Here is a 288,358-nt window from a genome sequence, read left to right on the forward strand (position 1 = left end):
TGGGTGGGAATAATCTCCTTTCCAATGGCTGTGTAGTTAGGATGTTTTAGGATTTCCAGACTGGAACAATCTCTCTCTTTCTTGACGAATCCAGAATTTGAGGGCCACATATAATTTACCCAAAGAATAGGGGGTGAACTGAACTGGAAGGGGGAGATTTTCCTTCCCTTGGTTCTAAAAATGGATGTGCTGTTTGAGTTCTGTTCCGCTTGTTCTTAGTTTCAGCTATCACTTGTGATCCTCAATGGACCTGGAATTTTGGGCTATGGTTACCTTGAAAGCAAGATTTTGGTGGTATGTTGCAGCCAACCAGCCTAACAGAAAAGCCCAGAGAAGTCAGGGCATCTGGAACTTGGCAGAAGGCAGGGTTTTAAACTTGGAATTTGAGACTACTCTATAGCAATTGAGCTAAACTACAAATTTAATCTCAGTCCTCTCCCAGAGGGGAAAGTGATATAAGGGAGATTAAGCCCTATCTGTTGTTGAGTAAATTTATATAATTTGTTCCTATAAATAATCTTTTGTAAAAATTTAATCCAACTTGTTAAGCATTACATAGAACTGGGGGGAAGGTGACTCACCTCACCCTTACAGGAAAATCAATATTGAGAGCTGGACCCATTTGCAGAAATCTCATAATATAGGCATTACATCATTGCAAATTTCTCTTAGTTTGGTCTCTAGACATATCCCAATCCCTACTAAAGCTACTAAGAAGGGTGGAATAAAATGTAATATATCTGGTCTTCAGTGGGGAGCCAAAGTAGTCAGTGTTACATTAAGATTAGCCTATTTTTAAAGAAATTAGAGAAAGAAGAGGGGGGAAAACAAGGAAAAAAGAAAATATTTTGATATCAGGGCAGAAGTTAAGCAGAAAGCAAAAATTTAAGTGATAAAAATTTTTTTTTGAAAATGTAAATAAGTTTGATAATTAACAAATTTAATTGTGAATTCTTCTAAATTTTCTAAGAAATAATACTTGTGCTATATAAGCTGTCCTTTTGATTTAATTTTATGTATTAATTTTACAAAATGAATATCATATATATATATATATATATTTATAGGTATATAAAGACAGTCCCTATCTTCATGAATCTTATAATCATGCTGGGATATGTGGGAAGTCAGACAGATAAACATATAAGAATAATATGAAGTAGAATGTGATAAAAGTAAATTAGAAGTTTAGACACACTAATGTAACACATTTATGGAGATAGAGATCATTTTCAAATAGGGAACTCAGAGAAGTTTCAAGAAAGAAGTGACACCTGATCTTGAAAGAAGAGTAGAATTTCAATTTATAGAGATGTGTAGTAATCATACTCCAGGAAACAGAGTTAGCATGAGGGCCTGTACTATGGTAGACTCTGGAAGCTTTAAGATTAAACTGAGGAACAACTAACAATCCCCACTTTGCTCAAATACGAACAAAAAGGACAGAATTAAATTAAACTAGGAAGGGAGTTTGGAGTCATATTGTGACAACAAACCTAGCAAAGATACAGTAAATAATAATAGCTGGCATTTATATGCTGTTAATTATGTGGCAATCACTATGCTAAATGCTTTTCAAATATTATATCATTTTATCTTTATGACAACCCTAGGATAACATAGGTGGTGTTATCATCCCTATTTTACAGTTGAGGAAACTGAGGCAAACATTTTATTTTATTTATTTTTTGGTCTAGGGTTATATAGTTAGCAAATATCTGAGGACAAATTTGAACTCTATGTCTTCCTGATTCCCTTTCTCTGCTCTATCTACTGTACCACCTTACTACTTCTAACAAAGAAAATGAATACACCATTAATGAATAATGAAACAAAAATATTAAAATGCTGGCAAATAAAATATAGTTATTCTATCCCATTTCAGTTTCTTCTGGAACTTAGAAGTTTTTCACAGAAAAGACAGACTGACCAGGTTTTGTTACAGGTACCTTTTAATTTATTAACTCAGTGATTAATATCTCAGTATCAATGAACATTAACTTTTACAAAGGATCATTTGATGAGAAGATATTTTTAAGAAGAAGTATAAAGTTGTCTCTGAACTTGGTTCACACTTTCTACTACATAATCTTAGTCCCTATAAATTAGAAGAATAGAAACTAACTGATACTTTGGAATAGATGTCAAAGGAAGGGAAGGAGAAGGAAAAAATTTCATGCTTTGAAAGATATGTATCATCTATCAAAATAATGTCTCTCATCAGCTACCCCGAATATAATTATTATTCTGTGCTAATGATTATCAAATCTATCTTTCCTGCCCCAATCTGTCTATAGAATTCCATCTTTAACTTCCTTTCACATATTTCAAATTGAATGCCCAGTAGACCTCTTAAACTTAATATGTCCAAAACAGAACTCATATTTCTTCCTAAATTTATTCCAGAGATTGCAGTCTCCATCTTGGGTAATTCTTATCTATATCCTCCCATAAATCCTTCAGAGATGTTATATCCAGGCTTCTAGATCTCTTGACACTATATGGATGTCAGTGGATCCCACAGGTTTTCCATTGGTTATTTCTTGCTTTCACTACATTTCAGATTATACAGACCTCTGATTATATTTTCTCTGTGTTTCTCTGGTTCCTCAGCCTATTCATGATTACTATACATCTCTTCTTTTGTTTTTGTTTTTAGTTAAAATTTTGTTGATTGTCCCATAAAGATGTCCCAGATGTAGCAGAGAATGTTGGCTTTTTCTCAGGAAGCAGGATACTACTAATTAGAAGCAATCTTGCCCACCATCCAGACGCTTGGACCACAGATCCAGTGAAGTATCATCCTTTTTGTTATCTTCTCTTTGTAGCTAAATACCTTGAAAAGCATGGCTATGATAGATAGTCTGGCATCTGACCTTATCCATCCACCCAAACTCCAAATCCAATGCCTTTTCTCACTCCTCATTCTCCTTGACCTTTGACGCTGGCAGTTGCAGCTTTCTTTCCTTGGTACTCTCTTACTAGGTTTTTCAGGAGACCAGTCTCTCCTGGTTTTCTTCTTGTCTGACCACTTTCTGGTCTTCTTTTCTGTCTTCTTTGTTAGTTCTTCCACTAGATCATGCCTTCTAACATAGATGTCCTTCAGGATTCTGTCCAGAGCCCTCTTCTCTACTCTATATTACTTCTCTTAGTGATCTCATCAGCTGTCCTGGATCTAATTACCATCTATGCTAATGATTTGCTAAAGATTCTCAAATCTACCTTTCCTTGACCCAATCTCTCTACTGACTCCATCTCTCATATCTCCAATTTCCTTTCAAATACCTCAAACTGAATGCTCAGTAGACATCTTAAATTCAATATGTCCAAAACAGAACTCATCTTTCCCCCTAAATTCTACCCCTCTCCTACCTTCCCTATTGTTGTAGAAAGCAACACTATCCTTCCAGTTCCTTAGGCTTGCAACCTAAGAGTCATCCTGAATTCCTCACTATCTCTTGTCCTCCCTATGCAATCTGTTGCCAAGGACTACTGATCTCACTGCTGAAACATCTCTTGAAAATGCCCCCTTCTCTCCTGTGATAGTACAGGCCCTTATCACCTTATGACTTGATTACTGCAATAGCCTGTTGATGGATCTTTCCTCACTTCTTTCTCTACCCCAACCCCATTTGCTTTTCAGCCATTAAAGTGATTTTTCTAAAGTGCAAGTCTGATCACCTCCCCTTTCCTCCCCAAACCCTAATGGTTTACCATTGCCTATAAGATCAAATACAAAATACTTGGGTATTCAAAGTCCTTCAAAATCTAGCCCCCTCCTATCTTTCCAGTCATTTTAAACTTTATTCCTTAAGCCATGTTCTTGAATCCAGACACTGACCTCCTGGCTATTTCATGAACTAGACATTGTTTCTTGGCTCTGAGCTTTCACTCCAAGTGTCCCCAGATTCTAGGAATGCTTATTCTCCTCCACTGTGATTACTATGTACCAGCTACAATTCTACCTTCTATAAGAAACCTTTCTAACATCTCAATTCCATTCTCTTCCTTATTTCCTATTTATTCTGTATATATAGCTTGCTTTCTTTATTTTTGTTTGCAAGCTGTCTCCCTACATTAGAATGTAAGCTCCTGGAGGGCAGGAACTGGTTTTTGTCTGTTTTCTTTCCTGAATGCTAAGTATATGCTTAGCATTAAGCACCTCATAATAAATGTTTATTAAATTGAATTGATGAAGAAAAAGACCTGATTTAGAGACTGCATTCAGAATAAAGAACAGACGTTATGTCTTAGGTTATGTGCTAAAAAAGAAGTACAAGAAAAAAAAAAAAAAACCAGCAGCTGTGTGACTCTGAATCTGACTCTGGCTCAAAGCAGGAAGTCCACAGTCATTATGTAAGGCTAGAAAAGTGAGTGACAAAAAAAAAAAAAAAATCCTATCATAAAGAGAGGGTTGTCAGGTTACAAACCCAGAATATTCAAAGCCTCAAAGAAATCACAACTTAGGGGAAAATTCAACTAAAACTCTTGGAAGAGATAAAGCAAGAGTTTTTTTGTTTTTTTTAAAGAGCTTAAATATGACTTTATAATTTAAATGAGTGTTAGAGAAAACAATTGGAAAAGAAATAAGATCTGTGAAAAAAATAACTAGAAAAAGGAATTAACTCAGCAAAAGAAGTACAAAATTTTACCCAAATAACTTACTGAAATTTACAAGAGCTATTGAAAATTACAAGAGACCAAGGGACTTAGTAACTATTTGAGAAAAAAAAAAAAAACCTTTAGTTTAAACTATAGATTGAAAGATTAAGAGAGAAATAGCTTACTGAAAAAAATTGCAGAGTTTCTCTAATAAAGGTCTCATTTCCAAGACAAGAAACTGATTCAAATGTATGAGAATAAAAGCTATTCCCTAATTGATAAATGAGTAATTTCAGAATAACCTGGGAAAACATATGAATTAATAAAGAATAAAGTGAACAAAACAAGGAGAATAATTTATATATTAATGGCATTGTAAAAACAAATAGTTTTGAAAGACATAATGCCAATCAATACAATGACTAAACACTATTCCAGAAGACTGATAATTAAGAATGGTACTCATTTCCTGCCAACGAGGTAATGGACTTAATATGCAGAATGAGATATACATTTTTGCACTGCTGAATATTTTTTTGTTTAACTTTGCATATTTCTTATAAGAATTTTCTTTTTCCTTTTTCTCTTCTTCAGTGGGGAGAAGAAATGGAGAAAGGTATAAATCCTCAATTAAAATTAATAAACATAAATAATTTTAAAGTGTTACTGATGCCTTTTGCTTCTATAGCAAATGTATTTCCAAATATAAAATTGGTTCCATCTCTTCCCTTCTCTTGTAACAAAATTTTTAAAAAATTGTTCAGCAAAAAATATATAGAACATATCTGATAGCATAAGCAATATTTCCTGTACCTTTCAATGAAAAGAGGGAGGTACATTTTTTCATCTCTTTTCTGGGACCAAGGGTACATTAGTCTGACAAAAATACATTTTATATATATTTACATATATAAATGTTGTTTCACCTGATATAATGTTAACTTTTTTTTTTTTCCCTGAGGCAATTGGGGTTAAGTGACTTGCCTGGGGTCATTCTGCCAGGAAGTATTAAGTGTCTGAGGTCAAATTTGAATTCAGGTCCTTCTGACTACAGGGCTGGTTCTCTATCTCCTATGCCAACTAGCTGCCCCAATGGGAACTCCTTACAAGAGGGACTGCTTCATTTTTGCTCTTGTATTCTGACACTAACAGTGTCAGATGTATGAGGTGATTCATAAATTTGTATTGATTTTTTTTATTAATAATTCCCTTTTTTTTCTTTTGTGAAATTTTCTTATTAGTTTTCTTCTATTATTTCTTCTTTCATTTTTCTTAACATAGATTTCTTCACTTTATTTAAATTCTTTTTTTTTTTTCATTTTTGAATCTTAAAAAAAAATTTAAATAAGCCATTTGGAAGGGGGTAGTCCCAATAGTATAGGTCTTTTAATAAGTTCAAGACTTAGCAACAAGAACCATAACTAAGAATTCAGGACCTGAAACAATGTGTGTGTGTGTGTGTGTGTGTGTGTGTGTGTGTGTGTGTGTGTGTGTGTGTGTGTATTTACTACAGAGAGTATTGGCAAGAATCTTCTCTTAAGATCTCGGTCTCACCCTTTCCATTAATCTCAAGAGTTTCAAACACATGATGGCAGGTTATCAGACCAGGCAGCATATCAGGGGGAAAGTTGTCTTGGTGGGCAAGTGATCAATTTTGTTACAAGTAATGGCAAGGTTAGAGCAGGCTGTTTGGTGGCTAGTCTTTGCTATGGAGGTGAGTGGCGGTAGTGGTTCACAGGATCTGGGACTTTTAATTATCACTGCAAGCTTGATAAATTGATAGTTTAATACAAAAACTCCATTCTAAGGGAAGAATCAGCTTCAGGATTGGTTAGTGATAGTTCTATAATAATCTGTTTTAGTCAAACTGAAGCTGAAGAATTATGTTCAGGTTTGAGCACTACATTTTGAGAAAGACATTGAAAAGCAACAATATGATACGTATTATATGAGGATAAATAGAAAGGTAAAAAGATAATGGATGATTGGGTAGATAGTTAAATCATTTATTGAATACTTACTTAGTGCTAAGAACTTAAGATACAAATAAAAGAATGCTACATATCCCCTGCTTTCAAGGGGATTATTTTTTAATAGGGAAAACAACTCATAAAAGGAAACTGAAAAGGGTGGGGCAGATAACCACAGTGGAATGACTAAAGATGTTTGGAGAGGTGTGAGACAAATCACAATAAGGCCAAACTAAAGAAGGAATGGAGGTGATGACCCAAGTGGAGTCAGCATAGCTAGAGATGTCTGAAATAATTAAGGGAATGGAGGCTATTTAGCCTCAAGTGGAGAAGACCTAGGGGGTACATAATAGGTGTATTTGAATATTTGAAATATTATCGCATGCAAAATTAGTTTTATTTTTCTTAGTCTCAGAAGGCACAACTGGCAGCAATGGGCAGAATTTAAAGAGAAGTAAATGTGAAATTGATATTAGGGATAATTAGATCCATCCAAAAGTGAAATACCATAGACTGTGAAAAAAGTACTATAAAAATCTTTAAGTACTTTGTAAAATGAGTTTTCATTAATCCTGGGACACACCCAGGAATTTTTTGGGTACAAAATCAATCAATCATTCAATCAATATTTATTAAACATCTATTATGTACCAGGTACTATACTCAGTGCTGGGGACACAAAAAGTGACAAAAGACAGTTCTTGTCCTTAAGGAACTTTTAATCTTTTGTAACATGCAACATATAAACAAATGTCAACAAATATAGAAAAAAGCAAGCTATGTTAAGGATAAAGAGGAAACAATTAACAAATGGAAGCCACTAGAAGTAAAAGAAGCTGGGGAAGGTTTCCTGTAATAAGGTAGAATTTTAGCAGGAATTTAAAGGAAGTCAGGAAAGTCAATATATATAGGATGGAGGTGGGGAAGAGCGTCCCAAGTTTTGAGGACAATCAGAGAAAATGCTCAGAACAGAGAGATGGAGCATCTTGTTCATGGAATAACAAGGAGGCTAGTGTCACTAAAATCCAAGAGCATGTTTGGAGGAATAAAACATAAGAAAACTAGAAATATAGGAGAGTAGTAGGTTTTGAAGGCTTTGAATGTCAAACAGAGTATTTTGTATTTGCTCCTGTAGCCAATAGGAAGCCACTGGAATTTATTACATATGACTTATACTTCAGAAAAATAATCTTATTTTTATTTATTTATTTTATTTCTTTGGGTACCCCTCCCCCCCTATAGTATTAAATAGGATTAAAACTCAAAGGAAAAAAAATTCTAGTGGCAGGATTTCAAATATATGCAGGAGTCTATTTGGTGACAAGATTGTCCTTCAACTAAAGTGACATCTTTATTATCAAACATGCTCCCGGCTTCAAATAAATGGTTGCTTATTATGTGTGTGTACACACACACACACACGCACACACACACACACATGTAAAGGGCTGAATCTCTGAGCAAATGCACTTGGATAACTGAGCAATTAAGGCTAATTACCAATTGGACAACACTCTATTAGCATTTGCTTGGAAAATGGCCCACCCCACCATTCTGTGCTGGCTTGATCAGCTGGCCATAGAGAAATCTGGAGGAGGGAAAAAAGAGTGGAGTAGGACAAGTGAGGTGACTGAGCAGTAGAAGAAAGAGGAGATTCCTGTGTACATGAGCTCTCCTCTCCCTTTGATAAAAAATAAAAATCAAGGACTTTTGCTTATCCTGACTCCGGCTGATTTTAAAGTATCCAGGGTGCTAACACGGTCATCACACACACACACACACACACACACACACACACATATTACTGAGGCAATTGGGGTTAAGTGACTTGCCCAGGGTCACACATCCAAGAAGTGTTAAGTATCTGAGATCAGATTTGAACTCAGGTCCTCCTGCTTTCAGTACTGGTGCACTATCCACTGTGCCATCTAGGCCATCTAGCTGCCTCTACTATGTATATTTTTAAAGCCAATCCTAATTATTGACAATACTACAAATAACTAATTTGCATGCCACCCTCTAGGATGCTCATGATTTTAAAAGCAAATTAAATAAAAGATCCCCAAACATCATCTTCATTTCTATTATTGGCAAATTACTTAAAACTTTTGGGTTCTAAATTTTTCTCCCTCTCTTCTCCTGCTCTCCCTAAGACAGCAAGCAATCGGATATAGGTTATACATGTACAATCATATTAATTATTTAAATCATTTTAAGGCTAAAAGGAGGATGAATGGAATGTGAAGAGATTTGAGCCAGGTAGGCCCATCATCACGCTATTGTAAGAATAAAGGTGATGTGTGTCTGGATCAGATAACCATGTCAGAAGAGAAAAGGAGGCATATTTGAGAGATTGCAAAGGTGAAATCTAGATCTTGACAGATGCTTGATTATAACTTTTAGATTGCAAGCCAGAAGCACTGGGAAGATGGTGTTGTCTGCTACAGTTAAGAAGAGAAAGTTGTGGGGAGGAGGAGATAAAATTTAGGAGGAAAGATGAGTAGTTTTCTTTTTGGACATAATATTGAGTGTAAGATGTTTGCTGTGAACCCAGTTTGAGATGTCTGAAAGGCAGTTAGAGATGCAAGATTGGCAATCAACAAAGAAACTGCAGCAGGAAAGGTAAATTTGAGATCATCAGCATAAGAAAAGTGTGGGAACTATATGGACACAATTATAAAACATTTTTCACACAAATAAAGTCAGATCTAAACAACTGGAAAAGTATCAATTGCTCATGGATAGGCTGAGCTAATATTATAAAAATAATAATTCTATCCAAATTAATCTATTTATTCAGTAAACAATAAAACTGCCAAAAAAATTAATAACAAAATTCATCAGGACAAAAGAAAAGGTCAAGAATATCAAGGAAATTGATGAAAAAAAAAATGCAAAGGAGGGTAACCTAGCAGTACCAAACAAAAAACCTGTATTATAAAGCACCAATCATCAAAACCATTTGGTACTGGCTAAGAAATAGAGTGTTGGATTAGTGGAATAGATTAAATACACAATACATAATAATTAATGATTATAATAATCTATTGTTTGATAAATCCAAAGATTCCAGTTTCTGGATAAGAACTCACTATTTTTTTTTAAATAACTTTTTATTGAGAGAACCCATGCCAGGGTAATTTTTTACAACATTATCCCTTGCACTCACTTCTGTTCCAATTTTTCCTCTCCCTCCCTCTACTCCCTCCCCCAGCTGGCAAGCAGTCTTATACATGTTAAGTATGTCACAGTATATCTTAGATACAGAAGGTAGAAATAACCCGGAAAAAAAACAAAAATGCAAACAGTTTACATTCATTTCCCAGTGTTCTTTCTTTGGGTGTAGCTGCTTCTGTCCATCATTGATCAATTGAAACTGAGTTAGCTCTCTTTGTCAAAGAAATCCACTTCCATCAGAATACATCCTCATACAATATTGTTGTCGAAGTGTATAATGATCTCCTGGTTCTGCTCATTTCACTTAGCATCAGTTCATGTAAGTCTCTCCAAGCCTCTCTGTATTCATCCTGCTGGTCATTCCTTACAGAACAATAATATTCCATAACATTCATATACCACAATTTACCCAGCCATTCTCCAATTGATGGGCATCCATTCCTTTTCTAGTTTCTAGCCACTACAAACAGGACTGCCACAAACATTTTAGCACATACAGGTCCCTTTCCCTTCTTTAATATCTCTTTGGATATAAGCCCAGTAGTAACACTGCTGGATCAAAGGGTGTGCACAGTTTGATAACTTTTGGGGCATAATTCCAGATTGCTCTTCAGAATGGTTGGATTCGAAAAACTCACTATTTGAGAAAAATTGCTGAGAACACTGGAAAATAGTATGTCAGAAACTAAGTATGCACCAACATCTCACACCCAATATCAAAAGAAGGTTGAAACGGATAATGATTTAGAAATAAAGGGTGATAACTGTAAGTAAATTAGGAGAGAATTAACAACAATTTAACTATTTAACATAATTAAATCCATGGAAGGTGATGTCCATAAGGAACAATCCAAATTTGGAGTACCTGTTTGTCCTCCTTGGCTCTTGTTACAAGCCTATATTAGGGTCTTCTCCATTTGAGGCTAAATATCTTCTCCTGAGTCCCTTTTACTGTACACTGAGTTTCTTTTTGTTCCTTTCTTTGGAAAATGGAGGAGTAAGCAAAGGGTTTGCGATAGAATACAATCCAAAGAAGAATGCAAAGTAGCCTGAGTGCCCTCCTTAATTTAAGAGATTCTGGTTCCATCCAATTAGAGAGATGCCTCATAAAGGCATTTTCCAGTGTAAGAGTTCTAAGGTTGAAGTGAGGTTTTAGAATTAAGAGCCGGGGTATCGTAGAAGTTTGGAGTGAAGCCTGGAAAGGAACGACAAGTGATTGATAATTTAGGGGAAAAGAGTATATGCAGCCCTGAGTTTCCTTACTTTATTATGATTTCAACATGAACTTTTATATTTGCCAAGATACCTTTTAGCCTGGTTCATAAATCCTTCCTTACTACCAACCTGGGTGTAGTGAAATGTAAAAACCTTAATGATAATTTCCTTTAATCTGGCCAAATATGGGAATATTGAATCTGAGAGAAATCTCCTACTTTTGAAACTCCTTTCTATTGCCTTAACATGGAAGAAATAACCAGGTGGTCCACACCCATTAAGTACACAAGGAAGTGAATTTGCAGAAATGGACTTGCATGTGATTTGGAGTATAAACTTTGCTCCTTCCTGACTAGCATCAGATTTTCCCTGCCCACATTAAAACTATTCAAGTCCGAAGAATGCTATTAGGCTATTGATAAATTGAATGGGATATATATGGATTGGATTTCTTTTCTAACTGGACCTCATTGTTACTATAGATTGTTCAATGAATCTTGAGTAATTCTTAGAAAATTCTATAAATTGCCTGGAAAACATGCATCAGATCACAATACAGTGACTGAACTGGAAGGAATATGAACTGTGCTTTAAAAATCCATTAATTTTTCATTGTCCCTTAGAAAAATGACCATGTCATAATTATGTCATGAAGACCTCTGTATATTACAAATATTCCATAACAGCAATGCCCCTATCATTGGATTCATTGCATAAACTTGTTTTAAAAGACCCTGTTTTTCCATACAACTTTCTAAGAATTAAAATTTAGTCATTCTTATGGGAAAAAAAAATATCTCATTTATCCTTTTAGTTGTTCTCATTTATTATAGAGGAAATCAATAACTTAATTGGAATTTATTTGCTCTTCTTACCACCATCTAAATCATTGTTAAGTGAAACCAAATGATATACCTCTCTCCATGCTTAAATGGAAGTGCACATTCAATTTATTTTAAAACACATTTTGCAAAGCAACATCACTTTCGGAAAACGCTTAATAATTGTCTGGCAAATTGTTCTCTTGTGGTTCAAGAACTATACTTACTGTACTTAGGAGTATCCTTATTCAAGCCAACCCGGGGGAACTGAAAGACGTAGGTAGTGACGTAGGTAGTTTGAAAGGAAGAAAATTGGGACTCCTCCATCCATATTAGAAACTGTAAAAAAGAGGCTCACATACTTTCTATCCACTTATTCCTGCAGCACTGTGTAAAATCTGAGAGTTAAACAGACTAAAATAATTTTGTTCTAAAGCACTTTTCCATATAACACTAAGAGAATCATACCTAGCATAGAGAGATGTAGATCAGAACTGAAACTAGAGCACTGTATGTCTAGAATAATCTAGATTTTTGGTCAGATCTTCCCTTAGCATATTGATTTTTGTTTTTGTTTTTGAGTAGATAAAAGAAATTATCTTTGGGTGGTCTTATTTCTTACCTAGCTTTAATCACTGAATGGGTTTTGTCTCAGACCTGGGAAAGACCTAACTTAAAAAGTCCAATTGTTTCTGGAGCCACCTCCAGTCATCTTGAGCTATATCTTGCCACTGGATCCAGATGGCTGTGGAAGAGAGAGTGAGGCTGGTGACTTTGCACAGCCTTGCCTCACTAATATACAATTTACTTGTAAGTCATGACATCATCTTCCTGATGTCATTGGTCTCAGTGAGAAGGAAGGACAAACAACAAGGTCAAAGACAGGGAAACTTGGCCACAAAAACATAATAAAGGTAGACATTTCACAGAAATTCAGTGTTGGAGGAAACCTCAGGCTCCATCTAATGCAATTCATCCCCTTAAAGGAGTATTTAGAAAATTGTAATATACCCAACTGGGGACTATTTAGGTTCTGCTTAAAGATGTCTGATAAGATGGAAACCAATAATTCCCAAAAGTCAACCCATTTCACTTTTAAACATATATGCTATAGGGATTTTATTGATATGAAGTCAAATTCATCCTTTTGTAATTTTATTAGTTTCTTCAGGCCAAAGAAATCAAGTCTAATCTCTTTTCCATGTGACAGCTCTTCAAATACTTGAGGAAAGCTATTATGTATCTCTCCTACTGAATCTTCTCTTTTTTTTTTTTTTTTTCAATGTATAAGACAATCTGTCATCCTGGTTCGTCCTTCTCTGGACACCCTCCAAATTAATGATAACCTCCTTAATACTGAATGTCATCTGACCTGGGGAAAATATGTAGGGAACATCATCTCTTTATTTCTGGAAATTATTTCTTTCTTGATGTAGCCCAAAATTGCATTCAGACTTATAGTCCATTAATCTGCCCTCCATTCCTACCTCAATTCTTTTCCCAGAAAAGTCACTATCTGAGTATCCCATCTTGTAATTGTAAAGGTAATTTTTTTGGACTCAAATCTAACATTATGTACTTATAAAAAGTGTTAAATAGTATAAAACTAAACACAAAACTCCTGGTGATTTCCTGTCAAACTGATATGAGCTATTAAGTTTATTTTTTGAATTTTGTCATTCAACAGTTATATATCCATCTAATTGTATTATCTAGCTCATATCTTTCCATCTTCTGTACAAGAATATTAAGATGCACCTTGTCAAATGTTTTTCTAAACCCTAATTAAGATGTATTTATAACATTTCTCTGATCTCTTTATTTAATCACTCAGTCAAAAAAGGCAAAAGTTAGCTTAGCATAGCCTGTCTTGTATAACATGGCACCCTGCTGGCTCTGGTACTTACCACTTCCTTTATAGAGGCTCTTTAATGATGTGTTCTGGAAATTTGCCTGGACAGAGGATTGAGATGGAAGGCAATGCTCAGCATAGATCCTAGAGTTTCCTATCCCCTTCATTTCCATTTGGAGAAGAGACTAGAGGAATTTGAGGAATTGAGAAAAACCCTTTTCTGTGTGTGTGTGTGTGTGTGTGTGTGTGTGTGTGTGTGTGAGAGAGAGAGAGAGAGAGAGAGAGAGAGAGAGAGAGAGAGAGAAATGGTGTGCAGCTCCACATTAAAAGGTTAAATAGGAATTAAAAGTAATTTCTAACGTATTCAATATACTCTCTGAATTCAGTATCTGAGGACCAGGCTAAGTATATCTTCCCCTCAAATATTAAGGTATATCTCTGAAGGGTTAGGGTATCTCTTCCCTAAAATTGTCAACTTGAGCCCTTACTAGCTGTGTTCTCTCCACTGTTAGCCACCAGTGATTGGCTCTTTAGTTCTTTTAACCAGTCACATTAATAAGCTTTTGGGAAAGATTATTTGTATTTTAAAAATATTAAATAACATTATTAAATGTTAAATAGCTATTAAATATAAATATCAAAAACATTATCTCTTGGTACTTTAAAGAGTATACTTTCTCTTGTGCTACCTTGGTAGATGGGAGTTTGGGCTCAGACCTAACTCAGTTTCTACATGGCAGGGATCTCACCAGTTCTACGTCTAAACATGGGATCAGTGTCAGAAGAATCCTTGGCTAAAGGTCACTGCTCCGGACATTGATGCTGGGCTGGAAGCAACACCAGGTATAGGTTTAAATCCTGGATCCCAGACAGCATTCTCTTCTGACCTTTTGGAACTCATAGGGACATGGTGTCCAATTTAGCTCTTTTACCTAAAGGAAAAGGAAAAAAATGCCCAGGTAGTCAAAGAACTGTATTCACAGAGCAACATATTTTATAGTATTGTCTGACATAAAATGTTTCCTGGCAGGAGGAGAAGTTTGGCCAAGCAGAGTTGAAGCCAAGACTGACTAAAGCCTTTTGAATGTCCCTCTAGTTCTAAAAACTAGCCAATGAAAAGGCTCCTCTCCAACACATGGTCAGCAGACTGCAACCAGTTACAGAATATCTGCACAGGCTTCAGAATCTCTCCTGGGTACAGCCGTTCCATTTAATCATGTCTTCTGGAAGTAGGTGTCCTAGCCTATTCATTGGGGGGACTCAGTCATATCAGTAGCATCCATGTTCCAAAACAATGTGACCTCTAGGGATGGGACACAGAATTTTGGGAATGGACATTGTCTTCCATTAATGAAATGAAAGTGGTTAGAGGCTTTTCCCTTGACTGATATAGAATTATGAAAGACCTGCCTCATTTGCTAAAAGAAAGATGATAGAGAACATTTGTCTTATCGGGAAGAGGGATCATATCAGTTAGACTCCAGAGTTAGAAGCAGCAAAAACTCCATAAACATGTATCTTCAGAAGAAATAGACAGCAAAACTGTAATACTCGGAGATCTCAACCTTGCACTCTCAGAATTAGATAAATCAAATCACAAAATAAATAAGAAAGAAGTCAAAGAGATAAATAGAATACTAGAAAAATTAGATATGATAGATCTCTGGAGAAAATGTAATGGGGACAGAAAGGAGTACACTTTCTTTTCAGCAGTTCATGGAACTATACAAAAATTGACCATATATTAGGACATTAAAAACCTCAAACTCAAATGCAGTAAGGCAGAAATAGTAAATGCATCCTTTTCAGACCATGATGCAATGAAAATTACATTCAACAAAAAGCCAGGGGAAAATAGACCAAAAAAAAAATGGAAACTAAATAATCTCATACTAAAGAATGATTGGGTGAAACAGCAAATCATAGACATAATTAATAACTTCACCCAAGAAAATGACAATAATGAGATGTCACACCAAAATGTGTGGGATGCAGCCAAAGTGGTAATGAGGGGAAATTTCATATCTCTAGAGGCCTCCTTGCATAAAATAGAGAAAGACAAGGTCAATGAATTGGGCTTGCAACTAAAAATGCTAGAAAAGGAACAAACTAAAAACCCCCAGTCAAACACTAAACTTGAAATTCTAAAAATAAAAAGAGAGATCAATAAAATTGAAAGTAAAAAAAAAACTATGAATTAATTAATAAAACTAAGAGTTGGTTCTATGAAAAAAACCAACAAAATAGACAAACCCTTAGTAAATCTGATTAAAAAAGGGAAAGAGGAAAATCAAATTGTTAATCTTAAAAATGAAAAGGGAGAACTTGCCACTAATGAAGAGGAAATTAGAGCAATAATTAGGAGTTACTTTGTCCAACTTTATGCCAATAAATTCGACAACTTAAATGAAATGGAAGAATAACCTTCAAAAATATAGCTTGCCCAAACTAACAGAGGAAGAAGTAAACATCCTAAACAGTCCCATCTCAGAAAAAGAAATAGAACAAACTATCAATCAGCTCCCTAAGAAAAAATCCCCAGGACCAGATGGATTTACATGTGAATTCTACCAAACATTTAAAGAACAATTAACTCCAATGCTAAATAAACTATTTGAAAAAATAGGGATTGAAGGAGTCCTACCAAACTCCTTTTATGACACAGACATGGTATTGATACCTAAACCCGGTAGGCTGAAAACAGAGAAAGAAAATTATAGACCAATCTCCCAAATTGGGAAAATTGGGAAATTGAATATTGATGCTAAAATCTGAAATAAAATATTAGCAAAAAGATTACAGAAAATCATCCCCAGAATAATACACTAACCAAGTAGGATTTATACCAGGAATGCAGGGCTGGTTCAATATAGGAAAACTATTAGTGTACTCGAATATATCAATAACCAACGAAACAAAAACCATATGATCATCTCAATAGATGCAGAAAAAGCATTTGATAAAATCCAACATCCATTCCTAATAAAAACACTTGAGAGCATAGGAATAAATGGACTTTTCCTTAAAATAGTCAGAAGCATATCTTTAAAACGGTCAGTAAGCATCATATGCAATGGAGAAAAACTGGAACCTTTCCCAGTAAGATCTGGAGTGAAGCAAGGTTGCCCACTATCACCATTATTATTCAATATTATATTAGAAACACTAGCCTCTGCAATAAGAGTCAAGAAAGAGATTAAAGGAATTATAGTAGGCAATGAGGAAACCAAACTATCACTCTTTGCAGATGATATGATGGTATACCTAGAGAACCCCAGAGATTCTACTAAAAAGCTATTAGAAATAATTCATAACTTTAGCAAAGTAGCAGGATACAAAATAAATCCCCATAAATCCTCAGCATTTTTATACATCACCAACAAAATCCAACAGCAAGAGATACAAAGAGAAATTCCATTCAAAATAACTGTTGACAACATAAAATATTTGGGAATCTATCTACCAAAGGAAAGTCAGGAATTATATGAGCAAAATTACAAAAAAAAACTTTCCACACAAATAAAGTCAGACTTAAATAATTGGAAAAATATTAAGTGCTCTTGGATAAGCTGAGCGAATATAATAAAGATAACTATACTACCTAAACTAATCTATTTATTTAGTACTATACCAATCAGACTTCCAAGAAAATATTTTGGTAATCTAGAAAAAATAACAAAATTCATATGGAACAATAAAAGGTCGAGAATCTCAAAGGAATTAATGAAAAAAAAAATCAAATGCAGGTGGCCTAGCTGTACCTGATCTAAAACTATATTATAAAGCAGCAGTCACCAAAACTATTTGGTATTAGCTAAGAAATAGATTAGTTGATCAGTGCAATAGGTTAGGTTCACAAGACAGAATAGTCAACTATAGCAATCTAGTGTTTGAGAAACCCAAAGATCCTAACTTTTGGGATAAGAATTCATTATTTGATAAAAACTGCTGGGATAACTGGAAATTAGTATGGCAGAAATTAGGCATGGACCCACACTTAACACCATATACAAAGATAAGATCAAAATGGGTCCATGATTTATGCATAAAGAACGAGATTATAAATAAATTAGAGGAACATAGGATAGTTTATCTCTCAGACTTGTGGAGGAGAAAGAAATTTGTGACCAAAGATGAACTAGAGACCATTACTGATCACAAAATAGAAATTTTTGATTATATCAAATTAAAAAAAAACCTTTGTACAAACAAAACTAATGCAAACAAGATTAGAAGGGAAGCAACAAACTGGGAAAATATCTTCACAGTTAAAGGTTCTGATAAAGGCCTCATTTCTAAAATATATAGAGAATTGACTCTAATTTATAAGAAATCAAGCCATTCTCCAAATGATAAATGGTCAAAGGATATGAATAGACAATTTTCAGATGATGAAATTGAAACTATTTCCCCTCATATGAAAGAGTGTTCCAAATCATTATTGATCAGAGAAATGCAAATTAAGACAACTCTGAGATACCACTACACACCTGTCAGATTGGCTAAGATGACAGGAAAAAATAATGATGAATGTTGGAGGGGATGTGGGAAAACTGGGACACTGATGCATTGCTGGTGGAGTTGTGAACAAATCCAACCATTCTGGAAAGCAATTTGGAACTATGCCCCAAAAGTTATCAAACTGTGCATATCCTTTGATCCAGCAGTGTTTCTATTGGGCTTATATCCCAAAGAGATACTAAAGAAGGGAAAGGGACCTGTATGTGCCAAAATGTTTGTGGCAGCCCTATTTGTAGTGGCTAGAAACTGGAAAATGAATGGATGTCCATCAATTGGAGAATGGTTGAGTAAATTGTGGTATATGAACGTTATGGAATATTATTGTTCTGTAAGAAATGACCAGCAGGATGAATACAGAGAGGACTGGCGAGACTTACATGAACTGATGCTAAGTGAAATGAGCAGAACCAGGAGATCATTATATACTTCAACAACGATATTGTATGAGGATGTATTCTGATGGAAGTGGATTTCTTTGACAAAGAGAAGATCTAACTCAGTTAGAATTGATCAATGATGGACAAGAGCAGCTACACCCAAAGAAAGAACACTGGGAAATTAATGTAAACTGTTTGCATTTTAGTTTTTCTTCCCGGGTTAGTTATACCTTCTGAATCCAATTCTCCCTGTGCAACAAGAGAAGTGTTAGGTTCTGCACACATATATTGTATCTAGGATATAATGTAACCTATTTAACATATATAGGACTGCTTGCCATCTGGGGGACGGGGTGGAGGGAGGGAGGAGAAAAATCGGAACAGAAGTGAGTGTAAGGGATAATGTTGTAAAAAAATTATCCTGGCATGGGTTCTATCAATAAAAAGTTATTATAAAATTTAAAAAAATGTATCTTCAGAGCAAAGACTAACAATGACTGTGAAACCAGTTCTTGTCCACAAGGAGCTTACAAAATAGTGGGGGAAGAGAACATGTAAACAAATATATACAAAGAAAGCCACAGATACGGTTAATAGGCAGTAACAGAGGGTAACTACTGGATTTAAGAGGTATTAGGGAAGGTTTCCTGTAAAGGGTGGGATTTTAGTTGAGACTTAAAGGAAGCCAGGGAGATCAGTAGTCGGAGTGGAGGAGGATGAAAATTCTAGGCAGCGGGGACAACTGGACAATGGAGAGAAAATGCTTAGAACTGAGGAATGAAGAGTCCTGTTTGTGGAACGGCCAAGAACCGGTGTCATTGGATAGAGTATGTCCGGGAGGGTAAAGTATAAGAAGACTGGAATGGTAGGAGGGAATTAGCTTCTGAGGGCTTTGTAAACCGAACCAAGCTTTTTGAATTTGATTCTAGGGGCAATAGGAAGCTGTAGAAGACAGACACGATCAGAGCTGTGTTTTAGGAATTTTAGTGGCTGAATGGGGAATGGATTGAAGCAGGCAGAGCATTGAGGCAGATCTACCAGCAGCTGATTCCTGGCATTTTCACTGGGTGTCCTCTATGCTCTCCCGTCTGATCTTTATTCCTAGCTTCTCTGGTTTCTTTCAAGTTAACCAACAGGCTATAGTAGTAATCGAGATGTGAAGTAATGAAAGCCAGCATGTAGCAGGCACTGTATAAATTTTCCCCTTCCTCCTCTCTTGCTGTGCTTCCCAAGAAGGGAAGGATTCTAAGAGGCAGGACTGGGAAAAGGATACAGGTTTCTGGGCATAGGAAAGGGGTGGCTATTACTTACCTCTCAGGAGTTCAGATACAAGTGCTTTATTGCTATAATTGCTTCATAAACTAAAATTATTTTTTGATTTGAAGCCTGCAAACCTGAGTAATTTTAAGATAAATCTTATACTGCCTTCTCAGGTTACCTTATTTTTACTTTCCCTCTAATAGAATGTATGTTTTTTGAAGATGAGACTGATTGTTTCTTTGTAACCCTGTACCTAACACAATTCTTTGCATATAATAGTTGTTTAATTAGTTTGTTTTCTGTCAAGGGCATTATCCACCTACTTTTCACTCTCATTCACTCCACATGTCCAATCAGTTGACAGTTCCTGTCACTTTTTCCTCAACATCGGTCACCTCCATAACTTTTTCTCTACTCATACACCATCTCCTGTTCAATTCCTCCTTATCTTTTGCCTCACTTATAGCAACAGATTCCTCCACTCAGCTGTCAGAGTGATGTTACTAAAATATAGGTTGGTTCCATATTCAGTAAATTACAATGGTTCCCTAATACCTCTGAAATTAAATATAAAATACTTTCCATGGCATTCAAAGTCCTTCATAATCTGCCTCTTCCCTACCTTTCCAGTTTTCTTATACATTACATCCTTCCATATACTCTTTAATTCAATGATGCTGCCCTCTTTGCTGTTCCTTTTAAAACAAACTCCATTTTCTGATTTCTGGCATTTTCACTGGCTGTTCTCCATTCTAGGAAAATTCTCCCTTCTCATCTTTACCTTCTAGGTTCTCTGGTTTCTTTCAGGTCAGCTAAAATCTCACCTTTTACACTAAGATTTTTCAATTCCTCTTAATTCTGGTACCTTCTCTCTGTTGATTCTCTCCAATTCAACCGGAATATAGCTGTTTGTACATTTGTTTCTATGTTGTCTTCCTCACTAAACTGTGAGTTCCTTGAGAGTAGGTGCTATGTTTTGCTTTTCTTTGTGCTTAACAATGCTTAGAGCCTAACACATAGTAAGCACTTAATAAATACTTATTGACTGGATGACTTGTAATTGATCTTCTTGCTTCAAGTCTCTCTCCTCTAATCCATCCTCTATTTAACTGGCAAAGTGTTTTTCCTAAAGCATAGATTTGAAAATGTTACTCCCTTACTTGATAAATTCCAGTAACTTCCTATTCTGTCTAGAATCAAGAGTAAACTCCTTTACTTGGTATTTAAAGACTTTTCTTTTTGTTGGTTTTGTACATTTTGGAGGGATTGTATATTTAGTTCATTAATCCTCTCTTTTATTTTGCTTATTCACGCATACATGTTGTATACATATATAATAAAAATGTATTACATATGTATATGTATAATTATACATATGTACATTTTGGTAAAACTACAGATAAGGTGCTGAGAAATATCTGTATTCTTTAGAAGTCCTATTCAAGTTAATTCTAGATTTTCTAACAGTTTGTTTAGCTCTATATTTTCCCTTTAGTTTACCTTTCTGTTTTATTTGTCCAGCTCTGAGAGAGGAACATTAAATTGCTTTTATTAAATTATTATCTTTATATTTTCTATTATATTTTATTAAATTAGTTTAATTATAATGATTAAACTTAAACTTTTATTAAGTTATTTATGTATTTCTAACTATTTTGTAATTAATTTGACTTTTTCTTGATAAATGTATGTGGTATGTCATGTGGTATAATTTTAAAAATGGCTCATTATCTTTGAGGCTCATATAATTTCCTTTTTTATATCTATTGGTACTGTAAATTTTTTATTTCTGCTTTTTCTGAGAGGATGATTGCAATTCCTGCTTTTAATGTATTTTCATAATGCAAAGTAACTTTTGTTCCAAGCTCTAATTTTAATTATATATTCTTCTTATAAGCAACAAATTGTTTTTTTCTTGTCTATTATGTCAATCTTTTTATTGGTTTATTGAGCCCATTATTTAAATTAGTGAGTTATTTTTAGGTTTACTTCCATTAAATTATAGTATTATATGTATATGTGTACATACATATGTAAAATTTCCTTTCTCTTTTAATTTAATATTTTGATTCTATTGCTAGTTTTGTATAAATATTTTGATGTAATCCTTTTCTATTCTCATTGTTTCTTTTCTACCCATTCACTTTCTAGTCCAGTTTTTCTACCCATTCTCTAGTTTGAGGGTCTCATTTATTTATTTATGTTTCTTTTATTTATTTGGTTATTTATTTCTACATCTTTTTACTATTTTATTCTCTCAGGAAAGTGGTTTAATCAGAATCTGCTCTGTTCCTCACTATTTGTCTTCCTGTCCAACTTACTTTGTTTGTTAGTTTTTCTTCACCATTTTCAAAGAATATCTTTGATTTGTTTTTTTTTTCCTTAATACTCTCCCATTCTTAACTATTCTAAAATTTTATTCCCTGATTTGTCCTCTGAATCCTTATTTATTCCTTCTTTAATTTTTGCTTTCTGTCTGGAGTTAAAGCTTATGAAGTATTGGGTTTCTCTTTTAACCAATTTCTGTGTTATTGCTTGTATAGATTTTGCCACATTATCCCTATTTTCTGTTTTACCTTATTCTTAGAAGTATTAATTACTGAGGGAAGTGGTGTGAATATACTTTACTTTATGGTGAAAATTATTTTATATCTCATTATCCAATTCTATCTCCTGATTTCTAAATGATTATTCTCCTTCCCACTTCATATGTCATCTCATTTTTTGGTCTGTTTCCTTCTTTCCTCACTTTTTGAAGTGCTAACTGTCCCTAAGAACTTCTCCTAAATCAGGATATTGTTCATGGAGGTACTTTTTATTTTAGGGAAAGTGCTTCATAATGCAGCAACTATTCCCAGATTAAATTTAAAACGAGGATCTTATTTCTCAGCACAGGCATATACCTCTCCAATAATGCTCTCCAGCAGTCTTTTACTTCATCACTTTTACTTCTAGCACTCTTTTAGTTCAGATTCCCTATTATATTCTCTCAATTTGAATCCTTCCTTTTTACTGCCTCTTCTTTTCTCTTGCAGTTTAATCTGGGAGTATTTAAGTGCATGTATATACTTACTTATTCTGCAATCTTGATTTTTTCTGGAAATAATCTAAAGATTCTACTGAAGCTTCTAAAAAGTGTATTCAGAAGTTATGAGAAGTTTTCTTTAATTATTTCTTTCATTCTAGCTTATTTCAAGGTTTTTGACCTTTATAGATTTCAGAAGGGTATATGAACTTGTACAGGAAAAACATTTCATCTTTACTTTCACCAATCTATCACTGAAATTTATTCCTTCAAATATGAAAGTAGTATATAATCTACATCAGATAGCTTGTTGTCTTGGGGAGGGGAAGTTTGGGAGGAAGGAAGAAAAAAGTTAAAACTCAAAATCTTATGAAAATTAATGTTGAAAGCTATTTTTATATGTAAGTTTATATTAAAAAAAAGACTGTTGGCAACAAAGCACATTAATATTTATAGTACTTGTGACTTTGTCACTAACAGATGTCTTCATATATGGTTACAGTTGTTGCACATCTCTAAATGTCATTTATGCTCATCATTACTTTGAAATATAGTTATTAGAGTGCTGTTAAATAAAAAATAATCATAGTCTTCCTGTTTATAGTCTATGCATATATTATTTCATGTATTTTAAAGCATTCTTCTGAAAAAAGAATCCATAGGATTTGCCAGACTGAAAAAGGAATACACGATACAAAAAAAGTTAAATATCTCTGATGTATAAGTTTTCTTATTTGTCATTTTCTTCTGAGACACCTCTAATCCTTAAGTTGCCTTTGTACATATGTACCAAAAAAATTCAGTTCAATTAAAAATTCAGTTCGGTTCAAGGTCAATACTTCGGTTATTTAATTTTGCTGCCTTTTACTTCTCTTGTCATATTTTCTTTTGCTTCAATGTTTTTGCCGTCTAAATTAATCTCTTTGGAAAATTCTCTAATATGAATTCAAGTTTTCTAATCTGCTACTTGAATTTTTCATTACCTTATCAAGAACTGTAATTTCTTTAAAAATCACTCCCAATTTCTTTTCTTAAATATTTCATTTCTTTATAGAATGATTTTGGAATTTCTTCCTGTTAATTTATACTATCTTTGGTTCAATAGGACTCTATTCTTCATCAGATTTTGGTTCTCTTTCCTTTGCTTTATGTAATACTGATGTTTGCACAAAACAGCTTGCTTAGCTGATGCAACTTTTCTATATGAAAAGCCAGTGGAACCTATTTTTCATAAAGCAGAATTAAATTATCTTGGAAAGACATTTGAACTAGCATGTATATTCTTGGCATATATATGTATGTTGGATCTGATATGCTAAACATGTGATAAAGAGAAGTCATAATTGTCTATATAATCGGAAATGTCTTTAAAAGGTCTGAATCAACTTTGGCCTAGTGTCTTCTTGTCATCACTGTTTGAATACTCAACTCTGACTCTATCATTCATAGTGTTTATAGAGATAATGCTATAATTATCCGTGGTCATATTTTTTTCTTGCCTCAGTGTTTGTTCTTTGCCATTTCAGATGAAAGGAGAGCAGTATCCTGGAGTCTCAGTGTCTGTCTTTTTCAGTAAATTCAGCCTACATGCTCCAAAGAATGCCTTTTGGAAATAATCTTTTGGACCTATCTGTCACAAATGCCACATTTGGTGGTACCAATGATTATAGAAACTCCTTCACTACTATCTAACAGTGTAGAGAACATACACTTTGGAGATTGGAGTCATTGGCAGTAAAGACATTCACAAACTCTTCAGATTCCTAGAACCTGTGCTCTGCCATAGTGAGCCACAGAAAATATTCTCTACATTTTATAAAAAGAGCTTTATGGTTCAGAGCCTATCCTTTTAGTCGTAGGATTTTTCTCTGTTGATCCAATTACATATGCTCTAGGATTTTGATTGAATTTTCTTCTCTTGAAATCTGTTTCAGCCTTTTTTCTTTCAATTACTTTCTCATTCTCAACTTTGTAACTCCTCCTTTTTTGCTGGGTGGGTGGAAGGTATTACATAGGCTAAAAAACTGATTTAGCCTTTTCCTGCTTAGGGACTTTATGGTTCAAGAGCATTTGTCTTTGCCCAAAGTAGCCTCTAAGAAGACAGGTCTGACTCTAATTGGGTTCAGTCCCCTTTCTTTTCAGGCCCAGTGTAGCCATTCAAATATGCTGGTCCCTTATCCCATTTTCCCCCATATATATATATATATATCTGACACTGCATGATTGAGAAAGGTCACAGTGGCTGCTTTGGCTAGAATTTATGCAGCTTCAGAGGTCCCTAATTCAGGGTCACCCCAAGCAGATAGCTTCTCCCAGTGCTCAGTTGGCTGGTAAGAATCAATAGCATAAGTTGATATAATTTTATCAGTGAAAATGAGAATGAAACAGAGACATTACCATATATTTTTGGCATTATACCCTAAGGAACAAAAGACCTTCCTGCTGGACTTTCCAACTGAAACATTCCATATATTCTACTTTCAATTAGAATGTGTGCTCCTTGAGAGCAGGGATCATCTTACTTTTCTATCTGTATCTATACAGTTTTTAGCACAGTGTTTTATATATAGTAAGCACTTAATGCTTCTTTCATTCACCTATCCATCTATTTATTCATGGTGCAATAATATTTCACATTTCACAGTTTGTTTAGGCATTTCTCAATTGGTAGGTAAACCTATTTCCCCATTTGTAGAAGGAGGGGCATATAAATTTAGTCATCTCTGAAGATTTCTTCTAGATCCAAATTCTATCCAACTTTCTTCTCTTTAATCTATTACCTTCATTTCCTGCTGTTTGCCTCAGTTCTGGCTTTTATAGACTTTCCCTGCCGGTTCTGCCTGTCAAAACCCATTAACCAACACAATCCGAAGGCCTTTTCAATTTAGCTGTTAATGGTCCTCCAATGCCACCTGCTGGCTAGAATTGCCTAGGTCAGCCTCCTTAGGCCCTGGACTGCCAATTACCCACTCTGAAACGAAGCCCTATCTACCTCTCCAAATCCTCAAACTAGAGATAATTAGAAAGTACAGGTTTTTAAGTTAGCATTTGCTAAATGCATTGTTTGAAAATATTTTCCCCAAATCTCTAAATCTTGCTTAGCCCTGGAAAGTCTCCTGTAACTAGCAGATATTTGTAGTAAGAAAAATTTGCCTGAAGTATAAAGGAAGGAAGCAAGTATTTAAGGACCTAATGTGTACTAGGCATTGTGTTGAGCACTTTTTACAAATATTGTCTCATTTGATCTACACAGCAACTTAGTAAGATAGGTACCATTATTATTCCCATTTTACAGTTGAAGAGGCTGAGGCAGACAGGATCATGCAGCAACTAAGTGTCTTAGACTTTATTTGAATTCAACTTTTCTAGAGTTCAGGCCTACTGATCTATTCATTGTGTCATTTAGCTGTCTTCTAGGGAATATGAAGTTTTAAAGTTGAAACCTAGACAACTTCTGAAGACAGAAAATTTCCAGTATCATTTTTCTTTATCAGTCAATATCCATTATTTCCTCCTTACAACCTGGACAATGGAAGAAAATCACCAACTGACAATGTATTCATTTTTCAGTATCTAATAGATGATGGAGGAAAAACATATCTTTGAAAAAACTTAAAGAAAGGCTTCCTGCACAATTATAAGTCTCAATTATTTGTTATTATAGCTTTTTATTTACAAGATATATGCATGGGTAATTTTTCAGCATTGACAGTTGCAAAACCTTCTGTTCCAACTTTTCCCCTCCTTCCCCCCACTCCTCCCCCAGATGGCAGGTAGACCAATACATGTTAAATATGTTAAAGTATAAATTAAATACAATATATGTATACATATCCATACAGTTATTTTGCTTTACAAGAAGAATTGGACTTTGAAATAATGTAAAATTAATCTGAGAAGGAAATCAAAAATGCAAGTGGACAAAAACAGAAGGATTGGGAATGCTGTGTAGTGGTTCACACTCATTTCTCAGAGTTCTTTCGCTGGGTGTTGCTGGTTCTATTCATTATTGAACAAATGGAACTGATTTGGTTCATCTCATTGTTGAAGAAAGCCACGTCCATCAGAACTGTTCATCATATAGTATTGTTGTTGAAGTACATAATGATCTCCTGGTCATGCTCATTTCACTCAGCATCAGTTCATGTAAGTCTCTCCAGGCCTATAAGTGTCAATTTTATAATCACTGGACTCTAGTTATCACTTAGTCATCCAAAACCTTAATAAACCTCTACTACTTAGAACTAAAGCTTTCTTAAAGGTGACTTACAGGAAATTTCTCTATCTCCCTTGATGATACATATCATGTGGCTTAAAAAAAAACACTAGATCCTAGGGACAGTGAATATGTTATTAACTTAAAACTCAATTTTCTTTTTTCAGGTCAAGTAGTCCTATTTTGACAAGACATTTGAACAAGGCCTATGTAATAGAACCAGTAGGGAAATATACTCCCTACCCATTAAATAAAAAAAATCTATAATAAAAAAAGGTGAAAATTTATGTATGTACAATGAGGGCTTGGCAAAAGAGGACTATTTGGGAATAAGGTAAAGTCTACTTTTAAGTTCTGTCTTCTTTTTCTTCTAACCACAAAGGTCTTAGTTTTAGATACATGTTAGCTCCAGAAATATTTTAAACTTAATATGAATGAAGCATTACTATTTTCTATTTTGACATAACTTTAAAGAATACTGGGGAAGAAATCATTTTCTTGCCTTTAGTCATTTTTTATTCCAATCCATCCTATATATTGCCACCCAATGATGTTCCTAAAAGACTGATTTTTAAAAAATATTTTACATGATTGCATACATATAACCTATATCAGATTGCTTTCCATCTTGGGGAAAAGGGAAGAGAAGAAAGAAGAAAAATTTGGAATTCAAAATCTTAAATGAATATCAAAAATTATCTTTACATGGAACTAGAAAAAAAGAAAATACTATTTATATTTTAAAAGACTGATTTCTTTATACTTTAAGTTATGCATAACTTTTCTGTAATGGCTCTCTGTTGTCAAAGGAAAAACTCAATTCTTCTCTTTGCTTTTCATAGTTCTTCATAGTTTTCATAGTTCTGGTTCTACCTTTACCTATCCATCAAATCACCTCATTATTGTATAGAAGTACATATACTCTCTCCTACTAATAATGTAGCCTAGACTAGGTAAAGATGGAGTCCTTCTAAGTGGAGAGACCTTCTAGGTATTCTTATTTCTATGTAATATACTAGGCAATATTGTGCTGATAGCATCAAATTAATATAGCAGGAAAATTTTTTATGTATATGGAAACATATATTCCTTCCATACTTCACAATATATATGACCTCATTTTTCAATTTTGTACATGAAAGGATGGAAATACCTAGTTAACTGATATCAGAAACAATTTTTTTTAAAGTGTCAAACAACATTTACCACAGGGTTCATGAAAATACAGAAAGTAAACATTTGGTAAATGAACAAAGTTCTCACCAATACTTCCACCTCTAATCTTTCCCACACACCTGCCTTAAACAACTAGAAAAGTCAAAATAAAAGTAGGAAAAGATATTGAATAGTGCACATAAACGTGCTATCAATTCAACCTAGCAGCCACTTTCACTCACAATAGCTTTCACAGTACCTTCCTTCTTCTTTTCCCCATAATCCAGTTTTCATTCAAGGTCAGGAGCAGAAACTAGAACCTTGGATTTCTGGGTAGCAGATTTATTTGGTTCACGAATTTTATCCCCCCAGTCACTGTCCTATGTAGGTATGGCCAAAAACTTATTGCACTAGGAAAAGTGAATGAGAAAAAATTAATAAAAAAGGGATCCTGACAGAGACTTGAGAGAATAACTGAAATGTTGCTATATTTTACTTTGACAATTAGCTTGTTATCACTAATGGATAGTGATCTACACCTGTAGTCAGGAAGGTCTGTGTTCAAATAATGTCTCCAACAGGTACTGTGTGACAATGTGCAAGTCACTTAAATTCTATGAATCCTAGTTTCTTTATAAAATGAAAATAATGACTATCTACTTCTAAGGATGTTGGAAGATCAAATGAGGCATTCTCAATAAGCATAATGTCTCCCATGTGTCACACAAGAACACTTCTATTTGAGGAGATTAGGAAAACTCTATAGAAGATGGACCTTGAGCTGAATTTTGAAGAAAGACAGGGAAACTAAAACTCAGGGTGTGGGGAATAGGGCACTCCAGGCCTTGGACCCTTTTCTGCTCATCTTCCAAGTCCTCTTGGGTGGAGGCTGAGAGATCTGGAAGCCACCAGTATTGCCACTTCTTCAGAGGTCCCTAGACCTATTCATACTTTACTGGTTTGGGGCTGAGGCTGCATGGCACACCTGCACAGGACTTCATGCTGAACTTCCACCCTGGTGTTATAAAACTTTTTTTGCCAATTTTCCAAGTTGATTTTGTCCGGGAAATGTTCTACTCCATCTTTTTTGGATGTTTTGGTGTTCTAAAATTTGTTTGGAGTCTTCATTTAAAAGAATTTAGAGCAGTTTGGGGGAGAGGTTGGGCATGTTCCTGTTTTTACTCTGCCATCTTGGTTCCATCTCCCCATCACACACTTTTCTTACACACGTGTCTCACTATTATTATAATCTAAGTTTAAGTTTCTCTCGTGTATATTTGTGGGAAAGAGCAAATCAAGTGATGAGGTCTAAGAGGATACAAAAGTGCAAGTGATGAAGGGGGGAATCATCCAGAATGAATTCACAAATTAAGATCATTTCCAGGTCAAGGGGCAAAGATTTTTTATAATAACATAAGGCAGACAAAATTCCCAATGAATTTGTCATTAATAAGTGGCAAGGTGGGACCTTTTATTGGGAAAGGACAACAAGCAAGGTATGCTAACTATATTAATTGCATACCTTAGTAAATCAAGTGGTAGTTGTGGTTATTTGGTTTATATGAGATAGCCTCCGGAGTTGATGTCTGTAGCTTATTCTCCAGATTGTATAAGGTTACAGTGGGCATCAGTACAGTATAACTCTCTCTGTATGTGATAATATTGGTACAGGATAATTCTACAGGGTCATTTTGCTCCTTACTGAGACCCACTCAGATATTGGGTTACAGCCTGGATCCCATCACAAGTTTGTTGGTTTGTTTGGTTGGTTTTTAAAAGTTTTTTTATTTTCAAAACACATGCATGGATATAGCAGGCCAGAACCCTGAAAGGGTGTGCTTGAATCTAAGACAGCAGGGGACTTGAAGTTAAATACCTACTTAGTGTGAGATGGTGGTACAACAACATACTTGTAATGTCATGATGTGGTCAGTCTAGTTGTCATATACATGGGGTAATGTGGTGATGTGATGTTCTATAGCTGTGCATGCCCAGTGTGGTGTGGCAATTTAGTTGTGCTGGAGTATTTAAGGGAGTCCCAGAGACAGAGGTCTCTTTTAGCAACAGCTCTTAGCAGCAGCTCTGAGCCACACAAGACTTCAGGCTCCAGACTCCATCTTGGACCAGTGGTGTGATGAGTCTCTTGCCTCCGTCACTTCCAACTAAAGACCAAGGACTTGGGCTGGTTCTGAGGCCCTCCAGAAAGTTAGCCCAGATTTCACACATGGATAGTTTTGACATTCACCCTGGCAAAATCTTGTGTTCCAACTTTTTCCCTTTCTTCCCTCTACCTCCTCCCCTAGTTATGTTATGTTAAACATGTGCAGTTCTTCTATACATATTTCCACAATTATGTAGCACAAGGAATATCAGATCAAAAAGGAAAAAAAATGAGAAAGAAAACAAAATGCAAGCAAGCAACAACAAAAAAGTGAAAATGCTATATTGTGTCCACACTCAGTTCCTACTTGCCTCTCTCTGGGTGCAGATGGATGTCTTCATCATAACATCATGAACTGGCTGAATCATCTCATTCTTGAAAAGAATCATGTCCATCAATTCTGATGTATAGTATTGTTGTCGAAGTATATAATGATCTCCTGGTTCTGCTCATTTCACTCAGCATTAGTTCATGTAAGTCTCTCCAGAACTCTCTGAAATCATACTGATGATCATTTTTTATAGAATAATATTCCATAACATTCATATGCTATAATTTATTCAGCCATTCTCCAACTGATGGGCATCCACTCAGTTTCCAGTTTCTTGCCACTACAAAAAGGACTGCCACAAACATTTTTGCACATGCCATCACAAATTCTAAAGAAAGATTTTGTGTGGATTATTTTTACCATGTTATCTGAGAGAAATAGTAGTAGCTGCCCTCTAGACAACTAACCTGCTAATTATTTTTTTCCCCCTGAGGCAATTGGGGTTAAGTGACTTGTCCAAGATCACACAAGCTAGAAAGTGTTAAGCATCTGAGGTCATATTTGAACTCAGGTCCTCCTGACTTTATGGCTGGTACTCTGCCAATGTGCCACATAGCTGCCCCCAACCTGCTATTCTAACAGAAGTTGAAGTGTTATGTCATTGGGTCCTTCTCCTCCTCTTCTTTCTCTTCCTTTTCCTCTTCCTCCTCCTCCTCCTTCTTTTTCTTCATTTTCCTCCTCTGCTTCTTCTTTTTTCTCTTATTCCTCTTTCTTCTTTTTCTCCTTCTTCTTGTTATTTTTTTTCCCCAAAAAGCTGAGGCAATTTACTTTTTGCAATGGGCAGTTTTCATTTTTTATTTAAATTCAGATCATTTAAAACAGGCTTTTAAAAAAGCACATGGTGTTCTAAATGGAACTACTTTTAACTCTTTAAACCCAAATTTTTCTTTTATTGGTCAATAACAGTCTTAGCTCAAACCTCCATTGCTCATTGTTTAGGTTTTATTGGCTTAAAATGAGGGTAAATATTGATTGTTTTCTGTTGGAAAGAAGGCAGTCTTCCCTTCCAAGATTGATATCTTTATAATGGTAAATTGGACCATCTTTTGTTTCAATTCTTGCCTAGTCCCTAGTTCTTGAATGGTCATGGCCTCAGACAAACTGAAACCTGGGAAAGGTCTTAATTTTGAAAGACCAAGGTCATACTGCGTCCTAGACTATTGCCAGCCATCTTGACCTTTTCCTTGCCACTGGATTCTGATAACTCTGGAAGACAGAATGAGGCTGACAGTTTTCTTTGCAACCTTGTGTATCACTGCCTCACTCAAATAATTCCCCCACTCACCTGTATGATGTCATTGGTCTCTTCAAGAAGAAAGGACAAACACTAATAACACAATTTTCTGTTTTTCATGAATTTTTTAATGCAGATACACTTGCCTACTTGTACCTTCTTTTGCATAACATATGCAGAGTCTAGCACCACAGTCCCAGTGCAGGCAGTGCATGTCAGCATAGCCCTGGCCCCAGTTCTGGTCCCAAAGCCAGCAAAGCAGGACTTTGTTTCTTTAGCACAATAAATCTTACAGCTACAGTGGGTCAGAGACACTTTTAATAGTTCCAGGGTGGAAAAGATGGCTTGTGGTCAAGTCTCTAGAAGCTGTTCTTAAAAACAACTATACAAAATTCCTGAAACTTGGGACAGTGCACCCTCCATCCTGTAAACAGACCCTACTCTAACAAAGAGTTAAAAGCTGAGAATTAGGTTAGGAAAATGAGCAGATAACAAAAAAAGTTTTTGGCCATAGAAAGTTACTACGGGTACAAGATGAAAACACACACTCAGAAGAAGATAATAAAATTAAAACTCTTACATCCAAAGCCTTGAAGAAAAAATAAAAACTGGGCTCAGACCATGTGGAAGTGCTCAAAAGGGATTTTGAAAATAAAGTAAGAGACATAGAGGAAAAATTGGGAAGAGAAATGAGAGTAATGTAAAAGGAAATATTAAAAGTTAATGAGAAGAAGAATGTCTTAAAAAGAAAAATTGGCCAAATGTAAAAGGAGGTACAAAAACTCACTGAGAAAAACAATTCCTTAAAAATTAGAATTCCATTAGCAAATGGAAGTTAATACCTTTATGAGAAATCAAGAAACAATAAAACAAAATTAAAAGAATGAAAAAAAGAGAAATATCCCATTAGAAAAACAATTGACCTAGAAAATAAATCCAGAAAAAAATTTTTAAAATTATTGGTCTATCTTCTGAAAGTCTTGATCAAAAAAAAAAAAAAAAAAAAAAAAAAAAGCCTAGATATCATCTTTCAAGAAATTATCCAGGAATATTATCCTGATATCTAGGACCAGAGGATAAAATAGAAATTGAAAGAATTCACCAATAAACTCTTGGAAAAGATCCCAAAATGAAAACTTCCAGGAATATTATAGCCAAATTCCAGGACTCTTAGGTCAAGGAAACAATATTGTAAGCATCCAGAAAGAAACAATTCAAGTATAATGGAGTCATATTCAGGATAACACAAGATTAGCAGCTTCTAACTTGGATTGGAAGGCTTGGAATATGAAATTCCAGAGAGCAATGAAACTAGGATTATGACCAAGAATCATCTACCCAGCAAAACAAGTGGAAATTTAATGAAATAGAGGATTTTCTAGCATTCTTGACAAAAAGACCAGAGCTGAATAGAAAATTTGATCTTCAAATACAGAACTCTGGAGAAGCATAAGGAGTTATCAAGAAGGTGATATCATAAGGGATTTAATCATTATCAAGAATATCCAAAAACAAAAAAGGTTATAAAATTCTGGACATTTTTCAACTATTTGTTGAAATAGCTGGCTAATCTCTACCATTTCAGTCTGTGTATTTAAATTGTATATTTTCATCCTTACATATTATTATATTTTAATTCTTTTAATTTAATGTTAATAAGATAAAGGTTTTTTAAATCAATAAACTGTTCACTTTCAAAGGAGGTATCAGCTTACATCTTTTATAAGGTGATTCAAATCTTTTTTTGCTAAAGTTCATTTTCTGTACCAAACTGCCCAAATTTCATTGAAAAATGTTGCTTCTACATACATGCTTTAGCAGTTTTCAATAAACCAAAATTCTTTTCCTACTCTATTCAGGTATTTTAAATATTCATGAAAGAAGGAGAGAGGGGAAGCTAGGTGGAGCAGTGGATAGAGCACTAACCCTGAAGTTAGAAGTACCTGAGTTCAAGTATGGCCTCAGACACTTAACACTTCCCAGCTGTGTGACCCTGGGCAAGTCACTTAACCCCAATTGCCTCAGCAAAAAAAAAAAAAAAAAAAAAAAAAAAGAAAGAAGGAGAGAACAAATGTTTATGTAGCATTTTCTATGTCCTAGGCAAAGTGCTAAGTGCATTTTATATAGATTATCTCATTTGATCTTTATAGTTATCCTGCCAGGGAAGTGCAATAATTAACATTTTATAGTTGGGGAAATTGATGCAAATAGAGATTAGTTGACAGGCCCAGGGTCAAACAGTTAGTAAATGATTAAGTCTGGATTTGAATTCAGGCCCAGTCAATTTGTCCTTGGAATTGTATTATCTCCCTTAAATTTTAACTTTATAACCAATGGAGGGCAACATTTTGCCACATTTTATCTAGTATTTGCACTACTTTATGTCATAATCATTTTGAGATAAGACATTACTTTGCTTTCAACATTACCTGAATCTTAAAATACATGGCTATGAAAAATCAACAGATAAAGAAATGAAGATGTGGCCTCCTAAAGGAGAGAATCTGGAATTCAACATTTTAAAAACAAATGGGAAAAATTGTTTTACATGTAACTGGAAAAAATAAAATATTAAATAAATGGAAAAATATATTTTAAAAAATTGTGCTCCCTTTTGATACTAAAAATTCAATTTATATTATTTTCCATGGCTAAATTCAAAAGTATATTTTCTGTCCCTTTCACCACTAAACTATTCCATATGAGTGGTGGTACCTCAAAGGAACAATACCTGATGCAAGGAAAACAAATTCCTATATTGACCAACTAAAAAAATACATGTCTCATTCTATACCATATACCTATTACCTCTCTGTCATGAGGTAGTTATCATGCTTCACTAGTTGTCCTCTGGAATCGTCATTGTATTCACAGAGTTCTTTTTTTTTTTTTTTTTTAATTAAAGCTTTTTAATTTTCAAAATATATGCTTGGATAATTTTTCAACAGTGACCCTTGCAAAACCTTATGTCCCAGTCTTCTCCCCCCACTTCCTTTCTCCTTCTCCCCTAGATGGCAAGTAATTCACCATGTGCTAAAATTGGTAAAAATATATATTAAATCCAATATATGCATATATATTTATACAATTATTTTGCTGCCCAAGAAAAATCAAATCGAAAAGGAAAAAAAAATTGAGAAAGAAAATAAAATGCAAGCAAACAACAAAAAGAATGAAGATGCTATGTTGTGGTCCACACTCAGTTCCCACAGTTCTCTCTCTGGGTGCAGATGGTTCTCTTCATCACAAGATCATTGGAACTGGCCTCAGTCATTTCACTGTTGAAAAGAGCCACATCCATCAGAATTGATCATTGTATAATATTGTTGTTGAAGTGTAAAATGATCTCCTGGGTCTGCTCATTTCACTTAGTATCAGTTCGTGTAAGTCTCTCTAGGCCTCTCTAAAATCATTTTGTTAATCATTTCTTACAATAACATTCCATAACATTCATATACCATGATTTATTTAGCCATTCTCCGAATGATGAGCATCCTCTCAGTTTCTAGTTTCTTGCCATTATAAAAAGGGGCTGCTACAATTTTGGACATGTGGGTCCCCTTCTCTCCTTTAAGATCTCTTTTGGATATAAGCCCAGTAGAAACACTACTGGATCAAAGGGTATGCGGAGTTTGATAGCCCTTTGGGCATAGTTCCAAACTACTGTCCAGAATGGTTGAATCAGATCACAATTCCACCAACAATGATAGTGTCCCAATTTTCCCACATCCCCTCCAACATTCATCATTGTCCTTTCCTGTCATCTTAGCCAATCTGAGATGTGTGTGGTACCTGAGTTGTCTCAATTTGCATTTCTCTGATCAAAAGTGATTTAGAACACCTTTTCATATGACTAGAAATGGTTTCAATTTCTTCATCTGAAAATTGTCTGTTCATATTCTTTGACCATTTATCAGTTGGAGAGTAGCTTGAATTCTTAAAAATTGAGCCTCTATATGTTTTAGAAATGAGGCCTTTATCAGAACCCTTGAAAGTAAAATGTTTTCCCAATTTGTTGCTTCCCTTCTAATCTTATCTGCATTAGTTTTGTTTGTACAAAAACTTTTGAACTTAATATATTCAAAATTATCTATTTTGTGTTCAATAATGAGTTCCAGTTCTTTTTTGGTCACAAATTCCTTCCTTCTCCACAGATCTGAGAGGTAAACTGTAAAGGGCCAGAACTCTGAAATACTTGAATCAAGGACAGCAGGATGCTTATAGTTGAGCACTTACTCAGTGTGAGATAATGGTTCTTTAAAAATATACTTAATGTAATATGGTGATATAATGGCTCTCCTAACAGTTGGTGCATGCTCAGTGTGCTTCAGTGGTATAATAGTACTGAGGTATTTAAGGGAGTCTCAGACACAGAAGAATCTCTCAGCCATAGACATAGAGAAGACTTTTAGACTCCAGGCTCCAGACTTTATCTTTGACCATCCTCCTGATGGTTCTCCTGCCTTCATCACTTCTCCACCTAAAGACCAAGGCTCATGCAGAAATCCTCCAGAAAACTAGCCCAGACATTACAGTAAACTATCCTATGTTCTTCTAATTTGATTATAATATCACTCTTTAGATCTAAATCATGAACCCATTTTGACCTTATCTTGGTATATGGTGTTAGGTGTATATCAAAGCCTAGTTTCTGCCATACTAGTTTTCAATTTTCCCAGAATTTTTGTCAAATAAAGAATTTTCATACTAAAAACTTTGGTTTGGCGTTTGTCAAACACTAGATTACTATAGTTATTGATTATTTTGTCCTGACCTATTCCACTGATTGACTACTCTATTTCTTAATCAGTACCAAATGGTTTATAATATAGTTTATGGTTTATAATACTATTATAAACCATTATAATATGGTTTTAGATCTGGCATGGCTAGGCTACCTTCATTTGCATTTTTTTCACTAATTCCTTTGAAATTCTTGACCTTTTGTTCTTCCAGATGAACTTTGTTATTATTTTTTCTAGCTCTGTAAAATAATTTATTGGGAGTTTAATTGGCATGACACTGAACAAGGAGATTAGTTTGGGTAGTATTGTCATTTTTATTATATTAGCTCGGCCTACCCATGAGCACTTGATATTTATCCAATTGACTAGATCTGATTTGTGTGGAAAGTCTTTTGTAGTTGTAGTCATATAGTTTCTGAATTTGTCTTGACAGGTAGATTCCCAAATATTTTATATTATCGGCAGTTATTTTAAATGGAATTTCTTCTTGTATCTCTTGCTGTTGGACTTTGTTGGTGATATATTTAAATGCTAATGATTTAGTTGGATTTATTTTGCATCCTATTCACAGAGTTCTTAAGTCCCTCAAAGTCTGTTTCATTATTTTTTTTTTTCTTTACAATGTTCATTATTCTTTAAATCATTCTCTGGATTCTGTTTCCTTTCCTTTGCATCACTTCATGTAAATCTTCCCAAGTTTCTCTGAAACTGTCACTTCTGAATTTCCTGTGGTACAAGAAATTATATTTATATACCATAACTTGTTCAGCCATTCTTCAATTGATTAACACTCCTTTAGTTTGTAATTCTTTTGTATAACAAAAAAATGCTTCTAGAAATATTCTTGTACATATGGCTACTTTTCCTCTTTCTTTGACCTCTTTTGGGGATGTGATTAAAAGCAGTATTTATCATGGGTCAAAAAATATGCCCATTTTAATGATTTTTTGATATGGTTTCAAATTGCTTTCTAGAATGCAATCTAGATAATTGCAATTAGGGTAGGCCAGTTCATTAAGTCTAAACAACAGACATTTTCTGTGAGGTAGCATAGTACTTTTAATAGAAACAAGTACATGGGGATTTTGGAAATAACTGAGCTCCATGTTCCCTCAACTTTGGTTTTTTAATTAGGAATGCTTGAAATTTTTCTACTCTATTAAAGGTTCATTCTTTCTCCTCTCCTTACTCCCATGACATTACATTCACTTTTTTCCAGATAAGTTATTCTTGGTTGTAAGCCTGTATTTTGCCTTTACAGATAACATGCCAAATTCCTTCTCTCCTCCCTGCCCCCAACTTTATAATGTAGTTGCCAAGTCATATGTAAGGAGGGAAGAGAAAGAGGAAGGAAGCAAATGAACATTTATTAAGCATCTACTATGTGCCAAGCATTTTAAAATATTATCTATTATTTTAAAATATTTATAAAAATATAAACCAAGGAAGTAGATACCATTTATTACTCCAATTTTATATATGGGTTTTCTTAGACAGATAGAGGTTATTTATGTGACTTGCCTAGAGTTACTTGGATAAGAAGTATGTAACAAAATATTTGACCATGGATCTTTCTTGAATCTGAGCCCATTATTTTATTCACTATATCATTTAGCTATCTCAAAATGTGATTTTCTGTTTGGGGTTCCTTGATAATTTTTCTTTCTGGATACTCGTATTTTTTCTTTGACCTGAGGATCTGGATTTTGACTACTCCTGGAATTTTTATTTTAGGGATTCTATCAGAAAGTGATAAGTAGATTCTTCTATTCTCACTTTATTCTTTGGTTTTAATAATTCTGGGCAGTTTGGGTTATTAAAATGTGGTATGAAAGTTTTTTGTTTGTTTTGTTTATGATTTTCAGGTAGCTCAGTGGTCATAAGATTATCTCAACTGTTTTCTAGGTCACTTTTAAAACAGAGGTTTTTTTTTTTTTTAATCTTTCAACTTTTTTCTAATATATTTTGTGTCACAGAGTAATTTAGTTTTGTTTAGTCTATTTTAATTTTTAAAGATACTACTACTACTTCGGTATGAGCTACCTTCTGTCCTAACTTATTCAATCTCCTTAAATTTTTTCCTTAATTTCATTTTTTATCTCTTGTCTCATCTTTCAAGTATTGTTATAGTCTTTATGGCTAAGCTACCCACAACACCAGGCTCTGCTCATATTTGTTGTGTAGTTACTCTCTTATTCCAGTTTATTTTTGGAATCTCTTTTTAGTCACAATATTTTCTCATTACTTTGTATCTCCTATATACTTTTATTTCCATACATAATTACTATTTTAGGACTTTGTGTCAGCCAAAGTTTGATGTCTCTTAAATCTTGGAAAGGATGGTTAAATCCTATTTGTTCCAGAACTTGATTTCTTCAGATCGTGTAATTGGCTTCTACTTCCCTCGGAAAGTCTTTTGCTCAGAACTGTGGCAAACTGGTGTGCCTTGTCAAAGTTTAAGAATATTATTTAAGGATATTCCTCATCCTTCTGTATTTTTCTCTAGGCTATAATTCACACCTCAAAATTTTGTATAGTGTTTCTTACTGATATTTTTACTTGAACAGATCAGTTATTGCTTTATCATTCCTTCCATTGTGCTAAAAATGCCAATTTTATATGTATTATACATCAATATTTTATGCTTTATATGAGATTAAGTATTGACACCATGCATTAATATGTTCATTGTAATTCTGATTTGGGCTAAAATAAGACCATGATGTGGAATCATTGGAATCTTGGTGAGATTGGATTCTCATAAAAAACTTTACATTTTGAAGATGTCTGTAGATTCTAGATTTACATCAAGTGATGAAGAGGAAAGGAAGCAGAATCCAGAGAATGATTGTACATTTATAGCATATCACATTGCTTGCTGTCTTGGAGAGAGAGGAGGGAAAGGAAGAAGGGAGAAAAATTGAAACTCAAAATCTTACAAAATTAATGTTGAATTAATGTACGTTGTACAGAACATTGTAAAGAAAAAAAATACAACAAATATTGAAAATTTTTTAGATGATGTTGTAGACAACGGAAGAATATATGAATAGGTTCTTACAGTATTGTAGTCATGATATAATGAAGTTCTGGACTAGTTGTCACTGAGAATGAAGAGAAAGTGTTAAATCCAAGAAACATTTTAAGGGAGAAATGGTAAGATTTGTTGATTAATTTCATATAAGGAAAGAAACAAAAGACTGAAAATATAAAGAAACTATCAGTAACCTTTCTTCATTATTGTTCACAAAGACATGCCTAACCAAGACAGTGAGATTGATAAAGAAATGTTGAGAATCTTGCCCAATGCAAGCCTAAATTGCCCAATGGCATTCTGCTTCTCTGCATTTTCTTTTTCTTGTTTTTTGACTTAATAGGATTTTATTTCTTCAAACTACATGTAAAAATAGTTTTCAACATTAATTTTTTAAGATTTTGAGTTCCAATTTTCTCCCTTCTTCCTTTCCCTCCTCTCTTTCCAAGACAGCAAGCAATTTGATATGCTATAAATGTACAATTATTTAAAACATATTTCCATCTTAGTCATGTTGTGAAAGAAAAATCAGAACAAAAGGGAAAAACCATGAGAAAGAAAAAAAAAGGGATGAAAATAGTATGTTTCAATCTTTCAGTCTTCATAGTTCTTTCTCTGGATGCAGATGCTATTTTCTATCTCAAGTTTATTGGAATTGTGTTGGATCACTGTATTTCTGAGAAGAGCTAAGTTTATCATAATTAATCATCACAATTTTGCTATTCAGCTATAGTATGTTCAGGTAGTGTGTAGTAAGAAGTAGCATCAGTTCAGGTAAGTCTTTCCAGGCTTTTCTAAAATCAGGCTGCTCATCATTTCTTATAGAATAATATTCCATTACATTCATATATCATAACTTATTCATTCTCCAATTGATCTACTCATCCACTCAATTCCCAATTTCTTACCACCACAAAAAGAGCTACAAAGATTTTTGCACATGTGGATCCTTCCCTTTTTTAATGATCTCTTAAGACCCAGTTATCTCTCTGCATTTTCATACCACATAGATGGGAGTAGCCTCTTTGCATTGGCTATGTAAGCAGCTTTAAAAAAACTGCCAGACTGGAACAGTTGCTCTCTTCTTCCATATTCTGTCCTATTGCTATTTAGAGGATGAAGATCAAAATCTACCCACAGTTTAGTTGCCATGAACACTAAGAGAGCTTCCTTCTTTCCACTGGCCTCCTTTTATCCCATGGCTAGATCTTGTCTTGTTTGGTTTTATTGTCCTTCTTAATTTCACATGCTGGTGGTAATCCCCGATGATAATCTTGGAGCCAGGATTCCTGGCAAGATATTATAGCCAGCCTGGTAGAAAAAACCCAAAAGAAGCCAGTGTTCTTTGGTCTTAAACCAGAAGGAGATGGAATTTAGATTTATGCATTAATAAATTGAGCTATGACCCTGATCCTGTCCCCTCATATTGAGGTGGTATTATTGGGGATTATGTCACATGTTGGAGAGTAAGCTATTTGCATGTGTGTATATATAAAGATATATACATACACACACATAGATGCACATACATACATATATATATATATAACTTTTTTGGGGGGGAGGAAATCAGGGCAGTCACTTGTACAAGGTCACACAATTAATGTCTAAGGCTGGATTTTAACTCAGGTCCTCCTGATTCCAAGGTTGGTGTTCTATCTACTGCTCCACATAATTGCCCTTCTATTTGTATATTGTTAAAACATCTTTGAATTAAATATTTCTTTGTAAAAACAATGTTAGTGTTTTAGTGAAAATGAGGTGCAAGGAATTGCTTTCTACCTTTGGGAGAACACCATCAGTGCATGCTAAAGCTAATGGCAGAGAGTTAAAACATTCCCAACCTACTTAAAGGTACCAGAAGACCCCATGGATGGTGAGATGAAACATACTTGGTCTTCAGGAAGTGAGGACCAGGGAGAGTCAGATATATTGTTAAATATATAAATTATTGGGGACAGCTAGATGGCAAAGTGGATAGAGCACCAGCTCTGAAGTCAGGAGGACCTGAGTTCAAATTTGACCTCAGACACCCAACACTTCCTGTGTGTCCTTGGGCAAGTCACTTAACCCCAATTGCCTTAGCAAAAAACCAAAACTACAAATTAACAATATAGAGCACAACATTTCTTACAATAGGATCTGGGCCTTATCTACCTTTCCAATCTTCTTAACCTATTTTCTTTTACCTATTCTTCAATTCAATGGCATTCCATCTCCTGATTGAATATTTTCACTCGCTTTTCCTCCATGCCTGAAACTCTTTCCTTTCTTTCAGTTTCTTTACTTCTCTCCAAGTACAGCTAAGTACTCCCCTTCTGCAAGTAGTTTCCAGTTTTCCTGGAAACTCTCTCTCTCTCTCTGTATATATCTTTATATATAGTAGTTTTCATGTTGTCAGATTCATTAGACTGAACTATGTGAAAACAGGTGGGGTTTGATTATCTTTCTGTCACTAGTATATAGCACAATGTCTGGAACATGCTTAATAAACAATTATTGATTTGATTTAGTGATGACCAGAAGCAGAGAGGTAGAAACCATAGACTGAAGGGCCAGTGATAATTAAACAAGACTAGTTAGTCAAGTTAGTAAAGGATTTTTTCTTTGGAGACATAGTAGTGGAAGGAATGCAAAACTTAAACTTAGGAGAAATCTAGGTTTGAATCCTGGCTATAATATTTACTAGTGATGTGGTTCTGTACAAGTCTGGAGACTTCTTATTTATAAAGACATAGATAAAAATTATAATAAAAGTAATTAATGTGGGGGCAGAGCTAAAATGGTGGAGTAAAGACAGGGATTAGCCGAGCTCTCTCCCAAACAACTTCAAATTCTTTTAAATAATGATACTAAACAAAATTTTAGACCATCAGAACATGAATACACAAAAAGTTGTAGTGGAATATTTTCCAGCCAAAGACAACTTAGAAGGTCTTCAGAAAAGCTCTGTGGCACTAGGGTCTTGAGCGCAGTATGCAGCCCTAGCCCCAGCATCAATGCCAGCAAAGCAGGAGCAGGCCCTGAGCCTCTGAATCTGTGGCAGTACTGGTAGTTTCTAGATTTTTCAGCTCTGACATCAAAGATGACCTTTTCAGCGGAAAAGTTTTTCAGTAGGGTCAGAAGGCCTTGTGAAACCAGCAAACTAGGAGTGAGTAGGAGTGATATAGCCAGCAGCTTCCAGAGGCTTCAGCACACAGAACGTTTTTACTAGCACTGAGAAAGGACCTTTGCTTTAGTGCAATGGGGACACTCTTTATGGTTCCAGGGCAGAAAAGAATGCTTGTGGTCAAGTTCCTATAAAGATCTCTGAAAACAGCTGGGGACAGTGTACCCATGACCCTGGAAATGGAGCCCTACTTTATTAAAAACCAAGTAATAGACTGGGGAAATGTGCAGACGATGGAAAAAGATTCTGACCATAGGATTTTATTATGGCAACAAGGAAAATAAAAACATATATTCAGAAGAAATTAACAAAGTCAAAGCTCTTACATCCAAAGCCTTCAAGAAAAAAGGAACTCAAAAGGGATTTTGAAAATTAAGAGAGATAGAGGAAAAATAAGAAGAGAACTGAGAGTGATGCAAAAGGAAACTCAAAAAAAAGCTAAGGATAAGAATGCCCTTAAAAGCAAGATTGACCAAATGGGAAAGTAGGCACAAAAACTCACTGGGGAAAACAATTCCTTCAAAATTAGAATTGAGCAAATTGAAGCTAATGACTTTATAAAAAGTAAATAATGCCTACTTCACAGCATTTTTAAGGAAAGCATTTAATAAAATAATAAAGTATTACTGGAAATGTAAGTTACTATTTTATCCATAAAACAAAGGATAAAGATGGAACTGGGAGTTTTTTGAGGTCTGGGTTTTTGCCTTTTTGTTTTTTTTTTTTTTTTTTTTTTTTGGTTATAATGTTTTTGACCAAGTTACAATTTTTCTGTGACTCAGTTTCCTAATCTATTAAATGGAATACTTGTTCCATCTAACTCAAAGTTTATGAGACTCAAATGATTAATGTGAAAATGCTTTGAAAAGTCAAAAGTATTATATAACATTTTCTATTATAACTAAAGAATATTGGAGTGCATAGGGATAGAATGTATTTCCTTTTTTTTTTTTTTTTTTTGATGATTATAAAAGCCTTCTAAGTCGTGTATCAAATAGAAGGAAAAAGAAGGAACACATAGAATGTATACTTAAGGAATTAGCAAGACTTGGAGAATATTCTTCTTCCCCATTTTATAAAATGAGGATAATTTAACTAGTAAAGGAACTTTCCAAGTTCACACAAGTTGTTCAGAATACTCAGTATTGTAGTAAAGCAAATTGAAGCCTTTGGCAGGACTTGCTGTTTTGGAGAGTGGGAGATGAGGTAATATCATTATTGTTGCATTCCATATTATAAAATATGATATGTAAATACATATATGAATGTTTAACTGCCATAAACAACTTTTCATATTTTCTGTACAAATAGGTTCACATATAAATTATTTTTCTAATTGATCAAGTTAACTATTCTCCCTTAAAGCATATACTAAGGTTCTTAATTTTTGAGACTAGGTCACAGACTGCTCTGGCAGTTTGGTGGAAACTTATATATCACTTTACAGAATATTTTTAAATGCATAAAATAAAATACTTAAGATCATAAAGGAAACCATAGGCTAGTGAAAATAAATACTCATTATTTTCCCCTTCCAAGTTCAGGGATCTCTTGAAATCTATCCATGAAATTCTGATGAAGAATTCCTGGTATTCTCAATAGTCTTGCATACCAACAGTCTCTTAGACTGGTTATGTTGGTGCTTTGGGTTTACAACAGTGCCTAAAAATTCTAAATAAGCCACTTTGTGATCTCTAAATAATTTCTACATTATTTCTATTAAAACTTGTCAAAACTGAGGCAGTGAAATGGGCAGTACCAGAGAAACAATTTATAAAACAATAAAATGAAAGAAAATTTCAAAAGATAGGTGAGGAAACTGAATTAAGTGACTTGACCACGGACAGAATTACTAAGTGTTGGAGGCTTGATCTGAACTCGGATTCCAGGCCCCATACATTGTCCACTGCATCTAGATACTCTCTTTGTTATACTAGACTATGCTTACAATGTTCCGATGGGGTCCTTCTACCGAACAAATGAGGTAGGTTAATGGTTAGTATTAGGGGGATGGAGTAGAGATCCAATTTCATTAGTAGAGATGAGAAAACTCCAGGGTGAGGAAATTCCCTCCACCCATTGGAAAGTTGGCACATCGGCAATTTATCGTCCAACCGAATTGTATAGATTATTGAGCCGTTACGTGATTTATCATATGTCACAAAGCTAATATATGACAAAAGGTGGGTCACTGTTATAGCAAAGAATACCAATAAATTAACAAAACTTTAACTTTAAAATTAACAAAAGCTTCAGATAAGTAAATAGAAAAGTGGAAAAAAGAGGTAGTTTCTATTGTTACTGCCTTCTTAATTTTTATGTATACATTTCTTAAAAAAAAAAAGGGAAACTATCAACTTCAGTTTACCCAGTTTACTTGTTCTTTGTATAAAGGGTGTTTTGTTTTTTTTTTTTTTTTTTTTTGGTGACGATTTTTAAGTTCACCATGAAAAAGAAAATTTAAACAATTAAAATAATCTCGCTAGACTCCAGCCCTCTTTGTAACTCCTTTGAGGCAGGGGAGGTAAAGAGGAAGGTAGAGCGCCTCCTGCTGGCACCGAGAGAGAAGGCTCTTTCTCACGGCTTCTCACTTAGTGGGTGGGGGTAGGAGCGCGCAAGCGCATTTTTCCCGGCTGCGCGCCGCACGGGACACGCAGTGCATGGAGAGTCCGCGTGCGCCCGGACCGCCTTCGGAAGTCTAAGGCCCAAGGCCTGAGCCGAATAGGCGGTAATCCCGCCGTGGCGGCAACGATGTTTGTAGCGCGCAGTATCGCGGCGGATCACAAGGATCTCATCCATGATGTGTCCTTTGACTTCCACGGCCGGCGAATGGCAACTTGCTCCAGTGACCAGAGTGTGAAGGTGAGGGAGAGAAGCCTGGGGGAAAGAGAGGGCAGCGAGAAAAGAATTATGTCTTTAGATTACGGCGTCTGGGGCGCGGGACCAGAATCTTGTTCCGGGAACGCCTGTCTACCGACGGGCTTCCGTACGGCCGGACTCAGCGCAGGTTTTCGGGGCTACCTCCCGGCGCAGCCCCTCCGCGGAGCCTCAGGCGCATGCGCAAAATTGACGGAATGAGGGCGGGCCGGGAGAGCTCGGGGTAACATTGTTTGGCTTCCGCCAGATCTGAAAGACTGAAATTCTCCCCATGCGAACCCCAACCAGGGGTGAGCTCTCGTATGTAATCCTAGGGAGTATCTGCTCCTCCTGCCCTCTCAACTTCCAAGTTTAAAAAAAACAAACAAAACGCTTTTAGGCCTGGACTTCCAGCCTGGGAGTCACTACTTAGCCAGAAAGAGGGGCTTTCTTTCAGAAAGGGCACTTGCTCCCCACACCAAGCAAACACGAGTACATTTTTTTTTTAAAAGCATTTTATAAAATTGTGAACTTAGTGCTCCCCAAACCAAAAAAAAAAAAAAAAAAAAAAAAAGAAAAGAAAAGAAACAAGAAAGAGGACAGTGTAAGGAATTGAACTTTATTGTTTTTTTCTCCCATTTGATCAAATTTCTTTTTCAAAAGATGGATTGCAATACTTATAGTAATACTAACAATATTTATTGAGTATCTTGTCCCATCCAGTTGAGGAAATTCATCAAACTTGTGTTCCATTTTTAAGTTTCATTCGGATTGGTGAGACTAAAGGGAAAGACATATCATGTTAGTCAGATAATACGATTTAGAATAGAAAGATGGTTACAAAACATTCATTCTATATTTGTTAATATCGTTTTCATGTTGGAAAAATAAAGATTATACCTGATGAATTTATGAATAAAGACCCTTTTTAAATCCACTTCTTTGATGCACAGATATTTATCACTTAGATATGATTTGAAATGCGTTTTACAATTACCATTTTATGAATTTGTCTATTCCGGTATTTTTACATGCTTCCAGAATAACTACATGTAAATATAACCCTTATATTTAAAGTTTCAGAATTACCAGATATAGGACTGAAGATTAGCAATATTGACATTGAGATGGACTCTTGAGTGCAGTTGATTTTTTTTCTTAACTTTTGCCTATTCTAATTCTGATTTATCCACCCTAATTTAGCTTTCTATAGCTTCCATAATAGAGGATATTTAGATTTTTTTTTATTGTAAGAGATTCTCAGTTACTTGCTTATATTATTATTATTGTTGTTGTTCACTCATTTTCAGTCCTGTCTGCCTCTTTGTCCTCTGAGTTGAGGTTTTCTTGGCAGAAACATACCAGAGAGGTTTTGCTCTTTCCTTCTCTAACTTGTTTTACAAATGAGGAAACTGAAGCAAACAGCGAATTGCCCAGAGTCACAGAAGCCAGACTTGAACTCAAATGATGAGTCTTCGTGGCTTCAGGCTCAAACCTCTGTCCCTTGTGCCACACAGCTACCCATATTTATTTTCTGTTTTAAAAATAAAAAATTTTACTTGCATTTGTAATCTATGGCAGCTGATGAGTTAGTCTTCTGGATTCTTCTTTTATCATTGCATTGATCAGAATTCTAAATTCTTTCAAAGGTTTTCTCTACAAAGTTATTGTATAAACTATTCTTCTAGTTCCACTTACTTTGCTCATCCTCAGCTCAAAGAGGTCTTCCGGCTTTTTCTAATACTGTTCATTTCATCATTTGCCATTAAGTTCATATGTTGTAATTTTTTTAGCCATTCCCCAAGAGTAGGAAAGCCTTTTAGTTTCCAGTTTTTTGCTATCAAAAGAATTGCTATAAATATTTTTGTATAGATAGGCATGTTTTCTTCTTAACTTCAAGGTCTTTGGGTTATAGTCCTAGTAGTGATATAGCTAGACCAAAGGATACAGTTTAGAAATTTTCTGGGTGTAGTTAGTTCCAAGTTGTTTTCCAGAATGATTGGATCAATTCATTGCTCAATAGTATACTAGTATCCCTGTGTTCCTGCAGCACCTCTATCATTTATAATTTTTCTTTTTTGTTGTCTTTGCCAGTTTAATGGCTATGAGGTGATACTTTAAAGTTATTTTAATTTGTATTTCTCTATTATTGATTTAGAGCATTTCTCCATTTAGTGGTGGTTAATAGCTTGGACATGACCATTTGTCTATTGGAGAATCCATTGGCATAAAGTGGATACTCTCAAATTAGTAACTATCAGTGCTGGTTTCATAATACACTAAAGTTGTCAAATATTGTCTCAGAGGATAGAAATTATTTTCATTTTGTTATTTAAGATGTTATTTTAGACCACGGCAATCATTTTTTGTTTTATAAAGACATACATAGGACAAGTGCAAAATTTTCAAAGAAAGATTGTAAAAACAAATTTAAACCTGAAAATAACCTTGAGGTTTTTTAAGTTAACTCCTTCGTTTTATAAATGAGGAAACTGAGGCTTAGGTATAAGTTAAGTGACTTGCTCAAAAGTGCAAAAGTAGTAGTGGCAGAACATTGGGATTCAAAACCACTTCCACTGATTACAAATTCTGAGACCTTTTTATCTCACTACATTGGTTTGTAGTATATATTTGTAGAATGTATTTTGTATTCACTTTGCATTTTTAAAAAATCCTTTTCTTACTAAATGTAAACAAGTATTGGTGATAATTTTGATTTCCTTACAGGTTTGGGACAAAAGTGAAAGTGGGGATTGGCATTGTACTGCTAGCTGGAAGGTAAATACTAATTTAAACTTTTTTAAAAAATGATTTGGATTATTATGTGTAATACTTTGTCAAATCATACTGAATTTAAGTATTTCACTTTGACTTAATGGTGTTGCTATTCAATTCTTGGAAAGAATATTTATGGGACTTTTTTCAGTTTTAAAAATTCCATTCTAGTTGTACTATGATGCAATAAAACTGATCTATTTTTTTTTTTTTTTTACCATGTATAATACACAAATCTAAAACAGTAAAAGGAAAAAAACTGAAAATGTATGAGCACAAAATCAGAAAAAGGTTGATTCTTCTATTGGGAGCATAATTAACATTATTTTTTAAAAGAAGGCAGTCAACTAATGTTAAATGCCAACTATGTACTGAGCACTACATTTGGCACTTAGCACCCCACTTAGTGGGAATACAAAGAAAGGCAATACCTGGTCTCAAAGAGCTCACTGTGTAATGGGGAGAGAACATTCAAACAACTTTGTGCAAACTAAGAGCAGGAGAAATTGGGGTTAGTCTTAGAAGAAGGGCACTGAGATTAAGGCAAAATCTCAGGCTTGTGGTTTTTTTAACTGTTCAATTCCTGGATGAAATGATTCCCAGATAGTGAAGTAAAGATAAACTAGTTAGCTTAATATTGAATAATGGCAGTTGCGTCTTATAGGAAATGAGATGAAAGGAAGTACTCTAATTTGTAATTTAATATAAAAAAGGCTTATATCTGTAATTCTGAAACATAAATCAATGTAGAAAAAGGCTTTCTTCTAGAATTTGACTTGTAAGTCAGTGATACAGAAGCCAGAGTATGTTTTCCCATTAAAAACAACATTATTATAAATGACAGATAGTTTCCATGGTCTGCACACAAAAGCTTTAACTTATGTAATATAGCTCAAGGACAGTATTTTGATTTAAGTTCAGTGTATAAGAATGTTTCTGTGGAAGAAGCATTTAGTCATCCAACTTGGGCTGCCAAGAACATGTCTTATGCCTTTTTCTTCCCTTTCTAATTCCAAGTGGCAATGATGATGACTGGGACCTGGGAAAGGGGTTTCAAAGGCATTGGGAAGGTATCGAGGACAGGGGCTCTTGAAGATGAGTAAAGTAGGATCTCTTACTTAAATTAGTAGAAATACTTCTCAACTTTATCCAATTAGAATAATTTGTCTTTTCTAGTTTCTGTGAAATGAAGTTCACTAATATGAATTAATTTCCTACTCTTTTGTAGGCCTGCATATATATAATCCTTTTGAGGTTTTCAAGGATTTTGAGTATTGGCAGACATAAAGAGCAAATGGGACAAAAAGTATTCCTCTCCTCGTCATTCCTTTTCTTTTCTCTTTTTTTCTCATGTAGATGTTATGTAGATAATGATAGCAGTTCTTTGGGAGTATAAAGGATCAGAACTAGATTCATTTTTATTTTAGGGGAAAAAAATTAGGTTTGACTATCCTGAGTCCATAGAGCTGATGGAAAAAAGATAAGAAAATAGAATGGCCTTTCTAGTCATAAGATAAGTGCTGGTGCTGAGCTAGAATAGATAGAGAGAGGGGAAGGAGTGGCTTTTCTTGTCTTTTTCTCTCCATTAACAGTCCTGCCACTTTCATGATTTGTAACATGCAAGGGCAGTAAAAAACAATACTGCTAAATTTAAAAAAGAGAGTTGGGGGCATTTTTTACTTTTAATAGATATCTTATTTTTTCACACAAAAAATTAAAAATAGTTTTAGTTTTTAGAAGATACTTTAAATATTTTGTACTTAGCATTAGTTGATGCAGTGCTTTCTTAAGGAAAAAAAGGACATGTAAAAGAAGTTAATTTTATGCAAAAAATTTGGGAATGTTGTTATTTTGTGAGTCATTTGTGAGTCATTTTGAGTTTTTCTTCGTAAAATGTTGTTTGTTTTTTTCTTTATAGACGCATAGTGGTTCTGTGTGGCGTGTGACATGGGCACATCCTGAATTTGGACAGGTTTTGGCTTCCTGTTCTTTTGACAGAACTGCTGCTGTTTGGGAAGAAATAGTGGGAGAGTCCAATGATAAACTTCGAGGTCAGAGTCATTGGGTGAGTCATGTGCTAGTAAATCACATGGCACTAATGAGAAGTTATGCAGATTATTATCTGTGACATATTCCATTGAACACATGGTCCTCTTCTCCTCTGCTTCTTGTTCCTTACATTCTTCCTTCTTTTCTTTTCTGCTGTCTTCTTTACTTTTCATTTTGCTATGTATTGTTCAAGGAACAGCAGGGCTAGTCACGAATATCAGGATTTTCTTGGCTAAGTTGTTTTTTGGACTTTTGGCATTTTTACCTGTGATTACTGTCTTATATCAGTTGAACTCTGCCAAAATGGTGATATATCTCTTTGCCTTTCTCCTTATTGTGGTTCATTTGAATAGGTTTGGTTAAATTATGATTGTTTGGGAGGGGGGGTCATCTTTATCTTTCTTCCCCTGCCAATTTGTTGATTTTGATCTGTTTTAGCTAGTTGATGGCCTGATTACTCAGATGGCTGATTCTGATATGACTTCCAGATACGTAACCAATTATTTCTTTTATGTTAAGATAGTCTTTTATTTTTATGATCAGTGCTCAACATGTTCAGCACTATCCAGTTGGACTTTTTTCTGGAAGAAAATATTTATGATAAATAGGTATGAGATTTTTGAGACCTCTACAAGCCTTTGCCCTTTCTTTCCAAACTTATTCCAAATTTTCTAAAAATCTCCTCTTTATCTACTTTTGCACTGTAGTTAAGGAATAACCAAATATTTATTGACTTGGATCATCTCAAAATTTTCATAGAATTTCTCTATCTTTTCATCTTCTGCAATAGCTGTTGGTACATAAGCTACACTTATGTTTCTCACACACTATTATCAAGTGTCCCAGAAAATAATATTTCTTGTTTCCTTTGGGTACACAGTGAAATCAGTTCTATTAATTCCTTTCTTCACTTCAAGGAGAAAATATGAACCACTTTATTATTATCCTCTGGTTTTGTTTATATCAAGGTTATTGGTGTTCATTTTTCTAAGAGTATCTCTATTTATCAGTATTTGGCAAAGATCTCACTTGTAGAATACTTAATGTTTATAATTGGTCTAAAAACTGGATGATTCTTAGCACTCCTGGTGCTTTTTTTCTTCTATGCTCCTACTACAACTGTGAAAGGGGAAAGGGATCATACAAAAGTTAGGGCCGCTTCTGTAGTCTTCTTTGTTTTATGGATTGTTGTGAACAGAGATTATTGTCAAGCAGTCACCCTTAATAAATGCTTGTTCACTCAATATACCTTAGTGATTTGTTAATTCATTTCTTTTAGGTTAAGAGGACCACTTTGGTGGATAGCAGAACATCAGTTACTGATGTGAAGTTTGCTCCTAAGCATATGGGTCTCATGTTAGCAACTTGTTCAGCAGATGGCGTAGTGAGAATATATGAGGCTCCAGATGTTATGAATCTTAGTCAGTGGTCATTGCAGCATGAAATTTCATGTAAGCTAAGCTGTAGTTGTATTTCATGGAATCCCTCAAGGTAAGTCATAACCTAATCCCTTGATTTTTTTTTTTTTTAAAAATCAATGACTTGATAATTTGCTTGCTTTGTATGTCAAAGAAAATCTAGAAGAAAATTTTAAGTTTAGAAAGTCTAATTTCTGAATGAACTAGTATGGAAATCTACAATTTAACTTGTCTTCATCATTGTAGAAAATACATGCCATTTAACATTAGCACCTCAAATTCTCTATGAAATATTTTATAAATTAGAGAACTTTTTCTTCAAAGCATGTTCTAATAAATAATAGCATGGAATATTAACAATAAGCCTTTTAAAATTTTTGGTTAACCTGAGTCATAGTTTGTAATTCTCAATGTAGTTTACATTTTCATGGACAATGTGAGAAGTAAAATTTATCCTGATTTGTAACTCAGATCTAGTATTTCATTATTTAAATTAATTATGATATAATTAATTGATGATCGAACAAGCACTTCGTGTTGACTTTTATGACTTTGTTTTTAGTTTTAAGGACAGCAAAATCAGTGAAACTCAAGCTAAAGTATTGAATTCTGTAGAAATGGCTTTGAGAATCTAGTTATGGAGAAAGTACATGGACCTACGTAGGAAAACCAAGGGAGATGCCAATTGAAAAGTCTGTAACTTCACAATAAGCACTATCCTAAATAAAATCATTCTTCCTAGAGTGTAAATTTTTTTCTTTTTTTGCTTAGGCAATTTGGATAAAGTGACTTGCCCAGGGTCACACAGCTAGGAATTGTTAAGTGTCTGAGATCAGATTTGAACTCAGGTCCTCTTGACTTCAGGGCTGGTGCTCTATCCAGTGGGCCACCTACTTGCTCCTCAGTGTAAATTTTTTAAGAGTATAAACTATGTATCTCCTATTACACTTATCAGAGTGCCTTGCACTCAGTATTTGTTGAATTATATTGAATTCCCCTTCTTCCTTCTGGAAGTTGTTGACCTAAGTGTAAATCTGGAACTACCAGTGATATCTGGGGAGGAGGCTGTTTTTCTGTTCTCTCCTGCTGCTCCTCTTGAATCTGGATTCTGATTTGCCAAAATATCTAGTTTCTAATACTGTTACAATTTGTCTTTATCCTAAGAATCTACTTTACTTTTAAAAATATTATTTTATGGATAGCTTTTGTTTTTAATGACTTATATTTCTAAATATTTTTCTCTCCTTTTTCATACCAAGCAACACATTCTTTGTAACAAAGATTAAGGAAGAAGAGTGGTTCAAAACCAAACAATACTTTATCTATATTTGACAGTAAATGCAATGTCCTATATCATGGTGTCCCATCCCTACAAAGAAGGGAGGGAGGTAAAAGTTTTCAATGACGTTTTGATCAAATTTTTTGCCTTAATAAGGGAAAAAGGTTTCATATCATTCTATCTCATGTTCTTGATTGTCAAATGTCTGAAGTCTTTTTTTGCGGGAAAAGACAAATACAGAAAGGTCGAAATATGAGTGATATAATAGTAATAGGTTATAGTATTTAATAATTTACAAAGCCATTACAGCTCTTGTGAGATGAATAATATTATGATTTTCATTACTTCCCAGATAAGCAGACTGAGTCTCAGAGTTACTTGCTAAAGTTTTTTTTATATCACTAGTAAGTGGCAAAACCACCTGCATTCAAGTTCTTTGATTCCAAATCTAGTGTTCTTTTCATTTTATCACTCCAGATAGTCCAATTAACTGTTAGAATTATTGATTAGTTTGTATTCTTTAAAAACATATATTGTGTATTATTTTCATATCCTTTATAGTGTATAGCTCATAATTGGTAACGTTTTAAAATGTTAAAAAATATATCCCTAAATTTCAGTATAACAACCTTACTCTCCAAAATTAGGTGAATCACAGAGGGATCAATGAGACAATTACTCCATAATTTTCATATGTCGTTGCTTAATTCTAGTATGTGTAAGTGGTTGTGCCAAATGAGGTATAAGTGGATATATAAAGTCAATTATCAGTCATTTTTATCATTATGCTTATTATATGTCTGTGTAAGTAATTTGTTTACTTTTCATTTCCAGTTCTCGTGCTCATTCCCCTATGATAGCTGTAGGAAGTGATGACAATAGTCCAAATGTGTCTGCTAAGGTTCAGATTTATGAATATAATGAAAATACCAGGTAAGTTAAATCAGTCTAGAAGAGTCTAAATTTGTTTTTCTTTACTTTTTTGATTTGTATATAATTTTTATCTTTAAAGAGTTTTTTACTCAAGTAAATTGTATTCAGCTCATTATTGAGTTAATTTTATTTATTTATGCTCCACTCTGTAGATAACAACTTTGTGAAGACTACCTGAGAATAAATTCTGGTTGCCAATACAGAGTTGATCTTTCAGACTTGATATTTAGCAAATATTAATCTAATTTCCTTATAGGAAACAGACATTACCAAATTAACTTTTTCTGTTTGTGTCAGAAAGATATTTTGTAGTTTAAATAAGACCATGGTCTTCTTGAGAATCTGCACTATTATAGTACTGAGTGATGATAGTAGATCTAGTAAGACCTGTACAATTTATACTTCTGAGAAATTTTCTTATACCATAAACTATTAATTGTTCAATTGAGATTCAATTTCAGTGTAGTTTTTACTCTGGATATTTTCTTTGAATTGTGTTAAATTAAACTTTAAATCATAAAGGAAGCCTTTTGGAAATCTGGATTAAATGTTAGTTAACTATAGAAGAGTATAATTATAAAAAGTAATTTTATTACAGAGTGCTTGTAGTCTGAAATGATAAAATATATTAGTAAAGTTTTTTTTTTTCTTGTGGAGTACTTTATGCAAATGATTTGAATTTTCTTTTTTTTTTTCTTTCTTTTTTTTAAAAATATTTTATTTTATAATAATTTTATATTGACAAAATCCATGCCAGGGTAATTTTTTTTTACAACATTATCCCTTGCACTCTCTTCTGTTTCGATTTTTCCCCTCCCTCCCTTCAGTACCGCCCCTAGATGGCAAGCAGTCCTATATATGTTAGATATGTTGCAGTATGTCCTAGATACAATATATGTTTGCAGAACCGAACAGTTCTTTTGTTGCACAGGGAGAATTGGATTCAGAAGGTAAAAATAACCCGGGAAGAAAAACAAAAATGCAAATAGTTCACATTCCTTTCCTAGTGTTCTTTCTTTGGATGTAACTGCTTCTGTCCATCATTTATCAATTGAAACTCAGTTAGGTCTCTTTGTCAAAGAAATCCACTTCCATCAAAATACATCCTCATACAGTATTGTTGTCGAAGTATATAATGATCTCCTGGTTCTGCTCATTTCACTTAGCATCAGTTCATGTAAGTCTCGCCAGTCCTCTCTGTATTCCTCCTGCTGGTCATTTCTTACAGAACAATAATATTCCATAACCATTCATATACCACAATTTACCCAGTCATTCTCCAATTGATGGGCATCCATTCACTTTTCAGTTTCTAGCCACTACAAACAGGGCTGCCACAAACATGTTGGCACATACAGGTCCCTTTTCCTTCTTTAGTATTTCTTTGGGATATAAGCCCAATAGAAACACTGCTGGATCAAAGGGTATGCACAATTTGATAACTTTTTGGGCATAATTCCAGATTGCTCTCCAGAATGGTTGGATTCGTTCACAACTCCACCAACAATGCATCAGTGTCCCAGTTTTCCTGCATCCCCTCCAACATTCATCATTATTTTTTCCTGTCATTTTAGCCAATCTGACAGGTGTGTAGTGGTATCTCAGAGTTGTCTTAATTTGCATTTCTCTGATCAATAATGATTTGGAACACTCTTTCATATGAGTGGTAATAGTTTCAATTTCATCATCTGAAAATTGTCTGTTCATATCCTTTGACCATTTATCAGTTGGAGAATGGCTTGATTTCTTATAAATTTGAGTCAGTTCTCTATATATTTTGGAAATGAGGCCTTTATCAGAACCTTTAACTGTGAAGATGTTTTCCCAGTTTGTTGCTTCCCTCCTAATCTTGTTTGCATTAGTTTTGTTTGTACAAAGGCCTTTTAATTTGATATAATCAAAATTTTCTATTTTGTGATCAGTAATGGTCTCTAGTTCATCTTTGGTCACAAATTTCTTTCTCCTCCACAAGTCTGAGAGGTAAACTATCCTATGTTCCTCTAATTTATTTATAATCTCGTTCTTTATGCCTAGATCATGGACCCATATTGATCTTATCTTGGTATATGGTGTTAAGTGTGGGTCCATGCCTAATTTCTGCCATACTAATTTCCAGTTATCCCAGCAGTTTTTATCAAATAATGAATTCTTATCCCAAAAGTTAGGATCTTTGGGTTTCTCAAACACTAGATTGCTATAGTTGACTATTCTGTCTTGTGAACCTAACCTTTTCCACTGATCAGCTAATCTATTTCTTAGCCAATACCAAATGGTTTTGGTGACTGCTGCTTTATAATATAATTTTAGATCAGGTACAGCTAGGCCACCTTCATTTGATTTTTTTTTTTCATTAATTCCCTTGAGATTCTCGACTTTTTATTGTTCCATATGAATTTTGTTGTTACTTTTTCTAGATCATTAAAATATTTTTTTGGAAGTCTGATTGGTATAGCACTAAATAAATAGATTAGTTTAGGGAGTATTGTCATCTTTATTATATTCGCTCGGCCTATCCAAAAGCACTTAATATTTTTCCAGTTATTTAAGTCTGACTTTATTTGTGTGGAAACTTTTTTGTAATTTTGCTCTGATTTGAATTTTCTTAGGAAATATGCAAAAGCAGAATCCCTTATGACAGTCACTGACCCTGTACATGATATTTCATTTGCTCCAAACTTGGGAAGATCATTCCATATCCTAGCAGTAGCAACCAAAGATGTGAGAATTTTCACGCTAAAACCTGTAAGGTGAGCTTTTGAAACAGTTTTAAAGTAAGATATTATAGTTGATTCTTAAAATATTAATATTGATATTCTGAAACAATAATTACAAGAAATTCTGAATATTGTCTTTTTAGGATGGGAGTAGATTTACTTTGCTTAGTATAATTATTTCAGTGCTTTAAATTTCTTAAGCATATATCCATTGAAAATTAGATGCATTCTGAGTTTCAAGTATTAAAAATTTACTATGTAAAGAAGTTGACTGCCTATTTTAACTGAAAGCTTTTTGTTTTGTTATTTCTTTGTATTTTTTTGAACCCTTTAACTCTGTGGTCTTTTATATTAAATTTGGATAATTTTGATTTTTCATTTTGAACAATATATTGCTAATCCTTTGGAGGTTGCTTCACTAACACTTTCTTTAACAGGAAAGAATTAACTTCTTCTGGTGGGCCAACAAAATTTGAGATTCACATAGTTGCTCAGTTTGATAATCACAACTCTCAGGTTTGGCGAGTCAGTTGGAATATAACGGGGACAGTGCTAGCATCATCTGGAGATGATGGCTGTGTAAGACTATGGAAAGGTAAGATTTCAGTGAATGACAGTTGTATTATGAGTAGAGAAATTTCTTTGCTCTTAGAAAACTCCTTTTATCTAATACAGTAATGACTAAAAGAAAAAAAAAATGCCAAGTTTCTATTTTGAACAAAGGAAGTCTTTCAAACATGGGCTAAACTGTATCTATTAAAAAAAAAAAAAAAAGACGGCGTCTTAGCTCAGGAGATAGAGCACTGGGCCTGGGGTCAGGAAGACCTGAGTTCAAATTTGGCCTCAAACCCTTAGTAGTTCTGTGATCCTGGACAAGTCACTTAACCTCTGTTTGTCTTAATATACTGGAGAAGGAAATGGAAAACTACTCTAGAAACTTTGCTAAGAAAACTGCATGGATAGTATGGGCCATGGGGGATAGGGAGTCCACCCAGAGTCAGACATGATTGAATAACTGAATTTAACAACATGATAAGGTAATGAATGAGAAAACCAGAGAGAGAGAGAGAGAGAGAGAGAGAGAGAGAGAGAGTTTCTGGGTAATTAATAATTAACTTAATTATTAGGTTAGTGAATAATAAATTGATGGTTAATGGTTTCTCTCATTAAGCAAAGACCCTTAATGGAGACACTGAATACCTTAAATATTTTTTTTGAAAGGGCATGACTCTGACAAGTGGAATTCAACTTTGATTGGTGGTCATTTAATGAAAAGGTGGGCTAGAAGTCTTTAGTTTTTTTGAGAATGTGGCTTGATCATGGGATTCTACTGTCTCTAGCAATCTGGACAGGAGAATTAATCTCCACTCAGACTACTCTGGTTGGTTTTCTCCATCATTATCCAATAAAGATAGGGGCTCATTTTTTTGGAGCAAGAATTTGCCTAGATTAGATTCTGCTTATACTCTAATAAATAGAAATAAGTTCTCCTAGTTGAGTAGAACATCTCATCAATTAGCCATGTTCTTCAGAGACTGACTGACTTGTATAGTCAGGAAATAAATGAGGAAATAAAGAAGAAAAAGCCTTAATCTTAATGTAATAATTGACTGTTAACAAAATAATTGTTAAAATGTTATAATTATAAAAGTTATAATTGCTAAGTTTTTTGGAAATGGAATTTTAACCCAATTTTTTATGTTGTTTAATTTAGTTAATATTTACTTGTAGAAATTCTCAGCTCTCATAGTTGGATTTTCAGTTGTTTTAGAAGAATGTTAAAAAAACAAATCCAGCAAGCCCAGATCATTTAATGTATTTGGGGAAATTGCTCTCTTTATTTACTAATGTTTGTGCTTAAAGTAAATGTCATTTGAACTTTTCTCTATTTGATATATTCTTTTGGGAGACAAATTAATTTGTTCCCTTGAGTAATTGAATATTAATTGATTTCACCTTTCCCCCCAGCTAATTATATGGACAATTGGAAGTGCACTGGTATTTTGAAAGGTAATGGGAGCCCAGTCAATGGGAGCTCTTCTCAGCAGGGAATCTCAAATGCTTCTTTAGGGTCAAACAATCCAAATCTACAAAATTCATTAAATGGATCATCAGCTAGCAGGTAGGCTGTTTTGTGTGTAAGCTTGGGAATTTTAAAGTAGCAGTTTCTTCACAGCTTTGTTCTGGTATCTGTACTAAAAAGAAATCTGATGCTTGTTTTATGTTTTTGAAGGAAAAACCCTAAGAATTATTCATTTGTTGTTTAGAAATTAATCTTTAATATTATGACTATTCCAACATATTTGTACTTAGTTGATAAAGCTATCACAGCTACAAAGTAAACTGAATTATCTTTAAAAGTTTAATGATCTGTCTTTAGGAATGTAAATGGCTTATTTTGAAGGCACCATGTCAATTTTGAATTATTAAGAAAAATGAAATAGTCCTTGATGACATTTAATACTATTAGAGAAAATTTATTTATATAGACATTGAGTCTATGCAAATTGATTCTTTTAAAACAATGGCATAGGGCTTGTAGAGTTATTGGTAGGGTTTTCTGTTATTTTGAATAAAATTTATTTTAGTTTTGCTAATGAACTAGAGTGAAGACTACAATAGGAAACAAAAAGAAAATCTGGATTTCTTAATTCTTAGTTTTAGAATATTAGTAGGAAACAGAATATTTCTGTTGTTTTATATAGCATATTTGATGATTCCATTTTGTTGTATTTTTGATAATGCTTAATGCTCTGTGAAGAGGAGTAATTTATTTTTATATTCCAAATTAAGTATAGATGAGAATATTACTTTATTATTGCTTAAATTGTGCACTTGTGAAATTGGGTTTCAGATTATAACTTTAACTGACATCTTGGTTTACTTATGACATTTAATGCAGCTGGCTTCAGTTATAAAGTAGCTATACAACTTTCAAATTGCAAAAGTTATATTGAAAAACATATCATTTGACTTTGGAGTTTATTTTTTAATAAATAAACTTTTAAATAAAGAATATAAATAAAATAAATTTTTACCAAAAGATAGATTAATTTAAGAGTGAGACATTCATGAAGATGGCTTTACCAATTGTGGAGTTCTAATAATGACTAAACAAGAATGATTATCAGTCCTTTTGTGTATTTTTAATTTTAAGCTTATAAGTCACTCAAATTTTAATCTATAGTCTTATTGTGCCAGTAATAACCATGTGTGTTTAGATCTGTGATGCATTTTCCCTTCTCCATTTGTATTATGTCCTTTAACAGAAAGCACAGCTGATCTCAAGCTTAACTGGAGTAACTTTGCAGTTTTGCTGCTTCTTGCATGCACACAGGAATGGGAAGCAAGCTCCTTTTTCCCCTCCCCAGCGCCGTTTGACCTGTCCCAAGATACACCAGCAGCCTGCTCACTCCTAAATGCAATCTTAAAGGCCTTTAAAAAAATATACTGTTTCTCTACTTCCCAGTGCCATTTGTTGACACTAATGGAACTTTTGAAAATTAAATGGAGAGGCTTCTTGTTGAGACAAATTTTCACTAAAGTTCTTTGAAATGTTTGTGAAGCTAAATATTATGGGTTATATCAAAAAAAGATCATTGGCTTTGTGGGTATGAGGGTGGAAAGAACTCCCATTACTCCATTTGGAAGATAAATAGACCTTTTTGTTTTTTTTTTGTTTCTCAAAACAATAAACAGGATGGTGAATTTTTATAATTTTTAAATTTGAAGATTGAATAAATCATCAATTTTCATAAAGATTGTTTTGAGTGCCAATTTGTTTTACTTTTGTAGTCTTGATTTATTCATATTATTTGGTATAACTTGTAAATTAGTTTGTAACATTTAAATTTGTTAGCATTAAAAGAATTAGAATGCACTGACAGTAATTTAACTGTACAGATGAAGCTAAATTTATTGTTTGATATTCATTTATATATTATAAAACTGCTTTTGTAAGCATTTTTTATTAGTGCTCACTAAAGAGAATATTTTTATCATGTGCTTATATGTTCCTATGGTGTGATTTCATGGAGTAAGGTTTCCTCCAAGTACACATTCTGAAAGGTACTGTAAATTGAGAAGCACTTAAAAATCCACTGAAAATGTAGCATGTAAATGAAGCTTAAAGGTGGCATGTTCCCAGATTCCTTATTTTTACTTGGCTGTTCCACTTAGTAAATGTTCCCCAGAGTTCTAAACCTTACAGTTAATATCTAATATCAAGTGTACTAAAGTACATAAATATTACGGGTAAGTTATAATAAAATGGCAGAATACAACATGGTATGGCATAATTCTTTTAGCCTTTCACTTAGAAATCTGTAGTTATACTGTGTTTTTTGCAGGAAAAACATGTAAGTACACATGATTGTATTTCTGTGAGAGATAGTCATTAAAGTGTTGTGATACCTACCTATGCTATGTGAAAGTTTTTTAATTGGTTATTAGTATTGTGTGTGCACTTGCATAAAATGTGTACCTTGTGCTGCTACTGCTGCAAATGAAACATTACTAAAGCTCAACTAAGTGAGCATCAAATAAGGTGTGGTAGACTAGAAAATCCTTTAAATTTTCAAATTACCTTTTTTTAAAAATCTGTACTAGGATTTAAAAAGTATTTTCTTTAAAATATTGTACCGTGTGTGTGTGTGTTTTTTTTTAAAGTTTCCAAACTTGCTTAAGCAATCTTGATTTTGAATCAGGGCCTTGATTTCTGCTATTATGTTCCGTTAGTTTTGGCATGAATATACTAAAGCTTTTTTTTTCCAGCATGTCTTTTCTCCTCTTTGGTTCTCCTTGTATTTACTACTTTTCTCTTTTTTCTTGTTTTTTTTTTTTTTTTTTTTGTTTGTTTGTTTGTTTTGGTGTTTTGTTCCTGTTTTCATTGTTTCAGGTATTTCTTTCCCCCTCTGGATTCCCCACGGGCTGGATCGAGATGGTCCAGTTATGCCCAGATCCTTCCTCCTCCTCCTCCTCCTCCTCCTCCTCCTCCTCTGATAGAGCACTCTTGCGATGCTGACACTGCCAACCTCCAGTATCCTCACCCTCGCAGACGATATATCTCTCGGCCTCTTAATCCCTTACCTGAGAATGAAGGGGTTTAAACCACACATTTAAAATTTTACAAGGCCTTATAATATCAGATGCTTGTAAATGCTTTCATTCCTGGCTGCTTTTTTTTTTCTTTCATTTTTTCCAGGTATTTTCTAAATTCAGGGATCTTCTTGCATGTATTGCAAATAGGATACAGAATTTTGAATTTAAATATGTTTGTGCTTGTGCATCAAAGGACTGTTTGTTTCTTTGATTGATACCCTTTGATGAAATATGATATGTACAAGCATTAACTGTGGAAAGCTTAGCTATGTGGAAAAATAGCTTACTTCAAAGTGCCTGTCCTCTACATTTTATTTTGTACTTAAGTTTATTATCATGGTCTTGAGTTTTTGATTTGTCACATTCATGTGAAAGTGTATAATTATTAATTTCGACATGCCTTTGAAACATATCTTAGGATTTATTTTTGAATTCTGAAGGCTAGTGTTGGAACTGATTAGTTAAGCAAAATAAATCATTCTTGTGTATCATGCAGCAAAACATAATCTGTAATGTTTGGTCATTTTTAAAGAAGCTGCCTCTCAAATATAAATATCAAATTTTATAATTGTGATCTCACTATTCAATAAATATATTAAAAGGTATGAATGTATCTTTTTTGATAGTTAGCATTTCTGACTATCCCATTAATTTTATATGCCATTAAATTTTAGGGAATGAAATGGACAGCTCTGAAAGTAAGCATTCTAAAGTAGTAGTACCATCATTTTAAAAGTTACTCAAGCCATGCATGACTATTATACAGTTAAAATGACAGATTAATTTAAAATTATAAAATCAGTAACATCCTTTTCAGTTGTTGTCATTTTAAGTGTCCAGAATATGGCCACCTAGATGGTAAAGGACATATGAGTGATTGAAAGAACTTGGGGTATTCAGTTTGAAGAAAACTTATATGGAAGGATATGATAACTATTTAAAGGGCTATTATGTGGAAGATTTTGTTAGAGGCAGCTGGGTGGTGGAGTGGATAGAGTACCAGACTTGGGAGTCAAGAAGACCTGAATTCAGATCCCTTCTCAGATGCTTATTTTGTGGCCTTGGACAAGTCATTTAACCTGTTTGTCTTATTTTCTTCAAAGGTAAAATGGGGATAATAATAGCATCTATTTCTCAACTTTGTTGTAAGGATCAAACGAGATAATATTTTTAAAGTACAAAGTATAGTGACTGGCAACTATTCACATGTTACATAATATCTCTTTATCATGGCCCCAGAAAGCTGAACGAGGAGCAGTGGGTGAAAGTCAGAGAGTCAAATAAAGGTGCTAAAGGAAAACAAAACAAAACAAAACATTAATACTGTCTAGAATGGGAATAGACCATTTTTGGAATATGGTGGGTTACCATACTTTGGAAATTTTTTTAAGATTGGATGACTGCTTGCAGGTAAGTTATAGAGGAAATGTTTGTTCAAGATAGGATTTGGATGATACAGCTTCTGAGGTTCTTTTTTTTGTTTTGTGTTTTTAATGGGGTTCTCCCCATTTTGCCCAGTATATTTGTGGATCCAATCTCCCTCCTTCCCCCAGCCGCCCCCACTGCCTTTTCTGCTCAGCAGCTTTGACTTGCTTTTTGTGGGATAGTTCCTACAGTGGAGACTTGTGTTTGTGCCAGTAGGGCATATACCTTATCAATATGGCCCTTTTGCAGGTCAGAATTTCCCAGCTGGATACACACATCATCCCCAGTCTCAGCCTGTTACCAGCATGTACTAATACATTTAGATCTCTCTACAAGTGTTCAAGACTAGGCAATATATCTTCAACAATGTGTTTTCAGATAAGGGAATATTATGTAGCAATGATTCACCCATTGGTTTGTTATAATCAAAGAAGGAAGTTTACATATAATATATATTTGATGCCTTTTTAATTTGCCAAAGAATGAAAGGTAGTAATGAGGATTTAATGTTGTAATTGAAGAATAGAAGAATATGGTTTAGTTTCCTTACACTTAAAACCTCTAATGTAGTATCTTAAGTTTCATCAGATGGGAACTCTTATTTTTGTCTTGGTATCCTTACTATGTAACATAATTACTAAGACATAATAGGTACTTAATGCTCATTGTATTGTATTGACAGGCAATGATCATTAGGGGAAAGGAGGAAGAAACCTTTTAGAATTGCCTTCAAAGTGCCTTTCTGTAATTTGAATGGGGCTAAAATATTGCTCACCATCAAAATAGAACTACAAACTTTAATTGAGATTCTTGAACTGGAATTTGGAAATTAAAAAAAAATGTTTTTTACAACTTTCAATATGACTTGATTTCCTTTCTAGTCCTATGTATTTTATGCATTTAAAAATCTGTTAAAGAGTGCATGACAAAATAGATTAAGAATCTCTATTCTGACTAGAGGTCCATATTTAAGTGTTCTAGGAATTCATTTTCACTTTTCCCTGAACCTTTATATAAAAAAATTGGAATTAGATTGGGAAAATGGATGTTATCTCTAATTTCCACTTATTCTGCCCTTTTCATTCTAGGAATTCCTGTCCAAACCAATTTTAATAATAAAAGTAGTCAGCCCAAGGCCATTGTTTACTAAATAGCTACCTAGTTGTCTCAGTGTTCAAAAACTTCCGTTTAAAAGATGCTCATTTCTTAAAATATATATCCATCCATCCATCCATACACATACCTATAGATATACACACTTCTATCCTACAATTCAAGCCTTGGAAGTATCCTCTACCCTGGGACAGATTGGACAACTCTTCCCAGAAACTTCATTTAAAGAGAGTACTTTGGATAGCTATTTTTTCATTTCCCGCTAGCTGCACTACTATGGACTTCATCATTTTCCTTCCAGGTACCTTCTTTCTTTTACCTGCCTTTAAATTTTCTTTTATGGGTAATATTTACCAGTATAATATAAGCTTCTTGAGGACAAGGGACTGTCCTCAAGGGGGACTGCTTATATTTGTATTTCTAGATTAGTACAGAGCCTGGCCCATTGTAATATCTTAAAAAACGTTAACTGATATTTCAGCCATCTGTAATGTCTTTGGTGTGAGTGTACTTTTAATCCAAGATTAACCTCTATAATTTAGTATATGGCTAGGTTAAAAAATTCATCCTGTTAATCACCTGATGATACTCCAAACTTGGGTTTTTGATTTTCTGATGACATACATTTCACTGGGTCAATAAGAACAACTTTTCTTCAAGTGTCCTTTATTTTGTTTTCTTCTGCAGATCCTCCCTATAATCATAACTTTTTTTTCTCCTCTAATTTTCAGTCTCCTATGTACTGCCTCTTTCTCTGATGCTCACAAATATAGCCAAATCTAGCTAGGCCCTATTGTCCCTTCAAACTATTTTCCTATAGCCTCCTTTTCTGAGCCAAAACCTTTAGAAAAAGTTATCTGCTATTTTCAGACTCTTTCTAAATTCATCAACAGAAACTGCTCAACAGTCTTAGCAATAATGCTTTTTAATGCTTTTCTTTAACAAATTTCTGCACTATTAGACACTTGGCCACCCTTTCTTCTGAATACTTTTTTTTGGTTACACTTCTCTTTCTCCTAAGTTGATATCTTTTAATTGTTCCTTTTCTTTCTCCTCTGCTAACTTAGCATCCATTACACACACCTGTTCATGTACTTCAAGCCTCTATTTTTTTTTTCTCTACTCTTTTAAGTTGATCATCTCATCAACTCACATGAGTGTAATTATCTCTGTGGAGATGGTTGCAAGATCTGTATATCTGGTCCAAGTATTCTTTGACCCAATCTAGGCTCAACAACTTCCTTATTGGACAGTTCAGACTGGATGACCATAATAAAATGTACATATCAAAAACTGATCTTATTTTCCCCTAAAAATTGTCTAAAAAATTGCTGACCTTTTTGTTAAAAGCACTTCTTTCACACATCTTTGTAACTTAGGTGTCATGCTTGACTCTTGCTCTCTTTTACCCCACATTTCTTATCAGATGCCAGATCTTGTAGTTTCTGCCTCCATAATCTCTCTCCTATCAGTTTCTTTATTTATGTTGCAGATGCCCTGGGTTCACCGTGCTCCTCATCTGTACTCAAGTTACATTTGTTCAATTTGTCTATTCCTTTTCCATTCCAATTCATGTTACACAGCTGCTAAAATGGTTTTCCTGTTGCCTCCTATATCACAGGTGTCACTTCTGGAATTTAATAGAAATCCTTTGGTATTTAAAGAGCTTTACAACCTGTTTTCTACTTCCTTTTCTGGTCTTATTACTCAGTACCTTCCTTCAATATACATCATTTTGGACCAAATTACCCTTTAATATCTTAAAAGAGAGAACTTTATATAGCCCGTCTCCCTGTCTTTGCACAGTCTAATTGAGATACGTCTCCCCTCCCCACTCATGTATGACATTACATTTTTCTCTCACGTTTTTTGTAATATCTAGTTTCCTTCTGTGCTTCTTTTAAAACTCCTTTTAATTTTTCCTTATTGTTTCCCGTTGCCAATACTTCTACTCCTCAGACTCCTTCCCATCCTATTTTATAAGTAAATGTTTCTCCTTTGCATTGTTAACTTTATGGGCTGAGACTTTCACATGTCTTTGTGTCCCTATCGCCTAGCTAAGCGCCTGGCACATAATAGGTGTTTAAATGCTTGGTATCGGAAGCTTTTCCAGCATAACAAGACTAGTCAATTGGCCTTCAAGGCCCTAGGAATTACTGCCGTAATGGAAGATCGGAAGCCTGTAATATACTGCTGCTCCTGCCATTGGGTTCTTTTTGAGCTTCTGAATTGCTAAAAGGTAAGAATTCTTCAGTAAATCCAGCGCAGAAAGGCACGAGGTCGAGAATTTAGCTATTTTACTGGTTTGTTTGTAGTTTGAATTAACAGTCTGGGGACTTGAGAAATTTAAATTATGATTTATTAATCCCTATCTATTGTAAAAAATTGGACCACTGGGCTTTTTTTTTTTTTTTTTTTTAATGTTGGCTTCCTCTTTTATAAAAATGGGATACTGTTTGTCCTACCTACTAAACAGAGTTCATATTAGGATAAAAATGATTTACTATTTTCTAAAGTAAAAAGCATTATCTAAATTTAAAATAACATTACTGTTTGGGTAGATGATTCACAGGAAACAGGAACTACGGATTCTTTGTGCCCTAGATGAGATAAGAATTGCAGCGAAGCCTGAAGGAGCATGCGCTTTCTTTAAGCCGCAATGATACTTAGCGCACTTTACTACCAGAAGTCGTCTTTATCTCCTCCCACAGGAAGGAAGAATTGGGCTCAAAATTCCTCAGCAGGTGAAGGGAAGAGGCTGACTACTCTTTCACCTCTTTAGGAGAGCGCTTTTATTCTACTTCAAATATCACAGCTGTGCTCCCCTCGACCAATCAGCAGGCATTGCGGGCGACCGGATGTCCTTTCCCTCTCCCGAAAGGACCCAATCTGGAGCCTTTTCGGTGTGTTCAGTCGTACTGTCTGGGCGGAAAGGGCGGGCCTCATATCACAGAATACTGAAGTAGAGTCGCGAAGAAGCTTCGTGCGCCTGCGCACAATGACCCGGTTTCCTTTTCCCTTCATCTTTCTCCCTCTGCCCTCAGTCAATCTTCCTGCAACTACCGAGCACAATACGAGGGGAAGACGGTAGAGTTCGGCCGCCCCCTGAGCCCCTCTTTGCTCCGCGTGGCAGCCTCTTGTTTGAGTAGAGAAGAGGTACGCTAAGCTTTTCCCTCAGGGCTCGCCGTTATTTGCCTAGCTGATGCTGGGTCGAGGAATCCTTGGAGCTCTGAGACAGGGGAGGGAAGGAAAGGAGGCGGATCTGCTCCCGATTCTGTTTGGCCGTTGGGTCTCCAAGGCTTCGTCTAGAGCAGGTTGCTGGCTGCCGAGTCTCGAGCCAGCTGTCAGAATAGCAGCTGGAACAAGGGCCGCGCTGTCTGCCAGTGGCTGTGGAAGAGAGTGGGGCGGGATTCGCGCCCTCTAGTAGGGGGCGGAGCTTGTGGAACGTGGCGTCACAGCCCCTCTCCTTCCTTCTAACCCTGCTCCTGCCCCTCAGGCCCATCCCACCTAATTTTCCGGACCCTACTTACCTCACCGCGTTTTCGCGAGGAAAGCGCTTTGTAAATCTTAAAGCGCTAAGAAAAACGTAAGTCTTGATGATTATTTCCTATCTCCGTTCTGTGCGTGGAACCAAGAAAAGCCCCTAATTTCAAAGAGGCTGATTCTGGAGGGAAACAAGATTACTCCACAAGCAGAGCGGTGGCCCGCGGCCTAGTGCAGGGTCAGTTTGGTATCCCCGTGCAGGGGCAGGCTGGAGGCTTGCGTTGGCTTGGGCTGTATTTCTTATTTTTCCATAAAGCAGATTTGTTAAACATGGAAGAAGTGGTGTTAGCCAGAACTTAAGTGGTTTTGGGGTGATCAGCTGATAGAACAGCTTGACAATATTTTGACCCTATTACTTATATAAACCAACTTGTGAGGAATTGTTAAGATTGAATGAATAAAAACATTTATTAAATGCTTACTGTGTGCAAAACCTTCTGCAAAGTATTTGGAAATATAAATAAAAATGTTTCATAAGTACCCTTACCTCTTTTTCAGGTTTTCTTTGGTAAGAATGAGGTCCCATTCTAAGTATTCATTTGGATGACACCTGTGGCTCTCCTGATAACATTTCCTTTTGCTGTTAGCCTTTTGAGATAATTTTACTGGTGACATTTAAAAAAAAAAATCTTATCTCCACCATTCTCAATTTTGTGGGCAGGATTTAAGGTGGGTTCTAATGCCTAATAAACTTAATGCATGCTTAATTATAAAATGTTTCAAATAAGTTGTAAAGTATGCTTCTAGAACTTGATTTTTCTATCATTCATAAAATTTTAAGTGTTTTATTGTTTTAATCTTTGCAATTAATGAGATTTTTAATAGCTGCAGAAAATTATACAAATTATACTAAAAACACGACAGACGAAGATGTATTGAAAGTAATTGTCAAAATGACAAATCAGGAATTTTGATTTTTTTTATGAGATATATTAGGTATATGCTAGGTAGAAATAGAAAACAATTATATATGATAAAATATATGATTTATATTATAGGTATAATAATTCATTATTCCTTGCAAAAAGTTAAGTTGTTTGGTTTGGTTAAATGTAAAATGATGTGACATTTTACCCTTTGTTTTGATATATGTAACAAATACTATTTTAATTTTCTAAAACTTGTGATTTAATTTTTGGAAGAATGATATAATTTGATTTTTAAAAAATTATTTATACAGTGTGATGGAAAACTTTCGACGAATAGCTGATGAATCATTTCCAAGTCCCTTAACTAATTCACTGACCAGTAACAACAGCAGAATTTTAGAAAATATCAGCATTTCTTCGAATCTTGGCCTACCAGTTGCTGTTTCAACAGTTGATAGAAATAGATATTGCTATGATGATAGGTAAGTCTTCCCTCTTCCCCCTTACAAATACAATATATTTTTGATAATTGTAAAGGGTAAAATGACTGAATCTTCCTAAGTAGAAAGTTACACTTTTTTTTTTAGCTTCTTTTCTCAAATATTTAAATGCCATTATGTGCAATGTACTGGGTGATATAGAGATTAAACATTGACTCAATCTGAAGAAGTTTACATTTCATATAGATTGGGAAACTGAAGGAGTGAGAATTAGAATCTATATATCTGTATTGTAGAGGCCAAAGCAAATTTAAGACAGTATTGTTTAGGAAGATGTGAGGAAAGCCACAGGTATTTTGTTTTATTTTGTTTCTTATTCAGTAAGGTCAATTGGGGAAGATTTCATGAAAGAACTGGTACCTGCCTTGATCTTAATAGGAATGGAATGATTCCAAAAATTAGAATTGAGAAAACAATATAGTTCAGGTACAGGGAGACAAGACTGTTCAAATGAAAAGGGCAGAACAAGATTGAGAAACAACAGTATTTAACTTGTATTACATAGTTTGTTAAAGTAAGGTAAAATAAGGTAAGGTTGTAATATTCTCTCTAAAATGTAATGTTCTCTGTTGAGGTTTTCTTGGTTCTCTGGGAGCAGCCTTCGTTTCAGTTCAGTAATCATCACACGAGTAGCCAAGAGTTAAAGTCCAAATTCTTTATTGTCTCCTTTATTTGGGGCTTGGCTAGTTTTTCTGGAAGCCTACTTCCAGAACTTGATTTTTCTATCAGAACCTACTTGGTTCTGAGAGCATGAGCTCCCGCCTGCCTTCTCTAGCTTCTGAATCTCCCCGACTGTCTCTTCTTGCTAAGGCTCCTAGCTTATATGCCCCACACTAGTCATTATATCACAAGGAAACCATTATTTGTTGTAGGATTAAATCAATGCTAAACTAGATTTAACCATTGTCTCCTCAATTCCACTTAGTACCTTATTTCAAGTTTTGGCTTATAACATCTCCTTGTAGGATTAAGTCAATCATACTGAACCATGCTAAATTAGACAACTATTGTCCACTGACTTAGTATCTTGTAAAAATCCTTTGTTTCAAGTACATTAAGGTTAAAAAGATTAGTGGGAAACAGATTTTGTAAGACTTTACATGTCTCACCAAGGATGTTCTGCTTTGCTGTAGAAATAGTAGGGATCTATTGGTGGATTTTGAGTAGGGGAATAAAATGATCTCTTTTTAAGAAAAATTATTTTGGTGGTATAAAAAAGGATGGATTTTAGAGAAAAGAAACTGGAGGCAGAAAATCAATTAGGAGGCTTATTTAAGCAAATTGTCTAGGTGAATGGCGATTGCCTGAATGAGGATGGTGGCCCTTTGAGTGGAGAGAGCCAGAGAAATGTGAGAGATGTTGTGGAGTTATAGTTGATGGGATTGAAGGTGAGAAAGAAGGTAGTCTTAAAACTTAAGATCTATCTTGGTGACTGGGAAAATGGTGTTGATCAGTGAAGAGGAGTAGAAGGGAAAATTTGAGAAAATAGTGATATTCCATTTTAACATGGTTTGAAGTGTTTGCAGATCCTTGAGTAGGCCATCTGGGATTGGAATTTAAATATGACAATAGGAGCTACATGTATTAGAGCCTTATGTGTGTATTAGAGTCTGATGTGTGGAAGTACTATTTTACTGTTTACTGTTATTCATCCATTGTTCTTGAAAAGTAATAATGACTTCTGGAGGATGATGTCTTGAGTTGTAAGTTAATTGGATTTAAATGAAGGCAGGACTTGCTTTCTCCTCCAAAGTCATCTGAATCCAGCTGCAAGAACATAGGTCAGGATGACTATAGATGTCCTTACAATGCAGTGGGAGACCGTGGTCTTTTTAAGTTTATGTTTTTTCAGGCCTTTATCTGATGCAACATTCATTCACTGATTTAAGGCTGGGTAAGAAATAAGGCAAAAGATGGTCTAGTTTGCCCTCTCAAAAAACAAAAAAAATCTGGGAGGGGAAAACCTTCAGGGTTTCTGGCCATAACAGAAATGGTTGCTTTTTCACTCATTATGAACCATCAAGACCCAACCAAGTGAAGCTTGAACTGGGACCTATTATTGACCAGTCAGTGAGAGCCAGAGTGATTTGGATTTTAGGCAGTCCACTACTAGTACTAGTACTTCATTTGAATCCCCATGGATTATCAAAACTGTTTTTTTCATAGCTCTGTTTCAAGAAATCATAAATGAAGCTACATGGGGAAAAAGTTAATTGTCCCAGTTTTTAAAAAATTATTGAATAAATATGTAGAAAAGAAAAAGGCTAGCCCTTAAATTCAAAGATATCTTGCAATATTTAAGTGATTAAAATTTATATTTCTCTGGACAGAGCACCCATGGAGTATAATTCCCCATGACTGAGGGATAAAAAGAAAGGGAAGTAAACGCAAATGAATTCACTGAAGGAGGAACAGGTAGAGAAAAATCCTTAGGCAGAGATTGGGGAAAGAGAGACTGCTATTATATGAGACTGAAGAGAAATACAATTAAGTGGTAATTGCTGTTCTTTAGTAGAGAAGTAGTATCCTAACTAGATCTAAAGAGTTGAGAAGTAAATGAATATTGAGGAAAATGAAGAAGTAGGTATAAATTACATAGGAATTTGTGAATAAAAGGAAGAGTTTAGAATATTGTAGCTTGAGGAGCTGGGGTCTAAGAAAAGGTTCTTTAAACATGGGGGAGACCTAAACATATTAGTTGCCTTATATGTGTGAGTTAGTAGATTATGGATGAGAGAGATAATGATGCAAAGACCAATCCACCAAAAGATACTGGGAGAAAGAGTTGGAAGCATAAGTGATGAAGTTAGCCTTGGCTACCTTTTTTCCTTTGGCTCTAAAGTTATGAAGGAGATGATATATGAGGTCTAAAAGTTTTGAGGTAAGAAAGGAAAATGAGAAAGCTAAGAGGAGATAACCTCAGTTTCTTGGCCTAATAGGTAAGATCTGGTAATCTGGGTTGGGGTGGAATTAAAGATTTGAACAGAAGATTTAGAACACCTGATTTGGAAAATGTATTAACTGATTGCCTGAAAGATGTAAAAAGTTTGTCCTATGTGGATCAGTGAGAACTTGGTTGAGGTTAGAGAACGTGAATTTTTTGTGTGCTTTCCATGGTAAATTTAAACTAAATAGTGTGGTCACTAGGGCATACTGACCTACTTGCCTGGTTATAGTGATTGCTGTGGGTTTCATTTGGGGGCAACAATCTCATCAAATTTATCTTGTTTTATTCAATAGTTAAGAAGTAGAATCAGAAGATAGATTTGGGGCATGAATCTTGAGTTGAAGCTATCTAAGAGGCAGTCATAACTTCATTAAAATTAAGTGAAAATAAGTTTATTTCAAGAGAAAGGAACTTGCATGTGGCAGCCAAAGAATTCACAGTCCTTAGAGAAGTTTGCTCATATTTATGACAGCAGGACAGAGGAAGGAGGAGGAAACAACTCTCCTTAATGGAAAATGACATTGGGAAAGTGGCAGTAAAGATAGAAAGAAGACACCTCCCAAAGCAAAAGACTAAGGTGATAGCAAAAGGAACTGCTAGACTATAAAGTATGAAAATAGGATGATCTACATATTTACAGGATCCCAGCTTCACAAGCAAATTCCCTAGCCTGGTGTTGCCACCTGTCTTGAGACTCAACGTCCAGTTTGGAATATAAACATTAGATTATATCAACTAGGGGTGGGGGGAGGATTTTTGGCTTGAATACTTTCAGGGCCAACTGCATTTGGGCCCATTGTTTGTGGAAATATGGCAATACAAAAGATATGTTCGAGGGACCCCTTAACAGTCCTTTACAAAGGGGGAACAAACATTAGGAACATGATAGTTTTTTGTAAATATGTTTTATTGATATCTTTTATTTTTTACATTGACTAGATTTCTGACTATGTACCTTTGTTTTCTCAGAGATCCATCCCTTATAGCAATTTTTTTTTTCCCTAAGGAAAGAAATAGAGAAGGGAGATGGGGAGAAAATCAAGTATAACCAATTAAGATATGAAAAAAATTTGGCATTATATGTGCATTTTTCATAACCCCTGAAACTCCAGCTTTTGTAAAGGGGGAATGGAAGTTAGATAACTTCTTGTATCTCTTCTTTGAGGTTAAGCTTGTTCTTTTTGATGTTCTGGTATTCAGTTTTGGAGTTTTTCTGATGATAGCTCTTTGAATTTACAGTTGTAGTCATTCTCTATATTGTTTTCCTAATTTTGCTTTCTTCACTTTTCATCATTTCATGTAAGACTTAATGTGTTTCTCGATATTCATTGACTTGATCTTTTCTTACAACAGAAATAACATCCCATTACCTTGAATTTGTTTAGCAATTTTCCTAGTAACATACACTTTGTTTCCAGTTGTTATCACAAATTATTATTATTATTATTATTTTTCCAAAATTAACATCTTTATTAAATCACTTAAGAAATGTTCACTGTAGAAAAGTTAACATTGAGGGTTTTAACAAAACCAAAATAGAATTTTTTTACACAATATTAGCAGCAAACTACTTTTGAGGTTTCACAAATTATTTTGTAACAGTGTGCATTCCTTGGTTGTTGGATAAAGATTAGTAACCTACTACTCAAAGATCATCTACAGACATTAATTTAAGAACTTTGTAATTTTTAACACTTTCTTTTTCACAATTCTGCATCTATCAAGAATAAGTTAGGGGAGCTGCTCTGTATTTTTGTCAGTTTTCTTTATTATAGTAGCAAGAAATGTGGCTTGCTGACCAACCTTGAGATTTCCCATACATTTTGATATAAAAATGTGTCACTAGGCTCACACTTTTCACTTTGGTATAGAACTTTTTAGAGCTCTGCTGGTATAGCTTTAAAGAATCTAGATTTCTTCATCACAGGGATTTTGGAATTATACTTTGCTTGTTAGCAAAAGTGTAGTCTAAATTTCTAATCTTTCTGATGGCACATTCAGGTATATAAATGTGTACTTTAGAGATAAATTATCAGTTTTTTTTAGTGGGTCTATCCCTATTAGTTTTTAATACTTGTAAATGGTGAAGTGTAGTAGTAATCTCTGTGTAAAGGATCATAATGCCCTACATTTAGAGATGGGAAGGACTTTTGATGTCATTTGGTCTAATTCCTTTATTTTATGTGTGAAGAAACAAAGGCTTAAATAGGTAAAATTATTTGCTTTCCACAGTAAGAAAGATTTTGTCTCTGATTCTTATACTTAGCAGCATCAAGATGATGATGTGTCAATTAAATCAGCAATTAAGTATTGCAAAGCTGAAACTCAATTTAGACTTTTGGTTGTGGCAGATCAATGTGTATTGGTAATTCTGTTGACTTACGTTAATTTGGTGAATAAAATTGACATTTCTTGGACTCAGGTTTTCTGCTGTCCATTTTACTTCCCTTTATTTGTGGACTCCTTTTCTTTTTGGATCCTCCTTTCCAAAAGATTAAATTTTTGAAATTGAACTTCAAACCATTTCTATACTCTTGTGTTGTTGCTGATTTCCTGCCTGTATGTTCTCTTGTAATCTTTAAGTTGTTTTTCCTGTTTTCCTTCTTAATCTTTCTGATATTCAAATGTTTCTTTCCATTATATGACACTCAAATACTTGATATGTAAAAAAATGGGGTCCATACAATAGACCCATTGCTCACAGAATCCATGTGTAAGTTAGTAAATTTTATCCATGCCGTTATTAATTGTTTTACCTTCTTCTTCCTGCAACCAATTTGATTGATCTATTATTGCCATGTTTTTGCCACAAAGTTTTTATAGACAGTCTACTTTTCAGGATAGGAAGACAAATGTAAGGAAGTGGTTTGTGCAGCTTATAAGGGACTATGTTACTTAACCTCTGGTTATATTTTCAGTAGTGCATTATTTAATAAAATATTCCTATATTTAAAGTTTTACCTTAACCTACTTTTAACCAACACTTTCCCCTCTTTATAGATACTCTTCTATTCAGGCAACTTACATAGGAGGAGAGAGATTTTCAATTGCTTCTGAATCATCTTATGGTAGTCAGTTAGACTTTGAACCAAAAAGGAAGTTTCATCTTAGCTACTGGGACAGGATGTAAGTGCTATCTTTATTTTATTTTCATATTTTATATTTTAATATTTTTTATTTTTTCCAGCTACATTTAAGACTTTTTTTTTTGCATTTCTTTTTAAAACTTTGAGTTCCATATTCCCCTCCCCCCCCTTCCTCTCCACATTCCCCATTTAGAAAGGCACAGGTAAAGTTATGCAAAACATTTCCATAAAAATCATATTGCAAAAGAAAACATAGATCTCCTCACCCCTAAAAAAAACAACCCTCAAGAAAAAAAAATTAAAAGTATATACTTCAGTCTGTTTTTCAGATACAATCAGTTCTTTCTCTGGGTATGGATAGCACTTTTCATTGCAAGTCCTTCAGAGTAGACTTGCAGCATTATATTGCTGAGAATAGCCAAGTCAGTCACATCTCACATCTCATAATTTTGTTATTATTATGTATACAGTACATTTCCCTTTGCAGACTTTCCAGGTTTTTCTGATAACATTTTGCTTCTTATTTTTTTCTTTTAATAGAACTTTATTTTTCCAAATACATGCAAAAATTGTTTTCAACATTCACCTCTGCAAAACCTTTTTCCAAATTTTTCTCCCTGGCTTCCCTCCATCCCCTCCCTCCATCCCCCTCTCTAAGACAGCAAACAATGTCATAAAAGTTAAGCATGTGCAATTCTTCTAAACATATTTCCATATTCATCATACTGTGGAAGAAAAATCAGGAAGAAATGAGAAAGAAGAAAAAACAAGCAAACAACAGTGATGAAAAGGTGAAAATATTAAGTCTCTTTAGTTTTCTTTTTAGATGCAAATGATACTTTCCATTTCAAATCTATTGGGATTTCCTTGAATTCATCTCATTGTTGAAAAGAACCAATTTCCATCACAGTTGATCATCACAAAATCTTGTTGCTGTGTACAATGTTCTCTTGATTCTGCTCACTTCACTTAGCATCAGTTCATGTAAGTCTAGGTTTTTCTGAAGTCAGTCTGTTCATCGTTTTTTATAGAACAATAATAATTCATTACTTTTATATATCATATCTTATTCAGCTGTAGCCCAATTTGAGGGGCATTCACTGGCTTTCCAGTTCCTTGCCACTACAAAAAAGGATGCTGCAAACATTTTTGCACATATGGGTCCTTTTCCCTTTTCATAATCTCTTTGGGATACAGGCCCAATAGAAACACTGATGGATCAAAGGGTTTGCACAGTTGGATAGTCCTTTGAGCATAGTTCCAAATTGTTCTCCAGAATGGGTGGCTCAGTTCACAACTCTATCAACAATGTAATATTGTCTTAATTTTTCCACATCCCTTACAACATTTACTATTTTCCTTTTCTGTCATCTTAGCTAGTCTACCTCAGAGAATTTCTATAAGGATTACATCTTGGCTCTACCTCTCATTTTACTTAGAACTAAAATGTAATATTAATTGTAGAATAAACAATTATAATTTTGCACAGGTATGATACTTGATGACTGATTTTGTTTTGTTGCATCTGTCATCACAAAGGATTTATGATTTATCTTTTTTAAAAAAATTTTTTCAAGAAAATATTTTTGTGATGTTGTGTCATGAATTTTCATAACATAATAAGCCAGAACAAATGAGAAGAACAGATTTTATTAAACTCAGAGTACATCACCAGTAATTAATGAGAATTGTGCCATTTACAATTCAGCTAGTATTTATATATTACAAGAAAGAAGGAAAGAGGGAAAAAAGATGGCTGCTTATTATAATGCAGCTGACCACACAAGAAATGAAGTATACAATAAATAAAATGCTTGTCATTAGCTAAAGGAGATAGATGAGGGATGAATTCTTGTTAGTATAGCTAAATTCAATAAATTAAAGAGAGCTACTGGCCAAATGGCTCAAACAAAATGAAGGTAATATCCTTACCTGTTTGGACAAAACTATATGTGGTTCCTTGACTAATCAAATGAGAATTTACATTTTCTCAGTGAAAAATGGAGTTTTTAGAGGATTTTGATTCTAAGGAGAAAAAGCTGGATAACTTACAAATGAAAATCAAATAATCTCAAAATAATAGGACTTTTTGTAAAGAAAAGCTGAAAATGGATCAAAAGAGTAGTAGTACACATAGAAGGTTCAATTTTAGTATGTCTCAGGTGATTAATAGAGTCATCCAAGCTAATTAAGTTACATACAATTATAATATCTGGTATCAACATATTTACCAAGATCCTTGAAATTATAGACAGAATTATCTTTTCCCTCCAAAATGATTGGAAAATATATTTTAATTTCACAATTGGGATTGTCTGGGGGAGGGGAAATACAAACTTTTAAATGATTTTAAGTTTTTTTTTTTTTTAAGGCAACTGAGATTTTTTGTACCAATTTTTCATGTAATAAAAATTATTTAATCTTATGTAATTGCTTCTATCTTTTGTTTAGTTGTGACTATATCTCCTTTCAATATCTGTGAAAGGTATATGATCTGCTTTTCTTCTAAAATTTTTTTTTTAGTATGATATTTATGTTGGGTCAATTTAGAATATAATTTAGCATATAGTATAAAATAATGTAAGATATTGGTCTGAATTTATTGTTTTCCAGTTTTTCAAGCAATTTTTATCAAATTAGTAATATTTTTTCTTATGTAATTTTTCTTTTATCAAACATTAGGTTTTTTTTTTTTTTAATTTTATTTAATAATAACTTTATATTGACAGAATCCATGCCAGGGTAATTTTTTTACAGCATTATCCCTTGCACTCATTTCTGTTCCGATTTTTTCCCTCCCTCCCTCCACCCCGTCCCCTAGATGGCAAGCAGTGTCCTATATATGTTAGATATGTTACAGTATATCCTAAATACAATATATGTTTGCAGAACCCAATAGTTCTCTTGTTGCGCAGGGAGAATTGGATTCAGAAGGTAAAAATAACCCGGGAAGAAAAACAAAGATGCAGATAGTTCACATTCGTTTCCCAGTGTTCTTTCTTTGGGTGTAGCTGCTTCTGTCCATCATTTATCAATTGAAACTCAGGTCTCTTTGTCAAAGAAGTCCACTTCCATCAGAATACATCCTCATACAATATCGTTGTCGAAGTGTATAATGATCACCTGGTTCTGCTCATTTCACTTAGCAAAACATTAGGTTATTGAGTTCTGTTATTTCTGATCCTACTGTTCCATTTTTTTGTCTCTTTTTTTTTTTTAAACCAATACCAGTGGTTACTTTATCATATAATTTGAGGCCCAGAAGTGCTATTCCCCCATCATTCTTACTTCTCTTCGTCATTTCCTTTGATATTGTAGATCTTTTGTTTTCCCAAATGAGTCTTGTTATTTTATCAGGTTTTATAAAGTATTCCCTTGGTAATTTGAGAGGCATGTCATTATTATGTGTAAAATTACTTTGATAATGTTGTCATTTTTATTATATTGGCATTGACCTAGCTGTGAGCATTGAATAGTTCTCCTGCTTTTTAAGTTATTCTTTATTTCTTTAAGGAACACTTTGTAATTGAATCAATACATATCTTTTGCATGCATGTAGGGGGGTCTGTGATATTTCATAATAATTTAGAATGATGTCCCTATTTAATTTTGTGTTTTATTACTGTTAACGTAGATTTGTTATTGATTCTGGGAGATTTGTTTTGTAGTATACAACTCTGTTGAATTAGCTGTTGGTTGTCTCAATTAGGGAATCTTGATTGATTCCCTAGGATTTTTCAAATATATCATCATGTCATTAGCAAATAGGGATAGTTTTATCTCTTCTTTATTTCTTTTTTTTTTCTTCTTTAGTCTTATTGCTGTTGCTAGGATTTCCAGAACATGATCATGTAATAGTAGTGAGAGAGTAAGCATCTTTATTTCACTTCTGTGTTTATTTTTAAATTATTCTTTTTTTTTTTTTTTTTTTGGTGTCTGTTTTGTTAATATATAACTGTATTGGATTATTTTTAAAAATTTTCTTCTAATTTTGTTGTTTCATTTTGATAATTTCTACTAGTGACTTTGACAAGAATTTTTGTCATCTCTGGAATCATTCATTTACTTTTTAGGTCCATTATTATTTTTAGGGAATTTGTTACTAAGGCAAGGTTTTTTTTTTAAAACCTCTTTTGTGAAGCTTTTGATCCTCTCTTCCCCCCAATTCTGTGTCTCTTATCTTTTTAAATATCCTTCCAAAATTCTTATATAATTTCTTCTAATAATTCTGTTGTAGGCAAGCTTTTTTTTTTCTTTTTTAGCATTTGATGTTGTAAATGTTATAAAAATGATATTTTCAATTTCCAAATGTTTTATTTACTCTTTTGGATGTACTATAAGTAAGTTTTTCCACTATGGAAGAGAATATTATAAATGCAATACACGTGACTGGGGAATGAATTTGCTGAAGTCATATTCAAAACCTTAGAAAACAACCAGAAGGTTGTAATTCAGTTGTTTTACATATAACCCTTTAGTTTAAAAAAAAGAAAAATTCAGGAAAGATTTCGAGACTCATAAGATGATTTATTACAGTTCTGCTTCTTGTTCCAAATCTCCTTCTTTGTTCCTTTGAGCCCTTTGGCTATTCTCTACACAAAATTCCTGTACACTTTGTCAGTGTTGCCCTCTTTGGGCTCCTATTCTCTAAACTTCTATGCATTTTCTGCATTTAGGAACTGAATCGCCAGCTGTTCGGGCTTGGAACTTTCATCAGCACAGTCATTGTTTATGTTACAGAACGAGGCCCTGTCAGATTGCCTCTGTATTAAGCTTAAGCTCTAATAATGATGTTATATAGTCATGTACACAAAATAGAGTTTTGTCCCTTCTCATGAGGAAGTGGATCATGCCATTCTTGTCTTGTTTCAGTGGGCTCATGTCACCTGTCCCTCACTTTTTTCATTTTTGAAGGTCTTTCTCAGAAACAAGTTGGAATAGCTTTTCTTAAATCTTAAATAACTCTTCTTTATCATCTTCAACGATTTTAATAGTGACAAATGATGAGGAATAGCATTTTCACAATGTAAATTAAAAAGTAATCATTAAAATTGTTTGGTAAAAATAAAATAAAAATGAAAAGAAATGGCATATCAAAAAATTTCTGAGATTTCATTTGCTGTTTGGCAAAGATGAGAAAAGATTTGACTAGTCAATACTAGAGTGGTTATGAAAAATCTACTAATTGCTTGCTGATGAAGCTGTGAAGTTTTCCAGTAATTCTTGGAATCAGCTTGGAATTGTACTATTAAAGTGTGTAAAATGTATATATATATTTAAAAATGTTTCCTCTAAATCAACATCATTTTCTTTGATAGCTGACTCTTCTTTTTTTTCCATATGTAATGTTTGCATCTTCCAAATTTCATTCTTGAGGGTGTTATATCTTTTCTGGGCTAACTTTAGAATTTTCCTTAGTGGTAAGATTATTTTTTCTAAATCCTTAGAAATGTGAATTTCCAAAATCTAAGTTATATCCTTTATTATGGTACTTTTATTTTTCTCAGAAATTTTGAGGTGGATCCTGCAAAGTTCTTATTTCTATTTCATTTACTAGTTTTCTCTTTCTTCACCATTTCTTCCCAAATGTTTTATAAGATGCAGTTATTAAAGCAAATCAAGAGCTTATTAGTTCTTTTGTTTTTGGCAAACAGTGAAATCTTTCATCAGTATTATATCATATTTTTGTGCCAGGGTTATGGTTTGTTAATCTCTCTCCCTTCTATTGAATTGTTCTGTAACTCAGATTGTATTGATTCATTTTCTGTTCCTTTTGATCTTAACCTATGTGTCAGATTTCTCTCCTGTATTTTTTTGTACAGGGCTACTTTTTCTGTGTTTCTATTTATCTTGACCTTGATTTCTGATTCTTGAATGGATCATTAAAATATAATCATGTGTCTAAAAAGGAAAGTTGCTTTTTAGAAAGAACTACTATGACTTCACAAGAATGGTCTCTGCATTTTAAACTTCATTTTATTTTTTGGATAGGATTACCAAAATACCAAATGAATCACTTTGGACATAGTTGAGCCATATTTTAGTAAAGCTTTTTTTTTTTTTTTTTTTTTAACATTTTTTTCTAATTACATGTAAAAAAATTTTACATTATTATTTTTTAAAATTTGAGTTCCACTATGCCCAAAGGGCTTATAACTGTGCATAAGCTTTGATATGCTATATCTTTAGGATACTAGAATGCTAGATCTGTATCCCAAAGAAATCACAAAAGAGGGAAAAGGACCCACATGTGCAAAAATATTGGTAGCAGCTCTTTTTTTAATGATGGGGGATTGAAAATTACGTGGATGCCATCAATTGAGGAATGGCTGAACAAATTATGGTATGTGAATGTAATGGAAAGCTATTGTTTTATAAGAAATGATGAGCAGGCTGACTTAAGAAAAGCGTGGAAAGATTTACATGAACTGATGCTGAATGAAGTGAGGAGAATCAGAAGAGCATTGTAGACAATAACAGCAAGATTATGTAATGATCAACCATAACAAACTTTAGCTCTTCTCAACAATAAAGTTACCTAACACAATTCTAACAGACTTGGGATAGAAAATGCCATCTCCATCCAGAGGAAGAACTATGGAAACAAAGTGGATTGAGCATACTATTTTCATCCTTTTTTGTTTTGGCTTTTTTCTTTCCTATAATTTTCCCTTTTGTTTTGATTTGTCTTTCACAACATGGCTAATATGGAAGTATGATTAAAATGATTATATGTGCATAAAATGATTTGTATATGTATAGCAGTATGTGTGTATATAACTATATATCTGTCTCTGTATCTCTATATATATCTATATCTGATTGCTGTCTTGGGGAAGAAGGAGAGAAGGAAAAGAAGGGGGGAAAAAGTTTGGAACTTAGAATTTTACAAAATAATGGGGACAAACTGCAACCATTCCCAATAAGATCAGGAGTGAAACAAGGTTGGCCCACTATCACCGTTACTATTTAATATTGTATTAGAAATGCTAGCTTTGGCAATAGGAGTTGAGAAAGAGATTAAAGGAATAAGAGTAGGCAATGAGGAAACCAGATTATCACTCTTTGCTGATGATATGATGGTATACTTAGAGAACCCCAGAGATTTTACTAAAAAGTTATTAGAAACAATCCACACCTTTAGCAAAGTTGCAGGATACAAAATAAACCCACATAAGTCATCAGCATTCTTATATATCACTAACAAAACCCAACAGCTAGAGTTGTAAAGAGAAATTCCATTTAAAGTAACTACTGATTGTATAAAATATTTAGGAATCTATCTGCCAAGGGAAAATCAGAAACTTTATGAGCAAAACTACAAAACATTTTCCACACAAATTAAGTCTGATCTAACCAACTGGAAAAATATTAAATGCTCTTGGATTGGGCGAACAAATATAATAAAGATGACAATACTACCTAAACTAATCTATTTATTTAGCGCTATACCAGACTCCCAAAAAACTATTTTAATGACCTAGAAAAAATAACAGAGTTCATGTGGAAAAACAAAAAGTCAGGAATTTCAAGGGAATTAATGAAAAAAAAAAATCAAATGAAGGTGGCCTAGCTGTACCAGATCTAAAATTATAAAGCAGCAGTTACCAAAACCATTCTGGTACTGGCTAAGAAATAGACTAGGTTAGGTGTTCAAAGGATAAAAGAGAATCTTACAAAAGCGAATGTTGGAAGCAGTTAAATAGTACAGTGGATAGAATACTGGCTGTGAAGTTGGGAAGATGAGTTTAAATCTGGTTTCAGACATTTAATAGTTCCTAACTGTGTGATCCTGGGCCAAGTCATTTAACCCTAGTTGCCTTGCAAAAAATAAATAAATAAATAAATGTTGAAAATAAAATACTTTTAAGTGAAAAAAAAGTTTTAGTTCTAAAATCTATTCTTCCTTCATTCTTCTTTTCTCTCCCTTAAAAGGGGAGCAATCTGATATATAGACTATACATACTGTGCAGTTATGCAGAATAGATTTTCTTTTTAACTGTTGCAAAAGAAGACACAGATCAAAAAACCTCCTAAAATCAAGAAAAGAAAAAAAAATAGTATGTTTTAGTCTGTATCTTCCATCAGTTCTTTCTCTGGAGATGAATAGCATTTTTTATCTTAAGTCTTTTGGAATTGTCTTCACTAATTGTATTGTTGAGTATAGCTTAGTCATTCGTAGTTGATCGTCATCTAGTATTGCTTTTAACACGTTGTTCTTATTTTGCTCATTTCACTTTTAGTAAAGCTTTTCAGTAACTTATACTATTCTTGTGAAAAGGATGAAAAGATGTATATTGGGAGATAATGCAATTAGGTGAATTCAGAACTGGTTTATGGCCAGCCTCATATCGTGATTGTTAAAGAGTAAATGTTAGCATAAAGTAAGTCTAGTACTATAACCTAGGATTCTATCCTTGATCCTGCAAAGTTAAACATTTTTGATTAATTATTTGGATAAAGTAAAAATGAAAGGCTTTTCAAAATTTTCACATGGCACCAAGCTGAGATGGATTTACTGCATAATAGTGGCCTTGGACTAAAAATGACATTCATCAGAGATAAATATAAAATCTTATAGTTGGGTACAAAAAAAAATCAATTTTACAAGTATAAGAGGGAGTAACATACTTAGATTGCAATTCTGAAGAGGATCTGGGGGTTTTACTGAACTTGTAAATTCAGTATGAATTATCAAAATAATATGGCAGTAAAAAAGCCAATGCAGTCTATTTTACAACATCACGAGAAAGGCTTAGTGTTTCAAGGAATAAGTTGATAGTGATAGTCTTTTCCTATTCCTTTTTTTTCTTTTTAGATAAACAATCCATTCTGATAATGGAGAATCCTCAGTTCAACAAATGTTTTTAATTTAAAAAATTCTGAACTTAATGGACTTTCAAAGTGAAAATTTCCTTTTGCAGAGGAATAGAAAAAATGATAATGTATGAAATATTTGAAACCACTTATTATGCTAACAGCTTGTTTTTTATATATTTTGTTTTCAAAGTTTCTTTGCTTCTTTGTTTCTGAACTTCTTTTTTTGCCTTCTATTTTAAAAATACACTCATGACCCTCTTTTTTTTTTTTTTTTTTTAAACACTATATCTACCTTTCCCTAAGGCCTTTTCTTCCATGAAAAAAGAAGAAAAACACAGTCCTTGTAATAAATATGTGTAATTAAAGAAAACAGATCCACACGTTTTCCATCTCCAAAAGTATGTCTCATTCACTTAGTATAGTGTCTAACTCTTAGTAGTAAGGGCCATATAAATGTTTATTTCCCTCTCTCTCCCTTCCCTGTAAAATGTCTTTATTTTGCAGATAAAGAAATTGAGGCTTAAAGAAGTTAAGTAACTTGCTCATGTTCACACAGTGTTTGCCTCTGGATTTGAACACAGTTCTTAACTGACTTCAAGTCTAGCTTTCTATTCACAGACAAAAAAATCGAACAATCTGAACGGTCTGACAGTGTATTAAGAGAAACCAAAATATATAGAAAATAAATACAATGTAATTTTTTTTGTCTGTGCAGGTACTATCAATTATGGTGGGTGGAAGGAGGGATCAGGATTATCTACAAGGTAGCATTTGAGCTGATTTCTGTAGGGTAGCAGGGATTTCCAGATAAAGAAATGAGGGGGTGGGGAATGTCTTGCTGGCATGGGACTCTTAAAGTGCCCACTATAATCCAGTCATTGTACTATGCATAGTATAAGTTTTCTCAGCACCAACCTTGGAGTTAGGAGGACCCGACTTCAAATTCAGCTTCAGATACAACAATTACTATCTATGTGACTCTGAGAGAGTCACTTGATCCCAGTTGCATCAGCAAAAAAAAAAAAAAAAAAAAAAAAAAAAAAGTTATCTTCTTTTGGCAAGAAATTAGTTTCTAATGTGAACAATTTAATAATTTCTTGGCTACAACTGGTGTAATTATTCACATTACTGCAAAATTTGCTCTGTTCTCTGTGCTTGCTGGAACTATGTTGGATGCTCGGAATGTTTCTATTTACTATTACCTCTCAGAATCCCTGTCATTCCTTAAGATTCTGCTGAGGCAAGTGTTTTTAGGGTAAAGGATCCATTAATTTGATGGAGAGTAGAATAATAGCTAGTGTTACTTCATATGACATTGTGCAACTGCTCGTAAGGCTCCGATTAGGGTGTATTTTGAATTTGATGCTCACCCTGATCGTAGGATAGAGTATACTTGCCACCTTCTTTGTGGAGGCTTTCCTGATTCTCTTCTCTTTACCATCCTATAAAGAAGGTCTTAGGGCTTAGAGAACACCAGGAGAAGCTGGTGGCACATTGGATAAAGTTCTGGATCTGAAATCAGGAAGATTTCAGTTCAAATCTAGCCTCTTGACACTTAAGCTAGCTGTGTAACCTTCAGCAAGTCAGTTAGTATCTATTTGCCTCAATTTCCTCAACTGTAAAATAAGTCTATGCTTTGCATATGAGAATCAAATAAATATTTATAAAAATGCTGAGTACAGTGCCTAGCAGATAGTTGTTGTTGATTTTTGTCCTTTGTTCAGAGGACCAGGATATCAGGGAGAAGATTCCATGACATGTAAGTGAATTGGATTTGAGAGGGTTAGTCTGGGCAAGGTCACCTGCCTCACTTTTTCCTTCAGAACCGTCTGGGTCTGGGGTCCAGATATAGATCCAAATGACTGGAGATGGTTCTGGATGCCCTGGGTGCAATGGGAGACCATGGTCCTTTTAAGCTAAGATCTTCAGGTCTGTTTGTTTGAGGCTGCACTCATTCAAGGATTAAGACTAGGTGGCAATTGCAGGAAAGAATCTCCTCTTTTCCCTAGTTCCTCCCCCCAAAAAAATCTAAAGAAAGAAATTTATTTGTAAAATGTCCTTCCAGTAGATTGTAAGCCTTTTCATTTTTGTCTTTGTATCCTTAGTGCCTTCTTTGTAGTAATAATTGAGTAAATGTTTGTTAAATGGATTTGAAGGATGAAGACAATGCAAAAGCAATTGGTCATAAAGTCATTGATGTCTTCAGAGAGAGCTGTTACAATATAATGATGCCACCTTGCTGGAAATGGAATAAATGATTGGGGAAGGGGTTATTTGGTAGCAAGTATAGATCTTTTCTAGTACTTTGGCAGTAATGAAAAATAACTTGAGAGTAATGACATTGAAAAGGAGTTTTGTTGTTTTTTGGATAAGGATATCTTGACCATGTTTATTAGCTAAGTAAAAAAGAGCCAATAGACAGGAAATACATGAGACAAACTGGATACTTGGACAAAGTTGTGGAAAAAATTGGAAGAAATGTATTTGAGCATTTGACTTAATTGGCTTTAATAAAGGAGCACCAGCTATTCTCCCTGGTACTGGAGGGAAGGAAAAGTATATTGAGTTTATAGTATTTGAAAGGAATAGAAGAGGACAACTGAGAGAATTCATACTACATGTCTTTTCAGTAACATAGTTGGTAAGGTTTTCTGCTGAGCCCAGAAGAAAAGGTGAAATTGAGGGCTTAAGAAAAAGTGACATTTGGAATAATTACAGTAAGATGTCAGTAAGAGATAAATAAAAGGATTTTGATGGAAATAGTACAAGTCTAGTTGAAATTTGATAGCAAATTTTTGTTTTTAGATCTTGTTGCTAGGATTCCATAGTTTTTCAGGGAACGTTTGACAGCTTTAGGGATACTGAGTTAATTGTTAGTAGACCAGAAATCTGAAAAGATAAAGGGGGGGGGGTAAGCATTCCAAGTTGGAAATCAACCATTATTAAATTGTCTAATGGTAGGCTCAAAATTGAATAAAGATGCCGTGAAAAATAGAATCAAGGAACTGAAGGTCCCTGACTGAGGGTCAAAAATAAGTGTGGAAGGGATAGGCAATTGTTTTGAGGTAGAAAGAAATGAAATACCCATTAGGAGGGTACAATTCTTGATTAAGAAAGGGCAATTCTTGGGTTGGAAGATTTTGGAAGTGATGAAGTTTATGAGACTACCTTGATGTATTGATGATAAACATGTATGAGATTATGATTATTTCATAGTGCTGGATCATAAAGAAATATCTCAAAAGATTTGCTACATTTTTTCAGAATGCCTAACATGGAAGGTATTTTGTCTACTACTTTTGACCAGGTATATAAAGGACATTTCTATTGTTTTATCCGTTTTTATGTGAGAAACTATACTTCTAATTCAATGAATTATTTAGTAAAATAAATCTGTAGCAGTTACTTAAATTTATGTTGATTAATTAATGTAATTAGGAAATTTTTTTTTCTTTTCTAGGCCAGATGTCAATAGACTTTCTGGAAATCAACGAATATCAGATATTTTCAAGAAAGAACTGTCTTACCAGAGTGAGAATATCGACACATTGCCGGTTGAGAATAGTAGAGCTGCACATTCCATTCAGGGCAAAGATAGTTTTGGAAGGATTTCATCACTGGATCAGGTGAAAGGTATTTCTTAGCATAGAGATATTATTTCATGTATTAGATATTTTACATTCTTTTGTGTAGTCTACTTTTGGTGACATGTTATATAGTTAAATAGAAAACAAAAAAAAAGCTTAGTTTTTAGGAATTAATAATAAATTTTTACCTCATCTTTAAAATTGACAGCATGAGACTAGAATTGGGAAGAGCTGATGGAACTGGAGGCAGATATTTGGGAATTAATTACATAGAATTGGTTTAGAGGAAGATAGTCATGGTAAAATGGGAAAAACATTAGGTTTAGAATCATTGAATATCTGGGTTTAGAACTCCTTGTATAATTCTGGTCAAGTCATTTTAAACTCTCAAAGCATTAATTTTCTCCTATTTAAATTGAAAGGGTTGTACTTTTCTGAGATTTTCTAAGGTCTAAACCAGTTTAAGCCTAAGCTTTCCCCATAGTAATCTTATAAAGCATAAGGTGGAAGAATTCCCATTTTTATAAATTAGGAAACTGAGGTAGAGAAGCTTTGATTTGCCCATAGTTAAATAGTTAAATGTCAGAGATAGGATTTAAATTTGAGTACTATGATTTCAAGTCTACCCTCTTGATATTACATATGCTTCTGTCACATTGTCATTTCTATTTGACAGGAACAGTTATTACTGGTCTAGACTTACATGTCAGTTATTTTTCTGTTAGTTGCTATATTATATGTTATATTATAATATAAAAGTTAGTTGCTAGTTACACAATGTTAGTATTTATTTACAGATTTATCCACTGATGTGTGTTTCTTCCCAGATTTGAGAAGCAGAGAAAACAAGGTAAAATATTAAATATTTTTCTAATAACTAGCGGAAATTAATGGTGAATAATTTTTTGTCTGTCTTTTGACCAAACTTTAGGTATTTTTCAATAATAATAATTATATTTTATGTATTAAATGAAATCAGCTGTAAAGATTCTTTGACATTTGCAGTAATTTATCTTTTTTAAAGGGACTTTTCAGATATGGTGATTTCAGCGGTAAAGCCAACTTATGGGATGGAAATTTCTTCCTCTAATGTACATGGGCAACTCTTAAATTTATGGTCTTAGCTGCCTATGGTATCAAGATGCTAAGTCAGTATTGTTACATAGATAGTATGTTTAGCAAGATTTGAATCCAGATCTTTTGTGCCAGCTTTTTTTTTTTTTAATTCAAAAGTTTTCTTTCAGTTAGCATTTGTTTTCTGTTCTACTTCCTTCATGCCTTCAAAGAGGATTGGGAAGAGGACTAGAGAAAGCCCTTGTAACATAAAAGTAGTGAAGCAAAACAAATCCCCATATTGCCTATGTTCACAAATATGTGTCTCATTCTATATTTAGTCTATTACTTTTCTGTCAAGCAATGGGTAGTATTGTTTTTCACTGGTCTTATGTAGTCATTGCTGTTTATTGCACTGACCAAAATTCTGTTTATTTATTTTATTACAGTTTTATTACTGTTAAATTATTTTATTATTATTATTTATTTTTATTTTCAAAAGATATGCATGGATAATTTTTCAACATTGATCCTTGCAAAATCTTGTGTTTCAAATTTTTCCCTCCCTTCCCACCACCTCTTCCCCTAGATGGCAAGTAATCCAATATATATGTTAAACATGTTTAAAAAAATGTTAAATCCAATATATGTATATATATGTATATGTATACATACATTATTTATGCAATTATTGTGCTGCACAAGAAAAATCAGATCAAAAAGGGGGAAAATGAGAAAGAAAAAAATGCAAGCAAACAACAAAAAGAGTGAAAATGCTATGGTGTGATCCACATTCAGTTCCCATAGTTCTCTCTCTGAGTGTAGATGGCTCTCTTCATCACAAGATCATTGGAACTGGCCTCAATCATTTCATTGGTGAAAAGATCTATGACTGATCAGAATTCTTAATTCTTTTGAAGATGTTTGTTTTTAAATTAATGTTACATATAAGTTGTTCTGTGAATTCTGCTCACTTAACTCCGCTTTAGATGTCATATAAATCTTTCCAAGTCCCGCTGAAATTTTCCTTCATTATTTCTTATAGCACAATTGTATTTCAGTGTATTTATATATCATAATTTGCTAAGCTATTCTTCAGTTGATGCATTTTAGTCACATTTAATTTTTCGTAACCCTGTGGACCACAGCATGTAAGCTCTTCCATCTTTCGTCTTCCAAGGTTATATCTTTTAGCATTATAATACTAATCTATGGGGTGTTTTTGGCAAAGATACTAGAGTAGTTTGTAATCCCCCAAGGATCACCTTTTTTTCAGAAATCTCTAATATAACCTGGCTGTCTTGGGTCTGTATGGTATATAGCTCATTGTTTCATTGAGCTACACAAGTCCCTCTACCATAACAAGGCAGTGATCTAAGAGGAACATTGATGAGTAACCCTTTAGTTTCCAGTTCTTTGCTATCACAAAAATAGCTGTTAAATTATTTCCATACACATAGTCCCTTTTAACTTTTCTTTGATAGCAAGGCTAGCTATCTATTTACTGTATCTTGTTTCTCAGTTTGAAATTGAGAACCCAAAATTAAGTGGTTTATATTGCTTTCTTTTTATAATATACCCAAGTGAATTTAGTTTGCATTATGATATTGCTGTTGCTACCTTTAAGTGATTAAGAAGCTGCCAGGTCCTTATATTTTTAAAAATTACATGATGTGAATGATTTCATTGTTCTTATAATGTGTGGGTCTTAGAGGATCATAAATAGGTGTATAGAAAGATTGAGACACCCATAACATTCCCATATATAAATAGCTTACATACATACATATACATATATGCATATATTCATATTTATGTGAATATATACACATATATACAGTTTTAATAGCTTTAAACATCATTAAGATCTTGACTTTGAGTTATCAGTCCTTATATTGTCACATTGCATATAGGTAGAATGTTTTTGAGAGGGATTGGAGGTTGAGGAGGAACAAGATAAATTCAATTTAGTGAATATTAGAATGAGTAGAAATGACAAAATGTGGTTATTGATTGGTTGTATTAGATAAAGCAACATGAAGAATCATTGATAATACTAATGATATGCATGAACACGGAAGAATGACAAAAATAAGTTTGGTAGGGAGAACAATTTGGAGGGGGGAATGAAGATGTTTTGAACACATTAATATTCGAGTTGTCAGTGAAAAATCCAATTGGCAGTTGTTGAGATTGGAGTCAGGAGAGAGGGACAGGGCCTAATTATCAGTTTGAGTCATCTGCACAGATAATTAAACTTGTACTTCATTTCTAAAATATATAGAGAATTGATTCAAATCTTTAAGAATATAAGTCCTTCAATTGATAAATAGTCAAAGAATATGAATAGATAATTTTCTGATGGAAGAAATTAAAGCCATTTCTAGTCATATGAAAAAATACTCTAAATCACGATTAGAGAAGTGAAAATTAAAACCACTCTGATGTACCACCTCACGTTTCTCAGATTGGCTAAGTTGACAGAAAAAGATAATGATGAATGTTGGAGGGGATGGGGAAAGACTGGGACACTAATAAATTGTTTGTGGAATTGTGAAATGATCCAACCATTCTGGAGAGCAATTTGGAATTGTGCCCAAAGAACTATCAAATTGTGTATACCCTTTGATCCAGTAGTATCTATACTGACTCTGTATCTCAAAGAGATCATAAAAAAGGGAAAAGGCCCCACACATGCAAAAATGTTTGTGGCAGCCCTTTTTATAGTGGCAAGAAACTAGAAACTGAGTGAATACCCATCAATTGGAGAATGAATGAATAAGTTATGGCATATGAATGTTATGGAATATTATTGTTGTATAAGAAACAATTAGCTGGATGATTTCCTGGACAGACCTGGACAGACTTACTTGAACTGATGCTGAGTGAAATGAGCAGAATCAAGAGAAACACAATATATAGCAACAATAAGATTATATAATGATCAACTCTGATAGGGTTTTTTTTTCCAACAATAAGATGATTCAGGCCAATTCCAATAGACTTATAATGGAGAGAGCCATCTATATCCAGAGAGAGGACTATGGGAACTGAGTGTGAATCATAGTATTTTCACCTTTTTTTTGTTTATTTGCTTGCTTTTTTTTTCTTTTTCTGATCTGATTTTTCTTGTGCAGCATGATAAATGTGGAAATATATTTAGAAGAATTGCACACATTTAATCTATATTGGATTATTTGTTGTCTGTGGGAAGAGGGGTTAGAGGAGGAAGAGAGGAAAATTTGGAACACAAGTTTTTGCAAGGATGAATGTTTGAAAACTTATCTTTGCATGTATTTTGAAAATAAAAGGCTATTATTAATTTTTTAAAAATATAATTAAACTTATAAACAAACATAGCAACACTGGGAAATGAATGTGAACTATCTGCATTTTTGTTTTCCTTCCCGGGTTATTTATACCTTCTGAATCCAATTCTCCCTGTGCAACAAGAGAACTGTTCAGTTCTGCAAACATATATTGTATCTAGGATATACTGCAACATATCTAACATATATAGGACTGCTTGCCATCTAGGGGAGGGGGTAGAGGGAGGGAGGGGAAAAATCGGAACAGAAACGAGTGCAAGGGATAATGTTGTAAAAAAAATTACCCTGGTATGGATTCTGTCAATATAAAGTAATTATTAAATAAAAATTAAAAAAAAATCAGCAAACTAGAAGCTAAAACAACAACAACAACAACAAAAAAAAAACACATAGCATTACAGATTCTTATTTACTTCAAAGCTCACCTCAAATGCCATCTCCTAATTGAAGACCTTTGTTTTCCCTGAGCTGCCGTCAGGACTCTGAACAGAAGAGCCTTGCAAATATGCCAGATCACTTGACTAGCCTTCTTCCATTCCAACCTCAGTTGTTCCTCCACATCTTTTCACTCATTCCCTTCTCCACTTTTGCAGTTACCCCCTTAAATTTAAATATCTCTATAATTGATCTTCCTGCTTCAATTCTCTTCCCACTTTGAAACATTTCCCACATATCTGTCAACATGATCTTCCTTATGTTTAAATATGAACAGCTAACCCCAATTTCTGTCCTGACTTCAGTTCTAACAACTTCCCACTGGATTTTTCAAACTGAATGTTCCATCAGGAACTCAAAAATGTCTTGAGGCGGTGTTATTTTTCCCCTCCATGTCGTCCTTTTTACCAAACTTCCCTTCTCTATTTACTCTCTAGTAAGTGGATTCCTATTGCTACTAGGTTGTGTTTTTTTTTTTTTAACTGATTTAGTATTGATTGGTTTTTAAAGCCCTTCTTAACTTAATCCCAAATCTCTCTTTCTAGTCTCATTTTAAATTATTTCCTTTCTCATCAAATAGGCTGCCTCTTTGCTCATCATATAAGACATTCCTATCCCCTAGTTCCACATCTTTACCTCCTGGCCATCTCCAAAATCTGAATAATATGTTTCTCATTTATTTCAAGACTAAGCTTAAGCATTATTTTCTCTTTGAAGCATTTCCTTGTCTATCCAACTGATAACGTCCTTTCTCCCAAAACACCTTGTGTTTATTTTGTATTTTTCTGTTAAATATTTATCCATTATATAAATTTGTATTTCTATGGATAGTGATGTTAACTAGGCTGAAGGTGTCACACATTCCTCTTGTGGTGCACAACACTTCTGAATACCGCTAAACCATATTAAAAAATAATATGGATATGTTTAATGGAAATATTTAATAAAGTAAAATATACGTGGTATGTTACATTTTAAAACTAAGTCAACATGGGATCCACAGAGTTCTTTATATGTAGATTAGTTGCCCCTATTTTTATTTTATTTGACACTACCCTAGACCGCAGGCTGTGCTTTCTAGTCCAGTCACACTCTTCCTTCAGTTAGGGAAGCCACTCTAGCAGTGAAAAAAACAGCTACCCTCACCAACTGCTGACTGCCTCCTACAAAACAGGCAAATTAGCTTAGATGAAGCAACAAAGCCTTCTAAGGGAGAAAATTGAGGCTACGCATGCCAGGCAAGTGAAACCAAACCTTTCACCCAACTATTGTTTCCTTTCAACCTTGATAGAGAAAGCTCAGGACATTGCCTATGAAAATAATGCCCTTGCTTTTAGTCTAGGCCCTGCAGCCCTCATTGAAATGGAGTAGTTCTTAGTGAAAAGGGACCTACCTTCTTTACCATCAAAATCTGCTGTTAATCAGAATATAAGCCTGACCACCATATTATTGGTCTTGCTTCCAACCAGGAAATGCAACCTGGCAGCTGCTTATTTAGGTGCTACCTTGCCTGCTCAAATCATAGTGATCTAACATTCAGTGTTAGAAATTGATTTCATTTTATCATTGGAATCAACATCAATGAAGATATATTACCATTTGGTAATGTTGGTGGTTCTCTAAGGATCCTGAAAACTTCCTATTTAACTTGAAGTTGAAGCCTCTAATTTTTTGTTTTTTCCTCCATTTAAATGTGAGTTTTTTGAGACCAGAGTGTGTCATGCTTTTGTCTTTGTGTTCCCTAAATGTTAGTATAGTGCTTTGTACATAATGAGCACTTAACAAAACAAACTTTTTCAGTTATTCATAATATATACTGTCTTCTCTAATAGGTTATGTTTTTGCTTCAGAGTAGGGATACTTTAATATTTTTTGTCTTTGTATCTATCCTTGGCATCTAAGACAATGCCTGGAATATAGGGAGTCTTATGCAAATGCTTTTTGATTGTTTTCAGTAGAATTTTTTTTTTTATGTGGTTGGTTAAGGTGTTATAAGACTTTCTCTGCCTTTTATCAGTTCCTTAGAAATGAACAAAAGAAATCTTTTCCTGTTCTTCCTGTACAGATCAATCCCCGCAGACCATTATTTGATGAAGAAGGAAGCCTTTTGGAAAATGAAAAGTTAATATCATTTAGAAGCTTGGGAGACTCTTCTGGTATAGTATATACACCGTTTGAACATTTTAACTTTATTTTATAGCTCTTTCAGATTTTAGCCTTTAGTTCATATTTATAAGCCAGTTTGGCATTACTGAATCTCAGAATTGGAAGTAACCTCAAAAACTGTCTAGTCCATTTAAGATCATCTTAAGACTCTTCTCAGCAACCTTAGTTGCATGGTCATTTGGCTTTTGTCTGTAGAAAAACCTCTAGTGATTGAGAGGCTACTCTCTCATGAAGCATTCTACATAAATTTGGGACAGTTCTTATTGTTATCTAGCACTGCCTTATTCAAGTCTAAATCTGCTTATTTGTAACTTCTTCTAATTCTGCCTTCTGAGGTCAGTCAGAATAAGTCCTATTATGCCTTTCATCTGATATCCCTTTAGATATGTGAAAGCAACTATCTTGTTTGTTTTGGAGTTTTCTTCCCCTTTTTTTTCTTTTACTCATTCTTATATTTCCTATAATATTGGTTCCAGTGCCTTTCCCCCTGAGGTCTCACTTCTCTGGAGATAATTTAGTTGGTTTAACATGTTCCTAAGATACAAACCACTGAGTAATCTTGATTTAATTTAATATTTTTATTATTTGATTGTTGACATTTTTGTTTGTTTTGCAACTTTGAAAAATTGTCTTTGTAAATCGAGAATTTAAAGAGAATAATGTATTTAATTAACTTGGCACATAGTTTGAACTATGATGTTAAAAGTATGCCTCCCTCTGGAAATTCCTTCTGATTCTGGTAGTGCCTCTCTAACTTGTACACAGTTTTAGTTTGATACCGCGTGCTTAAGTGACATGTTTATGGCATAGTATAGTATAGTATAGTATCACAGTATAGATCAGAGGAAGGATTTAAATTTGGGTCTTTGATTCAAAAGCTGACCCTTTATTTACTATGTGTACCTTATTGCATCTTTTAATTAAAGAAATGTGATATATAAAGCTGGAAATAACCTCCTTGGCTATCTAGTTTTTCATCTCATTTTTTTACATGAAAAAACTACAGTCCAGATAAGTTAAAATGACTTGTCCAAGATAATAGAGAGTAGGTGTCACATGTAGGTTTTTAATCTGGTCTCCAGGGTTCATGCTTCCTTCTTAAATATGTAGAAACAAAATATTGTCCTCTAAAAATTCTTTAAAAAAAAAAAAAAAACAACTCATCCTATTTGTTAAACTTAAAAGGATATGATGTAATTTTGTTTCTGAAAATCATAAGGATAACAAAGCCAGATAAAGTTAACTTCTTCTCTTTTTACTCTGTATCTCTAGAAAATAATTCCCCATTTAAAAATCTGTATCATTGTAACATTAAATTAATTTGAATATGTTTCTTGGAGTTTATGTTAGCATATTAAATATAAATGATTAGTTTTCTGCAACCATTAAAAAATCATTATCAAAAAAGTCAGAAAAACAGAATCCAGTTTCAATATCAAACTTCACCATGACTTTTTACATTTTCCCTTTGAATGATTTTGGACTTAAGCAGCAACATACTAGCAGAAATCTTGTCCACAGAAGAGGTTTTTTGAGAATACTACTACTAATTTGGTCAACTAGATGGTGCAGAGGATAGAATATAGGGTTTGGAGTGAGGAAGACTTATTTTGGTGAATTCAAATCTAGCCTTAGATACTCACTGACTGTGTGAACCTGGGCAAATAACTTAACCCTATTTGCCAACCTAGAGAAGGAAATAGCAAAGGATTCCATTATCTTTGTCAAGAAAACCCCAAAATAGGGTCATGAAATGTTGAACACGACTGAAGAAGAACACCAACACTGATATCATTTCAAAATACTAACATCTGAAGGCAGTGAGTATCAGCATAAGCACAGGTGTCATCCAAATGATTGCTTAGAAGATTATCTCACTCTTAGCACTTAAAAACATAATCTTGAGTTTTCCTTCAGATTTTTTTCTTTAAGGGAAACAGAAAACTGGGAGAAAATTTTTTACATGCAGTATTTCTGCTAAAGGCCTTAACTTCTAAAATATGTAGAGAATTGATTCAAATTTATAAGAATATAAACTTACCCTATTGATAAATGGTCAAAAGATGTGAACAATTTTCAGATGAAGAAATTAAAGCCATCTCTCGTCACGAAAAAATGCTCTAAATCACTGTTCATTAGAGGAATGCAAATAAAGCAATTCTGTGATACCACTATTTGATTTGAAGCATGATTTACAGTTGTTTGAAGAACACTGAGCAAGTTTAGCTGGATGCCATCTAAAAACTGCCTAATATCTTGTTAGTGAAATTGTGAACTGATCCAATCATTTTGGAGAGTAACATGGAACTATGTCCAATGAGCTATCAAACTGTTAATCCTTTGATCTAGCTGTGTCTCTACTGGGTCTGTATTCCCAAAGAGATTATAAAAAAGGGAAAAGGATACCTTTTTGTAATGGCAAGAAACTGGAAACTGAATGGATGCCCATCAATTGGGGAATGGCTGAATAATAAGACATGATCAGGATAATTTCAGAAAAGCTTGGAAAGACTTAAGTGAACTTATTGATGCTAAGTGAAGTGAGTAGAACCAATAGAAGGTTGTACACAATAACAAGAAGATTATGTGATGATGATCAATTGTGATGGACTTGGCTCTTTTCAACAATGAAGTGATTCAAGGAAATTCCAAAAGACTTGGGATGACAAGAGCTATCCTCATCCAGAGAGAAAACTATGGGGAATTAATGTGAATATTAAATAAATTTAAAAGTAAATACTAAAGCATAGTATTTTTACCTGTTTGTTCTTGTTTGTTTTTTTTCTTTCTTGTGGTTTTTCCCATTTTGATTTGATATTTCTTATGCAACATGATATGTGGAAATATATTTAAAAGAAATGTACATTTTTAACCTATATTGGATTGCTTGTTCCCTAGGGGGGAAGGAGAGAGAGAGAGAAGAAGGGAAAAAAACTTGGAACACAAAGTTTAGAAGGGTGAATGTTGAAAACTTTGTTTGCATGTATTTTGAAAAATAAAAAGTTTTTATAAAAAAAATTCCTTCAGATTTAGTATTTTTTCCCATTTCTGGGAAATTAGTTTTCTGAGATTTGTTCTTCTAGATCAGTTTTTGAGATTTGTCATATTTTAGCATGGCGATTATTTGTCTTTTTAAGTTATGGATCTTTAATTTTATTTTTGTGTTCATTGATTTCTTGGCTTCACTATGTTTGCTTTTTGCTCCTTCCAAAAGTATTTCTTCCTCTCATATTTCTCAGCTTATGTCTTCCATTCTTCTATATAGCAATTTTCTATTCCAGTATGTTTTTCAGCATTTTATAAGTTATAATTGTTGTTATAGTGCAATGAATTTTTCTTATTTGTAAAATTTATTTAATTTTATAGCTTTTTATATATAGAACATATGCATAGGTAATTTTTTCATCATTGATCCTTGCGAAACCTTCTGTTCCAACTTTGCCCCTCCTTCCCTACCCCCTCCCTTGGATGGCAGGCAGGCAGTCCAATACATGTTAAATATGTTAAAGTATATGTTAAATAAAATATATGTATACATATTTATAACACTTCTTTCTACACAAGAAAAATTGGTTCCATGAATTTTTAAATATCTTATCCTATGCTTGTTTGATGTAGCTAATATTTTGTGGTTGGAACACCGCCCCTCCTTAGCTCCATATACTGCCCTCTGTTTTTTTAAAAGTCCTAACATCTTTCCTATCCTGTCTTAATTCCAATGCCTTCTCTCTTTTAATTACTCCCTTTTATATCTTGTATAGAGCTTGCTTTGTCTTTTTTTTTTTTTTTGGTTGCATGTTATCTCTTACTCTACAGTATAAGCTCCTTGAAAATAGGGAAAGTTTTGGGTTTTTTTTTTTTTTTGGTCGTTTTTAATAATAGCTTTTTATTTTCAAAATACATGCAAAAATAGTTTTCAATATTCATCTTTGTAAAATCTTGTGTTCCAAATTTTTCTCCTTCCCTCCTTTCCATCTTCCCTCCTAGACAGCAAGTAATCCGATATAGGTTAAATATGTGTAATTCCTCTAAACATACTTCTATATTTATCATGCTACACAAGAAAAATCAATTTTAAAAAATGAAAAAAGAAAAAAAAAGCAAACAACAATAAAAAGGTGAAAATTCTATGTTGTGATCCAAATAGGGACTTTTTTGTTTCCTTTTCTTTCTTTAGTGCTTAGCACATTATCTTGTACACATTGTAGGTGCTATATAAATGTTTACTGATTATTGATTGATGGTTTGTAATTATATAGCACTTTAAAGTTTGTAGAGGTTTACCTATATCATTTCATTTGATCCTCAAAATCATCCTGTGACATAGATGCTGTTATTATCCCCATTTTCAGATAGGAAACTGAGGACGAGAGGTTAAATGACTTGCTCTCAGGATTATATAGCTACATACATAAGTGGCTAGCTGTATAATCTTGCTTTTGATTTGAATTCAGGTCTTGGTATTTCCAAGTCCAGCATTCTATTCCAGGGTACCACCCATGAATATGGTTCCTCTCTCACCAATGCTATCCAGTTTTGAGTTAAAATAAGCAGTATTCTTGGCTTAATTGCTTTTATCTTATTGTTTCATTCATGACCAGCTAATTTCTCATCACTCCATTTGAGGTTTTTTTTGGCAAAGATCCTAGAGTGATTTGTCATTTCTTTCTCTAGCTCATTTTATAGGTGAGGAAACTGAGGCAAACAGAGTTAAGTGACTTGCCCCCAGAATCGAACAGCTAATATGTGTATGAGGGCAAGATTTTAACTTGTATCTTTCTGATTTCAGGTGTGATAGCAGCTAGTTGCCCACTTTTAGCTTACAACTGAAAAAATTGCAGCCTTTAGAATTTTGTTTTTTTCTGAAACATAATTGTATTAAACTGGGTCATCTCCATCCCCAGTTCTTTTTTTTCTGGAATTTTTTTAAGGATTCAGACACTAGGAATCACTTAGTTTTTCATTATGTAGATAACCAGGGCATTCTGTCCCCATACTTGTTCTTACACTTGTTTTCTCTTTTTCCCTTTTCATGCCTTTATCCAGATTTCCGTAGGGGGTTGAAAATGATATGTTTGGCTTTCTTGCTTTGTTTCTGTGTGTTTTATGGGAACTTCTACAAAATTAAGAATAAAAGTTGCCATTTTCCTGGATTTTATCTCAAGATCCTTGAATCTAATATGCATTTTACTTTATGTATTATTGTATATTATTAGGTTTTGAAGTCTACAGAGAACATACTTATAGAAGTTTAAGAAATAGAATGAGACATGGGGCTAAATGAAAAATGTCTCAATTTATGGATTATAGGGATAGCAAATCTGTACATTAAAGTGAGCATGTTTAACCTCGGGGAACATAATCCATTGATGCTTTCACTTATATTCTGGAGAACCTGTCTTTTTAAAATTAAATTATTTTTAATGTTTAGTTTGAGGCAGAAGAAAACAATTCTCATTACTTTATTGTCATACTTTTGGCTAAACATTCATTTAAACCAGCTCTGATATTTATGTTCTCTTCTTCTAGGTAGAAATGAGTTTTAGATTTCATTTAATCCTCACAGTACAGCTTTGTTAAGTGTTGTCATCATCTTCATTGTATAGATGAAGAAACTGAGGATAAGAAAAGCTATTTCCTGTCCAGCTTCACAGTTTTGTTATTACCTAGGTGATTTATAGTCTTGACTATAGACTTTAGTTTAAAAAAAAAATCCACCTTCAAAAGATAACTGTTTAGGTTATATTTTGCACATAGGCTTTTTAGATTGCTTTAGGAGAATTCTTAATCTTGTGCAGTAGGAAAATACTTGAATTTTGTTATCTTTACATAAAATCATTCACTGTCTCACCTCTGTTCAAAGTACTGTAACAATAATGCTTTAAGGTTTGAAAAAGTTTTATATAACATAACAATCCCCCTCCTGAGGTAGGTTCTCATTACTAGTAGTGGAAGTTGGAGATGATATTTGATTTTTTTTTAATAACTTTTTATTGATAGAACTCATGCCAGGGTAATTTTTTACAGCATTATCCCTTGCATTCACTTCTGTTCCGATTTTTCCTCTCCCTCCCTCCACCCCTCCCCCAGATGGCAAGCAATCCTTTACATGTTGAATAGGTTACAGTATATCCTGGATACAATATATGTGTGCAGACCCGAACAGTTTTCTTCTTGCACAGGGAGAATAGGATTCAGAAGGTATAAATAATCCGGGAAGAAAAGCAAAATGCAAGCAGTTTATATTTATCTCCCAGTGTTCTTTGGGTATAGCTGCTTCTGCCCATCTTTGCTCATTTGAAACTGAATTAGCTCTCTTTATCGAAGAGATCCACTTCCATCAGAATACATCCTCAAACAGTATCATTGTTGAGGTATATAATGATCTCCTGGTTCTGCTCATTTCACTTAGCATCAGTTCATATAAGGTGGAGATGATATTTGAAACCAAGTTTTCCTGACTTTTAAGTCTATCAATCCTCATTACATCAGAGTGTATTGCATAGGTTTTGATGAAAGAAGAATTGTGTTTTCATACATGTTGTACTAGTGTTGGAAGTATTTGTTTCATTGTAGAGTTCATGTTACTGAAATCTTGTTCTTTGTTTATTTAACTTGTGTTTAAGGTTGACGTGTTCTCCCTACGGTATGGTTGCAAGGACGTTTTCTTTTGTTCCACTCTGAATGAAAAATAGTCTTCCGAGTCTAGGCCCATTGTTATTACTATGCATTGAGAGTTAAAAATGGTAGGTAGAATAGTATATCTTACTATTACATTCAGAAAAAAAATTGGAACACAAGCCTTACAGATAGTGAATTAGACAAATCATTTCTTTAGACAAAGCTGAAGGAATTCTCATTGTGGAACATTATCATTATTGTATAGATAATGTTTAATAGTCTCTTTATTATCCATGAAATTATGATTATAGAAATTATGATAATATTATATATTATAGAAAAGTTTTCAGGTGTCATAAACGCAAAAATTATATTCTACTTCGCTTTCATTTTCTTACTTTGATATGGTTTGCCAAATGTGATCTACTTATAAGGTTCCCCTGTGATAAGTTTATGAAGGTGCTCAATTTTTCTTTTTCATTTGAACATTTTATTTTATTTTAAAATTTTCAATAACATTTTATTTTTCCAAAATGCATATAAGGATAGTGTTCAATAATCATTTTTGTAAGACTTTGTATTCCAAATTTTTCTCTTCCTTTATCTCTCCCATCTCTTAAGTCAGCAAGTAACCTTTTATTATAGGTTAAATATGTGCAATCCTTTTAAACATAATTCCATATATGTCATATTGTGCAAGAAAAATCAAATCAAAAGGGACAAAACCACGAGAATGAAAAAAAAACAAAAAGTACAATGATTATGTTTCAATCCACATTCATTCTCCATAATTCTCTCTCTGGATGTTGTAGTGTTCTGGTTGGTTTTCTAGAGGTCTTTGGGTCTTCTTTTCATTAGAGTAATCACCACGAGAATAGCCAAAGATAAAGTCCAAAAATATTGTCTTCTTCATAGTCTTGTCTCCTTGCCCGGAGCCTTGGGCTAGATTTCTTGGAGGCCTTCTGGAGTCTTGGTTTCAGTGGACAAGCAAAGGAGGACAGGCCTGCCAGCCATGGTGGTGTGAGATAGAATAAATCTGTCTGGCTGAGTTTGTCCCAGCTTATATGCTCAATTATAATTACATTATCATAGATGTGAATCTTATAGAATAGATGTCAATCTTATTGAACTATATTAAGTACTAATACATGTACTGAACTAGAAAACTACTAATCATCATGCTAAACTAGATAGCCATTGTCTTATCAAATCTATTGAGTTTAGCACCTTGTAAGAATCCAGAGTTCTGGCCTATAACAGGATGTGGTAGGTGTTTTTCATTCCAAGTCTAATAGAATTACCTTGAATCACTGCATTGTTGAAAGGAGCCAAGTTCACACAGTTGATCATCACATTATTTTGTTGTTACCGTGTATAGTATTCTCTTGATTCTGCTTACTTCACTTGGTATCAGTTCATGTGTAAGTCTTTCCAGGTTTTTTGAAAATCAGCCTGCTCATCATTTCTTTTTTTCAAAATTTTTTGAATTCTTAACCAAACAAGAAATAATTTTTATTCTATAAAATGTGCACTATATTCTATAAAGTGTGGACTATCTTCTGTTATGGGCCAGAATTTGAAACAAGGTATTAACTCATTAGAGTTGATGGAAACAATGCTTGTGTGCTTAGGATTTCTACTTTTGGGAGAATTCACACATTAGAGTTCATACCTTTGAAAGTTCACACATTAGCTCACACATTGGAGTTCACAAGTTCAGGAGATTCACAAGTCAGAAACCCACAATCCCACTCTCTCAGAGGAGGAGTCAACCTTTGGGTTCACACCTTTAAGAGATCATATATAAGAAGCTCTTAGAACTTCAGTCAGTCAGTTCCGAAGAATGACAAAATAGAGACTGCAGTCGGGCAGAACGAAGGATTCGGAGAAGTAGAACCAGGATTCAGAGGGAGCTGGAAGCGACAAAGGACAAGCTGCAAGAGCTCTTGGAACCAAGGAAGGAAAGAGGCCTCTAAGAAAATTAACTGGGCTATTTTGGAAGAGACAGTAAAAAATTGGATTTTAACTCCAGAAAAACCTCCCCAAGAAACCTGCTCTCAGAGAACCATCATATTATAAAAAAGAAGAACACCACCACAATCTTTTACATAAGCTTAATTGATACATCTAGGATAAGAAAGTAAGTTGTTAGTTTAAAAAAAAGACTTTCCACCAAATAAATATCTTTGAATTGCTGATATTTGTTATAGACAGCTTATAGAAAAAAGACCAAATGCTATTCAACATTAGATAATGGAAATGGATACACAGTTCTCAAAATATTTTCTGACTAGTAATATGCTTGTAAAAGAATGTTCTAAATCACTAAAAGATAACTAATTTTTTTTCAATTTTGTAAATATTTTATTTTCAAAACATATGCATGGGTAATTTTCAACATTCATCACATAAATCTTGTGTTCCAATTTTTTTCCCTCCCTTTCCCCCACCTCCTCCACAATTATCATGCTGCATAAGAAATATCAGATCAAAAAGGGGGAAAAATGCACTGCTCGTCATTTCTTGTAGAACAATAATATTTCATTACATTCATATATGATAAGTTAATTTATCCATCTCCAAATTGATATCCACTCAGTTTCTAGTTCCTTGCCACTATGAAAAAAAGAGCTTTTGTAAAGATTTTTTGCATATGTGGGTCGTTTTCCCTCTTTTATCATCTCTGGAATAGAGACCCAGTAGTGACAGTTTGATAGCCTTTTGGGATATAATATATGATCATTTACTTAGTAAAGTAAACCAACCTATCATTTGTTAGAGACCTGAAACATGTAACCCTACTTGAGAAAAACAAACACTTTTTTTTTTTTAAATTTAGGTTTTTATGAATGTTTTTCAAGCTAAAATAACATGGACTAAAAATATGTAATTCGAGCTATTTACATTTTTTCTTAAAGAAAGGTTAAGAACATTGGAAAAAAAATTCTGTTCCCTTCTGGTCTCTCTCTTGTGTAGTCTAAAATTTTTTACATAGTTATGTGTGTTTATATGCTTGGAATTCTGCTTTCTTTACTTTGCATCGCTACATAGACTATGAAAAGCCTTTTTTCTTTACATTTGTTTTCTTTACATTCTATATTTATCAGGACAGTCATAAATCATAATGATGAGACATACAAGTTCATTCAGTTTTTCCATCATTAGGAAAAAATATTGAATATTTTTATGCTGAAAGGTCTCTTTCCTCTTTTTAATGTATCCTCAAAGTGTATTTCTAGTTGTTAGAAATTACTGGCTGTTATTAGACTATATTTATTTTACTATATTTTGCCAGATTGCATCCCCAAAAGATTGTTTGTTTTTAATTTCATCAACCAGATAATAATAGGATGTTTCTCTCCAAAATCTTATCAATAAAAACTTTATTTTGTGATTTTTTTTTTCTTGCCAACTTGTAAGAAATGCAGTATTGCAAAGCTATTGACATTTATATTATATTTCTCTTATCTGAGAGTTTGAAATTTTGAGAAAGTGATTATTTAAAGTATTGGAATGATATATCCTTAAGATTCTTGGGGCATGGATATTTGTTTGAATTTGTATAATTATTATTATATATTGTATTGTATAATTATTAAATAAGTTTAACCTTAAAGGATTTTTTTCTAGCTATTGTTTCTCTTTGTTATCTCAGTTATATTTTTTATTATGTAGTATTTTACATTTTATTTAGTTGTTTCTACCTGTTGTTTCTTCAGTATGTTAAGTTAAAAATTTCCTGCATTGTTGATTTATATATGTTTAGTTCTGTTTCTAAATTCTGTTCAATGTTGTTCTATTTCCTTTTTAATCTGATCCTAGATAGAATCAATAATTACTTCAGCAATAATATATTTTGAAATTTGGCAAGATATTTCGTTGAATATAGAAATAATTTTGCTTACTTGTAGATTTGTATAAGTTTTTGTTCGATCTATTTTTCGTAAAATTATCTGTTGATGTTGCATTGAATCCAATTTTAATTTGAGAAGTATTGTAATATTTACCATTTTGGGTTGTCTTAACATATAGTAACTAAGCATTTTTTATTTCTGCCAAGACAGCTTATATTGTCTTTATGGAAGCTTTCTTGGTGGGTTAATCTTTGTGTCTTCGTTGTTTTTATTTTCTGGATTTTAAATGGTTTTCTTTTACTTTTTAAGGATTTTATTTGAAACATTTAAAATGCAAATGAACTTTATATGTACTTACCTTGATAAATTTATTAACTTTTTTCTTGTCTTACATTTTCTTGGTGTATAATCATGTCCTGTAAAAATATTTTAGCCTTACTATTACTAATGTGAAAAAACAACCCTCCTGTAATATTAAGAACATTCTCCAATTTTTATGCCTAATTTCAAGAAAACTTCAAATTAAATGCTATATTTTATTTGTGTTCCTTTACATAAAATAATGGTTTTCATTTTATTTAATTGAGTTCTCTAATATTGAATTATGCTTGAATTTCCTGGGTTAGAATATTTCTGAATTTTTCTGAAAGTTGAGATGGTAAAATAAATTTCTTATGCCACTGAGAGAGATTAAACTATTTTTTTTCTTTTTTTTTTTAAATTTTATTTAATAATAACTTTATATTGACAGAATCCATGCCAGGGTAATTTTTTTACAACATTATCCCTTGCACTCACTTCTGTTCCGATTTTTCTCCTCCCTCCTTCTATCCCCTCCCCAGATGGCAAGCAGTCCTATATATGTTAGATATGTTGCAGTATATCCTAGATACAATATATGTTTGCAGAACCGAACAGTTCTCTTGTTGCACAGGGAGAATTGGATTCAGAAGATAAAAATAACCCGGGAAGAAAAACAAAAATGCAAATAGTTCACATTCGTTTTCCAGTGTTCTTTCTTTGGGTGTAGCTGCTTCTGTCCATCATTTATCAATTGAAACTGAGTTAGGTCTCTTTGTCAAAGAAATCCACTTCCATCAGAATACATCCTCATACAATATCGTTGTTGAAGTGTATAATGATCTCCTGGTTCTGCTCATTTCACTTAGCATCAGTTCATGTAAGTCTCTCCAAGCCTGTCTGTATTCATCCTACTGGTCATTTCTTACAGAACAATAATATTCCATAACATTCATATACCACAATTTACCTAGCCATTCTCCAATTGATGGGCATCCATTCACTTTTCAGTTTCTAGCCACTACAAACAGGGCTGCCACAAACATTTTGGCACATACAGGTCTCTTACCCTTCTTTAGTATCTCTTTGGGGTATAAGCCCAGTAGTAGCACTGCTGGATCAAAGGGTATGCACAGTTTGATAACTTTTGGGGCATAATTCCAGATTGCTCTCCAGAATGGTTGGATTCGTTCACAACTCCACCAACAATGCATCAGTGTCCCAGTTTTCCCGCATCCCCTCCAACATTCATCATTATTTTTTCCTGTCATCTTAGCCAATCTGACAGGTGTGTAGTGGTATCTCAGAGTTGTCTTAATTTGCATTTCTCTGATCAATATGAGTGGTAATAGTTTCAATTTCATCCTCTGAAAATTGTCTGTTCATATCCTTTGACCATTTATCAATTGGAGAATGGCTTGATTTCTTATAAATTTGAGTCAGTTCTCTATATATTTTGGAAATGAGGCCTTTATCAGAACCTTTAACTGTGAAGATGTTTTCCCAGTTTGTTGCTTCTCTTCTTATCTTGTTTGCATTAGTTTTGTTTGTACAAAGGCTTTTTAATTTGATATAATCAAAATTTTCTATTTTGTGATCAGTAATGGTCTCTAATTGATTAAACTATTTTCTAATGAAAATAAACTTCAGTCTTATAAGAGCTTCTAAAAATTTATCCTTTTATTATCATAAGATGAAGACATTGATGATGAAGAGTTTTATGATGATCATTTGGAAGAGTATTTTCAACAGTTAGCATTCCCAGAAATGCTAAGAGAAGATCAGGAAGAACAAGAACTTTTGGAATCTAACCCAACTTTTAAACAATCAAGTGATCCAATCAGCCAGGTATTACACTTATTGGTTCATTGACTTAAAATTACAGAGATATCTATAAGTTACTAATATGTTACTATATAATGTAATAATTTCTTTATGTTCTTACCAGATTAAAACACCTTTTTTTTTAACTTCATTTTCCACAGAGTTGATCTAATATGAAATATGTGCTGCCTTTTGACCTACCATATTCTTAATAAAAGCAACTCAGCAATTCATTTCTCAATGAGCCTATTTTTTAAACTTTTACTTTCTTTTTTAGGCGAGTAGGGATGGTGTAGGAGAGGCAATGGATTAGGACTCAGTCCACATCTACCTCAGATCTCGGAAGTATATGTGGTGGATCTGAGGTCCTCCTAATAACTTCACAGTTTCTGCTCTATCCACTTTGCTACCAAGCTGCCCCTTACTTGGTCTACTTTCAGAGGATTAATTCATAAATACATTTGTTATAAAATGAAATCTTTTAGGAAACCACAATTTGCTCTTAATTCAGTAATGAATTTCTTGCTGATTATATATATTAATTATAAATACCTAATTCTCAGATCATCTGAATGACAGGTAGTTCTGCTCTACTACTTTGAAGGCATATTTATATTTCTGAGGAGGTAGGAAATCTTTAGTTTAAGTGTTCTGGCTTTTTGATATTCACTTTTTTATCCTTTATCACAAATAACTCTGTTTTGCATCCTCTACCCTTTACAAAGTAACAGTTCCTCCATTTAAGATGTCACTTTTAATAATAATCTAATGAGCATGTTATCTTTATTAAAAGGAATTTTAAGCTGATGTTTTTCCTGAGGAAAAAAAATGATTCTTCAAATGATAAATATATTAATGGCATATATTCTTGACTGTTTAAAGGATACACATATAGTCAACACCCACACTCACATACCATATAGACAGACACATATAGTTTTATCTTAAAGATTTATTTTTTCAGTGTAACTGCTCTTAACAAACTAACAAATCATAACTCTTTTTTTTTTTTTTTTTTTTTTACAGTGGAAAAAAGTTTATTTTTTTAAATTTTTGCTGAGGCAATTGGGGTTAAGTGACTTGCCCAGAGTCACATAGCTAGGAAGGTAGTAAGTGTGTGAGGCCAGATTTGAACTCAGGTCCTCTTGACTTCAGGGCTGGTGCTCTATCCACTGTGCTACCTAGTTGCCCCAGTTTATATTGTCTTTAAGGAGTGTTCTTCCTCTAATTTTTTTCCTCTATTTTTGTGTGCCTCAGAGATTTTCAGATTTAATTTTTTAAAAATGTCAAGTTACAAATTTTTAGCTAAAGTATCGATATCCTTTAAACAGGTGAAAGCAAATAATAGACCAAGCTATAGACCCAAATCTGAAGATAACATCTCTGTGTATTCTCTTGGAACACAAATTGTTATGAAATCAGAACTTAACTCCAGACAGAGTGAAGAGAGCCCTGGTAGGTATTAGAATTTTCCCTTCATTATTAGAATTCCTTTTTTGTGTTTTTGTTGCTCAATTTGTGTGACTTATTATTTGGGGAAGAAAAGAGGTATTGCTGAATTTTTGTGGAACGTAGAAATAAACAACTTTTAAAGCTTTAACAGTAAGTATTCCTTTGCAAATGATAATTCCTCTGAGCATTGAATTATTAGGTACTTTATTAATAGGATTATTTAAATTAAATATATATCCTAGCATTAAGAAAAGGGCTGATGTAGCTATAACTTTTGTACAATTACCATTTGCTGGCTTTTTAAAAAAAATACAGTTACTCATTAAGTAAAGATTAATTCAGTTTAGATTAGCATGGTTATACAGTATTATTTGTATCTGGCTGTTAAATTTTTAGTTTTGGAAAGTAAGTTTTAAGTTATATTTTGTAATATTAACTTTATCATCTCCCAAGAGATGATATATATTACTATGTCATCTGATATATATTACTATATATATTACTAGCCTCAGTTGTAAATATATTTACAGCCTATGTTGCTCTAAAATCCCTTTTCTCTCTTACATTTAAACCATACTCATGCCTGTTTTTCCTCATCCAATCTAAGAGAATTAAGATTAAAATGGTAAGGTAGTTAGGTGGCACAGATTTAGAGAATAATCAGTGAAGATAAGAACAGCTCAGATCCTTACTTGCCATGTAGTGCTAGACAAGTCACTTAACTATTGCCTGCCTCATTTTCCTTGTCTATAAAATAATAGCTTTCAGAATTGTTGTAAGGATCAAATAAGTATTTTTAAGTACTTTGCAAGCATGAAGTCACTATATAAATGATAGCCATAGTTGTTATTATGACTTTAGTATATTGGGACATTATCAGCAGACTAATATAAATTTCCAGGATAGTTAAAAGCATGAAACTTAAACTTCTTATACTCTGCAGAGAATGAAGGCTGTATTGAAGAAGATAAAGGAATTATGGATAATGTGCCATTGTTTCCTTCTAATACTTGGGAAACTGAAGAAAATGGATTAAGAGAAGAAAATGATGGTTCATTATGTAATCCTTCAATGAATAACGCTCCATGCTGCAAGGTCAGTCAACTTTCTTTTCTTTTTCGGTTTTTGTGGGGAGACTATTTGAGTGAATTGCTTTCAGATCATTCAGATGAAAAACTTATTTCACCCAAACCATTGCATTATACCCTTATGAGCAAAATTTAAACATATTTAGCTCTCACCTTTTAAAAATAAGTTTTATTGATTCCTTTTGTCTTTGTTAGTCATTAGAGCACCCTTTCCTAAGTCCTGATTAAAGTTTCTCTAATGCCTTAAAAAGAAAAACCCAAATCATCTGGAATAGTGACTATATTAGCATATACAGTAATCTATCTTAGGTTGTCCTCTTCTTTTGTTATGCTCATGGGCAAATCATGTGTGAATTTCAGAATTTTCCCAAGACCTTCATTGGTTTTCCAGTTAATCAAAATTGGACTTTCTTTTAGTGATGTTTTCATTCACATAGTTGCAGTGATTGTCCTATTCATTTTGCTTATTTTACTGGACTTCATTTTATACAAATTTTCCCTTTTTAGAATTCCTACTGTTCATTTCTTTGTGTACTATGCTCTGGTCTTTTTAGCCATTTCCCCAATTTATGGAAACATTTGTTTCAATAGTGTTGCTGTAAAGATCTTATATATTGACTTGTTGATTCAGTCTTTGACTTTGAAAGTGATGGTACTGTTTGGTCAGAACTTTTATCTTAATTTCTGTGGTCTCAATCGTATCCCTAACTCTAAATTCTAACCCTGACACTAAGGCTAATCCTAAATGTGCTTTAAACTTTGTGTGTGTGTGTGTATGTGTGTGTGTGTGTGTGTGTGTGTGTGTGTATACACATATGCACTTTGATTCTTTGTCTTCCTAAAAATGCAATCTTATTTTGTAGTATTATTTTTTAGTATGTGGATAATTTTTATGTGTTCTTTTTATTCTCAGTAAAATTCTGTGATGTGTGTGTGTGTGATGATATATATACACATACACATCTGTATATATGTATGTGTATGTATATGTGTGTATATATTTTGTAGTAGTTCTACTTTATAAATGATGAAACTTTTATTACAGTAAAATTCAGTCTAGTCACTAAGGCACCTTAGTTCTGCAGTAATTTTTTGGTACTTTCCCCTTAATTTGTTTTATAGTACCCTAATTTAGATTTCATGCCTGGATTGGATTATTATTATTTCTTAGTTTGTAGCTTTTTTCCCCCTCTGTCTATATTCTGTCATATTAATGCTAGTTTAATTTTCCTACAGTATACTTCATTATGCTTCTTCTCTTATTCAAAATTGCTGAATCATTTTTATGATAGAATTCATATTGAGTCTGAAATTTAGCTGCTATTCTTCTGGGTAAATAATCCTTTAATTTTTGGGTCACGTTCAGATTTTTTTTTGGAGGCTTTCCATGGTTTGGTGTCTTACTTCCTCTTTATACATAAACTGTGTTGTTCTTTTTTTGATCCTCTTATTTTCCAGAGGGTGCAAAGCTCAGATTTTTCTTGTTCCCTGATGATTTTAGTTACCTCGCTTTATATTATCTAAAAACTCCTATGGCAGGTAATTGTTCTGTCCCATAATCTAGCATCTCGCTTAACCATATTTATTTATTCAGCAACCACTAATATCTGGGACTTGGCTTTGAGCAAAAAGATTTTATGGCAATCAAAATCAACGTCATAATGTACTTCATTCAGTGGAGAGGTTCTCACTCAAAGCACATTAGACACAGCAAATCAGACTAAAGAGACCTAGAAGCAGGTACACTACTAAAGCAACAAGTAAGAAATGACAATTGCTAAGGTGGCGGGGGGTGGGATAAAAACTGAAAGGAATATGTAGGGATTGGCCTAATATTTGATAGGTTACCCTCATTATTGTGAATATTAAGGCTTTTTACATTGTTTAAAATGTCAAATATCTAGAAAATTTAACTTTTCATACTGTGTTGATTTTATTGGTAACAATAATTTTAAAAATTTAGAATATCTAGAAGACCTCTGTTGCTTTGGGATATGTGTGTTGTGAAAGATTTGTGGGAAAAGCAGCTAAGAATTGCATAGGTTGGAACTGGGAAGAGAAAAGATTATTAAGTATATTAATAAAAGGATGTATCCTCACTGATTAATGAGAGGTCTACTTAAGAATTTTTTTAAAAAATAAGAAACAATGCTGCGTGTGACCTTAGTGAATTTTATCAGTGTAGACTTTTTTTCATCATTACATATCCATGCGAAATTATATAGTAAAAGAAGTTTTGCATTTGGAGTCTCAGGTTCCGGGGGTCCAATCTTGACTCTGCCATTTAGGGACTCTGACCTTGGGCAAGTTAATTTCCCCTCTTTGAGACCTAGTTTATACCTGAAAAGGGCGATGGAAAAGGTGATTTTTGAGAGCTTTTTTCTAAATCTGTGATCTTATTAATCTCTTTTTGGAATCTTAACAATGTCTTCCCAAAAATCCTCCACAAAAAATGTATCTATTTTTTGTATAACAATCTAGTTTGAATCAGTGTATCACTCAAGCAGTCTGCTTTTGTTAAATGACTGGCCCATTTTCTTTTCTGATAAATTTCTTAAATAGCTTTTGTGTCATTCTTGAGTTCCATTCACTATTGGTAAAATGTCGTTTGTCCTTTGTTCTTGAAGAGCACCATGACGTCAGGGGGCTGGCACTATGACATGCAAGTAAATTAGATTTAAGTGTGGGTGTGATGTGTAGCCTCACTTTCTCCTCTAAGGCCATCTGGGTCCAATAGCTAGATTTATATTAGATTCCACCTTGTTGCAGTGGAAACTTTGGATTTCTTAGGTTAGACCTGCAAGGTTTCTGGCCACAACAGGAACAATTGCTATTTAAGTTCACTATGAGCCAATTAGGACCCAAACAGTGACCAGCTGGGGCCTGGCCTGGACCTATTGTTGACCAGTCTATGAGAGCCAGAGTGATTTGTGTTTAAGGAAGAAAGAAATCTAGCCCATAAACCCAAGATAACTTAGGACATTTCAGTTGTTGAAACTTACTGATAGTCTGCCATTTGTCTGCCTTTGCTTTTTGATTCAATGGCAATTTGTATTATGGTGATTTGTGATTGAGAGTCACTGGTGGAATATTAGCATAACTAATACTAAATAATGTATTATTAATACTAAATATTAGTATGACTGTTTCATTGACTTGGGTTTTAAAAAAATAATATTTTCCCCCAGTTACGTTTAAAACAAATTTTTTACATTTGTTTTTAAAACTTTTCAGTTCCAGATTCTCTTCCTTATCTCCACCCTCAGGTTCCATTAAGAAACTACATGCTAAGTTATGCAAAACATTTCCATAAAAGTCATGTTGTGAAAGAAAACATGGATCTCCCATCCTAATTTTAAAAAACACTCAAAAAAATGAAGTTAAAAAGAGAGAGAGAAAATGCTTCAGTTTGCATTCAGACACAATTAGTGTCTTCTTTGAGTATGAATTTTTTTTTCCATAAATCTTTCAGCGTAGTCTTGGATCATTATACTGCTAAGAATAGCAAAGTCATTTACAGCTGATCATCCCAGAACATTGCTCTTATTTGCATATAGCACATTTTACTTTGCTTGAGATCTTGGAGGACTTTCCAGGTTTTTTTCTTAGAGCATCCTGCTTATCATTTCTCAAAGAACAGTAGTATTCCATTATAATCACATACCACAATTTATTCAGCCATTCCCCAATTGATGGACATCCTCTTAATTTCCAAACGTTTTGCCCTCAGAAGATTGCTGCTATATAAATATTTTTGTATCTCTTCCTTTTTAAAAAAATCTCTTTGGGAATTCATGCCTATTAGTAGTATTGTTAAGTCAAAGGATATGCATAGATTTATAGTCTTTTGATCATAGATCATATTTTTTGACATTTATCAACTGGGGCATGGCTCTTTATTATTTTACAAATTTGACTCAGTCCCCTCTGTGTTTGAAAAACTCCTACTAACTACCCCAATAAGGAGAAAGTTCTTATGAGCCACAAGTATCCCTCCCATATAGGAATATAATCATATTAACCTTAAATCTCCTATGATTTCTCTTTCCTAATTACCTCCTTATGCTTCTCCAGAATCCTGTATTTGAAAGTCAGATTTTTTATTCAGCTTTGGACATGAATCTTTGAAAACCTCTATTTCACTGAATGTCTACCTTTCCCCCTGAAGGATTATGCACAGTTCTGCTGGGTACGTGATTCTTGGTTGTAATCCTAACTTCATTGCTCTCTAGAATATCATGTTCCAAGCCATCTGGTCTTTAAATGTATAAGCTGCTTAAATCATTTGTTAACCTAAGTGTGACTCCATTATACTCGAATTGTTGCTTTCTGAATGCTTGCACTATTTTCTCCTTGACCTGGGAATTTCAGAATTTGGCTATAATATTCCTGAGAGTTTTCATTTTTGGATCTCTTTCACAAGTGTTGGGTAGAGTTTTTCAATGTCTTTATCCTCTGGTTCTAGAATATCAGAACAGTTTTCCTTGATAATTTCTTGAAAGATGAGGGCAGTTAGGTGGCACAGTGGATAGAGCACCAGTCATGAAGTCAGGAGGACTTGAGTTCAAATTTGCCCTCAGACTTTTTAACACGTTCTAAGCTGTGTGACCCTGAGCTAGTCACTTAACTCCAATTGCCTCAGCAAAAAAAAAAAAAAAAAAAAAAAAAAATGATGATCAAGCTCTTATTTTGATCATGATTTTCAGATAGACCAATAAATTATCTTTCTCTTTACTACTAGATCTATTTTCCAAGTCAGTTGTTTTTCCCATAAGATATTCCCATGGTCTGATACCAATTTTGATTTTTCTTGGAGGATTTGGATCTAACAGCTTTGATTTTGTTATTTTCTGATGAGTGTGTTTTGATCTTCTTTGTCGTTATAGTAACTTTCTATGTTTCAATTCTTTTGGTCTTGCTTTATTGCATCTTGATGTCTTATAAAGTTGTTAGCTTCCATTTGTTCAATTGTAATTTTTTTAAGGAATTATTTTCCTCATTGAGCTTTTGTACCTTCTTTCCCATTTGGCCAGTTTAGCTTTTTGTATTTACTTTTACACTACCCTAAATTTTTCCTCTCTCTCTCTTGATTTTCAAAATCCCTTTTAAACTCTTCCATGGTCTGATACCAATTTTGATTTTTCTTGGAGGATTTGGATCTAACAGCTTTGATTTTGTTATTTTCTGATGAGTGTGTTTTGATCTTCTTTGTCGTTATAGTAACTTTCTATGTCAGAAACTTTCTCTGTTGTCTGCTTGTTTTCTTACCTTATTATGTAGCTTTTAATTCTGTTAAAGTAGGGCTCTGTTTCTAGGGTGGAGGGCATAGTGTCCCAAACCTCAGGGGGGGTTTTGCAGCTTCAGAGATCGTTCTAGGAACCTGACCCCAAGCACTCTTTTCTTCCCTGGAGCTTTTAGGTGTGTCCCCACCCCATTGTAGCTGTAAAATCTAGTGTGCTATAGCACTAGAGTCCTTTTTCAGTGTTAATAAAGAGATCTCCTGGGAACTGAGGCCTCAAGAAGCTATAGTTGCCACCACTCTCCATGCTTACTCTTGGTTTACTGGCAAACCTTTTCTGCCAACCTTAGGGGTCTCTGGGCTGAGAGAGCTAGAAACTGCTATTTCTACTGCTGCTGATTTGGAGGTTCTTTGCTGGAATTGAGGCTGCTCTTGGGGTGGGGGTGAGGGACGCCTGCATTGGAATTGCATACTGGGCTCCAACTATGGTTCCACAGATCTTTTCTGCTGACCTTCCAAATCCTCTTTTGTGTCTCTGTGTTGAGAGGTCTGGAAGCCACCAGTACTGCTGCTGATTCAGAGATTGCTAGACCTGTTCTTGCTTTGCTGGCTTGGGGCTGGGGTAGAGGCAGGGGTTGAGCCTGCGCTAGCGTGGCCTGCACCAGGACTGCCTATTGAACTCCTTGGTGACACAGACCTTTTCCGCTAACCACCTAAGTGGTCTTTAGCTGAAAAATGTTCTATTCCATCTTTTTGGGTGTTTTGTCTGACATTCTAAAATTTGTTTATTTAAAAGAATTTGGAGTGGTTTGGGGAAGAGGTTGGACGAGTTCTTGCTTTTACTTTGCCATCTTGGGAGCACCTCCCTGACTTGGGTTTTTAAAAGCAAAAACAAAAACATTGCCACACAGTGGGGGAAGACAGTTAATGAGTTTAAGATAAAATTTTATCTACTTTATTTTCAGAACACAAATATCAATCAAAGCAGTTTCGATCTTCACTCCTTAAAATTGGGAATACAGTCTGCTCATAAATATAAGACTATATCAGATTCTGAAGCAGCTGATGGATCCTTAGATGATACTATAACTCCAAAAATATCCATTCAGAAATATGTGGATGCAGATTCTGTGGAATTTCTTGAAAATGGATTTAGTTCAGTTGATGCTTACTGGTCACCTACTACTGATAGGAGGATTTGTGAAAATTGGAATTCTAGTGAAAAGAAGAAAAATGGTAATTTTTTTGTTTGTTTTTGAAATGAAATATTTGTAAGATATTTTATTGATAGACATTTCAATTAGAAACATACAAATAGATTTTTTTTCCTCCTTTTATAACATACAAAGCTATAGAGAAGTTCCATGAGGCTTAAAGAAATTGACTTTTATGTTCTACTTTGTCATACCAGAATAGCAAGTATAAATTTTTGATAATATTTTACTCTTCTATATGCTTGGGACATATTGACAAAAATAAAACCATTTTTGGGAACCCCTCAGTGTGCTTACAATCTAATTGAAAGCAATAATATATATGTATTTTAATGTTACAAGATATACAAAAAGTCCTTGATATACTACTTTATAAAAGGGTTTCTATAAAACTCTTTAAAGTTCTAATTTTCTTCTTTTCTCAGTTCACTAATTTTGGTTAAATGTCTACTTCATGCTAAGCACTGGATCTGTGTGAAAATTAGAAACTGACAATTTATATACTTGAGTAATGTTTTGATATTAAATTTTTTTGGTGGTAGTTTTTTTATTTTTCTTTTTTAATCAGGGAGCTAAAAATTTCCCCTTTAATTATATAGGCTTTTCCAGTATTTTTACTGAATGTTTTAATTTTATTATTTTTTTTCCTAAGCAGGTTGCTTTTATTGTGCTTTATTTTAGCTACTCTTCAGATAAGATAGTACTCTATCCATTTCATTTAGAGTAATGATAAGAGTTTGATAGCTGACCAAAATCTAGTTACCAATTATATTCTAATTCCAAGAATTTTATTGCCAAAAGGAAAATGTATTATTTCTCACTTTATCACGATCTGTCAGAGGTAATCTGTCATGAAACACTCACATTTTAAAGGGTTTAAAAGCTAATTTTTTAGTTACTTTCTCTGTCATGATGTCTTTTGTGTAATTCTTTTTCTGAAGGTGCTCTACCACACAGTGTGGTCTATCAAAATGAAGAAGGTAAATGGGTGACTGATCTTGCTTATTATACTTCTTTTGATGAAGAACAAGATTTAAATCTTTGTAGAGATAATGAAGGAAGTGAAAAATTCAGAACTGGATGTAAGTATATGTTATTCTGTGTTTCCTTCATTCCTGAACTCCTCACCTGCCCCCTTTCTCCTACTGTGTATAATTAGAGATGATAAATACAGTACATATTATTTATATTTTCTTCAAAGGCATTTTTTAATAAACTTAACTTGATGCAATCAAAGAAAATATTGGCCTTTGGGACTTTTTATTCTTAGTGAAGAGTTTTAAAGTCTGGATCAGTACTTCTCTTTCATTTACAGTGATGGGTTTTTTAGAGCTGACATAAATCTAGTCATATGTTCCATTTCTGAAAATTTTATTGCCAAAAGGAAAATGTATTCATTCACATTAAAGATACCTTTCATATCATCAGGAAAAAATTGTTAGAAAATAAATATTGCATTTTAATGGAAAATTAATCTCATTTCAATTCAGGAAATATCACATTTATTAAGTCCCTATTTTGTTCAAAATAGAGATTATAAAGATGAATAAGACAGTCCGTAAGGTCAATAAAAAGTTTCTAAAAGTGATTCAGATTATAAATTAATCTGATTTCAGCTATATTAAAAACTTTAATAATGGGTTTGGTTTTTTCTTATTTTTTTCTGAAAGGGAATTTGGGAGTTTTGTGGCAACTTGGTTTCATTAGGTTCTTTCATTATAGCATTTTGGCAAAAATACTGGTAAAAATTGCTTAATGGGATTTTGCAGGATCAAATAATCTTACCTGAAAGAACATCTCAGAGTTAGAAAGAATTTCAGATGTCTTTTATTCCCAAGGACATCTGACAGATGGTATGTCGTATCTGCTTGATGACCTTCACTAATAGAGAATGAATTTCCTCCTAAGACAGTCTTTTCACATTTGGATAGCTCTGAATATTTCTAAAAGCTGTGTTTTTGTACCTCTACTCATTTGGTAAAACCCTGGGTTCTGTTCTTTAGGGCCAAACATAACAAGCCCAATTCCTCTTCTATAAGACGTTAAAATATCTTAAGACAGCTTACTTGATTCCTTCTTTCCTTTATTGTAACTTCTCCAAGTTAAATATTTTTAGTTTTGTCAGTTGTTCTCTTCTGTGACATGGTCTCATCTTCCTTGCTATGATGGACACTTTATTTCACTGTGCTTCACCTTGTCAGTGTCCTTCATAAAATCTGGTGCAATGTGATATTTTAGATGTATAGTGTATAGAGTACAGTAACCTCTCTTGATGCTATACCCCTTTTGATCCAGCTTAAGTGATTTAGCTGTTGACATACTGTTGGTTTTTATTGAGATTACATTACGATTTACTAAAATCCCCAGAACAATTTCATAGAAACTGTTGTTTAGCCACTTCTGCTATACTTTGAATTAATATAGTTAACTTTTTGCCCCCGTGTAGGAGTATATTTCCCTGTTTAGCCAATCCCTTTGGATCCTTACTTTGTTGTTCTTATGCTAGTTATTTGTTCAATTTTATACCTTCATTATATTTCATAAGTATTTTTGAATAACTTCTAGCAAAGTCATGCATTAAAATCTTACCTGAATAAATGTTTATTTATTGATTTATTTCCCACAATTTCTTAGCCATTCCCCAGCTGATATATCAGTTCTTTATCCTCATGAATAGTGCAGTTGTAAAGGTTTTGCTATATGTGGGAATTTTATTCTTATCAAATAAGTAATAGAGTAAGACTGGAATCTCTAGGCAAAAAGGAATAGACAGAGTATGCTCAATTCATTCAAATAATTCCAAATTGATTTTCAAAATGGTTGTGCTGATTCATATAACTCTACTAATTTAGCAGTGTTCCTATCTTTCTGCAACTTCTTCAGCATTGGCTATTGGCATCTGTTATCATTTTTAGTTTTCAGGGCATGAGGTGAAACTCCATTGTTGTTTTAATTTTCATTTCTCTTATTAGTGATTTGGAGGATTCTTTCATGTATTCCTTAATATTTTGCACTTCTTCCCTTTGACCATTTAATTGTTGAGATCACTTTTGTTCTTATATTTTTCTGTTAATTATTTACTTATTTTGAATATCAAGCTCTTTTCTAAGAAGTTTCGATGGATTCTCCCTCTCCTCACTTTTTATCTTAGATGGTTTTTTTGGGAAGCTTTTCAGTTTCATTTGATTGGAGTTGTCTGTTTTATCTTTTAGAATGCCTACTTTTACCAGTATTGTTTTATGTAGTTCTGCATAAGACAATAGAAAATGACTGGAGAACAATAAGAACATGTTAAAGGTATAAAGATAGGAAAGGGAAGAAAAAACTATTTGCTAATCACATGATAACTTATTTTTAAAATCTTGGGGAATCTGCCAAAGGCATTAATTTGAAAAGATTATTCATGTTTTACGCTACAAAATAAATCCTCAAAAAATCACCATTTCAGTACAATAATAATAACAAAATAATAATAATAAAATAATAACAAAACTCAACAGGTAGTATTAGAAAAGGAAATTCCTTTCCAACAAACTATAAAATTCATAAAATATTTGGGGATTATTATGTCAGGACACACAAAATAAATGTAAAGATTCAAGTATAAAATGATCCTTTATAATAAGAGGAACAATTTAAAAGGAAAATCTTATGCTTATGACCTACCCATGCCAATATAATAAAAATGGACAGTTCTACCCAAGTTAATTTACAATTTTATTGCCATGTGAATTAGATTAAAATATAGAACTCAGTAAAATAAAAGTTCACTTTGAAAATAAAGGATCTTTAATATGATGGGAACTTATAAAAAGCTATAGAGAGCAAAGGAAGAATTCCTTTCATTTTTCATCATCTTCCATCCCTGGAACATTATTTACTCTTTTTTTGCTTGGTTTCATTTAAGTCCCAGCAATAATCCTACCTTCTACAGGAAATCATTCCCAATCCCCCTTAATGTTAATACTTTTCTTCTTTTGATCCTTTAATTTTTATATATATTGTTTTTATATAATTGTTTGCTTGGAATCTCTCCCATTAGATTATTTTGATATTTTCTATTTATTCTTATGTGTCTTGTTTTAAATATAATTATTCACTTGTAGTCTCTGTCCTTTTATATCATGAACTCTTTAGGAATAAGGACTCTTGTGTTTTTTGTTTGTTTTTTGAAGGGGTTGTCCCCAGAGCCTTAGCATATTTACTACACTTGATATTTGTTATGATCATGAGTCACAAAAACAGAGAAGCAAAAAATTCAACATTTTTTTTTTTTTTTTGACATTCATTGGTTCTTAGTTTTTCAGGAATACGAAGATAAATAAGACAGTCTGTATCCTCTCTAGGTTTGCAATTCTATAAGGAAGATACTTCATTATACAAATTTAAGGCTTCATGTATTAAATGTTTTAAGAGGGACTACTACAAGAGTTTTGTATTCTGGCTGTTGGGTGGGCACTGATTTCACCATTTAGGGATTTCATCTGGTAGAGACAAAAAGGGAATGTACAAGGAAAAAGCATTCATTAAAATATGAGGTTGAAAGAAGAAAACCACAGGGATTGATTGGAAGCATAGTTATAAAACCAATATTTTGACTGCTTAGAGTAATTGAAGGTAAGTAAAGAGGGTAGAATGGGACCAAAGTATGGAACACACAAATGAAAATGTTTAGATTTTATTTTGAGGGCACTGGAAAGCTAGAGACATTTTTTTAAAGTTAAAAATAAAATTTGTTAGTAATAAAGGTAATTAAGCTTATTTTTAAAAACTTGAATGCTTTTGAGAAAAGACTGATATGATCACAGTCATGCTTTAGGAGCATTACTCTGGTGTCAGTGTCCAAGTTATTCTGAAGTCTGGGGAAACCAGTGACACAAGGAAATTGCACAGGAAACCTGTAATAATTGATATTAAAAATCATAATGTGTTTTTATGTCCATTATCCTGTGCCTTATGAGGTATCCTTAGCAGCTCTAGTAAAATAGGTAAATAACTTGGTTTTATTCACTTATATAGATAATAAAATTTCACTTGAAGCATTCATTGATTGATTTATAGATAAGTGCCATGTCAAGATAGGATTTGAACAATTGCCTTTGTCTTTTGATTCCAAATTTATTCCTTGTTCTACCGTAACTTTTTTACCCAAATATGATAGGGCTTAATTTCAAAAGATAATGATTCATGGTTTCACATGCCATGTGATTATAATGACATTTTTTCGATACTTGAAAAAGATTTATATTTTTCTTTGTCAACTAATATATAGTTTTGTAGATGTGTAGTTGTTAGTACCATTAATATTGTTATGCCAAACTCTCTTTAAGCTGAAGCAATTGCTTTGATTGCTCAAGATGAAGAAGAATTTGAAAGAGAACACAGATTTATGCAGGTTAGTAATTTGTTTCAAGTCATTAATAGTGGCTGACTATTATATAGTCATTTACGTTATATATCATTTACTATGTATTAAGTACTTTACAGTTATTATCTTACTGATCCTCATATCAGACCTGGGAGGAGATAGATGCTATTATTCTTCTTATTTTACTGTTGAGGAAACTAAGCCAGACAGCTTATGTTACTTGTTTGGGCTCACACAGCTAGTAAATTCCTGTAACAGAATTTGAACTTGGATTTTTCTGACTCCAGACTTGATGCTCTGTAAAATGTTAGTCTGTTCTTATTAGTGTGAATGAAGGTAAAATTTAAATTTTGTTTTGAATAAAAATTTTTATTTGATGCTTTAATTCTTGCAAAATACTTTTCCCACAACCTTTTTAGGTGGGTATTATAATATAAATATCATAACCTTTTTTTTTATATTAAGAAACTGAAGTTCAGAAAAAGTAAAGTTATTTGTCCGTAGTGTCAGACACAACTAGTGTCAAGTCTGGGATTTAAAACCAAGTTTTTTTTCTTATTCCAATTCAGTATTTTTTTTTTTTTCTTCAGTGTTCTACATTGTTTCTGGAATGTAGTCAACATAATTTCTAATAGGGGATGGATTTAGATCATGGTTATTGCATGCATGTTGTAGAGTATCAAGTAGCATATAGTCATTTTGTATACTTTCGAAGTCCTTTTTTACTCCTTTATACTTTGAATATTTTAAGGTTCTCTTTGCAGAGTAAATAACTTACTGAACCGTACTAGTTTTTAAGATATCTTTGCAGTTCAATTCTGATTGTTATGAAAAGCTCTAAATAATAACAGTGTTAGATATTAAAAACCTTTTGATTTTAGGGCAGACATTTTCCTTATAGAAATACCTTATTAATGAATTTAATCATATCAAACCCAATATCTTGAGGCTTGCAATCAGACAAAAAAATTTGCGGTATTGAATTTAAATATATCTTCACTTAGATTTCTTGTTCATTTGCAATTTTAAAAGACAAATTACAAAGATCTTTAAAATTTATACACTCTCCTAAAATTATTTTCTTCATAGGAAGAGAAAATCGATCTTCAAAACACTTCATGTGCTCTAGGGGATACATCATGGAGTGCATCTGTTAATTATAATTTGTTGAGAAGATCACTGACCACATCAGATATGGCTGGAGATGATGCCAGTTATTTGCGACTTTCTTTAGGGGAGTTCTTTGGTCAGAGATCTGAAGCACTTGGCTGCCTTGGAGGAGATAATAATGTAAAAAGGGTAAGTATAAGAAAATGCAAAGAAAAATCAAAGTAGCCAAAAATTATTAGTTATGCTTTATGTACTATACTAGGTGATGGGTAATAATTTGTCTCACATGTTTTAAAGATTTATGTTTATTTCTATTTTACAGTCTTTAAAAACTTAGGTTACACTATATTTTTATAGGAGGAAATTCATTCCTACATTTAGAAATCAGAGTCTAAGTTTGGAACATAAAACCTTTTTTGCCTTATTCATTGAATAATTCATTCAACTTGAATAAAACATTCAACTTCATTGAAAGTTCATTTCAGTAAAACTTTACTATTTAAAAAAAAAGAACTATATTTAAAATCTGTCAGTGAAAACATATCACAAGATCTATAGGTGCTTTTAATCTGTATTTTTTTCTTTCTTTTTTTGGCTGAGGCAATTGGGGTTAAGTGACTTGCCCAAGGTCACTCAATTAGGAAGTGTTAAGTGTCTGAGATTAGATTTGAATTCAGATTTTGAACTAAATCTATTTTTAACAACTTGAAGAAATGTTAACATTGCCCTATTGTATCCAGATCTTAAAATATTGTTACATTATACAAAAAAAAATGATTTTTTTACTTACGTGGAATAATTTTTTTTGCTGTTTTTATAGAAATATTTAGGGAAATTTGTAAATTATTGTCTTTGTTTTTATATGTAGGTGGTTAATATTTGAAATGAAAAATATTAAAGGGGATATTTTAAAGTAATAAACACTGGCTTTTAGAAGATTTATGTTATATATTCTTAGATATTTTAAAAATGTAGTTAATTCTTTGAATCGATAAATTAGTTGGGAATTGGATTCATAAATACCTTATTAGTGACTGTCCCAGAGCTACTGGGACAGACTAAAATTTTAGGGCAATATATTTAGCTTAGACTTTGCAGAGAGCCTAAAACATTGTGAATTATTTTTATAAACTATCTCCTCAGATTGACAAAGATTAAATTCACAAAGCTTATTTGACAACATACAATGATTTTTTCTCATCTTAATCTGATTTGAGACTTGGTTTTATTATCATTGTTAGCCCTGACCAGTTGTCACAGGACAAACTTTTTCCCCAAACAAAATTATTTTACAACTTCAAATTAAGTCTCTAAAAACGGTTGTAGTCAATTTTTTTTTTTTAGATAGCAAATGCATTTCTTTAGATGATCCTAGTTTGTAGGACTAAAGAAGTGAATGAGATTGTCTTAATCCAGATTCTTATTTTGAATTGGTAGGTGAAAAGAAAATACTTTGAATTCATCAGGGTAAAAAGAATATTCTCTTTTGTTCCTTGTTCCTGGGTCTTTGTGAATTGTGAATTTATAGTTGATGTAGTTTTTTTTTCTCTCTTGAATGATGAGGATATTTGAAATAAAATGTTTGAAAGATAATTGCTTTTTGTGATAGAACAAAAGAATACTGCTTACCTTAGTTTCTTTCTATCTCCTTTTCTTCCCTAAGTACCAGACAAATAGTATATTTAGATTCTAATAAAAATCAGTCATTTGTTAAATGCCTATGTATAGTGCTATTTTATATATATTTATACACATCTATATATGAATCTTGTGTGTGTGTATATATATGAATTTTATGTGTGCTTATGTATATATGTACCTTTTATATGTGTGTATGTATATATACAAAGTTAGGATGACCAGCAAAGTTGAGTTTTTTTAATCTAATAAGGGGAGATTTATTTGAATTGGATTAACATCTAAGTGGATGAAATATAATACAGAATTATAAGTTCATAAAATGTATACCCACTGCTATTGTAGTCAATTAAGGACTTTTATAGAAGAGATAGCATTTGATTGGTTCTTCAAAGATTAGACAGATGTGAATAGATTGAGATAAGCAATGGAGGAAGAAGTACTTTCATGCATTGTATTAATGTGCCGAAGAGTAGAAATCTGAAAAAAGGGATTAGTTTAAGGGTTTTTTTTTTCAACTTTGTGAACAAAGCATTTATAGTCTATTAAATTGTGAGATATGTAAGTGGCATTGTACAAAATGCTTTTCTGTTTAATTGGTTTCATATATAGTGTAGAGAAACTAGGGTTAAGGAGGAAATTGTCAAATAAAAATCCATTTTCAGGTATAGGTAAAGCAAGGTATATCAAATTGAAATGGCATTTTGCAATGAAATATGCTATAATTGAGCTATTTAAAGGACATTTTGCTTGGAGGGTTGGGTTTGATGATGGATTGTAATATTTCTGAACTACTTTGTAAAATGAACTGCCTTATAGTAAAATTTCCTATATTACAGTTTGAAAATTTTAAAAAATAACATGTTCAATTATTTTGTAGCCATCGTTTGGTTACTTTATTACATCTCCAGAAAAAAGAGAACCTGTAGCTCTATTGAGGGAATCTGATGTGTCAGCAGACAATTTAGAACGAGATCAAGAGCAGCATGTTCTCTTTTCAGGTAATGGTTGAAGTTTTGGGGCCTAATTAACTCTTATTATTGTAATCTTAACAGTTGCTTTCACTCAAGTCCATATTTTCTTAAATGTCGGTAGGGATAGCTCCTGAGCAGTCTCTTAAAAATGCTCAGTTTTTCTTTTCCCTGCATTACTATTTATTTAGATTAATTTAGGACTTTAGATCTTAAATGCTTGTTGATTAATTGGGTCCAAGAAAGATTTCCCTGTAGTTGATTAATTGGACCTAAGAAAGGTTTTCCTGTAGGCTTTCCAACCCCCCAGATTAATAATTTCTTTTAGAGATTTGTGGTGGCTATTAGTGATTTCTTCATCATGATAGCTAAATTATAGTTTTGTAACAGACTATATACTACATTCTATGTTTTAATAAACAGATTCATCCACTAGTAGGCTGACCATTAATTATATGATAAATTAAATGTACACATAATAAATTAACATAACACAAAACAAATTAAAATGTAAATGGACCTCACTCTTACCATTATCATGTGGTTTCTGCAGTGGTTTTGGCAGAACAATAAATGAGATAGGAAAGGATGCCAAGAATCAGTTTTTGATCCTCTGATGAATCTTGTGTTGTTTATTTTCATGTGTGTTAATTTGAGCAATCTTGACATTCCTGCTGTAAATAAAATGAGAAGATGACAGTTCAGAGGCCTTCCTTGAGAGACAAAGAAATTGGCAGAGTTGGTTTTATCATAATTTCTTAGTAAATTTAATTTTCTTTTTTTGTTCTTGATAAACATTTATAAAAAGACTACCATGAAGATAAGTATTTTTGTCGGATTTTTTTGGCAGAGGATAGTGAATAATGGTTTGCCAAGAAGTCAAAAAAGTGGCCAAGTTCATTCAACATATACTTTAATACTTGGTAATTTAACTGTAAAGGTATATGATTTAAGAGAAGATGCTAAAATTTTTGGAGAGGATATTTCAGTTGTAAAAAATGAAATAAGTTGTAGACTTAGATCACATAGAAATCTCTCCTATTATATATTGTGAATGTTTTCTTAAGAAAAGGAAGGTGGTAGATAATACATAGCACCAAATAAATGAAGAAAAGTGATCATATTTTAGCAGAAAAGGAATAATAATATATATGGAAGTCATTTCCAGATTGACTGTGTTAAACTGTCTTTACAAATCAACCTCAAAATTAATACCAAACAAATTATAATAAAAATGAAAACCTGAGACATGCACTTTGAGCCAACTACAACCCAATCTTTTAACCAAGCTGAATAACTTTGAATGCTACAAAGTATGAAATAGCTAAAGAACTGACACCAACGCAGGTTTCTTAAGGAAGTTTAGCCCAAGTAAATAAGATCATTACCATAGATAAAAATCACAAGAGCCTTGAAATTTCTTTAACCTACATGAATTCCTTCCCAAGAAACCAGATGAAAGCCAATTAATTAAATATCTTCTAAGTATTGGGCTCTGGAAATATAAGACAAAAATGAAAATTCTTTTGGAAACTAAAAATGAGGATTAAGGCCTTTAAGGGACTTGTATTTAATAAATACTATGTAACTATATTTTCTATACTGTTCATTGAATTTAAGAGTCATTAGATGAGTTCAAATCCCAGATCAGCTGGTTATGACCTTGGACTGATCACTTAACCACTTTAGGCCTCAGTTTTTCCATCAGTAAAATAAAGCAGTTGGATGCTGTTTCAAGGCTCTAGAATTTTCCAAGTCCCTATGTATTCTCAGCAAAAGCCTTTCTCACTTTGGAATAGTTAAAGGCATTGCTACTATAATCAATGGGATCTTGAAATTAAAGAATGGAATGTAGTCAAGAATGGATGTATAGGAGTCAGAGAACTGATCTGATCCTAGATCTGATAAGTTTTGTGGCCTGGAATAAAACATTTTGTCACTGAGGGCTTGAGTTTGTATGACCTATAAAAATGGAGAAGATATTTGGCCTCATAAATTTTATTTATGCCATAAGTCTACATATCTTTTTCTTTTTCTCTTTATTAAAGCTTTTTATTTTTTCAAAACATGTGTGGACAATTCTTTAACATTAGCCCTTGTTAAAACCTTGTGTTCCAATTTTCTCTGCCTTCCCCTACACCCTCCCCTAGATATGGTAAGTAGTCCAATATACATATCTTTTTTGAAGTAAATTATTTTAAGTTCAAATTTCACTTATTTAAATGAGTATTTAAATTAGATGTGCTAATTGTTGTGTAGGGTGTAAAGGGTATATAAAAACAGTCTTGATCTTCAAGGAATTTATAATTGACTAGGTGAAATAAGACAAGATCATCTGGAGAGAAGGAAAGTAAGGCAAAAGCATTTAAATGTAATCATTTGGAATATTTTTCTTTTCATCCTTTTTCTGTGAATAGTATGCTTATAATCTATATTACAATCTCATTTGGGTATGGATTTATTTAAATGACATATTACAGTCTCATAATAATCATTATTAATGATTTCATATATTAGTTGAATATCATTGTTTATAGAAAAGTGCTATGCCTTAATCATGATTCTTACTGTGCATTTATATAAGACTTAACACTTGTAAAGCATAGATAACTTTGATTTGAAACTTTCAAGGGATGGACTAAATCCACATAATTATTTAATTGTCTGTAAAGAGTTCAGGAGTCCTTTCTCCTTCTCCCCAAAATAAAACAGCATAGATCTTAACATCAGCTGCTGATTTGTTCATTGCCTCAACTAACTTTTATTTAGTGAAAGATTGAAGTCTCTTTTTTGACAGTTGTCAGTTCCTTTTTTCTTCAGTCTCATGGATTAACAATTATCAATTCTGTTATTTCTGTGTTACATTATAAATTTTAAATGTTTTTTTTTTTTTTTTTTTCAGAAGATGTAAAAGAAAAATCCAGGAAGCCAGTATGTGATGGATCAACCACATTTAACATTGATGATTTGGAGACCACTTCACAAATAGATGAAAATAAGATTTTTAAAGAAAGAACAGAGGTATTTTGATTTTTTTAAATATACAATTCACATTTAAGTAAAGTTATTGATTACTGTTAATATAGAAGCAATATTGATGCTCATTTTTACTCTCTCTAATTATCTTTAGTGATCAGAGATAACAGATAAATGTTTAAAAGTGCATGTTTTAAGAATTTATGAAACATACTTATTTTTATATAATGTAAAACATTTCTCATTTTTACACTATGCTTAATTATAACAGTTTTTGATGACATCCCTGAAAGTTATTTTTACCATAATTTTATGTAATGCTCAAAACCTAGAAAAGATGGCTTGTTCCTATATAATTGTGTATAGGGTAGATTTGAGTCTCTTCAGAAAAACAGATAAAACAAAAAAAAAATTCTAACATACTGTGGAAAATTAAGTCTTTGTCATTAAAAATATATGCATTTATATTAATAAAATTGTCTTCTCTTTTTCCTTTACAACTATGTTTATCCTTAGCAGCTGTCTGTTTTGCCTGTTCTGATGGCTGATTCAAGTTGTTGGCATTTTTAAGATTTTGAGTCTTTATTATCCCTACTTTTTAATATGTTTTTTATTGGAAGGCTTGAAGGAATCATTCACAAACTTTTAAGTGCCATTTTTTTCTTGCTAGGTTTATTGCTTTTTTTTTTTTTTTTAATCATTGAAATTGTTTAGATTTGTAAATCCTCTTAACAGCCTATGGTTGAATGATGCATAAATACTGATGTTTTATTGGGTCACTTAGCTGTTACATAGATTAATTCTTGGAGGTACTAAGTCTCTTATAATCATTATAATGATCACATCATACTTTCATATATGTACACATATACATACACACATATGTCAGTTGAATTAGTTCACTTTGAATATAAATTCTTTTCATTTTTTAGGATACTTTGGTCCACAAAAGCAACAATGAAAGATATGAGAGCAAGATTCCTGATTGTAGTGATACTATACTCAATATAAGTACCATTGCTTCAGCTATTGCTAATGCTTCAGTGAGTGCTGATCCTTCCCAATTAGCTGCTATGATAATGGCACTTTCAAATAAAAACAAACAGAAGATTTTTCTAGAAGCTAGTAATAAAGAGAGGGATTTTTCTTTTCTGAATCAAATGCTACCTAGTCATTTAGAAAGTAATGGAACCAATACATTTGATATGGAAAAATACCTCAAAAAAACAGAAGTTAGTAGATATGAAGGCAATTCTGATAACTTTTTGAGAACTGGATTATCAGGTGTCTGGAATTTTTCCTTATCCAATAAACAGGCCACACAAGATTTTCTTGAAGTAGATTTACACACTGATAGTGTAAATGTAAGGGAAGCAGAAGAGAATCCAGATGTTATTTTTAGTAAAGAAATAGAAATAAGAAGTCAGGAGTCATTTGGTGTATCTGACTTAAGTAAAAATATTGAAAAACACTGGGATAACAAACAGTGTATAGAGAATACTCCTGATGAAATGATGACTAAACATTTAGCACCCAAAACAATCTTGGCATTTGGTGGAAGTAATGTAAGAGAATCCTTAATGGATGATAGTACAGAGAATGATATTTCACTTAAAGCTAAATCTTCCTCATTAAAACAAATTGCAAGCAAAGACATGAGTCCTCTAAATTCACTCCTTATTAATGGGGATAGAGAAACAGTTGATAAGATATTTTCCATTAATGCCAAAATACCAGATGTTGGTAGATGTGAAAAACCTATATTGATTCACACCCCAAAGCTTTGTAGTTATTTGCCAGTAAGGAATTCTACCCCAATGTTGAACTGGACATCTATAGAATGTAAAGAAATACATGATGGAGAAACTCAGAAGCAAAATGAGAGCAATTGTGAGCCACACAGCAGTGACAAACATGTGATCTTTGAAAAATCTTCTGCTATTGGTAAGTGTTCCTTTATACATGTGTGTGTTTGTGTTCTGTGATCAGTTTCACCACATTTCATAGTGGGTTTTTTTTTCCTGTTTTCATTGAGGAACAAACCACTGTTTAACAAATTTGAAAGATGTTTCTTCTAAACGTGATCTACAGTGTTTAGAAGATGAACTGTTTAGCTTCAGACCTTCAACTTCAGCACTGATTCATTCTTCTCCTAGTGAAGTTTCTGAAACACCTATTTCAGGGTAAGTGTTTTTTGAAGTATCAAAATTGTACTCTTTATATATCTAGCTTTTAAGAATGTAAATTTTAAAATGTACACAAATTTTGACAGATCCTTTATTTATGAAGATAAAAAGGAAATTTTTTGTCTAATTAGTAATCAAGTGATTTGATGAATCAGTTCAGTTTCTAGAAATTGATTTTCAGGGTCCACAGTAAATGATTCCATAAACTGTCCCTATACTATTATAGATCTGTGCTAAAATCTGGTAATGACTAACTTTTTAGTTTGAGAACTGAATGCTCCTAACCCAGTGTTTTGTTGTTTGGGTGCAACATTACGATGTATCATTTCACAGATGTTACCAACATTACATAGAATTGTTGCATATTCAATTAATATTTTAATTTAAGCAGATTACAGAAAAAGAGGAACCTTTTATAGTATTGAGATATTTCAGCTAGGTGGTGTAGTGGATAATAACGCACGGTTTGGATTTAGGAAAACCTCAGTTCAAATTTGGTCTCATAGACACTTGCTAGCTGTGTGACCCTGCACAAGTCACTTAATCCCATTTGCCTCAGTTTCATTGTATATAAAATGAACTAGAGGAGAAAATGGAAGCCACTATAGTATCTTTGATAAGAAAACTAATGCCATCATGAATAGTTGGATATGATTAAGATGACTGAACAACAACAAAAGTTTTTAAAGAGAGCATACTGGATATAAAACAAATTCTTCATTAAACCCTATAAGTTTTTGTTTTTATAAACAGGAATCTTTGGGTCAGCAGTTTAATTTTCTTTTTTTGTACCTTTTGTTCCATTTTTTTTTTTTAATGATTGCAAAGGATTGGATGCAAATTAGATGCCCATCAGTTGGGAATAAACATGTTATGGCATATATAATCATATCTTAGTGAACTATAAAAACATAAAGAATTCAGAGAACCATGGGAAGAACATGACATTATTGTGAGTGAAGTAAGAAACAGGAAAATAATAGACAACTTGCTGTGTAATGAAAAGAATAGAAAAATAAATGTTGCATAATTATACAACTGAACTTAGTCCCAATTAAGAATTGAGAAAGAATACCTTCCTTTTTTCATTGAAGAAGTAAGGGTCTTTGGATGTAGAATATTGTCAGATGTGATTAAATATTTTTGTTGATTTTGCTGAATCATATTTTTCCTTTTCAAATTCTTGTTAACTTAGAGAGGCTAACAAGATGGCAAGGGGGAAAATAATATATTTGGAAATTAATAAATTTTTTAAAAATTGGGTTTTTAAAAAAGTATTTTGGAACATTCAAAAAATAATAAGCACAATACATTTTTAGAAATCCAAGTAAACATTTGAATTGCCTTATTTTTGTAGAATATCAGTCTTGAATCAGGCTCAATTTTGGTTTAGTCTTATATGGCTTGATTCTACTCAGTGGAAAAGAAACAGTGAGAAGCTAGCTTGCACAGGGCTTGCAAGAAATTTCCGTGTAATTGAAAATGTAGAAGAGACTGGACTACTTGTTGAAATCTATTATAGAGTGTATTCTTGTTCATGTTTAATTTGGATTAAATGACTTCTAGGAAGTCTTTTACAACTTTGATCTATCTTACACTGTGATTTCATTAAATATGGTACATACCTCTGTTTGACATAGTTATATTGACTTTTAAGATCTCTTCTAGTAGTTGACAGATACGAAAAAAATTAATAATTTTTTAGCATCTTCTTAATTCCCGGCTATGTTGTTATGATGATTAAATCAATAAAGGAACAAAGTTAATATTAACAAATTATGCTCATTAAGGCTGTTATCTTTCCTAATCATTTTGAGAAGAGTCCTTTTTAATTCTGAAAATTTGTATGTGACTTCCATGTTTGTGTTTCTTGAAATATAAAGAAAGATTTGACTTACTTTTACTATACAAGTTCTTCTGAGATACCATATTGTTAATACTTCAATACTTCCCAACAACTAAAGATACTATTATAAAGTGAATTTTCCATTTGTCATTCCATTATGACAGTATATTATTAAAGGATCATTGTAATGGACTAGAATGGTTGTGATTGTTCCCATTTAAAATCGACTGTTTATATTATTGTGGTAATTATTATACTCTTTTGACTCTTCTTCATACACTCTAAACCATGTCTTATTTCTTTACTTTTTTTGGTACTTGTCATTTCTTATAGCACAGTAGTATTTTCATTGTATTCTTGTGACCACTTAAGATAATAAAAATAAAAATAACTAGTATTTATATAATGTTTTATGGTTTCCAAAGCTCTTTATAAATATTTAATGTCATTTGATCCTCACCACAACCCTGGGAAAGTAGATGCTATCATTATGTCCTCCATGAGAAAACTAAGGCAAACAGCTTAATTGACTAGTTCACATCAAATAGCTAGTATATGTCTGAGACCACAGTTAGATTCATGTCTTCCTGACTCCAGATTCAGCATTCTTAACTACTGTACTATATAGATAGAGCTGGGAAGCTCCACAGAGTTATGTAATCTAAGCCCTTTATTATATAAATTTATTTAGCCATTATGTTAGTTGTAAGAATTTTCCTTTATTAATTTTTTGCTTTCAGAAATAATACTGATATACATTTTTTTAGTACTTCAATACTTGAGTATTTTTTTCTTGCTGTCAGTAAATTTGTTAGAATGTAGTTTTACAGTTTTAGTTATAGTCTTAGTAGTAGAAATTCTAAGTGTTTTAAAAAGATTGTGAACAATTGAATAACTTCCTTTACATTATTCTAGATTGTTTTGGAGAGCGGTTCAATTACTTCACAGTCCATTGAACAGTGTAATCAACTTGTTTGTCTTCTTATAACCTTTCTAGCAGTTTTCCCACATATTATATTTTTTAACTTTTTTTTGCACTTTTGCATTTTACCGTATAGTAATTATATGCTTTCTCTACTCAAAAGAAAACATTTGAAATGAGGCCTTAGAAATCTTAAACTTTCTATTGATTAGTCAGTCTCTTATGTTCGACTTGCTCAGTCACTATTAGCAAGATTTGTCTAGCCTACTGTATGCATAAACTACTGATCAATAGATTTTTCTAATCCAGGTTTCTTTATTTCTTTGTCTATTTTTGTTGTCTATTAATGCTTTGAATTCATTAGTAACAGGGACATATGGGGAGGGGAAAGAATAAGTTCACTTTTCTGGTATCTTCATATGTTATAATTTTGGGGGGAAAATTTTTTTTTAATGCCATAAATGGTTAATTTATATGCAGTGAAGCGGTTGGTTTTTTTATAAGTAGAATTTTTAATCAGTCTGAAGCTTTAGATAACATTTTTTATTTAGCTTGTAGAATAGGAATTTTAAGCACATTTAACTATAAAAGAAATAATTTGATCTACCCATATAGATTACTTGTTTTGTCCTTGTTTCTTTCAGGTTAGTGTTTTAATACAACGAAGACCGCATAGAAATGAGAGTTTAATTGTAATTTGAGATAATTTAAAGCAAACTTGGTAGTTTGATCATTTTTGTCACACTTTGCCTGTTTGTATTAATTGCTGTGTAAAAAGTCTTAAGAAATTTAGATGTCATATTTTTGAAATATAAACAATTAAGATTAATGGCAGAAATTCTAGGGATATTGAATAAAGATCACATTATACTTGATGATATCTAGATTTTCCTTTTTCTTTCAGACTTGAATCAAATTTTCTTAGCTCATCAATTCATCTTCAGAAACCTTGTGATAGTATTTTATCCCAGTCTGTATATTCAAGTCCAAGTATGGCTCGGTTAACTTATGTCTCTGTCCATGATAGCGTGGTTGGTGATATTTCTGGGAACAGTCAGGTAATATGATTCATGGTAAACTACACACAATCACTAATCATAGATTTTACAGAATTTTGGAAATGGAAATGACCTAAAAACTCATGGAAATGGTGTGTTAAGGTTCATATGCAGTTTCCACAGAGAAAGAAAAGCATTTGAAATAGAAATATGACGACAGAAAATTATTTGGTTTGCAAAAGACAATTTACATAGGTATGAGCTGAATACCTGCTTTACATGCCAAGTTAAGCATTCAAGGCAGCACAAATGAATGTTTTTTGTAGTGTGTAAATTTTTTAAAATGTAAAATTAGTTTTCTTAGTTTGAAAATTTTAACATGAAGATGTTATCCTATTGATACATGCACTCTCTCAATATGTGTGTGTGTGTATATATATATATGTGTATATATATATATATTCATTCATCTAAGGATCATCCATATAAGTTTATTAGGATAATTTGAGTTTATCATTTATAATTTTTTTGCAATTTGTTCTAAATAAAATTTTTTGTTACATTTAGAGTGATGCTCCTAGTGAACTTAGTACAACAATTGTTCGAGCCAGTCCAACTCCTTTGGAAGAGCAAGCTATAGAAAGCGTCAAAGAAAAGGAGCCATTACAAAACAGTGATAAAATCTCAAGTGTTAATCCAAGCAGTGTGGATAAGAACACAGAAACAGACCAGCCTATTACTTGTGATGACAAAGTTGAAGAAATACTATCAAACTCTAAAGTTCCTGAAAACTCTTCTCTTAAAAGCACCCAGCAATTAACTCATGATGAGTTGGGCCAAGTAATTGAGACCTTACCAAGCAAATCATGTGTCTTCCATCCACCCGTGTCAGCTAAGATAGATACACCTGTGTCTTGCCAAGACAGAGTGACCCAAAGTCAAGAAATAACCTCTACACATATGTTACCACTATATAGTGGTTCAAGCAGCCACTTTCCATTACCTCCAAATAATATGGGTGATCAATATGTTTCAGTTTCTGGTTTTAACTCTCAGGGACCTGCTTCTGAAATGCAGTCTTTGTCTGGTGCAGTCCCCCCACTCCTCAATAGGAATTCACTTACCACACCACCATTTAATGCACAGCAATATTTGGGAACTGTATCAACAGGAAATGTTGCTTTGCCTCAATATCATATCAGCAGTTCTACAGTTTGTGGTCATTCAGGAGGATATCCTTGTACTGCCATTCCAGGAGAACATATTCAGAATTCTGTTGCAGTGGGAATGTTTCTAGGACATAATGCTGGTTCTGGATTACTGGGTCCTACTTCACTTTGTAATACTCATTCTAATACTTTAAATCAGAATCTTTTAAGTACTGCAAAACTGTTTTCTGGGCCACCCATTGGAACTTATGGAATTGAACCATGGGAATCACGAATTACATCAGGGTTTGGTAAGAAACTTTTTTTTGTTATTAAGTTTGCTTAATGTAGGATAAGAACTGAATTGTAGGAAGAGATAGTAAAGCTAAGTCATAGGATTTTTATGTATGAATGGACCTTTTAACAAATTTAAATTTTTAAAATTATGAATTTAATTATCAACAAAACAAACTGGGAGCACATGGAATAAAAGCTATACATAAGTCCTTAACACATAATGTATATCTTAACAGAGGAGAAAGAAACAAACAGTGAACAAAAAATATCTTGCCTTTTTTTTCCTATCTGGAAATTCTATTTCTTTTGACTTTTCTTCAATAGAATTGTAGTTGATGTACCTATTAGTCTAATTCTTCTCATCTTTTAGTATTTTTATTTATAATAGAAATTTAGTAAATTATAATTTATGTGGCTAATCTCTAGTTTGCTAGACATGTTATTTTCAATTTAATGCTATTATAAATACTGATGTTAGTGATAAATAGATCCTTTTTTTCTTTTCATGGTATTCTGAGAATAACTGGTCTCAGAGACAAAAAAGAGTGAATTCAAGTCTGTTCTCTGTCACATACTGGCCATGTGACTAGGCTTATTCTCATTGCTCTTGGGGCGCCTTGCCTGGTAAGTTGAGAACAGATGCTGTTCTCAATTTTTGAGAGCAATTTTTTCCTATAAATGAAATCCTTGAGTCAAATGGAATACTTGAGTATTACTGATAAATTTTCTTTCCATATTGTGTTCCAAAAAAAATTCCTGCTCATTTGAAGTTTTGCTAACCAGTTTTACCTAGCCTTAATCATAAAAAAATGGGTGTGCTATCCTGAGTTATCCTGATCTGTATCTGGCTATTGGATTCAGATGGCTTTGGAATATTGTGCTTTGTTCCAGAAGGTAGGTAACCTTGCACAGCACTCCCTCACTTCAATCCAGTTCACTTGCATGTCATTGCATCATCTCCCTGGTGTCATGGTATTCTTTGAGAACAAAGGACAAACACCAACAGTATGATATTCATTCTCTCTGAAAACTTCCTAAAGTGGAATGTAACTTTTTTTTCCTACTCTTGCTTCTGTAGTTGTTATGAAACAGCGTGTATTAGTTGGAATTTCTCTGATTATTAAGGGATTTAAATGTCTTATTGTAACTAATTATGTAATTCTATTTCTTCCTTTTGAAAAGGATTAATCTTTTGACCTTCATTTCATTGTTGGGATTATATTTCTTTTCCAAATCTGCTTCACTGTTCTTTCGATTTTAGTCAAAAATATCTTTGTATAATAAAATCTATTAACCTTCTCTTAGATAATTCTATTTGTTTGGGATGAGTTCCTCTTTATATAGTTGAGATAAATATAAATATCTTTTTTTTCCTATTTTAAAAAATTTAGATTACTTTTATAATAGTAGTCCAAACTCATATTTTTGCTGTTGAGATATTCAGCTTTCCTATTGGCTTTTCTTGAATAGTAATTCTATTCCTTTATGTTTTTTAGACAATGCATTTATCAAGCATTAACCTCAAATATGCATCAGGTTTGATTTCTGAATATTGTGCTTTCTTTCAACCAGTGTATTTCTTTGCAAAGTTTTTTATTCTGAATTTAATATTTATCTGCAAATAGAAATAACAGGATATAAGGAATTAATTTTAATGTACCAGCTGTTAGCCTAATTCTAACAGAATTAGAACCAATTAAATTTACAAAAATCTAAAAAACTTGGAAGAAAAACATTATTTCTTAAAAATACTTGTTTTTAACCACATTTATTCACAGCAGAGATGAGCAGGAGGATAGCCCATTAAATGTTCAGTTATTATTCATTGGTTTACATCAGGCTTAATTTAAAGTTGTTTCAGCATGGTCCATTTGGAAGGGACTTTAGAAATTATGTTGTCCAACACTGTCATTACTTACTATCAACTCTCCTGACAAGATTATTCTCATAGGTATTATCCCTATCTTATAGAGGATTAAACACAATTTGAGAGGTTATAACTTATCCATTGATTATAAAAATATTATATATAAACTTAACATACATATGTATACATACACATACATTTTACATACTATATGTACCTATTTTATGTGCATAAATATGATGTATTTAAGAATCTAAGTATTCCTTATTTTAAGTTCAACTTTGTTTTATCTTGCTGTTTTATTTCCTAGATGATTATATCATTTGCTGTTATATTTTGTTGCCATTACTTACTTTTTTCCTGAAGTAGACAGAATAAACAACTATGTTTTATTATACTTGCTTTTTTAATAAGAATGATTCAGGTGTTCATGATTAGCTAGGGGCTGAAAATATTTTCTGTTATTTGAAGAAAATATTCCAGTATCTTACTTAAAAACATTTTAAACATAAATGTCTTGTCTATGAAAGAATTAATGTTTTTTTTATTTTTTATAATTGATGTTTATTATCTGATATACATTTTAATTCTGTTAAATTCTAATTGGTCAAGATAAGTAACTTTTCTGATTTGGAGTGAAATATTTTTATATAGTTATTAGGAACTAGGCCAGCGTCTTTTTTTCCCCTACATTTCCCTACATCCCTTTATTCTTTTTAGGAATCAGAAGCATATTTATCTTGCTGAAAGAACTGAGCATGCAGCTTTATTTCTTAGATTTGAAATAGGTTGTTTTTTTCTTTTGGTTTTACTACTTTGATACAATTTTAGTTATTTTTCTTTATTTGTTAGTATTCCTTTTTTTAGGTTTTTAAAGAGCACACTGAACTTGAGTCTGACTTTCTGATGGCATGGGCATTAACTGTAAATATGAAGAAGGGTTTTGCTTTGGTTGTATGTAATTTTGATAATCATAAATTTTGCTGTGGTTTTTTTTGTTTTTATAATTTTTTCATCCACCAAATAATGTTTAGTTTTTAAAAATTCAGCCAGCCCTATACTTTTCACTGGTTATGTAATTATTTTCTACTATGTTCATTGTGCTGAACAAATATTGCTCACTGATATGTACTTGTATCATCTTTGACCTAGAATATGAGTAATTTTTACTCATATTTAGTAATCATTTTCTGAACTTGTTTTTCTTTTGGTATATGTTATCTACAATTCTCTTTTCTGGTATAGCAAATGTGTGGTTATGTTTCCTTTTCTCCTGTGAGTTTCCATTTCACAGGATTATGGATTCATAGCTATTAGGGAATTCATCTAATTTAACTATCTTTTCCAAATGAGATAACTAAGTTAACCAGGGAAGTCAGATATCTTGCTGAAGATCACAAAGGTCATAAGTAACAGAGCCAAGGGTTCAAACTTATGTCATTTGAATTTAAAGCAACCTGTCTCCACATATGTTTTAAAAATATTTTGTTTTTAGCTTAAACTTTATTCCTGTGACTTTTTTATTTCTACAAACACTTAAATTGTTGTCGGTTTTTTTTTTTTTTTAACAGTGTTATTTTAATAAGTATATTGGTACTTTATTGGCAAAGTTTTACATAAGTAATCCAGGTTAATAGCACAAATTCCCTTACTTTTCACTGCACTGTTTCTTGTAATAAAAATAGTTTATTAAAAACTCTTTATGAAGAATGATGGGAGAAGGTTTTTTGAGGTGGCAAGTTCATCCAAATAATTATTGGAGTCCAATCAGCTCTTTTGTCAAGGACTGAATATAACATTTCTTTGAAATCCGTTATCAGTTATTGCAGTAGTTATGGAGAAATCTCCCCAAACTGAGTTTAGTAGATGATTAGTACTATTGAGAAAAGAACCTGTCTGATTGCCAGTTTTTAGACTGGCAGATTTTTGGTTTTTTTAAATAATAGCTTTTTTTCCCCAAAAATATATGCAGATAGTTTTCAAACATTCACCCTTGAAAAACCTTGTGGTCCAAATTTTTTTTTCTTTTCCAAAATTTCTCCCTTAAACAGCAAGTAATCCAATATATGTTAAACATGTGTAATTCTTCTATTCATATTTCCACAATTATCATGTTATACAAGAAAAATCAGATCAAAAAGGGAAAAACAATAAGAAAACAAAAAGCAAGCAAACAACAAAAAAAGTGAAAATACTACATTGTGATCCACACTCAGTTCCCATAGTCCTCTTTCTGGATGCAAATGGCTCTTTCCTTCACAAGTCTGTTGGAATTGGCCTGAATCATCTCATTGTTGAAAAGAGCTACGTCTATCAGAGTTCATTATCACACAACCTTGTTGCTGTGTACCATGTTCTCTTGGTTCTACTCACTTCACTTAGCTTAAGTTCATGTAAGTCTCTTCAGGCCTTTTTGAAATCATCCTGCTGACCATTTCTTACTGAACAATAATATTCCATAACACTCATATACCATAATTTGTTCAGCCATTCCCCAGCTCATGGCCATCCACTCAATTTCCATTTTTTTCTACTACAAAAAAGGCTGCCACAAACATTTTTGCACATGTTGGGTCTCTTTCCCTCCTTTAAGATCTCTTTGGAATATAGGCATAGTAGAAATACTGCTAGATCAAAGAGTCTGCAGTTTTATAACCCTTTAGTACATAGTTCCAAATTGCTTTCCAAAATTGACCTCCAGGTTGGATCAGTTCACAATTTCACCAATAATGTATTAATTAGGCAGTTTTTAGACTGGGATCTAGCTGAACTCTCAGTGTTCTCCAAATAACAGTAAATAATGCATCAAATCAAATTTTGGGACAATATAGCCAAGAAAAAAAGAGAATTTTCTGAGTGTTAAAAGAGATCTAGGAAGTTGGCAGAAAGAGGTCTTTGTCACTGGAATGGAGGCAAGACTAGAACATAGTAGAGCACCAGCAGTGGGCCTTCAAGAAGCTGGCTGCTTTTGGGAACTCTTAACCCAGAGAGGGTAAGGGGGTCCAACAGAAAGAAATTACTCTTTGCTAGCACTATGGAGCAGTCTTCTGCTCCAATGGAGCAGGAATTTTAGTCACAATTTCAGGGCCAGGAAGAATTCTAGTGCTTGTATTAAGGAGACCAAGGGCACTTTTTAGGTAAAGACCAGAACGCAGGCCATTATGGCAAGTGATTATACCACATTGAATACACCAAAAACTTGAAGAACATGATAACAATGGCATACACAAAAAATAAAAAGCCTAAATTTGGCACAGTGTTTCCCTATTTCCAGATAAACTGAAGGTTATCTTCAACATAAAGTTCAAAGTGAAGAAATAGACTGAGAGATTGAGTAAACAACAACAAAAAATTTGACCATAAAAAGCTACGAGGATGGTAGGGAAGACCATCACCAGGGCATAAACTTTGGAAGAAGATAATGTGAAAGTAACTACAAGGAAACCTCAAAAAAAAAAAAAAAAGATTGGACTCAAGACCGGCAAGAATTCCTAGAAAAGTTAAAGTGATAGGTATAATAGAAGAAAAATTAGGAAAATAAATGAGAATGATATAAGGAAATAATGAATAATTTAACAGCTCTATAAAAAACAACAACACAAAAACCCCCAATGAAAATTACTTGTTAAAAAATATAATTGGCCAAATGGAAAAAAGAGGGTACATGAGCTCATCATAATTCCTTAAAAAGCAGAATTGTGCAAGCAGAAGCTATTGACTCCATGAGTCTTCAAAAAACAATAAAACAAAATCAAAAGAATATAAAAAAATAAGAAAATGTGAAATATTTCATTGGAAAAAACCAACTGATTTGTAATATAGATCAAGGAGATTTTTAAGAATTACTGGAATATATGAAAGCCATGGATCAAGAAAAGAGCCTAAATATTATTTTTATTAAATAGCATTTTATTTTTCCAATTACTTGTACCACTAAACTTTCATCTTTGTAAGATTTGTGAGTTCCAAAATTTCTCTCTTCCTCCTTCACCTCTCCAAAGAGAGCAATCTGATATAGATTATAAATGTATACTTATTTTAAATTGTTCTTATTTTGTGAAAGAAAATTCAGAACAAAAAAATTCAAAAACCACAAGAAAATAAAAGCAAACATAAAGAAAAAAAAAAGTGAAACTAGTATACTTTGATCTGTATTCAGTCTCCATAATTTCCTGTTTGTAGATAGCATTTTTTCATCCCAAGTCTTTTGGAATTGTTCTAATAATGGAGAAGAGCCAATAAAAGAAATATTGCGGTTATTTAGAACAGAGGCTTTGGGGAGAAACATTGGATTTTTTTTTTTTAAACTTGCTCAAAATTAACTCAGTACTTAATTGCATCTGACAGTATATAGCTGAGGTGTTGAACTCACTTGACTATATGAGGCTCCCTAGGGAACACTGAGTTAAAATGTAATATAGAGATGTTTAGTAAATTGAATAAAAATATAATATAGCCTTGCTGATGTTGATTTATGGTTTTCTAAATCATTTTGCTGGCTGGCATCCATTTCTATTTGAGTTACATCAGTGTATGACATTCTCTATATCAAAATGAGGGAAGAATATTTTATCACCTCTTATTATACTAATGTGATAATAATATCCATAGTTTTCATGCATTTTCTATCAGTTTATAAAATTATATATATATAATTATATAAATTATATAAATAAGAAAATGCATGAAAAACATATATATATTATAGTGGTTGAACCTTTCCATTTCATCACTTCTTGCTATTTAATGATAATTCATTACATTCAATTTAGAGTCCTAATTTTAGAGCTGGCCTCTTATGTCATCTGGTTTGTTTTTCTTAGTTTAGATCAAGAAGTTAAGACCAAGAAGAGTTGAGATTTATAATCAAGGATCTAGAATTGTTGCTGTGATACTCTGTGATACACTTTTCAGTCATTGGGCACCACTTAATTTCCAGTTCTTGGATGACATTAAAATTTTTTTCTTTGATTTAATGTTTTGTTATATATGAAGCATGGAATTATATATGTTAAAACTGCAAATCTGAAAGTGTATCTAGTCTATTTATATATCTACGAGTACTGAATGTATCTTGCCCAGTTTATCTGCCTGAATTTTAGGCATTTTTGAAATTTCTCTTGCTACCATTTCTTTTAGGCTTTTCTTAGCATAAGTTATATAAATGCTAATAGTTTTGATTTTGTACTTGCATAGTAAAGTTATTAATCTTCTCAATTTATTTGATGATTCAAGTCTTTTCAATATTCTATCATATTACTTGTAAATAAGAAAGGTCACCTTTTGGCCAATAGTTATACCTTTAACTTGTTATTATAGCTAGTATTTTTAGAATTATATTAAATAAGAATGGGGTGAGATGGCATCCTTGCTTTAGTCCTGTTTGTATTGGGAAAATTTCATTATATCCTTCAGTCCAACCTTTGCTCAAAGACCTTTAGTAAACAGGAACCTACTTAATCTAAGGATAGACTATTTTATTTTGAGATAACTGAGATTGTTAGTCAATTTTCCCTTACATCTACCCTGAATTTATGATTTCTATCTTTACCCATTAATCTTAGTTCTGCTTCCGGGTGTCGAATTGAACCAGGTATGAATCTCTTTTCTGTGTGGTAATCTTTGAAATACCTGTAGAAGTATTCTCTTATTTGAACTAAACATCCCCAGTCATTTAACCTGTTCCTCCTGGCATCATCTTTATGTTTTTCATTGTCATGGTTGTCTTGCTCTGAACACTTTTTACTCTGTCATATGTTTCCTAAAATGTAACAGCCAAACATAAATCTTTAGGTTTGCTGTGATCAGGATAGAGTACCCAGATACCTCTGAAGGGGGAGGCAAGTGACCTTGCAAGCTCTGCCCCACTTAAATCCAATTCACTTGCATAAAATGGCATTATCTCTCTGATGTCATGATTTTCCTCAAGAACAAAGTACAAACAACAACAATGGCAATTCTATCTATCCTCCTTCCAAATACTTGAACACAGTAGCTTTCTAAATGTAGACTGTTTACATTAATTTTCTGACTTGCCATATCAACTGATGACCCACTGAGTTTATAGTCTGCTTGTAGCACCTCCATTCATCTTTTTCAGATGGACTAATAAATAATAATAAGACTTGCTCTGCTTGAGCAAGTTAATTTAAAAAAAAAAAAGACTTCTTAATTTTGTTACATTTCATCTTTTAAGATTTTAAGTCCTTCTAAGGTCTTTGTGAATCCTGACTTTGTCATATATCATGTTATGTATTGATCAAAATTCATCCCCAGCTACAGGGTGAATTTGCATTCTCTCTATGTCTTTGGGTGTCACGAAAATAAAAAAAATAATTAATCATTTCTTCTGGGTATTTAATTTTGTTATTTATTTTTAGGTTGCCCACATGACAAAACTATAAATGCAATGAAGATATCTAAACTTTGTTTTTCCTTATCACTGATAATATTCTTCAAATGGGTATTTAATAAATATTTGTTGAATTTAACTGAATTTCAGAAAATTTCTTTGCAAAATGCTTCTATAATTAAATCAAATTATCACATTGCTTGTCTCATAGCTTTATTACCCTTCTCTACTTCCCCTTTCTTTTTAATGCTCTCTGCTTTCAGTTGTTAATTGAAAAATATTTTCATATATTCCTTGTCTCTGTTCATTTTCTGCAAAAATTGAGTATTGTGAGGAGCTGGTGTGAATTGCTGATTTAAAGTATAAAGGGAAAAATAAATATAACTATTTTTCCTCTACTCTATATTTAGAGCATCTTAGACTTCTATTTTATTCTTAATCATTTCATCTTTATTCTTTTCCTGATGTTTGATGAGCATATAGCTGAACTAAGTCATGGGCTTCTATTTTTTTTCATACTGTATTTTACTTTTTCTTGGGAGGAGAGAGGAAGAAGGGAAAGAATAAACATTTACATAGTATGTACTAAGTTCCAGGCATTATTACTAACCATTCTACAGATATTTCATTTAATTTCATTTACAAAAACCTTGAGAGGTAGATTTTGGTGGCCCCATTTTACAGTTGAGGAAACTGATGCAGACTGGTTAAATGACTTAAGTGACTGGTTAAGTGCTTTAAAGGTTACTCAACTACTTAGAATTCTGAAGCTGAATTTGAACTTAGGTCTTTCTAGGTCCAGCATTCTAACTGCTGTACCTTCTAACTGCACAAATAGCATATAATCATTGTATATTTATGTGTATATACCTATCTTTTCCTTACTGCCCCATCTCAATTTTGGTCTTAAAAATAAGATAAGTTCTTCCTCTTCATCTCTCTCATGCCCTCCAAACACAACAGTACAAGCTATGATACTTTTTTGGGTCAACTAAGTTTTAAATTCTGACCACTACCTCTCTCAATCTGTCCTCCCCTTTTACAGCCTTTTCCAACTTGTTCCTTTTCCCTTCTACTTCTGTTCTCCCTTCTATTAGCCTCCTCCTTTCCTTCTTCCTCTTTCCCTCCTACTTCCCTGTAGGATGAGACAAGTTTCTATCAGACTAAATATGTTTGATATTCTCTTTGAGCCAAAGAGAGAATATCCAATTTACCAATGAGATTAAGGTTCATACAATGCTCGCTCTCCTCCCTTTTTTCTCTCATTTGTAATAGCTCTTTTTATCTCTTCATGTGATGTAATTTACCCCATTTTACCTCCCCTTTCCTTTTCTTCCAATATAATCCTTTTTCTACGCCTAAAATTTCTTTTTTATATTATCACAATAAAGTCAAATTATACCTATATATACCTTTTTTTTTTTTTAATGCTTAATTTTTGAAGAGTACCACTGAATCAAGGGTGATGTCTTGACTTGAGTGTGAATTGGATTTATATAAAGTGTTCAGACTCATTCCCTCTTCCAGAGTCACCAAAAGTCTAGTGGCAAGACAGCAGTTAAGATTATTGGAGATATCCTGATATGCAATTGGTGATGTTTGTGTCTTTGATGTCTGATGAAATCTTAAGTACTCCAAAGGATTGGCTTCAGCTGCTTTCATGGCCATTGGAACAAATTGTTCTCATCCACCCATTTTGGGGAGTTTTCACATGCTTGAGTAAGACATTCTCCTTCCATCACTGATGGTTTCAGTTCTGTGGATTACCTTCAACCAGGTTTAGGTGTCTGCTGAGAAGCTTTATCCAGGGACTGATCAGCACATGCTACAGCTTCTTCTTCTTCTTCTTCCTTTTTTTTTTCATTGCTCAAAGAGTTTATTTTGGCAAGCATCACAAAATCTCTTTACTCTTTACATGAAACACTTTACTACATAGTCTGAACATTTCAACTACACAATGTTGAACATGTTGGGTTCTCTAATACCAGAATGAAATTCTCAGCATGTAGGTCTTCTGGTTAGTACACATGTACTATTCCATAAGAAATAATGCCATTAGCATTCTTCTGATTTTATTTATTTATTTTTTAATAATTATAACTTTTTATTGACAGAACCCATGCCAGGGTAATTTTTTACATTATCCCTAACACTCACTTCTGTTCCGATTTTTCCCTTCCTTCCCCCCATCTTCCCTCCCCCTCCCCCAGATGGCAAGCAGTCCTACACATGTTAAATATGTCACAATATATCCTAGATACAATATATGTGTGCAGAACCGAACAGTTCTCTTGTTGCACAGGGAGAATTGGATTCAGAAGGTAAAAATAACCCGGGAAGGAAAAAGACAAACATGCAAACAGTTTACATTCATTTCCCTTTGTTCTTTCTTTGGGTGTAGCTGCTCCTGTCCATCATTTATCAATTGAAACTGAGTTAGATCTTCTCTTTGTCAAAGAAATCCACTTCCATCAGAATACATCCTCATACAGTATCATTGTTGAAGTGTATAATGATCTCCTGGTTCTGCTCATTTCACTTAGCATCAGTTCATGTAAGTCTCGCCAATCCTCTCTATTCATCCTGCTGGTCATTTCTTACAGAACAATAATATTCCATAACGTTCATATACCACAATTTACCCAACCATTCTCCAATTGATGGACATCCATTCATTTTCCAGTTTCTAGCCACTACAAACAGGGCTGCCACAAACATTTTGGCACATACAGGTCCCTTTCCCTTCTTTATTATCTCTTTGGGGTATAAGCCCTGTAGTAGCACTGCTGGATCAAAGGGTATGCACAATTTGATAACTTTTTGGGCATAATTCCAGATTGCTCTCCAAAATGGTTGGATTCATTCACAACTCCACCAACAATGTATCAATGTCCCAGTTTTCCTGTATCCCCTCCAACATTGCTCATTATTTTTTCCTGTCATCTTAGCCAATCTGACAGGTTGTGTAGTGGTATCTCAGAGTTGTCTTAATTTGCATTTCTCTGATCAATAGAATACTCTTTCATACGAGTGGAAATAGTTTCAATTTCATCATCTGAAAATTGTCTTCATATCTTTGACCATTTATCAATTGGAGAATGGCTTCATTTCTTATAAATTTGAGTCAAAGGCTATTTTGGAAATGAGGCCTTTATCAGAGCCTTTAACTAAAGATGTTTTCCCAGTTTGTTGCTTCCTTCTAATCTTGTTTGCATTAGTTTTGTTTGTAGAAAGGTTTTTTAATTTGATATAATCAAAATTTTCTCTTTTGTGATCAGTAATGGTCTTTAGTTCATCTTTGGTCACAAATTTCTTTCTCCTCCACAAGTCTGAGAGATAAACTATCCTATGTTCCTTTAATTTATTTATAATCTCATTCTTTATGCATAAATCATGGACCCATTTTGATCTTATCTTGTTATATGGTGTTAAGTGTGGGTCCATACTAATTTCCAGTTATCCCAGCAGTTTTTATCAAATAATGAATTCTTATCCCAAAAGTTAGGATCTTTGGGTTTCTCAAACATTAGATTGCTATAGTTGACTATTCTGTCTTGTGAACTTAACCTATCCCACTGAATTAACTAATCTATTTCTTAGCCAATACCAAATGGTTTTGGTGACTGCTGCTTTATAATATAGTTTTAGATCAGGTACAGGTAGGCCACCTTCATTTGATTCTTTTTCATTAATTCCCTTGAGATTCTCGACCTTTTATTGTTCCATATGAATTTTGTTATTTTTCTAGATCATTAAAATATTTTCTTGGAAGTCTGATTGGTATAGCACTAAATAAATAGATTAGTTTAGGGAGTATTGTCATCTTTATTCGCTAGGCCTATCCAAGAGCACTTAATATTTTTCCAATTATTTGAATCTGACTTTATTTGTGTGGAAAGTTTTTTGTAATTTTGGTCATATAATTCCTGACTTTCCTTTGGTAGATAGATTCCCAAATATTTTATGCTATTGATAATTATGTTGAATGGAATTTCTCTTTGTATCTCTTGCTATTGGATTTTGTTGGTGATGTATAAAAATGTTGAGGATTTATGGGGATTTATTTTGTATCCTGCAACTTTGCTAAAGTTATAAATTATTTCTAATAGCTTTTTAGTAGAATCTCTGGGATTCTCTCAGTATACCATCATATCATCTGAAAAGAGTGATAGTTTGGTTTCCTCATTGCCTACTCTAATTCCTTTAATCTCTTTCTCGATTCATTGCCGAGGCTAGCATTTCTAATACAATATTGAATAATAATGGTGATAGTGGGCAACCTTGCTTCACTCCAGATCTTACTGGGAAGGGTTCCAGTTTTTCCCAATTGCATATGATGTTTACTGACAGTTTAAAATATATGCTCTTGACTATTTTAAGGAAAAGTCCATTTATTCCTATTCACTCAAGTGTTTTTATTAGGAATGGATGTTGGATTTTATCAAATGCTTTTTCTGCATCTATTGAGATGATCATATGGTTTTTGTTAGTTTGGTTATTGATATAGTCAATTATGCTAATAGTTTTCCTAATATTGAACCAGCCCTGCATTCCTAGTATAAATCCTACTTGGTCATAGTGTATTATCCTGGGGATGATTTTCTGTAATCTTTTTGCTAATATTTTATTTCAGATTTTAGCATCAATATTCATTAGGGAGATTGGTTTATAATTTTCTTTCTCTGTTTTCAATCTACCTGGTTTAGGTATCAGTACCATGTGTGTGTTGTAAAAGGAATTTGGTAGGACTCCTTCAATCCCTATTTTTTCAAATAGTTTATTTAGCATTGGAGTTAATTGTTTAAATGTTTGGTAGAATTCACATGTAAATCCATCTTTTCCTGGGGATTTTTTCTTAGGGAGTTGGTTAATAGCTTGTTCTGTTCCTTTTTCTGAGATGGGACTATTTAGGATATTTACTTCTTCCTCTGTTAGTTTGGGCAAGCTGTATTTTTGAAGGTATTCTTCCATTTCATTTAAGTTGTCGAATTTATTGGCATAAAGTTGGGCAGAGTAATTCCTAATTATAGCTCTAATTTCCTCTTCGTTAGTGGCGTGTTCCCCCTTTTGACTTATCAATTTGATTTTCCTCTTTCCTTTTTTTAATCAGATTTACTAAGAGTTTGTCTATTTTGTTAATTTATAGAATCAACTCTTAATTTTATTAATTAATTCATTTTTTTTTACTTTCAATTTTATTGATCTCTCCTTTTATTTTTAGAATTTCAAGTTTAGTGTTTGACTGGGGGTTTTTAATTTGTTCCTTTTCTAGCATTTTTAGTTGCAAGCCCAATTCATTGACCTTGTCTTTTCTATTTTATGTAAGTAAGCCTCTAGAGATATGAAATTTCCCCTTATTACTGCTTTGGCTGCATCCCACACATTTTGGTGTGATGTCTCATTGTAATTTTCTTGGGTGAAGTCATTAATTTAGACTCTATGATTTGCTGTTTCACCCAATCATTCTTTAGCATGACATTATTTAGTTTCCATTTATTTTTTGGTCTATTTTCCCCTGGCTTTTTGTTGAATGTAATTTTCGTTGCATCGTGGTCTGAAAAGGATGTATTTACTATTTCTGCCTTACTGCATTTGAGTTTGAGGTTTTTATGTCCTAATATATGGTCAATTTTTGTATAGGTTCCATGAACTGCTGAGAAGAAAGTGTACTCCTTTCTGTCTCCATTTTGTTTGCTCCAGAGATCTATCATATCTAACTGTTTTAGTATTCTATTTACCTCTTTGACTTCTTTCTTATTTATTTTGTGATTTGATTTATCTAATTCTGAGAGTGCAAGGTTGAGATCTCCCACTATATAGTTTTGCTGTCTATTTCTTCTTGCAGCTCTCTTAATTTCTCTTTTAAGAATTTAGATGCTCTACCACTTGGTGCATATATGTTTAATATTGATATTGCTTCATTATCTATGCTACCCTTTAGCAAGATATAATGCCCTTTCTTATCACTTTTAATTAGATCAATTTTTACTTTTGCTTGATCCTGAGATATCAGGATAGCTATCCCTGCTTTTTTGACTTCACCTGAAGCATAGTAAATTCTGCTCAATCCTTTTACCTTTACTCTGCATGTATCTCCCTGCTTCAGGTGTGTTTCCTGTAAACAACATATTGTAGGATTCTGGCTTTTATTCCATACTGCTAACCGCTTTCTCTTTATGGGGGAGTTCACCCCATTCACATTTATGGTTAAAATGACCAATTCTGCATTACTTGCCATTTTGTTAACCCCTGTTTATGCTTTTCTCCCTTCTTTCCTCCTTACTCCCTTCCCCAATATTAAACTTGTGAGCACCACTTGCTTCTCACAGCCCTCCCTTTTTAGTATCCCTCCCCCCGCCTTAGAGTTCCTCTCCCTATCTTTACTCCTTTTCCTCACAGTTTCCTCACAGTGGAAGTTCCCTTCCACTTAGCTTATTTCTTCCTTTTCACTTTTCCATTCCCACTTTTCAATGAGGTGGGAGAAGTTTCACCATAAATTGAATATGTCTAAAGTTTTCTCTTTAAGCCAATTCTGATGGCAGTAAGATACCCACTATATTCATCCCTCTCCATTCTTTCTCTCACATATAATAGGTTTCCTTTGCTGCTTCGTGAGATGTAGTACCCGTACTTTACCCTTTTTTGTGGTACAATGTCTTTTCCATCTCTAGTTTTTAGAACAAGGTATACATGTATTCTTTATATATCTTCATAGCAGAAATATAGTTCCCAAGATTTCATTTTACCTTTTTAGGTTTATATATTTGTAGATCAAACTTTTTGTTAAGTTCTGGTTTTTTCATCAAAAATAGGTGAAATTCGCTTATTTCGTTGAATGTCCATCTTCTTCCCTGGAAAAAGATGCTCATTCTAACTAAGTTATTTTTGATTGCATACCAAGTTCCTTAGCCTTTTGGAATATCATATTCCAGGCCCTTCGATCCTTTAATATGGATGCTGCTAGATCCTGGGTAATCCTTATTGTGGCTCCTCCATATTTGAATTGTTTTTTTCTAGCCGCTTGCAGCATTTTTTCCTTTGTCTGATATTTGGCCACTATATTTCTTGGTGTTTTGATTTTAGGATCCCTTTCAGTAGGTGATCGATGAATTCTTTCAATGTCTATTTTACCCTCTGTTTCTATGACTTCTGGGCAATTCTCTTTGATAATTTTCTGGAAAATAGTGTCCAGGTTCTTTTTTCCATCATATTTTTCCGGGAATCCAATAAATCTCAGATAATCTCTCCTAGATCTATTTTCCAGGTCTGTTGTTTTCCCAAGAAGGTATTTGACATTTTTCTCCATTGTTTCATTTTTTTGGTTTTGCTTGACTGATTCTTGTTGTCTGGAGTCATTCAATTCCATTTGTTCGATTCTGATTTTCAATGAAGTATTTTCTTCATTCACTTTTTAAATATCTTTTTCTAATTGTCCAATTGAGTTTTTAAGTGAGTTGTTTTGTTCTATGGAATTTTTTTCCATTTTGCCAATTTTATTTTTTAGAGAGCTATTTTCTGTTTCCACTTCACTAATTCTGTTTTTCAGTGATTTGGTTTCTTTATCCACTCTCTTTAAATGAGTGGGATGACTTCTCCAGACTCTCTTGTCAAGCTTCCCTTTCCTTTTCCCACTTTTCTTCTAGCTCTCTTGTGAGAGCCTTTTTAATTTCTTCTATGAGATTCATCTGTGCTGAGGACCAGATGATATCCTTCTTTGGGTATTCACCTGGAGACAAGTTTCTCCTCAGAGTTTAAAGTCTGCTCTCTATCTGTATAGAAGCTATCAATGGTTAAGGTCCGGTTAAATTTTTTGCTCATTTTATCAGAGAAGACTCAAGACAAACTAGCAAAGAAAAAAACCACAAATGGAATCTGCTTTTTTTGCGGGGGAGGGCCTAGGTGGTGTTACCGAGCTTCCTCTACAGACTTAGGGGGCAGTAGTGAGGTATTAATGGGACAGTGATGGCTGTGCTGCACCTGAGCTCTGAGACTATGAGAGCCCTAAGACATTGTGGGGTAGGGATGGCCAGGTCCCCAGAGACTCTAGCTGTTCAGTGTTGTATTCTTCATCCCCTGTGTTTTGCTTGCTGCCAGGGCAAAGTATCCAATCCTGTAGCAAATCTCTCCCTGCAGGGATAGCTGAGATCACACTCCAGCCCCCTCCGTTTGCTCGCCTATGAGTTGCCTGCCTGCCCTCAGTTTGCGCCTGATCTAAAACTGTCTCTGCCCTCGAGCAAAAACAGACCTTTCCTGGCGAATTTCAAGGATGTCTTCTCTTGGTAAAATTTGTGCGTTTTTTTTTTCAGTCAAGCATTAGTTCAGAGGCTTGTCATGAAATGAATTCTGAGAGAAAACGTGGAGCTTATACAGCTGTGTGCCTCCTCTCTGCCATTTTGGCCAGAAGTCCCCTATATATCTTTAAGTATACTCCTAATATAGAAGATAGTTCTCAAAAGTTAAACATATCATCTTCCTATATAGGGCTGTAAATATTTTAACCTTTAAAAAAGGGTTTTTTTTTTTTTGTTTTTTTTTTTTTTAACCTCTTTGTGCTTTTCCTGAGTTCTGTATTTGAAGATCAAATTTTATGTTCAGTTCTGGTTTTTTTAATCAAAAATATTGAAAATCCCCAATTTCATTGAATATTCATCCTTTCCCCTGAAAGATAATGCTTAATTTTGCTGGATAGTTGATTCTTGACTGCAATTTAACCACCTTTGCCGTCCAGATTATCATATTCCACGCCCTTCAATCCTTTAAAGTGGAAACTGCTAGGTTCTGGGTAATCCTGATTGTGGCTCCTCAATATTTGAATTTTTTCATTCTGGTTGCTTGTAGTATTTTCTCCTTGATCTGATAATTCTGGAATTCAGCTATAATACTTCTTGTTGTTTTTATTTTGGGGTCTTTCAAGAGATGATCGGTGAATTCTTTCAATAGCTGTTTTACCCTCTGGTTTTAGGACATTGGGGCAGTTTTCCTTGATGATTTTTTAAAAGATGCTAGATAGGCTCTTTTTTTCATTATAGTTTTTCAGGTAGTCCAATAATTCTTAAATTGTCTCTCCTGGATCTATTTTCCAGACCTTCTGTTTTTAAATTTTTTAAATTTTGTTTGTTTCTTGATGTTTCATTGAGTCATTCACTTTCTATTTGTTCAATTGTAATTTTTAATGAATTATTTTCTCCTTTTGGAATTGACTAATTGAATTTTAAAATTAATTGTTTTCGTCATTGGATATTTTTTTCTTTTCGCTATTTTTTTTAACAGTTTTCTTTTTCCATTTCACCAATTATGTTTAAGACTGCTTTTTATCTTTTTCCATTTCATCAAATCTATGTTTTAAAGGAGTTGGTTTTTTTCTTTATTTTTCCATTTTGTCAAATGTAGTTTTTAAGGAGTGATTTTCTTCAGAAATTTCTGTTTCTTTTTCCAAACTCTCCTGCAAAGTTCTAATTTCCTTTCCCCATTTTCCTTCTCTCTTTTAAATTCCTTTTAGAATTCTTGCAAGAGATCCTTTTGTGTTGGAGACCAACTCATATCATCCTTTGAGTCTTCATCTGAAGGCAGTTTACCATTTTTGTTCATAGTTTTTGAGGTCTGTTCTTCCCTGTCTTCATGATAGCTATTCATGATGACCTATTTATGGTCAGAGGTCTTGCTTTTTTTTTTTTCTGCTTATTTTTAAAGGTTGAGAATCCACTCCTAGGGCAAAGGAGAGACTATCCACAGTTGATTGGGGTTTTATGCTGCCCTAGGGCCAGCTTTCTTAATGTGCTTAATGTGGGTGTGGCCAAGTTATGCTTGTTATATTGGAGTTCAGGGGCTCACTATTTGCCTTCTTGTGAGGTCTCATAGCTAGTCTGCTTATCCACTGGCTTCTGAACCAGGACAGAGTAGCCAATGTTACTATATTTGGGCTAAGAGCCTCCCTCTAGATTTCCCCAGTAAGTGGAGGTGTCTCCTTCCTGGGCCTCCCTGTGCTTGGCCTGTGCTGGGCCACATCCCTCAAGACAGACCTTTCCTGAAGTTCTTCCAAAATATTTTCTGCTGAAAAACTATTTATGAGTTCTATTACTCCAAATTTTATTCAGAGGCTTCATCTGATATTGATTCTGAGGGAAGCCAGGAAGACTTGTCTGCTCTCCACCATCTTGATTCTGCCTCAGTTTTAAATTCTTCAGACATTATTATGTAGCTCCTCTGCATATTTGAAGATAATAAATTATTTATAGAAATGAAAAGTATAAAACAAAACACTGTTAAATAAAAAATGTGTAATTTTAAAGAGTTAAAAACATTTTCTAATTTCACATATCAAGAAAGAGAAAATATTTTTAATAATATTGAATTTTGTTTTGCTTTTTAAATCAAAGTATTAAGAGCTCCTAAAGAGCCAGGAGATGTTGTTCTATGTTGATGCTGAATGATAACATGGCAGTTTCAGTGTAAAACTAATTTTGAATTGAAGAAAATGACAGAAACAAATTGAAGAAAAAATCAGCCACATAATTCTTGTTATGTTTTATCATTATCCAGGGAATGTCAGAGTTCCTGAAGAGCTGAAGTTTCCTCATGCATGTTGTGTGGGCATTGCTTCTCAAACCAGTCTTAGTATTTTTAATCCAACTGAGCGTTGGTTACAGGTCAACATTGGAATACTTTGCATTACTGTTGATGGTGAAAAGGTAAGTTTTTCTGCCTATCATTAGGGTCACATAAAGACTGTCAGGAACTAATCTTTACTTTTTTTCTTTTCAATTCAACTATTCATAATATGTGTCTTAAATTGTTAATTTGTCTTTGTGAAATTGAAAGTTTTTAATATAAGTAGTAATACTTTAATTTTAATTCTTACGTTACTCATTATAATTTTCAGTCATTCAGGTATTTGCTTTTTTCTAATAACATTTATTAAAAATAATAAGCTTTGATTTCCAGTTCAATACTCCATTTGTTGCTCATATTTGAAAAAACTGAGTGATATATTTTGCTCTAGCTAAAACTTTTTTTTCATTTAGTTACCTTAAATTTTGGGTTAGGAAATATATTTTATATTATGGTCTTTCAGGCAATTTTCTTGTGAATGTTGATTTGGCTTGGTATTTCTGAAAAATGATTTTGTCTTCATAGTTGGTAATAATTCTGTAGACTGAATTTCTAATCAGTTTGTAGACTTATAAAATAGGCTTGTTATTTTATATATATATATACTTACCTAAGGGAATTTTCACAAACTCTCATTATATGAAGAGACCCCATATATATATACTTACCTAAGGGAATTTTCACAAACTCTCATTATATGAAGAGACCCAAGAAGTAGGTCAGCTCTACCCATGCATACAAAAGAATTTCCTCTGACAAAGTTCTCAGTATACTAAGATCTCAGCTAAACTAATCTTAGTCACATTTTGTGCCCTTATTTTGAATTTGTGAAATTTATTTTATTATCCCCTAAGTTAAACATAACTTATTTGATCCCATGTTCTACTTTTATCAAAATCTTTTTGAATTCTGACTTTGTCATATCTCAGTATATGAACTGTGTCTCCTAGCTTTCTGTCATTTTATCCCTTTCTCCAAGTCATCAATAAAAATGCTGGGCCAAGTAAAAATAGTAAATAAAAAGTACTGGGCCAAGTATAAATCCCTACTTCATTGGAGACTTTTTCCCTAGCTAACATCACATCATTAATGAATATTCTTTGGGTCTGATCCTTTACCAGACCTGAGTTTGTTGTACTATCTAGCCTATATCCCTCTTATCTTTTTTCAGTTAAATATGAGAAGCTATATAAAATGCTTTACTAAAATAATCTTTAAGATTATTAAATATCTTAAATAATTAAGTAAATATTAAAGATAATAGGTATCTATTGCATTTCTCCCATTTATCTGTCTAGCAAGACTATCCAAAAGAAAAAAAGGTTAGTCTGTTATGACCTATTTTTAATGAAAACATGATTATGGTTAACTACTTTCACACAACTTCCTTTCCTGAACCTTCATTACTAATTATTCCCTTAATAATTGTAGTAGAATCAAAATTAAATTCCTTGGTATTTAATTTTTTTCCCTCTTAATTTTATTTTATTTTTCCAAATGCATGCAAAGATAGTTTTCAACTTTCACCTTCACAGAACCTTGTGATTCAGAATTTTTTCCTTCTCTCTCCATCTCTGCTTTCCTCAAGACAGCAAGGAATCTGATATAGATTAAACATGTACAAGTCTTCGAAATATAATTCCATTTCAAGAAGGGGGAAAAAAATCATGAGAGGGTAAAAAAAACCAATCAAACAAGCAACAACAACAACAACAACAAAATCCTATTCTTTGATTCACATTTAGTCTCCATAGTTCTCTCTTTGAATGTGGATGGCACTTTCCATCACAAGTCTATTGGAAGTGCCTTGAATTACCACATTGTTCTTAAGAGCCAAGTCAATCACAGTTGATCATCATATAATCTTGTTGTTACATGTACAATTTTCTCTTGGTTCTGCTCACTTCATGTAAGTCTAGACCTTTGCTTATAATTTTTAGACTCTTAAATCTCATTTTTGTTCCTCTTCAGTTCTGAAGTCTTTCAAAATACTGAAACTATCTTTTAAGAATCATATTGGTCAGTTCTTTTGTTCTCCTGAATATAATTTATTTGGGCCAGGTGACTTTTAACTCATCAAATGGCTGATAATGTCTCTTTTTACTCTTATCAGGTAAGAGTTTAGTTCTGCATACCCATTAGTCATTTTTATTCTTCCTTTCCAGTGCAAAAATTATTCTTCATGTCAAAAAAAGCAAAATAAGAGTTTTTAACAGTTAGGCTTTTTCTCTACTGTTAGTTATAATACCATTTATCATGACATGCAGGAGTCCTGCTCTTTCTTTGCTCTTTTTTTTTTCTAGAATATAACTTTGAAAATCCATTTTGGTTTTCATAGATGTCAACAACAGATTTATCTCATTTCTCAGTTGTATTCTTACAGACCTCTCACACCTTATTTATCTATACCTGGTTTCTTTACCTTTTCTTTCATTTTCTTTGTTTTAAGTCATGATCCACAAATCTAAATCACATTTTTAGACACTACTTATTTAATCACCTGTTCACTTTCCAGCTTTTCTCTTCTGATTTCCTTCGTATCAAGATGAAAACTCCACCTCTAAGAGTTTGTTTTCTTGCCCCAAACATTTCAATCTTTAGCAGTATTTTCCGAGTTTTATACTGGCAATATCATCTGGCCATGTGACTCATTGTAGATAGTAATTATCTAGTTTGAATTTTGGCTAAAGAAGCCCAGTAGCTACCTGAGAATGAACTTAGATATATAAGCTATTAGAATGTCTCTATTTTCATTTGTCCTTTGATGTCTACTTCTTTTGTCAGATTTTCTTTCCTACTTCACTTCTTTTTAATATGAATACTTACATAGAAGGGAATACTAATTTCTTACCACCAATCTGTTTAATTCTTGCTTGCAAAAACACTTACCAGTTTACATTGCAAAACTTTTTTTTTAGTTAAATCTCCTTTTTTCATAGAAAATATGATATAAATATTGATTAAATCGATTTAGCTTCCCAGAAAAGCTTATTTTTCCTATGATGTACCTGAAATATAATACTATAGCTGTCATTTATGACTTTTTTTTTTTAAGAGAAAGCATATTGAGATTTCTCCTAATTGTGATACAATGAATATTTTCCCTCAGTGCAGCAGAAGTGTAGGAGTGTAGTTTTCTTGTCTTTTAGCCTATACCAGATTTAGACTATATCAAATCAAAATTACTGTTGGTGTCTCCCAGGACATTGATTGACAAAGGGTAATAGAATTGTGAACAAGATACTCAAGATCAGGACTTCTAAACTTTTTCCACTTGAGACCCCTTTTCACCTGATAATTTTAAAATATTGTTAATGTAAATCAAACATTTACTGATAATAAATCATAAAGCAATTTATTTTAAAACAATTCTTTGATATATACATAATTTTACCATTAAAGATGAAAGTGAATTTATGTATTAAAGAGATATGTTTGTTTATTTTTACATGAATAATTAAATCTTGATAGAATATTTGATAGCTTTTATTGTTGCCAGATTTTTCATGGTCTCTACATACAGTTATACAATTTAGACCCACAGTTTAGGAAATTGGCTTAAATTTCTTTTTTGGAAAAAAATTGGCAAAAATGGGCTTAGAGTGGTTAATAAAGAGTAGAATAAAGCTTGTTTTTCCATTTATAAAATAATTTGGACTACTTTTGAAGAATGGTACTTAAGTAGGAATGCTATTCTTTCTTTGCTTGTGCCTTTTTTGCCCATCTGTTAATAACTATTAAAACTGAGTCTAAGACATTGCTTAATTAACTCTGTGGTGTGTTTTGGGTTTTTTTTCTCCTTAAAGGTAGATCTCTCAACATGCCGTTATTTGGTTTTTAAGAATAAAACTGTTATAGGACCACATTCTACAGAAGAGATAAAAGTGCTTTTTATGCCAACCCACCCTGGTATTTTCAGATGTATATTAAGAGTTTCTTCTTGGCCTGTTTCATCAGATCTGGATGCAATAGCACAGGCAGAAGCTTTAGCAAGTAGGGTTGTCTTAACAGCTATTGCTGAAAATCCTGTTATAGAGGTAAGTAACAGTTTAATAAATGCTTTTTAATCCATTTAAAATAAGTCAATTTACTTATTAGAGAAATAGCATTTAAAAAATGGGTTTCTACTTTGAGTTTCTACTTAGAATACTTAGATTTAATTGCCATCCCTGACACTTGAGGCAAGTTATTTGCTATTTCTCTCTCAAAATCAAATAGTAATCATTTTTTGTTGTTTGTCCTTTGCTCTTGAAGAAGACCATGACATTAGAGATGTTTTGCTATAACTTGCAAGTGAATTGGATTTAAGTGAAGGAGAGCTATGCAAGGTCACCTGCCTTATTTTTCCCTCCAGAGCCTTTTGGGTCCAGTGACAAGATATGTAGATCAGAATGACTAAAGATGGCTCTGGATCAGTGGGAGACTGGTCTTTTTTTTTTTTTTTTTTTTTTAATAGCTTTTATTTACAAGATATATGCATGGGTAATTTTTTAGTATTGACAATTGCAAAACTTTTTGTTACAATTTTTCACCTCCTTTCCTCTACCCCCTCCCCAGATGGCAGGTTGACCAATACATGATATATATTTTAAAATATATGTTAAATACAATATATTTATACATGTCCATACAGTTATTTTGAGAGGCTGATCTTTTTAAGCTAAGGACTTTTAATAGGTTTCAGTTTGACTGAGTCTATACTTATTTAGTGATTAAGGTTAGGTAGAACTAGTTAGTAAAACTTCAAATGAGTATCAATTTTTTTTGAGAACAATATGGAAAGAAATTTTATAAGTAAAACTCAAATCTTTCATCTGACTCAAGGATTTCATTTATAGGAAAAAATTGCTTCTACCAATATAAACTAGCACTTGCTCTCAACTTACCAGGCAAGTTGTTTCAGGGGCACCAAAGGCTCTTATCCAGGCCTTGGCCACATGGCTAGTGTATGACAGAGAAAGGATTTGAATCCAGTCTTTCTTGACTCTGAAACTAGTTATACTCAAAATAGCATGACAAGAAAAAAAGGATCTATTTTTCACTATCTCATTTTTTTCACTATATTAGTATCTATAGTTTTAAATGGAAATAATATGTCTAGCAACTGGAGATTATCTACATAAATTAGAACTTATGTTATGTTAATGATGACAAATTATAAGGATACATAAAAATAATCAAAAGTGATGCAGAAACATGAGGAGAACTAGAAGAGTACATACATTGACCTGCAATTCTATGAAAAAAAAAGATCAAAAGAAATAAAATTTCAAGATATTTTTAAAAAGCAAGATTTTTTTATTCATTGTTAATTTCTTTCTCCTCTGTTAAGATATACATTATATGTTAAGGAGTTGTGTATAGTTTTTATTCCAAGTGCTCCCAGTCCATTTTGTTAATGATTTTAATGATCATTTGGCACCTATGTAGCAGTGTTATTATGAGGAAAGTACTTAGATTGTAAAATATTTTATGAAGGTTGACATGTCATTATTGATGTCTTAGACCAGGCAGGTTAAGATAATGAGAATTTTTTATAGAATCCTTCGTGTGTGTGTGTGTGTGTGTGTGTGTGTGTGTGTGTGTGTTACATACATATACATACATACAATGTGTGTATATTTATGTGTATACATACACACATGGTTAGGTAAACAAAACTAATATAGCATTCAATAAACATTTATTAAGCACCTATTATATTCTAGACCCTTTGCCTAAGCTCTTAGGTTATAAAGAATGACAAAGGATAGTCCCTACTGTCAAGGAGCTTACAGTGTAATGGACGAAATTTTCAATAAGTATTTAATATCAGCATTATAATCAATATGTAATTTTTGATTGAGAGAAACCCAGATAGCCCAGAAAGATTTATGAAACAAAATACTGAATGTGGACTATAATAGTCAAGTGTGAGTTGAGTCTAAGGTAGTAGTAGTTTGCATTTCTAGAAACACTAAAAATAAAGTTAAAAAATACTGCCTTTTTAGAGGAAGGTAACTATTTTTTCTTTCTTTCTTTCTTTCTTTTTTAAACAATCACTAAACAACTGTGTGCTATGTTTGGATTTTTAATAATTGTAAGCAGAAGAAATGGATAAAGAACAGGTGGAAGGCAGAGTATATTTTGGATATATGGTGAGACTTTTAGAATAAATGGGTTATTGACTCTGGAAAAGCAAAGAATCTGATGTTAGAATTTATAGAAGTTGAAAATAGTGAATTGCAGATGATGAAATTAAATTTAATGATATCTAAAATTGATTTTTATTTTTAAAAATTTATTCAGCAGCAATCCAATATGCAAAAGTTGACGAAAATAATCACTGTCTCTATACATTGATCTTTTATCTTTAAACATTACATCTCCTCCAGACTTTTGAGAAATGAATAGAATATACCAAGAGAAGATTGATAACTGTTCCATATTTAGTTTTATAGGCAATTCAAGATCTTAACCCACCTTTCTTTACCTTTTATTGAATTTAAATATATAATTAATTGATAATTCTCTGCAATAGTTAAAGGCTTTAGCACACCATGTGTGCTAAAAGTATTTTTCATTCATTTGCTGAGTATTGATTTAGATACCTGTTCTATATGTGAGGCCTGTGAGAGGGAGAAGATAAAGGTCAAAATCATATATAGTTTAAGCCATTTAGCAACTTAGAATGTAAGTGCATCCACTCACTTTCTAATGTTCTCCCTCCAATCCTTTAAAAATCTTGTGTTTATCAAAATAATGTGTGTTATGCTCATTAAAATATAAACTCTTTGAGGATGACAACTATTTGATTTTTGACATTGTTTCCCCATCGTCTAGCATGTATGGCCTAAGTAAATGCTTGATGATTGATTTAAAACAACTATGGTGTTCATCTGAATGAAACTCTGGAATAAGATATCTCTATCCATCCATTCATCCATCTATCTCTATTTATCCAGAGAGAGAAAGATCTATACATTTACCCATGTACATATAGTCATGCATATTATGATATAAAACTACTAAATTTAAAAAAAATGGTTTATTTGTAGAAAAAACCAAAAAGCAAAACTGGCTTTTGTGGAACCTTTTTTCTCCTAAAAATAAATTGCTATTCAGTGTATGGTGTATAACAAGTTAAAGGAAATCCGGGAAAGTGGAAGTGTTTCTAATAGTAAAGAATAACAAAAAGTTCTATTTTTTGAAATTCAGGAGATAGGTCACATATCCATTCACATCTCTTTCCATATTATGAGCCAGAACTTGAAACAAGGTACTAAGTGGAATTGAGGAGACAATGGTTAAATCTATTTTAGCATTGATTTAATCTTACAACAAATATATGGTTTCCTAGTGATATAATAATTTGTATATACTCAGTGTAGAACACATAAGCAGGGATTGAGAGCCACAGAGGGGAAGCTCTCAGAGCCAGAGAAGACAATTGCACTAGAAGCTCTCAGAGGCCGAGACAGATTCATTACATTGTCCACCTTTGTGGTGGCTGGAGGCTGAAGCACAAACCTTTGAATTTGGAGAGATTCAGAGGACAGAGAAGACAGGCGAGAGCTCAAGCTCCGGGAACCAGGGAGAGAGAGAGGCCTTTAAGAAAGCTAACCAAGCCCCCAGCAAAGGAGACAAGACTTTGAAAGAGATAATAAAGGACTTGGACTTTAACCTGGCTACTCAGTGATTACTGAACTGAAACGAAGGCTGCTTCCAGGGACTCTAGGAAACCAAACCAAAGAGAACATTACACCATACTTCACTTTTGTGAAAGCACCTCATTTATTTTCAAATCTTAGAAATCATTTTCTGTGGTATTTAACATCTTAGCTGCTTTCCCTAATATTTTTCTTTAAAGAAAAGTTAACAAAAATCATACCAGTGGTTATTGATCAACTTATCTTGTATGTATATGTACAGACATACAGAGAAGTACATAATTGAATGCTCAGTAAGTGATTAAGTATAATAGGAGCTCAGAGGAGGGAGAGGGCTTAATATAGGCTGGAATAATTGGCACAGACCTCATGACATAAGTGAATCTTTTGTACCTTGAAGAATGGGTAGGATTTGACTGGAACCAAAGTAGTGTTGAAGGAAATAGTGTGAAATGAATTCAGTTTAGTTGGCAACAATTCAAAAGATATATTCATAGATGTAGGCTATTTAAGCCTGACCTAAAAATTTGTATTGCAGGGAATAATGGTTAAAGATTAGATTAGAAGAATATATTGAAACCTGTTTATGGAAGGCCTTCAGTTGTTAGATTAAGGATTTTGGACTTCATCCTATAGGTAGAATAGTTGCAGGCAATGACATAGCAAAAATTGAATTTCTGAAAAAATAAGTTTAGTGCTGATATATGTGGCATAGTTGAAGTGAGAAGAACTTCTGTGGTGAAGAGATTTGCCTTTTAAAATAATTTTCTGAAGAATTTAATCTAGAACTTAAACTTCTGATCACTATCAGATTTAATGTTTTGTGGGAAAAAAGGGAATATACAAATTATACATGCACATACTACTTTTTCCTTTTTCATTTAAACTGTAACCATTATCATTATTTTAAATTAATATTTTCAGCTTCTTACATGAGTTTTTTTAAGAGAATTAAATGCAACAGTAATCATCTGTTAGCCATTTAGGTGCTAAGTACTGAATGCAAAAAGCACAAAACAGTCTATGTAGGAAACTTCTTTTCTGCTGTGAATTCTTCAAAAAATAACTATGTAATTTTGAACCTGTAGTTTTTATTTTAGGATGAATAAGTAGTACAGTGCGTAGAGTGCCAGGCTTAAAGCCAGAACTCACCTTCTTGAATTCAAATTTAGCCTTAGATATTTAGTAGGTGTCTATGATCTCCCCCCCCCCCGGTAAGTCATTTAACCCCTTTTGTCTCAGTTTCTTCATCTGTAAATGACCTGGAAAAGGAAATGGTAAACCATTCCAGTATCTTTGCCAAGAAAACCTGAAATGGAGTCATTAAAAGCTAGACATAACTATGAAACGACTGAACAATAAACAGTATACAGGGTGTTCAAAAACTTCTCTTCTCTGTAGAGCCTTAAAACTGCCTTAAGACTTTATGTATTAGTTAAACATAACTAAGTTTGGAATTTTTTTCTGATAAATTTTGTTATATACTTGAATATTTCTTAAATAGAGTTTAAAATTAGAATTTCTAAAAAGTATTCATGTTCATTTTACTCATGTTGAGATTATTAGGATTTAAGTATAATTGCATCTTTGAGACTTAGATGTTCCTGTCAATGGTGCTATGCCCATTATGTAATATTATAATTCTTAATGAAACAGTTTTTAAAAAGTTATTTCTTTCATTTTTTAAAAAAATAGGTGGAACCAGGCAAGGCAGATATCCTTGATTTTGGAGATCTAACTTATGGAAGTTGGAAAGTTCTCTCATTAAAGTTGATAAATAAGACTCATGCTGTTATTCCAGTTAGGCTCATCATCAATGCAGTAAGTATGCCAACTATCTAAAGCAAATTTGGAACTTGTCTTGTTTTTGGAATTTTAGAAATAACTGGGTTTCAAGTGGTAATAAAGTTCTATTATGTATAATAATATGTATTTGTTATGAATAACTTAGCTTTTCTCAGCGATATGGTGATTCAAGACACTTCCAAAGAATTCATGGTAGAAAATGCCATCCACATCCAGAAAAAGAACTGATAGAGTCTGAATACAGATTAAAGTAGATAGAAGTATATTATTTTCACTTTCTCTTTTTTGTGTTTTTTTTCTTTTTAGTTTTTTCTTCTTTCCCAACTTGACTAATTTGGAAATATGTGGAAATAATATGGACATATGCACATCTATTACCTATTTAGATTGATACCTTTTTAGAGAAGAGAGAAGGAAGGAGGAAAAAAAAAATTGGAATTCAAAAAAAAATTTTAAATGAATGTTAAAAATTACCTTTACCTGTAGTTCAAACAAATAAAAGTATTTTTTTTTTCAAAAGAAATCCTAGGTCCAATTAAAAAGAAAAAGGCATTGTTAGTATTACTAAAATTAATTTTTGTGTTTTCCAAACAGAATGCTATAGCTTGGCGTTGTTTTACATTTTCTAAGGAACCTATTAATGCTGCTTTAGAAACTGCTTTTCAGAGTGATCTGATTGCTCAGCTCATAACTCCTTCTGTTATAAACCACATCATGTATGCCAGTCGCGATGGACATGTAAGTTGAGAGTTTTTTACATTTATTTTAATTAGAAGGTCGAGGGCAAGGTTTTTAAAGATTTCTTTCACTAAATTAATTTGTAACGAATGTCCCTTTTGCAAAAAAAACCCTTTATTTTCTTTAAATAATCTTAACAGTATCTGTGTTTAATATCTTTTCATTTCTAGGAGCTAGAATTTCTGAAGATTTGGGTTATTTTCCATAGTCCAAAAAAACAAATCTCTCCTTCAGGTATTTCCTAATAGTATTTTGATATAATGTTGTAATTTATACATTTTTGTACTAACACTATTGGATAATTTAAGGCTTTTTAACGCTAACATATGATGGGGGAGTATACATTTTGAATAAACATTAGGACTATGAACTTAGGGTAGAGTGGGATAAGTCGAGATAAAGGGGTGTGTGTGTGTTTGTGTGTGTATGTGTGTGTGTGTGTGTGTGTTGTGTATGTGTATGGATAGTGAATTACTTTTTAAAAATAATATTTTGAAATCATAGTAAAAAATCATTAGTTGAGTTTATATTATATCTTGGTTAAACTTAATTTTATCAAAAGTTGCTAATAAGCTATACTATTTAAGAAGTGTTCAAAGTAATCAATAAATCAGAAAGTCTGTATCCAATTTCTGCTTTTTCTTTAAAGAACTCTTTTACTTTAGGAAAATCATTTAATCTTATTAAGTCTATTTTTCTTAACTGCAAAGTAGAAGTAATACTTGAACTGATTGTCAGAGTTGTGAAAATGTGCTTTGTTAGTTATAAAAGGCAATAATAGCATAACCATTTTATATAGTTCTTCTGCTGTTCTTCTGCAATGTACTAGTATTGAGAGACATTTGACCTACTTAATCATTTTTAAGATCTTTACAACGTTATGTAGAAATTGATGCCAACTCTATTCATTCAAGTGGGCCTCAAGAATGAGCGATAACAACCAAATGTATAGAGACAGTGATTATTTTGGTCAACTTTTACATATTGGATTGCTCCTGAATAAATTTCAATTTTTCAAATTTCAAATAATTTTCAAATTATATTTCAATTCAATGCTGAATAAAAAAATCCCAACTACAAAGAGCCTAACAGATATCATATAAAGAATATTTATCAGGAAGTATTACAGGTTAAACCATTAATAGTGCGTGCAATATCAGGAAGTATTACAGGTTAAACAATAGTACAAGAGGGATCAAGGAGGGTCTAAAAGAATCTACATAAATTGTGGTGATTCTTGTTCTTCTTTTAAAATAAGTAGAATAGTTCTCTCTGGGGGAGAGGGCAGGTTTCTCGAGGGAGGTTTTCTTGGAGGCAGCTTTAGTATCAGTTGAAAGTAATAATCACCTCAAAACGCAGCCAGGTGATAAAAGTTCAGATCTTTTATTATCTCCAATATAGCCCAGTTAGCTTAGAGGTCTATCTCTCTGCTTGGTTCCAAGAGCTCTTGCAGTTTTGTCCTTCTGCCTCTGCTTTCTTCAGTCTTCAATCCAGCTCCAAGTTGAATCTGTCTTGCCTCGGAGAGAAGGGCTTCTGGCGTAATTCTGCTGAAATCTTCCAAAGTGCTCTGTGTCTGCACCAGAGTGCTGCTCTCCAATCCAGCTGAACTCTCTTCTGCCACCAGCCAGCCAAGTGGAAAATATTCTGGAATAGATCTCTCTTTACTGGCCTTATATATGACTCTTCTGAGAGAATGGGATTATGGGTTTGCTCTCTGGCCCTTAAGAACTTTAAGGGAGATGTGAATTCACAAAGTTACAAAGTTTACTTTGTGAATCTGGCAAACTTGTGAACTCCAATGAGTAAAGGTGTAAACACAAGCATTGTATCAATTAGTTCTACTTAGTACCTTGTTTCAGGTTCTGGCCCAAAACATCTTCTTGTAAGATCAGATCAACTCTAGTTAGTTAGCAGTTTGTAAAGATTCCAACAATAAATAAGTTCACTAAGTCAGAAAAAGAAATACTAAGATGAATTTTAATTCAAAGACAAAAACTATTTGCTTTCTATTTTTTTATAATCCTACTGTGTGAAAGAGCCAGATGTATACCCCCAAAGTAGACAACTCCAAAATAAGAAGAAATTTTTTAATACCCCAAAATTATTAAGGGGCAGACACTATATTTGTCTTATGCTGAAAAATAAAAGCAATTCCAGTTCAATTATTATTTGTATGACTGTCTTTATGGCTGTACTGTTTTTATATCAAAATAGCCATTGTTTACATACATGTAATTATGACAAAGATTGACTTTTCATTGATCATAATAAAGGTGCCTTACAGTTCAGAACTGTAATTATCTCATTTCTTCTGTCCTATATGATAAATAATGCACATATATTTATTTTTTCAGATAAGAAAACTGGGCTAAAAGGTGATTAAATGACATGCATAAATCTAGAGTTAGTATTAAAAATGAACTTTTTCATCATAAGACCCAGTTCTTTTTTCATTATATTGTGGTACCAGAATGTGTTACTTGGTTAAGACTGATTTTCCTTAATCTTTCCACTGAGATTTTGCTGTACTAACAATATGTTAATTACCAAAATCCTGTCAAAAAATTTAGTTCTCTTGACCCAAAGCTCAATTCAAGTGCTATCTCCTTCATGAGGCTTTCCCTGATCCACTCTTCTATTAATGCCTTCACCTCAAAATTATCTAATATTTATATATACACACTCTTGACTATTTCTCTCCTTAATCGAATAGAAACTCTTTGATGACGGGGACTAATTTTTTTTTTTAGGGATGTGTCACCAAAATCTTGCAAAGTGCCTGACTACATTTAGTAGGCACTTAATAATTACTTAATGGTTATTTATTCAGTTCAGTACATCTTTAAAGTCAGGGCAAATATAACCATATGTTTAGAAAATCATTATCTCACACTGAGTAGGTGCTTAACTATAAGCACCCTGCTATTCTTGATTCAAGTACACCTTTTCAGAGTTCCAGCCCTCTACATCCAAGGACAAAAAATATTTCTTTCTATTCTTTTATACTCCTATTGTGTGAAAGAGCTAGATATATACCTCCAAGTAAACAACTCTGAAATAAGGAGAAATTTTTTACTTTTTAATAAACCCCAAATTAAGGGGCAGACACTATATTTAAGACAAATATGGTTATCTATAATGGTTGCACAATATTCAGTGTGCTATAGTGATGTAATCGTACTGAGGTATAAGGGAGTCTCAGACACAGAAAGACTCTCTCTCTCTCAGTCACAATCACAGAAGGAGTCTCAGACACAGACACAAGAGAAGACTCCGGACTCCATCTTTGACCATCCTCATGGGTCTCCTGCCTTCATCACTTCTCTACTAAGACCAAGGACTCGGGCTGGTCTTGAGATGCTCCAGAAAGCTAACCCAGACATTACACTTGAATTAAAATTCATCTTAGTATTTCTTTCTCTGACTTAGGGAATTTATTTATGTAGAATTTTTTAGACCCTCCTTGACCCCTTGAATAGGAAATCTCCATATTGTTAGTAAGTTCATTTCAAATCATTGTAAGAACGTGACCTTCCCCATGTGAACCTAATCTCCATCCGAACCAAGTGAACCCAATCTCTATATGAATGACTTTCCCCCATGTGAACCTAATACCCATGTGAACCATGTGAACCTAATTAAGGTACTTTTGTGACCATTCCCTAACCCATAAGAGCATATATTTTCGCTCATTCTTCTGTGGGAACTTGACCATTCCCTAACCCATAAGAACAGGTGTTTTAGCTCCTTCTCCTGTGAGAACTTGACCTATAAGCTAGGAATGTACCACATGTGTTTTAGCTCCAACTACATGATTCCAGGAACTTGCCACTTCCTTGGAACAGTTTCTGTCAATAAGGACTGGCCCCTTTGTCGATGCACCACTTGACTACAACCACCTGGAGCCCTTGTTGGTACTTCCCTGTCTTATATGATGTCTTTATTTGGCTCAAAGCCTTCTTTGTCCTGATTCCTATAAAAGGCGGGTGAAGCATACTATATTTGAAACCTCACCTGCGGAGATGACGATCTGCCTAGAATTTTCCCATTTGGGACTCAGACTGAATTACTGGGGTTTCCCAGCCACTGCAAGTAAATTAGAGTTGGAGCTCCCCCGATCAGTGATGTATTCTCTCTGTCTGCCATCCTAATCATAATTCTCATTATTCTTTGTCTTTTATGTATTATTTGCTGTATTAGTTGTTATTGTAAGCATCCTATTCCGTGTAGTGTGTAATTAAATTTTACTTTCACATTGATTGAGTCCGAGAGCGTCATTTATAGGAGCGAATCCGAACTTTTCCCTAAAATCACAGAACACCCCTCTTGCACTATTGTTTAACCTGTAATACCTCCTGATAAAATTCCTTAGATGATATTTGTTAGGCTCTTTTGTAGTTGGACTTTTCTTTTTTTTTTGGTCCTTGTTTTCACAGGCTGCTTTAATTTGTACCTCAGTGATATTAACTGAAAAATAGAACTTTTTTTTTGTTGTTTTTTTCAAACCACAATTTATAATGGTTTGAATCCAAATATTCTTAGTGAATTACTCAAAAGTTCAGTTTTATTTTAGTCATATTATTCTTAATATGTTAAGAATCACATGTTTTGAAACTTTAGTTTCTGATTTTGACTAAGCACAGTTTCACAAAATGAGATGGTTAATATAAGCAGTTATGTTATCAATGTTATTTTACAGGGAACCTGGGCCCAGCAGAAGAATTTTTAGCAAGAATTGATGTGGAAGTTGATAGCCCAAACCCTACTACTGTTATTAAAAGTATTGCTCTTCGAGCAAGAGTAGGAATAGCTAGGATACATGCTCCAAAAGACTTGCAGGTACTATTTATGAAATATAAAGCTAATCTTTCAACTGGTATATTGAAATTAAATTTAAAACTATTAATTTTTAATATTTATTTAATTTTAAATTTAATATTAATCTTTCTTGGGGTAATTGAGGAATATTATGATTTTTAATTTCACTCTTTTATTATTATCTTTTATTTTTATATTGCCTTCATTTTGAATTATACTTTTTTGCTTATTAAACAATTTTCTTACACAAACATTAAGAAAAAATGAGACCGTAGAAGATGAACAAAACTGAAACATTGACTTTGTGGTATAATATATGCAGTGTTTTAACCCCAATTCTCTATTGATGTAGATGATTCTGATCTGTGTTTTACCATAGTTAAGGGAATTCATGAAGCACCTTGGATGCTTTTCTTTTAGTGATAAGCTGCTCCTCATAAAACAAAAAAAACAAAAAACCTGCTGTCTTTTCCCTAGAGTATGCATTTGTTTGCCAGTGTGGGTTCATCAACAAAGCAATTTCTGCCTTTGAAAAATGCTGGAAATATTGATGTCTATTTAAATATTAAGGTAAGACTGATTAACAGTGCTGAATGAAAACTTTTGAGAATGTTGTAAGTACAATGAGGTAGCATATGATATAGTAAGAAAAATATTCAATAGGATGTTTTTAGAATTGATTGAAAAATATAGCATTTTTATTAGTCAAAACCTAGGGTTTTACATATTTTCATCCAGTTCTAGATTTTGGGCTTGAATAACCTTGATTTCAGTGTGCAACAAGGGATAATTAGAGGAAAATGAAGTATAAAGGTATGTTATTCAAAACTAGCAAACTGGGTATGAAGTGGGGAGAAGATACCATTGAACTCCTCTCTCCTGGACCTCTGATTTGGAGGCTATAGAAACAATGATAAGACAAAGTGGTAAGCAGAGAAAAAGAAGTCACAAAAGCTTACGGGGGAAAAAGAAAAATGGAAGCAGGAAAATAGAGAATATTCATCTGGGCATTAAATTGACTTTCATTTGTAATCAAATCCATTTTTATAGATTTCAGATCAATTCAGTTACTTTTCTGTAAACCCAGAGAATCTTTTTCTTAAACCTGAAGAGGAACAAGAAATTACAGTTTCCTTTACTCCGAAGGATTTCAAAACTTGTGAAGAAAGGTGATGTAAAATAGTTTATACCTTGATTTGTAGTATTACTTAAAATTTTTAGTTCTAGCTTTAAGTGAATCTAGTGATTTGAATTTGCTACAATGTAGCATTGTGCTGCAGCCACCTGATCAGAATCATGAAGTATTTATTTTTTCCCTAGATTCTAGATATTAATGTCTTGACTTAAAGCTCAATTTTCCACTCCTTATTTTTTGAAATTTATTTTTTTATTGTAATAGATTATTGTTACCATTTAAAAAACTAAATCTCTAAAAGGACTTCAGAAAAACTTTTAGAACTCTGAAAATATCTGGTACATTTTTTTTTTTTAACAAAACCTATACTTCTTTAATGTTGAAAACCTATTCGTATTAAGCTTTTTAGCTTGTTTCTGTGCTTTTGTGAATCTTGAGAAGGTTTTTATACCTTAGGCTTTTGCTCAGTTATATGACTCATAAATATTTAGTGAATGATAACTCTTGTCTTAGAGTTAGATCTCACTGGTTTATTATCTGTTTTTAATCTGCTTTGCCATACTAACCTGGGCCATGCAGGTTTCTCGATGGTTGGCTCCTCTTTTAGGCCACAGGTGGTCAAGCCCATAGCTCCCCAAACTAAACTGTTCAAGTTATTAAAAGAAAGGCCTCATAAGATTTACTGGTTTACTTTTGCTCTTTAAAACTCTGAATCTTTACCTCAACTTTTTAGAAAACAGAAGAGATAACAATCAAGTCCACTTTTCACAATGCATCTATGAAATCCTTCAGTTGGATGCCCCTTCATGAGGAACCCATTCTTTCTTTTAAATAATTCACATCAAATAAATTATTTTATTATTTGAAATCATTACATTGATTTGAACTTTGCCACTCAACATCTGCTACTAATTTTTTCCTTTGAAAAAATTCATACTCATTTGAAGTTTTGCCAAGTTCTACTTAATCACCAAATATACAAACTGAGACCTGTTGAAGACCTTTGCTTAAAAAGGCCAAAGTCTCCCATTGTACCCAGGGCCATCTCCAGGTATCTGGATCTTTTTCTGGCTACTAGACCCAGATGGCTCTGGAGGGGAAAGTGAGGCAGGTGACCTTGCCCAGCCCTCCTTCACTTCAGTTCATATGCATGTCATGGCATCACATTCCTCATGTCCTGGTCCTCTTTGAGAACAAAGGACAAAAATCAACAACCACAACAACAGTGATCCATAGAATGCCATTCCAAGAGAGCCATAGAGGGGTATTTTCCCAATTGTCATTTATTATTAGTACATGTGATATTTTTTATGTTTAAGAGGATATCATTTTGCTTAAATGTTAGAAATCATCGTTCACGTGATATACTTAGAAATAATTAAATAAGTGTTACTAAGTACAATACAAGCTGTTCAATTCAAAGTTTTCTTTGTATAGCCTCTTGAAAATACTAGTGCAGCCATCCGGGCCTCAGTATGAAGTAGTGTTGAAAGGTGAAGTAGATTCTTCAGGAAACAAGTATCAGACATCTGCTCCTTCATCTCACTACTCAAATGTTCCACCTATTTTATCTAACAAGCAGTTCATGACATGGGGAGGTGTTGAACTTGGAAGAACACAGTAAGTATCAATACATCAAGTCTTAATTATAGTTTAATACTCTTCTCTACTGTTATTTTATGCTACTATTTGAAAAATGGCATAATTGTATATTGAACAACAGTTGTTTCCTTTTCAGTAATTTTGTGGTTTATTAAAAAAAAATCATGAATTGCAGGAAGCTATCAAAAAATCATAAAATAATTTGCTTAACCTCTACTTGTCAAATTAGACAGTCAACAAAAGTAAAGTTACCACTATAATGAACATAATGGATAGAATAGAATAGGAGACATGGCCCCTGGCTTCGAGGTGTTTTTAAATAGCTCTAAATGGTGTTGTGCCATAAAACTTATTGCATATTGCTTTAGGAATCACTCTTGGAAGATATGAATTCCAGCTGATAGCTGAAAGTTTTTCTGATCAATGAATTCCCTTAAGTTTTATTTTAAAATTATGACGGTTTCAATGCTACATTCAAAATCTTTTACACCAGGAATGTCACACTAAGGAACAGGGGCCTTGTATTCCATACATAGAGATCCCTTTAAATAAGATATTAACTTAATTTTAAAATGTAATCATTGTAAATATGTAATGTGATACTTCTATATTGTTTTTATTTATTTTGTTAAACATTTCCCAGCTATATTTTAATTTGGGTTGAGTAACCCTTGAGATTGTTGAAACGGCTGTGTGTTTGACATCTCAATTTTACACCAACTTTAGACTGATTTTAACAAATATAATCTTTTATTTTTTATTTCGTGTTTTTTTTTTTCTTGTCATTTGAACTTACTTGCCTCTTTCTAGAAGCTCTTTTTTGGCAGGGAGGAAGGAGAAGGCAGAAATTTATAGTCAATAAGCCAAATCTAACCAGTAGGTCAAAATTTCTTCACAGAATTTTAAGGCTTGAAGAGAATTGAGAAGTAGCTTGTAAAATAGTGCTATTAGCCTAACCAAGGCTTAGAAAAAATTAAGTGACTTTCTTTGTGATCTGGGATTGTAATATAGTATGTGATCAGTAATTTAAAAGCAAGACATAATTTTAAAATGTTTTGGGTAGTAGTCTCAGAAACTTTAAGATGAGAGTATTATTTTGTGAAAATGGCTTTTATTTTGTAAAAAAAGATGGCGCATGATCAAAAGATATTTGTAAAGTGCTTTAGCACAAAGCACAACTGTAGATTGTGGCCTCATATGGGGTTGCAACACTGAATATGATGATAACAAAATTATGATTTAGTATCGGTAAATGCTTGATTTGTATATCTATTTTACGTAACTATATATTCAGCATTGCATAAAAATTTATTAGACAAAAAGGGATAACCAGTGCTTGGCATAAATTTATTTAATAAATTTTGCTTGTTCTCTTCCTCCTTTTCTCTTTTATATCCTTTTTAAAACAAGATGCTGTTGTTTCTCTTAGGGAATGAATAAAACAGAGCCTTAAATCTGTAAATTCTGTTAAATTTAAATGAAATCAAGTGAAACCTAAAATTTCACTGTGTTATTGATATTATTTTTATATATATATAAAACACACTGATACTGATAATCTGTGTTATTGAAGGAATAATTACTAATATACATTACAGCTCCCAGATTCTTTGATCCAGTTAAGGACTAAAACTTATGTCCCACATATATAAATGGATTATCATTAGAGAAGTGCATATGTAATTTTGGATCAAATGAGCAATTTCACTAGTGGAAGATGAAGAGTCAGAAAGACTATTTCATCTCTCTTTTGAGAAGGATATTAGGAGGAACAAGATAATTTTAGAAAGAAACTTTATTGCAGAGGTTTGTCATAATTGTCATCTTAATAGTTAATAATTACTATTAATTACTTCAAAAGCTGTATCTTGATTATAGAGCTTTATTGACCATTAATACATTTAACTTTTTGTGTTTTATAGATAAGTCAAAATCTTATTGATTCATAATTTGCTAACTCGTAATTTGCCAGTCCATGAACAAAGGGTTTATGTTTAATAATTCCTTCAATCTTTTTGGATTTGTGTTCAATAATTTAATAATTCCTTCAATCCTTTCTTTTTTTTTTTTTGGTCTAATCAGTATGTGAAAACTCCCTACAGATACTAAGCAATCATGTGCTGCATATCAATCTAGACTCCAATTTGTAATATTTTAGAATGACCTTGAGAGCTTAAATGACTTGACCAGGGTCACACAGATAGAATTTGAACCTAAATCTTCCTAATTTTAGGTCAGCTCTCTATCCACTGTGCCATGCTGTTTCTCTGTTTTGTATTCTCTCAAGAATAATTATACTAAATGTACTTAAGATCAGTAGTTTTTTGAAATTTTGGAAGCTTCTTACCAATTGAATATATGCCAAATGAGTTTTAGTTTTTAAACCAAAATTAGCAGCACCTCTAATTCAAAAGACTTTATTACTATTTACAAGGACTACTAGAAAGAAATATAGGAGCATTATTTCTCCCAATAAGTATAAATGTTAGCTTTAACTGAATTTCAACTTTTATAAATACCTAAGCCTTTTTTTGGAAGACATTTTGATCAAGGCAATAAAGCCATGATTTCAATAAAATTAAGGTTTAGTCTTCAGGATTAAGGTGCAAGTAGATAGATAATTTATTCAAGTATTTGTTATACCCTTCCTAAGGATGTATTTGATCTTTAGCTTTTATATATGGCCTTTAAGAGATAAAAGATTTTTGATGTTCCCATCCTCTCTCACTTCTGTTTTATATATTGTACTGAAGTACAATGAAAGTATCATGGGGTAGATGAGTGAAAAACTTGATAGAGTATAATTCAGTTTGTTTACCTAATGGGAAACATGGCAAGAAGGACGAGGTGTAGATATTAAAAACTACAACTTGTAGGACAGTAAACAATGTCTTGGGAAATATAAATGTTGGGGTGAGTAAGTTTGGATATCTTGGCTCTGCAGAATGAATTTGCAACATGATGCAAATGTTTAGTAATTATTCTGTTAAGAGTTGTTATCCCATGTTTTGTAAATAGGGATTTAATGGCAAAAATTAATACTTTTACCTCCAAAATATCAACTGTGCTGTGACATACAAATCAGATGTTTATTATATGTAATAATTTGAAGGTATGAAAATTTTCCTTTTTCCTCCCAAAACTCCTTTCAAATTTCATCTATCCTTTTATTTCATTTTCCATTTATTTCATAACTTCACATGATTTGAGTGGTATTTATAGGTTCTGTTGATCTATGCCCAGTCCGAGTGTTTGATGATCAAATTGGTTTGGGAATTCTTTATTTGGGATTCCTTTAATGAATTTTCTTTAGATATAAAAGTATATATGTACCATAAGATAAATACTAAGAGTAAAGGGGTGATGAACATATATGCGAGTTAAGTTTAAACAAGAGCTTTAAAGGTAAGTTTTTAAATCTTGTTTTTTAAGGAAGTAAAGAATATGGATTTGTGAAGAGTTTTTGTTTCTAGTAATATTCATGTAGGTAGAAAGTTTCTTTTAAAACTTTTTTTTTAAGTCTTCAGAAACTAGCGCTCAGAAATAACTCGTCAACTACAACTCAGCATTTACGTCTGTTGATAAGAGGACAGGATCAAGATTGCTTTCAGGTTTGTAGAATATACTTATTAATTTGAAAAATACTTCTAGGAAAATTTGTAACAGCAGTCTTTGGAGAATTTAGCTTAGTTTATAAAAAAAATTTTTTTTTGAGTTTTATCTTTGTTATCAGTTATTTCCCATCCCTGTACCAGATTGAACATTCTCTTATGACAGAAAAACAATTAAATGAAAACATGCAGTTCACAAATTTTGATAGTACTTATACCACATTCTGTACATCTGTGTCTTAAGAATGAATTTTATTTTTTGTTATTTATCTTTTAACTGTCAAATATAGGAATGATAGTAATTTTAGCTTGCATTATTATGTATTGTGTATAAAAATTGTTCTTTTTGTTATTTGTAGCTTCGTAATACTTTTGGTTTAGAAGAACAACTAACAAGTAACTGTGAAATCAGAATTCATCCAAAAGAGGACATTAACATCTTCTTATTGTTTGCACCAACCCGAATATCTTGTATGCTGGCTAAACTTGAAATTAAACAATTAGGAATTCGATCACAACCAGGCATTAAATTCAGTGTAAGATAAACTTTGTTATAATATAGTTTCTTTGTCTTTCTCTATCTGACAGTGACTTTGTGGTTTACTGATTTGTCTTACAAACTAAAGGATGTGTATTTTTGTTTTAGTAGAATCTTGTATATAATGGTCCAGATTGCGGGGTAGAGTGAGGCTTTAGGATTTTCACTTTGCAGAAAGTTTAATTCCCTTAGAAGTATACTATTCAATTGTATTTTTTAGGATTTAGATATTTGAAAACCGATGTAAAGCAAAATTCAGCTGTATTAAAATGTAATAAAATATAAAAATTAAAATTATAGAATCACATAGTTTTTTTTTCGTAGTGGCTAGAAATTGGAAATTGAATGGATATCCATCAATTGGAGAATGGCTGAGTAAATTATATTATATGAATGTTATGGAATATAATTGTTCTGATGATGAATGCAGATGAGGCCTGGAGAGATTTACATGAACTGATGCTAAGTGAAATGAGCAGAACCAGGAGATCTTTATACACTTCAACAACAATACTATGTGAGGATCAACTCTGATGGAAATAGCTCTTTTCAACAATGAGAGAGGATCCAATTGATCAGTGATGAACAGAACCAGCTACACCCAGCGAAAGAACATTGTGAAATGAGTGTGGATTGCTTGCATTTTTGTTTTTCTTGCTAGGTTATTTTTAGCTTTCTAAATCCAATTTTTCTTGGGCAACAAGAGAACTGTGTAAACATGTACACTTATGTTGTATTTTAGATATACTTTAACATGTTTAACATGTATGAGACTGCCTGCCATTTAGGGGAGGAAGGTGGAGGGAAGGAAGGGAAAAGTTGGAGCAGAAGTGATTTAGGGTAAGTGTTGAAAAATTAACTATGCATATGTTCTGTCATTAAAAAAACTTAAAAAAAAGAAAAGAAAAAGAATTTTAAAAAAGAATCACATAGTTTTTATTTTATTTATTTTATTTTATGATTTATTGACATGGCAGATTTTTAAACTATATCATTCTTTACTACTTTAAAAGATTATCTTTTGCTTACTAATTATTTTCTGGCTTTGAAATTTTGGGGAAAGAAAAGCCTATACATTTTCTTTAAAGTGTTCAAAACTTAAAAATTCTTAGGATTATAGATTTTGAGTTGAAAGGGATCCCTCCAGTTGTCTTATCTGACTCATTACAGGTGAGGAAATTGAGGCCAAGGACGCTCTGTCTTCCAGCTTCACAAAGGTAGTAAACATCAAAGATGGTAGGATCTAACTCAGAGCCAGTATACTTTTCACTAGGCTGTGTTTTCCTAGATAATTGAAATGAATAAGAAAGGAGGAATACCTTAGATTAGATTTTTCTTCTAACATCTTAAGGCTTTGAGTTATAATTTGTAGTTTCAGCAATTTGAAGCAAACCCCCAAAATATAATAGTTATGGGAAGTATAGTAGATAAAGAGCTGGTCTGGTCTGGTAGTTGGAAAAACTTATTTTCAAGCCCCACTTCTTGTGATTTTGAATCTTTTAGTGCCCTAGGTTATTCCCTTAAGATAGAGATATCAAACTCTGGGCAGTATAACTGGGAAATGTTTAACAAATAATACTATGTACAGCTTAGGTAATGTTAAATTGTGGTTTTCTAAATCAATATTCAGTCACAAAGATCAGTTTCTATTTAAATTTGACATAGCTGCTCTAAGACTTAAGTTGCACAAAAAGTCTGGATCTGCATTGGTAAAAGTAATTTCCTAATTGGTTAAAGAAATTAAAGATTTAGGGCAAAATAAGTTTCTGAGTCACTCTCTTCCTCCATTATTTAGAAGAATTATAAGTAGATTGAATTGAATTGTGTAGTGAATTTGTTAAGGATCAAAAATCTGGTATGCTGACTCTTGAAAAGCACAATGTTTTATTGAACATATTAGCCCAATAATTTTTTTTATTTGCTTGTAAATAAGTGTTTGAAATCTTTGTTTCAATACTATGTTATTTCCTCCATAGTCTTGTTGATATCCTTACATAGAAAACACTTTCCCCCAGATTATAAACTCTGGTTTTAACATTATTATGTATGAGGATCCCTGAATTAGAAGGCAGAAAATCTGTTTTGTATGTGATTCCTTGTAGTTTACCATATTGAATATATCATATCAGTCAGTCAACAAGCAATTATTAAAGAATTGCAATGTACCAAGCACTGTGCTAGGGACTGAATATGCAAAAACAAAGGGAAAAAATGATTTCTGATCTCAAGGATCTTATATTTCATAGATGGAGATAAGGACCTGTCAAAGAATATGCAGCCTAAATATTAAGTTAAACAGTGTAATTTGGGGATGTGAGGTTGAGAGGATCACTAAGTTGTGGAATCAGGAAATACTTCATGCAAAATGATGATGCTTGAGATTTGTTTTTAAGGAATTGAGGAACTTTTGGATGGGAAGGTGAATGTTTATGGAATGAATAATGCAAGATGGATGAAAGTAGAATTTCTTTTTCAACTTGGGATCAGTCATAGATAGGTTCCTTTCAGCTTTGGGATTTTTTGAATTTGCTGAACTTTATTATTTTTTTTTAAAGCCTTTTATTTTCAAAATCATGGATAATTTTCCAACATTGATCCTTGCATAGTGTTACAGATTTTCCCTTCTTTCCCTCTCCCCTAGATAGCAAGCAATCCAATATATGTTATACATGTTAAAATATATGTTAAATCCAATATGTGTAAACATATTTATACAATTCTCTTGCTGCACAAGAAAAATCAAATTAAAAAGGAAAGTTAATGAGTAAGAAAAGAAAATCTTTGCTGAACTTTAGAAGATGATCTCATCAAGCTTCAATTTGTCCCATCTTTGTTTTGCCAGCTTTTGTTAGTTGACTTAGAGTGTTTCTATGACTATTGTTTGTGACTTTCCCTTCTTCAGATCAGGTAGCTACCATAGTTAAGAGTATCACTTTATTTAGCAAATAGTATAAAATGATACATTTTGCAATTATCTTATTTTTTCCACTTAGGACAAAATCTTAGTGAAATTTTATTTTTGGTAATTCTTTTGGTGCTAAGTCTTCATCTAGTCTAAATCAAGGAACAAAAACTTGTGTCTAAAAGTTTACCAAATTTGTGCTTTTATTGACCGTGTTATTCTCTTCTGTTTCCATAAAATATAATTTTAAGTGTACATTTTGTGTTTTTTAGATACCATTGTCTGGATATGGAGGAACAAGTAATCTCATTTTGGAAGAAGTTAAAAAACTCTCAGATAGTTACATGATCAGAGTAAATGACCCAGTGCCTGGAAAAGGAAATAGAATTGTTTTCTCTGTGAGAAATACAGGTTCTCGAGCAGCCTATGTTAAAGCAGTTTGTTTTAAGGACTCTCAAGCAAAAGTTGTTTTGGATCCTCAAGTGATGAGAATTTCGCCAGATAAGTTTGTGCTCAAGGAAAGAGCACAAGAGGTATGTATAATTTCCATATGAAAAACATACTTTGTTTTCTAGATTTAGTTTTTAAAAAATCTTTTCAAGAGGCTTAAATTTCATATCTAGATATTTATTCAATAAGAGATTAAGCATACAAATAGATCGTGTATATACACGTGAATGAAATTTTTTATAGTATTTATTAGGGGCTTACTCTGCTTTCAACACTTCATAAATAGTGGAAATACAAATACAAAAATGAAGACAGTTCATTCTCTCAAGTTGTTGGGGAGACTGTTTCATATAGGGAATGAATGACCAAGGGAAATGTATTTTTAGTGTAAAAAATTACAGGGATTGTTATTTTAGCCACAGAGAAGAATCGATGTGCTTTTTTTCAGTTGTGCTGTCCAACTTAATTTTATAACAGTTTCACAGCAATAAAATGGGAGAGAGTGTTGATGAAAAGATGATTAAGGACTCTGAGAAGGAGTGAACCATTCACTAATAAGGACATTGGGGACCTCAGGGTTAGTATCCTGGAGCTTGGAGGAGGATTAAATCCTTCAGAGCAAGACAGCTAGGAAGAAGATGTCTGGAATATAACTGGAAACATTTATCATTTGTATTCAATGAAAAATATGTTACCTAATGAGTATAGAAAATTGAATGTTTTTAAAGGGAAATAATTGACCCAAGAAAATTATTTTTAAAAGGTCCTATTTTTCTTGTAATCAGATTATCACTTTAATATATAATCCAACTGAAAAGGAAAAAAATTGTCAAACTACATCATTATTGTCAACAATATATTTCTTTGGTGGAGATGAAATATTGAGGCAGCAATATCGAAGGTTGGTAAAAGTTTTTTGTCTTATGTTTATTTATTTATTTTGTTGGGGGGAGGGGAGGCATTTGGAATTAAGTGACTTGCTCAGGATCACACAGCAAGTTATGTTAACTGTCTGACTTAAAGATATATACTCTATTCACTGCTCCATGTTTCCTTCTCTTTTTCCCTCAATGTGTGACCTTGGGCAAATCATTTTAATCTTTGCCTCTGTTTCATCAGCTGTAAAATACAAATAATAATAGTACCTATATCACAGGGTTGTTGTGAGTCTCAAATGAAATAACATTTTAAAGTGGCTTAGCACAGTGCCTGGCACATATTTAGTTAGGCATCATAGAAATATTTACTCCCATGCACTTTTAGCCCTAAGGGCTCTTCTCTTTTCTACCAGCTCAAACTCAAAACTGCTAAATTTTTCCTGACTACTCTTTACCTCTCTTCATTCCTGAAGGCTCATCTATGTGTTGATTTGATTCTTTTTCTAAAGAATTAGATGTTTAATTATTTTTAAGTTTTTAAATTTTTAATTGTGTGAATGAAGTTTAACTTTCAGGGGGCATTGCAGTTAAATAAAAATACAAATTAATTTTGATATCATGGACTATGTACTCAGAATTTAAGGGGAACCTTAAAATTCCTTGAACCTTTGTATCTGCTTTATTTGCAGCTATAAATAGTGATCTAATCAACTCTTTCATAGCACTTTGAAGTTTACAAAATTTTATAAAAATACATAAAATCAGTATTGTGATTACATATAGCAATCCATCTGAGGGCAAAAAATCCAAAAACTTTCTCATGTTACCATCAGCACTCCTTCCTAATTCACTTAATACTAGTTCCTTCTAAGCACATATTTGCTTTCTCTCCTTGAACCTTGATTTTATTGTTATAGTAAACCTCTTCCTTTTATATTTATTCCCTCTTTTTTGCAACCATAAAACCTTGACTCTTTCACTAACACACTACATACCTGACTACCCATTCTGTACTAGGTGTTCTTGTCTACTCCTACACACTAGGCCAGGAGAAATAGTAGGCACATTTCTTGCTCTTCAGTACCATTATCAGGTCTTCCTTTTGCTGCCATCACTCAGTGATCTTTCCTACTTTTCATCCTATCATATTTCTTATAGCCATATCTCTACCTCTCTCCTCCCTTTTCCTGATTTTGCAGGGAGTTTATTGTGCCTGACTTCTTCTCCCTGATCTCTGTAAGTGTGGTGATCTTGTTCTTTTAAAATAAGTAGAATAGTTCTCTCTGGAGGAGAGAGCAGGTTTCTTGGGGAGGTTTTCTTGGAGGCAACCTTAGTATCAGTTCAGATCAATAATTACCCCAAAACGCAGCCAGGTGATACAAGTTCAGATCTTTTATTGTCTCCAATATAACCCAGTTAGCTTAGAGGCCTATCTCTCTGCTTGGTTCCAAGAGCTCCTGCCATTTTGTCCTTTGCCTCTACTCCCTTCAACCGCCAGCCAGCACAAAGATGGAATGAATCTCTTGTCTCCTTCACTTGGGGCTCGGCTAGCTTTCTGGCGAGTCTTTCAGACCAGCTTGGTCTCAGTGGGGGGCGTGCAGGAGCCCAGTCACCACAGTGGTATGAGATGAAGATGAATCTGGTTGTGCCTCTGAGAGAGCCTTCTCAATCTTCAGTTCAGCTCCAACTCGTGGCTTCTTCTGACTTGACGCTCTTCTCTTCATGTAATTTGGCTGAATTCTGTCTGGGACCCTCTGTCTGTATCTTATATATGAGAGAGAGGAATTGTGGGATACGAGAGAGAGGGATTATGGGTTTTCTCCTATAGTGCTCTCTGGCCCTAAGAGCTTCAAGGGAGGTGTGAATTAAGATATCTCATACTAAACCCTGAAATTTCCCAAACGTGTGAACTCCAATGAGTAAAGGTGCAAACACAAGCATTGTATCAATTAGTTCTACTTAGTACCTTGTTTCAGGTTCTGGCCCAAAACATCTTCTTGTAAGAGCAGATCAATAATCTATCAACTCTAAAGAGTTAGCAGTTTGTAAAGATTCCAACATGTAAGGACTTAAAGTATCTATGTATTTTGTTATACTCTCAAACTTCCATCTTACTCTAGCCACTCGTTTTTGTTGGTGGTATTCCTTATATTATCTCCCATTAAAAAGTTGCTCTTCATGATCCAGAACTTCGAAATTTCTTTTTCTAGTATGTTATTGATTTCAGTATGTTACACATTTTTAAAGTAAACTCATTTCTTCATTTTTTATGTATGTCATGACATGTGTATAACTAATCAAGATACTACCGTGTTTCCCCGATAAGAAGACACTGTCTTATTATTTTTTTTGGACAGAAAAACACCAGACGGCTTCTTTTCAGGGGAGGGCTTATTTTAATGAACATTGACACCAATTTTAATAAACAGGTAAATGTAAACAAAAAAAAGTACCTTTATTCAATAATGATCATGTCATCTTCAACAACATCATCATAAGTATCCATACCCTGAATTCCATCCTGGATGTCTTATGCCTCTATTTCCTTCAGAAGAAGTGGACCCAATCTGTCATGTCCAGCAATATAGCTCTCTTTAAATGAACATGTTTTGTCCAGGTAACCTGCTCGTAGTGCCTTGGCGACACAGCTGTCAGTCATTTTATCCCATGACTTCTTCACCCAAGTCACGACTTCTTGCAGACAAGGCTTCACAAAGTTTCCACGCTGATTTCTTTCCATTCTATTTTCAATGTAGTCATTGACTTCCATGCGCAAATGGTCCTTGAATGGCTTGTTTATTGCAATATCAAGAGTGTGGAGATAGGCAATCATTCCTGCAGGAATCATTACTTGATCTATTCTTCTCTCTGCAAGGAAGTTCTTCATTTCTTTAGGGCAGTGAGTCCTGGCTGAATCCCAGATTATCAGACCTCTTTGGTTACCTCGCATAACAAGTGGCAGCATTAAATCAATCCACTTTCTTATAACGGCTTGTGTACTCCAGGCTTTTTCGGTTTCAAGAAGTAAATGCCTGATACACGTTCAATCTTATCTTTCTTGCCCTTACTGATGATTAGAGGTGTGGCTTTCTTTCCATCCAAACGAATTGCCAAAACACAGGTGACCTGTGCAGACAGAATAATAAAATTATGATCATCAGTCCTTCTTTTCACTCCATCATGCCCCTCAATAATGTTTTAACCCCATAATGCTCCCTGAGTGCTCCTTCTATCCTCCGTGATGCCCCCTGAGTTCTTCTTTTATCCTCCATCATGCCCCCTCACTCCCGCTTACATACTGGGTTTTTATGTTGTCCTGCCTCAGCTCTCCTCCGCGGCACTGCTCTCAATGGTGCCAGCAAGCAAATCACTGGGGAAGAACAGGATGACGCGCTCACTGCTGCAGCTCGGATTGGATGCAGCTTGGAGCGCGGCGTGCGTTTCACCCCGGGGGAAGGAGGGGAGTAACAGGACGGTGCATACAGAGGGTATCGTAATGTAGCGTGTAGCGCAGGGGATCACCTTCACTACAGTAGCAATCTCAATAGGGCTTATTTTCGGGGGAGGGCTTATTTTAGAGAAATCTTACACAGTAAGGGGAGGGCTTATTTTCGGGATAGGTCTTATTATCGAGGAAACACGGTACTTTCTTAGAAAAGTCGAACAAATATAAGAATGTGCTTCAAAATATGAATATGTTAAACATGTATCTTTTCACAGAGCTCTGTTACATAAGCCAGATGTGATAGAACAAATACTTCCAGAACATAGCTTGCTGAAGAATGTTTGTTTTGATGAAGCATTTCAAGATGAGCAGCTAATAACTGAAGGTAGGCACTTTTCAACATCTTAAGATCTTGTTTGCTGTTTTCAACAGTATCTAAAGACAGTAGGTTTTATTCAAATCCTGCCATATTTTTTAAGGTTTATAAATCTGATTTATAGCTGTCCCTATGTATACTTTATTATTATTTACAAAAGTGAAAAAAAAGGATAATGTTCACCAGTTAAGAAATTTAGACTTAATTTTTCTTATTCCAAAAACCTTTCTGTCATGCTTACAGAAATTCCCATTAATTTTTAGGATTCTCTTTAGGCTGTGCCTATACTGTCAATAGTAGCAACAGAATAATGCCAGTTACCTGACTTTTAGTTCATTAAGTCTAGAGAGCCCATTGAGGCCATCTAGCACAACCCTGCATTTTACAGATAGAATTGAGGCTTGAAAAGATAGGATGACTTGCCCAAGGATTGCTTAGCTAATTATGCATAGACACAATGCAAATTCAGATCTCATGACTCTTAGTCTGCTGTTCTTTTCCTTGTGGCTGTTTCTTACACTAAACAATTTTAAACAAAGACCTTGAATATTTCATAGTCGTTTTTGGACATACTAAGAACCACTGTGTGCTCTCAACTAACTTATTTATTGTTATACTTGATCTCTCTATATTTTATCTCCTATAATAGAATGTGAATTTTTTGAGAGAAAGGGACTGTTTTTTTGCCTCTATCTCTATTTCTGTTTCTACCATGTTTGTTCACTCCAAATATAAGGCACAGTTGCTTTTGGAAGGTAATTCAATAATGATTAAATCCACAGAATTTTAAATTTGAGATTTATAGTCCATTTCAAGAATTTGAAACCTCATGGGTAGTGCATTTGAAAGTTTTTAATACATGGAATCATATAATCAAGTGGTGGATTGAAAGAAGTAGAGATTAGCAATTGCTATAGTTTTTGAGATTTGAACTAAAATGAGGATTATTTGTTGGGGATGAAGCAGAAGAGGGGGCTAGATTAAATAAATTCACCTCATTTTAAAGCATTTACTTTGCACATTGTATTTTCTTAGGCTCTAAGAGATTTCAAGGGAAGATCTTGAATGATGGCTGTGTGGGAGATGGAAAATTTAAGTAGATGGTAGATAGTGTTTTTGTTAATAGATGGGTAAGCAGACATGTTGGTAGGCAGAAGTAAAGGACCCAGTGGAGGGGGAAATTAAAGAGGATAAATTTATAGTTCAGGGTCTTCAAGTTCAGGGTCATATAAAAGTTATGAACCAGTATTTGAAAATTATGTAAAACAGAAAAGGACAAATGCTCTTAACTTTTTAAAAAGGGAAAAGTACAGAATTTGCAAAATGGAGGCTTGACTTTGATTCCTAGAAAGAACTTAGAATGGATCTTTAAGATGTTGGCAAATGTAGATAAGAAAGCTATTACAAAGAGCCATCATGGTTTCCTCAAGCAAGAATGACCTCATTTCTTTTTTAGTTAGGATTTCCAAAGAGTAGTAGTTAAGTAGAATACAGTGGATAGAGTTTACCTAAATTTTAGCAAAGCTTGTAATAAAGTGTCTTACACTACGCTTGTGAAGATGGAAAAATATGGAATAGAACAGAATAAAGCTTGAAACCATTTGTTATGTTTTTAACAGGTTTTACCACATGTGACTATATATCTTAATTTTGTTCTATCCAATCAGGCAGTTTATAGTCAAGTCTTTTGGGAGAAATAAGCAAACTAGAAATAGAAACAGTGTGTCTTATGAATTGCCTTTTCGTAGAATGCACAAACTATTTCTCTTTCACCTATTTTGGGGGGCAGAAATTAGGAAAATGACAGAAATTGTTGAATTATATGGGTTGTAATTGGCTAATTATGAACCATAATTTTCTTTGCCTGACATATAATGATCTAGATTTGCTACATTATCAGATTTATAATTGCTGGGGTTATAATATGGTTCTTCTGTACAATGTATTTGACCTATTGTCCTGATTAGTATTTAGTAGTTACAACTAATCAGTACTATTAATCACCAAAAATCTAATAAATGGTCCTCAATCTAAGAAAATAACTCTGACAAAAGGATAAATATCTCCTAAGCAAATTATAAATATCTGTTTTTTGCATTGCTCTTGTGTGAAGATTTGTATGTATCGCATAATCTTTTTCTGTTTCAGTGTGTGATCTTCCTGAACAGCCAAATGATGATGTCCAGTGCTTTTATGGAAACATGCATAAGATTATTCTTTCTGTGATCGGTGACTTTACTGATACAAGTTCTAATCTTAGTTCTCTTCAGAATTGTTTACAACACTTCTTAGTTTCTAACAGGTAATGAGTATAACTTCTCTTACTGAATTTAAAATTATCTTTATCAGACAATGAATTTGTATAATATTTATCTTGTACTTAGGAACTTTCAAAAAACTTAATTGAATGGGGTTCTAATGATAAAAAGTAGTTCAGTTTGGTAAAGTTGATTAGATTCTATTAATTATGTATGATACACAGTGGAGAGCTGTATCTTAAGAACATGTATTTAAATTATGAGAATTCAGCTGTATGTCTTAAGCAAATAAAAAAGAGAAATGTATGTAGGATAGTACTATATAGGGTGTGATTACAAGAGAAAGGAAAGAATCCATTTCCTTGCCTCATTTTCCATGAAATGGAGCTTAAGGAGAGTTAAGGATATAATAAAGTACCAGGTAGAACAGGTCCTTTAAAAAGTTTTCCATTCACAAACCACATCTGACCTGAGATATTTCTAGCAGCTTCATGCATATGCAGTACATTGTGTATGTTAGGTGTTCAGAACCAAGGATGCAGTGAAGTTGCGTGATGCAACATGAGCAAACACTGCCAGAAACATCTCAGTCACTATACACTTGATTTTAGATTAATTTTTGATCATTGCTTTCAGCAGCCTTTTACTGTTGCTAAATTTTTGCCCATATTCAATTATAAAACTCCACAGTGGGTTGCAATCCACAGTTTAAGAAGCTTTGAGGTAGAGGTCTAGCAGCATCTGATTAATGTATAATTGGAATTCTCTTGCATGAAGCAAAATCTACCATTTTCCAAGAATGCTGAGACTTTGTGTTAATTTTAGATTCTGTTTAATTTTTCCTTATAGGATATTTTTGACAACATATGCTAATAAAGAGCATAATCTTTGACATAAGGTATTACTCTGTTGTACATTAATTACGGATAAAAGGGAATGCTATTTTAATACCTTGATTTTTTTTTTCATATTTCAGATTCATTCTTTTTAAATAGAAAAGGAAAACGTTCTTGATTTAATGTTGGAGAAAATGGATTTAAATCCAGTGTATAGTAATGAATGTACCATGCCCTTTGGGCAGGTCATTTAATTTCTCTGTCGGGCTTCAAGTTTCTTCCTATGTTAAAAACAAAAAAATACACTAAATTACTTGTACGGTCCTTTCCACATCTTCACAGTATGGGAAAATTATAGTAGCTATACAATAGTTTTCTGATGTTAAGAAAATTTCAATGATAAATGTCTGTAGTATGTATTTATATTCAATTGAAGTCCTCCACTTGTGCTTTACTATGATTTGCCTTTTTATATTTGAATGTTTTACCTGGTTTTTCCACTTGCTTAGTTAGGTTGAGATTTCCATTAATTTCCCCACAATTTCAGTGGCTTTTTGTCTCATTTTTCATAATCTAAATTAGTAACAGTCATGTCTGCTATATTAGTGTGAAATTGGGGCAGCATTCTTTTCAAAAAGATTTCTGCCTTTGTTTTTACAAGCACAAAAATTGAGAAAAACGGTTTTGTCTTCTCCACTGTGCAATGGAAGAAATCAATTCATTTCCAAATACCAGAGGTTCTCAACAGTTCTTCCAAGTACTTGTTACTACACTGTTTCCTATAAAATCTTAGTAAGAAATATTTTGATTCCTGTGGGTCCTTCCCAAGTTTACTGCCAGGCGCTAAATTTCTTAACCAGAGCAGTTAACTTAATTCTCAATTAGGCATGAAGGATTTTTGTTTGTTTGTTTATTGATAGATTACATCCACTACATATTTAAAAATTATTTTGTACAATTTACTCTCCAGGCCCCAATTGTTCAAATGGGAATAATACTTATTCTAATTACTTTTCTCAGTTTTGTGTGTGAAATGTTTTGTAAACTATAAACTACAATGCTTACTACTATTATTTCCATTAAAAATTATTACTTGTTCTATTACTAGAAAGTACTAATGATGGATATTTTTATTAGGAACTTTTGTTTATAGTATCTTTATACTAGGAATCATGAATCATGATATATAACACAATAAGAATGAAAACTTAAGAAAAATATTGACAAGTGTTTGATAATAACTATTTTAAATAACAATTGCTTGACTAAAATTACGTTAGGAAAAGTGAACTCTTCTGTAGTGTGTGTGTGTGTGTTCACACACACACACACACACACACACACACACACACTCTCTTCAGTGGATTTCTAGGTGAATATATCCTGAATCCAATAAAATATTATTTTGCTTTCGTTGTAAATTTTGTTGATTAAGTTGTCTTAGTGTCTTATTTTCACTTAAAAAGAAAAAAAATGAGGAAATTAGCCTGAAGTCATACTTGGGATTTTGAGGTCACCATTTCTTAACAGAGAGAAGTGTACATTGTCACCTTAGTGGAATGTATTGTCTTCTCCTAAAATTCTTTACATTACAGGATACTCATTAGTCAAAGTTTCTGTTATGAACTTTGACTTATGAAGCATAACAGTTTAAAATGTTTTAAATGGGAACTGTTATAAATGTGAATTTTCACCTTATTAAAACATGCTTTTAATGACTTTAATTTTTTGTTTTGTCTAACAGCATTATAACTGGTAAAAACATATCAACTGATGCATTTTTTCCTCCTTTTTTCCATCCTCCTCCCTACTCTCCTTCTTTGGAATTCTTAATTCCTAAAGCAAATCCAGAAATTCTGAGAAACATATCAACAATGTTTCTTTGGACGTTCTTCCAGTTAAAGGACCTCAAGGTTCTCCCCTTTCTTCACAAGCTGCTGCTGAAACAGGTCAAAACACAGTAATTTTTCAACAAGCGTGGTCTGTTCAACCTGAGCACTTAATTCTGAAAGTACCTTCTGTTTGTGAGTATATCAAATCATTTATCAGGCAGGTTATAGAATGTTGTATCTTCTACTCCTTTGCTTCATTTTGCTCTGCATGTATATGCTTATTTTGACTGGGTTAAACTAGGTGTTTATTATTTTCTAGAGCTTTCCTAGCCCTCCAATATTGATAAATTTTTGATCATAGCATTCCTTTCTATTTGTTGTTTGATGGAATAACACAGTAGATTGTAATCTTCCAAGCCCCTCTAAACTCTTTAAAGGCCCTGTGGATTCTCACCTTTCTTCAAGTTTTCAGACACTGGCAATATATCTCATATTTAGCTTTAGATATGAAATCTTCATGTTTGTAAATAACAACACTTTGGACCACTGAAATATTTAGCTGTTGTACTTCTAGAGAAAATAGTACAATATGAGAATCTTTACATTTCTTAAAAAAACTGCCCTTTATTATTCATTTGCTGTTGCCATATTTTGTTCCCATGGAAACTAATAATATGTATCTTGATTTGGCTTTTTGATTTGGCCACAACAGATGAGCCATTTCAATTATAAGTGGAATAAAACGGCATTTTTCCTATTAATGTAATTAATTGTACAGTTAAATTTTATTGGCATTGATTTTTAAGAATTGAAAAAATGCTTAAATTAAGTATTTAATATTTCCTTTGTTTTTTATACACTAGGTGGCATGACAAAAACCGGACATATACATATTTTAAATAATTCTGTTAGGTCACTGAAATTTGAACTCTCTTGGCCAGCTCATTGTCTCACAATAACACCACAGCATGGAGTTATTGACCCAGAGTACGTAAGACTTTGCTTTTAAATTCCACTTGAATTTTTAATATTTAGATGGTATGTTTTCATAATCCATAATAGTTTTCACACTATTATTTTAAGGTGACCAAAGAAAGTATCTCTTCATTATTTTGCTGACAGTAAATGCAATTAATGTCTGAAGATAGTAGATTTTATGTAATTTCACCTTTTTTGTAGATGACATTATACCTTTTTTTGTAGGTGAATGAATGAAAAGCATTTATTGGGTATATCAAATAATGTTTTTCAAGTGCTGAGAGGAGAAAAAATGGTAGACACTGCTTGTCCTAAAGCACATCCTAATTGAGATTGATAAAAAAAAAATTTAGTGCTGGCAGATAGAAAGACCCAGAAATCCTGAGGGTATTTCTGAGTGATACATCCCAGGGGTCCTTTGGCTACATCAAAAGCTCAGTGTTGGAGCATAGAAGTAAGGCAAGTGTAAACTCCTGGGTGACATTAGGAAATGATGTGAGAGCAGATAGTAAGACTTTGTGTTTCTTTCTCATATAGGAAAAAATTAATGATCCCATCTTATCTAAGCTTATGAGTAATCATTTAGCCCATATAGGTTCTAGGCAGCCTGTCGCTCAGGAGAGAGATGGTAAGTAGCAAAAAGAATCGTCAGAATGGGTTTGATTGCTTGAATTTGTCACTACCTTTGGTAGATTGAGCTCTTCTTAGTGTGAATCTCATTGAGACTTTTAACACCAACTTCAATAGACAGAAGAGAGAGACTTCTTGGACAAAGCCTTTAGAATCTAAAAAGTGAAAAGGATCCCAGAGATTGAATGCCTTTTTTATTAGCCTCTAAATGGTCATCTGGTCACTGCTTAAATAAGTGCAGTGAAAGGCATTACTTTTTGCACTGCTGAAGTTTTCTTAGTATCTAACTCATATCTATGCCTCTGTAGTTCCATCTTGTGGGCCCAACAAAGCAAATCTTAATTATTTCATTTAAATAGTTTTTCAAAAGCTGTAAGAAAGATATTCCTAGAAAAATGTCCCTAGTTTCTCTGATCAAGATTTAGTCACTACAGTCCTTGACACTGTCAAATGGTTTGATATCAGAAAAAGAAATATGACTTTATAATGACATTAAAGAATATTTACTATCTTGTCTTTTGTGTAGCTTTCACACTGCTCCCTCCCCTTACCCCTCTTGAATCAAAAAGTGACCTCTTTGAATTAGTCTTGCTTTTGACACATATCCCCAACCCAGTTATTTCTGCTTAATGAATGCTTTTCCGTTCATTCTGCCCCATGAAAACACCAAAGGAAGTCAAATCAGATTAGCGGTTTCTGAAAGGGCTCACTAGAAACAAGTACACATAAATCCATCAATATGGGCCAGATCTTTGAAACAGATATACATGGTATACGTAAATCCATCAATATGGGAAGCATTATTGAATGAGGTGAATGCTGTTGTTTTCTAGGTTTCTTTTTTCCACTAACCATTTTTCTTCATTAGTCAAAAGATCAGTTATTCATTGATGAGAAAAATAGATTTATAGAACTGTTTGGGACTGGCTGATGGGTGCGTTAAAAGAAAGAAAGTAAGTAAAAACTAATTTTTAGCTTAAGAGATCTTTCCTTAGTTGATGGAAAAGGAAAACTTCATAGGGGAAGTGATGTCTGAATAGAGGCTTGTGAAAAAAATGATAAGGATACTGAGAGGCAGAGAATAAGGAATGGAGCATGTTTCTTGACATGATGGACAGTCTTTACAAATGCAAGGAAAGAAGAAATCCTAAGTCTTTTAGTTCAGTTTCTTCAATAATTTGTCTAATTCTATATTTGCTTTTTTGTTAATTTGTTCAAAATAGAAGGAGACATTGACATTTCTTACTCTTATTAAATGTTTCTGGCTTCTTGTAATTCAAATAATTTTTCCTTTGTGAACTTAGATGCTAAGGCTTTTTGAATATCTAAATTTAATGATGATGTTTGTTTGTTTGGTTCTTTTTTAGCATAATATCATTCTTTTGTATAATCTCTTTTGTTGTGAATCTAACTTTGCTTTGATGATTGCAGCTCCTGCTTTTAGATTCACCTGATGCATAGTAAATTATGTTTTAGTTCCTCACTATTATTCTATATATTTTAAATGTCTTTCTTTCAAGCAACTAATTGTTGGGGTTTTTCCCTCCCTTATTCTATTTGCCATTTTTTTGATACATTAGATTACTTAATTCATTCATATTTGAAGTTATGAAAGTTAAGTTGACATTTTTCCTCATTTGTCTTTAAAGTGATTTTTAAAATAAGTATCTCTCCTTTTTCTCTCTAAAGATAGTACTTTGTAGCTTCAATTATCTTGTCTTAATCTACTTTAAGATAAACCTTTTCTTATTAGCTTTCTTCCCTTCACTCTTAAGGCTTCTACTTTTTTTTTTTTAACCCCTTTTCCATAGTTTTGGAATTTTGCTCCAAAAATCCCCCTTCTTCCTTCCCTTCAATTTAGATTGACTGTTTTAAATTTTAATTGTGCCTTTTTCTAAAAAGGAGTTTTTGTTCCAATGCTCTTCATTGCTTTTCTTTTATTCATGGAGCTTATGTCTATTTTTTATTTATTTATTTTTTTTACTCTGTATTAAGGAATTAAAGCTTTTAAGGTACCTATTTTGAGTTCTTTCTTCTAAATAGTTTGTATTAAATTGCCTACATAGGTTTTACCTCTTGCCCCATTTTTCCTCTGTGTCTCACTCTTTGAAATACCAGTTCTTCCAGAGTAATAGAGAAGAGAGAAGTTTTAGCTCCTGGAAGGAATTTTACTGTTCATAATTGTGCAATTCATTACTACCCTTTGCTTCTACCATAATCTTTTTTTTTTGATTCATGCCTTTCTACCTTTCTTGGTTTGATTTGCCCCTGTTCTTGAAACAGGATGATGGTCCCTTAAAACATTAAATCCCTGCAGATTAAATTCATTCTAAATTCACTGTCTCCATTTACAAATATTTCTATTTTTCTATTTTTCCATGGAGTCATTCTTCAGTGGGATATACTCCTGTAATGCTGGAGAAACTGAGGCAAGATAGAGATTAGAGAGTATTTAATATTTTATTTGAAAGGGAGAGATTTACTGGGACCAAATGGATCCATGGTTTGGTCCCAGTGATGAGGTTTAGATTTGGGGAACCCAAATGAAATTAGAGTTTCTGGTGATCAGGGAGTTAAAGGAGGTCTAGTGGCAGTGTGTGGGTCAGAAACCATTTAATAAAAAAGACTGGAGAGTTCTGTAAAAGCAAAGCAAAGTTTATTATACTTTTTTGGGACAATTGGGCATCCCATCCATGGAGCAGACAATCGAAGGGAGGAGCCGTAGGGGGTAGGGTCAATGCTTTTAATCCCTAACGCAAATTCCCCCTTCCACCATTGACCCTCATCCTTTTTGGCTAAGGATCTTACATTCTAAACTCGGTAACTGCCCAAGAAATTGAACTTGACCAATAAATACATAGTTGCCCATATTTGACTGAAATAGGGAGGATAACAAGAAGGGGACTTAAGTATGCCCTTAGGGGTATAGCAGAGAGGAGACACTTTAAGTATGCCCTTGGCTTAATGCTTAAAGTCCTTCAAGGCTACTCAGACTTTGAAATAGATGAAGTCTTACTCGATTTTCACAACTGTCTTGAAAGATCTCACCTTCTCTCTTTCAGTAGGTTCAAGGTTCAGGGAATCAAATGGAGGGATTTGGCTCCCCTGCAACCTCTCAGGATTCGGCTCAAGGGTAGGAAGTTTTGGGGAACTCCTTTCTGGTGGCACAGAGGCTCCCTGTAAAGGAATTTACAGACCTGAAAACCTAATATGATAAAAGAGGATTGGAAGTAAGGTTAAAGTCTAGTTAGGAAATAGGTGAGGGTAAAGAGAGGATAGCACTGGAAACAGTATTCCACTGGGCAGAGGCTCCTTGGGATGCCAAACATGGTATAGTTAGCATGTTTGGAACCTCTGCAAAGAGAGGATTTTAGTTTGACTCTTTTATAAAGAGAGATTTAGATAAAGGGGACTGGGGTGGAGTCCCAAGTTGGCTCCTTGCTGGGTTTCAGCTAAGGCTAGAATTTGAATTGAATTCAATGAGTTTCAGGACTGAGCTGACCCCACCCAGATAACAAATATGAAACTGTTTGTCCTTGGGGTGGGTCCGTCACTGAGGTAGAGTTGAAGGAGATTTTCTCCTTTAAGGATTTTCAGAGTTTTGGGGTCCCCTCTTCATTACCCCCTCAAGCAGTCACAACTTAAATTCATTTAAAGGAAAAGGGATTTGGGGGCAGGGTCTCTTATTGAGGCAGAATTGAAGGAGATTTTCTCCTTCAAGGATTTTCAGAGTTCCAGGGTCCCTTCTTCACCAGGGCTGAATGAGACTATCATCTCCAAGAATCCAGCAAACAATGTAAGTTCTCGATGATATATATATACATGTGGCTCAGATATAGGGGTTAGACAGAGGCAGGGGCAGAGTCAGAGTGCTGAGAGCGGAATAGAACTCTGACAGGGTGGGGGGAGGCACCGGAGATGGGGAGAGGCATTCTGATATTCTAAAATATAAGATCTTTTATCCTTATCAAATATTCTGATGATTAAGAGGGGGAGGGGTGGTTGAGCAGAATAGTTAGAAATTGAGGCAGAACAAGTCAGGGAAACTGAAGCAGGACAATTTATGGAAACTGAGTCAGGATAATTAGGGAAACTGAGTTAGGATAAGAGAACTGTGACACAACACTCCTACCCCTGAAACAAGATTTCCCCTTTTCTTAATCTCTTTTTTGGTTCTTGACTTTTGTCTCTTTGCTTGTTCTCCCAGACACTCTCTCTCTCTCTTTTTTTTTTTTTTTTAATTTTATTTTATTTAATAATAACTTTGTATTGACAGAATCCATGCCAGGATAATTTTTACACGACATTATCCCTTGCAATCACTTATGTTTCGTTTTTTCCCCTCCCTCCCTCCTCCCCCCCCCAAGATGGCAAGCAGTCCTATATATGTTAAATATGTTGCAGTATATCCTAGATACAATACATATTTGCAGAAGCACAGGGAGAATTGGATTCAGAAGGTAAAAATAACTCGGGAAGAAAATCAAAAATGCAAATAGTTCACATTCATTTCCCAGTATTCCTTCTTTGGGTGTAGCTGTTTCTGTCCATCATTTCTCCAATGAAACTCAGTTAAGTCTCTTTGTCAGAGAAATCCACTTCCATCAGAATATATCCTCATACAATATCGTTGTCGAAGTGTATAATGATCTCCTGGTTCTGCTCATCTCACTTAGCATCAGTCCATGTAGGTCTCTCCAAGCCTCTCTGTATTCATCCTGCTGGTCATTCCTTACAGAGCAATAATATTCCATAACATTCATATACCACAATTTACCCAGCCATTCTCCAATTGATGGGCATCCATTCATTTTCCAGTTTCTAGCCACTACAAACAGGGCTGCTACAAACATTTTGGCACATACAGGTCCCCTTCCCTTTTTTAGTATCTCTTTGGAGTATAAGCCCAATAGAAACACTGCTGGATCAAAGGGTATGCACAGTTTGATAACTTTTTGGGCATAATTCCAGATCGCTCTCCAGAATGGCTGGATTCGTTCACAACTCCACCAACAATGCATCAGTGTCCCCGTTTTCCCGCATCCCCTCCAACATTCATCATTATTTTTTCCTGTCATCTTAGCCAATCTGACAGGTGTGTAGTGATATCTCAGAGTTGTCTTAATTTGCATTTCTCTGATCAATAGTGATTTGGAACACTCTTTCATGTGAGTGGTAATAGTTTCAATTTCTTCATCTGAAAATTGTCTGTTCATATCCTTTGACCATTTATCAATTGGAGAATGGCTTGATTTTTTATAAATTTGAGTCAGTTCTCTATATATTTTGGAAATGAGGCCTTTATCAGAACCTTTAATTGTAAAGATGTTTTCCCAGTTTGTTACTTCCCTACTAATCTTGTTTGCATTCGTTCTGTTTGTACAAAGGCTTTTTAATTTGATATAATCAAAATTTTCTATTTTGTGATTGGTAATGGTCTCTAGTTCATCTTTGGTCACAAATTTCTTTCTCCTCCACAAGCCAGACTCTCTTTTTTAAAAAAAAATTTAATATTTTTATTTTCCCCAGTTAACATGTAAGGCAATTTTTTATGGTTCTTTTAAAAACTTTTGAATTTTAGATTCTTGCCCTTCATCCCCAATTCCATCCCATCCCATTAAGAAAGCACATATCAAGTTATGCAGAATATTTTCATAATTCATATTGTGAAAGAAAACATAATTTACCCCTGCTTTGCCACAAAAAGATTCAAGAAAAATAAATAGTATGCTTTAATCTGTATTCAGACACAATCAGTTCTTTCTCTATGGAGTGCATTTTTCATCATAAATTCTTCAGAGTAGTCATGGATCATTGTATTGCTAACAGGAGCAAAATCATTCACTGCTGGTAATCCTACAACATTGCTATTACTTTGTATACAGTACATTTCACTTTGCTTGAGTTCATGGAGATCTTTCCAGGTTTTTTCTAGACTATCCTACTTACTATTTCCATAGAACAATAATATTCTACCTTTATTACATACCACAATTTATTCAGCCATTCCCCAAATGATGGGCATCTCCTCAGTTTTCAATTCTTTGTCCTGAGAAGAAAGCTGCTATAAACGTTTTTTTACATATAGGTTCTTTTCCTTTTTTTTTTTTTTTTTTTTAATCTCTTCTGGCACTTATGCCTAGTAGTGATATTGTTAAGTCAGAAGATATGCATGATTTTACAGCCTTTTGGGCATAGTTCATATCTTTTGTCATTTATAAATTGTGGAATAGTTATTTTTAAAAATAAATTTATCTCAGTTCTTATACTGTTGAGAAATGAGGCTTCGATCAGAGAAGCTTGCTTCAAAATTCTTTTCATAATTACTATTGATAATTATTTCCCCTGTTTATTCTGTTCTCTCTTTCTTTTCACCCTGATCCTCTTCAATAGTGTTTTGCTATTAACCATATTTCCCCCAATATGCCTTCTCTCCCTCCCTCCTTATATCTCCTTTCCCTCCTGTTTTCCTGCAGGGTAAGATAGATTTCTATACCCAATTGAGTGTGTATGTTATTTCCTCTGAGCCAATTCTGATAAGACTTACTAAGGTTCTTCCCTTCATTCCACTTCCTCTTCCCCTCCACTATAAAGCTTTTTTCTTGCCTCCTTTATGGCTGATAATTTACATCATTCCACCTCTCTCTTTCCTATTCTCTCAGTACATTCCTTTTAGCCCTTAGTTTTATTTTTTTAAAGATGTTATCCATTCATATTCAACCCACATCTGTGCCCTCTGTCTATGTATACTCCTAACTGCCATAGTAATGAGAAAGTTCTGAGTTACAAGTATCATTTTCCCATATAAGAATATAAACAGATAAACCTTATTAAGTCTCTTAAGATATTACTTTCCTGATTACCTCTTTATGCTTCTCCTGAATCCTGTATTTGAAAATCAAAGTTTCTATTCAGCATCTGTTTTTTTCATCATGAATGCTTGAAAATCTTTTCTTTTATTGAATGTCTACTTTTTCCTTTGAAGGATTATACTCAGTTTTGCTGAGTGGGTAATTCTTAGCTCCATTGCTCTCCAGAATATCATATTCCAAACTTTCCAGTCCTTTCACATAGTTGCTGCTAAATCTTGTGTTGTCCTGACTATAGCTCCTCTATACGTAAATTGTTTCTTTCTGGATGCTTGCTTTGATCTGGGACTTCCTAGAATTTGAGTACAATATTCCTGGGAGTTTTCATTTTGAGATTTCTTTCACAAATAATGATGGGTGGATTCTTTCAGTTTCTCTATACTCTTTGAGTATAGGATATCAGGACAATTTCCCTTGATAATTTCTTGAAAGGTGATGTCTAGGTTCTTTGTTCATGGTTTTCACACAGGTTAATAATTTTAAAATTCTTTCACCTAGATCAAATTTCCAGTACATTTGTTTTTTTTTTCAATGGGATATTTCACATTGTTTTCTGTGTTTTTGTTTTTTTGACTTTGCCTTATTGTATTTTGATTTCTCATAAAATCATTAACTTCCATTTGCTCAATTCTAATATTTAAGGAATTATTATCCTCAATGAGTTTTTGAACCTCTTTTCCTATTTGGCCAATTTTGCTTTTTAAGGTATGCTGCTCTTCATTGGTATTTTGTATTTCTTCTTGTATCACTCTCAATTCTCTACTCAATTTTTTCTCTATCTCTCTTACTTGATTTTCAAAATCCCTTTTAAGCTCTTCCATGATCTGATACCAATTCTGATTTTCCTTGGAGGCTTTGAAGAAGGAGCTTTGGCTTTGTTATCATCTTCTAAGTGTGTGTTTTGAATCTCCTTGTCACCATAATAACTTTTAGTGGCCCGAAACTTTTTAAAAAATTTTTGCTCATTTTCCTAGTCTATTACTCAGCTTTAAACACTTTGTTAAAGTAGGGCTCTATTCCCAAGCTTCAGGAGTTTTGTGCAGATGTTTTCAGAGATCCTTCTAGGGACCTGACCACAAGCCCTCTTTTCTTTCCTGGAACTATGAGAAGTGTCCCCATTCCACTGGGGCTTTAAATTCTAGTATAATAAAGTAACAAAGTCCTTCCTCAGTGTTAATAAAGAGAGACCTCCTGTGAGTTGAGGCCTCAGGAAGCTGCAGATGCCACCACTGACCATGCTCACCCCTGGTTTGCTGGTTTCCAAGGTTCTCTCATCCTACTGACAAGCCTTTCCTGGTGACCTGAGTGAAAAAATCTAGAAACCACCAATACTGCTGCTGATTAGAAGCTCAAGGCCCATTCAAGATTTGCTGGGCCTAGGGCGGGGGTCTGGTCCAGGACCAGGGCTGTGTACTAGGCTCATAATGTGATGACATAAATCTTTCTAGTGACCTTCTATGTTGACTTTAGATGAAAAATTGTTGCACTCCATCTTTTTGCATGTTCTGATCCTTTAAAATTTGTTTTAGAGTCATTATTAAAAGTAATTTGTAGAGGTTCGGGTAAGAACTCAGTGAGTCTTGGCTCTGCCTCTGAGAGTCTGTTTCTCTCTCTTTCTCTCTTCATTCTTAAACTTTGACTTGCTAGAATACACCATATATTTTCTATTATCTTCTTCCTTTGTCTCCTCTTATTATGCACCCTCTCATTTTGCAGTTTAATCTCACCAAAATTCATTCACTTGTATGTAGGGTGTTGTGTAGTTTTACTCCATGATATTTTAGGCTTGTTTTTCTACTATTTCTTCTTTGACTTATATTGTAACTCTTTTTTTTTTTCTTTGTATAATTTAAGAAAGTACTCTCAATGATTTCTCTTAGTCATTTTTTTGATTTTTTGGTCTTTGATAGCTCTATTTGTTTACCTTTCTTGTGTTTTTGTTGTTTGTGTTAGAAAAAAAAAAGCATTTTTTTTCTTTCTACAAATGTTTTTATTGAAAATAATTCTTTTCCATTAATGATTATGATCAGTTTTGCAGGATATATTACCTTGAATTGTGTCTTGGGCTTTGCTCTTTGGAATACATTGTTCTTTCCTGAAGTTTCAGCTGAATGCATAATAATTTTGTTTTATTCAAATTCCTTTTCTTTATATTTGAAGGTCTTTATATTTTCTTGGTAACTTGCAGAATTTTATACCATTGTATTTACCACTTTATAACTTGGAATTTGCAGCAAAAGATTATTTTTCCTTTTTTTAAAAAATAGCATTGTAGTATACAATAACAAAAAATGTTATTTTAAAGAATTAGTAATTTTCTTTGGGGTTTATTTGAAGGTGTTTATCAAACAATTGATGAGATTGTATAACAAAAACATGATGAGTGTTGAGTTAGTAGTAGTAGTAGGAGTAGTAATAATATTGATTGAAATTACTGATTTATGTTTTAGTTGCTATGGGGAAAGTGAATATAATTTAAGGCAGTGTTTACCAAGATTAGGACCAAGATTAGGATATGACATGGTTTTGTTATATGATTATTGATATTAAACTTTTTTTGTATTTGAAATTCTTTTTGTTTAGAAGTCGACTATTAATTCTTGTAAGTCCTAATTCATCACTTGCTATAAAGCCCTCACCAGTTCCATGGAGTGGTTTGATCTATATACATTGTGACAATGGACAAAAGGTAACTTGTAAAACTTTTATTTTAGATTTTTTTCTTCAAAAATTGAATCTATTAACATGTGTTAGCTCCTGTTTCCTAGTGAGGCTGATAGCAGTCATATGCTTCACTTTTAAAAGGGAAGAGTACAAGAAAGGGTATTAGTTTTAGTCTTTAATTACTACCACTTCTGTAAACTTTCCAAGATTCCCCTCTCCAAGACAAAAGGCTTTGTAAAAAAAAAAAAAAAAGAAAAGAAAAGAAAGAAAATTAAAAGGGGTTTTAAAGGGGGAAAAAAAGAATCAATTCATCTATTAAATATCATTAGGGAATGAAACCTTTTTCCATAAATAAATTTTATAGATTTTATTGCCTTTATGAAAATCAGTTATTTTATAACCATTTCCTTACAAATAACTTTGGGCTGTAGGGCTGTCTGTCCCATAATAAGTGTCTCCAAGTTCTTGTTTTCTTCTAAACAATTGTTTTTATTTACTGATTCTTCTCATATCAGCATCCATGCTGCTATTCTTACATAAAGTAGAACATAGGACTAAAGAGACCTTAAGACTAATCTAACCCATCCCCTAAATTGTGAATAAAGTAAAGTTTAGGTAAACTTCAACCTGTTCAAGATCATGCAACTGCTTACGACAGAGTTAAGTCTAGAAAAGTTTTCTTGTTTAGTGTTTCTTGATGTAAAGGCCTGTTTCCTCATCTTTCTTCTTCTTTTGGCTGTTGTCTTGAGTCTAATTTAATGGTTTGAGTGTGTGAAGAGAAAACTAATAACCTAGTCTAATAAGGTCATTATTTTTATGTGTGAAATTCAAGCTACTAAGTCAATAAATACTGACATAAGGACAGTGCTGTGTCTCATTAGCGGGAGATCAATATTTTTTTAATGGGCTTTAAAATATATATATTTCTTTTGTCATTCAGAGGCATATTTTTATATAGTCAAGTTTGAATGTATAAGTCAGTGTTTACTAGAGAATAACAAGATAAATCATTTTAGATACCACCTTGATGGATTTATTGGAACATTTTTTGACTTTAAAAAATAACTAATAATAAGCAGAATATTGAGTGTTTAATTGCTAAGATGTTTGTAGAAACTTGCTATAGTTACAATTTAGCTCAAAGTTCATGTTATTATTAGCCTCTAGAAGTCTTAAATCAAGAATTTCTTGTTATTTGAAAACTGTAAAACATCCTCATACAGTTGGAGTTATATGGAGTAATTTTAGGAATTAGGACAATGGGATTCGGGAACAATTTCATGTAGGATGTGGGGAGTTAAGGGAGGAGTACATTGTCGGCATAGAGTTATAATTAATGCAAAAGCAAAGATATAAGAGAGTGGGGGGTAGGGGAGGAGAAGGGTAACAAAAGACTATTATGTGCAAGAGGAAAATATATTGTAATGCTGTAAAGATCACTTTGAACTGGTCATGAAATGCTTAAATGTCAAGGTGGGAGGGGTTAGTATTTTGTTTAGGAGTGAAGTTTGTTATCTTATTATAAAAGCATGGCATATTTAGACCTGTGTTTCAGGAATATAACTTTGCTAGCCATGTGAAAGATGAATTGAAAAGGAGCAAAACTCATTGAAGAGAAACTAAGTAAGTTTTGGAAATATAAGTTAGGATGATGGCCATTTGTGTGGGAATAAAGGGATAAGATAAAGTGTTGTTATAAAGATAGAAGAAACAAACTCTTGCAAATGATTGAGTATGTGAAGTAAGGGATGGGGTCAAAGATGACTCTAAGGTCATAAGTCTGGATGTTTAAAAGAATATTGGTGTCCTTGACTGAAAAAGAAAAGTTTGGAAGAGGAGTGGCTTTAAAAGAGAGTGATGAGAAAAGAATGTAAAAATGTAGAATTTCAGGTGCCATTTGGCATTTGGTAATTTAGGGTTTGAATTCAAGGAGAGTCAGACAAGAGCTGGATGTGTAAACCTAATCCTGGGAGCCCTCATCTGCATGGAGATCTGATGAGTCAAGACAAACAGAGAAGAGGGTCCAAAAACAGAGCCTTTGAATGTTCCCATAGCTAGCAGGAGATGCAGAGTCACCTCTGAGTCAAGAACTGAAAGGGCATGTCAGTGGCCATCTTACTCAACTCATACCAAAAAAGAATCTTCACTGTAATCTACACAATTGTTATTCACCTTTTAAAGACTTTGATGGAGAGGAAACACACCATTTCTCTAGGCAGCCCATTCCACATTTGGACTGCTCTAATTATTAAAGTTTTTCTTGACATCAAACCTAAATTATCCTCTTTGCAATTTCCATCCATGGATTCTAGTTCTACTCTCTGAGCCAAATAGAACAAATCTGTTTTCCTCTCCATACTATAGCCCTATAGATACTTGAAGACATATTAGGTCATCTTTGAGTCTTTTATCAAGGTTAAATATGTCTGCTTCCTTAAAACTGATCTTTATGCCATGTGGACTCAAATCCTTCACCATTCTTGTTGCTTTTCTCTGGACACTCTAGTTTATTATTGTCCTTAGACTATGGTCCCTAAAGTTGAACACAGTACTCTAGATAAAGTACAGTGAATGCCCATTGAAGTCAAGACTAAAAATCGTATCCCTCAGTGCTGCCTGGGATTGCATTAGTACTTGACTTGTTGAATTTGTCATCTGCTAAAATCTGAAGACCTTTTTCAAGATAACTGTTTATCCCTGTTTTCCCCTATTTCATTCTTATAGACTTGAGACATGTTGAATTAAATGTATTTTTTCACCAAAAAAAACCACAAAAATTTAAAAAGCAGAACAAAACAGCCTCATTCAAGGATTTTAGCATTTATGGAAGATTTCTAAAGATTTAGATATCTCGAAATTAGTTTTCTATCTAATAATTATTTTTTGTAAATTTAGCCATTTAAAGAGATCTACTAATGTGTAGGGTATAAAATAGGAAAGGATCACTTTTTGGAGAAGCAGTCACTTCTTCTTATACTGGAAGAATAATTTAAGTAGTATTTTGAAAGAATACTTTAAGTTTTGTTTCAGGGAGATATAATTAAAGGCAGTCATCTCTCTATTAAGTATCTTAATATGCTTTTGCTTATTGAAATTTAAAAACAAGTATATGCTTTTTAAAATTTTTATATTTTATATTTTTTTCCCTATTTTATTTCAAAAGGTTGTAAAGGTACAAATTAGAGAAGACATTACTAAGGAAGGTCCTTCAACCGTCTTGGCCTCTAAACAAATTTTAACATCTGAGTCTCCAGTGAGTCATATGGTAAAACCATTTACAAAACCACCCTCAACAAAAGTTGAAATAAAAAATAAAACCATCACTTTTCCTGAAACAGAACCTGGTGAAACCTCAGGTATTGAATCCCAAAATCACGTAATTAAAATGTTCAGTGTTATTTGTCCTACCTTTATTGTTATGCATAAAGCAATGATAGATAGAATGAGTTTTCTGTAGATCTTTTTTTTTGGTAGGGGGAAGTGGAGAGAATGAGATGACAACATCAGAAATTAAAGTCATGTCTTAATGTTGGCTTTAAAAACTTGAATATCTAATTTCTTGATAGTTAAAGTAGTTAGGTGCTGTGGTACAGTGATGTGAAACTCAAATTAAAAAAAGAAATTTTGGGCATAATATTAACTCAGAAAGCCACAAATTAATATTATTTATGTCTTATTGTATTTTAATTTATTTTGTTAAACATTTCCAAAGTACTTTTTAAGCTGATTCTGGCCCCTGAAAATTTTTCTCCACTGGGCTTGGAGTCTGGAATACTTGAATTTATATCCTACCTCAAACATTTAAAACTGTGTAACATTGGACAAGTCACTTATCTTCTCCTACTTCCAGTTTTCTCATGAAGGCAAAGCATCTACCTTACAGAGTTACAAATGAGTTAACTTTGTGCTTGCTAAATTTTAAAATATTACATAAATACTAGCTGTCTGTAAAAATGAGCTTAGGGAAAACAGAAATAATTGAAATTTACATATATTTCAAGAACCTCAAAGCTTATCTAGTATCATCAATTCCAAAAAACATTAGGTGAAACTGTTATAAAAGAGAGGATCCATTTGGCAGAGAAATTCAATTATATGAGTTAGAAGTAATTCTTGATCATGATCAAAAAATAAATAAACAAATAAAAGAATAGACTGATCCAGGTGGCTCAGTAGATATGGGCCTGGTCAGGAAGACTTGAGTTTCAAATCTACCCTCATACACGTTCTAGCTGTGAGCCTGCACAAGTTGCTTAATCTCTTTTCCTCATCTGTAAAATGGGGATAATAGTGCCTTCCCAGGGTTGTTGTGAAGAGAAAAGGAGATAGTAATTTTAAAGTGCTTGGCACAATGCCTGGTATATAGTATAGCTATATATACATCCTATGATGTTGCTGCTGCTGCAATATTTATCATAGTAATGTTAAACATTCTATATAAATGGACTTAAAATACAGAAGTTAAACTTTTTTAAAATACAGAAGTAATTTTTTTAAACACTATTAAACACCATATTAGTCCAAGAAAATAATAGAAATATGCCATTATATATGATCAGTACATAACAACATGATAGGAAACAGATTAAGCATTCTTTGTCTTATCACATGCAATGCATTCGGCATCTTACGGATCAAGTGATGCAGTATTTCATGCTGTTATTGTGGAATTGGTTTGTAATGGATTGAAGATGATAATGGAACAAAACCATGCTTAGGGGACACTATTATATTGGTCATAGCTTCACTTAAAATCATGTAACTTGCTGAAATGTTGTAACAAATGTAATGAACAGTGAAATCAGGAAAAAAAACAAAAAATAAAAACTTATAGAACTAGGATCACCTACCCAAATAATTCATATTTTACTTAAAGGTCTTGGTATCATTTATTTTGCTAGGGTAGGGGTAGGGTTGACTGACAAGGAGGGAAAAGGTGTGGAGAAAGTTTTATTTAATTGAATTCTTTGAAACATCCTATGAACAAATATGAAAATATGATGTATTTGTTTTATTCCCTTCTCCCCCCACCCCCTCCCAGTTCTACCAGAATGCTGATGATTATACTGTTACTGTTATGTCTGTTCATAATGAAAGAATGGAGGCCTCAAATAGATCCTGGCTGTGCTGAGGGTCCTTAAGCTGATGTCTGTAAACTTTCGGTGGAGAGGGGGGAAGGGGAAAGGAGGAGGGAGGGATTATAATGATTTTGATATATTTTTTTCCCTTTTTAAATTTCCAAATTTATCATGAGCATTTTAAAACATAATTCTGAAAAGGGGTCCTTAGGCTTCACCAGGCTGCCCAAGGGCTCTATGTAACTAAAAAGGTTAAGAATTCTGCACCACAGTAATTATTCCTTGTCTGATATTGCAATTACAACAAAAGACTTATACCTGGAGTTGAAAGGTAAGTTTGTAATAAAGAAGAATGTCAAAAATCCTATTTTATTCTGCTTAGATATTATAAAATGTTAAAAGATAGGAAACAAGAATCAGTATAATCATATAACTTTTTTTTTCAATTTACAAAATTGAAATCCTTACCAAATCTTTTCAGATCTGGCTTTTTTCCTTTATTTTCTCTATCTTTACAAAATTTGAGACCAATTACTATATTAATAATGTATATATCCCATATACATATAAAGGAAATACTGTATATCCACATTTTTTATTGATGCTGCAAGAAAAACTGTACATAAGTACAAATGTAACTATAGTAGAGATATGTAAGAAATGGTACTTTCAAAAAAATACTTTTCTGGAATTAAGTAGAATATTTAAAAAAATAACAATTAGGCCCTACTATGTTCACAGGTCCTTGATAGATGCTGAGATTAAAAAGTTTAAATGAGACCCTCTACTCCCTATCCCCACTCAACTCCATTCTCCCCTTTTCCTAGGCTCCAAATGTGCTCCTCTCCCTGACCTGACATGAACTCCCAAAGCTGGAACCTAGGTAGGGCAGTTTGCAGAAGAGAGTGGAGATAACCAGTCAATCCAATTTTATCTCTTGCTGCCTGGTGGCCCTTGCTAGAGAGAAGTCAAGCTCATCAAACTGCCTGCTCTGCTCTGACTCTTCTGAAGCCTTTGGAGCCATGAGCAACTCCAGCCCTGCCTTCTACCAGGCCAGTCAGGGTCCATGCTCATTCCTGGGGACATTTATTAAGCATCTGCCCTGTGCTGGGCACAGCATTGCCCAAGCTCGGAATGTGCTAATCCCTCCTCCCCTCTGCCTCTTAGTCTTATTGATTTCCTCCAAGTTTCAGCTTAAAAACTACCTTTAAACAAGACCCATTTTTTACCACCTTGCACCCCACTTTATGCTAGGGCCTGCCTCACTGAGATTAGCTCCCTCATTTGCACCCTGGGCTTCTTGGCCATTCCTAATCGATATTGTCTATCCACTATTTATCTAATTGTGCTGACTCTCCATTAGAAAGTGAGTTTCTTGGGGTCAAGGACTGCTGTTTTATTTTCTTTTTAATCTCCAATGTTCAGCCCAGTGTCTGACTCCCTGAACAAGCTTAACAAACGATCTTGTTCAAGTGATTGATTAGCATTAACAATGTCCCAGCTGTGGACAAGTTAACTTACAAAGACACGTGCACAAATCCATCCAGTATCAGTAAAGTGTGACAACAAGGGACACATCTTAGAAAGGTTGGGAAAGACTGTCATGGATAATATGCCATAGTTAAAAGAAAAGAAAAAATTTCAGCATCTGGTAGTGAAGAGATAGTGTCCTCAGACAATTAGAAACAGTCTGTACAGATTAGTGGAAGGAAAAGGGAACCAAATAAGGTAGATGAATGAATGAGATATGCAGTGATTAAAATAAAGAATAATTCCAAATAAAGACTGGGGAAAAAAAAAGAAATGAGAGAAGATACTCTCTTAAGGAGTTTTATAGTCTCTTTGGGAGGTGACCTTTCATTATAGCTATTAAACAGTATTTAGAATTGTCTGATAAATAATATATCAGAGAATGTAAAATAATAATGCTATGTAAGGTCTCAGGAAGAAAGTTGTTTGCTTAGAAGAAATCAGAAATGAAATGTCATTTAAAATCTCTCCCTCCTATTTATCTTTCTGGGTAACTTGCGTGAGTTAGATTTGACTTAAGGATTTATGTTTTCCTTCTAGAAAATTATCTAGAACTTGAAAATCATGGTGATGAAGAAGTAAAGTGGAATTTATCATCTTTTGCTCCACCTTATGTCAAGGTTAGTAACAGTACTCTAAAATATATAGTTTATTTACTCTTACTTTTTTTCCAGAAAGTTTATTACTCATTTTTTTGTTTTTGTATTTTAAATTGATTCTAGCACATGCTCAAACATCATCAGTATACTAACTTTATTTATTCTGTCATTTGATATCAGTGGGTTCTCCTTTTTGCTTCCTCATTTAGAAATTTGGAAGAAGGTAATAGTAAAAATATAGGGGGCAGTTATGTGGCACAGTGGATAAAGTACACCAGCCCTGAAGTCAGGAGGACCTGAGTTCAAATCTGGCTTCAGACATGTAACACTTCCTACCTGTGTGACCCTAGGCAAGTCACTTAACCCCAATTGCCTCAGCAAAAAAAAAAAAAAAAAAAGAAAGAAAGAAAGAAAGAACACTGGACTGGGATTCTGAAGACTTAGATTCCAGTCACTCTCACTACTTACTAAGCTTTGTATGCATTGTTAATTATTTTATTATTTCTAAGATTTCTGTTTCTGCCATATGGGAGGGCTATGAAGATTAAATTACTTAATGAAAATATTTTGTGAAATAGTAAGATGCTATTCAGATGAAGTGCTATTTTTAGTGGAATTGATCTTTGTTCTTATATAATTTTTTATAATTTTTATTTTTCCTTTTTGTGTAGGATGTTGATGAAAGCGGAGATGTCTTTAGAGCTACTTATACAGCTTTCAGATGTTCCCGTATTTCTGGTACATTAGTAGGTCATGGAAAACAAAAGGTGAGGTCAATCACACTGTTAAAGAAACCATCTTTATCAGGTTTGATCCTACATGGACAGTTAACTTCATACAAATGACTATTTTTCCCATAATCATAAGGCATATACTACCTAACCCTGGCCCACTCTTAGTCAAGTTAGTAGATATTTATTAAGCAATTACTCTATCCCAGCTGCTGAGCTAATGATAAATATAGAAAAGGGAGAGGGTAGTCTACACCCTGAAGATGCTGATGTTCTGTGTTTAACAAATAAATAGACTATTTAAGAACTAAGTAAAGGAAAACAATTCATAGTATATGTATTGCTAACAAGTTAGTTTCATCATCTGTCTATAGACAAGGACACATTTTTATTTTGAACTCCACACTAAATGATGCCCAATAACTTGGTTTTTTTTTTTTTTTTTTTTTTTTTTTTGTTGTTGTTGTTGTTGTTGTTGTTTCGTTTTGTTTTTAATAGAAAATGTTTAATAGTGGCATTTATAAGAATGTCTTGGATATTCTTTTAGAAAGGGTTTTTTCTTTTTTTTCTTTTTTTTATTATAACTTTTTATTGACAGAGCCCATGCCTGGGTAATTTTTTTACTACATTATCCCTTGCACTCACTTCTGTTCCAACTTCTCCCTTCCCTCTCTTCACCCCCTCCCCCAAATGGCAAGCAGTCCTATATATGTTAAATATGTTGCAGTATATCCTAGATACAATATATGTGTGCAGAACCGAACAGTTCTCTTGTTGTACAGGAAGAATTGGATTCAGAAGGTAGAAATGACCCAGGAAGAAAAACAAAAATGCAAACAGTTTACATTCATTTCCCAGTATTCTTTCTTTGGGTGTAGCTGCTTCTGTCCATCCTTGATCAATTGAAACTCAGATCTCTAAATGGAAGAAATCCATTTCCATCAGAATATATCCTCATACAGTATTATTATTGAGGTATATAATGATCTCCTGGTTCTGCTCATTTCACTTAGCATCAGTTCACATAAGTCTCGCCAATCCTCTCTTTATTCATCCTGCTGGTCATTTCTTACAGAACAATAATATTCCATAACATTCATATACCACAATTTACTCAACTATTCTCCAATTAATGGGATCCATTCATTTTCCAGCTTCTAGCCACTACAAACAAGATGCCCGATAACTTGAAAATACTCATGGTTCAGCATCCCTGATAACTATTTGTTCTGTAAGATTCTTTTCCATGTTTTTCCTTTAAAATTTCCATAGAAGACCTACTTAACACCCTAGAAGACTTTTTCATTTACTATTTTGAGAGGATACCAGTCTAGCAGCTGTTTTATTTATCAGTTGTCTTTCATTTTTCTGGGACATTGCCTATCCTTTCCTATTTACATGTTTTCTCTGATATATCTTTCATACTGTTATACATTCAACTTGTCATTGGTAATATCTGTCATATTTTTCTATTACTGCTCTATGGATAAGTCTTTCAAGGTTGTGATATTTGATTCAGTGATGTAGTGTTTTTATCAGCTAAATGTAGTCTTTAGTAAATATGAACAATTATAAAATTATAAAAATTGGTACTATTTTCCATCTATTTTTTTCCTTCCTTCCTTCCTTCCTTCCTTCCTTCCTTCCTTCCTTCCTTCCTTCCTTCCTTCCTTTCTTTCTGTCTGTCTGTCTCTCTGTCTGTCTGTCTCTGTCTGTCTGTCTCTCTGTCTGTCTTTCTGTTGGGGTTAAGTGGCTTGCTTAATGTCAAATAGCTAGTAAAAGTGTTTGAGACTAGATTTGAATTGACTTCAAGGATGATGTTCTATCCACATCCAGCAGCCTTCTATCTATTTTCTCACCAATTTCATCCACAAAATTTTTTTGGGTAATCTGGTTTGGCTAAACTTTCACCCACTATTTTTCACTATTTTGGGGATAACTGTCTATGACCTTAAGTCCTCTCTCCTCATTTGTGTTTTGCAAATGTACTTGTATTCTAAACTTTTATTTTGCCCCCCTAATTTTCTAATTAACTTAGAGATTGTATGTGCTGGTTAATGTGATTTCTGGATTCTGTCTTAGCTCTTTATGGTTACTATTATGTGTCAATTCCTCTTCTTCAAGAAGTAGTAATAAAGTCACTGTTATATTTTTATCCATTTTGGAGCCTCAGCTTAAGTTTTGGTTTCTATGATTCTTTTTAGTGTTTTCTTATTATTTTTTTGTCTTATTTAGTGTTTAATTTGACCTTTACTTCAACTAGCCCATGGTTTGGGTCAACGAGTCTAAATAACATCACAACTTCTCTCTTAAAATATGAGTAGCCTCATTTTTTTGTGTATTACTACTTTCTAATCCCTCATGACCCTTCTTAAAGAAAAAGTTCATGATGTACAGATAGGAATTTTCCAAGCTTCTATATGTCTTTGTTTATTTCCTTGATACTATTTTCCAACATTGCTCTTTTCCTATGCCCACTTTTACATTCTTGTTACTGAATATTAATGTGTATGTTGGCTTTGAAAAATTTTTGTTAGTCTTTGTAGAACTTAGCTACTCTGTCCTTCAGAATGAGTTTTTTTTGCTTATAGTCTGTCCAATTGTTTCTTAAAACTGGAGTATGTGATGAAAAATATTGGGCCTTTTCAGAGAGAACCTATGAACTATACTTCCATTAAATTGCCATTTATTACATGATCTGACTTAATGTATGATAAATATCAGTCTGGATGTAGTTCAGTTCCTACAGTACTGTGACTGATCATTTGCCAGCAATCACAGAAAATATGAACAGATAAGGTATTCTTAAAACTTGTTAGCACCTTTATTGACAGAGTAATCATGTCAATAACAAAATTCATTTTAAAGATTGTGATGTTTTAAAAATATTTAATGTCATATACATACTTAAAAATCTTGTATTTTATAAGTATATCCTAAATTTTAGTTCTGTCTTTTGACCAGTAGAGGGTTGCATAAGGAGAACAATGAAAAGAATATATTCACAATCTTGATTACATTTCTGTAGTTTAATCTACTAAACCTTTTTGAGTTTGCTTCCTCGTTTAGCTCTCCTACACAACAGCTGTAGTGTAATTTGAGAGCCACCCCCAACCCCACACCCAACAATGTACTTTTGGAACTGTTGATTTATATAAAGTATTTTGGATCCTGATTTGAATTAGTCTACTTGAAATAGAATTGAACAAGTGTTTTTTTCCTCTAAGAAGTGACAAATGTGACCAAGTCTTAAGCATTTCTTGATCCATTTCTTGATGTGAAGACTTCTTATTGGTACCCAACAAAAAAAGTTTTAGTATCAATGTTTAGGAATAAAGCTTTTATGTTTATTTTATAGGTCGTTATCACTTTTTTACCAAGAGATAGAGGGAATTATGCTCAGTTTTGGGATGTTGAGTGTTTTCCCAGTGCAGCATCTCACATGAAACATACGTTGAGATTTCAGCTATCTGGATTAGTGAGTATTATGAATGAAAGGATGAATGAAAGAAAAAAAATTTGATTAAATGCTTATTATGCACCATGTATTGTAATTTGATTCCTGTAATTAAAGTAACTTTTTTAAAATGAAAATTATGCTTTTAGATGCTGTTAGTGAAAATTATCCTTGTGTTCTTTTGCTAAGGAGAGGTTGGAAAAGTAATGCTTTTCTTCTACTCAGTTTTCTTAATTGCTGTTCATATTAACTATATCTGCTGATGGAAATTGGCAATGTCATATATATATCGATGTGTATACATATAGTAGAAGGATTAAATGTATTAAGATGTATAAAACTCATAAGTAAAGTTAAAGGATAATGAGTGACTTGATTATTATAATGTATTTAACTGTGGCAAGTGATAAATCTATAAGTACCACGTTTGATTTGGAGAGATTTTACATCTTTTGCTTTTTTTTAAAAGCTTTGATATAGAAGTAAGATGGATGAAGCATCTGGAAACCTGGGCTCTGCCACTAATTATTTGTGTAATTTTGAATGAGTCATTTAACCTGCAAGAACCTCAGATTCCTCATTGGTAAAATGGAGATAATCACTACCTTATATAGCTTGGTATTGCTGTGAGATCAAATTAGAAAGAATGGTTTACAAAATGTATTAAGAAATAACTGCCTAATGGATTCATTGTCATCACATGATCAAGAATATTTTTCTTTCCTCTTTATATCTTTTTTTTCTATTAGTGTGTCAGTTCAGAGAATGGATTTGAAAGAATTTCCACAGATGCTCTTGTAAAAACAGATAATCTAGCTAGGCCCAGAAGACGAGCTGGCTCTGAGGCTTGTATTCCTACAACTCGGTATGTGCTTGTTTTTGGTATGCTTATAAATTTTCAAAGATATATGTGCATAGAAAACACCAATTTGACCTATATAATTTTTAACGATGGCATATTTTTTTAAGCAGGTTAATGTCAACAAGCCTAATTTTTATGTTCAGAGCACTGTTAACAAATAAAAAAAATATTCCTTATTGTCATTTGTCAAAATACTTAGAATGACTTACTAGAGACTGGTACTATGTTCAGCATTGTGGAGTACAGAGAAGTATAAGACATGGTCTCAGAGCTGATGTTTAACTCCTTCATAGTAAGTCAGATACTTAGACAAGATAAAGTATGATGGTACATTAGTGCTTGGAGAGAATTAAGGTAATATGATTGATTAATAAGGAATGGCTGGTTTATTAATCATTTGTTCAATTTAGTATAAGCCCATTCATTTCTTTTTTGTTGAATATAAGCAAATAACCAATCTTGAAAATAGTTGCCAACTACATGCCATCCTTTGTTGCAAAAGATAAAGAAGTTGAGAAATTTTGTGAAAAACTTGAGTTATTTGGAAGATTTTGTCAATATAAATACTGATACTCAATGATTTTAATGTAAATATGAACACAGGAGGTTGACATTAAATGTTTTGGAAAGTAAAATTCAGAATTAGAAAATGAGCAAATAGAAACAAGAAATAAGCAAATGCTTACTGACTATTCCAAAATATTAATTTCTTTAGAGGAACAAATAGAAAAGCAATAGACATAGTGGTAATCAAACAAAGTCATAGTAATTGAATTTGACTCACTTTAACAAATATGAAACCACTGGCTTCTAAAGAAGCAGTCATTTTACACTCACTTGTCACCATGCAGTTTATTATTAAAGCAGAGATCAAAATCTATACCACATGGGGAGAAAGAATAAAGATGACACGAGCCAACATATAATTATAGTAATTTGAGGAGGGTGACCTAATTAATCTTTCAATTCTGAAAAATCGAAAATAGGTAACTAATAACTACAGCTCTTATATACTGTTTCTTAGGCAAGTGTAATTGATGCAGACCAGTCACCAAAACATCATAAAAAGAGCTTATAAACCTTCTACAGTAAGAAGTAATGTCTATAAATCATCCAGAGAGACAGGGGAAGATTATATAAGCTGATACAGTGTGGAGTAAACAACTAGAAAAACAATGTATAAAGCTATTACAGTCAATTAAATGAAAAGGAAACCAAACTATCCAATCATTCCATATTTTATCATTCCATATTTCCCTGTGCTTTATGTCCTCAAACGTGTAATTCATTCACATTTTGACCTTCCACTATTATCCTTTCACTAAATCTGCTTTCCTTCCTTCCCAATGTCATTGTTAATGTTAAACCATATGAGCTCTACACTATTCTTTACTCCAAGGATTTTTCACATTTCTTGTGTTTGGCAGCCTTATGAAACCTATGGCCCCCTTATTGAGAAACATTAAGTAGCTCTTATGTGCCTAGGCACTGTGTTAAACACAGAGAATACAGAGAACACAAAGGCAAAAATCATAAGTTTATTTGAAAGAGAGAGTGTGTATACACATACACACACACACACACGCACACACACATATTATGAGAAAGTTAGTGAACCTTGCTAGTACTTATTTTACTGTAGATATTATTTGCTAAAGTTTATTGCTCCTGCTGCAAGCCATTTTTAACTTCTTATAAAGGAAATAATTAAAATTAACTTTTTGAAGATATAATTTGGATTTCAATTCCTAGCAGTTTTAAGTAGGTAACTTAAATCCCCATTTTCTAAACTAGGCATGTTGATTTGGCTCAGCGAGGCGTTTATGCTCCACAAGATATATACATATTTCTTCCAGCTAGAGTTGGAGAAACAAGAACTGTAAAAGTCAATTTACGGAATAATTCTTTCTCTACTCACTTGGTAAGTTTAACATCTTCCTGTAAAATTTGGGAAGTGTAATATATGAAAGTTTTTTCATGATTATTATTTTGTATACCTATCTAGCTGTATAAATAAATGAAAGATAAATATTTTAAGTTTCTAAGCTTTATATTTAAAGCCAAAAAAATGTATTTTGAGAGATTTCTTTGCTTGAAGAAATTTTAAATATCCACAGGAAGACTCTGGTATTTTATTTGAAAACTGAAAGTGACTATATACACACACATATAAATTTATTTTGTTTTTTATTTTTACCCTTTTTTGCCCTTTCTAATTAATTTTTTGCCAGTTGCCATGTTTTTCTGTGTAAAGTAATTGATCTATCTGAATTTGAGTAAATTCTTAAAGAAATTCATAGAATTTTCTTTAAAAAAACTGATCTTTAGTGCTATTTCAGTCTTTAATTCTATATTATTGTATCTAAATCTTACTTAAATGAAACTTTAGTTAATGCATGTTTTATTTAAAATATAGGTAGGGTATTTGTTAAATAATTTGTATGCTGCTTTTTAAAAGTGTTTCATATTAAATTCCAGTTGAAGTTTTTAAGTCCCAGAGAGCCTTTTTCCGTCAAGCATTCCAAATATTCTTTGAGGTGAGTAAAATATAAACAAAAAATTTATTTGAGAGCTTTTTTATACAAATATTCTAGTTCTAGACACTGCTATTATAAGGCTTCGTAATTTTGTCTGTCACTATCACTTGATCTTTTCAACCTCAAAATCTGCTAGGTACAGATTTATCTCAGACTACATGAGAATAGGGCATCACATTTGTAGACACAACAAGGTCCAGTATTTTCTAGATATTCAGAACTACTATAGAAAATATTTTGATTTCCCCCAAAGAATTAAAAAATATCTGAATTCAGACACTTTAACACTTCTTAGCTTTATGACCCTGGGCAAGTCACTTTACCCCAATTGCTTTATTAGCCTTTCTTCTCCCCCCCAATAATAATAATAATACTGTTCATTTACATATTTTTATTTATTTCAACTCTCTTGGAAATAAGGTGTGCTGAAAATTTATATTAGATTCCACATACATTAGATTTTTAAGTTCTTAATTCAGTTTTAGCCATATAATAAATATTTTGAAGTGTAAAAGATTTTAATTGTGATTAAATGGATTAAAAAGAATTCCCTCCAGAATTTTATTGGAAAGTTTTATGCCAAAATTTTCTTCCTCTTTCCATCCCTTCCTTCCCTCTTTCCAAAATGTTAAAAAATTTGATTCAAGTTAAATTCTATGTGTAATCATGTAAAACATATTTCTATATTAGTCGTGTTGTGAAGTAAGAAAAAGACCAAAAATAAAAAAAATAAAGTTCCAAAGAACATTATTGCCAGAATGCAAAGATTCCAGATCAAAGAAAAATTATTGCAAGCAGCCAAAAAAATTCAAGTCTTTGATGCTAAGTGAAGTAAGTAGAACCAAGAGAACATTGTATACAACAAAAACAAGGTTATGTGATGATCATTTCTGATAGACTTGACTCTCTTTAACAATGAGGTGATTCAGGCCAGTTTCAATAGAGTTGTGAGAGAGAAAGCCATCTACACCCAGGAGAGGATTGTGGGGACTAAATGTGGATCATGACATAGTATTTTCACCTTTTTTTTGTTGATTGTTCTTTTTTTTTTCTTTCTCATTTCTTTTTCCTTTTTAATCTGATTTTTCTTGTTTAACATGATAAATGTGGAAAAAATATGTATGCACATGTAAAGATAAATTGATAAATTTTAAACTAAATTGCACATATATTGGATTATTTGCTGTCTAGGGGTAGGAGGTGAGTGAAGGGAGAGAAAAAAATTTGGAACACAAGTTTCACAAGAGTGAATGTTGAAAACTATGTTTGCATGTATTTTGAAATAAAAAGTTGTTATTAAAAATAATAATAATTCAAGTACTTGGGAGCCATAGTCAGAATGTCACATGTGATTTAATAGCCAGCATTGTAAAGAAATATAGAGAGCTTACAATATGATATTCTAGAAGGAAAGTACATAGATTTGTGACCAAGAATAACTCACCAAAATTGAGTATAATCCTGTGGGGAGAGGGAGAATTTATTTTTAACGAAATAGAGGACTTTTCAGCATTCTTGGTTTATATTATCTGTACTTACAAGGAGAAGAAAGTAAAGCTGATACTTGAATATCACTTTCAGATGAGAGTGGTCAAAGTAGGGATCATTACATACACAAAGAGTTGGATGGAGAAATACACTTCGCAAAGAAATAGGAGGGAAAGGGGAAATTAGAGGGAGTGTATACTAAAGGAAAGATAAGTCCTAGACAAAACAGATAATAAGAATGAACAAAAATACAGCTCCTTTTGAAGTGGCAAAGAAAAAGAGGCCACCCTTAATTGGGGAATGGCTGAACAACTTATGCTATATAAATGTGATCAAATGCTATTCTGTGAGAATGATAAAAGTAGATTGTTTCAGGGAAATCTAGGAAGGTTCATTTGAATTTATGCAAAAGAGGGAAATAGAACAAGGAAAGAAGTTATATAATGACAACATTTGTAAAGACAAATAATTTTGAAAGATTTAGGAACTCTGATCAATATAATGATAAAACATAGTTCCAGACAACTAATGAGGAACCATGCTATCTCCTTTATGATAGAGAAGTGAAACACTCTAGAATGCAGAATTAGATGTCTATATATCTGTGTCTATAAGAGTATGTAAATTCACACACATTCCCTTTTGTATCAAGACTAATATGGAATTTAATTTCACTTAACTACACATATTTATAAGGTTTTTTTTTCCTTTCAAATAGTATGGCCGTTACTGTATACACCATTCTTTTGGTTCTGTTCACTTTATTTTTTTTTTATTTCATGGAAGTTTTTCCATGTTTTTCTAAAAATCGGTCATCTCATCATTTTTTACAGGGCAGTTAAGTAGTATTCCTATCATGTATCACAACTTGTTTAGCCATTTCTCACTTGATGGTCATCCCCTCCATTTCCAGTTTTTTGCAACTACAAAAAGAATTCCATAAATATTTTAGAACATAAAGATTTTTTCCTTGTCTCCTTATCATCTTGAGAAAACAGATAATATTGATATTGCTAGGGCAAGTTCTGTACCTCTCAATGGATATATACATTTCTTGACTCTCTGGGCATAATCTAAATTGCTCTTCAACAGTTCCATAACTGTATATTAAGGTTCTAGTTTTTACATCCCTTCCAAATTTGCTGATAAGAGATTTTGATCAGGAATGGCTCTCAAAAAATACTGCCTTTCAAGTAGTTCATACTACAGCAACATAAATAAATATATACTATTGCAAGTGTCTCTAATCAAATTTGGCAACAACATCAAAAAGAGAATAACATATTAGCAATGGTCTTAGACTCAGAGAGGCTTGGTTCTGCTTCTGCCACTGAGACCCTCGGCAAGTCATCCTCTCTGCAATCTAGGCAACACTCTTAAAGTAATTTGCAAAGAAGGTGGCAATGTACATGATTGAGAGAATTAGTTTCCTATACCCTCCCTAAAAAAACGAAAAAATAAAACCATATTGAGTCTCTGCTAGTTTTAATAGTGTTGATTTTTGTTTAGCTTAAATTTGAGTAGACAAAGCTCTTGTGAAACACAGAAATCTAATTTTATGATCTATATACCAAACTGTTATTTCATGAAAAAAGGAATACTCCATTTAGTCAAAGGACCTACATTTAAATCTAGACTCTTTCACTTGTTAACTAACTGACTTTAAGCAAGTCACTTGACTGTTCTGGACCTGTTTTCTCATATGTAAAATGAAGGGGTTGAACTGTGAACTTTTAAGATCTATTCCATTCTAAATTCTGTGATGCACAAGAGCAGGCTTCCATTGGGTACTGTGACAGAGTCAGTGGAGAGTAATAGTGATGTAGAAAAGAAGGAAAATAGTATTAACAGAATGTTTTAAAATACTCAGAGCAGAGCAGAAAAAGCTTCACTACCATGTAGAGCGATTCTGTTTCTACCTTGCTAAAAATATGTGCTTTAAAAAACACTACATAACTGTTATTCAGATACTCTCCTTTTTATAATATTGAAATGTTCCTGTTTGTTGATATTTATAATAAAAAAGAAAAAATATTTTAAAATCCTTATGATACTTTGAAATTGTTATACTTCCTTCTGTTATAACCACCTTCCTCTTTTCTATTTCTTTCCTTATTTATAAATAGCTAATACTTACTAGATAATATAGAGGTACCATAACAAAAGATTGTTTGATAAAACTACAAAAAGTAGAAATTGGAGTGAAATTCATTAGTCGACATACATATATGGGAACATTGCTTGGTAATCTAGTGAGAAAAGAATTTGTACCAATATCATACCATATATCTCATTGAATATCTTCTGGATAAATAGACATTAAAATTTTTCCCAACTACCAAAAATAGAATAGTTTGTTCATTTCAATTTTGAAGGAGAGATGACTTTTTTCCTATTAAAAAATAAGAAATTATTATTAAGGACAAGGTAATTTAAAAAAACAAATTGGAACAAATAATTGACAATGTTAGACTAAAAACTTAATATCTTAGACATAAGTAATCATTAAAATGAGCAAAGATAATTTCTAATCCACAATGATTAATTTGTCAAAAATTTGAAAATATAATTTTAGAAAAAGCACAAATAGTAACTTATATGAAAAAAATAATAAATCTCACTATTAATCGGAAATATAATTTGGTTCAGAGCTACCGCTTCATATTTATTAAAAAAAGAAAAACAATTTGGGATTGTACCATTACCTTTATACCTTCATTCCAAACTTACTTGTCTTTTTGGAAAGCAGAAGTTACCAAAAAAAAATCTTTTGACTAATGATTATATTGTTGAGATTTTATGAGTAGTTTTAAAAATATATATTTTCAGAGATTTTTGAAGCAGCTTCTCTGTCAACATAATTGTTCAATAATAAGGGAGTAGTTAATTTTTGGTATGTTAATATTGTTAATGTTAATTATATATCTATATGTATTTCTACATGTAGAAATACATATAGATATATAATGTTAATATAATATTCAAATTGATAGCCAATATTATAGGCTATAAAAATATGTAGAAAAGCCTTTATGAAATCATGCGAAAATAACAAAAGAGCCAAACCAGAATAATAGAATGAGTACTTATTGCAACTATATAAAAGGAAATGAGAGCAAATAGAAAAATAATTTTAATGAATATTTAGAAAAAGGAGTGATTGAAAAATTAAGACATTCTTGTGAGTTGCAATTTATATATATATATATATATATATATATATATATATATAATATATATATATATATATAATTGCAGGGCAAGGAATAAAAAAAAATCATCAGATGAAATATCTGTTCCTTGTAATAATTATCAGACTTTAAACATCTCCTATCCATTACTGTTTTTGTGGTAATGTTTGCAACTTGAGATATATACACTTTTTTTTTTAATTAACAATTTTTTTAGATGAGTGAAAAGTAATGGATTTGTAGATTTTTAGAAACTCTTTGAATCTAAATTTGATAGCTACATGTAGTGAGAGAAGACTAACTGTCCAAGGCCCTTGTTTGGATTATACTTCTAAGAGTTGCTTTTTAGATCTCTTGATCCATTTCATGTTCTTAATACTGACTGAAATTAGTTGTTAGTAGTTGAGTTTTTAAACTGTCTTCCATTGAAGTTCAATATATATTATTCTGCCCTTTTACTCTGGTATATAAAAAAATTCAATTCATGATAATAGCACAATATAATACTTTAAGTTTATTACATTGATAGAAAATTTGCATGTGAAGGCTTTTTATCAATATGATTTTATGTCTTATCATTTATAGATTGCATTCTTAAAAGGTTTTTTGATAATTTTAAATCTCAAGCTTATTATAAGCATTACTTCAGTTTTTATTAGTTTCTTCAATTGTATTTGGAATGGCAAGGGTTTTTTAAACTTTAAAAAGAAATTTTTTACAAAATTTTGCATTTTGACAGTTGTATGTCTTTATAATACTAACGTTATTGTGGTTCTGGGGTGAATGTTTAATCTGGGAAAGAACAGGAACTAATTCTAAGGTTTAAATATTTCATGCATAGAAAAATATATTTAGATAACTGGAAATCAGTGTTAGGAAGATCTTCATTAATTTTATCATTCAATAAATGCTCTTAAGTACCACAGATTCTAATCCCCAATTCTTCAAATAACACCAGATTCTTAATGGGTAGTGAAATACTGAACTCATGTAGAAAAGTGGCAAAATCAACTTTAATATTCTATTTATTTTTTAAACATTTATTAAGCTACTATGTATCATACACCGCTAAGCTTTGGAATTACAAAGAAAGGCAAAAGACAGTTCTTGCTCTTAAGGAGCTCACAGTCTGTTGGGGGAGACAATATGCAAACAACTGTGTACAAATAATATGAATGCAGATTAAAGAGATAATTAACAGAAGGAAAAAGTATTCACATTGAGGAGGATCAGAAAAGACTTTCTTTAGAAAGTGGGATTTTAGTTGAAACTTGAAGAAATCCAAGAGACTTTTTCACTAGTTCAGGTCTTACCAGATGGTAAGGAAATCCAACACCAAAAATGTGACAGTGTCAACGGGGAAAGGAAGAGGGTATACATGAGAAATGTTACAAAGGTAAAATTGAGAAGATTTAGCAACTGATTGGCTAGGAATGAGGGGTGGTGGGAAGAAGTAGATTAATTGTGAAGTGTACACACTTTATAGAAAAACAAATGAAGCAGTAAGCTTACCTTCGCTATCAGTGATATGACCACAAATATAGATCTTTGAAGTCAGTGTAAACTATTTTTTGAAGACTAGTGGGAATGTTGTTTTGTTTTTGTTTTAAAGGCTGAGACAATTTAGGATTAAGTTACTTGCCAAAAAGTGTTTAAGTGTCTGAGGTCAGATTTGAACTCGAGTCCTCCTGACTTAAGGGCTGGTGCTCTATTACACTAACTAGCTGCTCCAGGAATATGTTTTTAAGGCCATTAAAATGCTAAATATTTTTTAATGAAAGAGAATGTAATTAAAGTCTGTAAGTCATAAAATAACAGAGATACTGTAATCAAAAATTATAATTTCTCTGATCACCAACTTTTGGGTGCTAAACTTTTCTGAACTAGGCTGATCCTTTAAGGACAGATTTGCAGTCCCTCTAATGGTCACAACCTAAACGCAAACTAGAGTTTTTCTGACTTATCATGTCACTTTTTTAATATGTATGTGTGTCTCTGTGTGTAAGACAAGTCAGAAAAACTCTTAAGAAAATCCAGTCAGTTCCAAACTATAAAATAGGGCAAGGCCTTAATTGAAGTATTATTTTGTGCAGAGGTAATTTTAATTGTACCTTATACCTTATAATTTTATGAATGTTATATGGCTTCTACTGTAGCTGCATATGTGCTGAAATAATTTCTTCAACATGGTATATAGCTTGAAAATTTTTGTTTAAAAAAAGTTTAGATATGGGGTAACTAGATGGTGCAAGTAGATAGAGCACCAGCCCTGAATTCAGGAGGACCTGAGTTCAAATATGGCCTCAGTCACTTAATACTTCCTAGCTGTATGACCCTGGGCAAGTCACTTAGTCCCAATTGCCTCAGCAAAGAACAAAAAAAAAGGTTTAGATAAATCAATACAACCACAAGAACTTAGAGCCAAAATGTACCTTAGAGCTGCCTTTTATTTTACAGATGAGTAAATTGAGTCCCAAAGAAGTGAGTAAATTGAGTCCCAAAGAAGTCTCATGATTTGGTGACAGAGCTAGAAATAAGATGGGTCTTCTAATTCCTAGTTCATTCATTGCAACTTTGTTAAATTCATGTTAACAAGAGGTCATAACATCTTTTAAGAATAACTTCTGGCAGGTCACTATTTACTTTTAAAAATATAATATCTACCTCTATGTGCTATCAGGTAAACCCATTTTTCTAACTTATTCAGGAGCCCAGAATGTCAAAACTTCATTCCAGAAATAAATATTTTTTTAGAGCTTCTTACTGTTCAGCCCATATACTGTCTTTAGTATTTCAGTTATTTGTTTGAAAGTACAATAGTGGCAAATTATCAAAAGATACTTGAAACAATCACAGTGTGATATGGAAAAATGGCATTAAAGAGTACATATTTTCCTTAAGTTATTACTGTAACCCTAATGGTATTTTGAAAAATCTAATGGATGATTTGTATTATATTACTATTATGCTAACATTTCCTTTTGTCTGGTACAGAGCTCAGCATTATATCAACGTGCCAGTCCAATTCAAACCAAAGTCAACAGGAAAATTTGAAGGTCTCTTAGTGGTTCAAACAGATGAAGGCAAAAGTATTGGTATTCGACTGGTTGGTGAAGCTCTTGAAAAAGTTTAACTGGAAAAGCAGTTTGTGTAAAATAAATTGTTATGGTAGCTTCCTTTTTTTCTATGCCAAAATAATGCTTTTGTAAATGTTTTGTATTATAAATTGAGCTATGTGTAACAATTTTGTTTTTACCGTAATATTGAAAACTACTGATATATCATGTTACTCTTACATTATTACACATTTTTACAAAGGAGGAAAATGTTCTATTTTTACATTGATTATGATTTGCCAATAAAGATTATATTTATTTTAATGCACTATATTCAGAAGTAAACAGTTTTATATTGAGTTTGGCTGCAAAGTCCAATTACTGTGTTGCTATGTATTACTTTTGAATCAAGTGAAGTATTTTTTTAGGATAAAAGAGTCATGAATATATTATTGTAGACTGTAGGAGGGGAAAGATTGAAAATAAATAAAATAATGGGGATCCCAAAGGGTACAATCTTTTGGAGGAGACAGTGCATAATATGATTTATTAATGTAGGGAACTCAAATAAGATACTCTCTTAGACCATTCAATACTTCTGTAACTTGTAGTCTTAGATAATTAATGTAAGGTAAAGGGTCTTATCCAGGATCAAATGGTTGATATATGTGAGAGACAGAGCTTGAACCCTTTGCTTTTTGGCCGCAGTGCCAACTCTCTATTCAATATCATTGTGGTCCAAAAACTGGCTATGGGAATAAGAGATGCAAGGAGCTTTCTATGTAATGTGATTTCGGAGACCCCCCCCCCCAAAAAAAAAAAAAAAAAAAAAAAGACACCCTTGGAAGGATGAAAAGAATATTGCCTTTGGTATTAGAGCCCTTGAGTTCAAATGGAATTATACTAGTGTGGAAAAGTCACTTCCCTTCTCTCTGGATTTCAGTTTTCATCATCTATAAAATGAGGGGTTCAGACTTATAATGATATATATCTAAAGTTCACTGTAGCTCCAAATCTATGATCCTATGAAAATCTGACTGATGCCTGAACTCCAAACTTTTAGGATATATTAAGTTTTATTCCTCTTGAGATGCCAATGTCTGTGAAAGGAGTAATACTTTTGTAACTAGCAAAAATGAGTTTCATATAACAAGTAATAGCTAGAAATTTTTCTGAACTATTATCTAACTGTACCTTTTCCTATCTACTTTTGTGATTTTCTAATACTTAACTACAAGACTTTGCATTTAGCCCTATTAAATTATAATTTCTTAGTTTTGGTCTAGTGCTATAATCTCAAAATTTTATTGGATTCCAACTCTGTCACCCAGTATGTTAGCTATTCCTCTCATTAGCTACCTTTAAATTATACTATCTTTGTCCTAATATTAACCTCTACCTTATCCCCTCTAGAAACTTGGCCTATGACCTAAATTTACCCTGGATTTTACATCATCTTTCCCAGATCTAGGCCTTCATCTTACTTCCTGGCCAATATATGTTGCTGTAGGACTATATTTCTTCCCCTTTCAGCACTCTTATATGTGTTGTCTTCCCTTAGAATATAAATTCTTTGGGGATATGAACTGTCTTATGATTTCTTTATATCTACTTTGCTTAGTACATGCATGACCTGATACTATATTATAAACAATAATATCTAAATGTTTGTATCTGCAAATTTGATGAGCATACCATCTTTGGCATCTAAATCATTGGTAAAATTGGTAAAATAAAATTGGTATAAAAAAATTATACAACATGTTCATTTTGAAGAGGGGACCCTGAAACTCTGAAAATCCTTAAAGAAGAAAATTTCCTTCAACTGTGCCTCAGTGAGGCACCCCCCCCCCCAAAGGACAAACAGTTTCATCTTTTGTTATCTGGGTGGGGTTGGCTCAGTCCTGAAACTCATTGAATTCAATTCAAATTCTAGCTCTAGCTGAAACCCAGAGAGGCGCCAACTTGGGACTCCACCCACGAGCCCCCTTTAGCTAAATCATTATAAAAAGAGCCAAATTAAAATCCTTTCTTTGCAGAAGTTCCAAACATGCCAGCCCTATGCTTGGCATCCTAAGGGCCCCTGTCTACTGGAATTCTCTTTCCAGTGTCATCCTCTCTTTACCCTCACCTATTTCCCTAACCAGACTTTTACCTTACTTCCAATCCCCATAATAAACCTTTTTTATCATTCTAGGTTTTTGGGTCTGTAAATTTCTTTACAGAGAACCTCTGCACCTATAGAAGGGAGTTCCCAAAACTCCTTATCCTTGAATCGAATCCCAAGGAATTGCAGGGGAGCCAAACCTCTCCATTTGGTTCCCTGAACCCCGAACCTGCCACTAGACCTCATCATTTAACTCCCTGACCACCAGATGCCCTATTTTCATTTTGGTTCCCTAAATGTAAATTTCATCAATATCATAGACAAATCTTGGGTGTTCCATTGGACATCTTTTGCCTAAATTGAAATTGAATTTTAATTGATACTCTTTGAGTCATCATCCAACTCGTTCTGAATCCATCTGCTGAATTCTTTTTTCATCTATAACTTTTTCCATTTTCTCCTCAAAAATTGATATTTTTTTAATCAAAAGAATTTGCTAAAATCTGTGTAAACTATTATTTAGAGCATTTGCTTTGCTAATTAGTAACAAGTTTGGTCCATAACTTGTTCTTGATAAAGCCATTCTGGCTTTTTGTAATCACTATCAAGATAATTGGCCAACCATCTCTTTCATGATCCATTCTAGAATTTTTCAGGGAGTCAAAATGGCAGTCAAGTTTGCAGCCTCTGTTCTCTTGCCCTTTATAAAAAGTTGTTAAAAAAAAAAAAGTTATGATAGTTGCCTATCTCCAATTTTGTGGTACCTCTCCTATTTTCTATGACCTTTCAAAAGTTAACAGGGCTCAACAATCACATTAGTCATTTCTTTCAGGATCTGAGGGTGTACTTCTTCGGGTCAGGTGATTTGAATTCTTCAAGTGTAACTAGGTTCTCTTATCATTTCTTTTTAAATCTTAATTATCAATTCCATGTTGAATTTTTTTAGTGCCATTTCCATTGTAAATTATTAGAATTTCCTTTCACAAACCCTAAACTTTAATCTTTACAACTACCATTTATTATTTCTCCTAGTGCTGTCCTATGGAGTCAAGAAAATAAATTTAAACCCTCTTTCAGCTGACAAACTTTCAAATACTTGAAGATGGCAATCATTTCCCACCTAACTCTTCTCCAGTCTAATAAACATTAACAGTTCTTTCAAGTGATACTAAGGAGGGAAACCCCAGAAATTCTCTCTCCCCAACTTTAGGGTGAATGCTAAGCTCTCCCCTGAGAGACCTGCCCCAGGGAATCAAGATAAAGTGGTTTCATTCTGTTATCTGCGTGGGACTAGTTGAGTCCAGGACTACTCCTATTTAGCCTGAGCTTGGAGATCTAGATTTCTATAAACTTCTATTGAGTTGAAAATTAGATCAGGACCACTCCCAGTAAACTGTCCCAATCTACCAGAAATCTAGGCCTGGGGCAGTAATCTCATTCAATTGAAATTTCTATTGAAAGATTTTGTTCTGATGCCAACTCAAACTGCTCCCCATGCCCACCAAGAGCTGCCCCGCCAGCTTCTAGCCAAGGTTTCAGTTATACAAGGGGGCAGTTGGGCTCAATCATTGGCAGCAGAGGACCTCAAAGCAGGAATCATGTCAGGCCAAGGGACCTCCCTTGGCAAAACTACCTGCGAAGGACTCTCTGCCTGCTGAAAGACATTCTCTTTCAGCCTTACTCCCTCTTTATCTTTCTCACCTATTTCCCTAACAAGACCCTCTTCATCTCTCTGTTGGGATTTCTCTGCTAGAAACCTTCTCTGCGAGAGGATTTTTCTACTAGATTTTTAAAAATAAACTTCTTTTGCCAGTTTAACTTTTCAGTTTCATAAATTCATTTATAAAGAAATTGAGGGGGATTTGAACCTCATCAGTATTAATAATAGGCATGATCTTAAGGTCTTTCAGGATCCAACTTATTCTTTGCTGGTTTCCTTATCAGTCTAAGAAAGACAGGAGAAAAAGATAATGACCTTGCCCTCTTGATTTTAGCTTTAATCCTTTTCCTTATATAGGAGAATAGTAGGAGTTTAGAACTGAAAAACTGAGTATTCCCAAGTCCCAGAAGTATTTGGTAGTTATAGGACAAATAGTCCTTTCATGGATAATGAACCCTCTCTATTGTTTGTTTACTGGTAAGAGATTATAATCAAGTGGTGAGGGGCAGAGTAAAGGTAGAAAATCACCCAGACTCTCCCCAGTTCCCTTCCAATCAAGATTAAAATAACACCACAAAACAAATTCTGAAGCAGCAGGACTAACAAAAGGATGGGATAAAATAATTTTCCAGCCCAAGACTTACAAAGTTGAGAGGAAAAATCTTTCTCACTAGGTGTGAGAGTGGGGGTGTAGTCCAGCACAAATTGTGCCTGGCAAGCCAACAGTAGGCCTTGGGGGCAACTGAATTGTGGTCAGCCTTCAGATGGTAAGGGGATTACAAAGGACTTTCTGCTGACAATGGGAGTTGGATCCCTGTTTCATTGTTTATCCACAATTCTGGATGGCAGTTCCAGGGCAAAGAGGAGCACTTGCAGGAATAGGGATGGGCACAGTTCTAGGTTGGAAAAGAGTGCTTGTGGTCATTCACAAACTAGAATATAGGCAAGGAGCGCAGTGAGCACACCTCTCTGTAAATCATACCACCTTGGAAGAACTGAAAAACTTAAAAATCTCAGAATTTACTCTAGGGAAAAAAAAAAAAAACAGCATGAAAAGCCTTAAGTTTGGTATAATATATCACCCCAGAAGTAGACCCAATTTAAAGTTAAAAGTCAAGAAACAAGTAACTTAAAGCAAACAGAATTGGCCACATGGTTTAAAAAAAAAGGTGCAAAAAAAAGCAGAATTGGCCAAAGTGGAGGTAGGAGGGAGAAGGGAGAATATAAAAGCTCATTAAGAAAATAACTCCCTAAAAATTAGAATTGGACAAGTAGAATTAAATGCTAATGAGGCATTAAGAAACCATAAAACAAAACAAAAGAATGAAAAAATAGAAGAAAATGTGAAATCTCACTAGAAAAACTACTGATTTGGAAAATAGATCCAGGAGAGATAATTTAAGAAATATTGGACTACGTGAAAGCCATGATTACAAAAAGAACCTAGACATTATGTTTCATGAAAGTATTCAGGAAAACTGACCAATATCTTAGGATAAGAGGACAAAAAAATTCATGAATCACCTCCCCAAAAGAAATCCCAAAATGAAAGCTCCCATCAATATTATAGCCAAATTACAGAGCTCATAGGTCAAAGAGAAAATACTGCAAGGAACTAAAGGGTAAAAAATTCAAATGCCATGGAGCCCCAGTTAGGATAATAAAAGTTTTAGCAGCTGCTACAGTAAAGGATTGTAGTATTTGGAATATGATATTCCTGAGGGCAAAGGAACTAGGATTACAACCAAGAATCATCTCTCCAGCAAAACTGAATATAATCCTTTGAGGGATGTGTGTGGGAGTAGGATGGATATATTGTGAAACAATAGAGCACCTTCAAACATTCCTCATAAAAAGATCAGAAAATCTGACCTTCAAATACAAGACTTAAGTATAAAAAGGTAAACCTGAAAGAAAAATAAAGATTCAATAGTTAAACTATTTACATTCCTACATGGGAAGATAATATTTTTAACTATTAGGAATTTTCTCCTTTTTAGAGCAGTTACAAGGAATATTCATAGAAGGCACAAATATGAGTTGACTATGTTGGGCTGATATAAAAAAAAATTAAGGAGACAAAGAGGGATTCATTGAGAAGAATGAAGAGAGATAGAATGGCATAAATTTTCTCACATGAAAATTTTTTTTACACTGGAGAGAAAGCTAGAAGAGAGTGACAGACAACCTTACTCTCATCAGAATTGTCTCAAAAGATAACATGAACACTCGATTTAGTATAGAAATCTATCTTAACCTAAAAGAAAGTAGGAGGGTAGAGGAACAAAAGAAAAGACTGGCAGAAGGGAGAGTGGACTGGAGAGGGGTGGGAGTGATCAGAAACAAAATACTTTTGTGGAGGGACAGGGTGAAAGGAGAGAGAAAAGGATTAAACAATGGGGAAAATAGAATGGAGAGAAATACACAGAAATCAACTGAATGTGAATAGGATGACTCACACTTAAAAAGGTAGGAGAATAGTAGATTATATGATTTGAATATAATGGGATCCTTATATTAAATGGGAAGGTGACATCTTGGGCCAATTGGGAAAACTTGGAATAATTTACCTATTAATCTGTGGATAAGGGAAGAATCTGTGACCAAAAAAGGAAACAGAGCATTATGGGATACAAAATGGATAATTTGATTACATTAAATCAAAAAGGGTTTGCACAAATAAAACCAATGCAGTGAAAATTGGAGGGAAGGCAGAAGCCTAGGTTGGGGGGAATTTTTAAAAATATATTTCTTTGATGAAGACCTAATTTCTCATATTTGAAGAACTGAGTCAAATGTATAAGAATACAAGTCATTCTCAACTGATAAATGGTCAGAGTATATGAACAGGAAGTTTTCAGATAAAGAAGTAAAAACCATCTAAAGTTATATGAAAAAACTCCATAAATCTATTGATTAGAGAAATGTAAATTAGAACAACTCTGAGGTACAACACACCTATCAGACTGGGTGCTGTTATTGTCATGTGGTTTTAGTTATTTCTGACTCTCTCTAACTCATTTTGGGTTTTTAATTTGAGGCCAAATTTAAACTCATAAAGATGCATTTTCCTGCTCCTTATCAAGTGCACTACCTAACTGCCCTGTCAGACTAGCTAATAGAACAGAAAAGGAAGATGATAAATGTGGAAGGGAATGTGGGAAGCTTGAGACCCTTTTGTATAATTTATATCAAATTGCTCAACTCAATGGAGGAGAGAAGGGAAAGAAGGACAGAATTTGGAACTCAAAGTTTAAAAAAATGAATGCATCAAATTGTTTTTACATGTAATTAGAAAAAAATAAAATATTAAAGGAAAAACAGTCATCTCACCATGAGTTAGCATGAAGTTGTCCTTGGAGAAACTAGGTTACCCCAATGGGAAGGAGGGGGGAAGTCCAAAGAAAATATGGATTTAAGCTCGAGGGCACTCTCTATCCAGCTAGAAGTATCTCTCCTTTTTGTTCCAAAGGGCTTGGTACCTGGGGTTAACTGTCTCCTCCTGGAGATCAAAGGCCTACATATTGAAGCCACTTAAGAAAACTAGGAACAGACATAAAGAAGATACGCTATAGCAGAGAGAAACTTGAGCAAGTTTACTGCTCCTACACTGCCCCACCCAAGAAAGCATTTTGTTGATTGTCTGTTGAAGTAGCTCCTTTTCTAGAAATATTTTAAAAATATCTGGTTTTTAATATAAGGATCATGGCAGAAACCACTTTTCTGAGAAGGAAATAAAGGAGGGCTTCAATTGAAGCTGGAAGCAGAGCTCCATAGTCCTGTGTTCAGGGAGAAACTCAATGTTTAGGCCTAATAGGAAGGAACAGGGCAATGACATCTCTAGGGGATATGAGCAGCCCTACCACATCCAAGGCTTAAGTTGACCCTTAGGGAATGTTTGGTGGTTTTCCATGTTCCCACATATATGCATCTCTATAGTTTTCCTATGCATTTCCATTATTTTCATTTCTGTTTTTTTTTTTTTTTTTTTTTTTTTGTGGGAGAGTGTGTGCCAGGCTATGGGAAAACCTTGCTACGACTCTTATTGCACCATTCCTACGACTCTTATTGCACCATTCCATTTCATTCTTTTTTGTGTCCCTTTGCTATTAAAAGCAAAGAAATTGGACTGTGATTTTAGTGAATGTGAACCCTTTCACTTGAGCTTAGGATAGCTAACGTGTGTGTATGTATCCATCGTGCAGATTTGGACATGTTTCCAAAACTGAACAACAGACTTACAGTATGGTCTGACTAGGATAGGGTACACAGTAGGACTATGGGGGTACACAGTAGGACTATGGTAGTATGCTGTTCTTAGCAAACCCTAAAATGACACTGGGGCAACAAGGTGGTACAGTGGACAGTGTAGGCCTAAAGTCAGGCCTAAACTTTTCATGAGTTCAAATGTGTCTTCCAACATTTGTTAGTTGTGTGACCCTGAGCAAAGTCACTTAACCCTATTTGTTTCCATTTCCTCTTCTGTAAAATTGGCTGGAGAAGGAAATGAAAAACAGCTTTAATATATTTGCCAAGAAAATCCTAGATGGGAACATGAAGAGTTAGGCACAGTTTGATAGCATAGTTTCAAATTGTTCTCCAGAATATTTGAATCAGTGCACAACTCCACCAACAATGTATTTGTATCCGAGTTTTCCCATATCCCCTCCAACATTCATCATTATCTTTTCCTGTCATCTTAGCCAATCTGAGATCAATAGTGCATTTTTTCATATGATTAGAAATGGCTTTAATTTCTTCATCTGAAAATTGTCTGTTTATATCCCTTGATGATTTGTCAATTGGGGAATGGTTTGTATTCTTATAAATTTGAGTCACATTGTCTATATATTTTAGAAATGAGGCCTTTATCAGAAACACTGGATGTAAAAAAATTTTCCCCAACTTTTTGCTTCCCTTTGGCTGCTTTAGTTTTCTTTGTATAAAGTCTTTTTAATTTAATGTAATTAAAAGTATCCATGTTGCATTTCATTATGTTCTCTAGTTCTTCTTTGGCCATTAATTCCTTCCTTCTCCACAGATTTGACTATTCCTTGTTCTCCTAACTTATTTATAGTATATCACCCTTTATATCTAAATCATGAACCCATTTCAACCTTATCTTGGTATAAGGTGTTAGATGTTGGTCAATGTCATACTTTTTTCCAGTTTTTCCAGAAATTTTTGTCAAATAGTGAATTTTTATTCCAAAAGCTGGAGTCTTTGCATTTATCAAACACTGGATTACTATGGTCATTGACTATTGTGTCTTATGAAAGTAACCTATTCCACTAATCCATAACTCTATTTCTTAGCCAGTACCAAATAGTTTTGTGACTGCTGCTTTATAATATAGTTTTAGGTGTGGTACAGCTAGGTCACCGTCTTTTTCATTTTTTTCATTAATTCCTTTGAAATTCTTGACCTTTTGTTCTTCTAGATAAATTTTGCTATTATTTTTTTCTAACGCTATGATTTCTTGGCACTGAATGAGTAGATTAATTTAGGTGGAATTGTCATTTTTATTATATTAACTCAGTCTACCCATGAGCACTTAATATTCTTCCAATTGTTTAGATCTAACTATTTGTGTGAAAAGTAATTTGTAATTGTGTTCATAGAATTCCTGGTTTTGTCTTGGCAGAGAGACTCTCAAATATTTCATATTATATTCAGTTATTTTAAAGGTGATTTCTCTTTCTATCTCTTGCTGCTAGACTTTGTTGTAACATAGAAATGCCAGTGATTTATGTAGATTTATTTTATATCCTACAACTTTGCTAAACTTAATAATTTCAAGTAGTTTTATTTGATTCTCTAGGATGCCATCATATCATCTGCAAAGAGTGATGATTTTGTTTTCTTATTACCTACTCTAATTCCTTCAATTTCTTTTTCTTCTCTTATTGCTAAAGACAAAATTTCAATTACAGTGTTGAATAGTACTGGTAATAATGAACAACCTTGTTTCTTCCCTGATCTTAATGGGAATGCTTCTAATTTATCCCCAATACATATAATGCTTGCTGATAGTTTTATTGTGAAGTCTAGTATTAACTTAGACTTTACTATCATGGTATGTGCCATAGAATCCTAGACATTGAGCAGAATTGTTTATTTTTAAATCACAAAACAGCTTCATGCTCTACCCTGAAATGAATGTCATCTATCTTCTCACTTTACCTTTAAAAGACTGTATTATTATACCAACTAAAAAGAATGGGGCATTGGAGTACATGACCTTCCACCTCTAAAATCTATGATGCTCTGATCCTAATCAGTACAAAGGCAAAGGGCTACCACTTGGTTAATACTCTTCTTAGGAAAGCAGCGTAATAGTTAATGGTTACCATTTTTGCAGGGTAAACAAAAGTCTGAGTGCAATGTAAGTCTTAATGTATTTATCAAAGTTTAAGTCACACTAAGACTTTTGGGATAGCCCATATAGAATTTTAAAAATTTAAGTTGATCCTATTATTATCCTCAATTTACAAATGAGGAAACTGAGATAGACAGGAATTAAATAATTGGTTCATGGGCACCCACCCAAATAAATGTATCTGAAGTCAAATTTGAAATCAAATCTCTCACTCTGAGTCCAGCACACAATTCACTTTGCCACCTACCTGCCTTTAATCTAGCGTGTGTTTCTCCAAGGCTAAAAGTCTTGATTCTGGTAGATCCTCATAGAGATAACCAAGGTGTAGCTACAGTTTTCCATCTTCCACTCTCAGAATATCAACCAATTGTTTTCTGTAAAAATTGTAAAGTAAGGAGTTGGATTCAATTACTTCCAATATATCTTTCACCTTCAAAGTTTTCTGAACTGGTAAAATAACCATAAACATTTATTAATTTTGAAGCACACTTAAGATCATCTAATGCTATTCCCTTATTTTACAAATGCTGAAACAAAGAGATTCAGAGAGACTGATTTGCCCAAGTTTATATAGTTCATGGCTGAAGAAGTATTTATCTCACATAAAGATGAAAAGTACTATTGTCATTTACCCCACTCCTACTGAAAGCAAGTTCAAAACTCCCTTGGATTCTCTTGATTTGTGAGGGACTGAAAAATTTTTAGCCCCAGAAAACTAGACTCAGTTTTGCTTAAAAAATAAAACAAAACAACACCACCATTCTCCTTGCTTAAACTTATATATCCCATTTATGAAACAGAGTAAAAACAGAAGAACATGTACCAAGAGTGTAGAAAAAAAACAAAACCACAACTGACCTAAAGCAGCAAGATTTGGCTAAGGCATCAGAGGTGCTCAATCTCTAAAATAACAAAGTATATTCATATAGACATGAACAGTTGGGAAAGTTATGAATTATAGACAGAAAATGAACAAAAACTGTAATAGATTAAGAATGCATTTTGTCTTTGGCATTTTTTTGGTGCTGTGTACTTATTTGTGTTATAGCCATATTATTTCAAGGGTGTGAATATTTGTAATTGTTATCTCCAGAGACCTCCCAACCCCTTGTTAATTTTCATGGGAACTGAAAGCATCAGTGAAGGTGCCACATGGTTGATATCTTTGTTGGGCTTAATGTTGGTACCTACCTCAACCTGGCAAATTGAATAATACCCAGGAATTTATATTTTTAGCAAAACACAAAAGGATCAAGGGAAGACAAATTGGTATATCAAGATCCACTTGTGAGGTGGGTCTCCAAACTTGCTCTCTTGACTTTAGGAATTCATAATTAAATATTCGTGGGGATGTTCCACATTTAGTCAACAATGGGTGAATGAGGTAGATGTGTATAAGAAGCCCTTGCTCTTCCATGCTATTGGTTTCTGATGTTAAAAGGAAGAAAAAAAATCAGCAGGGGTTAGCAAAGTGGTTGAAATGGCCCCTCTGTTCCCTCCCTTCTTTTTTCTACCTTCCCTCCATAGTCTTTCTCCATGGCAAGCGGTAGGTAGTACTCATCCTGCAAAGCGCTATTCTTCATTGTAACTATTCTGTCAGTAGTCAGAGCTGTCAGGTATGTCAGTCATGTCCCATTGTGGCCATGTCACAGACATAATCAGCAAGATTAGGTGGCCACAAAGAGCGATGAATGAGGTGGTAATTGCGTTCAGGAAAAAAAAGAGTTAAAGAAAGAAAAACTTTTCCTTTCTCACAAGCTCCATTAAAGAAGTGACAGCTAATATTTTAAAGCTGGAACAAGATAATTGTAGTAAGAGATCTTTGTGTGTGCTCTGCAAAATGGTGCTGTGCTCACAATAAATATTCAAATGCTTGTTTTGTGTTGTGAATGCCAGATAACCATTTACAGTGAAGCCATTTACATTTGCCATTTTTAAAAGTTCGAATCTCATGCTTGCAAGCCATAAGGAACAAGTTTCAGAAGCCCAGGGGGAATATTCACATTGTATTGGGCAGCTCCAATTGGTTTCTGAGGCCAGCAGTTGGTGCTGAATGAGGGGGTGGGAGTGGTGGGGAGGGAGAGAGGGCCACAGGCCATGATCTCTGGGTTTCCCGATGCCTTTCAAAGTGGGCTTCCGGGGGCGACCACGATTTTGAACGAGGAAGTGAGCTGCAAGCTAAAGCATTACCAAGCCACCCAGATCTTCCATAGAATAGAAGCATGCCCAAGGACGTGGGCGCTCGTAGTAAGAATAGAAGTAAGAAGAAGAAAAGAAGTAAAAAGAAGATTTTTAGTAATAAGAAGAATATTGCTTTAATTAGTTTTCCTTCTGTTCAGCTCCTTTTCCCTCTTCCAGTAACCCAAAGAAGTGATTATCATGTTTATCAGTGTGAAATTAATGGAATCCCCAGCCACAGAAGGGAACTATGGCTTTCATATAAAAACTTTTTGGGGAGAACTTTTATTGAAGCAGCATTTCTCATTGTATTAGGTGGTCCAAAATTCCTCTAAGCAGGGGTTGCTAGAGGGAAGATCTGTGTTCAGGGCACAGGGATGTTGTTCCCACCCTGTCCCCTCGACCCGCAGGCTTGGCTGCCTGCTCTGATTGATGCCAGAATGGTGTGAGAAATGCCTTCTTGGGGCAGAGCTAGGAGGACTTGACACGTTTCCATTGTAACAGTCTCAGAAGCATTTTCCCGACAGACATCGAAATCTTTGCTGTTTTCTGGCTGGGGTGATTGACCATTTTGCTCCTTTGATACAGGTAAAGGCATTTTGATGCAGATTAATTCATGCTGTGTTTACTGAGGCTCCCCCTCTCTTTCCGAAGCTCCTCTATGTAGTGGAAAAAAACCCCGCCACAAAACACAACAAAGCCAGGCTATTCACCCAATCCTCATGTGTTGTTTTTTCTCCCTTCCTTCTCCTAAATTGAACCTTTGGACACATTGAAGGCTGACAAATTCAGTTTCTCACATTTTCATCACAATCCCTTATCAGTCCTTCAAAGTTTTCTTCTCTCCTTTTTAGAAAAAAAAAATTTAAGTTGGCGTTTTTAAAAAGTTGCTGATGACTAGAGACCTATGTGAGCTTCAAAACCACACACAGATTCAATGAGGCTGTGTGAACATGCTGCAGAAATCTCATCGAGTTTTTCAAGGCTTTATGTTGCAGCATGTTTTGTAGACAAAAAACAACAGGGGTTCCATTTAGAGTCTCTGAGGCTCTAACAGATAGGAGGGGGCCAGAATGGCTTTTCTAACTAAAGTGCCCTCTTATGAGTGCATTAAAGGCAGTCCTATTTGCTTGCCACTCTCAAAAATGTTTGAAGCTGTCTAGAGTATGGTTATTAGAAAATGGCCCAAGGAATGGAAGAGACTGATACTCCCTCTGGAAGGCACTCTTCAAGATTCAGACAATGAAACAGTGAGGTGTCTGGGTCCATTCCTTTCCCCTTCAGATGTTGTTCAATTAACAACTTCTATTAACATCTTTACAGAGTCTTTAGGACAAACACATGGCAAAATTAAATGAACTTTCTGCACCTTGTGATGACTATGGAGTTCTCTTATAACAGATTATTACTGTTTCTGATAGTCAAATAATATCTCTTCAAATATACTTATATAAAGAAAAAGCTTGACATGAACCAGAAAAGCCACTATGGTTACTGTCCTTCCTTTTTAAAAAGTCATACAAATGTCTCAATACAGAATCATAGAATCTTGAGGTAACTTAAAGGTCAGTCAGTCAGGGACAGCAAGAAATATGTAAAGACATAATGAGAGTAGAAATGCTTGTTTCTTTGATGTCAAAGAAAATGATTTAAGAGAAACTTCCATGTAAAGAATGACTAAAAGATCTAAGGCTTCAATCTAGGGGGAAAGGAGATTTGTAAAGGGAAGTTTGGATATTATAAGTCTGAGAGTTATGAATGACATAGACTGATAGACTTATAGACTAGAATGAGAAATATAGCATAGGTTAATATAGTATAGTTTAGTAGAAGTATGGGACATCCTTGAAGCTTGAAAGATTCATAAAAGCAAGTATTTAAAAAAAAAAACAAAGGACTTCATACACCAAAACTATAAAGAAAATTGAAGAAAAATGTATAAATTCATAGAACATAAACTATTTGTTGTTGTTCAATCATATTTGACTTTTTGTAACTATTTGAAGTTTTCTTGGCAAAGATACTGAAGTAGTTTGCCACTTCCTTCTCCAACTCATTTTACAGATGAGGAAACTGAGGCAAACTGGGTTAAGTGTTTTACCCAGAGTCACACAGCCAGTAAGTGTCTGAGGATAGATTTGAACTCAGGTCTTCCTGTCTCCAGAACACTCCAGGTATAGTGTTCTACCCACTGTACCACCACTGGATTTAAATTATGGGTTCACTCGAATATAAAATATAACATAAATATATTTATACATATATTTATGAGAACATAAATATGTTATATATATGTATATATATACACAAATAATATAGAAAGATGTAATATGACATTTCTGGTATTTTTAAGTTAGAGACATAATTATATAGTGTGAAGACATAATCACAATTGAAGATTATTTTTATAAATAAAGCCCATATCAGTCAATACTAATGATGAAGTAAACACAATATAAAACTCAAGTCAGTCCTTGATCTAATGAAGCTCATTGTTAGATGTAATCTTAAAATTGAGAGGCAAGATAAAGATTTTCCAGCCCAATCTTTTAATTCATTCAGGAATCAATCAATCCCCTTTGTAATATCTTTGACAGATGATCCATTTAAATACTTTCTATAGCAAAAAGCTACTTACTTCATGAGATAACTTGTTGGACAATACTAGTTATTAGGAAGTCCTTCTGAATAAACTGAGAAAAAATTTTTACATTCAGGGGTTCTGATAAAGGCCACATTTCTAAAATATTTAGAAAATTGACTCATATTTATAAGAATTCAAGTCATTCTTCAATTGATAAATGGTCAAAGGATATGAACAGACAATTTTCAGATGAAAACGTTGAAACCATTTCTAGTTATATGAAAAAATGCTCTAAAAAACTAATGATCAGAGAAATGCAAATTAAAACTCAGTACCACTACACACCTCTCAGATTGACTAAGACGACAGGAAAAGATAATGATGAATGTTGGAGGAGATGTAGGAAAACTGGGACACTGATACATTATTGGTGGAGTGGTGAACTGATTCAACCATTCTGGAGAGCAATTTGGAACTCCAAAGGGCTATAAACTGTGCATATCCTTTGATCTAACAGTGTTTCTACTGGGCTTATATCCCAAAGAAATCTTAATGGAGGCAAAGGAATCCACATGTGTAAAAATGTTTGTGGCAACCCTTTTTGTAGTGACCAGAAACTGGAAACTGAGTGGATGCCCATCAGTTGGGGAATGGCTGGATAAGTTATGGTATATGAATGTTATGGAATATTGTAGTTCTATGAGAAGCAATCAGCAGGATGATTTCAGAAAGGCCTGGAGAAACTTGCATGAACTGAAGCTGAGTGAAGTGAGTAGAACAGGGAGCACATTGTACATGGCAACAGCAAGATTACACGATAATCAATTCTGATGGATGTGATTCTCTTCAACAATGAGATGATTCAGGCTAGTTCTGATGATCTCATGATAAAGAGAGCCATCTACACCCAGAGAGAGGACTATGGGAACAACATAATTGTTGTTTGCTTGAATTTTGTTTTCTTTCTCATTTTTTTTCCTTTTTGATCTGATTTTTCTTGTGTAGCATGATAATTGTGGAAATATTTATAGAAGAATTGCACAAGTTTATCATATTTTTGGATTACTTGCTATCTGGGGAGGGTGGGGGAAATGGAGGGAAAAAACTGGAACACAAGGTTTTGCAAAGGTGAATGTCAAAAATTAACTGTGCATCTGTTTTGAAAATAAAAAGCTTTAATAAAAATAAATAAATAAATAGATTTTTTTTTTAAAGGAAGTACTGCTTCTTTTTAAGTCAACTGTAACATTTACCCTTGGTCCTAATTTTAACCCCTTGGAGCTATACAGAATAAATCTACTCTTCCTTTCACATGATGACTTTTTAATATTTGAAGAGATCATAGCTTTGTGAGTGTGACAGAGATAAGTGTATACAATATAGAATCTGAATATATTACATTATTTATACCAGAATTTTCTCTCTATAAGAACTTTTCAGTGCAAATCTGCTCTTTGCTCAAACTCTTTTCATCTCAGATTCACACAGCATTTATTATAGCCCTTGATAAGGATTGTATGGGGGTAATCAGAGAAGGCTAGCACCTCTAGTGTGAAAACTTGCAGAACTCTTTTCAAAGCTGCTCATCCATCTTTGGTATCCACCTGCCACCCAACAATTACCTGTGACTCCCAGAAGTTGTAGTACCCAGGCTAAACCAGGTGGAAGATAATTGAGGGATCTCAAATCCTTTGGTGAGTTGTGGAAAGGGTGATGGTAATGTGAAACATGTGAATACTTTCCCTAATGGAATGCATGGAAAAGAACATTTGTTACAATGGTGGCCATGAAAGTGGCTGAAGCGGGTCTTGAGGAGTGCTGAGATCTTGCTCAAACATCAAAATCACCAAGGTCAACCACTGTATCTTGACTTTTGTCCTGCCACTGGACTATGATGATATTGGAAGAGAATGAGGTCAACTATTTGTGCAACTCTATCTCACTTAACCCAATTCACATGGCAGTCAAGACATTACTCTTTCATGTCATTAGTCCTCTTCCAAATAAAGGAACATACATCTCCTCACCTTTTACATCTTGCTTGGATATTGATAAGTAAATCAACATGTCATTGTTAGTATTCCTGACAAGATAATTAATTGTCCCATGGATGCCTACAAAAGTCCAGGAATTCTGAATTAGTTGTATGCTTCCTAGAATGAAATTCCCTTTCTGGCCACCACTTCCTTATATCCATCCATGTCAGCTATATCCCTCCCTTGTCCTTGTCCCAGTCTAGCCTACCTTTCTGTTTTGACCTCTGGTATAGCCATTGAATTGTTAAATTTCTCTTCTATTAGGACTATTCTCCTCACAAAGATTGCAGACTTACAGAATCATAGAATTTGAGAATTGGAGGGGACCATAGTAGCCTTTTAATTCAAACTATATGCCAAAGCAATTACTAATACAACACATCTGCCAAGTAAGCATCCAGCTTCTGCTTGAAGGCCTTTCAGGAAAGGGAACTCACTTCTCCAGGCAGTCCAGGCCCAAACTGATCTTTTTGCAACTTTTACCTATTATTTCTGGTTCTGTCCTCTGAGGCTAAAATGAACAAATCTAATCCCTCTTTCATACCATAGGCCTTTAAACATAAGGTCTTTCCTAAGTCTTCTCTCTTTCAGGCTAAGTATCCACATTCCTTTAATCAGTTCTCATATGACATGGACTCCAAGTTGTCCTCCTAAAGCTCTCCAACTTACCAATGTTATCCTTAAACTGTGGCCCCCAAACTAAATACAATAATTCAGATGGATTTAAAAGGACAGTTGTTTTACTAGTCTTGAATGCTATTCCAGTACTAATATAGTTAAAGAGAGTTTTATTTAGAGTTTTGGGTTTTCTTATCACACAATTAACTCATTTAGAGCTTGCAGTCACTAAAATATCCAGATCTTTTTCTGACAAATTGCTACATAACCATATATCCTCCATACTGTACTTGTGAATTTTATTTTTGAATCCAAGAGTAAGACGACATTTATTCCCATTGAATATCAAATTCCCTAACCAAACTTTCAATTTCCATTCCCAATTACTTCATGTTGCTTTCCTCTATAAAATGTAAACTTCTCGAAGGGAAAGACAATTTTTTTATTCCCAATCTGAAGAACCATGTTTGACAAATGCTTAATAAATGCTTGTTGAATTGCATTTCTGAAAAGTCCTCAAAATTCAATACAGTGGACTTACAATAGATCTAGGTTACATGTTACATATACAAAGAATTTTTAAAAGGTCATCATCATGGATTATAAATAGTGAGGTGTCTCTTGAGCCAGAAATTCTTGGATTTAAATGTCTGAATCACACTGGTTATGGTAGCCTGGACAAATCATTTAAATTCTCTTTTTTTAAAGTTAATGTAAACGGGGACACTGATGCATTGTTGGTGGAGTTGTGAACGAATCCAACCATTCTGGAGAGCAATCTGGAATTATGGCCAAAAAGTTATCAAACTGTGAATGCCCTTTGATCCAGCAGTGTTTCTATTGGGCTTATCCCAAAGAGATACTAAAAAAAGGAAAGGGACCTGTATGTGCCAAAATGTTTGTAGCAGCCCTGTTTGTAGTGGCTAGAAACTGGAAAATGAATGGATGCCCATCAATTGGAGAATGGCTGGGTAAATTGTGGTATATGAATGTTATGGAATATTATTGTTCTGTAAGAAATGACCAACAGGATGAATACAGAGAGGCTTGGAGAGACCTACATGGACTGATGCTAAGTGAGATGAGCAGAACCAGGAGATCATGATACACTTTGACAACGATATTGTATGAGGTTGTATTCTGATGGAAGTGGATTTTTATGACAAAGAGACCTAACTGAGTTTCAATGGATAAATGATGGACAGAAACAGCTACACCCAAAGAAGGAACACTGGGAAACGAATGTGAACTATTTGCATTTTTGATTTTCTTCCCGAGTTATTTTTACCTTCTGAATCCAATTCTCCCTGTGCAACAAGAGAACTGTTTGGTTCTGCAAATATGTATTATATCTAGGATATACTGCAACATATTTAACATATATAGGACTGCTTGCCATCTTGGGGGGGGTGGAGGGAGGGAGGGGAAAAAACGAAGCATAAGCGAGTGCAAGGGATAATGTTGTAAAAAATTACCCTGGCATGGATTCTGTCAATACAAAGTTATTATTAAATAAAATTAAATTAAAAAAAAATAAAGTTAATATTCTATTTTTTCTGATTATATATGTATATAAACTTAAAATACACATTTCTTTACAAATCATGTTGGGAAAGAAAAGTCAGAACAAAAGGGAAAAGCCATGGAAGAAAAAAACAAACAAACAAACAAAAATGAACATAGCATGTATTGATTTATTACATTCAATCTCCATAGTTCTTTTATTTCTGGATTCAGATTGTATTTTCTGTCCTAAAGTTTATTGGGATTGCCTTGAATCACTTAACCACTGTGTGATTATCACACAATCTTGCTGTTTTAGTGCCTGGTTCTACTTGTTTCATTCAGCATCAATTCAAAATCTTTCCAGGACTTTCTAAAATCAGCTTGTTCATCATTTTTTATAGAACAATAATATTCCTTTACATTCATATGCCACAATTTATTCAATCATTTTCCAATTGATGGACATCTACTCATTTTCCAATTCTTTGCTACCACAAAAAGAGCTGCTACAAACATTTTTGCACATGTGGGTCCTTTCACTCCTAAGACATTTAAATTCTTGATGCTTTAGGTTACTTTCAAAAACTAGAAATTGTAGAAAAGACACATTAGTAAAAGGAGTTTCTTTATCCCTCTTCCAATGAAATTATAGATCTAGTTACTTTCCCTCTATAAAAAAAAACAATGTGTTGTTTTGATTTCCTTCTCAGGTTAATTATACCTTTTCTAAGTCCGATTTTTCTTGTGCAGCAAAATAACCGTATGGCTATGTATACATATATTGTATTTAACATATACTTCAACATATTTAACATGTATTGGTCTACCTGCCATCTGGGGGAGGGGGTGGAGGAAGGGGGGAAAAGTTGGAACAGGTTTTGCAAGGATCAATGCTGAAAAATTACACATGCATATATCTTGTAAATAAAAAGCTATAATAATAACAATAAAAAACAGTGTCATATGACACAAAAAGATATAAAAAATATTTGCTACTGATAATAGGGCTAGACTTTAGGTGGAATGAAGGAAATGAGCACTTATTGAATACCAAGCACTTAAAAAATACCACATTTGATCTTCCCAACAACTCTGAGAGGTACATGCTATTATCTCTATTTTACAGTTGAGGAAACCAAAGCAGACAGTTTAAATGTCTTACATTTAAGTTGTGTGATTGTCACACAACTCATTATCTGAGGATTATGGTCAAAAGATCCTTCTATAAGTGCCTGTTACCTGGAGATGGCAGAGTAGAGGGAATGGGGAGAAATTAGACTTTAGCTCTTATTGCTCATTGTAGTTTAGATTTATAGGATCATAAGATTATATATTTAGAGTGGGAAGGAACCTTAAAGATCACCTCGTTCAAATCCCTCATTTTAAAGATGAGAAAACTTAGGTGCAGAGGCCTTATATGATTTGCTCAAAGTCATATGGGCAATAACTAACAATGAGTGACGGAAGTAAGATTGAACACTGTTCCTCCGATTCTAAAGCTGGGTTCTTCTCACTATATTCATCCACTAGGTTTCAGTGAGCTCTCTCAGCGGGTCTCAGGAAATGTGACACTAGACAGGTAAGTCTGGATTGAGGTTTAGGGATGGGGGAGATGCCTATGGAGCATAATAAGAAAGAATCCAGGGCAGGCAGAGAACAATGCTCTGGAGTAGGGCAGGGATGATTTAAAAGCAAACCTTCCCTAGAGCCAGATTTATATGGTAAAAATTGATTTTGAAGAGGTGACCTGAATCCAGGGAGAAATAAGAACATCTGAATACTATGGTGACCTCTGCTTACATTTGGAACCTAGTATCCTAGACATGTGAGACACTTTTCTCTCTCCTTCTGTTTCTTTTCTCACTTGGGGGTGGGAGTGGAGGGAAGGGAGTGCCAGGAATCTGATGTTCAGACAGATGCTGTCAGAGATATTGAAGCAAGATGTGCCTTGCTAGTTTTTGGCTATTAGGAAGGGAGGTCAATGACAACAGCCCAGAAAGACATATTCCCTTGAGTCTGGATGGATTAGGGAGAAAATGGATTTCTTTTTATTGAAGATTCAGTCTGGTTCTCTGAAGGCAAAGAAAAATGTAGAATTGAACAATTATATGATAAATGATGTGAATAAAAAAATCTAGCCATATGATAATGTCAGATAAATAAGAGGTAAAAACACCATCATTTTTTTCAATGTAGTTCCTTCTGGGCCTAAGTTACCAGAGTAATTGATACAAATCTTACTTTATCTACCTGTGTAGATGGGGCAGGCTAGGAAAGAAGAGAATTAAAGCTGGGAGACACAAAGCAGGATAGAAGGGATTCAGAAAGCCGGTGAAGGTCTTGCCCACCAGAGCTGAGTTAGCAGGAGAAAGCTGCCTAGGGATCACTGGGTTGACAGACACCAGAGACATGCATGTGCTGAGTAGCAAAAACGTAATTATCCTTAGTGTTAGCTATAGGGCTGTAATTGGCCCCTAGACACCACTCCTTTGAGCAAGATAGAAATGCATTAATAGGAAAGCAGACAGGCAGGAGAGAGGTCAGGTCCAGTCTGAGCAAGATGGCAAAAGAGTTGGACATAGTCCCCTATCCTGGAGCTCTTGACAAAAAAAAATCATTTTCCCCTTCTTGTGACCTTCTGATCAATTACACAGCAGGATACCCTTATTTCCACCCCAACCCACCCCCTACTGTAGATGCTTGTCTCAAAGCTTCTTTCTGTATTAGTTAAAGGAAGATCAATCCATTAGAAATAAAAGCAGGACTGGCTAGTGCCCCTGAAGAGACAGAATGTTTGTCTGAAGAAGACTTAGCTGCAAGTCTGGGGACTTCTTTCATTCATGCAACTAGATGTTGTTCCAAGTAAGGTCTTTGAGGGGTCCAGTGCCTGCTGGCTCATAGGAGGCATTTAATGAATATTTCACTGACCAGATTCTGTCTTCATTGTTGCCTACTTTGCCCTGCTTGCCAGATCCATCCCAATGAAGATTATGAGTATCTAAGGTAAGTGCTACAGTATCCTTGTTGAACGCCCTTTCTAAGCTATGGCTATATAAGGCTTTGATGCTGTGGTTAACACTGAGAGATTTATGAGTTCCTCATTTTTTTTTTTTTGCAACATAAAATCTAAACTACTGGGTCTGAATTAAGATCATTCTTCACAATATGCATACATAAACTTATATTTTGAGCCCTTCAGAGTTTTAGGAATCCAACATTGTCCAGATTGGAGAATTATCTCTTTCACAAGTTTTTTCTATCAGTGGACTGAAGCAAAACAACAGAATAGTCAGTGAAATGTCTATCATCTGATCCTAAAGCAAATACAAATACCTACATATACATATACACACATATATATGCATATATATATGCATATATATGTAGTCTTTCTGCCACTTAAAAGAGGGATAATAGATGTAATATTATAAAATTATATTAAGTTGTTTCAGTCATGTTGATTGACTTTTTATGACTCCATTTGGGGTTTTCTTGGCAAAGATACTGAAATGGTTTGCCATTTCCTTCCCCAGCTAATTTGATAGAGGAAATTGAGGTAAACTGGCTTACGTGACTTACCTAGGGTTCCACAACTAGTAAGTATCTGAGCCTGGATCTGAACTCAGGAAGCACAGCACTTTATCTACTGTACCACCTACTTGCTATATATAAATTATTATGTATATTATAATATAAAAGATGATAAAGTATAATATGTAATAATAAAATTATATATGTGTGCTGTAAAATATATACAAGTATATATGTGTAATATTTTGCAATATATGCGTATGATTTGTACATGTAAATGATATATCCACACAAATGCACAATGCACTCTGTAATAGGTTTAACCTGACTCAGACCTGATAATTCAGACTCACGATTTCAATGTAATGAGATACTTATAAAGCATCTATCAGTTAACAGAGGAGACTTTCTTAGCTGTAACAGGGGAAGAGTATTTAAAGCAGAAAAAGGATATTTAGCAAGGACAGAGCATTGATTCAGCTGGGCACAGCATCTCTGCTGTTGTGTTGCCAATTAGAAGCATGAAGGAAGAGCAGGTGAATATTAGGGGCTTGACTTTTTTGTAAGATGGTAGGAAATTATGCCAATAGCCTGATTTTACTCCCTTGAGCCAATTAAGAGTTAAGGATAGCTTCAATATCTTTTTAAAGGAAAATTTTAAGGAACAGCTTTTAAGAGAAAACTGGTGTGATAGATATGAGGAAGCCCAGATATGGGGTATGATAGGATAATATTATTTGTACTCTGTTCATAAAGAGAACCATGACATCAGGGAGGTAATGTCACGACTTGCAAGTGAATTGGATTTAAGTGAGGGAGGGCTGGGCAAGGGAATTTGCCTCCCTTTCCCCTTGAGAGCCATCTGGGTCCAGTGGCCAGATATAGATTAGGACAACTGGAGATGGCCCTGGATGCTGTGGGAGACCTGGGCCTTTTTAAGCTAAGGTCTTCAACAGGACTTAGTTTAACTGAGACAGCACCCATTCAGCAATTAAAATTAGGGAAGAATTGAGGCAGAGAATAGAGTTATGTTTAGAGGCTACCATATCAGACTCCTAAACTTAATTTTCTGTCTAAGCCCTGAGAGGTTTTTTAGTCCAATCTCTTACTTATCCATATTGAAATCCCTTACAAGTAGTAGTGCAGCATCTGTTTGACTACCTCCAAAGCCATGGAGTTCACGATCTCACAAGACAGTCAACTCTACAGACCATTTTATTTATTTAAAGACTATTTGGACAAAAGGAGGAAGTTTCTCTTAATTGAATTAAACACACATATATTAAACAACTATTATTTTCAAGAAATTATTCTGAGTATTGGTAATACAAGAATAATAATATAGTCATTCAAGGAGTCTGCAAGGAGGTCTACCGGAGATGGAGAAAGGATGGTGGTGAACCAACACATACACATATAACTATATTAGAGTAAGAGTTCAGAAAACAGATCACAAACTTGATAAGAAGACATGATCTGATAGTGTTGTAGAACATTCATTATTGCATAATTGCTGAAGTTCTCTGTGACCCAAGAATAGCTAACACATTTGTGGCTTGACATCATGATAATTATAGTTTTCAAAAAAAAGTAGAGGAAGCAACAAGGAGAATTGTTTTAGATTTAATTCTTATCAACAAAGAGGACCTGGATACTCTTTCTTTAAAACAAAAAAATCTTTTTTTTTTTTTCCTCATGAACTTAAAGATCAACAAGCACAAATATTTAAAGATACAAAGAACAGGGGAAAGGATTTTTACAAAAGAATTATATTTATATAAGCAAACACAGAAAGTTTAACCAGGTAGTATATTTGTATTCCTTTCTGCATGTCTTTTTTTCTTCCTTGGTTCAGGAACATCCCAGAATCCATCTGAGATGGCTGGGCAAGAAGAAGAACTGACACTATTGGAGTATCCTCTCATCTTGTCTTCCACCTTTACCTTGTTTGCTTAATTGCTCATTTTCCTTCTGATGAGATGAAGGAACACCAGGCCCAACCATCTGCCCTTTCATTGCTTCCCAAGGTCCTTTAGGTTTTACCATCTGTCCTGCCTCCATGCTCTGTAGTCCCTTGGCACTGTGATTTCAACTATCTATATAACCTCTGGGCCTTGCCATCTGATTCATTGCAGCACCTATAGAATCTCTGGGCCTTTCCATCTGGTTTGAAGTTAAATTTTTTTTAATATGTTTCTTCCAATTAGACCATGAGCTCCCTGAGAGTAGGGATTATCTTAATTTTTTTTCTGTTTGGATTCCTAACTCTTAACATGGCAAATACTCAATAAATGTTCTTTTCACTCATTTATTTATTCTATCTTATTCTATCCCTGCTCACTAATCTACTTATCCTTTCCCCCACCCCCCACCATGGATTAAAACACTTTCTTGTAACATATGCATACCCAAGCAAAATAAATCAACATATGGGCCATATCTGAGAGTGTATTTGTCATTCTGTAGTTCTAATGCAACTTCTTTCTGCAGAGGTACAAATTATCTTTTATTATCTATCTTTTGAGATCATGATTACTTGCTGCCTTAAGAATGTATATGTACGTTGCTAGAAATAAAATAGATATTTTATACATTTTTTAGGTACTTTGAATGGAATTTCTTTTTCCATCTCTTCCAATGGGCTTTGTTAATAATATTATAAGGCTATATTATAAGGTTATTTCTCCCTTATTTTTTTTTAATATTGGTGACTAAGATACTCTTTCTTTGATGTCTCTTACTTTCTGGAATAGAAGGTACATTGCTAGAAATAAAATAGATATCTTATACATTTTTTAGATACTTTGAATGGAATTTCTTTTTCCATCTCTTCCAATGGGTTTTGTTAATAATATTATAAGGTTAATTATTTTTGTTTGTTAAGTGTGTTGCATATCCTGTTACATTATTGAAATTATAATCATTTTTTGTTAACTTAATTGTTTTTTTGGTATTCTCCAAGTAAATCATCACATCACCATAAAATAGTGATTTTTTTTTGTCTTATTGCTGTATCCAACATTTCTAAAACTATTATTAAATAGTAGTGGTGACAATAGATAACTTTACTTCATCTCTAATCTTATTAAAAAGACCTACACATATTTCTCCATTACAAATTAGAGTTCTTGATTTTTGATAGATATTTTTATCATATTAAAAAATGCTTTCTGGTATTGTTTTAAAATGTATATGAATTTAATGTTTTGAAAAATAGTCTTCTTTGCATGTTAACAAAATCACGTGATTTTACTTTTGGATTATTATTATGTTCATTATATGTATAGTTTTCCTAATATTGCAACTCTAGCAAAGCTGCAATTCTAGTAAAAATCAAAACTTATTATAATAATCTGTAAAATATGTTGCTAAGCCTATTTTAAAAAATATTTTAGCTTTAATATATATTAACAATATTGGTCTATAATTTCCCCCTCTGTTTTATCTCTTCCTAGTTTAGGTTTTAGGACTATATCTATTTCTTAAAAGAAATATGGTAGGATGCTTTTTTTTTCTTTCTATTTTTGCCAATCACTTAAGGTGCATTAGAGTAAAGAGGTTTTTAAAAATATTTAATAGATTTCACTTGTAAGTCCATCTGTTCTGTGGATTTTTAATTTGAGAATTTATTTATATCATATTCAATTTTTTTTCCTGAGATTTAGTTGGTTAGACTCTATTTCTTTGTTTTACATATTTTTATAAACCATTCAACTCTTGACATATGTTTTGACACATAATTGGATAAAATAGCTTCTAACAACTTCATTTACTTCCTCTTCATCTGTTGTTATTTCTCCCTTATTTTTTTTTTTTAATATTGGTGACTAAGATACTCTTTCTTTGATGTCTCTTACTTTCTGGAATAGAAGGTAGAGTTGTCATACTCTGGTGGAGTGAGTTGTTGCATAGTGATAAGAAGAAAGAAGAAGAAGGAGGAGGAGGAGGAAGAGGAGGAGAAGGAAAAGGAGGAGGAGGAGGAGGAGGAGGATGAAGGGGAGGAAGAGGAAGGAGAGGAAGAGGAAGGAAAGGAGAAGAAGAAGGAGGAGGAAGAGGAGAAGGAGGAGGAGGAGGAGGAGGAGGAGGAAGAGGAAAATGAAGAGAAGGAGGAGGAGGAGGAGGAAGAGGAGGATGAAGAGGATGAAGAGAATAAAGAGGAGAAGGAGGAGGAAAATTTAGAAAATTTAGAAAAAAAATTCTGGAAAAAAATCAACAACTGTTCTGACTGGTTCTACTAAAAATTCATGCTAACCTCCAACATAACAATTTTATTTATTCTTCTTTACTCATTTCTCTATCATGTGCCCTCAGTGCTTGTTCTAAAATTTCTTTCATTCCCTCAATGTCTATTCTAAAATTTCTACCCACTACTTCTCTCAGTTGATAACCTCTCATATTACTGAGGAAATTAATACCATCCTTTTTTAGTTTCCTCATATCTGATCCTATGATTCCCCCTTCTCCAACCCTTCAAACCCTTCTAACTTCTCCTCTACTATAGTCTATGATGAAGAGGTACTCTCTTTTATTATTATTATTATTATTATTATTATTATTATTATTATTATTTTACCAAGACTGACCCCTTTACTTGTGCTCATTTCATCTAGAAGCTTTCTCTTTTGATTATTTCTTTTTTCTAATTTTCAATCCCTCTCTATCATACTATTTTTCTCTGATGCTTACTTATATGTTCATGTGGTTTAAAAAAAAATCTTCATTTTACCCTGCTGTTTCTCTAAATTGTCTTTCCTGCCTTTCATTAAAAAGCTCTCAAAAAAAATGATCTATATCCTTATATAATCCTCCTCATCACTATTCCTTAAAAGGGGAAGAGATGTGTCAAGCTTATATTTGAAGGCTTGACTCCATTCCCATAGGACCATCACAAATAATAAACCAATTTGTCCAAAGTGATAGCAAACAGAAATCAGAGAAGTTATATAGATTAGAATATACTATATAATATGAAAGGTGAATAAACTTTCCAAGAGGGAATGAAGTATATCAACCAAAAGAGAAAATTCTTCATATCATCCAAGGGAAAAAATTTCTAGGGGACAAGTTGGAAATTAGGGACATGTCAAAATGCTAACTCCTTCACACATTTACTGTTCCCCAAAATCTCCTCCATTTATAGAAGTTTTTCCTTGAATAGAGCCTGAAATGATTGGCATTCTCTCTTAAAATTAAAAGCAAAAATATGTGTTTTCACCTGAACTTCCACTATCTTACTCAGACTTGTACTGTTAAGTAGTCATTTGTTCCACTAATGAGGAGAGTCTCAAGGAAATACACTAGTTTTGAAATACTAGTTTACACATAATTTGCCAAGACTATGGCAAATAGTGGACTATTTGAAAAAGTTTTTCATGTTGTTCTTATGGCCAAATGAAGAAATATGGACTAGACATTAGTGCAATTTCTTCGATACAGAAACTAATCAAAGGAGTAGTTATCTATTAATGGCTTGAATATTACTTGGAAGATTCCATTGGTGTATCCTAAGGATCTGTAGTTAGCCTGGTAATTTTTTGAACTTATCTTCAATCTTGCATAAAGACATTAACACCCAGTTTATCAAAGTTTCAAAGACAAATTCAAAGGAATGACTAAACTGTTGAATGGATGACATAATCTAGGTCCAAAAATCACTCTATCAACTAGAAAACTGGACCAACTATATACTATTAAAAATTTCGTAGAGGATTTCTGGTGTCAAGATGATGGGGTGAGGAAAGAGACTTCCAAAGCCCTCCCAAACTCTATATCAGACAACTAGAAAATTGCCTCAGAATTGATCTAAGAAAAGAGAATCAGCTTATCAGCCAGGCAGATAAAATCTGTCTCACTGGGGTGAGAGGGAAACAAGGTTCATGAGTAGCAGCAGTATCCAACCTCACAGCAGGGGGAACTTTTATGATGCAGGGATGCTCAAGACACAAATGCAAAACAAATTGCTCCAAAGCATCTATAAGCAATAGTTCAGAGAAAAGTACAACTTGGGTACAAAGTCAGCTAGAATTCCTAGAAGAGATAAAGCAATTGTTTAACAACATTTTTAGAACTGGATTGAGAACTGAATTGAGAACTGAATCAAGGGGAAAAAATGGAAAAAATGCAACTATGGAAGAAAAAACTGGAAAGAGAATTAATAGCAGAGGTATAAAATCTTGCCCAAACATCAAATTCCCTGAAAGTCAGAATGGACTAAATAGCATTCAATGACTCCAGGAAGCAACAAGAACCTTAAAATGAAGTCTTATTGTGTGCTCGATATTATATTTGGTAATATAGGTACAAAGACAAATGAAATAATCTGTTTTTAAGGAGTATTGTGGGAGACAGAATATATCTATATGCATATATTCAAATGTATGCTAAAGAAAATAATTTGGTGAGGTTAGTACCAGCACCTATCAGGTGGAGGGAAGTAGAAACAGTTCTATAAAAGTTTCAGTATCAAAGATGGCCCCCTCATTGAACTTTATAGGAATTCTAAGGAATGAACCTAAGGAGGATGTATATTCTAGGCATAAGAGACAGCCAATGTAAAGAACAAGAAATTCGAGTAAAAAAGCAACAAGCAAGCCAATTTGCCTAGAACAAAACATGTATGGAAGAGAATAAAACAAGGCTGGAAAAGTAGGTTGGAATCAAGTTATAAATAGTTTTAAATATAAATGGAAGAGATTGTATTTGATTTTAGAGACAATAGGGATCCACTGGAGCTTATTTAATAAGGGGAGAGTAGAATAATCAGAACTATGCTATAGGGAAATCACTGTGATAGCTGTGTGGAATGTAGATTGGAGAGTGAAATGATGACCAGGATTATAAGAGGATTGGGAACCATATGTGGATTTAGTTGAAGGAACAGAAAACTTATGGGACTCAAAAGAACTATTTTCCAATAGTAGTTAATTATATTAGTCCATGATCTCTATTTCTTATCTAGAACTTAGCTCTGCAAATTGGGTTGAAGTTTTTATAAGTCATAAGAAGACACTAAAAACGTTGGAAAGAAAGCACACACACTGTGACCCTTTGCTAACGTTTCTTCTGTCTTGACGAAGCCCTTGTCTCCCTTATAATATTTTCAGGGCAAACCCCTGATTTCTCTTAGATCTCCAGATCTGCATTTTATCTATATGTAAGTCATCTCCATTTGGATAAACTACCAGCAACATGAGAGACTCAGCACAAGATTCCCTGAAAGGTCTGTATGGCACAATGGAAAAAGTACTAAGTTTAGGATTACAAAACCAGAGTTTCAATATTAACTTCACTACTTAATACTTTAGGCAAAATCCAAATCTGAGTCTCATATTTCTTATCTACAACATTAAGAGGTTGGACTGAATGATCTCTAAATTTCCTTCCAGTTCTCTATGATCCTATGCCTAAAATGGACCACACTGTCTTTCTCAAACCACTTTTTCTTCTGCCTCTTTATTTCAGTTGAATGTATTTCTTCATAAGATATCTAGATCTGAAACCTTGTCCTCACCCCACTTGTAGTCAGTTGCCAAGCTTTGTTTTTGACCCTGCAATATTTCTTTCAAATTTCTTTCCATTCATATTGCCATCACCCCAGGAGAGGCTTGACTACTTTATTGGATAGTTGCTAATTGGTCTCTCCCTTGTTTTCTCTCCAACTGATCTTACACATTAATGTCAGAGTAAATTTTTTGATGCAAAAGTCTGATCTGAGCACATCATTTCTGTTGCTACCTGAAGGTTTAGCATTCCTGTTAAATTCTAGGGAATGCTACTTTTCTGCTAATATCCAATAGTTCTTGTCTCAAGTTCTCTCAAGGAGCCTTCTTGTCAGCATCTATTTTTCTTGAGATAAAATGTTTGCAGAAATAATAAAGCTAAAGGATTGAAACAAACAAGGTTGTTTCTAGAGTGAAAGAAACCACCATTGGGTCTGGATCAGTTACTGCCCTCCTTCCCATCACTAACCTTCTGTCCTGGATGCTACAGTTTACAAGTTTAGCCCTTTATTTACCATACTACCAAACATAAAATCTTCTCTTTGGCTTTAAAATTACTTGATAGATTGGCCTCTTCCCACCTTTCTGGTCTTCCTTCACTTCACTTTCCCTCTTTCCACTGTGACTCTGCATTCTTGGCTTTTCCTTGGACGTGATGATATTCCATATCCTGATTCCAGGTTTGTTCACTGACTGTCCTTCATGTCTGGAACTCTCTCTCTCCTCATTTCTGCCTTTTAGCTGCTCTGATTTTCTTCGGGTCTTAGCTAAAGCCCCTTTTCTATAAAAAAGTCTTTCCCAGTCCTCCTTAATCTTTATGCCTTCTCTTGGATATTATCTCACTTGTGCCGGTATAAAATCTGTTTGTATATAGTTCTTTCTATTTGTCTCCCTCCTCCCGAATGTGAGATTCTTGTGAACAAACACTTTTTTCATCCATAGCATTTAGCATAATTCTTGACACACGGTAGATACTTGATAAATATTTGTTGACTGATAGACATAACATTCTCTCATTTAAAAAATTAAATTTAACCAGAGATCAGATCAACTGATTTAATAACTGAAAAATATAATATGGGATCCAAAAGTTCCAAATGAGTTCTTTTCTATTAATCCATCCTATAATCTTCTTAAGTATTTATTATCTCATTTTTCAACTGCTCTATTATATCAGAAGGCTATCTCCCATAGGCTTCAGAAGAAAAATAAAAATCCAATCAAGATTTTTTCCTCAGCACATTTGAATTACAAGTTAACTTAAGTTAGCATTCACAGTGAATCTACCAACAAAGCTCAAATTGAATATATTTTACTAATGTCGAGAGATTTCATCTTTCTCTGTATCCTTGTCTACAACCTCTAGATGGTGCCAGAGGTCTCCAACTCAGCTCCATGAGGACCTGAGTTGATAGGTCTCTTCTTTCAAGTAGCTATGCTGTTGGCAAAAAGAATTACATGGCATATGGCTTCTTCACCTTCGCTGTACTACACAAGCAGGGTTATAAAAAGCTATAATTCTCTTCAGAGAACACTCACTGTGCCCAGTTAATGGATAGGAGCATCCATATCCCAATTGTACAACTCAAGGTTGTTGCTGGAAATGTAAAACATGATATAACTGATATACACCAGTAAGATAATAACACAGTGTGTGATCACCCCCAAAATACATACATTTTCTTCCCTTCCCCTGGAGGAACCATTCTGCCTTTTGTTTGTTTTTTCTGGTTCAGGCTTAGACCTCTTAGGTCTACTGTGTAAACAAAGGCTTATGTGGAACTCAATTTTGCATACATAATCTCTGACGTGAACCATTTCCCAGACCAGGAGTCGTTAATAATCTGAATTGTATAAAAAATATAAAGATACTCAGAAAAGAATTTTCCCATCACAGATGCACAGAATTACAGATGTTGAGCATCACAAGGGACTTCAGGAGTTATTTGATCCAACCCAAACCTGAAAAAGAATCCACTTCCCCCCCACATACCTGACAAATGATCATACAACTTGCCACTCTTGAATAGCTATAATTATTCAGAAGGTTTTTTTCCTCCTGACATTAAGCCTGAATTTGTTTCTTTGCAACTTTTTTTGCCCTCTGGTACCAATAGACCAAACCTATTCCATACTCTTTTACATAACAGCCTTTCAAATATTAGAGAATGTGTCCATTCTGAGCTTTCTTATCCAGTTGAAAAACCCCTATTCCCTACAGCTTTTTCTTATATGGCATGGATTCATAGTTTTTGACCATTTTGGTTGACCTTTTCTGGTTATTCTACAGTTTATCGAAGACTTTTCTAAAATGTTATGCTCAGAGCTTCACTTCCTACCTAGTTGTTGACTTGAATGTCAACATTACCTCCAGAAACTCATATCCCTGAAAGATTAAATCAGTTTTGAAATTTATACCTCCCCAGAGTCCCCAGGGTCTTAGAACCTTCCCTCTCTTAAATGGAGAAGGTAGAGTATGGACATAGGAGATTTCATCCCAGATCTTCCATTTAAGTAGGGAGTCTAGACAGATGCCTTGTAATTTCCTTCCTGGCAGAAAGACTTCATGAGGCTTCCAGTCCCTTCTTTTTCCTTCTTCCCTTCTCTTTCTCCTTCCTCCTTCTGCTTCATTTTTATGTGTTGTCTTCCCTCACTAGATTATGAGTTTCTTGAGAACAGGAACTGTCTTTTGCCTTTCTTTAAATTCCCATTATATATATAGCACCTTTTGTTGTTGTTCAGTCATTTTTTAAAAGTCATGTCTGTGACTCCATTTTAGGTTTTCTTGACAAAGATACTGAACTAATTTGCTATTTTCTTCTCCAGCTCATTTTACAGTTTAAAAAATGAAGGCAACAAAGTTAAACCATTTACCCAGTCACTCTGCTAGTAAGAGTCTAAGGCTAGATTTGAACTTCTTTTCTGGGAGTCTTCCTGACATTCTATCCACTGTACCAGCTGTCTACTAAGTACCAAGCATTCGCTTAATAAATGTTTATTGACTAAACTAATCAGAAATATCATGATAGATTTCAATAGGGCTACTAACTTTCTTTTCCTGAAAACTATGCCTCTCTAAATGTAAACAGTTTTCCATTCAGGTATAATTATCGCACCTAGTCAGTGTGGTCTCATAAGCAACTATCTGGAACATATTTAATTTTATTTTTTCTTTTAAAAATTCTGTGATTTTTTTTGGGGGGTATTGTTATTCTGGACTTCATAAATACTAACAAACATGAACATTTTCACATGCAAGAAAAAGAGGATTTTCTATGTAACTATGAATCTCTATTTTATGTTTATTAAAGTATAAAATAAGTTCACCATATTAATTTCAAAGTTGTCCTTTTATCTGGGCCTCCTATTAAACTAATTTTTGTTTTCTTCTGTGCATTTTAAAATACTTCATTGATCCTTTCTTTCTTTGCATTTATTGCCATAGCTATTACTAATCCTCCCTTTTCCATCAGTTCTTCCTCATTAAAAATTTAAAAATCACTCTTGTAATTAGCATATTTAACCAAAATAAATTCAGATATAGTTCATTTCCAAAAATATTTTTCTCATCTCCTACTGTAAACCATACCCTTTCTGTCAGGAAGTGGGTGGTGTTCCTTGAGCTTCATCATCAGTCCTCTGGTATTGTGGCTAGTTATTATGTTAATCAGAGTTCTTACATCTTTGAAAGTTGCTTGTCCGTAGTCATTATATAAATTACTCTCCTGGTTTTGCTCACTTCACTCTGAATCAGTCTTCTCAGTTTCCTTTGCATTTATGCCCTTCAGAATCTCTTACGGTTCAATAATTTTCTATTATATTCTGATACTATATTGCAAATCTCCTGAGAACTGTTGTCCATATCCTTTGACCACTTATATTTTGAGAAGTGGTTTTTATTCTGTTAATTATCTATTATGATGAATAACAAGAAATTTGATGCAATGGATATTTTTTACCCATAAAAAGATTTTTTTTCTTTTTATGTTAACTGCATTAGTTCTTTTTTTGTTTTTGTTTTTGGTTTTTTTTTTGGTACAGAAGCTTTTCAATTTCATATAATCTAAATTATCTATTTTATTTTTTATAATTGCCTTTATTTTTTGTATTGCTTTTTGTTAGGTTAATAATATATTTCTTTTCCATGATTATAAAAGTTTATGATCTTTGAATTTTTTATGACACAATAAAATCACATATTCATTTTGAATTTATTATACATTATAATACAAGATGCTGGTGTATGCCTAATTTCTGCCAGACCATTCTCCAGTTTTTGGAGTATTGTAAAATAGTAAATATTTTCTTAAGTAGTTATGTTTTCCAGTTTATCAAACACTGTGTTATTGATTTCCAGTATTTCTGATTCTCTTTCATCTATTATTTCACTGATCTACTTCTCTCCATATTTTTAAATTGGTATTAAATGGTTTTGATGACTGAAGCTTTATAACATACTTTTAGGTCCAAAAGTGACATTCCTTCTTTATTCTTATTTCCCTTGATATTCTAGATATTTTGTCTTTTCAAATAGATTTTGTTGGGGCAGCTAGATGGTGCAGTGGATAGAGCACCAGCCACGAAGTCAGGAGGATCTGAGTTCAAATCTGGTCTCAGATACTTAATATTTCCTAGCTGTGTGACCCTGGACAAGTCACTTAACCCCAATTGCCTCAGCAAAAAAGAAAGAAACAAATAGATTTTGTTATTTTATTGAATTCTGTAAAATATCCTTTCAGTGTTTTACATGGCATAGAATTAATATTTTAACTTTGGTAATTTTGTCATTTTGGTTGTATTGGCATGGCTCAAACAAAGCTTTGAATATTTCTCCAGTTATTTAAATTGTCCTTTATGAAGTACTTTGTAATAGAATTTATGCAAATATTTTAAGTGCTTTGATAGATACACCCCTCCAGATATTTTATACATTTTGTTGTTATTTTGTATGAAATTTCTTTTTCTATTATTGTTTCTTGGGTGTTATTAATTATAGAATTCTGAGATGGGACTATTAAGATCTCCATTTGTTCTTAATTTAGTAGGTTGTTTTATATTTTGGAAGGTAATCCTTAATTTTTTTATGTGTTATTAATTTTGTTATATAACTATGGACAGTAAACTCAGGTACTTTTCTTTTTTTCTTTTTGGTAACTTCATTTTGTTCACTTATTATTTTGTTGTTTTGATTCTTTTTTATCTCTTCTTTTTTAGGAAGGTTGGTTAAAAGTTTGTCAATTTTGTTAATCTTTTCAAACAACTAGCTTTTAGTTTTATTTATTCTTTCTATTGCACTTTCCCCCAATTTATCTATTTCTCCTCTAATTTTCAGTGTCTACTCCTTTTGATTAATTTAGCTTATTTGTTGAGTTTCAAATTTTAAAAATTGTACAGTCAGTCTATTAATTCTCTCCCCTTTTGTTTTTGCAATGCATCTTTTTTAGGAATTAAGTTTTCCTCTGGGAATTTTAGCTGCATCCTAGAAATTTGGGTTTGTTATTTCATTATTATTGTATGTCACATAATAATTAATTTTTTATATGATTAATTCTTTGAGCCATTTGTTAGAGTTTCATTACTAAGTTTCCATTTAGTTCTTTTGTTTGTTACCTCTGAATTTTAAAATATCTTTTACTTTATTATAACCAATAAGGGATGTACTTACATTATCTTCCTTTTTTACATGCATTTGCAATATCTCTGTGCCCTAATGCATGGTCAATTTTTGCAAATATTTATATGGTGCTAAGAAATATATATGTTATATATATTATTCATATATATACACACATGATATACATAACGTGTGTGTCTATATACACATTATATTTTAGCATATAATGTTAGAGGATACCATAGATCTTTCAGTTTCAATTTATGTGGCTTATTCAATTATGTATTTTCCTTTGTATTTATATTTTGGCTAAAATTTTCCAAATATGAGAGAGAAACAGAAAGGGAGAGACAAAGAGAGAGAGAAACAAACCAAAAAAAAAAAAAAAAAGGAAAACTGAGTATTATTGTGTTACTGTCTTTGTCTTTTTGTAGTTGTTAATTTTTCCTTTATGAATTTAATTGCTAATTCACTTAAACATATAAGTTTAATACTGATATTTGTTTCTTGTCTCTAGTCCTTTCAGTATAATATAATATCCTTGTTTATACTGTGAATTTTTATTTTTGCTTTATCTGATACCATGTTCACAATTTTTCCTTTGCTACCAGATGCATATTAAATTTTGCTCCAGCATTTAATTTTTATTCTGTGTATGTCCTTGCTTTCTAAGAAATGTTTTTTGTGAGCAACAGGTTATAGGATTTTATTTTCTTATGTAATCAGTTATTTTCTTTCATTATTTTGGATCATTTAATCAGTGGGAGTTAGATTTATATTTTCTTCCATTTATAGCAGTAGTATTGCTTTATTACTGAACTGGGACTTTATGTTCTACTTCTCCTTTTAAGACATTTTGTTCCCATAGTTATTTTTTGCTTACTCTATTTTAAGGCAATCTAATTCCCACAAACACTCTGCCTCTTACCTCCAAATTCTTTCCATTTTTTTTTTTTACTGTTTTTCTTTTGCTTATTTGTGTCTTTTTCTCCTTTTTCTCTTTCAGTTAATTAAAATATCTCTTCTTTCCTTATTTTCAATTTCTTTGTTAGTTGTTTTCATTTTCTGTGTATTTTTTTCATTTGTTTAAAATGTTAAAGTTCTCAAACTTAAAAAGTTAAAGTTTTAAAAAAATTCTTTGCCTCTTCTTTATTAATTCTCTTCCCTTTTCATTTTAAATGTTTGTTTTTTAATTCATGATCTATATTTATTAATGTATACCTTATTTATACTTTTTTTGGTCTCTATGTTTCTCATGAAATTCTGGCTTGTAAATAATCAGTTCTGAAATCCTTTTTCTAAACAATTTCTGTGTTACTAACTCGTAGATCTTGTCCCCTTCTTCCTTTTCTCTGTTATCTCTTACTTTTAGAAATATCAAATCTTTCAGGAGGTAGTAAAGATAGAAATATTACTCCATGGTAGAAATTTCTCTGCACAATTCTATCCCTTGTGATCCTCATGATAATTTTTTTTAGATTTCCTTTCTGCACTCATGCCTTTCCAGCTGATTTTTGAATGCTGATTGCCCTAAGGAGTTCTGAATCTTTTTCTTGAGAGGTTATTCTCTGTCCAGTCTCTTAAAGGAAATGATTTTTCTGAGTGCCAAATTAATATAGATTTTACCCTTTATAAAGGTCCCCATTTCCCATTCTAGAATGTTTCTACCCCACATGAAAATGTTCTTCAGTGAGATCTTCTCCCACCACTGAGTCTACATCTCTCTTTCTTTTCCTCTGTTTAATGCTTCTCTTTACCACCTCAACCTGTAGTCCCTTCTCTTGCCAAAGAAGGTTTGCTCTCCCCCTTCATTGTTTTTACCTTTGATTTGATTAGGATACATTATATTTCCCTTTCTATTTTTAAACTCACTTTTCTCGTTTATGCATCCACTGTTCTGCAATATACTCCCCAAAGATACCATGATTCATCTATAGGAAAGAATTGAAGTTTAGTTCATAATGTTTCAGTTCCATTCTTCTAATCCAACTTTTTAATTTATTTTCCATTTCATCATTATCCCTTTTTGTACATAAAAAAAGAAATCTCTTAATGGTCCTTCTGTTGTTATTTCTTTTTCTAATCTCATGGGTATCTTTGTCTTTTTTATTTTAATAATTTCTGGAAAATATACTTACTACCAGCCCCTCTACTTAGTAGATAAATAATAGGGAAATGTCTGAGGTATATAAAGTTTAAGAGATTTGCCCCAAATAACCAGCTAATAAGTGTCAGAATTGGGGCAGAGCCAAGAGGGCAGAATAAAGGTTGCAACCCAGCTGAACTCTCCCAACATTCCCCTCCTAACAACCTAAAAATATTTCCTCAAACCAAATTTTGGAATGGCAGAACTAACAAAAAGTCAAGTAAGACATTGTTCCCATTTAAGACAACTCAGGAAGTCAGCAGGAATATTTGTGACACTAGGATGGGCATGGGCCCAGAACACATACCAAGTCAGAACCAGCGTCAACATTAGGAACCTTGGATGTAGCTACACGAGAACAGCAGCAATAACAGCTTTGGGAAATCTCAGCCCTCAAACAATAAGAGAGTCAAACAATTGATCAGAAAGAAATTACAGAAGCCATTTCTCTGACACTGGGCAGACCTGGTGCTGACTGACTACTCTTGCTCATACCTAGTTTTGGATTAGAGTTCCAGGGCAGAGAGGAGTACTTGTCAATCACAGAGGAGCAGGGGCTCTGGTCTCAGTTCCAGGGCAGAATGGAGTGCTAGCACTTGCAATTTCAAAGGAACAGGGGAATTTCCTGGTTCAAAAATAAGAGTGCAGACTAGGAGAGCAGTGACAACATTTCTCTCAAGATCACATCACCCTGGAAGCATGAAAAACTTATATGCTCCCAGAAATAGTTCTGAAAACAGCAGCATAGCAAAGCCTGAAACTTGGAATAGTGCCTCCTCAATCCTAGATAAGTAGAGCCCAACTTTTACATAAAGTTAAAAATCAGGAAATAAGTTGGTAAATTGATTAAATAAACAAACACAAAAAGAATCTGACCATAGAAATTTACAAAGGTAACAGGGAAGATCAAGACTCAAACTCAAAGACAACAAAATTTTAAAAAGGTACATTCAAAACTTTATTTTTTTCAAGATTGTTAAAATTAATAGCTTTTTATTTTTCCAAATATATATAAAGATAGTTTTTGACATTCACTTTTGCAAAACCTTGTGTTCTGAATTTTTCTCCCTCCCTCTTCTCACTCCCTCCCATAGATAGCAAGCAATCTAATGTAGGTTAAACATGTGCAATTCTTCTAAATATATTTCCATATCTGTCATATATATTTTACACACACACACACACACACACACACACACACACACACACACACACACAAATTTGGTTATAGAACTTTATCTTACTAAATAAAAAAATAGGAGGGGAAGAGGATTAGAGATATTGGTAGTGGCCTGATAGAAGGAAGGAAGGGTTGAAAGAAGCAGCAGTCAGAAGTGTGTTTGTGTATATATGTGTGTATGTGGGTGAGAGAGAAAGAGAGAGAGAGAGAGAGAGAGAGAGAGAGAGACAGACAGACAGACAGAGACAGAGACAGAGAAGATAAATAAGAAAATGAGATGGAGGGAAATGCACAGTTATCATAACTAAAATGTGAATAGGATGCGATAAAACATATAAAACAGAAATGTATAACAGAGTGGATTAGAAACCAGAATCCAATAATATGATGCTTACAAGAGTAAGAAACACATGAGTGTGCATGCTTGCACAAGTGTACACATACACACACAAAGTAAAAATAAAGGGTGAAAGCAGAATTTATTATGCTTCAACTTAAGTTAAAAAAAAGGAAGAGGTAGTAATTATGATCTCATGCAAAGCAAAAGCAAAAATAAATTTAATAAAAGATGATAAAGGAAACTACATTTGATAAAAAAGCACCATAGACAGGAAAGTAATATCATAAAATTTTAAGGACAAGTTTCTCTGGTAAAGTCCTCATTTCTCAAATATATAGAGAGCCAAGTAAAATTTATAAAAATAAGAGTGATAAGAGATTATCAAAGGATATAAACAAGCAGTTTTCAGAAGAAGAAATCAAAGCTGTCTATAGTCGTTAAAAAAGTTCTATTCATTATTAATTAGGAAAATGCAAATTAAAACAACCTGATAAACAATATCTATCAGGAATTACAAATTCTGGAGGGGATGAGGAAGAAAAGGCACACCAATGAACCATTGATGGAACTGTGAACTCATTCTGAAGAACAATTTGGAACTATGACCAAAGGGCTATAAAACTATATATATCCTTTCAACCAGTAATACCACTATTAGCTCTGTATCCTCAGGAGATCAAAGAAAAAGGAAAATAACTTATGTACAAAAATATTTATAGTTACTTTTTTGTGACTACAAAGAATTGGAAACTGAAGGGATGCTCTTCAATTGAGGAATAGCAGAACAAGTTGTGCCATATGATTGTGATATTATTGTGCTAGTAGAAATGATGAGGAGTTGGTTTCAGAAAAAACAAACAAACAAACAAACAAAACCTTGGAATGACATATATAAACTGATGCAAGTGAAATGAGAACCAGGAAAACATTGCACACAGTAACAGCAATTGTAATGATGATTAACTGTGAAAGACTTGGCCACTCTGATCAATGTTTCCTTTGTAGTTTATTTAGGTATTCATAGTAGTCAAAATAACTCATTCACTCAAAGTTGTTGTTGTTTTTTTTTTTCCCCTGAGGCAATGACTTGCCTAGGGTCACACAGCTAGAAAGTATTAAGTATCTAAGGATTTGAACTCAGATCCTGTGCTCTAACCACTGTACCATGTAGCTGCCTCTCAAAGTTATTCTTAAAACAAAATTTCTATTACTATATACAGCATTCTCTTGGTTCTGCTCATTTCACTCATTATTATTTCATCATTTCCTCATTTTGCTTACCATCTTGATGAACGGTGAAGGAATGGAAAGAATTGGGTAGTCAAAATTTTAAAAGAAAATATTTGAAATAAATAATTAAAAAGAAAAATAGTCTCTAAAAATGGACTAATTATTTTGTTAATTTTTATTTCATTTATTGTGCTTATTTATTTTTCTTGTTTTTTAAGATGTTTACTAATAGAAAAATTTTATCTGGTATTTTTCTTTTTTGTAGGAATGTGTCAAATTTCTGTCCATTTAGGATTTCAATTTAAATTCCTTTATTTTTTAGAATGTTATTCTATTCCCTTCTATAGTTTTGGCTGGGAACAGAACATTCTTATTTTATTTGAATTTCCTTTATTTGATATTTGAAGGTCTTTTTCCTGTTCATGTATAAAATATGTGTATTTTTTCTTGGTCATTGATCTTTTAAATTTGAACATTAAATATTTTATAATTTATATGTATATATAATTTATAAGTGTAAATTATATAGATTTTATTTTTCCTAGAGACAGTCTGTGAATCTTTTTGTTTCTTATTCAGAAATTCTGGATAATAGTCTTATTTTATTTCTTATATCATGATATTCAGGTTTTTTGAAGTGTCAGTTTCTTCTGGGAAGCCAATGATCTTAAATTTTCTTCTGTCTTCCAGATTAATATATTTTACTCATATGGAAGGTATGTGTTCTTTTAATACTATTGATTTTTGTTTCTTCTCTTCCTTTATTTCAGTCTATTTGTATTTCCAATGAGTTGCTCTCTTTTTCACCTCTTTTCAAAGATTCACACATGTAGAAGCAAGTTTTTCAATCCTGCTAAATATTTCTGCTATGCAAGCCAAACATTTCTGCAATTTGTCCTCTTTTAATTACTTTTTTCATGATTCCTCTCTTGAAAGATTCAGGAACATCTTGCTATGTTTCATGCTCTTTTTTTAATTTTTTATTATAGCTTTTTATTTACAAGATATATGCATGATTAACTTTTCAGCATTGACAATTGCAAAACCTTTTGTTCCAATTTTTCTCCTCCTTCACCCTACTCTCTCCCCCAGATGGCAAGTAGACCAATACATGTTAAATATGTTAAAATATATGTTGAATACAATATATGTATACATGCCCATACAGTTATTTTGCTGCACAGGAAGAATCGGACTTCGAAATAGTGTACAATTAACCTGTGAAGGAAATTCAGGTGGACAAAAATAGAGGGATTGGGAATTCATGTAATGGTTCACACTCATTTCCCAGAGTTCTTTCGCTGGATGTAGCTGATTTACTTCATTACTGCTCTATTGGATATGTTCCATTCTCTTGGGTACACACAGGAAGTGTATTTCATAAGATTTTGGTTCAATTTCCTTTTTCTTGCAATATTTATTTAGATGTATTTGCAGTCATTTAAATTTCTTGGTAGCTATCTTCCCTTCTCTTATAATTATTTTGGTGTTGATTTATCTGCTTGTATTCTAAATTTTTAATTGTTTTTATTGCTTCCTTGTCTTTGATAGTTTTAGTCCTTTTCTCTAATAGTCTCCAAAATTTCCCACTTTGATTTCCAGTCCCCCTTCTCTACACCTGTAACTATCTCAGGCTTCTCCCTCTGCCTTCTTTCTTTTCTTTCTTTTCTTTTTCTTTTCTTTTCTTTTCTTTTCTTTTCTTTTCTTTCTTTTCTTTTTCTTTTCTTTTCTTTTCTTTTCTTTCTTTTCTTTTCTTTTCTTTTCTTTTCTTTTTACAAGGCGATTAGAATAAAATGACTTGCTGAGGGTCACTGAGCTAGGAAGTATTAAGTATCAAGACCAGGACCCTATTAACTAAGTCATCTAACTGCCCCTCAATCTCTTCCCAAATTGAGAAATTCACTATTGTCTTTAGTCTCTGACCCAAGCAACTTTTGGTGGAAAGGAAGTATGAAAATGGCCTCACTGACTGCCACTGCCTTTTCCTTCAGGTTTTCAATATAGTCACATATATATGTGGGTGCCATAATGCAGTTGTCTCTATTCTTTATTTAATTGATTGACCCCAAGTGACCCATGCTCCCATCTTACTATACCTCCTTCTTTTCCATGGATAGGTGGACAGAGATGAGGGCTCTTGCTTGTTGCCATAAAATTATGGAGTGAGGGTAGGTTCAGGGTGTGTCTTCAAGATGTATGAAGTCAGCTACAGGGAAACTGCTGAATAGATTCCTCAGGAAGAGCCCACGATTTGGGTTGTGAGCCTACTAATGAATAGGGGCTAGAAAGGTGGTGAATAATCTGGAGTGAGTATTTTATAAGGATGTTACCTTATTAGGCCTCTTGGTATCTGACCTGTGTAAATTGTTATAATTCTTTTTATCTCTTGTGCATAATTCATCTTTTGGGGCATTTCTGAGATTTAGTAGGGGCTGGTAAATATTTCTAGACTTCTATTTTGTTGGTTGACATCCTGAATGACATCTATTAAATGACATAAATTAAATCATTCATCCTCTGCTTAAAGACTTTCATTTGAAGAAACTGGAAGTGTTTTTCCACTTTTGTGTAGCATCCTTATCAGACTTAGAAAAGGTGATTGTTCTAAGATGGGAATCATAATTTCAGAATGTTAATTTATACCATCTCTCATCAATCAGTAAACATTTATTAATCACCAGTGCTGTTCTGAGCAGTGACAATACAAGAGTCAAAAGACATTTTTTTTTTTTCCTGAGGCAATTGGGGTTAAGTGACTTGTTAAGTGACAGCTAGGAAGTGTCAAATGTCTGAGGTCAAATTTGAACTCAGGTCCTCCTGACTTCACCGCTGCTAATCTACAAAAGGCAAACCCTTACAGCAAAGAGCTCATAAACAAGCTATGTACAAGATAAATAGGAAATGATGAACAGAGGGAAGCCGCTAAGATTAAGACGGGCTGAGTTTCCTTTTAAAGGAAGCCAGGTTGATCAGAAGGTAGAAGGGAAACAACTGTGACTTCAGTGTGACCATTTGAGTGGTGCTGGAATCAGAAGACTTGGGTTCAAGTCTCATCTCTGACTTAGGGAAATCACTTCATTTTTCTAAGCTTCTGTCTTCTCAACTATAAAATAGAAAGACTAACATTTAAATTAACCAACCCAGGATTGTTGTGAGAAGTGTCTTTATGATTCTTAAAGTGCTTCAGAAATATCATCCACTGATTTCAAGTAGTTGAATTACTAGGCCAGAAGGTACAAGGAGGACTGTCTCTTAATAGAAATATGTTTTAGTCCCCTTGGTTAGGCCCACTAATTCCTTGATCTGTTTGGTTTTATTCTTTGATACATCTAACCATGATTACTACTCAAGCTAAGCTCACTGACATTCTGTTTAGAAACTTATTTGCTTTTCCCTTTGATTTGAGAAACTTTTAAAGTACAAGTCGTTGGGTCTATCAGGTCCAAGAAAAGAACAAACAAACTTTAAATGAATGTGAAACTCTCATAGTCATCCTCAGTGTTAGTGGGAATAGAGAGAAATGTAGTTCATGAAATTAAACAGTATCTTATATATAAGAAGGGACTTTTAATAATTTTGTAGCTTGAAATGAATTGAATTGCCCTGTGGGTTAATCCCAAAAGTCAGCCTGTCACTGACCTTGTTCCTTTCCAAGGGAGGGTACCAAGTCATTTAGGTGATGATGTGAAGGGGAGAGGGAGAATATTGAGAGAAGCTAAACGATGAGAGTAGACCACCACAGAGCTGCAAACAAAATTAAAAAAAGAAACTACAAAGAATTCTGGATGAGTCAGCCGGAGGAAAAATAGCCCAGGAGTTGTTTGGTGGAGCTCTCAGAGCAACAGAATAAACTATATTTTCAAGCTTGGAATATATTTGGTCATAACAGCAACAAAGAAAACAGTGACTGCCTGCTTTTGCTTATGTTTCTGGGCATTCCAGCAGCTGCCAGATATAGTCCTGGGATGGCCCTAAGCCCAGGAGGTGCCAAGTGCTGATCCAAAGTTGGTATACTAGTGTGAAAGAAACTCACTTGTTCTTCTGGTGACAACCTATACAAACAGAAACCTGGTTGGTTTCTGTGATGCTTTCAACTTGTCCCTCTGAAATTATTTCATCAAAGTAATCTATAGAAGTTGTTTGATTGGTAATTGTGCTTGCTGAGTCTTAGGGAAGGTGGTTAGAAGTATATCTTGGATTCTCTCCATGATCCTATGATCTATGTAGCCTTACTACTGTCCATCATTGAGCCAGATTCTCTGGGTGCTGAAGCTCTATTTAGGAAGTAGCCTATGGCCTTCTTCAGGCCATTAGATAATCACTGAGTGCATCAGTACAACCTTAAACAATCAATTGAATAAACATTAATGAAACAATTATGATGTGCCAAGTAGTGTGCTAATTAGTCAGAAGGAATACTGACTGAATGAGAAAAATAATGAAAAATGAGAAAAAAATAGTCATTGTTTTCAAGGCCTTTATATTCCACTGGGTGGAAGTAATGGGCACATAGACAATTAAATGCAAAATACATACAAAATACTTTTGGGGGTTAGAGAGAAAACTAATATTTGAGGTCAAGAACGGTGTCATGTAGGAAATAACACTTGATTTAAACCCATAATGGAGTTATGGATTCCAAGAAGCAAAGATGAAAAAAAAATATTCTAAGGCTGGGGAACAGCTTGCGCAAATTCAAGGAGGTAAGAGACAGGGAACATCAAGGAGACTCTTTTGTCTGGAATACAGAGTATATTAAGGGGAGCCTACAGAGATATACTGGAATCAGGTTGTGAAAGGGAAAAGAGGCGGAGAAGAGGAGAAGGAGGAGGAGAGGAGGAGAGGAGGAGGAGCAAAAGTATCATCTCTATATATTGTTGCTGTTGCTTGTCCTTCTTTTTGAAAAGGACCAATGACATTACAGGATGATGTCTTGAATAGCCCATGAGTTGAATTTAAGTGAGGCAGAGTTGCACAAAGTTCAGTCTCATTCTCTCTTCTTTCCATTAAAATCTAATAATAAAAAAGTCAATATAATTGAAGATGGCCCAAGATGCAGTGGATTACCTTGGTGTGTGATGTTTGACCAAATTCACAGCACTACTTGAGCTGCTTTGATGACCCTTGGAACAACATATTAAATACTTCATAAAGCATGCAACTAGCCTGAAAGAATCAACACAACTTTCCCCAAGTGCCTAATTTATCTTGAGAAAGAAAATCGGAACTAAGGCCAAGAGAATTTAAGTAAGTGAAATGTCTAGAAGTCACAGATAAAATCAAGATTACAGCCCAAGTCTACTGACTCCCAGTTCAGTGCTCCTTTTTTTTTCTTTTGAAAGTACATCATTCTAGAGTGTTAGGTAAGTCTATTTAATATTTTCCTGCCTTGATTTTCTTATCTAAACTTTTCTGTTGTGTGGACTTATTAGAACTATGAGTAACCTCCCAGGAACTGGTTCTTCATGTAGAATAGTATTGTCCTAATATATACATTCAAATGTATAATATGTGTGTGTGTTTATCACCAGGTATATATTGTATTCATGTATGGTATAGATTACGTTGTACAATAAATATATGATATGTCATTTATACATGTGATATTCTTTCCCTGTGTTTAACTCTAAAAAGAGTTAAACATAAAATGCCAGAATAAGTACAATGAAAAATCAATGAATGAAAATATTAATATTGTATGTTACATATTATATATCTTATGGCAGATCTATATATATATATTACATATATTTAATATATGTAACACAAATATTAATCTTAAATGAGAAACTATAAAAGCTGAACCCCAAATTACTTTTAAACTAACTGAATTTTTTTCTAACAGGATAAATATTCTTTTGTCTTACCACTTAGGAATCATTCCCAAATAAAGCATAGTTGTCTCACAATCCTGAGTATAATGTTCCCTGGCTAGCCAGGATATCATGGCAATGTAATCCCTCCCGGCCCTCTCATAGAACGGTCTAATTTCCAATGCAGAACCAGTTCTTGGAGCCTGTGACCATTGGTGAGCTCCTGCTGTCACCACATGAATGGAAAGTTGTTAGAGGAAATCTTGGGATCACTTTAATCCCTAAGTTAAATGTCAAGGTTCCATAAATATCAGTCCCTCCTTGTGAACAGAGCATTTTGGTGAGACATGAATAGAGACACTGTCATAAATGTATAGACATAGTTACTATGTCTCCAAATGTTTGGATGTTGGGTATAATTTTACCTTGTAAGAGAATAATAATGAAGATAATGAGAATGTGATACTAAGACTAAATACAAAATAGTCATGTCTAGCATAGACAAATTGACCTGGATACTTTATAATCAGATATTAATTAATACTGATTAAAATAAAACCCTACATTAAGCTGTGCATCTGTTAATACTGATCAAACTTAATTTAATGCCAAATCCCCCCTTTTGGAGGTTTAACTTTCTTAATGATGCTGTATTCTCCACAATAATGATCTTAATTCCTTATTCTGTGCTTAAATTTCTTAAGTTTATCTATTTTCAACACCATTACCTAAAATTTAATTTCTCTTTACAGAGATTTGCTACTTCCATTATCTATTCCTCTGAAGAAGAGGAGAAAGAGGTAAATGTTGTGATTTGGAGGAGTGGGATGAAAACTCTGCTATGTAGTCTATAATAGAATACATTAGGGACCCATAATATTTTTTCTCTAGGGACATAAGGCTATTTATAGCCCAGGTAGGAAGATTGAACATCTCAGCAATAACAAAGATAACATAACTTTACACACAGACACACACAGACACACACACACACACACAGACACACACACGCCCCCCCACCCCCGAAATACTTGTAGCAGCTCTTGCTAATTATGAAAAAAAAAGAAACTAGCAGGCAGGAAGTATCTGTAGTGATGAAAATAAAGAAGAAACACAAAGAATTTCTGTTCCAGGACCTTTGGATCATAGTCCTGTGTAAATCATTAAGAGCACACAAATTATTTTACAGTAATACAATCTGGGCTCCCAAAGAAAAAAAATTCCATTCCTATCATTCCTTTATGCAATTCATTTCCTCCATACATACTCACAGTCCTTGATTTATTTTTACTGAAGTTATCTTCACATTCACTAATAGAACCAAATAAGAATACACATTTGTTCAAGAGGAAAAATAAAAAAATAAATACAGCTCAGACAGTCTGAAGCTGGTAATATTGCTGTCTGACAAAAAAAAAAAAGACAACAGTTTTCTTTTTTCCAAATAAGCTTTATTGTCTATGCTTTATTTTTTTTCAAATAGACAATATAGTGTGTTTGGTATGTTTTCATTTTCTTTCTATATGTTCCATAACTTTATTTCTTCTAAGAAACAAAGAGAGAGGATAATAAATATTCCCCAAGAGCTGCACTGGTACCACTAAATGGTAAAAGACTTAGAGGAATATTTCCAGTTTGTTGGGTAATGCCTCCTTGGAAATTTATGGGAGAAAATGGACATTTTCACAGGATGAAATTATATGGATGCAGGGGTGTGCTGCAGTTGGTTCAAACCAGTCCAGTGTTAAATTTTTAGTGTGAACATTCACATCTCAGAAATCAGCAAATGCTATAAATCAGGACTTGATTTAATGTTTTGTTGGTTGTCTAGACTTAAGAAACCAATAGAAAAATGTTAATGATGTAGAGTTGTCAAATATTAACTGTTGTTATTTGTGCTTTGTTCTCAAAGAAGAACATAACATCACAGAGGTGAACTAGATTTAAGTGAGGGCAGGCTGTGCAAGGGTTGGCTTTAATATGATCCTATAAAGCAAATATTTACACAAAATATAGATGACACAAAAATTTATGAAAATATGGTAATATTCCTTTATTCTGAGATCACTATTTACTTAGGCATATTCTTCCCTAATTTTTATCTTCTTCTGCCTACCAATTTTCATAAATGTATTGAGTATGTCTTACAACTAAGATACCAAACCTTTAATGACACAACCAAACTACACTTTATGACATCACAGACTCTTTTCTTGATGACCTGTTAATATATGCTCTCTTTTTTTCTGCTCTTCTTCCTTCTTCTCTCTTTTTTTTTTTCTATCTTCTCTATTTCTTTTTTATCCACACAGACTGTAGGCCATCGAGTGTTAGAATTGCAGTCAGGAATTCAAATCTCCTTCATTTTCTCCCTTTTTCTTTTGATGTATAGAAAGGGAAAATGGATTTTTAAAACTCAAGGAATTTCTGAAAGCCCCTCAAAAAAAAGGAAGAATGGTGGGTTTCACACCCAACTTTTATAGACCAAATCTGCCAACAAGTTGTCTGGAGACAGCTCTGGTCACTGAAATTCAGTCAATATGGAGTCAATGGACATGCTAACCTTCCAAGAAAAGTATGTTCAGTTGCCTCCACACAATGAGTCAAGGCCTATAATCTTAACAGATTTAGGTTATAATCTCCTCAGGGTATAATATCATGAGTAGCTATTCAAATTGCTGGGTTATTTCCTAGATATCTTTACAACTTATAAAATGAGGGTAATGGTATTTCCCCCTGCCTCACAGATTTATTGTGAGGAAAGTGCTTTGTCAACTTTTAAACACTATGGAAATATGAGTGGTTTAATTAATTAATTAATTTTTAATTTATGGAATAAAACAAGCATTTCCATAACATACAATAATTAAAAAGATATTGCACATGAAATTATCAATCTATTATGTAGTTTTGCAAAAAACTGGAAATTGTAGGTATATCCATCAATTAGGGAAATTAGTATACTATCATAAATGATGACCTTGATGATTTTAGAGCTGTTTAATTTTAGAAAAAGTACATATATATGCCATCACACACATAGACATATTATCAAAATGCCTATACAGAAAATTATAGTAAATTGTATTGTTCAATAATAGTTATTGACTAGTATGAGAAGTACTTTTCTATTGATGGCTACTGCCCCACAGGAACAAAATTTATTCATGACCATATATACTATTCATGACCATATATATTAAAAGACATTGGATTTTTAGAAAGAACACATGAAATATTCCATTCATACATTAAAAAATATAAAACAGGAACATCAAAGCCTATTCAATAAATAAAAGGACAATAACTATATAAGCTTTAGTTCTATATATGGCCCAGTTGAGGGGCAAAAAACAGTGTGGAAAGTTAAATGAAGGCCAAGATTAAAGGGGGTAAGAAAAGAAAAGTCAAATGAATAAAGTCAGAAATGCAGGAAGAAATACCCAGAAAAAGAGATAAAGACATATTGAGAGGGAACTGCTCATTGCATGCCCAATGTAATGCTGGTTTCCTTGAGAGATACAAAAAAAAAAAAAATCCATTCTCATCTTCTAGCCAAATTGACCTTACTGCTGTTTTTCCTCAGGTATGACACATCATCTCTTATCTCTTTCCCTTTGCCTTAAATGTTCTTCCTTTTTACTTTTACTTGGTAGAATTCCTATTTTTCTTTGCATCTCCCTTTGAGAGCCCCATGAAACCTTTTCTTGATAATCTTAGTGACTAGAGTCCTCTCTCCTCCAATCCTTTCCTCCAAGATAACTTGTATTTATTTTGAATATATTTAGTATCTTCTGTATTTTGTTTTGCCTCCTGATACAACATGAACTCCATAAGGGCAAGTGATTGACATGTAGAAGGAACTTAAAAGCTGGTTGGTAAATTGATCATTGGTTACCTATTCATTCATTAATGAAACATTTATTGAGCACCTATTGCATACTAAGGCATTGGAAATACAAAGATGCATAAGCCACATTATTTTTCACAAAAAACTTACAATGTTGTAAGATGTTCTTGAATAAAATAGAGCATATGAAATGAAAAAGCAAAAAATTATGAAAATTCAAGGAATGGGAAAGATCATTTCTGACAGAAAGAATCAGGAAAGATTTCATGGAATTATCATTTAGTAGACATAAATGAGAGAAGAGGCATGATAAGGAATTAATTCCTTAGCATAGTACCTGGCATATAGTAAGTTCTTAATAAATGTTTATTGACTGATTGATGTGTGTAAGAACAAGTAATACAGTCTGGCTAGAGTAAAGAGGAGTAATAAAATATTAGATAGAAAGGTTTAATTACATATGACCGTGAACTTCAGGCTACTTTATTCTGTAGGCCTTTGAAGGTTTTTGAACTAGGCAGTAAGTTAATGCATTTCCCTCACCTCTCTTCCTTCCCATTTCTTCCCAATGTAACCTTCCCTCCTATCTTTTCTTTCTTTTTTAAAGATAAACAAAACAGGGGGCAACTAGGTGGTACAGTGGATAAAGCACCAGCCCTGAAGTTAAAGAAGACCTGAGTTCAAATCTGGCCTCACACACTTAACACTTCTTAGGTGTATAACTCTGGCCAAGTCACTTAATCCCAATTGCCTCAGCAAAAAAAAAAGAAAGAAAGAAAGAAAGATAAACAAAAATCACAATCAGGTCCTCTCTCTTGTTTGACTGTTATGACTCTTCATAACATTATAATTCTTAGGGAATGCTTATATTATCTTCCCTTCCTTGCATTAGAGTCTAAACACTTCATCTTTATAAATTTTTTTCTAATTATTCACTCAAATATAAAGCTTTTTAACGTTTCTCTTTATTCTCATTTTTGTATTTCAAAATTTCTGATCAATTCTGGTCTTTTGATCTGTAATTCTTGGAAGTCCTATATTTTATTAAGAGTTCTTCTTTTCCCTTAGGATTATACTCACTTTTTCTAGTTAAGTTATTCTTGGTTTTTAAGTGTATATCTTTTGCTTTTGTGAGTATTGTATTCTACACTATCTGTTTCTTCATAGTAGTAGTTGCTAAATCTTGTGTGATTCTTAGTACTTGAACTCTTTCTTTCTGAATACTTCAACAATTTTTTTCCTTTGATCTGAAAGGTATGAATTTTGGCTGTGATTTTCTTGGGAGTTTTAGTTTTGGAGTTTCTAAAGTTGGTTTGTGAATTCTTTCTATTTTAACCTTCTCTTGCTACAATAAACCTGAAAAATGTTTCTTTTATCATTTTTTGAAATGTGATGTCTAGGCTTTTTTTTTTTTTTTTTTTGGTCATGTATTAAGGTAGTTTAGTGCTTCTTAAATTGTCTCTCTTTGATTTGGTTTCTAGATCAGTTATTTTTAATTTTCTTCCTTTTTTCAATGTGTTGATTTCTTGTCTCATGGAGTCATTTACTTCTTTTTGGTCTATACTGATTTTCAGCAATCTGTTAACTTGGATAGATTTCATCTATTCACACTTCTTATGCTAAGTTGTTAATTCTCTTTTTAAGATTTTCCTATAAAAGTCTCATTTCTTTTCCAATTTATTCTTCTAGTCTATTCCTACTTTTGCATTAAAATCACCCTGAATTATAAGCTTATCCTCTTTTTTGGCACATTGATGATGAGGGTCTCTAGGTCTTCATAAATTTTTTCTTTGAAATTATCATGTTTTGTCAATAGTGGGAACATGTGAACTGATTTTGGTGATATGGCACTTTTCTCAAGTGACAATTGCATTGACATGAGCCTCTCATTCACTCCTTTAGTAAGCATATTAGCTATGGACTGGATTAGTTTTGATTGCAAAACTTTCACTAGCTTCATGGTGCTTCCCTTCATTGAGGTCATTCATGAAAAATCTACATCCAACTTCAGTTTGGGTAACCTTGCCTTCATCTGACAGTCTTGTTTCACTTAGGACAGCTATTTGGATGGGATACCTACTGAGTTCTCTTACAACAAGAATGGTTCATTTTTCAGGTCTGTTGGATTATGTATTGTCCATAAGAACACATGCATGCATTCCAAGTATCAGTGATGAGTGGAACCCTCTTTACAGAAGTTTTCGTATTATTTTTTTGTTCCAATTGAAGGGGGAGATCCTCAACTGCTACAGTAAATAGACCAAGATTTGATAAGGTAAATAATTTTTAGGCTACTTTTTCTAGCCCCTTCCTTACATTAGAAGGTGAGCAATATGATACTGAAAAGACTTTTCAATCACCCAGGGGGCTGCTGAATTCCTGTTGTCTGGGTCATTTGTATGCAGGATTGTAGCAATAGTTCCCAATGTTGCATACGTGCTGCTCTGTCATCTTGCCTGTCATCTCAGGATTTTGAGATCGGTAAAAATGGTAAAATGACGTGATTGATGTCTTTTGATTTGCTCATAAAATTGGATTTAAGTGAGGCAGAGTTGGGAGAAATCATTATCTCACCTTGTGTTCCAGAGCTATTAAAGTCCAGTGGTAAGACAAAGTCAAGATAACTGGTGATGACTTGGGATGCAGTAGACGATTTTGGTGTCTTTGCTGTCTGACCAAGCTCTAAGTGCTCCACTGTGTTTGCTTTAGCCTCCTCCAGAGCACTGCAACAAATTGTTCTCACCTGCCCATTCTACTTCATATCCTTGGGTAAACAACTCCTACATCACTGAAGGGTTTGAGACCCCTCAGTTACCCTTCACCTGACTTAGCCTGTCTGACAAGATGATTTATTGGAATGTGATTACTTTATGTTATAACTTCTAAGAGCTACAGGTGAGAGTTGGGTGAATCAGATAGATAGACATCAAAAGTGGAAAGCAACCTGAAAAGGAGTTGGCAGCTCTCCCACCAGAGGTACCATACTAGTCTTCTCTGAACACATGTTGTAGCCCAATAGAACAAAAACCTGCAGGTAATTGGTAATTATAATGATCAAGAGATAAGAGAATATACCTTCTTTCCATTAGTAGCAAAGATGGGAGACTCTGGGTGCGGCACTATTGATTTTTTTTGGTTGGTTAATAGTTAATAAACATTTGTTAAGTGTCAGGCATTTTTCTGTCAATAAAAAGTTATTTTAAAAATAAATAAAAATTAAAAAAAGTGTCAGGCATTTTGCTGAGTTCTGGGAATACAAATATAAAAGAATTTACATTTTATTGGGGGAAGATAAAACACAAAAAGAAGCTAAAAAGTGAGGAAAGGGCTAGATTAGGCATAGGGAAAGGAAAAGAAAAAGGTACTAGATGTGAAAGAAATGGCATAGAAGTCAGTCAAACAATCTCAAAGTAGTGTAACCAGGTGAGAAATGAGGTGATGTCTGAGTTGAGTTCTCTTCTTAGTTCGGCTGGAATGCTTCCCCATACTTCCCTTTCTCAGATGTGAATCTCTTTTGTATTTTTGTTTTTACAAGAGATGGTTTGCTGGGGAGAGATAGGAAGAATACATTAGAAATAAAGGTGATATAATAACAAACTATCAATAATAGCAAAAAATAGCATTACTATGAATATTTTGGAATACCCAGGGTCTTTCTTTCTGCTTTTATTTACATAATAGCAAGATTGCTCATTTAAGAGAAAGAAAAATTTAGTGACTTTTTTGGTGCAATTACTAGTCATTTTCCAGTATGGTTGAATTATTTCACATTTCAAAAAAGTATTAATATTCCTATTTTCTTTTTAACCTTTTTAACCTTATTAACCTTTTTAAGATGGACTGGCTCTGTCTTGTTATATGCATATTTATATATACATATACATATATACACACTGATATATAGACATATATGCAGCCAATAGGTTGAATATGCAGTGAAAATTCACTTTTAGTTTTTATTTCTCTTATTAATATTTTATAATATTTTTCTTATAACTGTTGATAGTTTGTATTTCTTTTGAAAACTATTTAAATCCTTTGACCATTTACCCTTTGGGGAATAACTTTAGATTTTATTTATGTCAATTCCTTATATATTGGATATCAGATTTTTATCAGTGATATTGATGGAAATAAAATATTCTCATTAAAAAAGTATCTCTTTTTACTCTAACTACATTGATTTTACTTGTGTAAATATACTGAATACTGAAGACAAAGCTTATTTGAAATCAGAAGATGTAAAGTTTTAGGTGCTAGTGTGATATCCTGGCATGTTGTCTTCCCAGAAGTTGAAAGAGGACTGAAGTTTAGGGGAAGAGATAAAAGTTAGATATATACATTTAGGAGTCATGTGTTTAGAGTTGATAAAGACCATATAGAGAAGAGTCTGGGACTAAACCTTAGGAGAAATGATTGCTTAGGAATGTGAGACAGATGAGTATCTAGTAAATGGTACTGAATAAGATTGGTCAGACAGATGGCATGAGAACCAGGAAAGAGTAGGCTCAGGGAAACCAAAGAAGGAGAAAGTCTTTTAAGAGGAGCGATAGACAATAATTTCAAAAGTTCTAGATTGATCAAGGATCAATCAAGGATGATGCAGACTAGAAAAGGGTATCAAATGTAGCTAATAAGCAATCACCAAATTTGTAAAATCTTGTGTTTCCCTTTCACATTCTGGATACCAGACCCAGGAAGATGTCCAACTTCTTTCTTTCTTTCTTTTTTTTTTTCCAGTGTCAGGTCTACAGTCAGCTACTTCCATATTCCTCTGCAAGAAGTAAGCTAAGTTCAGAACTACTCTTTTTTTCCTTTCTGGAACAATCTTACTGGATGTTCTTTCACTTGAAGACACTGGATTCAGATTATCTTTTCCTGGGATATAAGCAGCAGCTTTTTCCTTATAGGGTCCTATTCCTTTTTCAGGAAGAGCCTACTATTTATGCCTTATCTTCACACATTCAGAAGTCCTTTTTCTTTTTTCTTTCTCCACTGTGCCACATTTTTTTCTGTCTTTCCCTGCCCCCAAGCCTTCAGCTTTCCCCTCTCTGCCTCTTCATGTACCTTTTCTTCTTAGTTTTGCATTGAAACTTTTCCTTTATTATTTTTAAAATGTACATTTTATTCTCTCTGAAAAATTAGATAATAAAGTATTTCTTAAATCTCACTCCCTTTTCTTTTGGAGAGTGACAAGCCTGAACTTTGAACATAGATAACAAGTTGATACTTGACTATGGCAGCAAGGCAAATATTGCACAGTGTATGTAGGTCATTGCCAAGTTCTCTCTTGTCCTCCTCTACCAGCTCCTCCTTCCTTCCTTCCTTCCTTCTCAAATTCTTCTCTTCTTACCCTCTGTTCCATTTTCTTTGACTTTTCCTCAATTCTCCCACATTTTTCTGCTCTAAATTTCATTCTGTTGCCTTCTGTACAATTCTCAAGCTTTCCAAATGTCTTTTTTTTTTTTTTGACAATTTCTTCTTTTCTTTCTATTTCTTCTTCAGCTTCATTATATCTCTTCATTTTACTGAATGTAACTGGAATAATTCTGCCCTCTGGATCAGGGAGAACAAACCTTAACGCTCTTCTATACAACAGCCATATGAATTGCTTTCATTACCTCTCTCCTAAGCTGTCTTCTTTTTGTCATTGTTGTCTTCTTCATCGTTATCATCATCATCATCCTTCTAAACTTCTCAGACTAATCACCCCTCTTTGAGAAGTAAATTAAAAAAAAAACAACTTTATTACAAATATGTCAATCAAAACAAATTTTCATTATAACTGTAACAAAAATTATCATATTCTACATTCTAAATCCTGTTTCTATCAGGAAGTGGGTAGCATGTTTCATCATTAATCCTCTGAAATCCTAACTGATCATTACACTGACCAGAGTTTCTAATTCTCTCAGAGCTGTTTGTCTTTATTTGCTGTCTTTGTATAAATTGTTTTATTTCTGTTCACTTTACTGAGTTTTTGATGGTACAAGTCTTCCCAGATTTCTCTGAAATCATCTCCTTTATCATTTCTTAGAACACAATAGTATTTCATCACATTTATATATCATAACTTGTTCAGAGACACTCCAATTTATAGTTAGCCCTAATTCCCATTCTTTGCTATGTGAAAAAGAACTATCAATATTCTTGTACATTTTTAGAATTTGTTTTGCTTAGGACTAATCTCTCCTCCCTCTAATTCTACTCTTGCTCTCTTTTCCCTTATATCCTCTGTTGAATGAAATGATTTTCTGTATATAACTAACTCTCTTCTCCCCACCCTGTGTCTGTGTGTGTGTATTCTTTCATCCTTTAACTAGTTGACATGACAGTGAGTTTGAAGCTACTCCCCTCACTCTCTCCTTGTTTATGTTTATGTCTACTTGGGCACTCTAATTATGAGATATTTTCCTCTAATCTTCCTTTTCTGCCTCTCTCTCTACCTCCAATGTATTTCTCTTCTATCCAACCCCAGGGAGAGGATTCTTGGAAGATGATAGAATATATCATACAAATTTCCCCCACAAACAAGACAAAATTGGGCCTTAAAGAAAATGTTAGAGCAGTTAAAAACAAATAGGAGAAGAACAGTAGTCCTCCTGGAACAAGTAGTGGGGAAGAAAGATACCAAGATGGAAATTCGGCCTCTGTAAAGTGTAAACATTTCCAGCAAGGTGCAATTCCTGGGGCTAGCTGGGGTAGGAGGTGACCTCTCAGCCCCAGGAACTTGGACTTCTCACACAGGGCGTGTCCCATTTGGGGAAGATTGAGGGCTCTGCTGATAAGGAATGCCAGATCCAGCTGTGCTTCTGAGAAATGACCCTGTGTGAGAATAAATTAGCAAAAGCCCAGTGAGTGCAAAAGCAATGGGGCAGGGACACTGCTGACTTCCAGCACTTATAGGAAGGTAGAGTTCTTGGTTTTAGGTGCCAGAGGTGATTATACCAACAAGCTCTTATTTAAAAACAAAACAAAACAAAACAAAAAAATAAGCAGGCAAAAAAGAAAGAACCCAACTATAGGAAGTTACTATGGATAAAAGGAAGACCAAGGTTCATCTTCAAAGGAGGATAACAAAGTAAAAAAAAAAAAAAAACTTCTTCTACCCACAAAGACTAATATTAAATGTTCACCTGCTGAATAAGAATTCACAGAATTCAGGAAAAGACTTTCTGAGAGAGAGACAAATGAGAGATTGAGGTAAAAAAAATAAAAAAGAACAATCCAAAAAATAAGAAGATTATGAAAAAGTCATCCAACTAGTAAAGGTGATCCAGAGTCTTAGTTGTTTGAAAACTGGAATTGGGCAAAGGAAAGCTAGGAATATAAAGAATGAAAAAATAGAAGAGAATATGAGGCATCTCATTAGAAAAACAATAGATGTAAAAAAAAAAAAAAGATCAAGAAGAGAAAACATAAGAATAACTGAACTACCTGAAAGCTATGATCTAAAAAAGAATCTTAATATGATAATATAAGAAATAATTAAAGAAAATTGTCCTGTAGTGAACAAAAGTGGAAAGCAGAAGTACAAAAAATTCCGCTTGCAAAAGACATCCCACTTGTGAGGAAAATCTATGGGAAAATCAGTACCAAATTCTGAAACCCCTAGGTCAAGGAGAAAATTTTATAAACACTAAGAAAAAAAATTCAAATATGACAGTCACAATTAGCATCTTACAAGACCAGCAGTATCTACATTAAGAGACTGTAGGTCTTGCAGAGCAAAAGAACTAGCATTGCAACCTAAAATATCATACCCAGCAAGGTTAAGCATAATTCTAAATGAAAAAAAGAAGACATTCAATAAATTGCCAAATTTTCAGGATTTTGTTACAAAAATAAACAAAAAAACCTTCAACCCATGAACTTAATATATAAGATACAAGACAAATACAAGTTAAACATCAAAGATTAATTTTAAGGGACTCAATAAAGACAAACTATTTATATTTTATATGTGGAAATGTAAACCACATGTCTAAGATTGTTGTTAGTAATTAAATAGTTTGAAAGAAAGATTGAATTAGTGTTTAGTACGGTGTGATTCTACAAAGCAAAACTATATAGGAAAAGATAAAACAACAATTATAAGAATGAGGTGTGAGAGCAAGAACTGACACAGAAGAATTAGATGGAGGAGGAGGACTGATATACTGGAATCTTACCCATATTAGGAATATGTTAAAGTTTTTTTTTTTAAATAACTTTTTATTGGTAGAACTCATGCCAGAGTAATTTTTTACAGCATTATCCCTTGCATTCACTTCTGTTCCGATTTTTCCCCTCCCTCCCTCCACCCCCTCCCCCAGATGGCAAGCAATCCTTTACATGTTGAACAGGTTACAGTATATCCTGGATACAATATATGTGTGCAGAACCGAACAGTTTTCTTGTTGCACAGGGAGAATTGGATTCAGAAGGTATAAATAATCCGGGAAGAAAAACAAAAATGTAAGCAGTTTATATTCATCTCCCAGTGTTCTTTCTTTGGGTGTAGCTGCTTCTGTCCATCTTTGATCGATTGAAACTGAATTAGCTCTCTTTATCGAAGAGATCCACTTCCATCAGAATACATCCTCAAACTGTATCATTGTTGAGGTATATAATGATCTCCTGGTTCTGCTCATTTCACTTAGCATCAGTTCATGTAAGTCTCGCCAGTCCTCTCTGTATTCATCCTGCTGGTCAAGGAATATGTTAAAGTTAAAGAGGGAATAATACGTATGTATCTAGAAGGACAGAAAAAGCCTTATAAATTTATAAAGTGAGAGGAGGAGGGAATAAGATAAAGGATGGATATAGAAGGGCTGTAGAATAATGGAAATGGGATAAATAGGGAAAGAAAAAGTAGAAGAGGAAAAGGGAGGGAGCCTTGGGGGAATGAGTAGGTAGCAAGGCAAAATAATGGGGAGAAGTAAAGCAGAGAAATCAGGGATAGTAAATATGAGATAGGCATAAACATAATAGTGTTCAGGAGTAGAATCTAGGAAAAAAAATCAGTGTTAGCTATCATTGATCTCAGGCAAAATTAAAGCTCAAATATATTTAGTCAAAAAAGAAAAAATAGGGAAACTACACTATGCCAGCTCTATTATTCTATATTGTCTTAGAATATTTAAAATAACTAGATAATATAAGGTTGGTCTATTGCTGTGGTGTAGGAAATGATGAAGTGGTAGATTTAGAAAACTATAGAAAGACTTGGACTTATAAAGGATAATGTCATCCAACTTCAGAGAAATAGAGGACAATGACCTTCCATAGAAGAATATGAATATACATGTATATGTGTGTGTATGATTATGGATATCTTTGCATTTGTATGTGCATATATGTATATATAAATATATCCATACTTAATTGTAGCCTTCTTGGGGGAGATAGGAGAGGGAAGGAAAAGGGAAAAAAGAATAAAGTAACAAGTACGCAACAGATAATGAAAGAAAACCTACAAGAAAAAACCTACAATAAAGAAAAGATGGACAGCTCTGAAAAAAATGTCTAGTATTTATTATAAAGGCTTTCTTTTTTTTTAAATAACTTTTTATTGATAGAACCCATGCCAGGGTAATTTTTTATAGCATTATCCCTTGCATTCACTTCTGTTCCGATTTTTCCCCTCCCTCCCTCCACCCCCTCCCCGAGATGGCAAGCAGTCCTTTACATGTTGAATAGGTTACAGTATATCCTGGATACAATATATGTGTGCAGAGCCGAACAGTTTTCTTGTTGCACGGGGAGAATTGAATTCAGAAGGTATAAATAACCTGGGAAGAAAAACAAAAATGCAAGTAGCTTATATTAATCTCCCAGTGTTCTTTCTTTGGGTGTAGCTGCTTCTGTCCATCTTTGATCAATTAAGGCTCTCTTTATCGAAGAGATCCACTTCCATCAGAATACATCCTCAAACAGTATTGTTGTTGAGGTATATAATGATCTCCTGGTTCTGCTCATTTCACTTAGCATCAGTTCATGTAAGTCTCACTAGCCCTCTCTGTATTCATCCTGCTGGTCATTCCTTACAGAACAATAATATTCCATAACATTCATATACCACAATTTACCCAGCCATTCTCCAATTGATGGGCATCCTTTCATTTTCCAGCTTCTAGCCACTACAAACAGGGCTGCCATAAACATTTTGGCACATACAGGTCCCTTTCCCTTCTTTAGTATCTCTTTGGGGTATAAGCCCAGTAGAAACACTGCTGGATCAAAGGGTATGCACAGTTTGATAACTTTTTGAGCATAGTTCCAAATTGCTCTCCAGAATGGCTGGATGTGTTCACAATTCCACCAACAATGTATCAGTGTCCCTGTTTTCCCACATCCCCTCCAATATTCCGCATTATCTTTCCCTGTCATTCTAGCCAATCTGACAGGTGTGTAGTGGTATCTCAGAGTTGTGTTAATTTGCATTTCTCTGATTAAGAATGATTTGGAGCATATTTTCATATGTCTATAAATAGTTTAAATTTCATCTGAGAATTGTCTGTTCAGATCATTTGACTATTCATCAATTGGAGAATGGTTTGATTTCTTATAAATTAGAGTCAATTCTCTATATATTTTGGAAATGAGGCCTTTATCAGAATCTTTGATTGTAAAAATGTTTTCCCAGTTTATTGTTTCCCTTCTAATCTTGTCTGCATTTGTTTTGTTTGTACAAAAACTTTTCAATTTGATATAATCAAAATTTTCTATTTTGTGGTCAATAGTGATCTCTAGTTCTTCTTTGGTCATAAATTCCTCCCTCTTCCACAGGTCTGAGAGGTAAACTATCCTATGCTCTTCCAATTTATTTATAATCTCATTCTTTATGCCTAGGTCATGAACCCATTTTGACCTTATCTTGGTGTATGGTGTTAAGTGTCGGTTAATGCCTAGTTTCTGCCACACTAATTTCCAATTTTCCCAGCAATTTTTGTCAAATAATGCATTCTTACCCCAAAAACTGGGATCTTTGGGTTTGTCAAACACTATATTATTAAAGTTATTGGCTGTTTTGTCCTTTGAACCTAACCTATTCCATTGATCAACTAGTCTATTTCTTAGCCAATACCAGATGGTTTTAGTAACTGTTGCTTTATAATATAATTTTAGATCTGGTACAGGCCACCTTTGTTTGATTTTGTTTTCATTAATTCCCTTGAGATTCTTGACCTTTTGTTTTTCCATATGAACTTTGTTGTTATTTTTTCTAGTTTATCAAAGTAGTTTTTTGGGAGTCTGATTGGTATAGCACTAAATAAATAGATTAATTTAGGTAGTATTGTCATCTTTATTATATTTGCTCGCCCAATCCAAGAGCACTTAATATTTTTCCAGTTGGTAAGGCTTTCTTGAAATGGAAATTTATTGTCTTGTATTTTGAATTCTCTCATATTCTGCTGTGCACATGACAGTCTTTTTTTCCTCTTTCTGTTTCTTTTTCTATTTTAATGTAAGTTTAAAATAATTAAATTTTTTTTTAATCATCAACCACTTTCAGGTCTTATGTATTTATATTCTCTCTATGATCCCTGATGATAACAAGAGTTCGGGGGGGGGGGACACATATAATCTCCCTATTGTGTGTTCACATTTGTCTTTTTATTTTTCTCCTAATTCCTGACTTTGAACTTCAAAGTTCATATGCAACTTTAGTCTTTTCACCAGAAATGCTTGAATATTCTCTATTTCACTAAAGATCCCCTTTCCCTCCTGTAGCATTATATTCAGTTTTTTTCTGGGTAAAACTTGATCTTGACTGTAAGTCCTTTAGGTAGAGGCAGCTAATGGCACAGTTGGTGGAGAATTGGATCTGGAATCAGAAAGACCTTCTTCAAATCTGGCTGCATAATAACTGTGCTGGGGTTCCATCATCCTTCCTTCCATCTGTCCTTCCTCCCTCCTTCCCTCTTTTTCTCCTCCCTCCCTCCTTTCCTCCCTCCCTCCCTCCTTTCTTTCTTTCTTCCTCTCTCCCTCCCTTCCTCATTTCCTCCTTTCCTCCTTCCCTCCCTCCTTTCCTTCCTCCCTTCCTCACTCCCTTCTTTCCTCCCTGCCTCCCTTCCTTTTTTCCCTCCTCCCTCCCTTCATCTTCCCTCCCTCCCTCTCTCCCTTCTTTCCTCCCTCCCTCCCTCTTTTCCTTCTCTCCTTTCTCTCTCCTTCTCTCCTCCCTTCCGCTTTCTCTTCTTTCCATCTTTCTTTCTTTCTTCCTTCCCTTATTTTTTTCCTTCCTTCTTTCTTTCCCCAATCCAGCCTGACTCTAGAATTGATGCCATGGCTGGGCTCTGTCACACTTCTGGGGGGATATCTAGGCTGGTCATGTCACTGCTTTCTTGGGGATATTGAGTGTTAATGTTATTCCAGCTTCTGAGTGGCAGGCTACACACTTTCAGTATATCGAGAGAGATTTCATCCAAAGTCTGATTATCAACTAATGATGTTGTCTGATCTCTGCAAGTATCTGACCTGGGTTTTGGTTAAAACAACATTAGAATGCTGCTAGACTCAGCCCTATAAATTAGCTAGGATATTCCACTGTTTCAGAGTGGCAGAACTCCAGGTTCCTTTTAGGTCTGGGATTCCTACTTTGGTCATTCCTCTGGAGACTGGATAGATGCTGCAATTGTGATCCTGCTCTGCTCTGTGCCAAAGCATTATTGCTTGGTTCTGAGCATCCTCCTTTTTGGATAAAGTATAGAAGGCCTTCTTATCAGAATACCACCTCTGTAAGAAAATCTCCTTAGTTCTCCTTGGATCTGTAATCCAAAACTGGGTAGTGAGTTGGCACTGGTTCCCCCTCAGACTGCAACAATATAGGTTCTGAGGGTGCCCTGGAATGGGTTATGGACTTTTTCTTGTCCTGATGCATAGGTCTCTCTGGGTGTTGTGTATCGCTTTTGGACCTGCCTCATTCCCCAGTGTCAACAGACCTGTCTGGCTCCCTATGCTGACCTGAATTAGGCAAAGAATTCACTATGATTTTTTCTGAATTTCTCTATAAAAATTTGATCTACATTATTTTGATCTTTTTGAAGGAATTATGAATGGGAGCTCAGCTGCATTGCTTCCTTTACTCTTGTCATCTTGGCTCTTAGTTCTACCTTACTTTTAAAAATCTATATTGGTCAAAAGAAATGATGAAAGGACTAGTTTCAGAAAAACTTGGAAAGATTTGTATGAACTGAGTGAAATGAACAGAATCAAGATCTATATAATAATCTATATAATAACAAATACAAACAACTTGAAAAGACTTGAAAATATTAATCAACTTGATGACAAACCAGGATTTCAGGTGATGGAATCAGGGCATAGAAGATGATATCTATTTTTTGGACATGGCTAAAATAAATTTGTTTCACTTGACTATGCAAATTTATTAAAAAGGCTTTCTTTTTCTTTTTAGTGGAAAGCTAAGAAAGTAGAGGAAGGAAAAAACAAGTTTTTATTAATTGAAAAAATAAATTCATGTTAAAAAATCCTTACTTGCTGCTCTGCATGATCTATTGTACTGTCTCTCTTCCCATTTACTGCTAATTTGCTCCAATGAGTAGCTGACATCTTATTGCTTCTACTTGCTTACTATCTTCTTTTCACTTCCTTGCACTCTACCTTCTAACTCCACAAATCAGCTGAAACATTTCTCAAAGTTTACCAAAGCCATTTTTTATTATAATTTTTTATTGACAGAACCCATGGCTGGGTCTTTTTTTACAACATTATCCCTTGCACTTACTTCTGTTCTGATTTTTCCCTTCTCTCCCTCCACTCCCTCCCCTAGATGGCAAGCAGTCCTCTATATGTTAAATATGTTATACTAATAGCCTAGATACGATATATATGTGCAGAACTGAACAGTTCTCTTATTGCACAGGAAGAATTGGATTCAGAAGGTAAAAATAACCTGGGAAGAAAAACAAAAATGCAAACAGTTTACACTCATTTCCTTCTCTGGGTGTAGCTGCTTCTGTCCATCATTGATCAATTGGAACTGAATTAGATCTTCTCTTTGTTGAAGAAATGCACTTTTTGAGTGCAAGGGATAATGTTGTAAAAAATTACCCTGGCATGGGTTCTGTCAATAAAAAATTATTTAATAAACAAATAAATAAATAAATAAAAATAAATCCTGATTCTATGAAGAAGAAGAAGAAGAAGAAGAAGATGAAGAAGAAGAAGAAGAAGAAGAAGAAGAAGAAGAAGAAGAAGAAGAAGAAAATATTCACTTCCATCAGAATACATCCTCATACAGTATTGTTGTTGAAGTATAAAATGATCTCCTGGTTTTGCTCATTTCACTCAGCATCATTTCATGTAAGTCTCTCCAAGCCTCTCTGTATTCATCCTGCTGGTCATTTCTTACAGAACAATAATATTCCATATATACCACAGTTTACCAAACCATTCTCCAATTGATGGGCATCCATTCATTTTCCAGTTTCTAGCCACTACAAAACATTTTGGCTGCCACAAACATTTTAGCACAAACAGAATTTCCCTTCTTTAATATTTCTTTGGGATATAAGCCCAGAAGTAACACTGCTGGATCACAGGGTATGCACAGTTTGAAAACTTTTGGGCATAATTCCAGATTGCTCTTCAGAATGGTTGGATTTGTTCACAACTCCACCAATAATGCATCAATGTCTCAATTTTCCCGCATCCCCTCCAACATTCATCATTATTTTTTTCCTGTCATCTTAGCCAATCTGACAGGTGTGTAGTGGTATCTCAGAGTTGTCTTAATTTGCATTTCTTTGATCAATAGTGATTTGGAACATTTTTATATGAGTGGAGATAGTTTCAATT

The 288,358-nt window shown here is 33.4% G+C and overlaps 2 protein-coding genes and 1 long non-coding RNA gene across 9 annotated transcripts; 2 read left to right on the forward strand and 1 right to left on the reverse strand.

Annotated features, from left to right (window-relative positions):
• The first annotated feature begins 45,339 nt into the window (after positions 1–45,339).
• SEH1L (SEH1 like nucleoporin) lies at positions 45,340–62,594 on the forward strand. Of its 3 annotated transcripts, XM_051970504.1 has the most exons (10): positions 45,340–45,727; positions 48,449–48,499; positions 50,415–50,561; positions 51,825–52,036; positions 54,077–54,175; positions 56,782–56,922; positions 57,327–57,484; positions 58,858–59,011; positions 60,931–60,957; positions 61,787–62,594. In XM_051970504.1, exons 1-10 carry the CDS (start codon positions 45,617–45,619, stop codon positions 61,995–61,997), a joined length of 1,311 nt encoding a protein of 436 aa, XP_051826464.1. In that variant the 5' UTR covers positions 45,340–45,616; the 3' UTR covers positions 61,998–62,594. The 3 variants fall into 3 exon arrangements, with proteins under 3 accessions (XP_051826464.1, XP_051826465.1, XP_051826466.1); XM_051970505.1 differs by lacking the exon at positions 60,931–60,957 and having other exon boundaries at positions 45,347–45,727; XM_051970506.1 differs by lacking the exon at positions 61,787–62,594 and having other exon boundaries at positions 45,364–45,727; positions 60,159–61,305.
• Positions 46,405–66,486, reverse strand: LOC127544049 (uncharacterized). The gene is made up of 3 exons (XR_007949364.1): positions 66,392–66,486; positions 65,107–66,157; positions 46,405–46,501 (listed from the first exon to the last, which is right to left on the reverse strand). It is a non-coding gene; the product is annotated as an uncharacterized LOC127544049 (long non-coding RNA).
• A 186-nt stretch (positions 66,487–66,672) lies between these two features.
• CEP192 (centrosomal protein 192) lies at positions 66,673–223,644 on the forward strand. Of its 5 annotated transcripts, none has more exons than XM_051970500.1 (46): positions 66,673–66,766; positions 68,569–68,739; positions 69,251–69,421; positions 75,387–75,512; positions 87,753–87,925; positions 88,677–88,729; positions 94,762–94,852; positions 107,331–107,485; positions 108,793–108,916; positions 109,857–110,008; positions 116,206–116,476; positions 117,396–117,536; positions 121,785–121,849; positions 122,912–123,121; positions 125,451–125,571; positions 128,444–128,562; positions 129,450–130,461; positions 130,553–130,700; positions 134,376–134,529; positions 135,037–135,928; positions 154,673–154,821; positions 158,548–158,778; positions 164,086–164,211; positions 164,791–164,934; positions 165,105–165,168; positions 169,634–169,773; positions 170,230–170,322; positions 170,803–170,921; positions 172,325–172,507; positions 176,010–176,100; positions 176,460–176,636; positions 179,813–180,073; positions 180,776–180,891; positions 184,589–184,698; positions 186,838–186,991; positions 189,626–189,807; positions 190,479–190,602; positions 200,676–200,781; positions 203,920–204,112; positions 207,905–207,984; positions 208,635–208,730; positions 212,053–212,172; positions 212,901–213,016; positions 214,808–214,934; positions 215,492–215,550; positions 223,224–223,644. In XM_051970500.1, the coding sequence occupies exons 3-46, from the start codon at positions 69,255–69,257 to the stop codon at positions 223,360–223,362; spliced, it is 7,674 nt and encodes a 2,557-aa protein (XP_051826460.1). In that variant the 5' UTR covers positions 66,673–66,766; positions 68,569–68,739; positions 69,251–69,254; the 3' UTR covers positions 223,363–223,644. The 5 variants fall into 5 exon arrangements, with proteins under 5 accessions (XP_051826460.1, XP_051826461.1, XP_051826459.1 ...); XM_051970501.1 differs by lacking the exon at positions 66,673–66,766 and adding an exon at positions 67,605–67,683; XM_051970499.1 differs by lacking the exon at positions 66,673–66,766 and adding an exon at positions 68,015–68,113.
• Positions 223,645–288,358: the final 64,714 nt, after the last annotated feature.

Source organism: Antechinus flavipes, chromosome 1 (assembly GCF_016432865.1).
Source record: "Antechinus flavipes isolate AdamAnt ecotype Samford, QLD, Australia chromosome 1, AdamAnt_v2, whole genome shotgun sequence".
Classification (NCBI taxonomy): Eukaryota; Metazoa; Chordata; class Mammalia; order Dasyuromorphia; family Dasyuridae; genus Antechinus; species Antechinus flavipes.

Bases quoted from the DNA above. Each gene is read 5' to 3' on its own strand.
- SEH1L (XM_051970504.1), top strand. From the start codon at position 45,617: ATGTTTGTAGCGCGCAGTATCGCGGCGGATCACAAGGATCTCATCCAT. The intron at 50,562-51,824 runs GTGAGTCATGTG...CATTTCTTTTAG, and splicing joins TTCGAGGTCAGAGTCATTGG to GTTAAGAGGACCACTTTGGT. The intron at 59,012-60,930 runs GTAGGCTGTTTT...TCATGGAGTAAG, and splicing joins AATGGATCATCAGCTAGCAG to GTTTCCTCCAAGTACACATT.
- CEP192 (XM_051970500.1), top strand. From the start codon at position 69,255: ATGGAAAACTTTCGACGAATAGCTGATGAATCATTTCCAAGTCCCTTA. The intron at 135,929-154,672 runs GTAAGAAACTTT...ATCATTATCCAG, and splicing joins ACGAATTACATCAGGGTTTG to GGAATGTCAGAGTTCCTGAA. The intron at 164,212-164,790 runs GTAAGTATGCCA...TTTTCCAAACAG, and splicing joins TTAGGCTCATCATCAATGCA to AATGCTATAGCTTGGCGTTG.